Below are 288,358 nucleotides of genomic sequence, written 5' to 3'. Positions count from 1 at the left end.
ATAATAATAATAATAATAATAATAATAATAATAATAATAATAATAATAATAATAATAATAATAATAATAATAATATTTTAATTTGTATACCGCCCTTCTCCCGAAGGACTCAGGGCGGTGAACAGCCAAAATAAAATACAAAAGAAACAATACAAACAATACTAAAAAACAACCCTTAAAAAACTTATTCAAATGGCCAAATTTAAAATGTTGCTGGTATCCTTATGATTTATATTGATATTGTTTCCTGATTGCTTATTGTACCCTATGACTATCATTAAGTGTTGTATCATTAAGTGTTAAATTTGTACCCTATGACTATCATTAAGTGTTGTAGGTGTTGTACCTTGATGAAGGTATCTTTTCTTTATGTACACTGAGAGCATATGCACCAAGACAAATTTCTTCTGTGCCCATAAACACTTGGCCAATAAAATTCTGTTCTGTTCTGTTCTATTCTATTCTATTCTATAGTAGAGTAAAGTAGAGTAGAGTAGAGTAGAAATAGGAGTGGAGTGGGGTGGGGTGGGGTGGAGTGGGATGGGATGGGATGGGATGGGATAGAATAGAATAGAATAGAATAGAATAGAATAGAATAGAATAGAATAGAATAGAATAGAATAGAATAGAATAGAATAGAATAGAATAGAATAGATCAGTGCTCCATTGCTAAAGGTTTGTAAGAAGAGATTGGAAAGCCACTTTTCTGAAATGGTATAGAGGTGCCTGCTTGAACAGGGTGTTTGACTAGGTCCCTTCCAACTCCATTATTCTGTTTGGAGCGGAACGGAATGGAATGGAACAGGCATTTGAAAGTGCAGCTCCTCTGTATACTGAATCACAAAAAGAACAAGAGTACCGAAGTATCTTAAAACTCAGATTTACTTGCCAAATTATTTCCTTTCAGACATTTGGGACAAAATGTAACACCCGTTTAGGACAGCCAAATAGCCATGCAGGCTGTGGAAGATGGGAACTCATAACTACTAACATTAATATAGCACCAATTCAAAATTTGTAACCAAATGATGTGCAACAAAGCAAACATAAGAACAATCAAAGCCCTATTAATACACACATCATTATTTAAAAGATTTCAAACAAGGCCTAATCCGTAGTATGGGAGTTAAGTAATTAATAAGAAGCTATAATTCTGATTTGCATACTGTAGACCTACACCTTCTTGTCTGTCACTTTTTATGACATTTATTCGTAACATCTGAGTCACCATCTAGGTTTTAATTTTTTACAGTGATTTATTCTGGAGTTCACAACGTGGCATAGCTTGTTGTTTTTACTCCATGTCAATAACAGAAGTCACATAGTGGAAAAATCTGATGCAAGCCAAAATAGACTTTTAAGTAGATCTGACTAATTCAGCTACACGTAAGGAAGTCATTCATGGAGAAAACCGGAAGCATCACGGCAAGACTGGCTGAAAAATACAGGCTCCGATGAGCCTTGCGAAAATCCAGCATGACAAACCACTGTCAGGGGGGTCTTCGGACCGTATTCGTCTTGTAGGGATGGTGAAGAAGGAGAGGCACCTTGGACGACCAAGAGGATCAGGCAAGTTCATTGGAGGTCAGAGGAAACTCTTCAATCCAGCAGTGGGAGTGGCAGCCATTACAACCGTCATGAAGCTGGGGTAACCGCAATAAGATTTGTGCAGGAGCGGTGTTTTGGACGTAAATGAACACTTACATTTAGTTCTCGACTTTAGTGACTGTTCGAAGTTACAATGGCACTGAAAAAAGTGACTTAGGGCCGTTTTCTCACACTTATGACTGTTGCGGCATCTCCAGCTGGTCACGTGATCAAAATCCGGTGATCCCCTTTTGAGACTTTCTGACAAGCAAAGTCAACGGGGAAGCCAGATGCACATTATAACAGTTTTATTAATTTAACAATTGAAATGGTTCACTTAACAACTGTGGCAAGAGAAGTCATAAAATGGGGCCAAGCTCACTTAACCACTGTCTTCCTGAACAGCAGAAATTTTGGGTTCCATTGTGGTCGTAAGTTGAGGATTACCGATAAGTTTCAACTTTAGCCAGCAATAAAATGGGAGTTTCTGAAAAGCAGAGCATTAGAAAGAAGTCTCCAAGCAATTGCTTGTCCTGGCTGAAGAACCAGCTTAGTTTGTTCCCCTGACCAGAGGTAGCAGGTGTTTACCTGCTGCCACACAACCTCCCCAGGTGATTCGCTTCACTTCCTGTCTGGTAGATTGCCACAAGGCCAGAGCTGAGTTGGGTTGGGTTGCAGGCACAGATAATGTGCCAGTTCTACAGTGAAGGTGCTGATTTTAGTGCTAGTTTTAAGCATCAAAAGCTGTTCTGGTTTGACTACCAGAAAAACTTCTCGCACTCAGATCAGTCTCCTCAACCTGCTAACCGGAGCAAGGATTCTTCAGCAAGAATTATTGGCTAGATGAATATTCAGGACAGGATCTGCTCTGTGATGGCCCATTTAGGGCTTTCTTCCCAATGACAGTTCTATAGCTTTAAAACAGATCCCTAAGTACTGTTTTAAAACAAAAAGTTTAATGTAAAACATTTATATACCTGCTATCTTACAACGGGAGGGAGGGAGGGAGGAAAGAAAAAAGGAGGGAGGGAGGGAGGGAAGGAAGGAAGGAAGGAAGGAAAATGGAGGGAGGGAGGAAAATAGTGGGAGGGAGGGAGAAAAATGGAGGGAGGGAAAGAAGGAAAATGGAGGGAGGGAAAGAAGGAAAATGGAGGGCCGGAGGGAGGAAAATGGTGGGAGGGAGAGAAGGAGGGAGGAAGGAAAATGGAAGGAAGGAGGGAGGGAGGGAGGGAGGGAAGGAAGGAAGGAAGGAAGGAAGGAAGGAAGGAAGGAAGGAAGGAAGTAAAATGGAGGGACAGAGGGAGGAAAATGGTGAGAGGGAGGGAGGAAGGAAAAGGGAGGGAGGGAGGAAAAGGGAGGGAGGGAGGGAGGGAGGAAAAAGGAAGGAAGGATTTCTGATACTTCCTGCCAGTTTCCCACAAGAAAACTCACTGGAGAAGCCAGCAGGAAGTCCTGCTCCCATTGCATTATTTTACCTACTTGATGTCATTCTGTTTCTCTGTTCAGGTTTCTAAAACAATGATGATGACCCAATGGATCACAAGTTGTCTAACTGTTAAAAAAAACCTCATGCTGTTATGCTTTTCTTATACAGTTAGTTCTCGACTTATGACAACAACCGGGCCCCAAATTTCTATTGCTAAGCGAGACAGTTTTAGAGTGAATTTTGTTCCATTTTACAACCTTTCTTGCCACAATTATTAAGGCAATCACCGCAGTTGTTAACTTAGTAACATGGTTGTTCAGTGAACCTGGCTTCCCCATGGACTTTGCTCACCCAAAGGCCACAAAAGGTGACCAACACTGCAACTGTCATAAATATGAGCCAGTTGCCAAGCTTCTGAATTTTAATCACATAACCATGGGGATGCTGCAATTATATGAGGACCCAGATTGTTGGGGGCAAGAGGCTGACTCTGTATTATTTATTTATTTATTTATTTTAGTTTTTCATATTTATATACCGCCCTATCTCCCTAGGGACTCAGGGCGGTTCACAGGCAAATAAAAAAGATACATATAAATACAGAATAAAATATCCATTAAAAAACTTATTTGATATAGCCAAATAATTAAAAAGAACCATATATATAATAAAACCCATTAAAATCTAAATTTAAAATCTAGTCCAGTCCTGCGCAGATGAATAGATGTGTTTTAAGCTCGCGGCGGAAGGTTCGGAGGTCTGGAAGTTGACGAAGTCCTGGGGGGAGATCGTTCCAGAGGGTGGGAGCCCCCACAGAGAAGGCTCTTCCCCTGGGTGTCGCCAAACGGCACTGCCTGGCTGACGGCACCCTGAGGAGTCCCTCTCTGTGAGAGCGCACGGGTCGGTGAGAGGTATTCGGTAGCAGCAGGCGGTCCCGTAAGTAGCCCGGCCCTATGCCATGGAGCGCTTTAAAGATAGTTACCAAAACCTTGAAGCGCACCCGGAAGGCCACAGGTAGCCAGTGCAGTCTGCGCAGGAGAGGTGTCACATGGGTGCCACGAGGGGCTCCCTCTATCACCCGCGCAGCCGCATTCTGAACTAACTGAAGCCTCCGGATGCCCTTCAAGGGGAGCCCCATGTAGAGAGCATTGCAGTAATCCAGACGAGACGTCACGAGGGCGTGAGTGACCGTGCATAGGGCATCCCGGTCTAGAAAGGGGCGCAACTGGCGAACCAGGCGAACCTGGTGAAAATCTCTCCTGGAGACGGCCGTCAAATGTAAACCGCTTAGAGAGGGCTGTAAGGCACTGTGAAGCAGTATATAAGTCTAAGTACTATTGCTATTGCCCTTCCTTCCTTCCTTCCTTCCTTCCTTCCTTCCCTTCCCTTCCCTTCCCTTCCCTTCCCTTCCCTTCCCTTCCCTTCCCATCCATCCATCCATCCATCCCCCCATCCATGACGCGCAGTAGTTAGAAGGCAATGCAGTATTGCAGGCTAATTCTGCCAACTGCCAGCAGTTTGATCCTGACCGGCTCCAGGTTGACTCAGCCTTCCGTCCTTCCAAGGTAGGTAAAATGAGGATCCGGATCGTTGGGGGCAAGAGGCTGACTCTGTAAACCGCTTAGAGAGGACTGTAAAGCACTGTGAAGCGGTATATAAGTCTAAGGACTATTGCTATAAGTCATTTTTTTTTTCAGTTCAAAGTTCACTGTAACTTTGAACGGCCACTAAAGAAATGGTTGCAAGTAGAGGACTACCTGTATTGCATTAATTGTATTAATTATTTTATGTTGCAAATCGTTCCTTTGTATATTGGTCACTCTTTTAGATCAAGCGGCTGACGTTTTGAAAATGTGTACCTGGCATTCTGAGCTCACCTGGCACATAGCAGGCTATTAAGTAAGTAATGTGAAGCAATTAAATCCAGACATAAGATGCCAAAAATCTTCGCCCATTTGCCCTACAAGAGTTGTCGGGAGAGCTCATCGCAGCTGAAGTGATCCTTTACATGTGCAACATCATGTTCAGAGTGGGTTTGCACAATACGTTCACCACAACAAAAATAGCATTTCAATCTTGTGTATTACGGAAGGCTAGCTACTGCCTTAACTACATTGTGGGAAGCAGCTGCCTCTAAGCTTATATTGAAAAATAAACCAAGGAAAAACGGGACATTGAAAATGAACTTACATTGGTTCATTTAATGACCGTTCAAAGTTACAACCGCCAGATGCACTTAACAATGGTGTTACTAACTTAACAACTGCAGTGATTCACTTAACAACTCTGGCAAGATAGGTCGTAAAACAGTGCAAAACTCACTTAACAAATGTCTTGCTTAACAACAGAAATGTTGGGCTTATTTGTGGCCGTAAGTCGAGGACAACCTGTAGTAAGGATGGCCAATTTGAGTGCAGAACTTAAAACGGTTTGTTTAGTGACTGTTCTAAGCAGTGGTGGGTTGCCCCCAGTTCAGTCCAGTTCTTGCGAAAACCAGGGGAAGCTCTGCCCACCCACCTGGATGTCATCATAGACGATCTGTGCATGCGCAGAAGCTTCCCGTTGTGATCCCATTGTAGAAAAGGTAAGTAGAACCCATTCCTGGTTCAAAGTTACAACGGCACTTGCAAAAAAGCAACTTACAACCAGTCTTGCAATTACAACTGTTGCAGGATTCCCACGGTCACATGATCAAAATTTGGCCACTCGGCACAGAATGTCTTTTTGGTGGTTGCCACATCCTGGGGTCACGTGATCACCATCTGCAACCTTCCCAGCTGGTTTTCAATTTGGGGAAACCAGATTCACTTAACAACCATGATGTGATTCACTTAATAACTAAAATGATCCACTTAACAACCATGGCAAAAACAAAAATGTTGTAAAATCCGGTATGACTCACTGAACAAGCACCTCACTGAACGGTGAAAATTCTGATTCCAGTGTGCAAATGGAGGATTGCCTGGATATGAATGAATAACCATGTTATATAAAATAAAACAAGTGAGTTAAAGTTAACCTGCCTTTATGTTCAGCTTGCTGTGTGGATTAAAACCCATACATTCAAGATGGAAAAGTGAACAATAGCAACGGAAAAAGTTGTTGCAGCTTCCAACCACTGCAGTTGTGAATCTTGGCACCGTGCAGAACAGGGTGGACTAGATTTTCTTCGCAACCCCTTCCAACCCTTACATTCTTTAGTGCTTAACACACAGAAGAAACTCATTTTTCTTCCTCTCTAGCATGTCTAGATTATGCAGAACTCATCAAGGTCTTTTTAAAGCAACCTGTTGAGAGACCCAAAACTTGATCTGTCTTGGAAACCAATAACTCTTTCCAAGCAAATTCAAGAATTTATCCATCATACCTGCAGGGCGATCAAGCCAAGGATAACCTCAGATTGAAAGACTACAGCTTCCCTAAATCCCAGTCATTTGGCCATCGTCCAAGGTGATGAGAGATGCAACCCAAACCATCTGGAGGCCATCCAACTGTTCACCCCAGGTTAAGAGACATGCCTGCACCCCAACAATTCTTCACATTGACTCCAAAGCAACTTCAATGCCCCCTCTCCCCCAGTTCTTTAGGTCCCTCATGCCATGTGGACCCCAGAAAACGTCTTTTACCCACACATCACTCAAGGCCCACCTAGGGCTTACTTTTCTTCTAAAGCAGGGGTCTCCAACCTTGGCAACTTTCAGACTTGTGGATTTCAACTCCCAGAACTTTGCTGGCTGAGGAACTCTGGGAGTTGAAGTCCACAAGTCTGAAAGTTGCCAAGGTTGGAGACCCCTGTTCTAAAGCACAAAGCTTCCTGGGGTTTCTGAGCCAATCCCTCCCACTCAATCCAACCTATGCCCCAGGGTTGCTTCAATGAGTTGTCCTACCACCTCACATCTCCTCCCTCTGTCATAATTTTACTTCCTGACTGACACATTGGCCCCATAGTTGTGCTATTGGTCCAGTTTTCCACACGTGGCTAGGAGATAGGGGTATTGTTGGACAAGTACCAGTCCAAACCATCTTGAGGGCATCCAACTGTTCATGCCAGGTTAAGAGACATGCCTGCACCCCAACTATTCTTCACATTGACTCCAAAGCAACTCCTCTCCCCCAATTCCTTAGGGCTCTCATGTCTTCCATGATTTTCTTTATCATACCACAAGACCCCAGAAAACATCTTCTACCCACACATCACTCAAGGCCCACCTAGAGCTTACTTTTCTTCTAAAGCAGGGGTCTCCAACGTTGGCAACTTTCAGACTTGTGGATTTCAACTCCCAGAACTTTGCTGGCTGAGGAACTCTGGGAGTTGAAGTCCACAAGTCTGAAAGTTGCCAACGTTGGAGACCCTTGTTCTAAAGCACAAAGCTTCCTGGGGTTTCTAAGCCAATCCCTCCCATTCAATCCAACCTATGCCCCAGGGTTGCTTCAATGAGTTGTCCTACCACCTCACATCTCCTCCCTCTGTCATAATTTTACTTCCTGACTGACACATTGGCCCCATCATTGTGCTATTGGTCCAGTTTTCCACACGTGGCTAGGAGATAGGGGTATTGTTGGACAAGTACCAGTCCAAACCATCTTGAGGGCATCCAACTGTTCATGCCAGGTTAAGAGACATGCCTGCACCCCAACTATTCTTCACATTGACTCCAAAGCAACTCCTCTCCCCCAGTTCCTTAGGGCTCTCATGTCTTCCATGATTTTCTTTATCATACCACAAGACCCCAGAAAACATCTTCTACCCACACATCACTCAAGGCCCACCTAGACCTGGGAAGCTTGCCATTCTTCTCAAGCACAAAGCGTCCTGGGGGTCTCTGAGCCAATCCCTCCCACTCAATCCAACCTAGAGCCCGAGGCTGCTTAAATGAGTGGTTCTACCACCTCACAACTTCTCTCTCCATCATAATTTTACTTCCTTCATTGGCCCCATCACTGTGGTCCAGTTTTCCAAACATGGCTAGGAGGTAGGTACCATCCTCCCTATCCATGTTGGCCTCAGATGATGGGGTTCTCCAAATGGAACTGGACCATAATTGTCATCACCTAGTTTTTCAGACAGAGGGGAAAGAAGAGTAGGCATGGGTCCCCTCTTATATCTAGGTGGGTCCATCAAATGCTTTTGACTAGGTAAAGGTAAAGGTTCCCCTCGCACTTATGTGCTAGTCGTTCCAGACTCTAGGGGGCGGTGCTCATCTCCGTTTCAAAGCCGAAGAGCCAGCGCTGTACGAAGACGTCTCCGTGGTCATGTGGCCAGCATGACTAAATGCCAAACACGGAACGCTGTTACCTTCCCACCAAAGGTGGTCCCTATTTTTCTACTTGTATTTTTTATGTGCTTTCGAACTGCTAGGTTGGCAGAAGCTAGGACAAATAACGGGAGCTCATCCCGCTACATGGCACTAGGGATTCGAACTGCTGAGCTGCCGATCTTTCGATCGACAAGCTTAGCATCTTAGCCACTGAGCCACCACGTCCCTTTTGACTACAACTCCCCAAAACTTCGCCAGCAGAGCTGGCTGGAGCTCTCCAAATGCTGGTGGCCAACACATTCTCCTGAAGGCCCATCCTTCAATCCCACCCATGAACATCCTTCAGCAGAACCTTTTCTGTCAGCCAGGTTGGCTAAGGATGAGACTACAATGCCCATCTTCCCTGAATAAATTGGAATTGAGACACTCACATGCAGGGGGGCAAAGAGTACCCAAACGTTAATGAACCATCTCTCCCATTGCCCACTCCTAGCAGCCAGGGAACCTGGGAGGCAGAGTCCATGCCTCTTGAATCACCACTCTTATTGTCCAATCGTCTCAGCTGAGGATCATGGAACCTAGAGTCCCAAGGAACTTGTCAAGATGCGCCCTCTTGAAAGTGCGAAAGGCCATCCTCCCCATCCCCTCCCCACCTGCTAACTGGGGAACATGGCATTCAGAGTCCACTTCTGAGCTCTCAAGGCAGCCCTCCTATCACCCAGTCTTCCCAGCTGGGGACCATGGGAATCAGACTCCACTCAAGATTCACCAGGAGCGCAAGGTCATGCTAGGAGGGCAAGGCAATCCCCAGAAGGAGCATCCTCCCTGCCCAGGGCGGATAATGGGAGCCGTAGTCCATTCCCCTAGGCTCCTCTAACTTCACATATCCACCATCTTTCTTATTTATCTATCTATCTATCTATCTATCTATCTATCTATCCATCCATCCATCCATCCATCCATCCATCCATCTGGGGATAATGGGCCCCAGAATCCATCCCCCTAGGTTCCTCTGTCTCCCCCTGGTGGCAGCTGGGGATAATGGGACCTGGAGTCCATCCCCCTAGGTTCCTCTATGTCTCCCCCTTGCACCCGCTGGGGATAATGGGACCCGGAGTCCATCCCCCTAGGTTCGCCTATGTCTCCCCCTTGCACCCGCTGGGGATAATGGGACCCGGAGTCTATTCCCCTAGGCTCCTCTACCTTCAGACACACGCACACTGCCAGTTGGGAATAATGGGAGCCGAAGCACACTTAATCCCCCTCTCCACCAGTTGGAGATAATGGGACCCGAAGTCCATCCCCTAGGCTCCTCTAACTTCACCTACCCACCAGCTGGGGATAATGGGACCCTGAGTCCATCCCCCAAGGTTCCTTTATGTCTCCCTCTGGCACCAGCTGGGGATACTGGGACCCGGAATCTATCCCCCTAGGCTCCTCTACCTTCACTCTCTCACACATACATATATGGGGCCAGCTGGGGATCATGGGCCCCGGAGTCCATCCCCTAGGCTCCTCTACCTTCACCACCACCCCACCAGCTGGGGATATTGGGACCTGAAGTCCATCCCCCAAGGTTCCCGTTTCTCCCCCTCCCCCCCCAGCTCACCAGCTGGGGACCATGGGCCCCGGAGCCCGCCCTCCTCCCTACCCCGACCCGGGGGCTCACCCAGACGCAGAGGCCGTCGGAGAGCAGGTAGTAGGCGAGGTCCAGCGCGGCGGGGCGGTGGGCCGGCGGCAACGACAGAGGCGGCGGCTCGAGGGCCGTGGCTTCCCCTTCGGGCGGGCCGGGGCCGGCGTCGGGCTCGGGCTCGGGGGTCTCGGCCTGGCGGAGGGCGCTGTGGGCGCTGAGCAGGCAGCCCAGCAGGGCCAGGGCGCTGAGCGCTGCGTAGACCCGCAGGCTGGGCCAGGGGAAGCGCTCCAGGAAGAGCAGCGGCATGGCGGGGGGCTGCGCGGCTCCGCGCTCCCAGGGTCTCCCGGCAACCGCCGCCTCGCTCGCTTTCTCCGCCGCACCGGAGCAGGGCAGGGCCGAGAGGGGCTGCGCTGCCTGCCTGCCTGCCTGGCCGGGAGGCGGAGGTGGAGAAGGAGGAGGAGGAGCCGGGAATGCCTGGCTCCCCGCCCGCGGAGGGGCCCTGTCGGCCGGGACCGGGCGGGCAAGGGAAGGAAGGCGGCCCGGGAGACGCGGCGGCGAATCCTCCGCTCGGCTCTCCCGGCCCGGGGTGGGCGGAAAGGTGGCAGGCGGGGCTGGTTTAGTCGCTGCCCCCCCCCCGACCCGCCTCCTCCTCCTCCTCCTTGTAGGGCTTTGCTACAATGTTGCCAAGGGAGCTGCTGCCGGGGCGGGGAGGGGCTGCGTTCTCTGTGGGTTCGGGGAAAATGGACACGGGGGAGGCACAAACCCTCCCCCCGGCCCCCGGGAAAAGGGTGGGCAGGGTGGACGAGTGGGTGGGTGGGTTTCAGACGTCAATGGGGTGGGGGGCAAAATGGGCCGCCCTCCCTTGGCCCCTGGGTGTTGGTTCTTAGAGCAGAATCCAGCTGGAAGGGACCTTTCGAGGTCTTCTAGTACAGCCCCCGGCTTAAGCAGAAGACGCTATATAGCAGGGCTCGCCAACCTTGGGAACTTTAAGCCTGACGGACTTCAACTCCCAGAATCCCCCCAGCCAGCAAAGCTTTGCTTTGCTTTGCTGGCTGGGGGGATTCTGGGAGTTGAAGTCCGCTAGGCTTAAAGTTGCCAATGTTGGCGATCCCTGGTTATATGCTTTGCTTTGCCGGCTGGGGGGATTCTGGGAGTTGAAGTCCGTCAGGCTTAAAGTTGCCAAGGTTGGTGATCCCTGGTTATATGCTTTCCTTTGCAGGCTGGGGGATTCTGGGAGTTGAAGTCCGCCAGGCTTAAAGTTGCCAAGGTTGGAGAGCCCTGGTTATATGCTTTGCTTTGCTGGCTGGGGGAATTCTGGGAGTTGAAGTCCGTCAGGCTTAAAGTTGCCAAGGTTGGTGATCCCTGGTTATATGCTTTGCTTTGCTGGCTGGGGGGATTCTGGGAGTTGAAGTCCGCTAGGCTTAAAGTTGCCAAGGTTGGTGATCTCTGGTTATATGCTTTGCTTTGCCGGCTGGGGGATTCTGGGAGTTGAAGTCCGTCAGGCTTAAAGTTGCCAAGGTTGGAGAGCCCTGGTTATATGCTTTGCTTTGCCGGCTGGGGGGATTCTGGGAGTTGAAGTCCGCCAGGCTTAAAGTTGCCAAGGTTGGAGAGCCCTGGTTATATGCTTTGCTTTGCCGGCTGGGGGGATTCTGGGAGTTGAAGTCCATCAAGCTTAAAGTTGCCAAGCTTGGCGATCCCTGGTTATATGCTTTGCTTTGCCGGCTGGGGGGATTCTGGGAGTTGAAGTCCGCCAGGCTTAAAGTTGCCAAGGTTGGAGACCCCTGGTAATATACTATTTCAGATGAGTGGCGGTCTCTAGTCTCTTCTTTTAAAAGTTCCTGGGAAGTGGAGGGGACGAAGAAACCCAAGTTATGGGCTAGGGGTCTGGACAAGGGGTGGGTTGCGGGGAGAAGAGATGCTTCCTCCTTAATGTTATCAGGGAGGGGCAGTGGCGGGGGGGCGATTACTCGTACTCCTCCACTTACGACCACAGTTGAGCCCCAAATTTATGGTATGCTAGGCAAAAAAGTTGTTAAGTGAATTTTGCGCCCATTTTACGACCTTCTTTGCCGCTGTTGTTCAAGGAATCGCTGCAGTGGTTAAATTAGTAACCCGGATTGTTAAATGAATTGGGCTTCCCACTCTTTGACTTTGCTGGTCAGGTGGTCGCAAAAGGGGATCATGTGCTCCTGGGACACTGCGACCGTCGTAAATTTGAGTCCGTTGCCAAGCTTCTATATTTGGATCACATAACCACAGGGATGCTGCAGTGTTTGTTACTGTGAAAAACAATCATGTTCTTTTTTTTCGAGTGCTGCTGTAACTTTGAGCGGTCACTAAATGAATGATAGTAAATGGAGGATTGCCTTTCCCCCCCCCCTTTCTGTGTATCTTTTATTCTCTTTACTTTTGTATTTTCTTTGCTCTGGTTATTAAAAATCCCCATTATTTAAAAAAAAAAAAAATAAGAGGGGGAAGGGTGACAACAGCCCTGAAATAATTTAGAGAGATGCATGGGAGGGAGATTGCAGGGGCCAGAAAATGGAGAGGAGCCTACCTAGCAAGATTGTTGTGGGATGATACAGTAGTACTGGACTGCCATTTGTTAGAATTGGTGTAGGGTCTCCTGCTTAGGGTGTGGGGGGGGGTTGGACTAGATGACCTACAAGTTCCCTTCCAACTCTGTTAATCTGTTAGTAGAGCAAGGTTCCCCAAACTTACCGACTTTAAGACTTGGCCAATAAAGAATTCTATTTTTGTGGACTTCAACTCCCAGAATTCCCCAGCCCTGCAGTAGAAGGAGGGCTCTCTAAGTCAGGGGTCTCCAACCTTGGTCCCTTTAAGACTTGCGGACTTCAACTCCCAGAGTTCCTCAGCCAGCTTTGCTGGCTGAGGAACTCTGGGAGTTGAAGTCCGCAAGTCTTAAAGGGACCAAAGTTGGAGATCCCTGCTCTAAGCAGCTTTGAAGGCCTGGAGTATAAAAACATATATAACCAAAATGCTTCCCCCACCCCCAGGCAGTTGAGCCCTGCCTTAAAGAGTCACATCCTGTCCTGATGATTCATCCTTGTTTAAGCCCTTTGTTCAGGCTACCAAACGTCGCACGCTGCCCGTGTGGCCTCTGGACTATGGTCCTTCACGTCATACAACTCCTCAGCTGTCAGGTGCTGCATTGGGCCTGTAAAAATGTCAACCTGCCTGGGCCTGATTGCTTTGAACTGTGAAATGAAGCACCTTGTACAGCAGCTGCAGATAGCCAGGTTTTGGTTTTTTTTAAAAGAGGACAACCTCCATCATTTCTGGCTAGAGACCGATAACCTAGGAACTGAATGTATTTTCATATGTATCTATACATATCTTTATATCAATGTCTCTATATCTCACTATATCACTTACCGGTACATGTATATCTGTATATCATCTATTTCTATTATCTATAACCATCTATCATCTATATTATCTATATCATCTATCCACCATTTACATTTGTCTTTCTATCGTCTATATCATCTATCCATCTATAGCTATTTATCAGCTATTTATCTACCATCTATTATATATCCATTCATCCATCCTGTCTCTCTGCCTGCCCCGCTCCTTCCCTCCATCATCTATTTATCAATCAATCGATCGATCTAATCTATCAGCTATCCCTCTATATCTATCAGCTATCTACCATCTATCATCTATCTATCTATCTATCTATCTATCTATCTATCTATCTATCTATCTATCTATCTATCTATCTATCTCCCCACACAAACACCTCTGTCCTCAACCTATGACTGAAATGGAGCCTGGAATTTAATCAAATGTAATAATGGTTATAAGTCGAGGCACCCAGGTATCTGATTGTATCTGATTTCATTACGTTTTCTGCAAAAGTTGTTAAGTGAATCAGTGTATTCTTATCAACACATTTTTTGCTGGAAACTTGCTGAAAATTTGTAAAACGGATATTTGAGGAGCTGCCTCACCCCAATGGGATTGGTCTGTCTGATTCATTCCAGCAGAAGAGGCCTCCTTTAGATCCCGTCTGTTGAAGGGGTCCAAGAGAAGAGCCTTTTCTGCTGTGACCTCCCAACCAGTGGTGAAATTCAAATTTTTTTAGTACTGGTTCTGTGGGCATGGCTTGGGGGGCGTGGCAGGGGAAGGATATTGCAAAATCCCCATTTCCTCCCCACTCCTGGGGCCAGTCAGAGGTGGTATTTGCCGGTTCTCCAAACTACTCAAAATTTCTACCAGTTCTCCAGAACCTGTCAGAATCTGCTGGTCTTCACCCCTGCCCCCAACCTCTGGAATATTCTTCCACTGGAGGTGAGGATAAAAGAAAAAAGGATGATAAACTGAATATTTTATATTTTTTTTTAATTTCTGAGAAATTGTTTGCAATCTGGGTCTTAACATGGGAAGTGCATGTTTATTCCTATAAGAAGGAATAAAGCAAGCCAGGTCTTCTGAGGGGGGATGCACCTTGAACAGCTGTGGAGAGCAAATGTGGCTCCGAGTTGGGTTGTTGTCAGGTTACTACCATAGTCTTGAATTATGTGCAAAAAAAATGCCAGTCAGATAGTACCAAGAAGCCCAATAATGCTACACTTTTCGAACAAAGGCAGCCAATGCTGTTTTGCTATAGGTAAAGGTAAAAGTTTCCCGTCTACCCATGTCCGGCTCATCACCGTTTCCTAACAGAGGAAGCCAGTGTTTCTGAAAACACTTCCATGGTCATGTGGCTGGCATGATTATATACCAAGGTACACAGAAAGCTGTTACCTTCCCACCGAAGTGGTACCTATTTATCTACTGGTGTTTTGCATGCCTTCAAACTGCTTGGGTTGGAAGGAGCTGAGGCAAGGGGTGGGAGCTCACCCCATCGTGCTGCACTTGGGTCTTGAACCTGGCTGTCAGATTTTCAACTGACGTAAGCTCAGCATCTTTAACTGCTGAGCCATCGTGCCCCTCTTCTTCCTAGCATATTCCCGCAGGTGCAGGGTCCTCTTTTTGGATCCTTGAATGCCACTTTCCCCGGTCAGTTGCATCTCCAAGGCACAGGCCCGCAGCTTACATATCTTTGTTGATGGTGTCTTACCATCTCTGTTTTGAGTGCCTGTGAGGTCGCCGGCCATTGACTTTTAGTTGGTAGGCAGTCTTGGCCATGGTGGAAGGTGCTGCTCTCTGGACGTGTCCATACCAGCAGAGCCTTTTCTCATCTTTTCTATAATTGGTGCCACCCCAAAATGCTGTTGAATGGTGTCATTTGTGATGTGGCCAAGAAGCATTTATATCCCACCCTTCTCCGAAGACTCAGAACGACTTACACTAAGTTAGCAATAGTCTTCATCCATTTGTATATTATATACAAAGTCAACTTATTGCCCCCAACAATCTGGGTCCTCATTTTACCTACCTTATAAAGGATGGAAGGCTGAGTCAACCTTGGGCCTGGTGGGACTTGAACCTGCAGTAATTGCAAGCAGTTGTGTTAATAACAGACTGTCTTAGCAGTCTGAGCCACCAGAGGCCCTTGAGACCTCGTCAAAATGTTGCCAAGATACTCTCAACCTTACACGGGGAAAGACCCGAAAATGCCAAGACCTACGTACCTATATTCGTGAAAACCTACGAAAACATGCATGTACATATATATATATACACACATACATACATACTTATATACAAACATATATATATATACACACACATATACACACACACACACACACGCACATATATATACATATATATGTAGTCCTCAACTTACAACAGTTCACTTAGTGACCATTCAAAGTTACAATGGCACTGAAAAAAGTGACTTGACCATTTTTCACACCCACTGTATGATTACTGCAGTATCCCCATGGTCACGTGATTTACATTTGGATGCTTGACAACTGACTCTCATTTATGACGGTTGAAGTGTCCTGGAATCAAGTGTCCGGACAAGCAAAGTCAATGGGGAAGCCAAATTCACTTAACAACCGTGAATCAACTGTAGTGATTCGCTTAACAATTGTGGCAAGAAAAGTCATAAAATGGGGCAAAACTCAGTCAACAGATTTCTTACTTAGCAACATAAATTTTGGGCTCAATTGCGGTTGTAAGCCGAGGACTACCTGTAGTAGCATAGTAATAAACCAAAGTACAATTTAAAGATGAAAGGGAATCCCCATTATTCAGACGTTCTTATTTTGACAGTAAAATAGAAGCCTTAAAACAACAAAATTGCACAGCTCCTGGAAACCAAACTGGCTAAGCTCCTCGTCAACATTGAGTACAAATATTAAACGTGAAAATTACTTGTCTGCAATGCAGCAGCAATATGCAAGCCAGAAATCAGCATTTTTGCACAAAAGCCTGTAGAAATGAATTTCTGGCCTCAGCTGATAAGAGGCATGACACAATTTGAAACTCAGTGGTGACTTCCTCAGTATGAGTAATCCTGTCTATTTCATTTGTACTTCTTTAGCTTCCTCCAATTCTATGATATGTATAGAGAGAGAAATGGCATGACAAAAGCTGAGTAAATTAGATGCAATGAGATACCACTTCCTTTTTCCCTCCCTCCTTTTTCTTCTTCCTTCCTTCCTCCCTCCTTTGAATGTCACACCTTATTAATAAGGTGACTCTGGGTAACTTACAAATGTAAGTTTATTTAACTTTTATTAAAGTTAAAAATGTTGCCAAAACAGTTAAAATCACAACCCTTGTCTTCCTCCCTCCCTCCCTCTCTTTTGTCTCCCGGTAACCCGGACTAGTCCCTGCAGTTTTCTTGGCAATTTTTTTTCAGAAGTGGTCTGCCATTGCCTCCTTCCTAAGGCTGAGAGAGTGAGACTGGCCCAAAGTCATTCAGCTGCCTTTGGGCCAAAGGCAAGACTAGAACTCACAGGCTCCTAGTTTCTAGCTTCATGCCTTAATCACTAAACCAAACCAACAGATATTTTTCCCACCTTTTTCCCACCTTTTCTAGACAAAACTACCAAAACCAATCTGCTGGTGAAAAACGACCTCAAATTTCAGCCATGCAATTTTTCAGAAATCCTCAAGCGATACCCACTTATTACCAGCTCTCAATGTTGTTTTTTTTTAATTTCCCAAGATATGGTTAAAACGCTGAAGACCACCTCCATTAAGTCCCCCCACCCCAAGAATACTATGGTGCCAATCAGCCAATGAATAGAAATCTCTTACGAATATTGAAAAAGAGCCACACGTGAACGCACAACTGAGTCCATTTTTGTTTAATGTTATTTTTAAAAAAAATCAGGTGACTATCACAATATAAGTGATTAAAATGCAAATTACAGTTCTTATTCCATTGTCTAAACAGTCAAGATTCTCTTTCCTATTCAGATAGTAGAAAGTTGGGGAGGGGGGGGGGAAACTCAAAGGAAAAAGAGACATTAAAAAAATCCTTGCGTCACATTTTCTCTTCTACATTTTAAAGCTGTTCTCACAGAGACGGCTTCTACTCACACTTCAGGAAATTCAGTTGTAAATAAAATTGAACCTGCCAAAGAGAATGAAAAGAAGATGATGATAAACTGAATTACCTTATATTCTCAATTAAAATTTGTTTCTTTTTTTAATTCCTGGAGAAATGTTTGCAGGTTGGCTATCTCTCTGTGCACCTCAAAAAATTCTGGAGCACAATTTAGGCAACGTACTTGGTTCGTAGCAATTGGGACTTTTGTCTCATCTCATACCGAGGACACAGGCAGCCCTTGGTTGGCATTTTTGGTCTCTTGAGACCTGCAAGACTGAACTTTCAAAATCTGGAAGCAAATGGCCAATTTTGGATGGCAAGACTTTTTACTTGTTCAGCTCTCCAGCTTATTGTTACATTTGAAGCTCCTCTTGGTTTTTTCGTTAATGAGAATTCCTGAAAAAGTTTCAGCATCTCAGTCTTCAGTGGAGGGAGATAAAGGATCGACCATCTGCATAACGCAAATATAAATCCGTGCTTTTATCAAGCCAAAGGGCTAGAAATGCCTGGTTAACCACCTAACCTTTGAATTTTAAGCAGATTTATTTTTACTTGTAAATTTTTACTTGTTTTAACTTTGTTTTTCAGCTCTGCTTTGATTTGGGTATTTATATGGTTTTTATTATGCTGGATGCTGTTGTCCAATTGTCCAGAGCCACTGAGGTGCAATGAGCAGCGTAGAAATTTAATAAATAGTGGTAAGAGCAGAATTCCAGAACCTCAAACTGAATCCACAACATCATCATCCAAGAGTAATGCTGCCTAAGACTTATAGACTATATATCACTAATGATATAGCAATAGGACTTAGACTTATATACTGCTTTCCAGCCCTCTCTAAGCAGTTTATGGAGTCAGCATATTGCCCCAACAATCTAGGGTCCTTATTTTACCCACCTCGGAAAGATGGAAGGCTGAGTCAACCTTGAGCCTAGTGGGATTTGAACTGCCGAATTGCAGTCAGCAGGCAGTCAGCAGAAGTTGCCTGCAGTACCGCACTAACCACTGTGGCGAGGCTCATAGTCAGAGAAGAAAATTTCTGCTCCTCTGCTCCACAAAATTCCTTTTATTTTCCTCACAATCTCAAACCAAATAGTTGCACAGAAAGAGAAGGAATAAGCTTTCCTTCTTGAGAACTTGATCCAAACTCTCCTTCTTTAAGAGGATCAGCCAACCCATCCCCTAAAATTAAAAGATGGGGGTTCAAGAACGTGTCTCTGTTTCCCACGCAAGTGTACTCTACCTGCTCAAAAGTTGCGGGAGGCTGGAAATGATAGGACCGTAGCCCGGCGCGTTGTCGTAAAGCTCAAATAAAGGAGCAGCTACTAGCTTGTAGTTTTTGGGGACTGCAAACAAAGCTGGAACAAATTCAAGGGAAGAAGTGACTTAGTTTTTCCTTCATCTGGTTCTCAGCACAAGAGAATAAAACCATTTGCCTTCTGCTATAACCACCAGCACACAAATCAGAAAGTATAATTAAAAAAGGTTTCCATTTTTTTTAAGCCTGTTGTATTCATTGCAAAATGTTTAGAAAAATGCGCATTCAGACATTTACACTGCCTGGATTGGTCTTTGGGAAAGTTCAGCAAGTTAGTTTAAATGCTAAATTCCAAAAGGACCACATAGACTCGTAGCTAAATGTACTTCTTGGAGCAATACACGTAGTCCTTGACTTACAACAGTTCACTTAGTGACCATTCAAAGTTACAGCACTGAAATAAGTGACTAATGACCGTTTTTCACACTTGCCACCATTGTGGCCTCTCCATGATCACGTGACCAAAATTCAGATGCAAAAACTGACTCGTATTTATGACGGTTGCAGTGTTCTGTGGTCATCTGATCACCTTCTGCGACCTTCTGACAAGCAAAGTCAATGGGGGACCCAGATTCTCTTGACAACCATATTACTAATTTAACAACTGCAGTTGTTAACTTGACAATGTGGCAAGAACACTCATAAATTGGGGCAAAACTCGCTGAACAAATGTCTCACTTAGCAACATAAAATTTTGGGCTCAGCTGTGGTCATACGTCAAGGACTACCTGTACGGAAAACTGATATAGGATTAAGGAAAAGCAGTGTAACATCAATGCAAGACTCCTGGGTAGAACCAGGAAAGGCACAAGTTTCAGTTATTGTTGAATTAAATTTACAACCGCTATTGGGATTGGAACCTCCGCCGCTATGCAAGGTGGTTGCTAGGTGAGTCGCACTTCATTTTACGACCTTTATTTGCTGTGGTCCTTAAGCAAATCTGACTTCCCTTATTGACCTTGCTTGCCATAAGCCTGCTAGGAAGTTCACAAATGGCCATCCTCTGAAGCTGGGATGCTGCAGCCGTTGTAAGTACATGCTGGTTGCCAGGCACCTGAATTCTAATCACATGACCATGGGGATGTTGTGGTGGTTGTAAATGCGAGGACTGGTCAGTAAGTCTTTTTTATTTTTTAGCACTGACATAAATTTGAACATTCGCTAAAGGAACAGCTGTAAATCGGGGACTTCCTGTATCTATGACCTATCCTACAACATAGCAAGCTGGGGCTGATATCTGAAGCCAAGCATCTGAAAGCATGGAGTTTCTACAAGGAAAAACCACCCAATTAAAATCTCACAAAGGTGTTGAATGTAGAGCAACCACCACTGCCCCTGCATTGTTGTAAAAAATAAACCGGGACTACTTTGTACCACTGTATATTAATTGTCTCAAAGGTGGTTTTTTTTTCTTTCAAAAGGCAAAAAGGCCTGTTTTTTCCTTGAAGAAGTTTTGCTTTTCATCCAAGAAGGTTCATCAGTTGTGACTGGATGGTGGAGGGATGGCTTCTTGGATGAGAAGCGAAACATCTTCCTCCTCAAGAAAAAAACAGGCCAGTTGCCTTTTTTTTCGGGGGGGGGCAGCACCTTTGAGACAACTATGACCTGGATGAGAGAATCTCCAGACATTGTTTCACAAAAAGCTCGTGGCCAAGAGTGACCAGGTCCTGTTTCTTCTGGAGGTAGGACGGGTATTGACCATGAGTGAGAAGATGTCATTTAAACCAGGGCTCTTCAACCTTGGCAACTCTTAAGACTTGTGCACTTCAACTCCTAGAATTCCTCAGCCAGCAAAGTCCACAAGTCTTAAAGTTGCTAAGGTTGGACTGGTCATCTTGACATTTACCTTGAACTCTGCTCCCCCATCTCCAGGAAATAAAGCCGTAAGAACCAGCTGCTTACCTTTTTCTTGGAGCTGAACCAAGAAGAGCTTCTTGTGCTCTTTTGGTTTTGTAATATGAGCTGGAATATATGGGTACTGTGGGAAACAATAAAAGGGATATTTACTTGGCATCTTGGGATCAATAATTAACTCACTTTTGGAACAGAACGAGCCATGTAATTATCATTGAAATCAATGTTTCTCAAACTTAGCCACTATAAGATGTGTGCATTGGAACTCCCAGAATTCCCCACGTCTTGGCCAGGTTTGAGATCACTGGTTTAAATTAAAGAGCTGGCTTCAATCCTCACCTGTGGGGGCTCAAAATTCGGTCTCCACCAGTTACCAATGCAGTCATCAATGACCCAGTCTTGAAGGACACCATCTTGACGTCCTAGTATCTGTCAAAATACAAATTGCAAGTAAAATCTTAATGCATTTCCAGGCAATTCACTGAGACAGAATATAATTGGCTCAGGATTAAGGCCAGCAGTCAGCATTTTTTGTATCAACTATTAATTAAGAAGCATTCAGGGGCTTGCCAAGAGTTGCAATTTATTAAGAACACATTGTGTATATACTGTCTGATCTGACAGTTATTTTTCACTATTACATATGTATTTTCCCAAAGTCTTTAAAGCAGCTTCTTCCAGTAAATCCTTATAAGAATAACTGAAACAGTCCAGAACTACAATCTCCACTGGATTTTCCTGAAGCGTATTTGTGAGAATGATTTTATTAGTTCTAAATCACTTTTTAAAACCTGTGTAATAATGTAAAGCACACACATATACACACAAAACCCTGAATCTAAAGTGAAAGGGGGTGCTTTAGATCTCCCTTCCCCACCCTAGGAAAAAATTGGTATATGGGTAAAAAGAAATAAAACATAATTTTATTTGTCATCTTTATTCAGATTCAAAATTATTTTATTACTTTAGGAACATAAAATGGGTTACAGATTAATTTATTTACACATAAATAGCATTCTTATATTACCTGTGAAATCTAAAGGGAAAAGTTGGACAACTGAATTCAAATTTACCAACAGAATTAATATGTAAATGTAATTGATGAACTTGTTCCAAATGGGCTATGGCTTCTGAACATTATCACTTCTGAATTGCTGCCCGAGAACCAGGCAAATAATTAAAATGAAAAGCACAAGACATTCTCAATACTAAAATAAAGCCAATGATTATATATTAGGACTCCTCACAATATCCAGCATGGATGAACAGAAACAGACGGGTCTAGGACTTTTCAGCTCGAACCCTTCACCTTGCCTGTTTCTCAAGGTTTTCGCCTCTGCATTATTAGCCACAAACTTTTCTCCACGGCTGGCCCTCCCCCAGCCTTTTGCCCCGGCACATGGGCCATGGCCCCTCCATCCCAGTCCCTTCGCTGCAGCCCATTCGTTGAAGTACAGTTCGCTTCAGGCACTTTGGAAAAAGGACAGGTGTTGTTGGCCCTCCTGAGCCTCCCTCTGAACTACAGCCCCCACTCTTCTACTCCCAAAGCCCCCCCCCCACTCCCTGAGAGTCCCTGCACCAATTGGCTGGCTGTGTTGTGTTTCGTCCGATCTCACCACAGCCGGGGCCTTCTTATCTGCTTCCGAACACAGAGGAATGTCCTAGTATGCCTCCCGGCCCCAGCCCTGGCTCCATGCCCAGACAGGCTGAAGAGGAGGAAGTATCTCCAGCCCCCAGCTCTGGCTCCATGCCCAGGCAAACGGAACAACTAGACCCCTCCCCCTCCTCCACAGCATGTGAGCCTGAGGGAGGTCAATTGCCAACAGCTGCAGACTGGAGTGACCCACGCGTCAATCAGAAGACTTGATAGACGGAGGCAACAGAAGGAAGGGAGGGCAGGCCTGGATAAGTGCTGAGTCATGGAGCCACACCCCATGGCCTATATAAAGGACCTGCTTTCTGGCATTCTCTGAGTCAGGCAAAGTCTAAACATATCTTGCTGAAGTCACTTTCTGGTCTCCTGCCTGCCCTGAGGACTTTGCTAGGACTTTGGCAGAGCTGCGGAGGCACGCCTGATTCGGATTTCCCTGACCCGGCCGTCAGCGGAGGAGTGGGACACGACAGGCTGTGAACTGTCCTGCCAAAAGCCCAATGTGAACTGTACTTCGATGAATGGGCTGAAGCGAAGGGACTGGGAAGGATGGGCCATGGCCCATGTGCCGGGGCTAAAGGCTGGGGGAGGGCCAGCCGAGGAGAAATGCTTGAGGAGAAACAGGCAAGGCGAAGGGTTCGAGCCAAAAAGTCCTATTCCAAAAACAGACTTAGCAACCATTTTTAAAACCTGTTTGGAGGGAACCATGTATAAAATAGTTCCTGCTCTTTTGAATCTCTTCTAACTACAATTCTGCCCATGGGAAATAAATTATTCCTAGTCTTGTATTTGAGAATTGTGGTATATGGTTTGTCTTCAAAGTAGAGGAAGGGTAATGAACCAGTATTAAACATTTTATATAAACATTTTCACAATGCCGTTTTTAAGTCATTCTGAGAAAGTGAAGACCTGAGGCAAAGGAATGTCTTGTTTTAAACAGTTTATTCAAATTTCTAAGGCAAAACCTATATTCGTGTTTTCCAATATTTACAGGGGGGAGCGGAGAAATACAAAATGTCTTGCAGAGAAAAAGGGAGAACATTTTTCCAGGCTGCCCCTTCTCTAAGTGACCATTTTTCAGAATAATCATTTGAATAAATGTAGCACTTACCTCTGTCATTAAACGTTTAAGACCTTCTACCTCATCTTCTCCTGGATTCAGTTCACCACCTGGCCTGTTGAAAACATAAAAGATGTGTTTTAAATATTGTCACTTTATTTTATACAGGCAAAAATCTAAAACTAGTATGTAACCCTTAATTGTAAAGAAATCATACATTAAGCTATGAAGTGGATGTGCTAACATACTTTAAAGCAGGACAATTACTAATTATGTCTGTATTGTGCTCCTTTTAAAAAACGGCCAGCCACCTGTAAGCAATCTTGGACAAAGTCAATTGTTCGGTTTTAACTCAATTTTTGTACTTCTTTTGAGTCAATTTTTGAGATGACTTGCCAAGGGAATGCTGGTTCTCTTGAACTACTCCAAAGCCTTTTCAATGCAAAAAATTAAGGTATCATTATGACTCGGGAGTCTTTACTTAAAACATTGTTTTAAACATAATACCTTTCCTATCTAGTTTTTCAAAAAGGGATGTGATCATGTGACTGCACAGACCATATGAAAAGAGAAAGGAGAAAAACAAGCAACTGTACGGCCTGTGATTTTCTGAATGCTACAGAACAATCAGAGAGAAAGCGCTGGACAGAGAGGCACCTAACAGTTACTGGTTCCTGACAAACCACAAAGGCCTGGAAGGAAAAGAGGCACTGGGAGAAACGGCATTTCTATTTTTTCCCTACCTGCCACTACTACCCTTCAGAGATGTCCTACTACTACAGCTAGTCCTCGACTTACAATAGTTCACTTAGTGACTTTTCAAAGTTACAACGGCACTGAAAAGAGTGACTGACGACCATTTTTCAGAGTTACAACCTTTAGCATCCCCATGGCCGTGTGAACAATATTCAGATGCTTGGCAACCGGTTCGTATTTGTGACCATTGTTGAGTCCCAAGTTCATGTCATCCCATTTTGCAACCTTGACAAGCAAAGTCAAAGGGGAAACCAGATGCGCTTAACAACCGAGATACTGACTTATCAACCAGTGATTCACTTAACAGTTGTGGCAAGAATGGTCGTAAAATGGGGCAACGCTCAACTTAACAAATGTCTCACTCAGCAACAGAAATGCTGGGTTCAATTGTGGTCGTAAATCGAGGACTACCTGTATAATCTTTTTTCATGGCTTCCCAGTTTGGGAAAAAACCTTGCAGCTCACCTATTTATTTAATTTATTTATTTAATCATATTTATATACCGCCCTATCTCCCGAAGGACCTAGTCCAGCTCCCTGCTCAGTGTAAGTGTTGCCACCCAAGATGTTGATAAGTGTCCTTGACAAATAGCAGTGCAGCCTCAGCTTAAGAAAACCTCAAAAGGACATTGACTTACAGTTTGAAGAAGGTTGTGCCCAGCTGCAAGAGCAGCACATGAGGCAATCTATGTTCGTGCACAATGAGGACTCCCTCAACGGTCCGCCTCATCCCAATCTTGTCAAATTCTTCCCTCATGCGCTGGAATCGGGCGGCTACCGAACTGTCCTTCTCGTAGAGGGGTTCCTTGGTCCCAAAGGTATAATTTGTCAGTGGGTACCTGGAAGAGAGGGAGGGAGGGAGGAAGGAAGGGAGGGAAGGAAGGAAGGAAGGAAGGAAGGAAGGAAGGAAGGAAGGAAGGAAGGAAGGAAGGAAGGAAGGAAGGAAGGAAGGAAGGAAGGAAGGAAATCTTAAAGCACACAATTTCATGTAAACTATTTTAGGATTTTATCACAGTTTGCTAGAAGATAATACAAAGTGTAACTCATTAGTACTGTATATTTATTTCCAAAAAGGAGACACTCCTGGATTTATGACACCTCCCCTTCCAAAACAAGATATTACAGAAATATTCATCTATCTCTGTGACTATGGTTAAATCTAAGAAGAATTGCTTATACTGAAATTAAATAGAATATAATAGAATAATAGAGTTGGAAGGGACCTTAGAGGTCTTCTAGTCCAACCTCCTGCTTAGGCAGGAAACCCTACACCACTTCAGACAAATGGTTATCCAACATCTTCTTAAAAACTTCCAGTATTGAAGCATTTACAACTTCTGGAGGCAAGTTGTTCCACTGATTAATTGTTCTGTCAATAAATTTCTCTCTAGTTCTAAGTTGCTTCTCTCCTTGATCGGTTTCCACCCATTGCTTCTTTTCCTGTCCTCAGGTGCTTTGGAGAATAGCTTGGCCCCCTCTTCTTTGTGGCAGCCCCAAATTACTTGCAGAAAACAAAAGCAAGATATTTCAGCAGCCTCTGACTCTCCTGTATAATCTATTATTAGGCAGATAATATTAAGAAGAAAATAGTAGAGAGGAGGCTTTGATTGCGCCTGTCACTTCCTTGTCATAAGAGAATCAGGCAGACTACAAGTCTAACCTTCTTGTAATGCAGAAATAGTTCTGTTTCAATTGTGAACGGAAACCAGAATCTGTTTTAGCTCTACATTTCCTAACTGCAAATATACAAATCAAGTTATTCTTCTAGCCTTTCTAACTTGCTCTAAGTTAGGAATATGATTTAATTTTATCTTTATAATTAAAACAAATAAATTAAATAACCAAATTTAAATTAAATTAAATAATTAAAGCTATAAAGATATAACTAAGCAAATACTAAGATAAAGTGGCATTACACAGCTTAATGAAGACACAGGATGGAGGGCTGTAGAGTTGGGAGTTCTAACTCATAAATTGATCTGCAATTGTATCATAGCATCAATGGCTTTTCTATGCAGCTAAGGAACAGAGATGTAATCTTCTAGCTCCACCAAAGTAAGCATCTGTCAGCTATCATGAGCCTCTACTACCACTGCAGTGTAAGATTTATGGTACTTCTCATGAGCTCTGGAGAGTAGAGAAAGTGTTTTTCTAAAAGAAAACCCAACTGTTTTTCTAAAACCACCCAAAAGATTGATGGTTCTTAAGAGATTGTAATTTAACTGATAGTTTGAGACGGGATAATTTCTGATAAGGATAGCCATAAATTCATTATCCGGTCTATGCCAATCTCAAAATGCATCTTTAGCACATTTTCCCTAATCTGGAGGATGAAGCAAAATGCGAAATAAAATACTCAAGCCTTACAGTTGACAATCCACTTAAAGATATATTGAGCTGTGCAGGACACATTAGGAAGTATCAAGTTGAAGAAGGAAATTTACTTTCAGTTATAAGACTTCAGTTATAAGAGTTATTAGAGCTCCAGGTTTTTTTTTAAAAAGTATTTCTTAAAAACTGGAAGTTATTCATAATAAGGGTCAGTTGATTTAGAAAAATCAGTTTCATGGATAGTTTCAAAAGCCTTAAAGATCTACCATAGTTTTTGGAGTAGAATTCCCCCCCCCCAAAAGAGGGTGGAAATGTTGATGCGTCTTATACACCAAATACAGTCATTTTTGGCCTCCCAAAGCCCTGCGCATCCTGTTTTGCAAGAAATGGGCCAGTTTTTCGCAAAAACAGGGTGCGCAGAGGGTTTGGGAGGCCTGCAGAGTGCCCCTTTGTGCTGGCGAGGGCAAAAATACAGTTTTTGTGAAAAAAGGGCCCATTTTTGGCCTCCCAAACCCACGAGTTGCGTTTTTTCCCTCCCCAGCCCCCAGGAGCACCCTGCAGACCCTCCCAAACCCGCACATCCCATATTTGCAAAAAACAGGACACACAGAGATTTGGGAGGCCTGCAGAGTACCCCTTTGTGCTGGCGAGGGCAAAAACTTGTTTACCTCTTCAAAATCTTGGTGTGTCTTATACACCAGTGCATCTTATAGTCTGAAAAATATGGTATATTAGTGTTTCTCAATCTTAGCAACTTTAAGTTGTGTGCACTTCAACTCCCAGAATATCGCAGCCAACAGAAATTGAAATCCACACATCTTAAAGTTGCTAAAATTTGAGAAACCCTGATTTATATCATAGCTATACCATTCCAGCACAATAAAAAGCTTTTACTATGTTTAATCTTCTGCTTTGCAGCCAAATTATTGGGCAGATGTTACTCTCAGCGCTTAGGAAAATTTTCACATCATCTTAAGTTTCACCATAATAATTCATACACTTATTTACAAGTTACTATCAAACTATAGCACAAATTATGAATGCAAACCAAATACATGATGCTGCATACATACTTATCATAAATCATGTGCTGCAAAACAAGGAGGCATGCCTATAGGTTTGGGCCAGGAGTCTAAGCACAAAAAAGTACACACATGGATTAGGTACATGCTTTCTTAAAAAAGTGTCCAACATATGAACTGGGTGCAAATCACGCAAAAGTAATTAGCAGCACATGTATGGTTAAGCCTTCATCATTGTTTACATCATGCACAGAAGATAGTAAACCCAGTCAGAAGAAATAGGATTTCAATTTGCATGGTGGTTTGTTCCTCGCTTAGAAAACTCCTGGACATCTAGTTAACAGCTGCATTCACACAAGCTACTAACCTGATTACCAACATAACCCCTTGGGAAGAGAGGGTGTCTCATACTACACTGAATCATGAATTGTCTCAAAGGTGCTGTTTTCAAAAGGCAATTTTTTCAGTTCCTCAAAGAGGGAGCATTTTCCAGTTGCCTTTTGAAAAAGCATCTTTGAGGCAATTATGACCTGGTCGATTGATGATCTCCACAATACACTAAATCACGTCTTATTTAAATGAGGCCGCATGGTAATTTGGGGTCACAGAACAGACCTGGAAACTAAAACTCCTGGGAGACGAATGGATAACTACTTCCATACTCTTGTCCAAAAAACGCACTTCTTGCTATATCCATGTGTAAGTCAAACTGGGGAGAAGGGAATCTATATTTTACCCAGTTTGTGGAGAAGCACACGATAAAAATTATTAAAGTACTAATTCATGGAGCAGCACACAAAAATATATATTAAAGATCCAATTTGTGGAGCAGCACACAAGAAAAAATATTAAAGATCTGTGAAGAACTAAGACCACTCTGTTAAGAACTTGGATGGGAGACCACAAGGAAATGCCAGCATTGCAAACTTCAGTCCTCCTAAAAGTCTGTAGAGATTCCCAGTCATCCAGGTCATGGCTGTCTCAAAGGTGCTTTTTCAGGAGGCAACTGGATTTTCTTTTTTTTTTCTTTTGAAGACGTTTCCCTTCTCATCCAAGAATAGAATAGAATAGAATTTTATTGGCCAAGTGTGATTGGACACACAAGGAATTTGTCTTGGTGCATATGCTCTCAGTGTACATAAAAGAAAGAAAAGATACGTTCATCAAGGTACAACATTTACAACACAATTCTCATCCAAGAAGCTTCTTCAGCTCTGACAGGATAGTGGAAAATGGAAGGATTTGTATTCCTTACAAACAGCTGGTCATTTGCATCGTTTTAGAGGATCATTGAAGCTCTTGGAGGTTTATCTGTGTCCTCAGAGTCACCTGATTAGTGCAAATGGTTCCCGTAGCCTGCAATTTTTTTCCTCTGGAAATTCCTACTCTGACACCATGCAAAGGATATTCATCCCAAATTGTATAGCTGTTATAACTGTATAGAAAAAATTGCAGACTACAGGAACCAGGAGCATCACTAGGGCGACCCTGAGGACACAGATAAACCTCCAGGTGGCCTCAACGACCCTCTAAAAGGATGCAAATGACCAGCTGTCTGCAAGGAACATAAATCCTTTCATTCCATCCAGTCAGAGTTGAAGAAGCTTCTTGGATGAGAAGCAAAAAAGAGAAAAAAAAACCAAGAAAGTCCAGTTGCCCCCTGAAAAAAGCACATTTGGGACTTCAGTCCTCCTGAAGACAGTCCCATCTTCCAGGATAGGAGACCACCAGGCAATAACAAGGCTGTCAGTTTGGGTGATGAACCCCTCCGGGGGGGGAGGGGGGGGCTCAAGAAAAGCGACCTAAAAGGACCACGAGGTGGGCTTCAAAAAAAGGAGCCCTTGGATGGTGTCTCCAGATTGCCAGAGGAATGAATTCTCCTTCAGGCAGAGCGAGGGGGGAAAAGGGGGCAGCGGACTTCGCTCCCGAGGGAGTCGAGGGCGGCTGCCAGGCTATCGACGCCCCCGTTTAGAACCCCAACTCGACCCGTGTTATGGTTTCACACAAGACGCCGCCCGGGCCTTAAAATTTGACCCGGCGGGCTCAAACCCCCTCCCCGAGAACGAAGCGAGGCCGAGCCCGGCGCCCACTCACAGGTTGATGGTCCGCTCGAGGGTGAGGGGCTTGCTTTGCTGGATGTATTTGTTCCCGAACTGGTTGACCCCGCGGGGCCAGCCGGTCTGGGAGCGATTGGGCGGCACGACGGACATGGCGGAAGCGGGCCGGCTCACAAGGCCACCAGCATTCCCCTGCCAAGGCGCCGTCCCTCACGCCGCGCTATTCTCACACCCGCCAAAGGGCGCACCGGAACCTGCAGGCCGCACTTCCGGGAGCCATAGAGTCCACGGACGGACGGGGGGGTTCAGTCGCCTTCGTCTGTTAGTGAGCGCTGACTGCCATAGAGAGACAGGGTCAAAGGAGCGTCCCTGTGTCGTTAATGGCAGTAGAGGGATTTGGGCCAATAGGAGAGGAGAGACGAGCTACAGCTATTGGGTGTCAGAACAGAAGCCGCCTGGGAGTGTTCATTGGCTGTTCTCAGGGCCCGCCCCTCAGCGGTTCTAAATGCCGCTAGTACGACTATAGACTATTATGACAGTACCGCTTTATAAAAAAGGAACTCTCCTGCCGCTATTGCGGGACAGCTCTTCCAATGAACGCCCATGCGAATTCGACTGCAGGAGTGATGTTTATTTATGTGGCTGGGGTGGGCGGTAGGCGGAACTTCCGTTCCCTTTCACAGGAAGTCTCCTCAGGCTGCCCCCCCCCGAACCTTTTCCCGCTCCAGTCGCGATGATTGGACAGGTCAACCCTTTAGACCCGCCTCTCGACGTGACGTCCTCCTGCGGGGCCTTTCGGGAATCGTAGTTCTCCGCTGGAACACGTGCGAAGGGGAAACATGAACAGGAAGACGAAGCGGCGGCCGCCCCTGGCGGGATATTCGTCTCCGCCGCTGCCGGGGAAAGCCGCCAAGAAGCGCGTGAAGCGGCAGATCTGCGTGGAGTTCTCTGCCGCTTTGAAGGAGCCGGCCTTGAAAGAGAAAGTGGCTGCCGCTTGGGCCAGCCAGGAGCCGCTTGAGGATGGTAGGGGGTTCCAAGGGACTAGTCCTCATTGAGGCAGGGAGGCCGGTTGTGGCTGGCATTGACCGGCAGGGGGTGCAACTGAGGTTTAACCCACCGATATTTTCCCAATGCGTTGCAAAATGCCTGACCTTAGGACCTTTCGCTGCGAACTTAAAACCTATTTATTTCGTATGGCTGGACTAGCTTGATTTTACTTTTAAATTTTAATTGAATTTGATGGGTTTTTAAATTTTTGTAATTTTATGGGGTGTATTGTTATTTAAATTTTTGGGCAAATTTAAATCAGTTTTTTAAGGGTTGTTTTAACTATTGTGTATGTTTGTATTTTATCTGCCTGTTCACCACCCTGAGTCCTTCGGGAGAAGGGCAGTATACAAATTAAAACATCATCATCATCATCATCATCATTATTATTATTATTATTATTATTATCATCATCATCATCATCATCATCATCATCATCATCATCATCATCATATTATTATGAGATTTTCATCCTGGCCAGCATTTTTATATGTATGAACTATATATTTACATCCCGTACATACACATAGCTGTATAAGTTGTAAGCAGTGGTGGGATTCAGCCAGTTCGCACCACTTCGGGAGAACCGGTTGCTAACTTTCTGAGCAGTTTGACAAACTGGTTGTTGGAAGAAATCATTAGGGCAGAGAACCGGTTGTTAAATTACTTTAACATCCCACCACTGATGGTAAGATAATACACGCACACTCATAAAAAAGACATTATATAGCCAACTTAAAGTATAGATATATGGATATTGATATATCTTGGTATAGTCAATGTGCCTAATATTCCTGCCTCCTATTTTCTAGCGCTTGTTATCTTGGCCATCAAAAGGCCAAGGCAGCCAGTTTGGGGTGGGGTGGGGTGGGAGGGGTAACCAGCCGAAGATTCAACTAGAATTGCATATTAAAATTCATATCTAAATTTAGGATTCAATTCTATGCATATAATGGTAGGTAGGTAAATACCAGTAGGTACCCTGTTTCCCCGAAAATAAGATTCAACCGGAAAATAAGTCCTAGCGTGATTTTTCAGGGTGCTCGTAATGTAAGCCCTACCCCCAAAATAAGCCCCAGTTAAGGTTGTCAGCCAAATGGATGCATTTAGTACCATATTTCCCCAAAAATAAGACCTAACCAGAAAATAAGTCTTAAAGCATCTTTTGGAGCAAAAATAATACAAGACCATGTCTTATTTTCGGGAAAACACGGTAAGTAGATAAGTAGATAGATACAGGTAGGTAGATGTAATTCAATCTATAATTTTATCATTATATATTAAATATATATTTAATAATGAAAGGTAGGACTAAATTAAAGCCTAAGACAGAATCTTATTTAATGTAGGGTGTTATTTGCCATGACCTCCATCATGCTCTCCAGCTCTGAAACCTGCCTTATGGGTTGTGTTTCCTCTAGACGCAGTCATTCTGGATCCTGCTCCTTTCCCCCACTGTGTTATCCCAGGGTTCATCCCCAACGAGGACTTCCTGGAGGGTCTGCAGAGGGAACTCCTGAGCCTAGATTTCCATGAAAAGTGTAATGATCTGTACAAGTTCAAACAGGTGAGTGCTCCAAACTAACGCAAGGCATTGAAATACCACACTTGCTTATTGTCTGCATTGTTCAGTGACTTTTTGAAGTTATGACAGTGCTGAAAAAATAACTTTACAATCGATGCCCGTTACATTCATCATGTCCCTTAGTCACGTCATCACCATTATAGCCAGTACTTGTTTCTTTTGCCTGACCTCTATTTTTTTCCCTTCCTTCATGCAGAGTGGAGAGTTTGGAGAGAAAGGGATTACTGTACAAGAGAGTAAGCAGGCATGCAATGGGGAATGCACTGGCTGTTTACGTTTATGGACTGCCAGCACCACTGTATTGTTTTTGATGTGCATTACCCGTGTTGTGGCCTGCTTAGTATCTTGTGAACTTTCCTCTTCAATGGATGTGAAAACAAACATGAATTTTCTTCTTGTTAATTAGCACAGTGGGGGGGGGGGTGAGCATTCCAAAGGCAGCAGAAAAGGAGAGCACCCTTTTGTTCATATGATTTTTCCACTTAGGATTCACTTTCCTTAATGACAGAGCTACTGGCCCCAGTTGTGATTGTACCTGTATGGTTTTCTTCTGCCAAAGCTTCCATCTCTGAATAATCTAATATGCCTTTCTTGTTGCGAAGTCAGATGACCTAAAGAAGAGAGGAGGGACCCACGTAGCAGCATTAAGGTAAATTGATTTGGCCATTAACTAGGATCAGCAAAACTATGCTAGTTCCTAACTTGATGTAGTGGCAATCTACACATTTAGGCTTCTTCTTTTTTTTTTTTTTTTTGCAAAATAAACTATTTACCGTATATACTCGAATATAAGCCGATCCGAGTATAAGCCGAGGTCCCCAATTTTACCCAAAAAACCTGGGGTAAACTGGGGACTCGAGTATAAGCCGAGGGAGGGAAATGAGGCAGCTACCGGTCAGGGAAAGCCTCCCTCCCTCAGCCGAGAAGGCTGGCGGCTCCCCCGCCCCGCCCTCTCACTGCACCGGCAGGGCTTCCCCGCGCTAATGCAAAAGCCCGCCAAGTTTGCACCATCCGGTATAATGTGAAAAAAAGAAAAAAAAAAAACTCGAGTATAAGCCGTATATACTCGAGTATAAGCCGAGGGGACGTTTTTCAGCACAAAAAACGTGCTGAAAAACTCGGCTTATACTCGAGTATATACGGTAGTTTCTTCTGCAAATCATGATTTAATAAATGTAGATTTAGCTCTGTGAAATTGCAGCCTGAAAGAAAAGTAATGGTTGGCATTTCATTTTCCCATTTAGAACAATTATCCTGGTTTCGCTCATTGCTCAGCTAGGTCAGCTTGAAAATTGTGTGCATTTATTTAACTATATGTATTGCCCATCCCTCTTCACATTTATCCACCTTGAACCATGAACATGCCCTTTATGAGGAACTGGGCCCTATTTATAAACGCGCCTCTGGAGTTTTTGGGGAGGAAAATAAGAAAAAACAAATCTGCCTACAGCATCCATCAGTATTCATCTGGCTAGCATCCTGTCAGTGTGTGAAAGAGTTGAGGGCTGTTTGGAAACTGAAATAGTATTTGCCCTGTGATCAACAAGGAAGGAGACAACAAGGAGCCTGGGCATGGCTTAGCTCTGCAGCACGGAGTCTGCTGAGCTCTAAACTAGTCTGCTTTTCAAAACTGTAACTGAAACTCCTCTTATTGTGTTTTGTTTGTATTTACTACCACATTGGAAAACCTGCTTTTGGTATTGTATATTTACTTCATGTGTTATATATAAATAGAAGTTATTGAATCCTGCTGAATCAGTTACTTGGGTCTGCTTTCTGGATGTGATTGCTGCTGCAAACTCTGAGTACTTGCAGCAAATAGCAAACAGTCAGGTCAGCTTCAACACCTTATTGCAGCTGATTCAGCAAGAGCAGCTGATTGGCGGGTGGATCAGACTCCCGGAACACCCCCAATCAGCTGTTCCAGGTGCAGGGATTGCCACAGACCATCCCTATCTCTGTGCCTTGGCTACATTCAGTATATAAGATGCACCCAAATTTTCACCCTCTTTTGGGGGGGGGGGTGCGTCTTATATTCCGAAAAATAAGAGTAGTTGTAAAAGCTTACCTATTTTGTAAAAAGCAAATGCCAAAATGCCTCCTTGTTTAGACACTAGGCAGAGTCGAGATGCCGCAAACTCACTTGTCTTCTCTCTCATCTGTTAGAAAAATTCTTTTTGAAGAATTCCGGTCTTGGCTTTCTGACGTGATCCAGGTAGAGCTGGAACCAACCATTGATCTGTCTTGTGCTAAATATGAATATACAGGTAAGCCAAAAATTAAAAGGACCCTGAAGGTATGAATCTATTGGGTTACTAGAAGAAACTGTATGATACTGAAAAATCCAGAAAAGATAACTGAGCAACGGATTTGTGAGCACCTAAAAATAAACGGCGATTACTAGAAGCCAGCATGGGTTTGTTAAAAACATCATGCTGGACAAACCTTATTGTCTTCTTTGACAAAGTGGATCAAGGAAATGCCGTGGTGATAATTTACTTAGAGTTCAATAAGGCATTTGACAAAGTAGACCACAGCCTACTTCTTGCTTAGATAGAACAACCACGCTCACCACTTGATGGATTTGTCATTGGCTGACCAACCACATTCAGTATATGGTCCTCAGTGGAATTACATCTACATGGAGGGAAGCATGCAGTGAGGTACCCCAAGATTCTGTCTTAGGCCTAGTACCATTCAACATCTTCATAAATGATCCGGTAGAGGAGGTATTGTAGAAGGGTAACACATCAGATTTGCAGACAGTACCAAGCTGGGGGAATTGCAAACACTTTGGAAGATAGGCTGAAGATTCAGAAGGATCTTGACAGACTTCAGCATTGGGCAGATGGAGTACTATGTCCACCACAATATTAAAAAAAAAATGCTGAGGCTCTAGAAAAAGTGCAGAGAAGAGCAACAAAGGGATCTAGAAGCTAAATTGTACAATCAACGATTAAGGGAACTTAGTATGACTAGTTTAACGAAGAGAAGGATTAGGAGTGATGTGATAGCTGTCTTCCAATACTTGAGGGGTTGTGGCAGAGAAGAAGAGATTAACCTATTCTACAAAGTACTTGAGGACAGGACAAGAAGTAACAGATGGAAGTTCATTAAAGAGAAATCCAACATAGAGCTAAGGAAAAATTTCCTAACAGTGAGAGCAGTTAATCAATGGAACGACTTGCCTCCAGAAATTGTGGGTGCTCCATCATTGAAAGTTTTCAAGAAGAGATTGGGCAATCATTTGTCTGGGATGCAATAAGGACTCCTGCCTTGGGCAGAGGGTTGGACTGGAAGTCCTCCAAGGTCTCTGCCAGCTCTATGATACTATGAAATATGGGGAAGATACTGTTGAATTGGAACGCAGACAATAGAGTTGGACTTGGGTGCGAAGAATCAGCACTGACTCGGTGGCACATAATCAACTTGACCGCCCTGCTTTATTTTAGCTGCATTGTGTGCCTGTTTTGTTCCAGATACCCTGCTGTGTCATGATGATGAGTTGGAAGGGCGGCGAATCGCATTCATCCTTTATCTTGTACCCCCCTGGCATAAGCACGATGGGGGCACTTTGGATCTCTTCTGTACAGATGGTAGGTAGGATTTCGTTATTTTGTCTGCTTTGGTAGATTTTATATCACACCTGTCCTTCCGGAGCTCAAGCCAGCTCTTCAGGGTTCCTTCCTTCGATTCCTCCCTACCTCCATCTCTCTTTGATTGACACCCTATATAATTGTTCTGGCCTAGGCCTCCCAAGATCATGAAGCAGACTCCTTGTCCCGATAAAACCCCTTTTATTTAGTTTAAAGGGAATTCCTCTCCAGCAAAGTTCCGGCCAACAGTCTTTCATGAGATTTCACAACTACAGACCTTTATCAGGCTTGGAGAGTTGCCAGCATCTTCCAAATGCTACGCTGTAACAGCAGTTACTTGGCAAGTTGTCAGGAACAGATCTTCACCCTCATGAATTGAACTAATTGTCTCCTATAAACTCCCCTCCCCTTTCCCTCCTCTTTATTCTCTATGGGAGGGGCCATTCCCCGTCCACCTGTGCCTTTACTCCCAAGTCGGCCCTTGTTCCTTAACTGTTCCCTCTGCGAATGCACACATCGGGAACAGGCTCCAGCTGTTCTTCAGCCCCACTTATCTCCAACTCCAAAGGTAGCTGATAACTGTTGGACGGCCCTGGCCCCATCTCTGCTTCCGATGCAGAGCACTCGTTAGAGCCTTCCCCAGACTCCAGGACTGGCCCATGTTCCTCCCAACCTCCTCGCTGTTTGAGTCTGCCACCAGCTTTGCTGGCTGCTGACGGGCCACGACACTAACATGACTCGGACGTTTGGAGTGCTGACTGCCCTCAAGCTGCATATACAGTGGTCTCTTCCACTGACTGTTCCTATAATCTAACTTCTCTTTTGGCTAAAGCTTATTTCTGTTACCTGAATAAGGGAGGAAGCATTATTTGGAAATGGAACTAATTGTTTCATTCGTAAACCACAAGTGAATCCCTGATGTTTCCACAGGTAAGGCTTTTTAGTGCCAAAGCTGAGAGACGCCTCTGAATAGAATAGAATAGAATAGAATAGAATAGAATAGAATAGAATAGAATAGAATAGAATAGAATAGAATAGAATAGAATAGAATAGAATAGAATAGAATAGAATAGAATTTATTGGCCAAGTGTGATTAGATACACAAGGAATTTGTTTTGGTGAATCAGGTTCAGTCACAGTGTTGCTGCACTTCCCAGTCCAGAGTTGCAATTTCAAACGTTCATAACCACAGAAATTCTCTTTTAAGCATTAGTGGGGTTTTGGCTTTGGGTTTTTTCAAACTGCAAGTCCCAAAAAGATGCTTTTTCAGGAGGCAACTGGATTTTCTGCTCTTAGATGATGTTTGGCTTCTCGTCCAAGAAGCTTCTTCAGCTCTGACAGGATAGTGGGGAATGGAAGGATTTGTACTCCTTGCAGACAGGGAAAATTAATCCTTCCATTCCCCACTATTCTGTCAGAGCTGAAGAAGTTTCTCGGATGAGAAGCGAAACGTCTTCCAAAGAAAAAACAAAGTCCAGTTGCCTCCATGACCTGGATGACTGAGAATCTCTACAGACTTTTAGCTATACAATTTGGGATGATCACCCTTGGAATGGGGTGGGAATAGGAATGGATTTCCAGAGGAAAAATTGCAGACTACAGGAACCAGGAGCACCACTCAGGTGACCCTGAGGACACAGATAAACCTCCAGGTGGCCTCAACAACCCTCCAAAAAAGGATGCAAATGACCAGCTGTCTGCAAGGAATATAAATCCTTCCATTTCCCACTGTCCTGTCAGAGCTGAAAAAGCTTCTTGGATGTAGAAGCGAAACGTCTTCAAAAGAAAAAACAAGAAAGTCCAGTTGCCTCTTGAAAAAGCGCTTCTGGGACAACCATGACCTGGATGAATGAGAATCTCTACAGACTTTCACACTGCAAGTTCCCCATCTTTAGATACGTGCTTTCTTACTGCCACAATGGGCTGCTATATACAGTGTGATGTACAGTATGATACTTACGGTATTAGGGCCAGGTTGAGACTTGCATCCTTCTAGATTGTAAACTGAGTCTTGTTTGTAAACTTGGTTCTTCTGCTTCACCTGTCTCCAAAGGTCACTTTTCCTCTCTTTCATTCAGAAGCCAGAAAGTGGTGAAATGTAGACACAGTGGGAGAATTCCAGATAGTTGTACTTACTGGTATGTGTCTTGTCTCTGGCAGATCATTTCCAACCTTTGCAGATCGTCAAGTCTTTGGTCCCTTCCTGGAACTCGCTCGCTTTCTTTGAAGTATCACCAGTCTCCTTCCACCAGGTGAGCAATTATTCCTTTTCCTATGTCGAGACTCTTAAAAGAGTGCAGAGGAGAAAAACGAAGATAATTTGGGGACTGGAGATTAAAACATATGAAGAACGGTTGTAGGAATTGGGTCTGGCTAGTCTAGAGAAAAGAAGAATTAGGGGTGACATGATAGCAGTGTTCCAATATCTCTGACAGCATCTGTCTGAGAAAATCAGTGTTTACATGTTTTTTTGCCTTTTCCTCTATCCCAGGTGTCTGAAGTCGTTTCCAAAGAGAAGTGCCGCTTGTCGGTGAGCGGCTGGTTTCATGGTCCCTCGGTTGAAAGGCCACCACGTCATATCGAGCCACGGATTCCACGAAGCCCCCACATCCCTCGGGATGTAAGCTGCTTGCTACCTGCAATATTGTGGCATTGTTCTGCAATACTTTTGCTTCTTGGTCTGGCCTACCAAGGAGAGGGGCCATTTCTGCCTTTGCTTTCATGTCTCATCTTTAGCCTTTGAGCGTTTGAGGGAGCCAAGTTGGGAAGAGTCATTTCTTCAAATAGAAGCTGCACTTGTTGATTTTGTACTGCATCTGTAGTGTATAATTCAGTGTGGGTGTGGGGATTATATGTTGACAATATAAATACACATGCTGGTCAACTTTAAGATGCCTGGGTTGGCTGGGGAATTTGGGAGTTGAAGTCCACGCATCTTAAAGTTGACTTAAGTTGAGAAACGCTGTACTGGACTATGTGTGACAAGCACATACAAGAATTTCTGGAAATAACAGCAGCGAAGAACAAAGGTGGTTACTTTGGGACAAGTTGATTTTCAGTGCCATAGTGTAAATTTCGGCCTTGTCTTCTGTTCCTCCACATTTTTCCAGCATGAAATCTTGTATGATTGGATCAATCCAGTTTATTTGGACATGGATTCCCAAGCACAGATCCAGGAAGAATTTGAAGATCGATCTGAGATCTTGCTGAAAGACTTTCTCAAGGTGAGGCCAAGCACATTCTTGGGTGCAAGATGATAAGGCAACAGGTACGATCCCTATTCTCATATTTCTTTCAGCTTCACATGGCAGATTGAGAGGTACCAAGTACAGATAGTCCTTGACTTACAACAGTTTGGTTAGTGACCATTCAAAGTTACAATGGCACTGAAAAAAGTGACTTATGACTGATTTTTGGCACATACAATCAGTGCAACATCTTCATGGTCATGTGAATAAAATTCAGGTGCTTAGCAGCTGGTTCATATTTGTGACGGTTGTAGTGTCCAGGGGCCACGTGATCCGCTTTTGTGACCTTTTGTGAGCAGAATCAACAGGGAAGCCAGATTCACTTAACAGCCGTGTTACTAAATTTAATAACTGCAACAATTCACTTAACAACTGGCAAGAAAGGATGTTTGGTGGGGGGTCTCGCTTAACTTAAATTTGATCAAGGAATTAATTCCATCATCCTCGTCCATCAGCTGCTTTTCCAAACTCCCTGCTTCCAAGAGCTTCCTTCAGGTATGCTTTCCCTCTGCTTGGTTCCTAGAGAGACAAGTACCAGCTGGTTTGCGAAGCTTTGAAGGTGGAAGGACTCACCTGGAGCAGTAGAGGGCCTCCCAACAAAAGGTAAGGCTGCTTCAGGCTATGTCACTCCCAGTTTCACAGTTGTGTTCTTTTCCAGCCACTCAACCTGTGCCAGCTGAAATTGGCTCTTGCTCAAAGATATCCGTGAACGTAATGGGAGAATCTCTTATGAAACTGGATCATCTTGAGAATTTCAGTTAATCCGACTGGTTGTTTTATATGCTAGTAAGGAAATGAGGATATGAAATGCCAAACAACAGAACTTCCTAAGAGTTCAACATCCTTGGTTGATCTTTTGTGGTCGGCGAGGATTTTATTTTTTCCAGCTTTTCCCACCCATATTTTAAATCCTACGCAATCCTGTTTGCCTGAGCGAGCCATTCTGGATTACAGTCCCTGCCTGTCTATCCAATCACAACTCTTAGTTCAATTTCGATTTTAAAGATCCGTTGCGAGAAGAAACCAGGATGGAATCAAAATGTAGTATGCAGTTTTACGCGACCTTCTGCATGTTTCCCTCTTTCCTGTTTGCCTGAGCGAGCCATTCTGGATTACAGTCCCTGCCTGTCTATCCAATCACAACTCTTAATTCAATTTCGATTTTAAAGATCCATTGCGAGAAGAAACCAGGATGGAATCAAAATGTAGTATGCAGTTTTACGCGACCTTCTGCATGTTTCCCTCTTTCCTGTTTGCCTGAGCGAGCCATTCTGGATTACAGTCCCTGCCTGTCTATCCAATCACAACTCTTAATTCAATTTCGATTTTAAAGATCCGTTGTGAAAAGAAACCAGGATGGAATCAAAATGTAGTATGCAGTTTTACACGACCTTCTGCATGTTTCCCTCTTTCCTGTATATATATAGGTAGTCCTTGACTTACACCCATTCATTCAGTGACCACTTGAAGTTACAATGGCACCGAAAAAAGTGACTTATTACCAGTTTTCATATTTATGACCGTTGTAGCATCCCCACGGTCAGGTGATTAAAATTCAGATGCTTGGCAACTGATATGTATTTATGACGGTTGCAGAGTCCCGGGGTCATGTGATCCCCTTTTGTGACCTTCTGATGAGCAAAGTCAATGGGAAAGCCAGATTCACTTAACAGCCATGTAACTAATGTGATTCACTTAACAACAGAGGCAAGAAAAATGGGAAATGGAGTGAAACTCACTTTAATGAGCCATGGCAGCGCAGAGCTTGGAGTGCAGTATTGCGGGCTGCTTCTGCTGACTGTTGGCTGCCTGCAATTTGGCAGTTCAGATGTCACCAGGCTCAGGGTTGACTCAGCCTTCCATCCTTCCGAGGTGGGTAAAATGAGGACCCAGATTGTTTGGGGGCCATAAGCTGACTCTGCAAACCGCTTAGAAAGCATTGTGAAGCGGTATATAAGTCAAAGTGATATTGCTATTACTAATGCTGTCTCGCTTAGCAACAGAAATTTTGGGCTCAATTGTGGTTATAAGTCCAGGACCACCTGAATTAGTTGTGCTGTGTTAGCAGAGCCTTTCAGCGAAGTATGTTGAAGGGGAAAAAATTGCAGGAAAGTCCTCATTAATGAAGTTTACTGTCTTTTTAGGCATTACGAGAAAGCAGAGGAGAAAAGCTTGCCGGCCACTTTAAAAGAGTGTTTGGAGCTCTTCCGGTCCGAGGCCTTCTTCTTGCTCCTTTCTAATTTCACGGGCCTGAAACTGCATTTTCTAGCCCCAGAGGAGGAAGAGGAAGGAGGAGGGGAGTCTTCTGAAAGCTCACAAGGACCCAGTGGTCAAGAGGAAGCTGGCAACACAGACTGTACAGAGGCACCAGGGAACATCTCCGATAATGACGACAGCCAAGAGAACGGTATATTGAGCTTTCCAGATCTAGTCTCAAGCCTTGTCTGTCAGCACAGCCCAAATCACAATGTGCCCAAAATGCTTAGGAATCCATATCTATTACATCCTTCAGCTCCCTATTGATGTGGGCATTTTGAAAACTTCAGGTATATTACCTATAGATAAGTATATTACCATTCGACTATAAACTCTTGATTCTAAGCCGAATGAAGGTTTTAGGTTGATCGGTAGAAATTGGGCAGAATCTTAAAATAAGCTGCTTCTTTTTTTCCACCAAATATGGATTTTTTAAATTATTACCACAATAAATTTGCTAGAATTCCTCGGGAGCACAGAAGGGTGTAGGGAGCAGTTTCATTTTTTCTTCCATGCATTTTTTGTTTTGTTTTCGTGCCTGGGTGAATGGAATTTGAAGAGGATCTGTGCAGCCTTTATGAAATCTGCCAAGTCCAAAGAACAGCCAAGTGTCCCATTTAATTCTGCCCAGAATGATTCTGAATGAGAGCAGCTGGGCATGTCGAAATGGGCCTATTCTCAGAATGTTGTGGAATTCCACTCTCCCTGGTTACTCGTTTGTCCTGCCAGGACACAACATCAGCACTGTTTACCATTAGAAAGAGAATGTCAGGTCTCTCGTCCTCCCGTCACTGTGGCTGTTTATTGGCCTCATGTGTACAAATTGTGTTTCTTTTGGTCTCTTCCTCCCCACATAAGTTGAGGTGGAAACAGAGGCCTTTTCATCCCTCCCTCCCTCAGGAGTAAACATCTATTTAACAGATTAACAGAGTTGGAAGGGACCTTGTAGGTCATTTAGTCCAAACCCCCCACCCCATCCAACCAGGAGACCCTACACCATTTCTGACAGATGGCAGTCCAGCCTCTTGAAAACTTCCAGTGATGAAGCTCCCACAACTTCTGAAGATCGCTCTCACTGTCAGAAAATTTCTCCTTATTTCCAGGTTGAATCTCTCCTTGTTCAGCTTCCATCCATTATCCCTAGTAATTCTTACTAGTGTAATATTCTAGGTCGTGAAGAATTTCCCTACAAGATCTTCTGACTAACTTCCAGCCTGACTACCACTAGACCCATTGTGAGGGAGGGAGATCCAAGAACTGATATAGAAAGAATACCCTGTAGCCTAATTTAGCTGATTGCATCGAAGTGCTTATTTCCTTTACCATGAAAAGCCAAATATGAATCTCAACCCATCTGCACACCATGAATGGCTTGAAGATTCTAGCTCTGTAATATCTATAAAAGAGCAAGTTTGATATAGTGGTGAAGGCATCAGGTTGAAAACCAGGAGACTAGGAGTTCTAGACCTGCCTTAGGCACAAAGCCAACTGGGTGACTTAAGGCAGTCATTCAGTCTAAGCCCTAGGAAGGAAGTATTGCCAAACCACTTCCGTGCCCAAATCTATTTGAACAAAAGCCTAACAGATCTTGGGGACACCAGTTCTTCCTACTTCTCCATAGCCTTTTCTTCAGGGGGTGTCTTAACAGCGGAGAAGCATCGTTAAGAAGGTTTTTGTCTAATGATGACCTTCTTCCTGTCCATACTGAAAAATTGTTGGCTTTAGTATCAGCCTGAAAGGAGGCTGCTGAGCCCATCCCAGCGATGTGAAATCTCAGAGGATTAGAATTTACTCTGGGGAAATCTAAGAAGAGGGTGTTGCAAAGGTGCTTTTTCAGGAGGCAACTTTCTTTGAAGACGTTTCAATTCTCATCCAAGAAGCTTCTTCAGCTCTGACTGGATGGTGGGGAATGGAAGGATTTATATTCCTTGCAGACAGCTGGTCATTTGCATCCTTTTAGAGGGTCCTTGAGGACACCTGGGGGTTTATCTGTGTCCTCGGGGTCACCAGAGTATTGCAAATGGGTGTGGAGCCTTCTTGGCCTCAGGATGTTTTCTGCCCTGTGTCCATTCAAATGATGAATACAGGGTGATGAGCTCCCTTTGAATGGTGCAGGAGTATGAACGGATTTCCAAGGGGGGAAAAAACGTGGACTACAGGAACCATTTGCGCTTCAGTTTGAAATGCAGGCAATACAGACTCATCCCCAACAGCCTGCGCCTGTCTTCAACAGGGAAGGGACACAGGGCAGAAAACATCCTGCAGCCAAGAAGGCTCCACAGCCATTTGCGCTACTCACATTTGCACTGAGGACACAGATAAACCTCCAGGTGGCCTCAATGGCTCTTTAAAAGGATGCAAATGACCAGTTGTTTGCAAGGAAAATAAATCCTTCCATTCCCCAGTATCTAGTCGGAGCTGAAGAAGCTTCTTGGGTGAGAAGCAAAACGTCTTCAAAGAAAAAACAGGAAGCCCGGTTGCCTCTTGAAAAAGCACCTTTGGGACAATCATAACCTGGATGACTGAGAATCTCCATAGACTAAGGACAGGTTCTTTTTCTCCCTCCCTCACCCAGTTCTTTAAAATGGTACGTAGCCATCCTGAAAGCCGAGAACATCTGGTCTTTTCTCCCTCAGGGGTCCCTCTTTGCGCTGGAGAACTGAGACGCTGGAGAAAAGGATGTTACACACTAATCCACGATGCCCAAAGAGCAGAGTTTGCCCTGGATCTGCTGCTCTTCTGTGGGGGTGAAGGTTGGTTTCATTTTTAAGCTTGTCTGAAACTGGGGGGGGGGGTTTCCTGCCAAGGGAGGCCAAGGGGAGAGGGAACTGTTGTTGAAGCAGCACAAAAGGGATTAAACTCAGCCGCTCTCAAGCAACAGGTTATCCGCTCACTGATCTTCAAAGTTACCCGACACGGCTTGGAGTCTCTTCATTTTCAGCCACTTGTTTCATCCATTAATGCAAGAAGATAATCCAGAGTTAACCACAGAACGGAAGAAAAATCCTTTAGGCCTAAATGACAAAATATAATTTCTCCCTAGAAACTGTCCCAAAGGTGCTTTTTCAAGAAGCAACTGGACTTTCTGGTTTTTCTTTGAAGAGGTTTCGCTTCTCATCCAAGAAGCTTCTTCATCCATTAAGCTTCCTCAGAGCGGAAGAAGCTTCTTGGATGAGAAACGAAACCTCTTCAAAGAAAAACCAGAAAGTCCAGTTGCCTCTTGAAAAAGCACCTGTGGGACAACCACGACCTGGATGACGGAGAATCTCCAGACATCCCTGGAAATTGCTTATATTTTTAGCCTTGCAGATGTTGTATACCCCTCTTCACAATCCAAAGCCATCACTAGATTTTTTTTCCAATTGAGTTGGCCAACCCTCCTCTTTAAAACAAATTTTAAAATCTTCTTAGTGCCAATGTTGCTCAGCTGCCCAGAGTCTCCTGTAGCTGAGATGGGCGGCACATAAATCAACAAAAAGCAATAAACCTTGCTATTGTGTTTGGCCAAATGGATTTGCTTATGGCTGCTTGCTTTAAAATTAAAAATGTAATGCTCATTCCTTTTAAGATTGGGACGTCGAATCGGGAGGCTTCACTTCATACATTGCAAAAGGTGAAGATGAAGAGGTAAATGTATTTTTTTCCCCCTATTTTCAGGGGCACAGGTGAACTTGCTCAGCCCACAGGTCATTTTGAAATTTACCATAAGCTCTTCTTATCCCTCCCTTTCTAGATGTCCAGCCTTGGGAAGTAGCTCATGGCTCCTTCTTAAAATTCTAGTGAACTGCTTTACCTGCATGTGACAGAACACTGCATGCCACTTGAAAAGCAGGGTTTCCTCATCATCATGCAAGGGCCAGTGAAATAATAAAAGGAATCTCGGGGCCCAGAACTATGTTGAATCAGGGAAACGATGCAAAATTGGAGCGCAGGGTAAAAGAATCTACAGTATTTTTCGGAGTATAAGACGCACCGGAGTATAAGACACACCTTAGTTTTTGGGGAGGAAAATAAGAAAAAGGCTGATTGGCAGGTGGATTGGCCTCCCGGAATATCCCCAATCAGCTGTTCCCAGAGGTGAATTTTAGCAACAGGTTCCTTGGCTGTGAGCTCTGTGCCTTGCTTTTTTTGGCTTTTTTCCCCTGCCTCTGAAACTCCATTTCAGAAAAAAATTTCTTCTGCCTCTGAAAAGCCTCCAAAACAGAACTTCAGAAAAAAAGCCTCTGAAGGGGCTTTTGGGGGGGGGGGGTTTCTAAGCTCCGTTCAGAGCTTTTTTCAGCCTCTGAAACCTCCGTTTGCGAAGCTGGGCAGGGCTACATTCGGAGTATGTACCGAGATTTTTACCCTCTTTTTTGGGGGGAAAAAGGTGCGTCTTATACTTCGAAAAATACAGTAAATAATCTACAGGTAGTCCCCAACTTTCAACCACAAATAGGAACAGAATTTACCTTGCAAACCAGTGAGCTGTGCCCAATCGTTCCTCTTTCTTTCTCACGGTTGTTAAGTGAATCACTGAAGTTAAGAGATTCATGCATTAAGTGCATCCACTTCCCGCTGACCTTGTGGGAAGCAGGCTGGGGAAATCCCAAATGGTGATCACACGACCCTGGTATGCTGCAGCCTTTATAAAAAAAATACATGCTGGTTGCCAAGTGCACAAATTTTGATCCTGTGACTCTGGGAATGCTGCAAAGGTTGTAATTGTGTCGACTAGCCATGCCACTTTTGAATGCCAATCACTAAACGAATGATTGTAAGTTGTGGGCTACCTGTAAGTATGTGCCAAAGGTGCTTTTTCAAGAGGCAACTGGACTTTCTTGTTTTTTCTTTTGAAGATGTTTTGCTTCTCATCCAAGAAGCTTCTCCAGTTACGATAGGATAGTGGAGAATGGGAGGATTTATATTCCTTGCAGACAGCTGGTCATTTGCATCCTTCAACAACCCTCTAAAACAGGGATGTGAAACTATTTCATTGAGGGCTGCATCAGGGTTGTATTTGACCTCGGGTGAGACCAGGGTGCGCATGGCCAGTTCAAATCACTCGTGTCGGGGGTGCATGGCGGCCCAAGTGCTCTGCCAGCGAAAATGGACTCCCAAGCTCTGTTTTTGCTGGCAACAGCCTCCTGCAACCTGCAACCCTCTGCCAGCTAAAATGGAGCTCGGGAAAGCCATCTGCAACCCTCGCCAGTTCAGTTTCCATCATGGGCCAGTCCTTCAGTTTCCAGGGCCAGATCTAAGCACCCTGTGGGCCGGATCCAGCCCCCGGGCCTTGAGTTTGGAGGATGGAAATGAGCAGCTGTCTGCAAGAAATAGAAATCCTTCCATTCCCCGCTATCCTGTCAGAGCTGAAGAAGCTTCTTGGATGAGAAGCGAAATGTCTTCAAAAGAAAAAAACAGAAAGTCCAGTTGCCCCCCCTGAAAAAAGCACCTTTGGGACAACCATGACCTGGATGGCTGAGAATCTCTAGACTTTTTACCTGTATGCTCGTTCTTATTTATATTATTTCTTCCCTTGTTCTGCTTTATTCCCATATCACATACTGTACCCCAATTGTTTCACCCTCCAAGGGATCTGATTCAATCCAGTAATCACTTTGGTATCCTCCCTTTTTTTTAAAAAAACCGGTATCTTTTTTTAAGGTGCATTGACAAAACTGAACAGAAAACTCCATCGTAAGAGCCTTGCTAATGCTGTTATGTTACTGCCAAGTTCTACTTTCAATTTCCCTAATTGTTTCAAGCAAAGAATTTGCCTTTCTTGTGCAGTTTCAAAAGGACTGGAGCTGGCTGAATAGAGGGACATTTTGTTCCCACAGTAGCCGCTCAAGATGCCTCTGTGAATTTGAACAAGAACCTAATGAATGTAGCATCTCGTAATGAGTAGCCACTGAGAATCCTGTTTTCCACGCTGCGGTGAAGCTACCTTAATGTTTATTTTATGGGAAATTATAGTTAGTTACATCCTATTCTGTGCATGCGGCCAGAATGTTTCTAGCAGAGGAAGTAGGGTTTTTATTGAAACCTATCATTTGGACGTGTCTGCACAGGTGCATTCATGAAAGTAAGGTTTTCCTGCACGCTCCTTAGAGGTATTAAACACAGGTTGTTTTACTTAACCGTCCTTGTTTTATTCTCTTCTCCAGCTGCTGATGGTTAATCCAGAGGCCAATTGCTTGGCTTTAGTTTACAGAGATCGAGAGACACTGAAATTTGTGAAGTACATTAATCGGCGTAGTTTGGAGCAGACGCCTGATCCAAAAGAATTCTGGGACTTCTCCTTTGTTTACTATGAATGAGAGATGGTGCCAGCCAATGAAGGCAAGCCATTTCTCTTCGTTAAATACTCAAAAGGACAGGGGGGGGTTTTCTTACAAAGAAAGATCCTGTTGCGCAATCTGCTTTTACTCTGATGCTCCTGCAAAGCACCCCTCCTTTCTCTGGGGCCCTTTTGGAAATTTAACCATGGTCTGAAGTGCTGGGGGGAGAGGGACGGACACAAAGCTTCCACATGTTAGCAATGCAAATACCATGTTGTTTGGACTGAGGTCAGGATTTTGGTTATGGCTCCTCCTAAGCAGTCTTAGGGGACGTGGTGGCTCAGTGGCTAAGACGCTGAGCTTGTCGATCAAAAGGTCGCCAGTTCAGTGGTTCGAATCCCTAGTGCCGCATAACGGGGTGAGCTTCCATGACTTGTCCCAGCTTCTGCCAACCTAGCAGTTCGAAAGCACGTAAAAAAGGCATGTAGAAAAATAGAGACCACCTTTGGTGGGAAGAGAACAGTGTTCCGTGCGCCTTTGGCGTTGAGTCATGCCAGCCACATGACCACGGAGACGTCTTCGGACAGCGCTGGCTCTTCGGCTTTGAAACGGAGATGAGCACCGCCCCCTAGAGTCAGGAATGACTAGCACATATGCGCAAGGGGAACCTTTACCTTATGCAGCCTCAGAAAAACACAACCCAGTAACCTGGAAGAAGCCAAGATTCGCTGTATTCTTCAAAACTCACCACTTCTTACAGACAGCCGAAAAAGGGTATTTCCATTTGGTCTAATTATGTGGTATTTTGCAGCTTGGGTTAATAATCGTGGAAAATTGTTATGGTTTGTTGAGTAAGCCTCTACTGGTTGGATTCATGGAGGTTGTTAAACCGTAAATCAAGCCAGTCTTTGAAATGTGTAAGCCTAGACAGATTACTTACTGTCAGCTGTACCAAAGGGAGAATCCTAACTCAATTATAATAGTTGCAACCAGCTTAAAAGGCAGTAACCCTTTTCAAACTTTATTCATAATCAAGACCTCACATTAATTTATAATAATAAAAAAGGTTTGGCATTACTTTAAACTTTCCTTTTCTTGCTTCCTACAAAGCTAGAGTACAGTTTCTCCCTCTTGTCTGGCTCACAGATGTCCAACCTTAGCCATTTTAAAACTTGTGGACTTCAACTCCCGAGCATGGCTGGCTGGGGAATTCTGGGAATTGAAGTCCACAGGTTTTAAAATGGCCAAGACTGGACGCACCTCTGATCTAAATGAACTAAATCAAACAGGTAGGCTGAGGTCTGTCAGTTTTATTGAAGAATCAAACATTGCTATTTTAATCAACAGCCTCCAGGGCAGTTTTTGGCTTCTGAAATTCCCAGATTTGGTCTGTAACATCCATAAAAGCTTGCCCATCTCTGCTTAGCATGATATTTATAAAGTACCAACATTCCTGGCCTTCTCTCCCCTACCGCAGGCAGCCAAACGTTCAGGCCTAGTAAAGTCTTCATACTGCGCTTCACTGGGCACTAATCTGACAGCAGCATCTACCATCTATCTGCCACTAGATCTTTCTGCTTGTCTCCCTTGGCTAGTTTTCGCCTCCAGTCTTCATTCCAATCAAGAGCACGATGTCCCCAGACGCATGATTTTGATGAGCATATTAACACTGTTGTTCTTAATAGCATCCCGGCAAGCAGCAATCACTTGCATTTTGTGTTTACCAACTGGAGAGAAAAAAAAAGGGGGGGGGAAGAGTTAGTGGAGTCTGTTCTTTTCCAAGAATGCAAATGAGCTCTTTTGCAGTTCAGAGGGGGAAAGTGTTCTCTTCCCGTCCCTGTCCCCCCCCCAACCCAAATTAGCTGAGGGCATAGAGGGGACAGCCTGTGCAGGACACAACTATTCTTGCTGCTCACTGTTTATGTTATTTTGAATTCCCTCAGAAGGTGGATGGGCCCTCCGTGGCCCGTTTTTAAATCTGTAGGAAAGGCACGCTAGCAGTCAACGTGCCAGCATCTCCTAGCCCAGCAGAGGAGACTCAAGGGCTCTCTGGAAACTCTGCGAGAGGAAAACAAATTGGGGATCTGAGGCTGGAATTTATACAAAACGAAACCTTGAGGAAAAAGAAAAGGGACAGTCCTCTTCCAGATGGGATTAAAGTGAAGGAGAAAAAACCCAGCACCTTCTCCTAATGTGTGTGCATTTCGTTAAGGTTCTAATGAAACACATAAAGGCAAACAAGATTCTTCTGTATATAGACCTCCCATTTGAATAATTTTGAAGGAAGGGTGGATCAAACCATATTAGCCACTTTGGGAGCACTGCTTTTTATTTCCTGCCAGAGTAAGAAGACTTGAGTTCTGCTGAGCTGTTATCGGGGCCAAAGTAATCTAGACCAGTGTTTGTCAAATTTAAGATGTGTGGATTTCAACTTCCAGAATTCCCTTAACCAGCCTTGGTACTATGGTTAAAGGTGTTTCTCAACCTTGGCAACTTTAAGATGTGTGGGCTTCAACTCTCAGAATCTCATTGAAGCTCACACATCTTAAACTTGCTACAGTTGACAAAAAAAACAATCTAGATTACAATTAGTAGCATGTAATACGAATGCCAATTAAGGCCTTTCTTGACGACATAATCCCCAAAGTGCCTCTTGTCAAGTGCTACTTTTAAAAAAGCCCATTTCCTACCAGTGATAGTTTGTGATTTTCCTAGAGGGTTATTGTGCCTTAGGAGAAAAGCTCATGCTTTCCAAAATATTATTTTTTGGAATATTCCCAAATGCATGTTTGTGTAACTCTTTGCAAAAGCAAAGCAATGGTTTCATCAATGGCTTTCAGGTTGGCCTCCACTCCCCCCCCCCCACTTCAGTTATAAATAATCTGAACTGACATTGCATCTTCAGTCCCCCGTTACATTTCAATAACCCAGGAAGTACCTCCTCCCATGAGCTCTTTGGTGTTCTCTGATCTTGGTTGTTTTCCTGCAGTGCACTGATGATGCTACCTAGTTTGGTAATGAAACATCTGCAAGACAAGAACCAAGCTCAGAGCACCAAGGACCCCACAGTCATCCCCTTCCTCCTCCCCTCTGCAATCACCCCTCTCTTCTAGCACTGATGATGTTACCTATGAAACGTCTGCAAAAAAACAACCAAGCTCAAGAGAGCACAAAGGACTCCATGCTTCAACCCTGAGCTACAAGTTCTCTTCTGTTGGAATATAGTAATCTGTAGAGTCCTTGGTACTTTCTGAGGTTGTGGTTTGCTTGATAATGTTTTATTACCCAACTGGGCCACATCATCAATGCACTGATGGGGCACTGAAGAGGTTACCCAACTGGATCATGAAATGTCTACAGGGGATCAGCCAAACTCAGAGAGCACCAAGGACTTCAGAGTGAGCTACAAATGTTCTCTTTCATTGGTACCTCTGCTTATGGTTAAACGTAAGCATGTAAGCACAGCTCTCCAAACAACTACACAGCTTTATTTGAGAACTGGATCACAAGGAAAGTTTTCCTCAAGTTCAAATGCAGGCCTAGCTCCCCTTGAATCCTCCAGCCAAAGGTATAAATGTCAGCAAGACTGTATTTTTTTTATCCAACTTAAAGATTTCCCTGCGTTTAGCTGAACGCCTCCAGAAACTCAAGAATTGAGCCTTCTCAATTCACGCCCATTTCTTTCCAGGTTAAAATTCACTTAAGCATACTTTTTCTTTTCCGAGCTTCTTTTCAAGTGACATGACATGTAAATGAGAAATAATCCTCCCTCAGAACCTACCTCGGAGATTTCCTGCTCGTTGGATGGCCTGATTTATTCCTTTGAGATTATTTAAAAGCTCTGAGTGATTGATGCAGCGAATCTTGTACTGAGACAATAAATCCTTGTTGAGGTCATACAGTTCATTATACCGTTTCTTCATGTTTTTCCTGCAAAGGTAAACAAAAATTAAGAGTATAAGCAAATAACGTTGAAAGCTATTTAAGTTGTTGGGATTTGAGATGCGATGAATCCAAGGCAAGCTTTCCTCAAACTTTTGTTAGTGCCAATGCTGTATTCGTGACTTCCTTTCCAACATTTAGCGAAGTTTTCAATAACTAGTCCAGAATGGATAGCTGTCAAAGTGAGATGTAATTATAGAATAGAATAGAATAGAATTTTTTATTGGCCAAGTGTGATTGGACACACAAGGAATTTGTCTTGGTGCATATGCTCTCAGTGTACATAAAAGAAAAGATACGTTCATCAAGGTACAACATTTACAACACAATTGATGATCAATATATCAATATAAATCATAAGGATTGCCAGCAACAAAGTTATAGTCATACAGTCATAAGTGGAAAGAGATTGGTGATGGGAACTATGAAACGATTAATAGTAGTGCAGATTCAGTAAATAGTCTGACAGTGTTGAGGGAATTATTTGTTTAGCAGAGTGATGGCCTTCGGGAAAAAACTGTTCTTGTGTCTAGTTGTTCTGGTGTGCAGTGCTCTATAGCATCGTTTTGAGGGTAGGAGTTGAAACAGTTTATGTCCAGGATGCGAGGGGTCTGTAAATATTTTCACGGCCCTCTTCTTGATTCGTGCAGTGAAAATTATGTGCACCTAACTGCCAGTCTGCAACAGCATCCTCGATCAGGAATTTCTTTCATCTTGAAAAATGTACAGGTAGTCCTCAAGAAACGTCCACAATTGAGCCCAAAATCTCTGTTGCTAAGTGGGGCATTTGTTAAGTGGGCTTTGCCTCGTTTTACGACTTTTCTTGCCTCCGTTGTTAAGTGAATCTGGCTTCCCCATTGGCTCTGCTTATAAGAAAGTCATAAAAGGGGATCACATGACCTTGGGACACAGCAGCGCTCATAAATATGAGACAGTTGCCAAGCATCTGAATTTTGATCACATGATCACAGGGATGCTGCAAAGGTGGTAACTGAAAAACAGTCATAAGTTCCATTTTTTCAGTGCCATTGTAACTTTGAACGGTCACTAAATGAACTGTTGTATGTTAGGACTACCTGTACAGACCTGCAAAGGTTGTAAATGCAAGGATTGATCCTAAATTTAGTTTTTCATCACTGTGGTAACTGCAAACTGGCCAAATGAGGCCATCACTAAGCAAGAAATGCCAGGTGTCATGTATCTGTCCCAGTGCAATTCCATCCAGGAGGTTTTCCCCATAGTGCAATGATGGCTAACCTTTTCGCCATCGCGTGCCAGGAGGTGTGTGTGTGTGTGTGTGTTGCATGCGTGCCCACACTCATAATTTTATGTGGCCTGCCCCCATCCCACTCCTGGCACAATGGCCCAGTAGGCCCGTTTTTCTCTCACCTTGGCTCCAGAGCGTCTCTGAGTCTGGGGAGGGCGAAAACGGCAGTTTCTAGCCTCCTGGGGGCCTCCGAGGAGGTGGGGAAGGCCCTTTTCACCCTCCCCAGACTCATACAGAGGCTCTGGAGCCAGGTGAGAGAGAAAAACAGGCCTTCCCCACCACCACCCAGGCCCTCCGGAGGCAGGAAACAGCCTGCCTTCTAGTGGGCCCAGAAGGCCCGAAAATCAGTTCGCCGACGCGTGCCAGAGCTGAGCTTGTATGCCCACTGATATGGCTATGTGTGCCACCTGTGGCATGTGTGCCACAGGTTCACCATAGGTTCACCATGACGGCCATAGTGCATCTGAAGTTTGGCTTCCAGTCCCCCTTTTGTTTTACTCAAGTAGCAGTTTTGCTTTGATCATCATCATTATGATTCTAGCCATCTAGTCATTTCACGATGAAGACCTCTTCTGCATGTTTCCAACCGATACAGTCTACCCTACTTTCCTTCACCCACAATACTCACTGATCAATCAGTGTTCTATTAATCAGTGTTTTGATCAATCAGTGTTACTTACTCACCAGTCTCCCATGAGGCGGGAATCTTCAGCTCGAACCATCATGCTGCGGATGGAGTTGGAGCTGTCAGCCATGTTGGCTGTGAGCTTCTGACAAACAGTATGAGAACTGTCCACCTATGGAGGAGAACCATCCACAACTTAATACAGATAATAAGAGGGTGAAGGTTCGTTCTCTGAACTTGTGGGTTGGTTTCCAAACTTTTCCTTACCAGGCTAGGTAACATCTTCAGTGGAGTTTAGGGGATGTTGATGTCAGTGTTCTGTTCATAAGGACTTCAGGTATGGGTGTGTCAACCTGCCACTGTTCTGACCCAGCTCTCCCAAACATGACAAACCCTCTGAAGTGAACTCAAAGATTCCTTTAATTAGGAGTGCCGGCAGCCCAGCAAAAAAAGTTTCTCACTGCAGGCTAAAAAGTCTGGCTGGCTAGAAGATGAATAGTTGTCTGCCACATTTATTCATCTCCGCCCCCTGCCTTTTATCCCCAGAGCTAGGGTGGCATTTCATTAGCAGTGGTGGCTCTTCCTTCCTAAGGATTGGCTCATAGATTTTCACTGCTCTCCTCTCCTCTACCTTCTGTGCATTGGCGCATCAGGCACTGGACCCAGTTGTTCCTTCTCTTCTTCATCAGCCACCTTCATACCTGGGGGCTATTGACTCTCCATCTGAGGGCTGATGGATGACCCAGATTCCGCCTCTGTTTCTCTTTCTCTCTGCCAGCTCCACTTGCTTTTCCCACTCAGAGCTCTCAGATTGCCTTGATGCTGACCCTGACTTCCATGCTACCGCCGCCTCTGATTCCGATGCTGGAGGGGCTGGCAGACAACAGGCCACAACAGCCACACTCGTTAGTTCATCGAAACCTAGTGCTCCACAGGTAATTCCATCCACTGACACACTGACACACAACCAGCCTACGAACCCCTCAGCCTAAGTACCCCTCAAATCAACCGCACAGCCAACCAGAGACGGCACCGACCGTCAACCAACCCACACAATCCCCCACCACCAGCAGTTCATCTCCCAATGACCCTGACCTGATGTAATCTCCTTATCACAAGACCCATCACAAGACTCTCACTGATGACTCACAGCTGATCCACCACAAGACCCTCACTTGACCCACCCACACCTGAAGCCCTTATAAACAGAACACTGACGTCCCCTAAACTCCGCTGAAGATGTTACCTAGCCTGGTAATAAAACGTTTGGAAACCAACTCACAAGCTTGAAGAACAAACCTTCACCCTCATCCTACACCTGAGCTACAGATATTTGCCACTATTACACACCCATAATATATGTGTTTGCCGGACAAGACAATTAGATGTTTGCTTTCTGGAAACAGGGAGGCTCTGCACTGCCAATAATCCCTGAAATCTTTGTGTTGCACTGCCACTTCCTTGAGGCAGACATTCAAAGTATCTCCTGGTCTAATACTTCCTTGAGATTTTAGGGTTCTGGGACTCCACCTGTTACCACAGACATCTGCTTGCAAAATCATTAGCATTCCAAACCTCACAGATGGCTAATTCAGATCCAGACAAAGCAAGTAATTTTGTTGAATGAATCTCCAGCCTAAAAGCAAAGTTGTTGACAATTCAATTCTCCTGTTGCAAGTTTTGTCTTGAAATGGAGCATAAATTCCATCAGCAGAAAAATGACGGGATGGCCATGAAAGAGGCAATCTTTTCTAAGACAAAAATGGTCTGAACTGCTGAAAGTTAAATAATTAAGAGTCTGGTGCTGCTTTAGGAAAGTTCTAGATAATCCAGTTAGTGTTGTTTGGTATTTTAAGGCCCCTGAGAACACTTCTGGCTTGTGGCCCACCAAATCCATGGATTTCTTTAGCTCCTGCCTATTCCGATTTATTAAAGCCATGCCAATCCATCACAATGAGGTATCTGAGATATGGTGCTCTTGGTGCTTTCTGGGTTTGTGGATTGCATGCAGATGTTTCATTGCCTAAATAGGCAACATCATCAGTATGAGTGAATGTGTGGGTTTTGCTGCTTGTATAGTATATAAACATCTGCAAGCAAGCGAGTTCAGAAAGTATTACAGTTCCTTCTTGCCCTCTCCTCCTCTCCACTCCCTTTTGGCACTGATGATGTTACCTAGTTGGGTCATGAAACATCTGTAAGAAAACAACCATCACAGAGACCACCAAGGACCCCCCAGTCCTTTCCCTCCTCCTCCTCCACAACCCAACCAAGCTCCGAGAGCACCAAAGACTCAATGTTTAAGAAAAGCAGGTAGGTTGAAATGTTCGTGACTGTCCATAGCAATATAAGACCATTCCGGTTCTAGGAATTGTTTCTGTTATGCCCTTTGGAAAACACCTATTTGATTCTTCCCGAAGAGTCTTCAGAAGAGATGTTAAAGTTCTCGGTGCATCGAGGAACAATTCTTTTATTTTGGATTCAGATGCAATAAACGTGAAACTGAGCCTCTGGTGGCTCAGACTGGCAAGACAGTCTGTTATTAACAGCAGCTGCTTGCAATTACTGCAGGTTCAAGTCCCACCAGGCCCAAGGTTGACTCAGCCTTCCATCCTTTATAAGGTAGGTAAAATGAGGACCCAGATTGTTGGGGGCAATAAGTTGACTTTGTATATAATATACAAATGGATGAAGACTATTGCTTGACATAGTGTAAGCCGCCCTGAGTCTTCGGAGAAGGGCGGGATATAAATGCAAATAATAATAATAATAATAATAATAATTCCCTTCCACCACTGATGATGTTACCTAGTTGGGTCATCAAATGTCTGTAAGAAAACAGCTAAGCTCAGAGAGACCAAAGGACCCCATGATTCAACCCTGAGCTACAAATGTTCTCTTCTACTGGTACCCCAGATATGTTTACAAAGCCTTGCTGACTTACCCCAACAAAAGCTTTATGCACCTCATCAAAATACATAGGGAAATCTGCTTCAACCTGCAAGTCCTCAATTGCCCAAAAGGAGGCCATCGATTGGATGATGTCACCAGCCAGATCAATGTTATCAGTGTTAATGGAGATCTAACAACAAGAAGAAAAAACAGTAACTCAGATTGACCCCAGACACACTCATTACAATGGTAGAAGTCAATGCTTAAAGAGCCTTATCACATCTGAAGCTAAACTAGGATAACCCAAGTGCTAACCTTGAATGCAAATGTTTTTTGAAGAACCTAACATGGAATAGCTTACAGCAGCTGCCCTGGATCTACAAAACGGGTGAGAAACAGACTGTTCATGACTAATAACCACACCTGAGTGTGATGGAGAACAACTTCCTTACTCTAACGACAGGAATGTCCAACTTTGGACTTGTAGACTTCAGCTCCCAGAATTCCCCAAGTCTTAAAGTTGCCAAGGTTGTGGACACCCCTGCTCTAAGAAAATCATACTCTGTTTCTGAAGAAACATAGATAGAAAACGAAGTGCGGACAGGTTACGTGTAAACTGCCTTTAGAATCAAGAGACTGGGATATGCAGTAAATTACTTAAATTTAATCAAGATGTAATAAAAAGTTTCAAGGGACAGAAGGAAAATGGCTAGTTGTTTTCACAATCAGGGCAACTCATCCATTGAAGATCATCTTGCATGAGAACAAACATGCTTCAAACTTAAATCCTCGCTGCCTTATTCCAGTAACACACACTTCAAAAATCCCAATGTTTATACAAGAGGAAGAGACCATAGCCAATAACATTATATATACCATATTTTTTGGACTATAAGAATTACCGGAGTATAAGACACACCAAGATTTTGAAGAGGTAAATAAGAGAAAAAGCTTTTTGCCCTCCCCGGCCCCCAGGAGCACTATGCAGGCCTCCCAAACCCTCTGTGCGGTGCGTCTTATACAGCGAATACAGCCATTTTTGGCCTCCTGAAACCCCCCCTTGCGCGTCCTGTTTTGGCCGAAAACAGGCTTGTTTTTTGCAAAAACGGGACGCACAGAGGGTTTGGGAGGCCTGCAGAGTATTCCTGGGGGCTGGGGAGGGTAAAAATGCCCCCGTTTTTGTGAAAAATGGGCCATTTTTGGCCTCCCAAATCCCCCATGCATCGCATTTTTGCCCTTTCCAGCCCCCAGGAGTATTCTGCAGGCCTCCCAAACTCCGAATGCCCCGTTTTTGCAAAAGACAAGACTTTTCGGCCAAAACAGGACGCGCAGGGCGGGGTTTCAGGAGGCCAAAAATGGCTGTATTTGCTGTATAAGACGCACCAACATTTCCACCCTCTTGGGGGAGGGGTAGTGTGTCTTATACTCTGAAAAGTATGGTAAGTCCATGCCTCCAAAAGGCAACTGGATCATCTGTGTTAAAACTGAACAGCATCTCAACAGAGGGGGTGAGATACCACACCACCTATCTCCTGGTCCTTTGAGCAATCTCAAGAAAGTTCTGCACCCATTTGTTCTCTGATTCAGGTGAAAAGCAATTTTGGGGCAATCATGACCTGGATGATTGAGAATTTCCATAGACATCCATACCTCCAAAATACAGTAACACCTTAATCAAAGGAGCTGCAATGCTCCGCAAATCCACAAGTACCTGCACTCCTTGTTTATGACAAATCAGTCTCCAAAAATGAAAACTGGAGGTCAGAGAAGGGCTTGTTTCTTAGGCTAACTGCAACATAAATGAGACAAGCAAAAGAGTACCTCTCCACTGGAATTCATTCGGATGCACAGCTGTCCTGTGTCACGCAAGGAGGTGAAGCAGACTTCCAGCGACTCATTCTGCATCTCCACATCCACAGGTAGCAGAAAATGTTGTTTTATCCACATAATGCCCTTGAAGCATAAATTCACACGGTGTGAGTTTTGAGAACAAGAGTGGGTGGTAAACAGGTTGCAACGTCCTGGTAAGTTTCTGGGGATTTGCAGCTGATACCCTAGACATGTAAGGGACACACCTGCAGTTATCAAGAAGTCTCAGGAATAAGAAGATGCTACAGGGAGTCCTCAATTTACAACCATTTGTGAAAATATTTGCAGATCCCTCGCATCCTGGACATAAACTGTTTCAACTCCTACCCTCAAAACGACGCTATAGAGCACTGCACACCAGAACAACTAGACACAAGAACAGTTTTTTCCCGAAGGCCATCACTCTGCTAAACAAATAATTCCCTCAACACTGTCAGACTATTTACTGAATCTGCACTACTATTAATCGTCTCATCGTTCCCATCACCAATCTCTTTCCACTTAGGACTGTATGACTATAACTTGTTGCTGGCAATCCTTATGATTTATATTGATATATTGATCATCAATTGTGTTGTAAATGTTGTACCTTGATGAACGTATTTATAACATTTATAACGGTTGCAATGACGTATCATATATCCCAGGGATCATACGATCATCTTTTGCGACCTTCTGCTAAGCAAAGTCAATAGGGAAGCCAGATTCATTTAACAACCATTTTACTAATTTAACCACTGCAGTGATTCACTTAACAACTGTGGCAAGAAAGGTCATAACATGAGGCAGAATTCACTTAACGAATGTCTCACTTGGCAACAGCAATTCTGACTTCAATCGTAGTTGTACGTCAAGGACTACCTTGTATTTACTGCTTTCTTTCACCATATTTAGATTCCCCTCCACTCGACCCTCAGAATCCTTCTTCTTCTCCTGAAGTCCCCTTCAGCCTTCGTGTTACCAACCACGAACTAAAAGCCTTGCTTAACAAGCAGTAGAAGCATCTATCCATTCTTCGCAATAGCTCTTGGTTAATGGAAGCACCAGGCACATCATTGTAGCCCTTACCTTAGAAAGCAAGTATTAAAAACCTCATTGCTGAATTGAACTACTATAGAAAAGTGTTTATGACAACCCAGATGCTATGGCAAATCTAGACAGCATTCTAAAAAGCAGAGACAACAAAAGTGTGTATAGTCAAAGCGATGGTTTTCCCAGTTGCAATGTATGGCTGTGAAAGTTGGACCATAAGAAAGGCTGAGTGCCAAAGAATTGAGGCCTTTGAACTCTGGTGCTGGAGAAGACTCCTCCAAGTCCCTTGGACTGCAAGGCGATCCAACCGGTCGGTCCTAGAGAAGATCAACCCTGACTGCTCTTTAGAAGGCCAGAACCTGAAGATGAAACTCAAATACTTTGGCCACCTAATGAGAAGGAAGGATTCCCTGGAGAAGAGACTAATGCTGGGAACGATGGAGGGCAAAAGAAGAAAGGGATGGTAGAGAACGAGGTGGCTGGATGGAGTCACTGAAGCAGTAGGCATGAGCTTAAATGGACTCCAGAGGATGGGAGAGGACAGGAAGGCCTGGAGGAACGTTGTCCATGGGGTCGCGATGGATCGGACATAACCGCAACTAACAGCAATAACAACATAATCCAGATTGGAAAAAAAAAAGAAAGAAGACTTACCATCTGCACCTTCTCGCCCAGAGTGAATTTTACGAAGCTCAGAGGCCTGGTTGCAGAGTCCGGGCTGCAGAGCAAATACATCGAGAAGCGAGGGAGCTGCCGGGACAGCTCAAAAACATGGAACTGTGTACTGGGAAAGCATGACACAAAAAAATCATATCAAGGTGGCTGAACAAATGGACTCCTAATCATTTACTTTCTGGTGAAGGCCATCTAGGCAAGATTCTTTCTATGGGTCCTTGATCCTGACACTCGTTTCACATACACAGAGGGAGGGGGGAGGGGAGGGAATGAGCGCCAATGATCACCTCCATTTTATTTTCTCTTTTTTAGTGTTGCATCCCTCTTTGTGCTATTATATAAAATGTCTCTCATGTGCTCACTGCCATAGATAGCTTAAGGATGTTAATCAAGTAATTTTTTTGGAATAATATGATGTTTCTGGGACTCAGCTCTTGTTTAAAAAAGTTTCTGCATCTCATGAGTGAATGTAGATGCTTAAAAGAATAAGAGATGAGTACATTCAAGGCCCAGGGATAGCTAGAGATTTTCAGATGCAAATGAGGGGATGTAAGTAGTTTCATTACTTCGCAGCCCCTTTATCTACCTTCTCTTCCAGCTGCCTAAGAATTAGGAGTTATTCCAACTCCTACAAATTCCCCAATATTCTGCATACCTCATTCATCCTTCTACTGGCAAGACTGGGCTAAAAAAATAGGCACACAAATGCAAATGGAAAAACCACACAAAATACTTTATACCTCTGCATGGAAGACTATTAAGTTCATTTAAAGGCAAGATTTGGAAAGAAACTACTGTTTTGACTGTGGAAGGGCTTTTAAATGTACTTACCTGGATTCTCCAGAATTCAAATTTTTTTGGGAATGACAGATGGGGAAGAGAAGAGGAAATGTGCTGAGTGGGTCTGCACTCAAATTTAACTTTTATCCATATACTGTATATATATTTTCCCCATCTGTCATTTCCAAAATCTTTTAATTTTGGAGAATATATGATAATATCAGATAATATATATCAAAGGTGAGGAGTGTATTTAACAGATTAACAGAGTTGGAAGGGAGCTTGTAGGTCCAACCCCTGCCCAAGCAGGAGACCCTACGGCATTTCTGACAGATGACAATCTAGTCTCTTCTCGAAAGCTTCTAGCAATGAAGCTCCCACAACTTCTGGAGGCAACTTCTTTTCCATCAGTTGATTGCTCTCACTGTCAGAAAATGTCTCCTTATTTCCAGGTTGAATCTCTCCTTGTTTAGTTTCCATCCATTACTCCTACTAATTCTTACTAGTGTAATATTCTAGATCATGAAGAATTTCCCTACAAGATCCTTCTGACCAAGTTCCAGCCTTTCTGACTACCACTAGACCAGGGGTGGGTTCTACTTACCTTTTTACTACCAGTTCTCAACAGGAGCGCATGTGCAGATTGTCAATTATGACATCTGGGCAGATGGGCAGAACCTCCTGCTACTTTTACTACCGGTTCTCAAGAACCGGACAGAATCGGGAGCAACCCACCACTGCACTAGACCCATTGTGAAGGAGGGAGATCCAAGAACTGATGTAGAACGAATACCCTGTAGCCTAATTTAGTTGATTGCATAGAAGTGCTTATTTCCTTTACCATGAATCTCAACCCATCTGCACACCATGAATAGCTTGAAGATTCTAGCTCTGTAATGTCTATAAAAGAGCAAGTTTGCTATAGTGGTGAAGGCATCGGGTTAAAAACCAGGAGACTGGGAGTTCTAGACTTGCCTTAGCCACAAAGCCAACTGAGTGACTTAAGGCAGTCATTCAGTCTAAGCCTTAGGAAGGAAGCATTGGCAAACCACTTCTGTGCCCAAATCTATTTGAACAAAAGCCTAACCTATGTTAGAAAGGCAGGTTTGGTATAGTGGTTAAGGCATCAGGCTAGGAACCAGGAGACTGCGAGTTCTAGTCCAGCCTTAGGCACAAAGTCAGCCCTGGAATCATGGACCAATCACTTTCTTCCAGCCCTAGGAAAGAGGCAATGGCAAACCATTTCTGAATAACTTTGCCAAGGAAGCTGCAGGGACCTGTCCAGGCAGTCTACAAGAATCAGACATGATTGAACAGAAGAAAACAAAAAATCTATAAACCGATACACAGCATTTGTTCCTTTAAAACATTAAAAAAAAACTTTGCCGAATACAAAATGCTGGCACTTGCTGACTCAAAATCTGCCTGAGGGCTTATCCAATATGAGGTATTTTTCTCTGCCTTTGGATTTTCCCGACTTCTTCCACATAATTGAGGGTCCCTGTTTCTCTAATAAAAGCCCAAGAGCCAAAAGGATTGAGTCCATCAAAGGGGTTGGGGAAAAAGGCAGTTGATGCCTGCCAAGCCCTCACCTCTTCTTGTATCCAACAAGGGCTTTGATGTTCAGCTCCACCGGGACGTCTTTCGGGGGGGAGAGTGGGATTTTTATGTTGCTTGAGAGGTTCTGAGGAGTGGGGTGGATCACGTGGCTCTCATTTTCAAAAATGCCTTCGGCAAAAATCAGCACCGCTCGGATAATCGTGTCTTAAATGAAAACAAAGACATTCCCTCTTCGTGAGTTTTGAAGGTTCTAAGAGAGGTAGTCCTCGACCTACGACCGTAATGGAACCTGCCCATTACGGTCGCATGTCCTGGCGGTCATTAAGTGAGATTAAGAATACTAAATTATTTATTCAGGTTAAAGAACTATTCTCCAAGGCAGCAGACAGGGCAGAAAAAGAAGCCAAAATTATCACGGCCGCCACCACCAAAAACAACCAACCAAATATTTTATTTGTGGCCTCAAGTTTACTATGAACATAGAATCATATGGCTGGAAGAGACCTCAGAGGTCTTCTAGTCCCACCCCCAGCTCAAGGAAGAAGACCTTATTCCATCCAGATCAAATGGTTGCCCAGTCTCTTCTTGAAAACTTCCAGTGATGAAGCACCCACAACTTCAGGAGGCAAGCTGTTCCACTGGTTAATTGTTCTCAGGGTCAGAAAATTTCTTCTTAGTTCCAGGTTGGATCTCTCTTTGATAAACTTTTTGTCCTACCTTCAGGTGCTTTGGAGAGTAAGTCAATTGCCTCTTCTCTGTGGCAGCCCCTCAAGTACTGAAAGACTGCTATCATGTTCCCCTCTAATCCTTCTCTTTGCTAGACTAGACATACGTAGCTCCCTAAACCATTCATCATACGATTTAGCCAGGGGTGAAATCCAGCAGGTTCTGACATGTTCTGGAGAACCGGTAGCGGAAATTTTGAGCAGTTCAGAGAACCGGCAAATACCAGCTCTGGCTGGCCCCAGAGTGGGGTGGGGATGGAGATTTTGCAATATCTTTCCCCCAGGAGTGGAGTGGGAATGGAGATTTTGCAGTATTCTTCCTCTGCCATGCCACCAAGCCACGCCCACAGAACCGGTAATAAAAAAAATGTGGATTTCACCACTGGATTTAGCCTCCAAACCCTTTATTATCTTTGTTGCTCTTCTCTCCATACTTTCTAGGGTCTCAGACCCCATGGATCTGCTCAGGTTAACCTGTTGCCTTTAGATGCTGTCCCTTAAATTTTAAGTGTCGACTATCCTGCATACATAACAACTGTCAACTCTGAAGCTAGCCTGACTGAGGTCATCTTTGAGGCTTCACCGTTGCCACAATGGAGATGAAGGATAGCGAGGAGTAGAGATAACTGGGATTTTGTAGCCAAAATAAAATACTTTCCCCTGGGAACCAAGGACGTTCCTACAGGTGGCTGAAGAGAGAAGAAGTGAAGTTACCAAGCGACCGGACAGCACCTTGATTGGACCATGTGACTGAATGACTGGAGGGAAGGGGAAAAACATTTACTTTTAATTAGGTGAAAACCACGGGAACATTTAGAGTCAGTTTTCACCAACTTAGGATATATCGAAATAAAACTATTCTTTGAAGAACCTATCTGCCTCTGAGTTCTGCTTGCTATGGGTGTATTACTTGGAACCCTGACAACAACCCCATAATACAGTAGTGGCCAAAATTGTGGAAACCTTTTGGGAAAAGTGTATTTTCTAAAACTAGCTAATAACACCAATTTTGGGGGGAGTAGTACTGTAAAAGGGGGACGCGGTGGCTCAGGGGCTAGGACGTTGAGCTTGTCGATTGAAAGGTCGGCAGCTCGGCGGTTCGAATCCCTAGTGCTGCCGTGTAACGGGGTGAGCTCCCATTACTTGTCCCAGCTTCTGCCAACCTAGCAGTTTCGAAAGCACGTAAAAATGCAAGTAGAAAAAATAGGGACCACTTTTGGTGGGAAGGTAACAGTGTTCCGCGCGCCTTGGCGTTGAGTCATGCCGGCCACATGACCACGGAGACGTGTTCAGACAGCGCTGGCTCTTCGGCTTTGAAACGGAGATGAGCATTGCCCCCTAGAGTCGGCAATGACTAGCACGTATGTGCAAGGGGAACCTTTATCTTTACCTTTTTACTGTAAAATTATATATCAATGGAAAGATAATTTAATCAAGAATGTAATGCAATAACTTTTATGAAGGATTTGCTATTAGAATAGCAGTTACAGTATAAAGAAAAATGAAACAGGTAGGAAAAAATGAGATATACAAAAATGATCACCATAAAAAAAATGAGATATACAAAATTATCACCATGTCAGTTAATACTTAGTTGGGTAACCTTTAGCATGAATTACGGCCTTACAACATCCTCCCATGGAGCAAACCAAGTTTTTTAGTTCTGCAGCTGTTCTAATGTGAAACCAAAATTGAATGACGGCTTCTATTAACTGGGTTTTATTGCTAAGTCTCCTTCTGACTAACAAGTTTCTTTAGTCGGCTCCATAGATTTTCAATTGGGGTTAAGATCTGGGCTCTTCCCAGGCCACTCCAGCAGTGTAATAGGATTATCTTGAAACTCCCCCCAAAAAAGTGGTGTTATGAGCCATCAAACCTCACAAATACACTTTTCCCAAAAGGTTTCCACAATTTTGGCCACTACTCTAGGTATATTCCTCTGGCCCAGAGAGACGCTCAGATTCTTAAGATCAGGCTGAAAGCTCAGTGAAAGGTGCAAATGTCCAAGTCAGATCAAAGCAGCGTCTTCCTCAGGTGCTCACAGCCAAGAAAGGTACTGAGCCTGTACCAACGAATGTTGGCTGCTAATCCTGACTTACCATTGGATGTGGATATGCAGAGTGCCACATGAGCGGATTCGGTTTCCGAACCCAGACTGACGGACAACGCTGTCTGGAGCTGTGTGTTTGCCGGGATCACACCCCTTTGCCCATCCATCTCATTTACCTGAGTGTTCAGTTCCACCTGCTTTAAAACAAAAGGCAGGCCTTATTCGAAACATTGGACAATGTACAGAAATACATACAATCGGCTCCACTACAGGTAGTCCTCGACTTACAACAGTACATTGCGTGATCGTTCAAAAGTTACAACAGCCCTGATAAAAGTGACTTGTGAACATTTACACTTAGAACCTTTGTAGGAGCCCCATGATCACGTGATCAAAATTCAGACGCTTGGCAACTGGTTCATACTTATGACCATTTCTATATCCCAAGGTCATGCGATCCCCACTTGTGACCTTCTGACAAGCAAAGTCAATGGGGAAGCCAGATTCACTTAACAACCATGCAACTGACTTATCTACTGCTGTGATTCACTTAACATCTGTGGCAAGAAAGGTTGTAAAATAGGGCAAAGCTCATTTAACAAATGTTTCACTTAGCAACAGAAATGTTGGGCTCAATTGTGGTTGTAAGTCAAGGACTACCTGTAGTTGCAATAGTTTGCCATCAGCACTGGTAAAATATTTTAATACTTTGCTTTCATTGAGACAGGAAGCTCCAAAACCAGGCCCAAATGTTATCTTCCAAAGACACTCAAATTTCTTATGACATAATGCCAATTGCTCCTTTCTGTCAATATTCCTAATTTACAGAGAGAGAAAAGGTTTATTTCTGTTGTTGTTGTTGTTTTTCAATCATAATTCTTCCCCAGCAAAATAGAATAAGGACAAAATAAAGTAAGAAGTAGAGTTTTCTTTAATTCCTGAACTTCGAGTGTCCAGCTGCTAAAGTTGTACTTGCTTGCTTTCCTATAGGCCAAGATCTATTCTAGTTTTTACGTCTTTACATAAATTACCTTTGAATTTTCTTCATAGTTTCGTAGCTCAAGGAGCAAGTTTTGCTTCTTCTGACTCAGCCCTCGAATCAGATCTTGTTCCACACTCGTGTCCATGAGTCTTCCTTTCATCTCTTGAGTCCCTGGCAGGTATCCTCGCACTATGTAAAAACAAAGTCAAGGAGAGTCTTCACCTTCCTCTTGAAGTTCTTGTTGGAAAATAGTTGCCATTGAACAACAGTGGTTCATAAAGAATAGAATAGAATAGAATAGAATAGAATAGAATAGAATAGAATAGAATAGAATAGAATAGAATAGAATAGAATAGAATAGAATTCCTTATTGGCCAAGTGTGATTGGACACACAAGGAATTTGTTTTTGGTGCATATGCTCTCAGTGTACATAAAAGGAAAAGATACATTCGTCAAGAATCATAAGGTACAATACATAATGATAGTCATAGGGTACAAATAAGCAATCAAATCATACTAGGAAACAATATAAATCATAAGGATACAAGCAGCAAAGTTACAGTCATGCAGTCATAAGTGGGGTGATAGGAACAATGAGAAGATTAATAGTAATAGTAACGCAGACTTAGTGAATAGTTTGACAGTGTTGAGGGAATTATTTGTTTAGCAGAGTGATGGCCTTCGGGAAAAAACTGTTCTTGTGTCTAGTTGTTCAGTGTGCAGAAGAGAGAAGCACAGAATAATACAGGTTTGTAGGACAAACCTTTCCAATCCAAACCAACGAAAAGGAAAATTGCCTTACACACTGTAAGCCGCCCTGAGTCTTCGGAGAAGGGCGGGATATAAATGTAAATTTTTTTTAAAAAAATGAGCATTGGTCCTACTGACATGCCCTTTCTCAGCATGAAAACTCTTCTAATACATAATAAACAATTGTACGCACCGACATGCACAGAGAAGCAGGAAGACCCCAGTTAAAAGACAAAATCCAGATCAATTACAGGTAGTCCTTGACTTATAATCATTCACTTAGTGATTATTCAAAGTTAATAATGGCATTGAAAAGGTGACTTATGACACTTTATCACCCTTATGACCACTGCAGTATTCCTGTGGTTACATGATCAAAATTCAGACGCTTGGCAACTGGCATATATTTATACGGCTGCAGTGTCCCAGGGGTGTGCGATCACCTTTTGTGACCTTCGACGATGGGGAAACCAGATTCACTTAACCGTTACTAACTTAACAAATGCAGTGATTCACCTAAAAACTGGAACAAGGTAGGCTGTAACATGGGGCAAAATTCACCTAGCAAATGTCTGTTTTAGCAGCATAAATTTTGGGCTCAATTGTGGCCATTAAGTTGAGGACTACCTGTACCCTCAACCCTCAAGGTGTCTTATTTAAAATGCTTGCCTACTTCAGCAGGTTGAGATGGAGCCAGACAACATTATCTGAATTCAGTGATAGTGAAGTTCCTTGGCTAAGAGCGCCCAGGAAAGCTACCAGCCGCCGAGCTCCTCCATCGCCATGCGTCTTGAACGTGAGAACGCAGCCCTGGGAAGGAAAGCACGGCTGCGAGGAGGGAGAGGCAGCCATCAAAAGTGGGGCCCAGGTCTTTTTCTCTCTTTCTTTCTCCTTCTCTCTCTCTCTCTCTTTCTCGCTCATACAGACACATACACAGCAGATGCTTGTCTTAGCTAGGGCTTGAAGGATCAGGCTTGTTCTTGAGACAGCAGAACATTTCTGCTTTAGTACAGCCACTCACATTGTTCCCACTCATTGTAAATGAAAAAAGCCTTGAACTCGGCAAAGGCAATTTTACCTTCACCATCAACCGAGCAACAGATTAACTGTGTACTTCCATCCATTCTGTAATCTCCCTGCACGATTCCCGCAATGGAAGAAGCAAAGTTGTCCTTGAAAATGACTTCTCCAGTTCTATCGCTGCGCGCGTCAATCTGCAACACAGATATTCCCCAGATAGCATTAAAAGGTGGAAAGACCAAAGATCAGTTTAAAAATAATTAAAAACATATACATTTTATGTAAATCTTCTAAGTCACAATGTTAAAAATCCAGAACAAGCCCTAGTTTGCAACCTAATCCTTCTTTTTCCTTCTGTATATTTAGTCCCATAGCAATCATTCTGTGATCTGCAAGCACACACACCCTGAAAAGGGCAAAGCAATTTTAAGAAAATAGCACAACTCAACATTACCTCTTCATATCTGTCTAATATGGTCCATTTGTTCTGGTGGCAGCCATTGATTTATTCCAGCAATGCTAGCAGAAATCTAAACCAGACTATCAGTTTAATCTTTAGGAAAGAAGCAGGGAAGAAGGTAAAATACAATCTTCTCTATACTTACCTTCCCACTGGACCAGCCAGTTATCAATTCACAGACGCCATCGGAATTAATATCAAAAGCATCGATGCACATCGCCTGATTTTTAGACTGAGGGGGGGAAAATGGATCTATGAGTAGCAAGCAGGTCACTTCTTGGTACTAATCCTAATATTTTCCCACATCTAGTGAAGACATACTGACGCAGGAGAGTAATCAAGATGATGAACAGCTATGACTCTAGATTCAGTCTTGACTCTAAGCATGAGTCCAATAACCTCTCCTCGAAGTGTAACTATCCTACAGAGTTGCAGCAAGAATGAAAGACCTTGGACATATGAAAAGGCAGCTATTATTTTCCCTGAATAGAGGGAAGTTTTTGTCCCAAAGGGATATCCTATACCACCTGAGTTGGATCTTCAATTTCTTTATAGCTCTCAGTTACATGTCTGTCAAGACTTGGAAATTCTCAACAAAGCAAGTTTAGAATCTCACCTACAAGACAATGGCTAGGGTGATATAGGAAGAAGAATAGATTGAGCCTGAAGGTGGAGTTAAACATGTCATCAGTCTGGAGTCATTATGTTCCCACAAGAAACCCAAGTCCAGCCCACCCCATGAATTCCGATGATGCTAATCTAGCACCAATTTAGCTTTGACCATTAATTGACCAGATTCTTGTGTATAGATAACATTAATAAACCTTTCTGTAGGAGATGACCAGGCTGGGCCTGAGGGAGGACTCAAAGGCATCCTCAGACTTGAGTCCCTTCAAGCCAAGAGATCTAAGTCCGGCCTTCCTTGAATTCTACTGACTTTTATGTACTGCCAGTTTGTTTTGACTGTTAGTAGTTCAGATTTTCGTGGAGAGCTTTAGCATACAATACAACCTATATATTAATTTGAACTGTCTGGATTCCTGATTTCCTGTGCTTGACACTTACAGTGCTTTGAAATCAGCACTCAGAAGTGGTTATTTGCACCCGACAGGTTTACCCAACAGACTTAACCAAGTCAGTTAAAGAGCATGGGGCTACCTCTGCATCACATGCAATGCCTGATTAATGTTAACCTTGAATAAAACATTGAGACAGATGAACTAAAAGCTCACACATTCTAGGCCTCTGTGTTTGTTTACATCACCCAGTCAGAACTGGACAGTGTTCAAACTGAATGGAAGAGGAGGAGGAGAGGGAGAAGGAAAAAGGGAGAAGAAGAACATCCATGTTGTGGTAATACTAAAAAAGGAGACAGCAGCTACAACCACATGATGAAAGCCCTTGATGCACATAAAAAGACAGGAGGGGACTTCAATTCCATGTTAAGTGGCTGCCATCCGGACCTTTTTGACTCCCTCTGCAGATTTCCAGCCAAGTCAAATACACATTTCTCAATGATGGATATTCCATCCAGCTGTTCTGAAGTCTCCAATTTGATCATACTAACTTTTATTCTCCAGTAGCGTGCTGCCTGATTATAAATGCCCACTGTGCCATTAGCAAGTGCATAGCCGAACCGAGTGGGGCTCATCGCGGTTAGAGCAGTGACGATCTGGAAAAGAAAGAAAGAAAGGTTAACAACTGTTGTTGAACTAAATAATTAAATCAACTATTTCTATGGAATAAAACTGCCTTCGGCTAAATCAGACCGATATTGGCAGTGTCATGGCATTTTGAAATTGGCAGTTACAGTATTCATGCCCATTAAATAGGTCTGGTTTGGCAAGGGCCCAGTCTCAATAATATTCACCTTACCAGTACCAACACCTGCATTGAAAAGATTTGGCTAGTGCTGTATCCAGATGTGATGTGGAAGGCTTTGAGATGTGGTTTATTCTATTTAATTTGTTTGACATCGTTCACAAAACATTACAAGGGCTCCAGATATCATGATTTATATCTATTATGCACCAAGGGTTTTTTTTCCCCCCACTGCTTTCTTCCCGTCAAAACTCCATGGAAAGAGGCAGTAGGTGGATGGGGAAATAGGAATGTTTCCTAATCATTTTTGTTAGCACTAAAAGCCCTTAATCTGGAAACAGCCAAAGTTTTTCTTCCACATTTCAAATTGGCTTGAAGTTGCTGTACTAGAACCAGTGCAAGGGAGAGCAGCTGAGGAGGGGCAGCCCAGAAGAGGAGTAATTTCTATGGGGCAGAGGAGAGCAGTGGGCCAAATCCAGCTCTCTGCCTGCTCTCACTTATGAAACACAGAGAAGTCTGAGATCTATTTCCATAAATAAAATAAAAAACACCTATCTGGCTTCTGAGTTCTATGATCTTCCTGGAAAGAAAATACAGTACAGGTAATCCTCAAGTTACAGCAGTTTGTTTAGAGATTGCTCAAAGTTACAACGGCACTGAAAAAAGAGACACGACTGTTTTTCACACTTACAACTTTTGCAGCATCTCTGTGGTCATGTGATTAAAAAGCCAGACACTTGGCAACTGGCATGTACTTACGACGGTTGCTGTGTTCCAGGGTCACGTGATCACTTCTGTGACCTTCTGACATGCAAAGTCAATGGGGAAACCAGATTCATGCAACAACTGTGTTACTAACTTAACAACTGCAGTGACTCACTTAACAGCTATGGCAAGAAAGGTCATAAAAGGGAGCAAATGTCTCGCTTAACAACAGAAATTTTGGACTCAATTGTGGTCGTAAGCCAACCTGCAATGCAGCCAACCTTTTTCTTTATAAGAAGTAAAAAGACTAATCTCTTTTTTTTTTTTAAATCAAGGCTAATCTTGATCTCCTGGCTTTGAAACAAAGCAGCCCAAATTCTCACCTGTTTAGAAACAAGTCAACTTTTGTGTCCTAAAACTTATTACAGATCTACATTGGGGGGTCGATGGAGTAGATTATTGAGAAAGACTGCAAACACTGTTTAGATCTGATGTTTGAAATTAATTCCCAGCCTCAGTACTGTTTAATTTATGTCTCTTGGGAATATACTTTTTGCACGAGGCACAATGGGTGGATCGCCAAATGCCAATAAAAAGCAAAATAAAGCCTCTGTGCCAAGCCCTGTGAACTTAAGATGTGAGAACGAATATTACAAGAATTACTAAACAAACTCAAACTGGAATCAATAAAGGAATGGGGGTAATAACCCCAAAAAAAAAGATTTGGAAAAAAATACCTCTGGCAAAGTGACTGGAGTTAGCATCAAAAGAGCTTGTTGGAGCAGGAATGATATTCCGTGTCATAATTAAATCTTAACAACAGAGCCAAATTATTCCCAGAATCCATTTCTATCTTGGTGTGTTTAAGGATAAAATTGCATCCATGAACAGTGTTTGTTCTCTTCTCTACTTTAGTCACATCCAAGGCTGGTAACTCCAGGAGTTGAAGGCCCATAACATCTCGGAAATGTCATAGTATCAGGTGGGAAAGCTTTTAGTAGGGTGTCCTTCCTTAAAAGAGAATATTTGTAGCTCAGGGTTAAACTTGGTGTTCTCTGAGCTTGGTTTTCTTGCAGACATTTAATGATCCAGCTAGATAACATCATCAGTGCTAAAAGGGAGTAGAGTTTGCAGAGAGGAGGAGGAGGAGGACAATGACCCTGCGGGTGTTGGTGTTCTCTGAGCTTGGTAGTTTTCTTGCAGATGTTTCATTGCCAAGCTATGTAACATCATCAGTAATCTTATTTAGTGCACTGATGATGTTACTACTTTGGTAATGAAATATCTGCAAGAAAACCACCAAGCTCAGAAAGCACCAATTACCCCGTGTTTCTTCTTTTCTTGCTCTTCTACGGGTCACCTCTACTACCGTGTTTCCCCAAAAATAAGCCCTCCCCTGAAAATAAGTCCTCCCCCGAAAATAAGCCCTTCCTCAAAAATATTTAACCGCATGTGCAGCCAGTCCCTGCCATTTCCTCTGGTTAGGGTTAGGGAGACAGAGCTGGAAATCAGGTAAGATGGCAAGAGGATCCCCCTCTCATTCCACTTACCCCAAAATAATAACACTTCCCCGAAAATAGGACCAAGCACTTATTTCAGGGTTAAAAAAAATATAAGACAAGGCCTTAATTTCGGGGAAATACGGTAATTCAAATGCAAGTGAGGCACAGAGCAAGCTATATTTTTGGCCAATTTCTGTCGTTAAACTCATACTGACTACAACATTTTGTGACTGAGAATGGGGTAAAAAGTAAAAGTAGTGAGTAAAAGGAAACTCATTCAGAACTGCAGGCAATGTCCAAACAGAGGCACAACCTCATTTGCTATTCACATACAGGGCTAAATAGGTCATCAAGTACCATAGAAACATTTCTAGAAACCTAAATACCATTTTTTAAAAGTGGAAAATATAGGAGGATAAGATTAGAACATGTGCATGCCAAAAATTACATGCACCTCACCTGTTTCTGATTAGCTTTGGCACATTACCCTTGACCAAGTGAATGAGGATGATGGGTGCTGTAATCCCAGGCAGCCATTTGAAGCAAACAGTTCTGCAAAGAACTGCCCAAGAGGTCTATCTTTTCCCACTTTTGCATGGCACTGTAGTTAGCACATCAATAAACCTTGAACAGAACCACTCTAAACAATGTTAAAGGTCGTCCAGTCGTGTTCAATTCTAGGGAGTGATGCTCATCTATTTCTTAGCTGAGGCAGCAAGCATTGTCTAAACACACTTCTGTGGTCATGTGGCCAGCATGACTATATGCTGAGGCGCATGGAACGCTGAAGTGGTACATATTTATCTACTCACATCTGCATGCTTTTGAACTGCTAGGTGGGCAGGAGCTGAGGCAAGGAACAGGAGCTCATCCAGTCATGCTGTGCTTGGGTTTTGAACCAGGGTTGTCAGCTTTCCAGCTGACAAGCACAGCATCTTTAACTGCTGAGCCATCGTGCCCCCTTAAACAATGTTCGATAAAACTGACTCTCTGTCTATTTCCCTTGGTCTTGGAACAGACAGTCTTAGGCACCTTGGGAAACGGCCGTTGCAGAGACAGAAATAGAAAAACTGAGACAGAGAGCTAGATAGACAGAGACAGAGACAGACATATGGAGAGAGAGACACACACAGAGAGATGGAGAGACAGATAGACAGACACACACAGACAGACAGACAGACAGACAGAGACAGACAGACAGAGGAATACAACTTCTTTGCAGTAAGTGACTCTAAATAACAGGTCATGTAAGAAAAATCCATGAACCTGGGATTCAGCGGCTGGTGTGTGTCTCACAGATGGAAAGCTGACTGTAGTGGTAGGTGCCTCTCACTCCACCCAATCTCAGTTAGCAATTTGAGGCTCCCAGCATCTCACTACATTAAGACTAAGTTAGCAGCTGCGATCTTACCTAGAGAGGGAAAGCTGTAGGCAAAGGATGCCTGTGAAGATTGTCTGGCAAATTCTCCAATCTGAGATAGAAATTCTGTAAAATTTATGTTTTACCAGCTCACGGAGGTACAAGTAGTCCTCACCTCATAACCACAATTGGGGACAGAATTTTCTTTGCTAAGCAAGGCGGTGGTTAAGTTTGTTGTGCCCAATTTTGCCACTTTATTTTTTTGCCACAGTCGTTCAGTGAATCGCTGAAGTTGCTAAGTGACTCACACCATTGTTAAGCGAATCCAGCTTCCCCACTTACTTTGCTTGTTGAAAGCTGACGGAGAAGGTCCCAAGTGATGCTCACAGAATGCTGGGAAGTTACAACCACGGTAAATACCATATTTTTCGGACTATAAGACGCACCAGTGTATAAGACACACCAAGATTTCGAAGAGGTAAGTAAGAAAAAAAGGTTTTTGCCCTCCCTGGCCCTCAGGAGCACTCTACAAGCCTCCCAAACCCTCCATACATCCTGTGTTTTGCAAAAATGAGCAAAAAATGCCTGCTTTTGCAAAAAAATGAGGCACGCAGAGGGTTTGGGAGGCCTGCAGAGTGCTCCTGGGGGCTGGGGGGAGGGCAAAAATGCCCGTTTTGTGAAAAATAGGCAAAAAACAGACCCATTTTTGTGAAAAACGAGGCACACAGAGGGTTTGGGAGGCTTGCAGCTGGGCGCTGGGGGAGGGCAGCCCCCGTTTTTGCGAAAAATGGAATGAGCGGGGCAGGGATTCGGGAGGCCAAAAATGGCTGTATTCAGTATATAAGATGCACCAACATTTCCACCCTCTTTCAGGGGGGAAAAAGGTTTGTCTTATACTCCGAAAAATACGTTACACGCCAGCTGCCAAACACCCCAATTTTGATCACATGACTACAGGGAGGCTGCGACTGTCACAAGCACAAGGACAATTCACTTTTTTTCAGTGCCCTTGTAAACTCTGAATAGTCACTGAACAAATGGCTGTATGCCCGAGGACTACCTATATTCATTTTGAAGGCTGCCTGTTCTCCTTGTGCAGACTAAACATGTCTCTGGCTCCCATTCTTATTTCTTGGGGCCTTTGCCAAGTCTGGCCCCAAAAGGCCCAAGAGATCATCTTTCAAGAACAGCATTTTTGAGCTGCATTTTTATTGCAGCTCAAAGAAACTCATCAACGCTCCGTTATGTTCTTTCCAACATTAAACAGAAAACTTGTTTCCCGTTTTTTCTACATGTTTAGTACTTTTTATATATATTACATCAGGATTCCTTTTTGCTGTGGACTTTAACATTTTATTTTCATAATAGATGCTTTTCAGATTTTACATGTAATTTGTACAGAGGACTATTAATACAGGCTGGTCCATCAATAAATAATGGGAGTCTCTCTACCCTGCCAAGGACGCTACACAGAAGCCATCTGGCCCTTCTCCAGCCCAGGCCTACAGACAAGGAATTCTTTCAGAGCCTCTGAGCATTTGGCCCTCTGCTGCCCAAACCGTCATTGTGACTGTTACACTGGGTAGAAATTAGGACATGTTTTTCCCACCATGATACAGTGATGTTATCTCGTGGAATTTTCCTAACTGCTTTTAAAGCTGCTTTGGAGTTAAAATATTTTATCCCAGTAGTTTGTGGCAGAATCACAACTGTTTTCAATTCTTTTGTCATTACAATAAGAGCTGTCTTGCAACCTCTCTCTCCCCCCACTCCCTCTCTCTCTCTCTTTTTTGCCTCTATTTCAGGCAAATGACTGTCCAATCTCTTCTTAAAACCTCCAGTGATGGAGCACCACTGGGGGCAAGCTGTTCCACTGATTAATTGCTCTCCCTGTCAGGAAATTTCTCCTTACTTCTAGGTTGGATCTCTCCTTGATAAGCTTCCATCTTTTACTTTTTGTCCTGCCCTCATGCGCTTTGGCAAGTAGGCTGACTTCCTCTTCTCTGTGATAGCTCCTCAAGTATGAGAAGGCCTAGAGTACTTGTCACCCCTCGTCCATTAGGCTAGACCTGTGATGGCGAACCTTTGGCATGTGTGCCAGAGGTGGCATGCAAAGCCCTCTCTATGGGCATGCGTTCCGGCGCTCCAGCACATGCACTTCAGTTTCGACACTTGGTGCCAAAAAGGTTAACCATCACTGGGCTAGAAATACCTAGTTCCCTTAACTGTTCATCATATGGTTTAACCTCCAGTCCCCTAATCCTTCATCATGATTTAGCCTCCAAACCCTTTATTACCTTTGTTGCTCTTCACTGCACTCTTTCTAGAATCTCAACATCTTTTCTGTACCATGGTGACCAAAACTGGACACTATTTCAAGTGTGGTCTCCCCAGTGGTACTAATATTTCACATGATCTTGAAACTACTGCATTGGCTTTTCTGACAGCAACTTAAGTCTGAGCAATAGCATGTTGTGTTGCTACATCACTATCTGACCTAATAAGCCTGCAGAATATGAATACCTGTTTGTGTCCCTAAACCTAGAATGCACAACCCAGAGCCCCAGGTTATGTATATATAGCCCTTAAAAACCCTTAGTGCAGCCCTCAGAGGCCCTCCAAAGTAGCTAACAAACTAAATCCGAATGCCACAAACAAAGGAAATGAATAATCACAGTCATAATTCATCTCAATTAGTTTTAATTAAGCTTAAATGCATTTAAGTTAAATCTGAATTAATGATTGACCTGGCCCTGCCTCTCTTTGGAGTATGCTTCCCATCTTGCTATGGAAAATCTAGCGTAGCCCTCAACTCCCAAAATACTGAATTCTGTCATTCTAAACCAGGGTTTCTCCAACTTGCAGTTGCCAAGATGTTTCCTGTTGCAGATGCTAAGAATGCTGCCTGGCAAGAGATGGCAGGAGGTGGCAGGAGATTTGGGTTGTCTAAAGGTGGAGAAAAAAAGGGCAGCTGAGGAAGACAGCTGAGTCTGGTCATCCTCCTGTGAGGGTCTTTCTGCAAGGTACGGTTTAGGGGAGGCACAGAACAAGCAAGGACTCCAATCATTTTGCATGGCAAAAGACAAAGAAGGGACTCTACAAGGCAAAGATGGAGAACAAGAGGAAAGGTGAATGAGAAAAAGACCAAAAGGATGATAAGGAAAGGAAGGGAAGGGAAGGGGAAAGGGTTTGGGCAGCTCTTGATGTGAGGGTTTTCTGCATTCTTAGAAATGAAAGGTGACATTTAACAGAGTAGTGTCGTATTCTTTGTTTTTGACCCACTGGTGTCTTTTGTATTAATGAAATAATAAAGATAATTCAGAGTGGCAAGCCTTGGGTAAGGAACTAATTCTCAATCTTTGTGACTCAGGGGCCTTGCCCTAAGAAGCTTCACCTTCTGGACCTCTAGTTCATGTCTTTGGTCAACACCTTCCCTTCACAACAAACTTGAAGGGCACTGAGACAGTTGTGGCAAACCCAGGAGCTGCGTTACCCTTAATACCCCTAAACTAGCCTGGCTTTGGTCCCGGGCCTGGAGTTAATGCTTTGAGAAGGGGGGCTCAGTTTTAATGGTAGTTTTTAGTCTAGACTGTCTTATTTATATTTTTAATACTTTTTTTTATTTGCATTTATATCCCGCCCTTCTCCGAAGACTCAGGGCGGCTTACACTATGTCAAGCAATAGTCTTCATCCATTTGTATATTATATACAAAGTCAACTTATTGCCCCCAGCAATCTGGGTCCTCATTTTACCTACCTTATAAAGGATGGAAGGCTGAGTCAACCTTGGGCCTGGTGGGGCTTGAACCTGCAGTAATTGCAAGCAGCTGCTGTTAATAACAGACTGCATTAGTCTGTTGAGCCACCAGAGTCCCTTTTAATTATTCATCCGATTTTTGTAAACAGCTTGGAGTCCACTGGAGTGGGCAACTATGGATAATAATAATGACTCATCACTAAAACAAGGACAATCATTTTTTGGTTCCTAGAATCCTGATGGAGAACCAGTGGCATGCCTGCCACAGGTGGCACGCAGAGCCCTCTCTGCAGGCACGCGAGCCGTCGTCCCCAGCTCAGTTCTACCGCGCATGTATGCGCGCCTCCTGCCGGCCAGCTGATTTTTGGGTCGCTGTCACAAATGTGCAGAGGGCAGGGCGCATGCGGGAGATGCATGCATATGCGCAGGAAGCAGGGGAAGTGTGGGAAGGAGTCGCACATGCATTGCATTATGGATTATAAATACAGGGAGGCCTAATAGGCCCCCAAACCCCCCACGGCCCATTTTTGCTCTTAGGAGGCTGCAGCAAGGCCTACTAGGCCCAAAACCTGGCAAGGGGAGAGCAGGGGGGAGTCATGAGCAGGGGGGGGGGGTGCACGGGGGGGGGGGGAGTCGCACATGCATTGCATCATGGGTGGAGGTGGACGGGCGCTCTATCAGCTTTTGCCACACGACAACAAAAAGATTAGCCATCACTGTCCTAGAACAATCATTTTTATATTCCCTCAGTTGTCACAACAAAGAAAACAAACTCCGGACATTTTTCTCCTTGAATTTTACTCTGCTCAGTTTGAAGTTGTTCTCAGTTTCCTCTGTAAAAGTAAAGCGACAGGTAGTCCTTGACTCATGACCATAATTGAGCCAAAAACTTCTGTTGCTAAGTGAGACAGTGGCTAAGTGAACTTTGCCTCATTTTAAGGCCTTTATTGCCACAGTTAAGTGAATCCCTGCAATTGTTAAATTAGTAACATGGTTGTTAAGTGAATCTATTGACTTTTGCTTGTCAGAAGGTCGTAAAAAGAGATCACGTGATTCTGCGACACTGTAACCATCATAAATATGAGTCAGTTTCCAAAGTGTCTGAAACTGATCACATGACTATGGGGATGCTGCAACGGTCGTGTGAAAAATGGTCCTAAGTCATTTTTTTTCCAGTGCCGTTGTAACTCTGAGCAGTCACTAAATGAATTGTTGTAAGTTGAGGATTACCTGCATCCCCGTTTCAGATTTCCTTTTGAATGAGCCTTAACAGACTGGTGGAAAGCAGAGAGTCTTCTGGAAAAGGCAACCTTGATGTACTCCAGTGTATAATAAAAAAAAAATTACTGTTGCCATTATTATCTCTTTCTCCTGAATCCACTTTCCCACGTCTTTCATTTGGTATTGAATGAAATTACTTGATTCATGTTCAATTTCTATTAACCTGTCAAAAGGAGTTCAGCCGCCAAGAAAAAAGAAAGAGAACAGCATAGCAGGCCTAAAGGAAACTTTTGAATATGCTGAGTGATAAAATGAGGTTTTCATCTGCTTTATGGTCATAAAGATTCCAAAACTTCATGTTTCTCCAATTTATCTATCTAAATTGAATCACCACACTAAACTGAAAAACCACATAATTTTAGTATTTAATTTCTCCCCACTTACCTCAGTCTCAGACATTTCCGCCACAATCTCATCTTCTTTAAAAACCCTAATATCAAAATCCTCAGATCCAACGAGAAGCTATTTGGGGGGAGAGAGGGAGAGAGAGAGAGAGAGAGAGAAACCATGAAGCATTTAACAGAACATATTTTATTTCCATTAATTTGCTCTTCTAGCTGCCAAAACAGGAGAAAAGTGAATGTGATCCGGCTTGTTGATTTCTAGACATCTTGGTGATTTCTGGTTTGGAATGATGACAGTTGAAGCCAAAAAACATTTGAGAGCATCAGCACAGGAAGGCTGTCTAACTCACAACTTCAATAAGGTAAAGGTAAAGGTTCCCCTCACACTTATGTGCTAGTCGTTCCAGACTCTAGGGGGCGGTGCTCATCTCCGTTACAAAGCCAAAGAGCCAGCGCTGTCTGAAGACGTCTCCGTTGTCATGTGGCCGGCATGACTCAACGCCAAAAGCACACGGAATGCTCTTTCCTTCCCACCAAAGGTGGTCCCTATTTTTTCTACATGCATTTTTTACGTGCTTTCGAACTGCTCGGTTGACAGAAGCTGGGAGAAGTAACGGGAGCTCACCCCGTTACACGGCAGCACTAGGGATTCGAACCACCGAGCTGCCGACCTTTCTGATCGGCAAGCTCTTAGCACTGAGCCACCATGTCCCTCACAGTTTCAAAACAACATGCTAAAATATATTCTGGAAAGTTCCAAAGGTGCTTTTTCAAGAGGCATCTGTTTTTCCTTGAAGATGTTTCACTTCTCAGCCAAGAAGATTCTTCTGTTTAGGACCTGAAGAAGCTTCTTGGATGAGAAATGAAATATCTTCAAGGAAAAACAGATGCCTCTTGAAAAAGCACCTTTGATACAACTATGACCTGGATGACTGAGACTCTCGCCAGACATATTCTAGAAAGTGCTGCTGATAAGATCAGGAAATTATATCATGATTAGATGAACAGTCCAATTTATGATGGAGGGAACCAGGAAAAACTATCTTGGTAAACTTATTTTTCAGGTCCCACAATTACTGCTGAAGTATATCCTAGATCAAACTTCAGTTTTAATTACTAAGCTGCTCATCATCTCAAGAGTAAATATAACTTAGGGCAGTACTGCTGAACTCTGGAAATTTTAAGATGTGTGGACTTCAACTCCCAGAATTCCCTAGTCCACATGCTTGCTGGGGAATTCTGGGAGTTCACATCCACACGTCTTATAGTTGTCAGCACTGAGAAACACCGATTTAGGGCATGCAAAATATGGTTTGGGATTTAAAAGGATCGACTCCCCTCGCCTGGGGCCACACAAGAGCAGTTCTTTGTTCTTGCACGCATAGCCCTTCCGGCAAATCATCTTGCATTCTTGGTTTGGGAGGTGGCTGGGCTGGGAAAGCCCTTAGGACATGTCATCCCAAGTAGCCAGACAAGGAATGTCTCCCGGGACATACATGAAAGGGGAACCAAGAGAATTGGCACTGGCTCTTAAAAGTAAGGAGGGATGGAACGCACGTGCTACAACCAAAGAAGCTGCGTGCTCGGACTGAACTTAGGAGACCTCATGGGTTTCCATTCAGGGAGCTTCTTCTAAAGACTAGATACTTGGATATTTTCTTCCATCGAAAATGCAAAAGCATTAATCGCGTTATTCTTCAAAAATCCATCTGCTCCAATATTTATTGATTGATTGATTGAATGAATTTATATTGCTGCCTATTCACCCATGGAGACTCAAGGCAGCTTACATAATATAAAAACCACATTTAAAAACAGTAAAAACTAAAAAAAATCAAATAAATTAATGTAATAAAACCACTCCCCACCTACCGCCCCAGCGACAGCTGATCACATGAGCCATTTAATGGGATCCATCCCACTCTGGGTTCCCCAGGCCTGCTGGCAGAACCAGGTCTTCAGCGCCTTCCGGAAGAGAATTAGAGTGGGAGCTGTTCTAATCTCTGGGGGAATCAGGTTCCAGAGAGAGGGAGCCACCATGGAGACGGCCCTTCTTCTGGGTCCCACCAGGTGTATCTCCCTCGGGGATGGGACCCACAACATTGCTTGCCTTCCTATTCTGGTAGGTCAGGTAGATGTGACCGGCAAATGATGGTCCCTCAGATCATCTGGTCCCAAGCCATGAAGGGCTTCACAGGTTACAATCAGCACCTTGAATTGCACCTGGAAGCAAATCATCAACCAATGCAGCTCCTGCAGGAGAGGCGATACATGTGCACACTGGGGTCTGCACAAAACCACACGGGCGGCTGCATTTTGCACCAACTGGAGCTTCTGGATGCTCTTCAAGGGCAGCCCCATGTAGGTGATTATAGTTTTCAAACCCCAACTAATGCAACAAGATACAACAAATGCAATATGAACTACAGGTAGACCTCAACTTACAGTTTGTTTAGTGACCATTCCAAGTTACAACGGCTCTGGGAAATGTGACTTATGAATGCTTTTCACACTGTTGCAACATCCGCATGGTCACATGATCAAAATTAGATGCCTGGCGCTTGACTCGTATTAATGACGGTTGCAGTGTCCCTGGGGTCATGGGACCGACCCCCTTTTGTAACTTTCTGATAAGCAAAGTCAAGAGGCAAGCCAGATTCACTTAACAACTAGCTTACCAACTGCAGTGATTCACTTAACAACTGTGACAAGAAAGATTGTAAATTGGAGCAAAATTGACTTAACAAATGTCTTACTTTGCAACAGAAATCTTGGGCCCAATGGTGGCCGTAAGTCGAGGACTACCTGTGCTAGTAGTACAATGGAAATGTAAATTCATGCACATGCCACTTGTCAAAAACATACCTCTTTTTTCCCATCACCACTGAAGTCACAGAAGGCTAGAGCACGAACATTGTCACCAGTGACCTATAATTATATTTTTAAAAAAGAATTTCTTAGTTTAACCTGACGAAAGAGTAGTAACATTAGGGGGAAAAATTAAAAATTCTCAGTATTTTGGCATACAGTATCAAAATCTTTGGGATCCCTCCAATCTTAGAACAGAATAGAATAAAATTCTTTATTGGCCAAGTGTGATTGGACACACAAGGAATTTGTCTTGGTGCATACACTCTCAGTGTATATGCACCAAGACAAATTCCTTGTGAGTCCAGTGTCCAGGCTTGGTGGTTTTCTTGCAGACGATTCATTACCAAGCTTGGTAACATCGTCAGTGCTAGTAAAAGATGGAGATTCTCTGGGGATAGAAGACTCTGTCATGCTGAATTTGTGGTTTGTGCAAAAAATATTAATCTATCCCTATCATAACATGAATAATGTTAGCTGTGACTAGAGACCAGACTTTGAAAACATATTCAATCAGTGCTCCCAGGACTTTTTTATATTTTTTAAAAATTATACTTTTTATATTACACTTTAGTAATCCATAATATTCTATTGAATGTTACCTTCTCTTTCCCAAACACCCGGAGTTGAGTGGCCTTATAAATTTGATTGATAAACATGCAGCGAGTACCTCAAAAGAAGAGAGTCTCCATCTCTGTTAAGAAAGAGTCTTTGCTGCTACAAGTTTTCTCTAACATCCCCTTTTTTCCTCCCTAACAATTATAGGAGGATTTATCTCAAATGTCCTGTAGGCCAGAGTTCCTCAACCTTTCTGCCTTTGTGGATCGGCAGGTTGAGGAGAGGGAATTGTTCCACACGAGCATGCATGTGCACAGCTCACAAAAGTGGGGATATATGTGTACACGCTCGCCCACCATTTCCATGGCCCACTTCTGAATGGCTCAAAGCCCAGTAATGAGTGGCGGTTCAGGGGTTGGGGAGTTTCCTGCAGCCCAACCAGAGAGGACTGCCAAACTTCCAGTGGAAACTCTATTTAGTTTCGGGCAACATTTTAAACCTTTTGGGCTTTCATAACAAGCCAGGACCAAGCAAATAATCCATGCTATGGCTTAATGCAATATCCTGGTGCACATTATCTGCTAAAACAATGGCAGGGTTTTCCACCAGACCACACATTTCCAACTCCATTTCCAACTGCTAGCATGCTGCGTGAACCACATCACTGAGGAGCTTAGATCAGAGCATTCTTCAACTAAGAAATCAGGAAGGAGTATCATGTAATACAGTAAGAGTAGGCTTGGCTTCCAAGCATCTTTTCTGATAAACCTCCAGAGATCTCAAATTTTCCATGCATTAAACCTCAGGTGGACTGAAACCCAAATCTTTAAAAGAGGATGAAAGTCTCCATTTGTTTATATTCCTGTTCTATCCTCCTGTGGCCGAGGCCCGTCATTTTGTGTGTATGGATCCTCTGGGGGCTAAAAAACTCCAAGACTACCATCTTTGAGGAATACAGGTAGTCTTTGACTTACAACAGTTCATTTAGTGACTGTTTAAAGTTACAACACCACTGAAAAGACCGTTTTTCATACCTACAACCCCGTGATCAAAATTCAAACACTTGGTAACTGACTTCTATTTATGATGGTTGCTGTGTCCTGGGGTCATATGATCCATTTTGTGACAAGCCAAGTCATTGGGGAAGTAAGATTCACTTAATAGCTGTGTTACTAACTTAACAACTGCAGTGATTCACTTAACAACTCTGGCAAGAAAGTTCGCAAAATGAGGCAAAACTCACTGAACAAATGTTTCATTTAGCAACAGAAATTTTGGGCTCAATTGTGGTTGTAAGTCGAGGACGTCGTGTACAAAATATTCTTTTTATCTGTGTCCTTTTCAAAACGCCATCCATTCAGAAAAAATCTAGTGGCTCACATAACACTGAACTTCTCAAAGTGTCTTGGAGAACTTTTCCTTCTTCTCCTTGCTCTGCAGAGAAATCACTGAGGAAAACTGCCTTCACAAGACTTAGGCTCCAAAGATCAGGAGCTCTAGAATGGAAAGGACTTTCAACGTAACCTTTCCCTCCACCATGCCTGGCTATAATATCCCATAAGCCTTGGCAAGTTATTTTAGCCACAACCCTCTTGAAATCATCGGTGAGAAATAATGATAGTTTTTGTTAGGAAGATAAATAAAACCCTATAATATATGCACACTCACCGTCCAGAACAGATCTTTCCCTTCATAATTAAAGCCTTGCAAGGAACAGTTTCCGCCAATAACTGCTAAGGGGGAGGAAATGTCGCCCAATGTTCCTACCACTATAGAGTTTGCTCCATCGGGAACCTGCGAGGAAATAACAGGGAAATCAATTCACCTGCAAATAAAGGTATCAAGAAAAAAAGTGAGATAAATTGGAGCATTCAGACGTTTCTCTACAATTTCTAAAGCTAGAGCAATTCAGATAATGTTTTTAAAGATAAACATAATATAGTGTAGCAAATACATTATGTTACGTTTTTGCTAGACTATGTTATGGTTAGCAAAAACGTAACACTGTGTATTTGCTACACTATGAAAGTTGGACCTTAAAAAAGCAAGACAGGAAGAAAATTGACTCGTTTGAACTGTGGTGTTGGAGAAGGCGCCTGGATATTCCTTGGATGGTAAAGGTGACCAACGAACAAGGACTGGAGCGCATAACACCAGATATGTTACTGGAAGCAAAGTCACAAAACTACAGCTCACTTACTTTGCCCATGTCATGCAGGGGACTTCAATAGAGAAACCAATTATGCTGTGAGGAGTTTGCAATAAAAGGAAACCAGGTTGCCAAAGAATACAATTGTTTTGACCTAGGCTTCACAAAAGCACGAAGCAGACCCTTATCCCGACAAAACCCCTTTTTATTAAGCTAATGTGAATTCCTCTCATTCACATCCAGCAAAGTCCCCGCAAACAGTCTTTCAAGGGTGAATTTACAACCACAGACCTTATCAGGCTTGGAGAGTCGCCAGGCCAATATTTTCCAAACAAAATGCTGTACAAAAAAATACTTCATAAGGAGTCTCTGAGAGTCACGAACAGTTTTTCACACTAATGAAATGAACTAATTTGTCTCCTGCAAACTCCCCTCCCCTTTCGCTCCTCTTTATTCTCTATGGGAGGGGCCATTCACTGTCCACCTGTGCCTTTACTCCCGAGTCGGCCCTTGTTCCTTAACTGTTCCCTCTGCGAATGCACACATCGGACAGGCTCCAGCTGTTCTTCAACCCCACTTATCTCCAACTCCAAAGGTAGCTGATAACTGTTGGACGGCCCTGGCCCCATCTCTGCCTCCGATGCAGAGCACTAATCAGAGCCTTCCCCAGACTCCAGGACTGGCCCATGTTCCTCCCCAACCTCCTCACTGTCCAAGTCTGCCACCAGCTCTGCTTGGCGATGGCTGGACACCATCAAAGCTGACACCAGCCAGAGCAATTCAGAAAAGTATTGCAAGATCTGAAGATGTGGAGAGACCACCTGGACCACTGAATTGCCAAGAGTCAGACACAACTGAATGGATAACAGTGTCATCAGTGTAGCAAGTAAACAAGCACGTTCACCTTCCCAAAGCCTTCCACCTAGCACAGTCCAGGTAGTCCTTGACTTACAACAGTTTATTTAGTGACTGTTCAAAGTTACAATGGCACTGAAAAAAGTGACTTATGACCGTTTTTCGCACTTACGACTGCTGCAACATCCCCATCACGACCACATGATCAAAATTTGGACACTTGGCAATGGACTTATATTTATGACGGCGGTAGTGTCCTGGGGTCATGTGATCGCCTTTGGGGACCTTCTGACCAGCAAACTCAAAGGGGAAGTCAGATTCACTTAACAACCGTGTTACTAACTTCATAGCTGGAGTGATTCGCTTAAGAATTATAGCAAGGAAGGTCATAAAAATGAGGCAAAATTCATTTTACAAATGTCTCCCTTAGCAACAGAAATGTTGGGCTCAATTGTGATCGTAAGTTGAGGATTATGTGAATTGCTTACAAACAGTCAGGCTCTGCTCTTGGAAATGCTCAGGGTTGGATCTGCAAAGTTAAATATGCAATATTCTATACCATATTTCCCTGAAAATAAGACCCTCTCTTATATATATATATATTTTTTTTCCGAGCAAAATTTTTTATTTTCCATAATAATTCCCACAATTTGACCAGTGTACAATAAAATCACTTATCCAACAATCGATCCTATACTCAAATTATGCTCAATCCGGGCTGCTCGACTGCCACTCCCTCCCTTAATCCTTTCTACCCTTCTCATCCTTCTTCTACTTTCCCCACCATCCTTCTCCTCGCTTTCCTACTTCCCCTCCTCTTTCCCACTTCTCACTACCATCCTTTCTAACCCTCTATCTTCTCCTCCTTCTTCTCCTCCTATCCTTTCTTCTCCCTCCCTTCTTTCCTACCTACCTACCTGCCTACCTACTTTCTTCCTTCTTTACTCCTCTTTCCTTACCCTTTCCCTTCGGGAGTGGTTACCGAGCAGTCCTGACTTTACACCATTCCAACTTGTTTAATTCTACCATTATTCCTGTGCAATGGCAATCAATCAATTTATAATCTTCCCCTTCTCCCCCTTTCCCCTCCTCCCCCTCCGAGACTTCCCAGAACAGAATACAGGGTATTGTAACTAACAAACATAATCTAAAATATAACATAAAACATATTCCATTTCACACCATCACACTATCAATTCCCTTCTTTCTTAAACTCTAATACATAGCAATTCCTAACTTCACTCAAAAACTAATTGATATTTTTTAATCTGATACTTATTTTGAATATAATCGATCCACTTTCTCCATTCCAAAATATATTTTTCTTGTGTACAGTCTTTCAAGTAGGCAGAAATTTTTGCCATTTCTGCTAAATTTGATACTTTACTAATCCATTCTCCAATTGTAGGTAAGTCTTCTTTCTTCCAATATTGTGCAATCAAAAGACCTGTCTTATATTTTTTTGAACTCCAAAATAAGCGCTTGGCCTTATTTTCAGGGAGGTCTTATTATTTTAGGGCGTACGCAGCAAGAGGGGGCTCCCCTTGCCGTCTTACCTGATTTCCAGCTGTCTCCCTAATCCTAACCAGAGGAAATGGCAGGGACTAGCTGTGCACACACTTAAATATTTTCAGGGAGGGCTTATTTTAGCACATGCGCTCAAAAGCCTCACTGGGCTTATTATCAGGGGATGTCTTGTTTTCGGCAAAACACCATATAATTCTGGAAGATTTCTTTTAAAAGGAAAAAAAATTGTAAAATAGGCATGGGGGGCGGGAACCGTAACGTATCATTTCTACCTTCACTATCTTACAAAACTGGTCCAAAAGTTCGATAACTGCCCGTTAGCAAGGCTGATGGTAAGGCATTTAATCAAGCCAAAATAAACGGTATTTTGCCATTGCCATACGGAGAGGAAATCGACAAGAACAAAACTATCATTAAATGCTTCTTTCATAAAAGAGGCTAGAAAATTACTGTTGTCCCTTTGAAGAAACAATCCTGGATCAAATGTTGAATGACTCTTTGAGCAAGGCAAAGCCTGAAACACAAAACAAAGACAGTTCCGGCGACTTACTCCACATTGATCTAACATTGTCATCCACTAATGATGCCAAAAGCCAGCTGGTGTGTACCATTAAACTATGAATTGAAAAAACAAAAACAAATTCTAATTTCCCTGATTCCAACCGAAGTAATTTGGAACGCCTTTGAAGACATAAAACATGCATCCTAACAACTTGGGATTGTACTATTTCACTTTGGATTTTGTCCCATAAAATAATACCGTATTAGGACATACTAAATACAGTATAATAAATACACCTAAAAGATAAATTGCTAGTTACTCCAAACACAGATAAAACTTTCCTCTAGAACAAGGAAATAATCAATTTCAAAGAAAATAATTAACATCTAGATTATAGTTAGCCACCTATAACAAAAGCTGAATCTGTAGGATCTTGAGGGATATTAGTTGTTTCCTACTTCAACATCCATCCTCTCCAAAAAAGATGACTTCCTCAAGCCAAGAAAATAACAATAGTACCTGCTTCCCCCCAAAACAGTGGAAAACTGTCATCGACTTTTCACTATGTAAATCCGGCATCATTCCTGATCTCTCTACTATACTCAGACTAGTTGAAAACACAGTTACAGATAGTCCTCAACATATGACCAATTGAGTCTAAAATTTCCATTGCTAAATGAGATGTTTGTTAGGTGAATTTTGCCCCATTTGACAAGCTTTCTCGCCACAGCTGTTAAATGAATCACTGCAGTTGTTAAGTTAATAACACGGCCATTAAGTGAATCTGGCTTTCTCATTGACTTTGCTTGTCAGAAGATTGCAAAAGGGGATCAAATGACCGTAGGATACTACAACTGACATAAATACAGGCCAGTTGCCAAGCAGCCAAATTTTGATCACGTAACCATGGGGATGCTACAATGGTGTGAAACGATCATAAGTCACTTTTTTCAGCGCTGTTGTAACTTTGAACAATCATTAACTGAATTGTTGTAAGCCAAGGACTGCCTATGTTGCCATGTTTTGTTTGGGGAGGAATATTACTGAGAAATGGGTGTTCTATTTGAAAAGCTTACATTTCCAAATACTTTGCGGATGGAGCTATAATACATTGTAATTAGTGTGTCAGTCCTTAGTTCTCCAATATCCCTAAAAATCTATTTCACATCGCTAAAAAAGAACCCAAGTTCACTCACCAGGAGTTTCTACTATTCACAGGGCATCTCCAAGCAGGCAAAGAGGCCATGCATTATAGAGTCTCTAATTCTGATACAAAATTCTATTTTATTAAAGTTGCAAAATTTAGCCATTTCATAATAATATCCTAACAATGAGTAAGCAATGGACCCACTTTGCATTTCCTGCAAAATAGGTTGGTTTCACAGGGCAGAATACGTGTAGCTCAGAGTTGAACTGTGCAGCAGTCTGAGTTTGGTTGTCTGCTTCCAGACATTTCACTACTCAACTAGGCAACATTATCAATGCAAGTGAGTGTGGGGTTTGCTCCCTGTTCATATACAGTGGCTTGCCCTGCCAGACCACCAGGAACAACTAGGAAATTTCTGGAAGCTTGGCATTCAAAGCACCTATCAATAGAAACATAGAAATAAATCATATTTACATACCATTCAAGACAACAAAACAAGCTAAGAAGGAAACAAAACGACCTGGACATATCAAAGAGCCAACACCCAGATAAATAGGAATTAACACCAAGCAAACAAACAGAAAACAATGCTCTAATCAATGAACTACCAAGGAGAAAACCACACTCACATCAACCGGTTTTAGTCATTTGGCGATTGAAATATTTTGTTTTAATTGGGTTTTAAATTGCTTATTTATTATTGTTGTATTTTTAATATGCCTGTGAACCGCCCTGAGTCCTATGGGAGATGGTGCAGTATAAAAGTATAAAAATAAATAAATAAAATAAAAACACTGGCAGAGCTAACTATTTTTATATAAATAGGGAGTAAACGCCACACTCACACTAATGATGTTACCTAGTTGGGTTTTGAAATGGTTTGCAACAAAAAAATTAAGCTCAGACAGCACCAAGCACCCCAGAGAGTTGTATATTTTGAAAGAGAGAATGTAAGCTAGCTTTACAGGAGAGAGATTACAATATTTTGAAACTTCCCAGAAGTTTTTCAGTAGAACAACCAATAATGCTGGATGTCTTCTTTAAATTAATCTGCCCCGGCTTACTGTTTTCCTACAATGAACAGTAAGGAATCTTTGAGGCAAAGATGTGTTCTCATTTAAGAAGGTAGCTTTCAAGAACAAAGTCTGTGTTCAGAAACATGTCCCGACATTGGTGAAAGGATTTCAGGATGTTGTTGGGTCAGAAAGCGAAAGTGCTAACATTTTATTGATTCAAATGACACCATCCAGATATCGTTTCACCAATAATTAGTACTGGAAGTCTCTATGAAGCCTCCACATTTTCTGCAGTTTATCATTTTTTCCTGTATACGAAATATATGAAATGGAAAGAAGGTAAATTGAAAGTTAAATCCAGTGATGGTGTATTTGAGCACTGTAACAATTTAAAAATTCAGCTGTTGATGTGTAATCCTGGGGGGAAAACAAAAATGAACTCACCCCAGCATAAAACAAATCAGCATTGTTGTGTACGTCATATGCCAACAAACTGGTCCGCGTGCCAACTAGGAGGGAATCACAGCCAAGATCAGGGTTCAACAATCCTGCAGTCAAACAACTGACGGCTTCATTGATGTTTAGCAAAGAAATATCAGCATCCTGGTTACTTAGTGCCAAGCGGTTTGTGTTCATGTGCTGGCCACGTCCATGAGGATTGTGAATAAAAACCTGTTGGTATTGAACAAAGCATAAGCAGCAATAAAAATCCTTTCATGATCAGTTCCACAAGTCACAATAATTCCAAACTGATGTAGACTCCAATGTATTCCTATATATCAAGTATCCCCAATTGATAATATCTCAGTAGCAACCTGTTTATCCTTGAGAGATAGAAGTCCTCTGAAAGAGGACAGCCAGAAACCATAGGCTTCATCCTCAAGGAGCAAAGATTTGGTTGCAGGTCAAAGGAGAATTCAGTAGATAACTTCTCTTTGAGGAATAGTGTCCACTTCTATGGGCATCAGCTCCATAGTAGATACACAGTTCCACAGAGTTGGAAGAGATCTTGAAGGCCTTCTAGTTCAACCCCTGATCAACCAGGAGACCCTATACCATCCTAGACAAATTGCTGTTCAATCTTTTCTTGAAAACCTCCTGAGATGGAGTACCCACAACTTCTGGAGGCAAGCTGATCCACTGATTAATTGTCCTCATTCTCGTATATGACATATATCATCATTTGTCAACATACACGACAAATAAGAAGGTGATGTGAGGACAGGGGTTTCTGCCAGAAACAGGTCAAAATGGAAAGTGCAACCAATCCAAACTCTGCCCCTTTCAAATGAATGCTGCATGCATCACACCCATGGAAAAGGGTCAGAAGATGCATTACCCACTGAACCTTTCTCTATACTGTTGTCCATCCCCACAAACCTGTTTAATGGGCATAAAACGAAGTAGCAGCCTTGGCCAACATGGACACCCGCCAGAGGTATGGACTTTTCTTTCAAGTGTGGCCTTATAAAGCATTATAAAGTGGTATTAACATTTCAGGTGATCTTGATTCTATCCCTCTGTTTATGCAGCCCAGAACGGTGTTGGCTTTTTTAGCAGCTGCTGCACACTGCTGGCTCATATCTAAATGATTGTCCACTAGGACTCCAAGATCTCTCTCACACTTCATTTCCCAGAATTCCTCAAGCAGCAAGGCCTGGGTGAGATCGATTGAAACTGGTTGACATTGGAGAATGCTGAATACATCCCACATCTCCCATCCATTTTATACGACAGGGATAGAAGAAGAGAGGATAGAGAATAGAGGATAGAGGAGAGGAGAGGAGAGGATACTTTATTGGCCAAGTGTGATTGGACATACAAAAAGAATTTGTCTCAGGTGCATAAGCTCTCATTGTACATACAAGCAACAAGTGACAATCATAATCATAATCATAAAATACAATCATAAATCATAAAAAAAGGGCCTCTGGTGGCGCAACAGGCTAATGCAGCCTATTATTAACAGCAACTGCTTGCAATATTGCAGGTTCAAGTCCCACCAGGCCCAAGGTTGACTCAGCCTTCCATCCTTTATAAGGTAGGTAAAATGAGGACCCAGATTGTTGGGGGGCAATAAGTTGACTTTGTATATAGTATACAAATGGATGAAGACTATTGCTTGACATAGTGTAAGCCGCCCTGAGTCTTCGGAGAAGGGCGGGATATAAATGCAAATAAAAAATAAATCACAGATACAACATTCAGTGATAGTCATATCGGGAGAAGGGCGGTATACAAATTAAAATATTATTATTATTATTATTATTATTATTATTATTATTATTATTATTATTATTATTATTATTATTATTATTATAGGATACTAAACCAATCAACAGGAATCATAATAGGATACTAAATAAAAGCAATCAACATAAATCACAAAATAAAAGATGTTACAGTCATTAAGAATCTAGGAAAATAGATAATAGGACAGATGAGAATGATAGTAATAACAGCCCTAGTAGGTGGTTTGACATCCCAGGGCATAGACAGTGTTGTGGGAATTAGTTGTTCAACAGTGACAGCATGGGGAGTGGGGGGCTGTCTTTATGTCCGATTGTTTTGGCGTCCAAATTATAAAATGCAAATATGTCTTTTATAAAATATGCGCTGTAATCTGCATAAACCTAGGATTTATCATTATTGAGTCAGGAATAAATAGGTCAATACGAACGCAGGCGGAGGAATTACCACCGACATAAAATTGCCTCCCCCCCCCCGCCCGCACCGCGCCCGACACGCCCAGGAAGCGTCGGCGGGGCTGCGAAGTGGGGCGGGGGGGCGCCCGTGCAAGGCCGGGGCCTCCCCCTCCCGTGCGATCTCCAGGTCCCCGGGTGGAGTCGGTCGGGCTACCTTGCCGGCCTGCGTGGCCGCCGTCAGACACGGGTGGGTCCCGTCGTACCTGCCCAGCGCCACGCCGCGGGGCAGGATTTTGTGGTTGAGTTTCAGGCTGAAGACCGGCACGAGCATGGCGGCGGCAAAGTCGTCGGAGGCCGGCCTGGGCCTCTCCGGACGGCCCGCGAAGCGAGAGAAGGATCCGTTGCTATGGAAACCGCAGCAGGCCGTAATCCGGGCCTGCGAGGAAGCGGCGGAGGAAAGCAGCCTGTCTCGCGGGCGCTAAAATAATACACACACACACACCGCCTGTCCCCTCCCGAAATACTACTCCCATAACCCCCAGCCGGCCAAAGAAGATGGGAGTTGTAGTCCGGGAGCGGCCAAACCGGCGCCAGCATCGCAGCCCAGAGAAGATGGAAGTGGATTCAGTCCCTTCCGCCCTCCCATTTTGAAAGAGTTCAGGGTTCCTAGGGCGGAGAAGTTATTTGGGCCTGGTTTGGATTCGCTGTTTTGGAAAGCACCGATTGGGGTTGTTTTCTCTGTAGGGAGCAATGTGGCAGGGCCCAGCCTGGGAGCTGCTGGGACGAGAGGCTGCCCAAAAATCCTACCCCAAAATGAGGGCTAACAGATGTATGTATGCAGGGCCAAGGCAGAACTTTTGTGCTGTCCTCAGCAGAGGGCAGCCTGCAGTTGAGTTTGAAATTGCTGAGCAGGGCTAGATCTGGTTTGAGCTTGGATGGAGCACCACCAGGAAATCCTACAGGTCAGGGTGCACTGGGAGAAATCTCCCAGAAGAAGACAAGGACAAGCTATTCGGGTGCTGCTGTCCAGAAAAGTGTGTTATTGCATGCACAAAGACCTCCAAGACACCCTCCACCGGAGTCAACTAGCCCTGACTTAAGAGTTTACTGGATGCTTGAATGGAAGGGCTGTAAATTCAATTAAGAAAAGCAAACATGGCCAACCCTGACATCTTACTTTCAAAAGCTTTAACTGGCATGTCTATGTGCAACTCAAGAGTATCAAAAGATTGATTATGATTGATGAGTAAGTGGATGGGAGACCACATGAAGTCCAAGAGCTAAAGGCTAACCCTACAATAGCATTGTTTTCTTTTGGTAAGCAGTTTCTGGGGCAATGTTTCTCAGTCTTAGCTATTTTATTTTGGTTGCTGGAACTGGGTATGTGATGAAAAGAAGGATTAGGGGTGATAGCAGTCTTCCAATATCTCAGGGGTTGCCACAAAGAAGAGGGAGCCAAGCTATTCTCCAAAGCACCTGAGGAAGAAGCAATGAATGGAAACTAATCAAGGAGAGAAGCAACTTAGAACTAAGGAGAAATTTCCTGACAGGACAATTAATCAATGGAACAACTTGCCTCCAGAAGTTGTGAATGCTCTAACACTGGAAGTTTTTAAGAAGAGATTAGATAACCATTTGTCTGAAGTGGTGTAGGGTTTCCTGCCTAAGCAGGGGGTTGGACTAGAAGACCTCCAAGGTCCCTTCCAACTCCGTTATTCTATTCTAAGATTTGTGGACGTCAACTCCCAGAATTTCCCAGCCAGTGTTCCTGGCTGAGGAATTCTCTGAGTTAAAGTTACACATCAAGTGGCCAAATTTAACATAACTTAATAACAGAGTTGGAAGGGACCTTGGAGGTCTTCTAGTCCAACCCCCTGCCCAGGCAGGAAACTTACACCATTTCAGACAAATGGCTATCCAACATTTTCTTAAAAATTTCCAGTGTTGGAGCATTCACAACTTCTGCAGGCAAGTTGTTCCACTTATTGATTGTTCTAACTGTCAGGAAATTTCTCCTTAGTTCTAAGTTGCTTCTTTCCTTGATCAGTTTCCACCCATTGCTTCTTGTCCTGCCTTCAGGTGCTTTGGAGAATAGTTTGACTCCTTCTTCTTTGTGGCAACCCCTGAGATATTGGAACACTGCTATCATGTCTCCCCTAATCCTTCTTTTCATTAAACTAGACATACTGTGTTCCTGCAACCATTCTTCATATGTTTTAGCCTCCAGTCCCCTAATCATCTTTGTTGCTCTTAATTTGAGTAACACTGGGTTATAGTCTCCCATCTAACTGTTAAACAGGTCTGAGATCAGCCTAGATTCCCAGAATTCTTCAGCCAGCCATGTTGGTTGGGGAATTCTGGGAGCTGAAGTCCACACTTTTTAAAATTGCCATGATTGAGAAACATTGCTCTAGAGGAGGGGAAGGGAATTCATTATTTATTTGTTAGCCAAATTTATATCTCCACCATCTCACTGAAGGTGAACTCTGGGTATATGACAATATAAAGAACAATTATACGTCATCCAAAAAAGTATACAGCACCCATTATTAGATACTTTTGAACTGTAACTCTCAGCAGCCCCACCCAGCATCACTAATAGTTAAATATTCTGGGGATGGGATGAAAATAGTGTTATTCCCGCTATATCAAGGGTATCCAACCTTGGCAACTTTGGGAGTTAAAATCCGTAAGTCTTAAAGTTGCCAAGGTTGCACACCTGGTTTCTAAGAAATCAGTTGATTAATTAATTAAACCTGTATGAAAGAGAAGAGTTTCTCGTGGTAGCAACTTTCAGCTTGCAGAGTATGGATATTCCTGAGTTATTCCCCTCCACCCCATGCATCACTCCACAGAGCTTACAACCGTGTGATACAGTTAGGGTAGTAGTACCTTCAATTTTGCAAATTGGTCATGGGGATCAGAGGTTTATCTTCTGAGCTTTTAGATTTGTGCTGGAGCCCATCCTTGGGGAACTTCCTCTCTACTAGAATGTGGTAGAGAGAAGCTCCCTGAGAATAGGATTCAACATGAGTCTGAAAGCTCAGAAGACTAAACCTCCAGTCCCAGTGACCGACACAGACTGGATCCTAATTTAAACTATGTGAAGGCTGCGATGGAAAAAAGAGGTTAACATTCTAGAAAGAGTGCAGAGATGAGCAAGAAAGATGATTAGGGACCTAGAGGCTAAAACATGAAGAACGGCTGCAGGAACTGGGTATGTCTAGTTTAATGGAAAGAAGGCCTAGGGGTGACTAGATAGCAGTGTTCCAATCTCTCAGGGATTGCCACAAAGAAGAGGGAGTCAAACTATTCTCCAAAGCACCTGAGGGTAGGACAAGAAGCAATGGATGGAAACTAATCAAGGAGAGAAGCAATCTGGAAATAAGGAGAAAGTTTCTGACAGTTGGAACTTAGTTCGAATCAGTAGAACAACTTGCCTCCAGAAGTTGTGAATGCTCCAACACTGGAAGTTTTTAAGAAGAAATTAGATAACCATTTGACTGAAGTGGTGTAGGGTTTCCTGCCTAAGCAGGGGGTTGGACTAGAAGACCTCCAAGATCCCTTCCAACTCTGTTATTCTATATTCTAAGGTCATTGCAGGGAAGGCTTGCTCCATTTGCCATATTCAGTATCTTCAGTGGGTACTTTTCCTCAAACTTAATTCAGTTTGATTACTTTGGAAAAGCCTCTTCATCATCTTTTCTTTCCCAGATGATAGGGATTTCTCAGGAAACCAACCAATACAAAGCTAGTTTCACTGGCTTTGGCATAATCACATTTCTTGTTCTGCTTGTCTACAACAATTCCTACAGAAAGTACAGTAATATACCTTCAAGGGTTCCTTCCCTCCCAAAATGATAAAATATTCCATTCCTCTGCCAAAAAGAAATCCCTTTTCGTAGTCAGGCATGTTGTAAATACTGGTCTGTGACCTAATAAAAATTATTATTAATATTGTGTAATTTAGATGCTGCTTTTTCTGGGCTCTGTAATCTGTAATTATTGTCATGATTGTCCTAATATTTTGGTATAATCTGTATGTGACAGTCTTATAGCATATGTGTGTGTGTGTGTATTAAATGTGTGTGTCTTCACGTATTGACACACAAACATATCAGAATTAAAAAGAATAAAGCTGACCCACTTTGAAGAGTAATCAAAGAATATGAGGCATCCCCAAAGATTGCAGAAGCTAAAATGAAGTAGTAATAATAATAATATAATTTACTATTAATTTGCAACTATAAGCATAAAAGGACCAGAAGGCAGGACAAGAAGCAATGGATGGAAACTAAGCAAGGAGCAAAGCAACCTAGAACTAAGGAGAAATTTCCTGACAGTGAGAACAATTGATCATTGGAACAACCTGCCTCCAGAAGTTGTGGGTGCTCCCATCACTGGAGCCTTTTAAGAAGAGATTCCAAGAGCCACTTGAAATGGTTTAGGGACTAGAATGGATCGGACTAGAAGACCTCCAAGGTCCCTTCCATCTGTGTTATTCTGTTATGTGTGGTGTCCAGTGCTCTTGTAAATCTGCCTTCCCAATGTGGAGTCTGATTCGGACATTATGAAATCACAATGTCTACAACACAACATTGTAGTTTCCCCATTAAAAAGGACAACTTTTCTGCCATTGTTCACATGTTTACTAGCATTTGGTTTCTTTACTAAACAGATTTCCAAACCCAGCCAAAGGATTAATTAAAAAACGATCACGGATTTAAAGCCACCCAATACTCTGCAGAAGAAGTTCATTTTGTGCTCAGGCATCTTTTCATGCAAAAGCTTTTGGCTCATTTTAAGAGAATAATTTTAGATCTCCAGGGCTGGGCTGCAACTCTAAGAGGACAATACAATATACTCTGATTTGCGTTCCTGTTTTCCCTTCTTGGACAGAGCCACAAAGTACAGGCAGTCCTCAACTTACGTCCACAAGCCCCGAAATTTAGTTGCTAAGTGAAACATTTGTGAAGTGAATTTTGTCCCATTTTCCGATTTTTTGTGCCACAATTGTTAAGTGAATCACTGAAGTTGTTACGTTAATAACACAGCTGTGAAACAAAATCTGTGGCTCCCCCCATTGACTTTGCTTGTCAGACGGTCTCAAAAAGTGATCCCATGACCCAGGGGTGAAATGTAAAATTTGTTACTACCAGTTCTGTGGGCGTGGCTTAGTGGGGGGGGAGGTAACATGACTGGGTGGGTGTGGTCCACTTTTTTTTTTTACTTTTAAAAGCATTTTAAAAGTAAAAAAATGCTTTTAAAGGGTTCTGACGATCCCAGGTGAGCCGCGCGATCATCAGAGCCTTTTTTTTTACTTTTTAAAAAAAAAATTGGCTGAAGAAAAAATGCTTTTAAAAGTAAAAAAAAACACCTGATGATCGTGTGGCTCAGCTGTACATGGGTGGGTGGGGGGCAGCAATTTTTGCTACCGGTTCTCTGAACCACCCACCGCCATCGCTAACGGTTCAGGTGATCCGGTCTGAACCGGGAGCACTTCACCCCTGCCATGACCCCAGGACAATGCAATCGTCATAAATATGAGTCTGTTGCGAAGCATCTGAATTTTGATCACATGGCCATGGGAATGCTGCAAGGGTCATAAATGTGAAAAATGCTCATAAGTCACCTTTTTTCAGTGCTGTTGTTACTTTAAACAGTCACTAAATGAGCTGTTATAAGTCAAGGACTACCTGTAGCTGATGTATCATCACATACACCTCTAGAGATACCAGATGCTTGTTTGTGGTGCTTAAAAGAGAATTGATATTGAGATTTTCAATTTCTGTGAAAATGTGAAGTCTGGCCATATCCTGATGCTTTTCTGTTTCTGTCCTGCAGGAGCACGGAGTTGAAAGCCATCTAAGAAATGAAAAATCACATGCACAAAACAGAAATACCGTGTTTTTCCTCTCAACCCACACTTGGAAGAAGAGACTGCACAAATAAAAGGCAAGATGGAGATTTGAACGGAGCTGCATTTGCAGAAACTTATAAAATCATAGCCTCATAAAACATTTATCTTCCTAAAAAAAATGGCTAGAAGAGATGAGTGGGCAGAAGATAGAAAGAAAACCGGAACTATTCCTCCTAGGTATTTTGGAAGGGAAAATGGAAAAAAATTGACAATATATTGTATGACATATACTAACAGCATGTAGAATTGCCATAGCACAAAATTGGAAACAATCTGATATCTCCCCCCCCCAGATCAAATTATAATTAAAAACTAAATGAATGCGTAGAAATTGATAGATTATTTATGGAAAATTAAGGAAAGGGAAGACAACTATTTAATTTGGAATAGATGATATTCCTGGCTTGGGAGTAAATCTAAAACGTAAGTGATATTTTGTTATGAAACCGAAGTGTAAACAGAAATTATTATAACTTAGATAAGGATGTAAGTTAAGATAGTGATAAATAGAAGTAGAATGTGTGTATGGAAGTTAATTAGGATAGAGATACCGATGTAGAATAGCTGTTACTAGCGTTTAAGTTTGGATGTGTTTGTTTTTGTTGTGTGTTATGTTTTTTTATTTTTTGCCCTTTTCTATTTTTTGTACTGTGTATTTTAATGTTTGAAAATTTAGTTAATATTATTTTTATTTTTTAAAAAAATTATCTTCCACTTATCAGACATCACTCTTCAGTGTTGGGGGGGGGAGAGGCAACAGGTAGGGCAGGATGGACTGACATAACTGACATGAGAAACTGGTATCTTGCCAGTCATCCTCAGATGTGATAGACTTAATTCTTACACAAAGCACAGGGCCAATGTTGCAAATAGGGAGTGACTATTGGCTACATGATCCTATACCATGCTCAGACAGATAAGTTATAAACCTTGTGGTTGCATTCATATTAGATGCTAAGCTTCATAATTTCCTTTAGTGCTTTAATCTCTCTCTCTCTCTCTCTCTCACACACACACACACACACACCTACCTGACTTAAGGCGTATCTCCATGTCTTGTACAACCCAGAAAACTGAACCACTTGGAAAGTTTTTGGAGTAAAACAAGCATTTCCTTTCATTCAGCACTGAATGTTTAGAGCTACTGATGCAAAATAGGGACACACAAATATGGTGGACACCAGGGGTGAAATCCAGCAGGTTCTGACAGGTTCTGGAGAACCGATAGTGGAAATTTTGAATAGTTCAGAGAACTGGCAAATCCCACATCTGACCGGCCCCAGAGTGGGGTGGGAATGGAGATTTTGCAATATCCTTCCCCCAGGAGTGGGGAGGGAATGGGGATTTTGTAGTAACCTTCCCCTGCCACGCCCACCAAGCCACGCCCCAGAACCGGTAGTAAAAAAATTTGAATTTCACCACAGTGTACATGTATAGAACTGACTAAAGTACAGGTAGTCCTTGACTTACAACAATTCATTTACCGTTCAAAGTTTACAACAGCACTGGAAAAAGTGACTTATGATCATTTTTCACACTTATGACCCCTGCAGCATTCTCATGGCCATGTGATCAAAATTCAGATGCTTGGCAACTGACCCATATTTATGACGATGGTTGCAGTGTCCCGGGGTCACGCGATCCCCTTTTGCAACCTTCTGACAAGCAAAATCAACGGGGAAACCGGATTAACTTAACAACCGTGTCACTAATTTAACAACTGCAGTGGTTCACTTTAACGAACATGACAAGAAAAGTCGTAAAATGGGACAAAGCTCACTTAACACATTTCTCATTTAGCAACATAAATTTTGGGCTCAATTGTGGGTCGTAAGACAATCTCGGTACAGTCAGCTGAGTCCTCGGCTGACTGTTGGGGGCGAGTCATTGGCCCCGATGGAGAGGGTGCGCAATCTGGGCGTCCTCCTGGATGAACGGCTGTCTTTTGAAGATCATTTGACGGCCGTCTCCAGCAGAGCTTTTTACCAGGTTCGCCTGGTGCGCCAGTTGCGCCCCTTTCTAGACCGGGATGCCCTATGCACGGTCACTCACGCCCTCGTGACGTCTCGCCTGGATTACTACAATGCTCTCTACATGGGGCTCCCCTTGAAGGGCATCCGGAGGCTGCAGTTAGTTCAGAACACGGCTGCGCGGGTTATAGAGGGAGCCCCTCATGGCTCCCGTATGACACCAATCCTGCGCAGGCTGCACTGGCTACCTGTGGCCTTCCGGGTGCGCTTCAAGGTTTTGGTAACCACCTTCAAAGCGCTCCATGGCATAGGGCCGGGTTACTTACGGGACCGCCTACTGCTACCGGATACCTCTCACCGACCCGTGCGCTCTCACAGAGAGGGACTCCTCAGGGTGCCGTCAGCTAGGCAGTGTCGTCTGGCGACGCCCAGGGGAAGGGCCTTCTCTGTGGGGGCTCCCACCCTCTGGAACGAACTCCCCCCAGGACTCCGTCAACTTCCGGACCTCCGAACTTTCCGTCGCGAGCTCAAGACACATTTATTCATCTGTGCAGGACTGGCTTAGATTTTAAATTTATAGGGGTTTTAAATTGGTTTTAATATTTATATTTCTATTTTTAATAATTGGGCATTAGAATAAGTTTTTTAATGATCATTTTAATTTGTATATAAATGTTTTATATGCCTGTGAACCGCCCTGAGTCCTTCGGGAGATAGGGCGGTATACAAATATGAATAATAAATAAATAATAAATAAATAATGACTACCAGCAGCGTTATTCCAAACAGGGCAGCCTCCAGTTAACGGTGACTTCAGTTCCCAGAATTCTCCAGCCAACAGGTACCTACTGAAAAAGTTGGGAGTTGAAGTCCATCCTACTAAAAGTTGCCAAGATTAAGAAACTCTGGTTTAAAGTGATAATTTTTCTCTCCAATTCTTTAAAAGAAAAGGGAGATCTAATTATGGAAGGAAATAATGCACTGTGCTTCAGCTCGTGTTTTTTGAAAAGAAGATTCTACGTCAAAACCTTCACGTTCACCTTAATGCTGAACAATATCTTAAAGTTGGTAAAATATTATGGGCTAGATTTGAAAATATGAGAATGAATGATACATTATTCTCCACAGCAAGGGAAGCTGAGAAGTTTAAAATGTTTCTTTTATCCAAATAAGAGATTATATTTAATTTTGTCTCTATTTCAAAATTGCTTTTGGATTTTGTGTTTGCAATGAGGGGAAAAAAATGAAACTTGGGTTCTGTTTTTGTAAACTAGACAGGCTTATTGTTACAGAAATGACTTGTTCATACTGTTGTGTAAAAGCAAAAAGTTGTTGTAATGTTGTTACCTTTAATTGTGCTGAAGAGATTCTGAAGTTGGTGCCTTTTTCCTGTTTTTTCTCCCATTACACTATAACCCCTCTTTTTCCCTTCCTCTCTACTTATTTTTCCATGTATTTTTTCCTTTGTATTTTATACTTTGATAAACTAATAAATTTTTTTAACAAACCTTCACCTTATTTGTGTTATCCATAGAGTGGCCCAACGAGTTTAACCCGGTTAGTTAAAGATCTACCTGGCTGCATTTGCACATAACAAGCTAAACTTGATTATGTTTAATCTCAGTTAAGATTACTGTGATACAGCATGGTGGGTAATCTCCGCTTGTTCGGTTATTTTAGGTTTCCCTGGCTTGTAGGAAGATAGAAAATGAGTCCATGGATGCAGTAACCATGTTCTGTGTGTTCTGAGACTTGTGTCCCCTACATCAGGAGTCTCCAACCTTGGCAATTTTAAGACTTGTGGACTTCAACTCCCAGAATTCCTCAGCCAGCAAAACTGAAGTTGAAGTCCACAGGTCTTAAAATTGATAAGGTTGGAGACCCCTGCGCCTACATGGTTTATTCCACAATGTATCTTGAATTTTTTTCTTCTTGATACAAGTGTCTGAATCTTACAAGCACAGACAAGCATCTACTTAGCACTAGGAGCTTTTTATTTTGTTGGCTCTCAAAAGCTTGTCTCTAATTCAGAAAATTACCAAGCAGCAAAAAAATGTAATAGCAATCTCCTGTTCTGCAAGGTTTGGCAACCTCGGGGCAGATATTACTCAGACGGAGGAGGTTTTGCGGGTTTCGGTTCTCCTCACCTGACAGAGAGCATCATCTCAAAGAAATGGCTCATAAAACCACAAGGACACCAAGATGGAAGTTCTAAGAGAGCTGTGTGTTGGTTCACCAACTCTTCCCAGGAATAAAATTCTTCCTAGGAGCTAAAAACATAGGAAGTACAGTTGCAGGAATTGGGTATGTCTAGTCCAGTGATGGCGAACCTTTTCGGCACCAAATGCCGAAAAGGGAGCACGCACACATGCACGTGGCACCAAGTGCCAAAAAACGAATACTTCGCACATGCGCTCATCAGGGCTGCAACCAGGAAGAGGAGCTGACCGGGGGGGGGGGGCGGGGGCATGCGTACGCTGGATAAGGTACTTCCGGTTTCCAGCCAGCAAGTCCTCCAGTTACTGCCGCACATGCGCACACACCAATCAGCTGGCCGGAGTGCATGCTCATGCCAGAAGACGGAAGACCAGCTCTTCTGGTTTCCAGCACTGTCGCATGCACAAAGGACAGTTGATTGTTACGTGCACATGCACGCCAGAAACCCGGAAGAGGAATGGGCAATGCCGTGTGTGCCAGGCGACATGGCTCTGCGTGCCACTTTGGGCACGCATGCCATAGGTTTGCCATCACAGGTCTAGTCTAATGAAAAGAAGGATCAGGGTAGCAGTCTTCCAATATTTAAGGGGCTGCCACAAAGAAGAAGCAGAGCAAGAAACAATGGATGGAAAGTTATCAAGGAGAGTTCCAGCCTACCAGATTCTGGAACAGCTTTGTTCCTTTATGCCAATTTGTCTGGTAAACTCACAAGATTCATTTTTCCCACCAAAAAAAATATATACATCCAAGCTAGATTGTGTTGTTTCTCTGTGTCATATAATATACAGTAGTGGCCAAAATTCTGGAAACCTTTTGGGAAAAGTGTCTTTTTGAGGTTTGATGGCTAATAACACCCCTTTTTTTCCTGGAGTTTCAAGATAATCATATTGCACTGCTGGAATGGCTTGGAAATAGCCCAGACCTTCACCCAATTGAAAATCTATGGTATCTTTATAAATCTTTTGTATTTATTTAATTATCTTGTCATGTTTATGTAGCGTAAAATTGGAGGTGGTGACCCTTTGAGAGCTGTATGCAACGGAATTTCATTTTTAATGTATGACAGTGAGAACAAATAACGAGTGGCATGGCTTGCTCCCAGAGGTTGTGGGTACTCCGTCTTTGGAGGTTTTCACAAAACAATTGGATAGCTATTTGTCTGAAATGGTATAGGGTCTCCTGCTTGAGCAGGGGGTTAGACTACTAGAACAGGGGTCTCCAACCTTGGTAACTTTAAGACTTGTGGACTTCAGCTTTACTGGCTGAGGAACTCTGGGAGCTGAAGTCCACAAGTCTTAAAGTTGCCAAGGTTGGAGACCCCTGGACTAGAAGATCTCCACAGTACCTTCCAACTTTTTTTCGAGGAAACCATGACCAAACATAGAATTATAGGGTTGAAAGGGATTTTGGAGGTCTTTTTATCCAGCCCCCTGCTCAGGGCCTTATACCATTGCAGTCAAATGGTTGTTTTTTGAAACCTCCAGTGATGGAGCACCCACAACTCTGAGAGCTGATTGATAAAACATGTATTGATTAAACTCTATTTAGGAACCCTCCAACATCAGGGCCCATTGAACAAATTTGGAATTTTTGGAAGATGTTGGAGGCGCTCTCTCAAAATTGTTGTGCTGTTGTGAGAAGGAATGGTCTTCTTTTGGATGCCAACGGGGCCCCGTTTCCAACAGGCAAAATGTTGAGGCTGCTTCTCAAGAGCTTCTCAAGAATTTGGTCTTCTGGGCACGATTCCAAACAATGTTCTGTGTGGGAGCAATTTGCCAGTTTTATTGTCTAATTATAGGACCAAGTAGGACCAGAGAACTTTGTGAAAAGGGAGGATAATTGGAGGCTAGTACTGTGTGATTTTTTTTAATTGTAAAAGTTTGAATTTTAATTATAAGAATCAAATCATAACCAGGTAGAACACGGAGCCTACAAGGCACCAAAGGAGGTGTGTCCACTGATTCACTGGTGCCCAGGAGTCCACGCTGCCAGTTCCTGCCCTATTTGAATGAGTTCTAATTCTGTTGGCATTCATTATAGTTAGTCCTCAACTTGCAACATTTCTGTCACGGTTCCAAGTAATAGACCCATATCAAGCAAAACTCCGAGGCAGACGAGTTCCTCAAAGAATAGCTTTATTGGATATATCAAAACCAACTCTCAAGGTTCCCATGGTTTTCCACCTAATTAAAAGCGAAAGTTTCTCCCTCAACCCCAAATAATCAGTCACATGGTCCAATCAAGGCGCTGTCTGGTTGCCTTGGTGACATCACACCTCCTTCCTCTGGCCAGGTGCAAGAATGTCCTTGGTTCCCAAGAGAAAGTATTTTATTTTGACTATAAAACCCCAGCTATCTCTAATCCCCACCCTCCCTATGCCTCATCCAGTGTGGCAGCACTGAAGCTCCAAGATGACTTCAGCCAGGCCAGCTTCAAGGTTAACAATTTCATTTAGTGGCCATTCAAACTTACAACGGTAGTGAAAAAAGTAACCGCTGGCCATTTTTCACACTTTTGACCGCTGCCACATCCCCATGGTCACGTGACTTACATTTGGACGCTTGGCAACTGGTTCCTCTTTATGACGGTTGCAGTATCCCAGGGTCATGTGATTCCCCCTTTGCAACCTTCTGACCAGCAAAGTCCATGGGTGTCACTACCTTAACAATAGCAATGATTTGCTTAACAGCTGTGGCAGCAACAGTCATAAAATGCAGCAAAACTCATTTAACAAATTTCTCACTTAGCAACATAAATCCTGGGCTCAGTTGTGGCCGTAAGTCAAGGACTGCCTGCATTTCTTAGTTGATATTAAGACAATTTGACTTAGCTTGCCTGAAGCTAGCTGGGAAGATTATGGTGATCACATGACCCCAAGGCTCTGCAACCATTATAAATACAAGTGGTTGCCAAGTGCCCAAATTTTGATCACATGATCATGGGGATGTTGCAATTGTCATAAGTGTAAGGACCGGTCATTAGTCCGGTCAATACTCCAAACAATACTCCAATCAAGGACTTTTTTCAGTGCTGTGAGCTTCAAACTGAACAAATGGTTGTTAGTCCAGGATTACCTGCAATAGTTTGTACCATTCTCTTTCTGGCGGTCTATGTCCTAAATAAAGATTTGATTTATTTGATTTATTTGATTTTATTTATTTGTCACAACAGTATATATAAGCATAAGCATGAAATAATTATACGATATATAAGCATATATATAAGCATAAGTATGTAATAACTATACGAAATTGGATACAATCAAGGGAACATTGGGACAGGAACGTTAGGCATGTTGGTGCTCTTATGCACCAAATTATGTCAATTATAATTGACATTTTTTATAGGACAACAGCCTCCAAAGACCATTACTCATTAAATACCATGCAATATTTTTAAAAAACCCTTCACTAGCAACAATTTTTTTACTGCAAGGTGCTCTGTCTGAGCAGAAAACTATGCTTCAGGGAGAACATTTGGGTTTTCCATTCTTGGCTTGATGTGCTGTCAATACACACTGGAATTTATGTGGAATTCAATTCATCTAGGGCGCACCCCCAAGATGAAAGAAGAAAGGGGAATTAGGAACTATAGCATCTAGATAAGGTCAGATAAACACCAAGATTAATACTAGATCAATAATCAAGAAGTAAACATTACTCCAGTCAAGGAACTACCAACTCAGGTAGTTAGGTAGGGTAGAAAGAATACGTTTCTTAATAAAGGGTGACATGATTAAAAGCTAGAATAAGAGACAGAAATAAGAGAAAGAGGGAATATCAGTATATACATTTATATAATAAAATAAAAGCAATAACGAGCAGATGGAATAATTGAATAATGACAGACTGCAACTTAATATAAATGTGTATTATTATTATTAGGAATATATAAGTTGTTGAATGTAGTAACTATGATTAATTACCAGTTTTATTTGTATTAGAATGTATGGCGCCCAGGTGCCACACTGTTCAAGCATTTATATAAATATATAAAATAAAAAATAAAAACCGTGGGGGGAAAAAAGGGAACTACCAACTCAGACAACCCATCAAATGGCAAATAACAGCCAAAGCCAGGAGCTACCAAGAAGAAAACAACACTCCCACCAAGACTGACAGGGCATGCCACTAGCATAAATAGACAAACTCCATTCACTCTAGTACAGGAGTCTCCAACCTTGACAACTTTAAGACTTGTGGACTTCAACTCCCAGAATTCCTCAGCCAGCTTTGCTGGCCTAATTTTTACCTCCAGGTGCTGAATCCTAGAACTCCCCAAACAAGGAATTAGATGAATGACTCTGAAATTTATCCAGCTGTGTGAGAAGATCCATCTGATCCACTTAAACTAGTCCAACTGAAAATCCTTTTGGAATGATTACTACTAAATGGATTAGCCGCCACCAGGGGTCGGCTGCTGGGGGTTCGGGACAACCTCTAGCTAAGATTCTGTGCAGTTTGGAGAACCCCCAAATCCCACTCCTGGCTGGCTCTGCCCAACCTGCCCCTCCTAGGAGCCCCCACATGGCCTGTTTTGGATGCAGGTAAATGCAATGCACACACGGAGGCTCAGGGAGGGCGAAAAACAGGCCTACCGGAAGTTCAGGTAGGCCTTCAGATGGCCTCCAGAGCCTGAGGAGGCCGTTTTTGCCATCCCAGAGGCTTGAGGAAAGACTCCCGAGCCTGGGGAGGGCAACACCACCACCCCGCCATGGTGCAGGAGGCCGACAAGTCTATGGCCATGCCCACCCAGAAACCGGGCAGAGAACCCCTTGCTAACATTTTTGAAGGCCACCCCTGGCCATCACTACTCTTTGTCCTTGACCCAAAAGGATTTGGTAATATAGTTTGACCTGCCCCGCTTCTCAAGCCATTAAATCTTTCAACAATGGCTTCCAAATCTCAACTTATTTAACTTCATGTGTTCTTCAGATGGTTTCCTTGGCATCTCCTGCCAACTGCCTTCAGGATCAAGGACACGATGGCCCCCAAGATAGAATATATTGATTAAATCTGGCTTCCTTTTGTTAACAAAACATCTTTTCAGCCAGCCCTGGATTAACCATTAAGCAAAACATCAAGAAAAGGGGGGGGGGACCATATTTTTTTCTCCCCTAACTAACACGCCTTAACTCTTTCACTGCTATCCTTGACTTGAGTCAGTTCATTCACAATTGTCCTGCTGTGCTGTATTTAATTTTAATTTGCATTGTTTTAAAAAAGAAACATTTGATCTGGCGTCCTGAGGGACAAAGGCATGGTTCTCCAAACTTGGGAAATGTAAGACTTGTGGACTTCAACTCCCAGAATTCTCGGAGTTGAAGTCTACAAGTCTTAAAGTTCCCAAGTTTGGAGACCCCTGGACTAAGGTGTCAACATTTGGTCAGAAGGTGTCTTCAGATATCACCTTGGTTTCTATCCTATGACGTGAGAATTTCGCTTCCCAGGTCTTGTTCTATTGATGTACTTTCTATTCACCTTTACAAGAGTTGCCAGCTGAGATCAAAGGGGAAAAAAGCCCTTTCATCTTCTTCCAGACAGGCCCAAACGCAGAGTTGCTTTATTACAATTGTGATCCTTACTGGAGGCCCTAGCCAACTTTCTTCTGCTGTATGGAGCATGCGTGCCTCACATGGAGGGAGAAATTACATGCGTTGATGATGGATGACCTTTGGTGAGAAGACCTAAGATCTATAGATGCCTCCAAGGGATGACTTGAGGTTTAATAGCTTTCTAAAGTGAAACTCCCCGACTCTGGTAACATCAAGGGGATAACTTCAGACACCTTGACAATGTCTGTTCTGGAAGTCCTCAAGTTCTCTCACCTCATTGCCCCGAAGAAAGACACCTACAAAACATTGCAGCCACCTGTTCAGGGGTGGGAGCATCTAGCTGTCAGATGTTCCTGTGCAACCCTTGTTAGCATGGTTAATGATGAAGTCTAATGGTGTTTCTCAACTTTGGCTCAACTTTAAGATAGGGGGGACTTCAACTCCCAGAATTCACCAGCCAGCATATTTATTATGTATCTTAACTTCACATTTATCTTCCCCAATCTATGCTTCCTCCATAGCTAATTCTGGGAACTGAAGCCCAATAGATCTGGATGTTTGAGAAAGCCTGGTTACGCCTGAACTGTATTTTATTGCAGTTTGCTTTATGTTCAAATCCAGTCAAGATTGCAGTAGTGCAGGCTAACTCTGCCCACTGCGAGGACTTCGATCCTGACCAGTCTAAGTACTATTGCTATTGCCCTTCCTTCCTTCCTTCCTTCCTTCCTTCCTTCCTTCCTTCCTTCCTTCCTTCCTTCCTTCCTTCCTTCCTTCCTTCCTTCCATCCATCCATCCATCCATCCAGTAATGCAAGCTGACTCTGCCTACTGCCAGCAATTCAATGCTGACCGGCTCAAGGTTGACTCAGCCTCCCAACCTTCCAAAGTTGGTAAAACGAGGACCCAGGGGGCAACTCTGTAAACCACTTAGAGATGGCTGTAAAGACTGTGAAGTGGTATATAAGTCTAAGTGCTATTGCTATTGCTTTTAAACCCCTTTCCTCTTTGGTACATGGCTCCTGGGATGTTTCTTGAGGTTAACCCAGCCTTTAAAATAAAGCTGTGCCTTTAATTAAAGAATTGGCATTTGTCATTCTCCCTCTCGTACTATCAGCTTTCTAGATCTCTGTTTTTATTGTGTTGCCTTTGAATCATTGCACAACACCTAGAAAAGGTGTTTTTACAGACATCTTGCACATAGGAATACAGAAAGGAAGTAACTATTGTTCATTTTGTAGGTGGACAGGTAAAGGCTGAAAAGAAAAGAGCTTGCTTGGCAAGAAGTCAGGATGATTGTGAGATGATAATGGAGAAAAACATGACCTCTTTGGGGCCATCTGGTTTTGCAGCCCAACTCATATAAAAGGTAAAGGTAAAGGTTCCCCTCGCACATACGTGCTAGTCATTCCCGACTCTAGGGAGCGATGCTCATCTCCGTTTCAAAGCCGAAGAGCCAGTGCTGTCTGAAGACATGTCCGTGGTCATGTGGCCGGCATGACTAAACGCCAAAGGCGCACAGAATGCTATTACCTTCCCACCAAAAGTGGTCCCTATTTTTTCTACTTGCATTTTTACGTGCTTTCAAAACTGCTAGGTTGGCAGAAGCTGGGACAAGTAACGTGAGCTCACCCTGTTACACGGCAGCACTAGGGATTTGAACCGCTGAGCTGCCGACCTTTCGATCGACAAGCTCAACATCCTAGCCCCTGAGCCACCACGTCCCATATATCTTCCGCCGCGAGCTTAAAACATACTTATTTATCTGCGCAGGACTGAGTTAGATTTTAAATTTACGGGTTTTAAATTGGGTTTTATTTTTATATTTTTTTAGTTATTGGGCTTTTAGAATAAGTTTTTTAATTGTTTTTTATGCTGTATTTATGTGTTTTTAAGTGCCTGTTAACCGCCCTGAGTCCCTCGGGAGATAGGGCGGTATACAAATATGATTAAATAAATAAATAAATATAGTCCCATAACTCATGTAGATCTGCTCATTGAAGCTTGTTAAAAAATTCCTAGTAGGGTAAGATTCAGATCAGGGGTCTGAAGGACTTCAACTCCCAGAATTCCCCAGCTGGTCCACATATCTTAAAATATGCTAGCTGGGGAATTGTGGGAAACGAAGTCCACGCATCTTAAAGCATATTGTATGGAAAATTCTGGAGGATGAAGTTCATGTACTCCAAAGCATGCTGGCTGGGGGATTCTAGGAGTTGAAGTCCACATATTTTAAAGTTGCTAAAGTTGGAAAACGTTGTCTTAAAGACATTGGGAGTGGACACAATATCCCAGTAGACCGGAAGTTACATTCCTAAACAGCAATTCAAAAACCAAGTAAATCCATCCAAGGAAAACATTTTGCAAGGGGGTACCCATACAATTAAAAATGGGTATGAAACTCTCCATTAGATTGTAACCAGCAGCAGAAGCAATAGACATCAATGCAGTTGCGTAATTGTAAATTCAGGCATTATTTAAGTATAGATTTTGATATTGGGTGGAATATCAAAATTAACAGTTGGAAGGAAACTTGGAAATCATCCAGTCCAACCCACCTGCTCTCGCAGGAGACCTATACTATTTCTGATAAATGGCCGTCTAGTCTCTTCTTAAAAGTCTCCAATGATAGGGCACCCACAACTTCTTGTGGCAAGCTGTTCCACTGGTTAATTGTCCTCACTATTTAGGAAGTTTCTCCTTAATTCCATGTTGCTTCTCTCCTTGATTAATTTCCATCCACTGTCTCTTGCCTTGCTTTCTGGTGCTTTGGAAAGTAGGTTGCCCTCCCTCTTTTTTGTGGCACCACTCAAATAGTAGAATACTGCTATCATGTCCCCTCTAGTCCTTCTTTTTTTTTTAAGACTAAGTACTGTATATCCAATTCCTGCAATCGTTCTTCATATGTTTTAGCTTTTAGGTCCCTAATCATTTTTGTTGCTCTTCTCTGAAGTTATTTCCAAAGTCTCACCATCAATGCACACCAGAACAACTAGACACAAGAACAGTTTTTCCCCGAACGCCATCACTCTGCTAAACAAATAATTCCCTCAACACTGTCAAACTATTTACTAAATCTGCACTACTATTAATCTTCTCATCATTCCCACCACCCATCTCCTTCCACTTATGACTGTATGACTCTAACTTTGTTGCTTGTATCCTTATGATTTATATTGATATTGTTTCCTGATTGCTTATTTGTACCCTATGACTATCATTAAGTGCTGTACCTTATGATTCTTGATGAATGTATCTTTTCTTTTATGTACACTGAGAGCATATGCACCAAGACAAATTCCTTGTGTGTCCAATCATACTTGGCCAATAAAAAAATCTATCTATTCTATCTATCTAATGATCATTAGTTGGTATCTTTTGAGAATGAAGACAACACTGATTTTTCATCTGGAACCATAGCCTCTGAATTAGGATGGGATCCAGTTATAGGGAGCATCGTTTTCCTGGCCCCAAATAGGTGAGTCATCCATTGGCTCGGTTTACAGAATGTAAACTTCAATGGGAAAATTGATTTTTGGTATGAAGATTTGCCAATGAGGCATTAATTGCTTAATACATTTCACTGGCAGAGCAGACAAGAAAAATTGTGGGTCATGAAATTACTCCACGAAACCCTAAGGCTTTTATTTATTAATATCCAAACAAGGCTGTTATTCTTCAAAGCAAGGCTTAAGTTCTACTGTCAAATTTAGAAAGATGTCCCATTGGTATTTTAGAAACCCAAAAGGGTGAATGGTTAAAACACAGTGCTTTGCATCAAAATGTTTTCATCTGCCCAGAAAATGAAAGGGAAGGGAAGGGAAGAAGGAAGGAAGGAAGGAAGGAAGGAAGGAAGGAAGGAAGGAAGGAAGGAAGGAAGGAAGGAAGGAAGGAAGGAAGGAGTAGCTTTAACCATTCATCTTTTTGGTTATCCTATTGGTATATTCTTGCTGTGTTCCTTATCACTATTTGTTTCATAGTTCTATTTTTTCCCTTCTGTTTAGTTTTACTTTGTTCTTTCTAAGCCGTATTTTCAGAAATTCCTTCTCTCCTAGCTAAAACAGGCCCAGAGCAGGTGCTGAAATTCACCAGTGACAATTAACTATTAATTACTATGCAGTCAGGAAGATAATTAATAGCCTGTAGTTCTCAGAGTTAATAATGCATCAGAAATGCAGTTTCATCAGGCTCTTTTTCGTCTAGCATCTTTCCCAACTTGGTGCTTTCGAGATGTGATGGACCAATAAAGATTCTCTCATCTTCAGCTCCTAAATGAATTTTTTGTGGCTGTATAGAATTGGTCAAAAATCTTTCAAATATATCATTGCAGCTGCTATCTTGCCTTTTTTTTAATCATATTCTGCAGATCTATCTAGGTTTGCCTCTGACTTTTTCTAGATTTTTTTTTTCCTGGAAATATAGAAGTGGTTCATCCAAGAGTGTTCCAGTTTGGATCGGTGTCCCTCAACCTTTTTACCTGGATCTTACGCTTGGACAGATAGTGTTACTAATGTGACTGCAGTGATTCACATAACAACTGTGGCAAAGGAGGTCATAAAATGAGGCAAAACTCACTTAACAAATGTCCCACTTAGCAATATAAATCTTGGGCTCAATTGTGGGTCGTACATCGAGGACTTCCTGTACTCCTATACTGTCACTTTATTTCAGTGCCGTTGTAACTCTGAATGTCACTAAATGAACTGTTGTAAGGGGGTCCCCAGGGTCAAAAGTATCAAGTTAGTGACTGCCACCATTCAGCAAACTCCCATTCCTTGTTTAGTGCATTGGGCATCGTGCATATAAAAATCACATGGTGAGGCTGCTATTTTGGCTTTTTTGATCCCTTCCTGCCCTGAAATAGCTGCAGTGGCTAGATTCAGACAGCACAGGTGATCCTCGACCTACAATAGTTCATTTAGCGACCATTCAAAGTTACAACGGTCCTGAAAAAAATGACTTATGACCATTTTTCACACTTACAACCATTGTAGCACCCCTACAGTCACATGATGAAAATTCAGAGCCTTGCCAATCGGTTCACATTTATGATGCTTGCAGTGTCCCGGGGTCACTTCACAACTGTCTCGCTTAACAACGTAAATTTTGGGCTCAATTGTGGTCATAAGTCGAGGACTGCCTGTACAGGTAATCCTCGACTTACAACAACAACTGGGACCAGAATTTCCCTTGCTAAGCAAAGCTGTTGTTAAGTGGGTCACGCTCAATTTTATGAGTGTTTTCGCCACACTTTCGCCACACTTTCACAACAGGCTAATGCAGCCTATTATTAACAGCAACTGCTTGCAATATTGCAGGTTCGAGTCCCACCAGGCCCAAGGTTGACTCAGCCTTCCATCCTTTATAAGGTAGGTAAAATGAGGACCCAGATTGTTGCGGGGGCAATAAGTTGACTTTGTATATAATATACAAATGGATGAAAACGATTGCTTGACATAGTGTAAGCCGCCCTGAATCTTCGGAGAAGGGCGGGATATAAATGCAAAAAAAAAAAAAAACCTTCAGCAAACCACTGTAGTTGTTAAGTGATTCATGCGGTCATTAAGTGAATCTGGTTTCTTGGCTTGTCGGAAGCCGGAGTAGAAGGTTGCAAATGGCATTCACACGATCCTGGCATACCACAACTATTGTAAATTCAGGCCGGTGGTCAAACTCCTGGATTTTGATCGTGTGACCATGGGGATACAGTGATGGTCATATATCTGAGGACTGGTCCTAAGTGACTTTTTTAAAAAATAGCTTTGTAACATCAAACGTTCCTTAAAATGAAAACAGGTAGTCCTCGACTTACGACCACCAACATTTATGTGGCTAAGTGAGACATTTGTTAAGGGCGTTTTTGCCCCATCTTGCAACTTTTCTTGTCACAGTTGTTAAATGTGAAACACTGCCGTTGTTAAGTTAGTCACACAGTTCTTAAGTGAATCCGGCTTTCCCATTGACTTTGCTCGTCAGAAGGTTGCAAAAGAGGATCATGTGACCCTGGGACACCACAACCATCATAAATATGAGTTGGTTGTCAAGCATCTGAATGTAACTCAGGTGACCATGGGGGATGCCGCAACAATCATAAGTGGGAAAAATCATCCTAAATCACTTTTTTTCAGTGCTGTCGTAACTCCGTCACTAAGTGAACTGTTGTAAGTCGGGGACTCCCTGTAGTTATTAAGTGGAGGACTTGACTGTACAAACCAGAGTGGCTGAAGTCACCTGTTGCCCTACACCCCTATTAAAGATATTGTATATTTTTGGCTTTGTGGGGGGGAGAAAAACGAATCAATCACATTAAGAGCCAACCTGGAAAGCTGGGGGAGGCCAAAAGAGCTGAAACTCTGGATCCCCCTCATCTCCCTAGCTCGTCTAATTTCAGCAGCGCTCTGCACACGCCCAGACATCAATCTCCCCAACTTTCAGGCTTAAATAAACTCCCTAATTCAGGAGTCTCCATCTTTGGCAACTTTAAGCCTGGAGGACTTCAACAAAGTCCTGTGGTCTCTTCTCAAAATCCCAAAATCTTTAACCAAAAACTATCTACTATTGACCTCACCCATTCCTAAGAGGTCTATAAGGGGCGTGCATAAGAGCACAAAATGTGCCTTCCGTTCCTGTCCTATTGATTCTTTTCATTATGTCCAATTAATATAGTTATTACATACTTATGCTCATTTATATGCTTATATATTAAATAGTTATTTTCATGCTTATGCTTATATATACTGTTGTTACAAAATAAATAAATAAAATAAAATAAAAATAAAGCTGGCTGGGGGATTCTGGGAGTTGAAGTCCTCCAGGCTTAAAGTGGCCAAGGTTGGAGACCCCTGCCCTAATTAACCAAATTCCAGGGTCAAGCAAGAGCGCGCGGCGTGGCATCGCCCGGGACCCCCAACTGGCTCCTTTGCAAAGGTCCAGAGGCGCGTGGCTGGAAGGGGGAGGGTCAGGCAGAGCTTTACCTCCCCCTTTCCCCTCCCCTCCGCCCCGTCCATCCGGGTGAGGGTCTGCCTCGGGAAGCGCGGAGCCGGTGCAGGTGCATCCGTCGCCCGGGGGCCAACGCGCTCCGCTTTCCAGCCGGGCGAGGCGCGGCGGCTGCTTTTTCGGGGGCGGGCGCCGGGCGCCGTGTGCACCGGGCGGGGCAGCTTTTGCACCCGCTCCCCGCGGGGAAATAAATAGCGGCAGTGCCGGGCTCTTTGCTTCACTGGATGCGCATCTTCGCCCTGAGCCTCTTTGCATCAACCGGAGCCCCGAGACTCAAAGCGCCTACATGGATTCCGAAGACTGCTCGTGCTCCAGCGGTGCGACGTCCCTTCTGCCCTTGCTTGGAGAGAATAGGGGGAGAGAGAGAAAGAGAAAGAGAAAGAAAGAGGAATGAAGAAAGAAAGAGAGAGTAGAGAGAAAGAAAGAGGGAGAGAGAGAAAGGGAAGGAGGGAGGGAGAGAGAGACAAACAGAGAAAGAAAGAAAGAAAGAGGAATAAAGAGAAAGAAGGAGAGAGTAGAGAGAAAGAAGGAGGGAGAGGGAGAAAGAGAAACAGAGAAACAGAGAGAAACAGAGAGAAAGAAAAAGGAATAAAGAGAGAAAAAAAGAGGAAAGAGAGGAAGAGAAAAAGAAAGAGACAGAAAGAGAGAGGGAATGAGAAAGGGAAAAAAGAGAAAAAGAGAGAAACAGAAAGAGAGATAGAGAGAGACAGAGAGAGAATGAGCATGAGAGAGAAGAGAGACAGGAGAAAAAGAGAGAAAAAACAGAGAGAAGAAAGAGAGAAAGAGAAAAAGAGAAGGAGAGAGAAAGAGAGATTGACCCAGGGCTTTTGGGGGCCACCTCTCCCTCCTTGCAGGTTCTGCTTTCGTTCCCAGGGCTGCAAGATGCATGTCGATGAGAGAACTCTGTGGCTGTTAGTTTTCCTGAGTGCTCTCAGCCAAGGGACCCACCAAGAAAATCCCTTCACTGCTTCCTGGCTCTCTTTTCAGACTTTGAGGCAGTGTAGCCCAGGGCGAGCTAGGGGGTTGTGAAGAAGCTGCCACCTGGCATCCTTGCTTGGGTGAAAATGAGGTTCCCCCCCCTCCCCGCTATTTCTTCTTGGGTTGACTTGGAGGGATTGCTTGCCAAGGCTGGAAAGCATTGGAGTCCTTGCCGGTTTGTGTTGAAAGTGATCTTTGGTCTTGTTTGTGCTCCAAAGGTGATTGTGTGTCTTACTTTTTCTTGCAGGTGGCGTGTGTTCCTGCGGCAACAACTGTCAGTGTAAAAATTGCAAATGCAAATCCTGCAGGAAAAGTGAGTACTGTGATTCGCTTCCTAAATGTTTCCTCTTCTTTCAAGTTGTGGTTCTGTGTTTCTTACGAAGTGTGCAGGTTGCAATGGTACAACATCCTTGCCAGGATAGGCCCACTCGCCATCATTTATTCAGTTCACCCAATTTGCGTTGTGTGGGGCATCAGACAACCTACAGACTATCAAAGATGGGTCTGATCATTTCATCTATGGAGAGTCTCAATCATCCAGTTTCATGGTTGTCCCAAAGGTGTTTTTTTCCAAAAGGCAGATGGAGTGACTTGTGTTTTTCCGCTGAAAATGTTTCGCTTCTCATCCGGGAAGCTTCTTCAGTTTTAACCAACTAGTCTAGTGAGAAATGAATCAAAACTGTAGAAGCTTCTTAGATGAGAAGTGAAATGTTTTCAAGGGAAAAAAGCAAGAAAGTCCAGTTGCCTTTTGGAAAAAGCACTTTTGATTGTTTCATTCCTTGTATAAGACTTTTTGCCTTACTTACGTTCCAAAGTTGTCTCAGTCAAACCCCCAAATTCCCAACAACCTGTTACTTTAAAAAAAAAAAGACAAACTGTCAACTTTTTATTGCTGGTTATTAAATTATGCTGCTTAATTTAATTGCTGAATTAAACTGTTTTGGAGAGCGCATGATGGGATGAATCATAAATTAACCCAATGGAGTATGTGGTCTGTAGTGCTAAATATTTAACGAAAGTTAATGCCAGACTTAGCAAGTGGCACAAATGTGGGGACTGTTTTCTTCCTGATTAAATGTCCTTTGAACGGACAGGCTCCAATACATCATGGCTGGAGAATGGCTGGCTTGGGGAATTCTGGGAGTTGAAGTCCACAAGTCTTAACATTGTCAGATTTGTGGACTCTGGTCTATATAGTAGAGATAAAATTTCCCCAGGACTGGCACAAAAAATGGTTAGTAAGCATGCTCTTCCGAATTCAAAATATTTGCTGCCAAAATTACAGGCTGATTTATGACCGCTTTGTGACAGCAGCATTTGCTTAATGACCACTGCAAAAAAAGAAAATAAAACTGGATCAGTCACATGGGTGACCTGATTTATGGACCTCATGAGTTACAACTGTCATGGGCAGGCTTCATTATGGTCATAACTCGAAGACTATCTGTAATGAAGGCAGTACATTTCTGAGAGCCAGGGTGTGATTAAGCTAGAAACCAGAAGACTGTGAGTTCTAGTCTCACCTTGGGCCAGTCACTTTCTCTCAGCCCTAGGAAGCAGGCAATGGCAAACCACTCGCCAAGAAAACTCCAGGGACTTCTCCATGTCAAGAATACACTCTGCTTTGGGGACACCCTCCAAGAAACACCATTGCTGTAAGAAAGGGTAGAGAACATGATGTGGAAGGATTAAGAAGGAATGTGATACAGTTTCAATAATTAAGATTATGCTGTGCTTTGGATCCAGTTCTAAAAGGGGGGATTAGAGAGCACAGCCCAAGCAGATGAAATACCTGCCTTCAACCTTTTAAGACTTCTTTTGAAGATTTGCAAACAGGTGCTCTGTTCATGCTCCGAAACACCTTTAGGCAGCTTCATTCAAAGTGTCATTCAGCCCTAGTAATTCCAATTACTCTATAAGCCTGCAGCTAAACCGTGGTTGCTCAAAGTCAATGCAGAGATAATTATGTACAACTTAATTTCTGTGGTGAGGCTGTGCTCAGGATAGAACTAAAGCCTCGCAGATCCAACACATCATAAAGCCATGAGTGTTAGATCTGGACTTGACTTAGTGAAGTTAACAAGGGCTAGTTCAGCACATGATGGGGAACAGAATTGTCAATCGGTGTGGTACAACACAACTTCACATGATCCAATATTTTATTTAAACTTGGTTTGAGTAAACCACAAAAGATTTGACCCTGGTAAGATACCAGCCTGTACACCAAGTCTTAGCTTGAAGTAAGGTCCACCCACTGGACTCTGTAGTGCATGCCAGTGGTCATAATTTAAAAGCAGATGGGGTTAGATGCCAGTAGGATGATATTTTCAGGTTGGTTAAGGGATAAAACAACGTAGAACAGTTTTGCAAACATTAAGAGACACTTTTTATTCCATAAAGCCCTATTTATTATTTATTTATTTGTATTTTTTCACTCATTCTGGGACCTGTGAAAGCTTCGTGTTGGAGGTTTATCTTTGGTCTATGGAATGTGATTTTTGGACCCCTGGCATGTCTTTTTTTTTTACTAACCATGATGTCCAGGTTCACAGCCCATTAAACTTAATACGTACAATATTGGTTCAAACATCATATTGTTCAGGTTTAATGTCTGTGAATCCAGAGTCTCTACCTCTTCATTCAGATTACCTTTTTCCACTTGAGCTGGGATAGGATGTTGATACTTTCCTTTTCTTTTTCTTCAAAGTTATATTAAATTTCAAAAAAGTATTAAATACTTTTAAGAAAAAAAGAATGAAAAAGAAAGAAAATGCTATAGAGTTAAATCTTAGAGCTTAAAAGCTGTAGAAAAAGATAACATTTGACTTTCTTTGATACAGATAAAAATCTAAAACTCAATAACCCTTTGAACTAGAATAAACCACAACAAACAATACTTCTATCACCAGGAACAAATCTAATAATCAAAAAGCAAGGTTAAAATTGCATTTCAGTGTCAAACAGACAGACAGATAGATAGATAGATAGCTATAGCTATAGCTATAGCTATAGCTATAGCTATAGATATAGGTATAGATATAGATATAGATATAGACATAGATATCTATCTCAAAGCAGTAAATGTTGTTATCTCCAACAATTCCATTTAACCATTCATTCTCCCCTTGTGGGCATATGGTGAAAAATATGTCTAGTCTAACAAAGAGAAGAACTGTGTTAGCAATCTTCCAATATATGGGGGGCTGTCCCAAAGAAGAGGGAGTCAACCTATTCTCCAAAGCACCTGAGGGCAGGACAAGATATAACAGGTGGAAGATCATTAAAGAGAGATTGAACCTGGAAATGAGAAATTTCTTCATAGTGAGAACAATTAACCAGCAGAACAAACAGCTTGCCTTCAGAAGTTGTGGATGCTCCATCATTGGAAGTTTTCAAGGAGAGATTTGTCCAGAATCCTGGTATAGGATCTCTTGCTTGAGTAAGAGGTTGGTCTAGAAGACTTCCAAGGTCCCTTGCAACCCTATTATTCTATGTTCTCCATCCCTGGGAGAAGCCTCACTGCGGTTGTCATATATAAGAACAAAACTCCATTTTGTTTTTCGATCTGTTTGTCCATCAAAACTCAGAGGGAAAGGCCTCTGAATTCAATTGAACGTTCGGTTTAAGTATTCTCTGTGTTGAAGGTTGAGGTTGATGTTTTTTCCATTCTCTTTTCAGGCTGCTGTTCCTGTTGCCCAGTGGGCTGTGCCAAGTGTGCCCAGGGCTGTATTTGCAAAGGCCCCCCTTCCACTAAATGCAGCTGCTGCAAGTAAAGAGAAGCTGGCTTCGGCAGTCTTGAAATCTGTATATTTGCCCGCAGAAATGTAATGTTCATGTCCGGTTATATTTTTGCTATTGCGCGCTCTCACCATTAGTTATGAACGAAAATGATGCTGACGGTAATAATGCCACATATGTATATAAGAAATGTTTGCGGTGTTTTGGCATTTGCCTTTGCCAAAAGACCAGCAGGAGGTATTGATAGGCGCGAGATGCTGTGCTCCAGTTAGGAATCTGCTCTTAAATGAAGTTCTATTACCGCTCTATTTCAGTTATCAGAATTTTTGGCAACCAATTGCAAAGTACTAACTCCCGTTTAAAAATAAAATGATTTTAAACACCTAAAATGTGTCCACTGGCTTTATTCCTAGTCAGCAATGCTGTGAATTGGTAGATATGGTATCTTCCAACCCTATCATTCTGTGTTCTAGATTAGCTGCCTTCATGGATAAAAATACTGCATGGGGATGCATTGGAAGAGTTGTTACCAAAGATGTAACACTAATAATTTCCAAACTGTAGTTCAGGATTATGGAGAAGTTAGGCAGTTCTTACCTCTCCTTTTTTCTTCATGTTGTTGTTCAATTGCTAAGTCATATCCGGCTCTTCGTGATCCCACGGACCATCGCACGCCAGGCCATTCTCTCCTCCACTGCCTCCCAGAGTTTGCCCAAAATCGTTCCTTCTGTCGATGACACTATCTAACCATCTCATCCTCTGCTGTCCTTTACTCCTTTTGCCTTCCATCTTTCCCAACATCAGGGTTTTTTCCAAGGAGACTTCCCTTCTCATTTGATGGCCAAAGTATTTGATCTTTAGCTTCAGGATCTGTCTTTCCAAAGTCAGGGTTGATTTTCTTTAGAATTCACTGATTTGATCTCCTTGCAGTCCAAGGGACTTGCAAGAATCTTCTCCATCATCACAATTTGAAAGCATCAATTTTTGAGTGCTTAGCCTTCCTTGTGGTCCAACTCTCACTCATACATTATTACTTGGAAAACCACAGCTTTGCCTGTATGGAATTTGTTGGCAGGGTGGTGTGTCTGCTTTTTAATATGCTACCTAGGCGCTTCTCCTTGATAGCCATCAAGGGGGAACTGTAATGGTGGTAGAATGAAGACTGAATTCTCCGGAGGGAGGGGCTGCATTCCGGAGGTGCCAGTTTAGATAGTTTGTGTGAGAGAAAGAGGATGAAGATGGTTCCTTCTCAAGAATTCCCAGACTATACATTTTATGGTGCAAGAAGCTGTTTCAATTTGACAAGATTTTTAGCCATAGGTGGGGAACCATAAAGGAAACATGAGAAACTTAAGTGTGTCTGTCTCACTTTTGGAGCAGCAAAGCAATATTTATTCAATGTTTTGATCCACCTCCCTACGGACCCTGTTTTTACATCAGGGATGTCCATTAAAAACCAACATTACCAGATGATCAAATACAGCGGACTAAGTCTGTCTGTTATTAACACAGCTGCTTGCAATTACTGCAAGTTCAAGTCCCACCAGGCCCAAGGTTGACTCAGCCTTCCATCCTTTATTAGGTAGGTAAAATGAGGACCCAGATTGTTGGGGGCAATTAAGTTGACTTTGTATATAATATACAAATGGATGAAGACTATTGCTTAACACATTGTAAGCCACCCTGAGTCTTCAGAGAAGGGCGGGATATAAATTCAAATAAAAAACAAAAAAACAACAACAGTGAATGGGTTCTAAGATACCTCTTGAAGCCTGGAACTTATCTTAGTCCTCTCCCTTAAGCAGGCTGCCCTTCTAAATTCCATATTTGGTCTCCTAAAAATGCCTGTGAGTAATATGTGGGCCCAGAGGTTTACATGAGAAAAGGTGTGAGAAGACTCCATTTTAGTTTCCAACGTGGCCATTTCCCTAAAAAAAAAAAAAATTTTTTCTACAGACGACACAAAGCCTGAAAATTCAATTCTGAATTTTCAAGCAAACGTGCTGCCTTTTCAGTTAGACCAACCAGGTCTAACTGGGATGATGCTGACGTGGCCTACTTTGAGTATCTTGTGAGGTAAAAAGTTAAGAAAGAAGGCCACCTACTACTATGATGCTGGATTTCCGAGTTTATCTTTGCATAATTTGAGAGCCAGTTTGGTGTAGCGGTTAAGGCACTAGTCTGCAAAGTAGGATACGGTGAGTTCTAATCCTCCCGTAGGCATGAAACCAGATGAATGATTATGGGCAAGTCACTCCCACTCCGACTTAAGAAGAAGACAACCGGGACCAACCACTTCCAGAAATCTTGGCATACAAACCAGTCCAGGCAGTCACCAGAGTCAAGATTGATTTGACAGACAAAAAACATTTAAAAACTAAAAACTAACTTGTTGTACAACTTTAGCTAATTCCTTAACGTGATCGTGCACTCTAATTAAAAATTAAATACACTGGTTGCCCACTACTAGAGTACAATATTATTTATTTGCTGGCTGCAGAATGCTAGGCGTTAAAGTCCACAATCCTTAAAAGTGGCTAAAGTAAGCCACGTTTTGACTTGGCAGCCCAGATGGGTGGCCGGCGAGAGATTTCTCCCTGACGCTTTTCACCTTTTCCTGGCATTCTGTAGAGGGAAATTTGTTGAATTAGGACTCTTGCCCACCTGGGGGAAAATTCTGATCTGTGATCCAAGAAATATCTGGCTCAGTTTGAGGTTCTTTTCAGGTGAAGGTTTATGATGGAAGGATCCCGCCAACCTTTTTTTTTTCTGATACACACAAAAATAGAGAAGTGGTAGAAAAACACTGTATGGAAGGTTGAGACATAGGGAGAATCCCAAATCTACTCTTCTGCAGAGCAAAACCAGCTGAGCTGAATGCTGTTACAAAATAGTCCTCAATTTACAATCTTTTGTTTAGTGAGCGTTTGAAGTTGCAACGGTACTGAAACGTGTGCCATATGATCGTTTTTTCACACGCATGACCACGGCAATATCCCCATGGTCATGTGATCAAAATTTAAATGGTTGGCAACTGGCTCATATTTATGACTGTTGCTGTGTTGCTGGGTCACGTGATCCCCTTTTGCGACCTTTTGCGTGATCCCCCTTTGCGACCTTTTGCGTGATCCCCTTTTGCGACCTTTCACGTGATCCCCTTTTGCGACCTTCTGACAAGCAAAGCCATTGAGGAAGGCAGATTCACTTAACTGTGTTACTAACTTAACCAAAGTCGTTCACTTATCTGTGGCAAGAAAGGTAGTAAGATAGTGTAAAACTCACTTAACAACTGTCTTGCTTAGTAATGGAAATTTGGGGTTCAATTATGGACATAAATCCAGGTGTCAGGGTTCCAACGGATGCCCTAATTAAATCATGACCCTTTCCCCCCAGGGTGTGTCATCAATCACATTCACCAACAGAGCGATTTTGTAGGTTGTAGAGACCATTCCCCTCCACCTGCTGTAGGTAACCCTGGGATACAGCCTTGAGAGAGAGAAGTTTGGAATGTGCATCTGTCTTTGGCTGCCGTGCCGTTTTGTCGGTTTCCCATCCCCCCTTGCTTATGGCAACTCGAGAGCAGGCCAGGAATGCTTGCGAGTTGACACCAGGACTACCTGCAGGTGCCTTTTCAACTCAGCTGTATGTTTTTGTCAACACAAACTGTTGGAACCACCGACAGAAGATTCAATTTTTTTTCTCTAAACTCCTTTGTCAAACCCTGATGTCCGGGCTTTGCCATGACGGGGCGGGACAGAGCGGCACTGGTGGCTAGGCTAATGCATGACTGACGATGGGGCGAGGCCAGCCATGGAAATCTCGTACCTCTGAGATTCTTTCTTATTCCTGAGTCATGTACAGTTCCTGTACTTCAAGGTGGTTTTTCTTTTCTTTTTTTAAGATCAGTCCTCCTCCCCCTTTTAATTTTGCACATGGGGTTTCAGCAGGTTCTGCCCAGTTCTGGAGAACCGGCAGCACAAATTTTGAGTAGTTCGAAAAACCAGTAGTAAAAATTCTGACTGGCCCCGCCCCCATCTCTGCCTCCCAAATCCTGTCCCAGAAAATGGGGATTTTGCAGTAACCCTCCCCAGGATTGGGGAGGGCATGGAGATTTTACAGTATCCTTCCCCTGCCATGTCCACTAAGCCATGCCCACCAAGCCATACCACGCCCACCAAGCCACACCCACAGAACCGCTAGTAAAATTTTTTGAAACCCACCATTGATCAGGGGACCTAAAGTCATCTTGGAGATTTGAGGAATTTGGTCAGCAGAAGAAAAAGACAGAATGAGTTTACATTTGGAATCAATGCAAATTCTGTATGCAGGAATAGAATAGAATAGAATAGAATAGAATAGAATAGAATAGAATAGAATAGAATAGAATAGAATAGAATAGAATAGAATAGAATAGAATAGAATAGGAATAAGGAGTACAAGTAGGAGTAGAGAAAGAAAAGAGAGCAGAGAAAGAGTAGAGGCAGTAAAGAATAGAGAGAGAAGAGAAAGACTAGAGAGAAGAGAAAAGAGAGAGAAATGAATAGAGAGAGAAGAGAAAGAAGAGAGAAGAGAAGAGAGAGAGAAGAGAAAGAATAGAGAGAGAAGAGAAAGAATGGAGAGAGAAAAGAATAGAGAGAGGAGAGGAGAGAAGAACAGAATAGAACAGAACAGATGATTGGTCAAATGAGATTGGATGCACAAGGAGTTTGTCTCTGATGCATAAGCTCTCAGTGTACATACAAACAAGTGTTAAGTCATAGATCATAAATCATACCGTAGTTACAATCAATCATAAGATACAAGTGATAAATCATAACATACCAATAAAAGAAGATACTAGGAAAGATGAGAAAGGATGAAAAATGAGAAGATGAGAAAGATGAAAAGATGAAGATAATAGCAATACAGCCTACTACATGGGTAAATATCTTTAGGCCCAAAATAGTGCTGTCTTAGGTGATTTGTTTGGTTTTTCATTCATTCCACAGCTACCCTATTTTCCTCCTCCCTCCCTTTCTTGTTTGCCAAGAAGAGTGAACTTTCAAGTTAGAATCTCATCTTTATAGAGCAGATAAACCAGTAAGGTGGCTGGTGGGCCTTTCCTGATAAGATAACTAGTCCTTGTTCTTGCCTTCTGGAGCAAATTTTGAATTGATGGCAAGACCTTTCTGTAGCTTCTGGAGAAGTGCATGCCACAAATGCTAGCTAACCATAATTATCCAATCTAATTCCTAGTAGTTAACGTGCAAATAGTTCCCGCCCCCCAAGGCCACAGGTTTATGTTGTATGTTGTTTGATGCTGCCAAAGATCTTCACGCTCATTCCTGATGCAGCAAAAGCTTCACTAAACAAGGTCAGCCTTGATTTCAGGACAAAATGTCCACATTTAACAGCCAACCTCTTTCCTCTGCAAGCTGTGGCGCAACTGTACCCAAAAGCAAAACCCAAACTCTTTCTAAAATGTGATTTATCATCCTTGTCACAACATGGAAAGTATTCAGGACACACAAGGTGGGAGTGGGACTCAAGGTGGTGGCTCGAATTGTGTGACTGGAGCCCCACCCCCTTTTAATCTGCATAAAGGGGGTGGGGCTTCAGTCACATGGCTGTGAATGCCATCTTGGTTTTTTTGACTCTTTCCAGACCTAGTTTTCTCTATTTACTTTAATTTCTAAGATTGGAGCTTCATATTCATACAGTAGACCTTCCATAGTCATTAGATTGTTTACGACTTTACGATTGTTGGACTTCAACTCTCAGAATTCCTCAGCCAGCCTTTTCTGTGGACTTCATGCTGGCGGGGGAATTCTGCGAGTTGAAGTCCGCAAGTCTTAAAGTTGCCAATGCTGGAGACCCTTGGACTAAACCACAGTCTGGCGGGTTGGTTGTAGGTTTTATTGTGTGGTATGAAGTTCAATTTCCTCAAACTGTTGCTTTCCATGCACATACTGAACTACAATCCCCATCAGCTCCAGGACATCTGAGGTGGATTGCTCCTCTGGACAGAGATGGGAAATGTTTTTTTTACTGATTGGTATGTGGCTAAAATGTTTTTGGAATATGAGTACCATTTTAAAGATGCCTGGGAAGCATTTTTTTCTGAATTATTAATTACAACTAAACTAGTTCTGCCTAGAGATCAGTCAAGGATCCTTTGTCACACTGCATCTTGTCATTTTATATGGACACCATATAAAGATATCCAGAGGTGGGAGTCACATTCTGTAGCAACCAGTTCACCCAGCACTGGAAATGTGAGCGCACGCACGCTTCGCTCACGCCATCTGCACATGTGCGGCATCACAAAACACGGCAATTCATTCATGCGCGCCATCTAAACATGCATACAATGTCAAACAACACGGCAATTTGTTCACGCGTGACATCCATGCATAGGTGCGGCATCAAAAACACAGCAATACAGAATGGGATTCCGCCTGGGTGGGCCCACCTGCAGGTCGGCACTACCAGTTCACCTGAACCAGTCTGAACTGGCTGAATAGTCCCTCTGAAGGTATCTCCGATGAGCTGAATTTACTTCCACAAAAAGATTCCAAGATGGCGGGGCAAATCAGAAGACATTTTGGGTACCTGCTCTGGCCCTTCTTTTCCTCACTATATAGTGGAACTCCGTCGCCTTCGACAAGACCTAAGTTTAACTCACAGAATCATCTATTGTAATGTCCTTCCTGTCAAAGACTACTTCAGCTTTAATTGCAATAATACAAGGGCAACCAATAGATTTAAACTTAATGTAAACCGCTTTAATCTAGATTGCAGAAAATATGACTTCTGCAACAGAATCATCAGTGCTTGGAATACTTTACCTGACTCTGTGGTCTCTTCCCATAATCCTAAAAGCTTTAACCAAAAACTTTCTACTATTGACCTCACCCCATTCCTAAGAGGACCATAAGGGGCGTGCATAAGCGCACAAACGTGCCTACCGTTCCTGTCCTATTGTTTTTCTTTTCTTTTTCCTATATATGTTTATATGTGTATATACTATATAATCTTTTTGTATGAAGTTGTGACAAAATAAATAAATAAATAAATAAATAAATAAATATAGGAAGTCCTTGACATGCAACCACAGTTGGGTCCAGAATTTCCATTGCTAACCAAGGTGGTGGTGAAGTCAGTTGTGCCCAAGTTTATGACTTTTTGTGCCATGGTTGTTAAGTGAATCACTGCAGTTATTAAGTCAATCGCACGGCCATTAAGCAAACCCAACTTCCCACATTGACTTTGCTTGTTGGAAGCTGGCTGGGAAATTCATGAATAGTGCACCCATGACTCAGGATATTGCAACCGTTGTAAATACATGTCAGATGTCAAGCACCCAAATTTTGATCGTGTGACCCAGGAGCTGCCGCAACAGTCACCTTGTATCTTCAAACACTCACTAAACAAATGTTTGTAAGCCAAGAACACTTATACAACACAAGAGATGAATGACTAGCAGTTGTATACATGATTGGTTAGCTGTATTTTATTGGCTTAGCAGGTTGTGAAAACCCAGCCTGCTTTCACTAATTATTGCCCAAACCCAGAAAGGGGGTAACTCAGCAACCAAGTTAAGAGAGCTGTGCAAACACAGCCCAACCGCAAGGTTTGAATAGTGCTTTAGCTGTTGGTGTTGTAATTTTGAATGCCCTACGAAATGGTGTGATTTCTTCTACACAAACAACTCAGGGATTTTGCAGGGAAGAAGGATGCTTAAATTAAACGATTAAAAACCAGGAGTATCCAGTCTGGAAATTAAAGCAATATTCCACTTGAAGTTCAGGAAGGCCATAATAAACATGCTCTGTCTGCTGCCGTCATTGTTTGCTTAAACTTCTACTAACTAGAGCTTTATTTGCTGACTCACTCTTGACTCAGCACCAAACCACATGGCCCTTTTGCGCACTGCACTCTGCACACCATTTTTGGAAGGAGGGGGGGAATTGTTTGTATTGTCATGTGCAAAAGGAGGCGGGCTTAACAGCTGCACACCGCACTAGTGGTTGCAGCAACCAAGTCTGAATGAGAAGAGGGAAGTTTGCACACTGTTGTCCATCTGATAGTTTGACCAGGGGAGATGGAAAAGGCTTCACTGTGTTTTGGGCCAGCAAGATGGGGGTGTCAGTTGTCTGCCACCAAACCAAATCAATCAATCAATTCATCACAAGAGTCTTAATTCATCGCAAAACACTAAGCTAATTAAATTGACCCTTTCAACAACTCTGTTATTCTCTTTCTTAGCAACAAGCTTCAGGCCTAATTCCTCAAAATTAATCAGATTCCAACTTTTTGGAATATGAGATACCTTGGAATATGGGTTAGGAAAAATACTGTACTTTAGTTTCTCAAACTAAAGTAGTATTCCTGATATTAGTGATTGGATTTGAAAGATATGTAATTTATCTTTTTTTTTTTAATAAAGAGGCAACTTAACCTACTGCCAAAAACTGGCATAACTTCATGCTTGGCACCAACTTCATGACATTTTACAACAAGAGAGTATTATTTACGCTCTTTAATTTAGAAAGTTTAATGATTAATTTTGGACAGATGAAAGGTATGGATAGCTTGTCATGCTTTCTCCCTTTTCATTTAAGTTTGATGAGTGCTTCAGCTTACTGGTTTAAGGCTTTTGTTTTCTTTTCAATTTGGTGTATGCCTCTTTTTAAAGAAACTGTTGTAAAATAAAGACATGAAAACCACATAGGCCCCATTTTCTTTTGGGACTTTTTAAATGATTAAATTGGTTTGTTTTTAAGTTTTAAAAAAATCCGATGCTTTTCCATTTAAGTCCTCGTTATTTGAAATCCAGACTTGCTGAGCGCTCAAAGACTGGCTAGCTAAGGTGGGGGGGGGGAGGGGGCAGGAATGATTAAATATACGAGAAACCTTGTTTGATTTAATCTTAATTAGGAAGCAGCTGGGTAATGATCTAAGACCATGAGGTTCAACCAAGCTCCCTGAAATATTTCCTCCAACATACTTTGCAGGGTGGTTGTTGCGGTCAAGAAAAAACAGTCAGGGACCTCAAAGCAAAGCCATTGATCATCTTGATCCACAAATAAAATAAAATATTATTCTAATCTAAAGAAAGAAAGACGCCCCACTGCCTGGATCCTGCCATAAAATTCCCGGACTCTTCCCCCGGAACGTGGGAGAAAGCCCCATTCTACAGGATGGCAGGTCACATCGGAGGGAATCCACATCTGGGGAGTTTGCAAATCCGAGGGATCTCCCTCCCCCAATCAACGCCATAGAGATCCAACCTGGATCCCCCACCTGTTGCTTCCAGCTGCACAGAATGAGGACCCAGGGCAGTCGTGGGGGAAGGGGAAGGCGACCCCCTCCACAGCTGCCTGGTGTTCGGACTCCCCCAGACCCCACTTCGAATCAATGACGCCCCCCCCACTCTGGACCCTACATTGGCTCCAGGGGATAAACTAAGGTTAATTTCGGGGTGGCTTAGCGTGGCGAGCCAAGGTAGCCCGTTTCTGCTGCACCACCTTCGGCTACGGGGTCCAGGGGCAGCGGGCGCCCGCTTGCAAACGCGGGGGCGAGCTCGGGGCTTTGCGCGCGGCGCTGAAGCGGATCTTTTGCGCCCATCTTCACCGTCCCGTCCCCCCCCCATTCCGGCCGCGGCCCGTGCGCAGGACAAGGGAGGGAGGGAGCGCTTTGCACACGCCTCGCTGACCTCGCGCCCGCTATAAAAAGCCGGCGGCAACGCAGCCCTCCAGCATCGTTGCCTCTTTCGTTTGCCTTGGGCTGTTTTTTGCGCTTCTTTCTCTCGTTGCGATGGATCCCCAGAATTGCGGCTGCGCCACCGGTAAGTCTCGTCGTCTGCTTTCCCACCAGCCCTGCAATGGGGGGGGGGGGGTTGCATGGTCTAAAAAAACTACTCCCCTCCCTTTAGGAACCCGGTTTTTGCTATGGGAACCGGCTGCCCCGAAACCAGTAAGCCAGGATGTTTTAGCACAAGAGATGCGCGGAAAATGCTGCGGAGAGAATCTGTTTCCGCAGCTTCGTTGCTTTCGTTGCGGTTGAGTCTTGCCGGACCTCAGTGGGTTGGGAAGCATCGGGGTTTGTCCGTCTCCTTCGTGCTGATTACAGATTAACAGAGTTGGAAGGGACCTTATAGGTCATCTAGTCCAACCCCCTTCCCAAGCAGGAGAACACTACACCATTTCTGACAGATGGCAGTCCGGTCTCCTCTTGAAAGTCTCAAGTGATGAAGCTCCCACAACTTCCGAAGCGTTGTGCTCCCAAGAGAGAGAGAGAGACCCGTTTCTTCTCCCCGAATCCCGCGAACTCTTTCTGGGTGTCGGTGCCCCCACGGACAGAAGCTGCTATTTCGTGCAGCTGCCTGACCCTTAAGTGGCCAATGCATGCTGTAAACTATAGTTTGTTTCGTTCTGGTTTTGGCGTGTGCAAACCCAGCCTTTGGAAGCCTATAAAACCATGGTTAAATCGTGACTTAATGTGAATTATTAACCTGAGGGGTTTTCCCCTCTGCTTCTCTAGGTAGGCACACAAATTTAATTTTGAAAAGCGCTTTTGGGTACACTGGAGCAGGGGTCTCCAACCTTGGTCCCTTTAAGACTTGTGGACTTCAACTCCCAGGAGAACTCTGGGAGTTGAAGTCCACAAGTCTTAAAGGGACCAAGGTTGGAGACCCCTGCACTAGAGAAACGCCAAAGAGAGAGAGAGAAAAATCCCTAGTCCTGGTTTAAAAATACTACCATGCCCATAAGTTTCCTTTCTTGGCACTGTATTGAACTAATTACATTTATTAAAATTGCTACTTCACTATGCTGAAATGTGACCTAGTTTTTGCAGAAAGATTGGTTTCTAAACCTAAGGCTGAAACCTATTTTGCTTTAAGAGCTTTTGCTCACTCTCATCTTGTTAGGGATACTTTGCTCAAATTTTCAAAAAAACTCCTAGCAGCTGTTTGAAAGGGAAATTGGTTTTCCTACTGCTAATTTATTCCCAAATTGGGATGGGTTTTCCATTGCCATGAATTTGCCTGTTCTCCTTGCCACTAGTTCCTTTTAAGAAATATCTTGATTTTCTACAAATCTACCCATTTTGACAGTTTCCCTAAGACTGGGGGAAATCACAGGGGCTTCCATAGAAACCTGGCCTGCATCCTTGGCATGAAACTAGCAACCCCAAAAAGCTGAGAGCAGGTTAAGTTGTTAAGTACTACATCTTGATGTGAAACTTGAGCAAGTCTTAATTGCTTAAGGCCCTGCACAACTTTTAATTGTCCTGGAAAGCAGGCAAAAAAAGATTCATCTGAGAAAAGACATTTGTGAACTGTTCCTGTATGGGAGATGCCTTGTTTTGTAGTGAAAGGGGTTGTTGATTCATGGTTGTGGCTTGTGATATTCCCTTTCAGCCAATGACATTTGTTCTTTCCCTTCCTTGTTTTAACATTTCAGGCAGCTCTTGCTCCTGCAATGGATCCTGCAAATGCAAAAACTGCAAATGTACTTCATGCAAAAAAAGTAAGTCTTATTTTCTAGAAAAATCAATTGGGGGTTAAAATCCAAAGGTCAAGGTTTTGAGGAGGAGAGAGGGGAATTTTGTAAGTCAACTGATTTGACACAAGATTTGCAATAGAAGCCTAAGTCAATTTGGAACTATCATGAATAAGTGTCTATGAGTTTAGATATAGAGTGAATGCTCTTGAAAGATATTAAAGTTTCAGTTTGTGTAATTGCTCTATTAGAATGGAAACAAACATATGAGAATGGTTGCAGGATTTGGGCATGGCTAGTCTAGTGAAAAGAAGGATATGGGAAGACATGATAGTAGTCTTCCAATATTTGAGGAGTTGCCACAAAGAAAAGGGGAGTCAAGCTATTTTCCAAAGTACCAGAAGGCAGGACAAGAAGCAATGGATGGAAACTAATTCAGGAGAGAAACAACTTAGAACTAAGGAGAAATTTTCTGACTGAGAACAGTCAACCAGTTGAACAACTTGCCTCCAGAAATTGTGAATGCTCCAACACTGGAGGCTTTTAAGAAGAGGCTGGTCTGAAATGGTATAGGGTAGTCATCTTGAGCAAGGGGTGGACTAGATGACCTCCAAGATCCCTTCCAGCTCAGTTCTAAGGTGTATACAATTACTGTGTCATTGAAGTTTAATCCTATGCATTCTAGAGAATTTTGTTCAGAGCAAGGATGATGTTCTTGTCTTGGGTCAACCTAACCAGGTTTTATGGATAGGGGAAGCTACAATCAATTCCCACATTCACTCTCAATGTGACTCAGTTGCCAAATGGGACAGCTGTATTTTGCCCAATTTACACACTCCAATAAAATATTCAACCAAGACTGATTCAGTTCAGTCTGAGATAGAAAACCAATTTTATGCCTTCAAGTATCCAAACTGATGTGTTGATTGATTACTGTACCCCGTTTCTCACCTTATTTAATCTCCCGTTTCTCTCGACTCCTTCCAGGCTGCTGTTCCTGCTGCCCCACCAGCTGTGACAAATGTGCCAAAGGCTGTGTCTGCAAAGACCCTTCTCTGAACAAATGCAGCTGCTGCCCCTGAACCCTGGCCGCTTCTTTTTCTACTTACGTTAAATCTGTGGTGCAGTAAATATGATTTTTCAGGCTACAGCAATGCGTGTTGCCCTTGTTTTTTAAAAGCCTGAGAACATGAAAATAAAGCTGACTTCAGACAAACACAGCCTGTTTGGGTTTCTGTTTCTGGGAGTGGGTTTCTTCAAGTTACTAACCTGGTTTTGAAGGTCGTCAGTCTTGGTTTTGTTAAACACGGTGTTCTAAATCAATTTGCAATGTGGTTTGCTTGCTTTTTGGATCCACAGAGTGGATTTTACACACACACATATATATATATAAATATCCTATATATCCTGAACACTATATCTAGAATAGTTTATATGTGTGTGTGTGTGCGCACAGGATATAGAGGGCCACACATAATCCTCAATTTACAAATACAATTAATTACAGTTGGAAGGGATCTTGGAGGTGGTCTAGTCCAACCCCCTGCTCAAGTAGGAGACCACACCATTCCAGGCAAATGTCTGTACACTCGCCTCTTAAAAACCTCCAGTGATGGAGAGCCCACGATTTCTGAAAGCAAGCTGTTCCACTGATTAATTGTTCCCACTGTTAGGAAGTTTCTCTTTAATTCCAGGTTGCTTCTCTCCTTGATTATTTTCCATCTATTGCTTGTCCTGCCTTCTGGTGCTTTGGAGAATAGGTTGATCCATATTGGGGCAGAAATTTCCATCATAGGTTTGGGCAGTTATTATAAAATGTCCCACCCCATAACAAAAACATATGCCCAAGGCAACCTTTCAAAACCATGATTAGAAACCAATAAAAACAAAGCGCAAAGACTACCAGGGATTAAAAAACAGTACTTCCAAACGAGTTAAATAAAAAATCCCATTACAATTTCCTAACAACGGTTAACCAGTGGAACTGCTTGTCACCAGAAGTTGTTGCTGCTTCATCACTGGAGGCTTTTAAGACGAGACTGGAGAGCTCATTTGTCTGGAATGGTATAGGGTCTTTTGCTTGAGCAAGGGGGTTGGATTGGAAGACCTCCAACGTCTCTTCTAACTCTTATTCTAATATTTGAATAGTGTATAGATTTAACTTTGCTCACTGACCATAATAATGGCATGTTTCAAGGGGTTTTTCTTCCCCATTATTTAAAACCATCCAAAACATCTCCTTAGAATATGAGACACAGAATATTCCTTCTCAAAAAGGTTGCGTCCACCTTCAAATATTGATACTTGCCTTCTCAATGCAAGTTTCTCCTCATCACCGCAGCTCAAAGACAAGAACCCCTATTTATGAGCCATGCCCTGGTAGGGCACACATAGGACCAGGGAAAACGTGCTGGCACCTTCTTGCCAAGGTTACGAAGGAACATGGCTTGGGGCTGAAATACAGTTTCTCACTGTTAGCCGCATTGCTGCAATCAGCAACTTAAGAGATGTGTAGAGGGTAATTATCCTGCACGATTCAGGTCTTCTGTGGCCCAGGGCAAAAGGGAAGGAACTTGTGTTTGCAGAGAAATTCACACAGCGAGAACGCTGCTCTTCTAACAAAGTTCTCATGGAATTCGATGAAAAGGAGGAAGCTTTGAACAACTTTTCTCAAAAGAGATGCTTGCATGCATTTTCCCAGGTGGTATTCTAACTCTTGTTCACTCCTTAAAGGGCTAAAGTGTGTGTGAGAGAGAATAACCTGTCTTTGTCTGCACTATCGTTTCTTTGACAGTGCAGCCTCCCTGCCTTCTCATGCTTTCCATTCATTGCTGGGGGGGGATGAGATCAAAAAGGAATTCCTATCAAGAGGCATTTTATTGTTTGATCAAACTTTTACCCCACCTTTATTACTTTATAAGTTACTCAAGGTTGTGACCGAGCCTAAGTCCTCCTCCATCCTCCTATTTTTCCCCTATAACAACAACCCTGTGAGGTGGGTTAGGTTGAAACAGAAGGATTGGTCCAAAGATACCCAGCCAGCTTTCATGCTTAAGGTGGGACTAGAACTCACAATCTCCTGTTGATTGGCCCACAGACACCCAGCCAGCTTTCATGCCTAAAGCAGGACTAGAACTCACATCTCCTTAGCTTTCATCCCTGGGAAAACAGCCCGCTTTTTAAGATTATACAAAACCCCTGCAGAATCTGAGCCAATCAGTTATCATGGTTAGGGTGTCCCCAGCTCCCCGCAGATGGCATATACAGAGTCCAAAGTTGGTGCCCTTTAAAACAGAATAATAGGGTTGGAAGGGACTTTAGAGGTCTTCTAGTCCAACCCCTGCCCATGGCAGAAGGTCCTATACCATTCCAGATTTTCTTTCTGCTCGGTGGGAGGGATAAACATTGCTTGTAGAAAGAGGAGTGGGTTGGGGTCTGTTGGGACAGATATGAAAATGAGAAAACGGGATTTTGAGGATACCTCAAGGAATCCCCTGTGGCAGAATGAGGATAGAAGAACAGATGACTTTTCTTAAAGAGTAGACTCAAGTCGTTGTACAAAGGCCAAGATGGAGGACCTCTAGAGCAGAGGTCTCCAACCTTGGCAACTTTTACACTTGTGGACTTCAACTCCCAGAATTCCTCAGCCAGCAAAGCAAAGCTGGCTGAGGAACTCTGGGAGTTGAAGTCCACAAATCTTAAAGTTGCCAAGGTTGGAGACCCCTGCTCTAGAGATCCTTTTCTTACAGAAGTTCTTCAAAACTTTACGGATGGGTTCAAATCATAGTTTGTTTACCGGTCATGCCGATTGATTGAATCACTATCTGTAGGATTTGCACAAGATGGCTCACAAGCCTTAATGGCTGGTTGCACAGGATGTCCTAAATCAAAACTTAGCATATCTCAAAATGGCGGCATTTCTCTTAGGTTTCACGTAACAAATATCTTTATGGGCTCTTTTTTATGGCCAGAACTAGAGACAGCCGAGAGGAAAATTCAAATCCTCTTTGTAATAGCAACAAGGCTCAGTTCTTGTGTCTTTTTATCCGACCAGTGTTAAGATATTATCAATGGTCTGCATAGTCAGCCAGATTTTCACACTGGATTTGACATTTTTATCAATCAGTTGAGTCCTTTCCAAGGACCTGGGATATGCAGGTGTTTTTTGATGGTGTCATATGATTTCAATGAGCATGGTTCCTCATTTTCTCTAGGTCAAGGGTCTCCAACCTTAGCCATTTTAAGACTTGTGGACTTCAACTCCCAGAATTCCTCAGCCAGCTGGCTGTTGAAGTCCCCAAGTCTTAAAGTGGCTAAGGTTGGAGACCCCTGCTCTAAGTCAGGGGTCTCCAACCTTGGCAACTTCAAGCCTGAAGGACTTCAACTTCCTGAATTCCCCAGCCAGCTTTGAATTCTGGGAGTTGAAGTCCTCCAGGCTTGAAGTTGCCAAGGTTGGAGACCCCTGCTCTAAGTGATTCTTGGAAGCTCACAACAACACTCCAATAAAAGCAATAAAAGCAATTTTAAAAACCAGTATACAAAGCATAAAGACTATCAATAATCACTTTAAAACAGAAGTAATCACGATCAACAGCGAAATCCATCCTTGCATCAGCTCAACATAGCCATTATTTTAAAAGAATATTTGATTAAAAACAAGCTGAAATACAAAGCCATATATTTTAATCTAGCTTTAGGCAGAATCCCCAATTCATCTGGTAATGACATGCATCTGAATTCAACCAAGTTAGCAAATATATATTTAAAAAATCAAATTATGTGCTGCATTAAACACAGAAGTGCCAAGTTCTGTTTAGAGACTTTCCAGTTGCTGTAATTTATTGGTATTTCCAACAAAACATTTGTGTTAATAATAGTTTCCTATTTTTTCCAAATATTGAGTGAGTGGCAGCTGAGCTTAGTTATTGTAAGGGATGGTCCTAACTGCAGGTTGTTTGCTTGTGACCTTGGCAGTCTTACTATACTTACAGCTACTAGTTCATGTCCTGCCATAGACTAAAGACATTTTTTCATCCACAAGTGCCTGGTGTCACCCAGTGGTTAGTTTTAGCATGACAGTTTTGTCTATAAAAGTAAGACTATTGCTTAACATAGTGTAAGCTGCCCTGAGTCTTCGGAGAAGGGCGAGATATAAATGCAAATAAAAAAAATAAAATAAAGATAAAGGTTCCCCCTTGTACAATATGTGCTAGTCATTCCCGACTCTAGGGTGTGGTGCTCATCTCCGTTTCAAAGCCGAAGAGCCAGCGCTGTCCGAAGACATCTCCATGGTCATGTAGCCGGCATGACTCAACGCCAAAGGCGCACGGAACGCTGTTACCTTCCCACCAAAGGTGGTCCCTATTTTTCTACTTGCATTTTTTACGTGCTTTCGAACTGCTAGGTTGGCAGAAGCTGGGACAAGTAACGGGAGCTCACCCCATTATTTTATTTTATTTATTTTGTCATAACAGTATATATGAGCATTAACATGAAATAACTATATAATATATAAGCATATATATATATGAGCATGAGTATATAATAACTATATTAATTGGATATAATGAAGAACAATAGGACAAGGAACAGTAGGCACCCTGGTGCTCTTATGCACGCCCCTTACAGACCTCTTAGGAATGGGTGAGGTCAATAGTAGATAGTTTTTGGTTAAAGATTTTGGGATTTTGAGAAGAGACCACAGAGTCAGGTAATGTGTCCAAGCATTAATAACTCTGTTACTGAAGTCATATTTTCTGCAATCAAGATTGAAGCGGTTAACATTAAGTTTAAATCTATTGTTTGCTCTTGTATTGTTGTGATTGAAGCTGAAGAAGTTTTCAACAGGAAGGACATTGCAATAGATGATTCTATGAGTTAAACACAGGTCCTGTCGAAGGCGGTGGAGTTCTAAATTTTCTAAACCCAGGATTTCAAGTCTGGTGGCATAAGGTATTTTGTTGTATTCGGAGGAGTGGAGAATTCTTCTTGTAAAATAAAAGCTTTGCTGGCTGTGGGACTCTGGGAGTTGAAGACCACAAGTCTTAAAGTGACCAAGGTTGGAGACCCCTGGACTAGAAGACCTCCAAGGTCCCTTCCAACTCTATTTTGATTCAGTGCTGTTGTAAACCTTTTTTTAAATTTGCATTTATATTCCGCCCTTCTCCGAAGACTCAGGGCAGCTTACACTATGTCAAGCAATAGTCTTCATCCATTTGTATATTATATACAAAGTCAACTTATTGCCCCCAACAATCTGGGTCCTCATTTTACCTACCTTATAAAGGATGGAAGGCTGAGTCAATCTTGGGCCTGGTGGGACTTGAACCTGCAGTAATTGCAAGCAGCTGCTGTTAATAACAGACTGCATTAGTCTGTTGAGCCACCAGAGGCCCCTTCAAAAGGTGACTAAATGAATGGTTGTAAGTAGCCTCTCCTAGATTCATATACCTATGGTTTCACCTGATCCTCAAAACAACCATCTCTGCTTCATATCAAAATTGAGGCTGAGGAAAGGAAATCTTTATTTAAAGTGCAATTGATAGGGAAGATATTCTATATATATATCCTTGCACAGATTCTATCAAACTCTGGAGTATGTTCTGAGCTGGAAGAAAAAAAATAAAAATGCAGACACCTCTTTCTCAAAGCAGAAATTATTTTTTATTATGTAATAAACAAAAATCTCTTGTGTAACACGGACTTTCTTCAAACTGGAGAGCTCTCATTCAAGATCTCAAAAGATACAACAAAACAGGAAACAAGAGATAAGGTTGATGGTTTTATTCTCAAGCTGCATATTCTTACATCCAAGGCAGGGGTGTCTAACCTTGGCCACTTTAAAATCTGTGGGCTTCAATTCAATTCAAAACTTTAAAATCTGTGGGCTTCAGCATGGCTGGTTGGGGAATTCTGGGAGTTGAAGTCCACAAGTCTTAAAATTGACAAGGTTGGACATCTCTGACCTAAGGCCCATATTTTGTTAGAGAATGCTGAATGCAATTTAGAAGAGCTAATTTTTTTTTCAATTTAAGAGTTTCTCAACTTCAATGACTTTAAGATGTATGTAGTTCAAACTCCCAGCATTCCTCAGCCAACATGGAGTTGCAGTCTAGGCATGCTGGTTAGGGAATTCTGGGATTTGAAGTCCCTATATTTTAAAATGGCTGAGGTTGAGAAAAAAAAATGCCGATTTGGAAGAAAACCTGTTTTGACTCAAAGTTAGCAAGAGAAAAACACCGAGTATCGGATTCGGCGGGCCCTCCTGTGATCTCAGCTGCCTTTATCATTTCTCAGAAATCAGGGTTGTTGCCAAGCAGTCAACTAGGATCAGTTGATAGTCAGCACCTCGTTCTGGATCACTTGACTCAGCTGGGTTTGGAGGTCGCTCAACTTCTTCTTTAACCCAGATAAGGCAGAGAGAACAATGGTCTCGGGACGCAGAGAACCGCAGGACTCCACATTGTAGTAAAACCTGAGTGGGGATAAAAAGATTGGAGGGACCTTCATTTAACCCACGATTCAAGCCTAGCGCTTGGTGTTCATAATCTGTGATTTCATTAATGTAATTATTGCACAGATGGATCATTGGGGGGGGGCTCCTGGCAATTGATTCATTATTGTGGTGTTCTCTCTGGGAGGAGGTTCCGAAGAATCTATAGCAGGACTGCCAGATTCTGTTCACAGTTCCTTGGTTCCTCAGTCCATCCGCCTTGTAAATTACAAGATTCTTCCCCCCCCCGCCCCCCCCCCCCGCCATGCACTGTATAGGTATACATTTGAACTAGACTGATGTTTCTCTGTGTCATGCATGTGTGTGTATTTGGATATATGCATAATGGTTATCTTTTCAGAGATGAATGCAACAAAAAATATTTTAATGTATGCTGATTAGTGTATATTTAAAGTGACAAAGTATTCTATTCTATTCTATTCTTTCTATTCTATTCTATTCTATTCTATTCTATTCTATTCTATTCTATCCTATCCTATCCTATCCTACCCTATTCTTTCTGTTCTCCTCTCCTCTCCTCTCTTCTCCTCTCCTCTCTTCCTCTTCCTCTTCCTATTCAGTATTGATTTCAGGGGAGGTCAGAGAATGCCATAACCCTAACGAGCTGTTTAGACCACAGGCAGTCCTCGAGTTATGACGGTAATGAAAAATGCCCATCAACAGTTACCGTTGTAAACTGGGTCACCCACATTACTAACCCAATTTTATGACTGCTATTGCGGTTCTTATGCGACTTACCGTAGTTGTTAAGTGAATCCTGGTCATTAAGCAAACCAATGGTTTGCTGTGGAGGCGTTTTTACAAAAACAGGAAGTAAATGCTGGTCATTGACCATTGTAGACCATTATAATTTCAACTCCAGCTCATACATACCCCCAGGAAAGTCCGTGGTAACCTTCCATGGTCTAACCTTCCATGGTCTACTAAGTGAACAGTTGTAAGTCAAGGGCTGCCTGTGTAGTTTTATCCAACCAGCTGAGTTTCCAGTTGGAGAAAAATCTAGTTCAGGTACCCGATCCCTCACCTTTCTGGCTTCCCGTTAGGATCATAGGGTGCCTGGGCTTCATCTTCATCGATTTCAGAATATTCGCTCTTCGGCCTGGAAGGAGACAGAAACACACGACTTGATGTTGAGGTGTGAAGTTAAACATCCATAGAAAAGACCCTGATGCTTGAAAAAGATCAAAGGCAATCAAAAAACAGGATGTCAGAAGTCAAGGAGGCGAGATGCTACCACTGATCACAAAATGACCTTAGAGAAACTCAAAATGTTTACAGAAACCTATGGTTGTGGCCTGTCGGCCTCTGGCCCTTCCAGCAGCCGAATCAGAGGAGGAGGAAGAGGCGTGGGAGTCAAGGCAACCTGGGAGCTCCTAGGGGGAAGAGGAAATGGAGCTGGCAGAGAGACAGAGATAGTGAGAGAGAGAGAGAGGCCGTCCATCAGCCCTCAGATGGAGAGTCAACAGCCCCAGGTCTGGAGGTGGCTGATGAGGAAGAGGAGGAACAGATGGGTCCAGTGCCTGACCCGTGGAAGTGCAGATGGCAGAGGAGAGGAGAGCAATGGAAATCTATGGGCCGATCCTTGGGAAGGAAGAACCACCACTGCTAATGAAACCCCACTCTAGCTCTGGGGATAAAAGGCATGGGACGGAGATGAATAAATGTGGCAGACAACTATTCATCTTCCAGCCAGCCGGACTTTTTAGCCTGCAGTGAGAAACTTTTTTGCTGGGCTGCCGGCACTCCTAATTAAAGGAATCTTTGAGTTCACTTCAGAGGGTTGGTTGTGTTTGGGGAGCTGGGTCAGAACACCTACCATTCCTCAGGCTTGGGGTAGACTGTATGACGCAGGGCGTTGTCTGGATCGTACTCAAAGGCCACGCCTGCTGTGGGGTTCCACTTGGCGTGCTCCTTGCCAAAACCCTTCGTGGCATAGGCTCGGAGCCTTAGTTCTTGGCCTTTCCGTAACTTGACAATCAGGATGTCTAAAAAAAGGAAGAATGATGCGTCTTGTCATAGGCTTATCAGAATCATGATGGGTGCCCATAAATGCAAAATTGAGTATTGCAGGCTAACTCTGCCCACAGCCTGGAGTTTGATCCTGACCAGCTCAAGACTGACTCATCCTTCCATCCTTCTGAGGTCGGTAAAATGAAGACCCAGATCGTTGGAGGCAATAGGCTGACTCTGTAAATTGCATAAAGGTAAAGGTTCCCCTCGCACATATGTGCTAGTCATTCCCAACTCTAGGGGGCGGTGCTCATCTCCGTTTCAAAGCCGAAGAGCCAGCGCAGAGATGTCTCCATGGTCATGTGGCTGGCACGACTAAATGCAAAAGGCGCACAGAATGCTGTTACCTTCCCACCAAAGGTGGTCCCTATTTTTCTACTTGCATTTTTTACGTGCTTTTGAACTGCTAGGTTGGCAGAAGCTGGGACAAGGAGCTCATTCCGTTACGTGGCACTAGGGATTCGAACCGCTGAACTGCCGACCTTTCAATCGACAAGCTCAGTGTCTTAGCCTCTGAGCCACCGCATCCCCTGTAAACTGCTTAGAGTGGGCTATAAAGCACTATGAAGCAGTATATAAATCTAAGTGCTATTGCTATAAAGCAAGATGTTGGATATCTTGGTCAGAAAAGTCTTCTCCATCCCGATGATGGCGATCCTTGATCACCACCTCCATCTTCTGCCCAAACCTATAGCTATCCAATGCCAATGGACTCTTATTACCAAGTACAGCTGTGGTATGTGCTATTCAAGTGATGGCTCATAGATCAGCCAGAATGCTCCTTCTTCCCTAAAGCCGGGGTCTCTCCAAACCTGACAATTTTAAGACTTGTGGACTTCAACTCCCAGAATTCCCCAGCCCAGCCATGTTTGCGAACGTACCATCTGGTTCAACGTAGTCATTGGGGTCATTGTCCCTTCTCCTGGATGTCACCTGCAGAGGACAAAGGAAAGGTAGAACAAGGAATGAAGGCTTCTCCTCTTCAGGACAATGTTGACCGCTCTGCCAGAACTGCCACCCCACTGCCAGTCTGCCATGAACCCTGGGGGTGGGGGAGAAGGCTGGAAGGGACAGCAAAGGCTTGGAGGAAAATAAAACGGAATTGAAAATTTCTCTTTGAGAACCTACAAAGTTCCCTGGGAGAAGAATGCCACACGTGGAGTGACTATTTCCAAAACTTCCCTTTTAAAATTGATTGGACAATGAGAAGAGACGAGCAATGGGAAGGGACTAAGGAAACAAAAATTAATTGGGGGAAAAACTCTTAGTTTTGGCTTTGAACTGCTGTAATTCACTTGACCTCTAGTGACCGATACTTTTATCAGCAAATGGAGGTAAGGTTCATTTTTACTTTAAAAAAGCAGGTCTGAAGCTTGAAAAGCTGAAGCAGGTCTGACAGTTCAACTCATGAAGTTTGAATATGGTTATGGGCTCATTATGATAAATCAACAAATAACATGATTTGTCTTTCGACGGAAGCAATTAGTTTCTGGACCAGCTCTCTAAGAGTCTGTAAACAGTCCTTTGCAACCATCAAGTTGCTTGCTTGGAATCTCGGCCATGCTTGTGTCTTGACCCAACCGCAGTGTGGACAGGACAGAGAACAGGACACTGACCGGTATAACTTGGGAGTTGTTGGAGATCAGGTCCCGAGATGTGACATGCCGTGTCTGGTCTTCATTACATCGGACATCGAGAGAGAACTCCACTGAACAATCGGGACAAAATTCATCACAGTTGCAGTCCTGATGAAAAGGGAAGGCAGGAAGGATGAGGGGTCCTTCTGGAGCTCAACTCACCCAGGGACTGTCAGTCCTCTAAACTAGGCCAAATGCTGGACCGAATTTTTAGAATAGAATAGAATAGAATAGAATTTTTTATTGGCCAAGTGTGATTGGACACACAAGGAATTTGTCTTGGTGCATATGCTCTCAGTGTACATAAAAGAAAAGATACGTTCATCAAGGTACAACATTTACAACACAATTGATGATCAATATAGCAATATAAATCATAAGGATTGCCAGCAACAAGTTATAGTCATACAGTCATAAGTGGAAAGAGATTGGTGATGGGAACTATGAAACGATTAATAGTAGTGCAGATTCAGTAAATAGTCTGACAGTGTTGAGGGAATTATTTGTTTAGCAGAGTGATGGCCTTCGGGAAAAAACTGTTCTTGTGTCTAGTTGTTCTGGTGTGCAGTGCTCTATAGCGTCGTTTTGAGGGTAGGAGTTGAAACAGTTTATGTCCAGGATGCGAGGGATCTGCAAATATTTTCACGGCCCTCTTCTTGATTCGTGCAGTATACAGGTCCTCAATGGAAGGCAAGTTGGTAGCAATTATTTTTTCTGCAGTTCTAATTATCCTCTGAAGTCTGTGTTTTTCTTGTTGGGTTGCAGAACCGAACCAGACAGTTATAGAGGTGCAAATGACAGACTCAATAATTCCTCTGTAGAATTGGATCAGCAGCTCCTTGGGCAGTTTGAGCTTACTGAGTTGGCGCAGAAAGAACATTCTTTGTTGTCCTTTTTTAATGATGTTTTTGATGTTAGCTGTCCATTTGAGATCTTGCGATATGATAGAACCCATGGTTCTATCTACTGGCCATGGTCAGATGCCACAGGTCTATACTATAGGCCACCCAACCAAACAGAGGAAATAGATGAACCTTTTTGCTAGTCAGCTAACTAAAGTATGTAGGAAGCACATCGCAATAGTAATGGGGGATTTTAACTACCCTGACGTCAACTGGGAGACAAACTCTGCACCAAGTGGAAGATCCAACAGGTTCCTAACAAACCTAGCATACAACTTTGTTTCCCAAAAAGTAGAGAAGGGAACAAGTGGATCAGCCATATTGGACTTAATTCTCATGAACAGAGATAAAATGATAGAAAGTGTTGAAGCTACAGGAACTTTGGGGGCAAGTGACCATGCAATATTGGAATTCAACATTATGCAAGCACAAGTAGTAGAACAAAGTCAAACTAGAGTCTTGGATTTTAAGAGAGCTAATTTCAATAAACTTAGAGAGAGCTTGGGAAGGATTCCATGGATGAGAATCCTCAAAGGGAAAACAACTCAAGAAGCTTGGGAATTTTTGAAAAGTGACATTATAAAAGCCCAGTCTAGCATAATACCAATGAATACAATACCACCATCATCATCTTTTAATGACCCCATAATCTCTTGCGGAGTGCAGTCTGGGCAACTGAATGGAGTTAGCAGAGTGTTTAATGGCCAGATGCCTTTCCTGTCACCAATGCAGAGTTTTGTTCAGCAGAAATATTCTCATTGTGCCCAGAGAGAAATATCTGCTTCCACCAAGGGTCAAATTCCTGATTGTGAGGTGAGAGCTCTGCATCTAGGCCACTGCACCATTCCAGGTCAGATGCCCTCTATAAGTGGAGCAAAATACAGGTAGTCCTCCACATACAACAGTTCACTTAGTGATTGTTCGAAGTTACAACAGCACTGGAAAAATGGACTTATGAATATTTTTCACACTTATGACCGTTGCCGCATCCCCATGCTCATGTGATTTACAACCAACTCACAGAATTGAAACAGGAATTTTGATCCATCTTTAACTCCCTCCTCATAGTGATCCTCCAAAAATATAATTTATTGCTGGCTTAGTTAAACTCACCCTGGAATATTGCAGTTTATCAACCACACCATCACTGGTAAGTGGGATCAGACCTAAGGGGAGAAATTGAGGATGAAAAATAGTCAAAAGTTCCAATTCAGTAAGAACTATCTGGCAGAATGTGTAAATAGCAATAATTCTAATTTTTCAGACTATAAGATGCATTTTTTTTGTCTCCCAAAAGGGGGTGAAAATGTCTGTGCGTCTTATAGACCAATTTTTAGTGCTTTTTTTGGCCCGTTTTTAGGCTTTTTTTGGACCTGTTTTTGAGGCTTTTTTCAGCCTGTTTTCAGGGCTTTTTTTTGAAAAAACGGGCCAAAAAAAGACTGGAAAAGGCCCGAAAAAAGGGAGGCCAAAAACTTTTTGTTGTTGTTTTCCTCTTCTAAATTTAGGTGCGTCTTATAGTCCAGGTGTATCTTATAGTCCGAAAAATACAGTCGATCAGTGTTTCTCAACCTTGCCAACTTTAAGGTATGTGGACTTCAACTCCCAGAATTAGCACAGCTGGCTGGGGAATTCTGGGAGTTGAAGTCCACATATCTTAAAAGTTGCCAATACGGATTTAAAGAATTCCTAGAGATGCTTTTTCTTTCTGTTTTCTTTTTGTATATTTTTCCCTTACATTTTCATTTTCTGAATAAAATAAAATAAAAAGGGAAAAAAAAGCTTTTTCCTTCTGTTTTATGACCTTAGGGGTCTGCAATCTTAAACACCCAAAGAGCCATTTGGACCCGTTTCCCACAGAAAAGAAAACACCTGGAGCCACAAAACCCTTCCCGTGCCTGACTATTTCTTGAGTGGCCACAAAACTAGCATATGTAGTTGAATTAAAAGTTCTGTTTTCTTCTCCATTGGATTTATCGACAGTTGGCCTATGGTTGGCCTAAGCTCAACAAATTGTGTGCCGATGGATGTCGCACATTGGCAGTTGTGATGCATATTTTGAGTGACAGGGAGCGACGGCAGAGGGGTGAAAGAGCCACATGTGGCTCCAGAGCCACAGATTGCTGACCCCTGACCTACCTAATCGGTGTGCGATGAACTCATCATGTAGCACGGATGAATTGGCATCAATCTGAACCCAGTCTATAGCTGAAAAAATAAGAATGAAGTAAACACAAGGAATTTTCTTCCCAACTTAATGCAAAAAGAAAGTGAATGAATGAGAGAATGTGACAAATGTTGGGGGATATTACCTATGATAGGAACTTCTGCTATGAAGACTCTCCTGATGGAATTTGCAACTCTGGAATAAAAAAAGCACAATATTTATAGCACTTAAATTGCAATAGTTGTAATAATTATCTCCGTTTTTAGGAAGGACTCGATAGGTGGATAACAATTTCAAATCCCGTTTGAATAACTAGCTGACTGGGCGGGGAATTCTGGGAATTGGTCCATCCGATTTAAAGTTGCCAAGTTTGAGAAAGTAGTGGGGCCTGCTGGAGTGAGCCCCCCCAAAATCCGCCATGCCAGACCATTTGTAGCTTGATTACTGGCCTTCAAGGGCAGCCCTATGTAGACCTGATTGCAATACAGGTAGTCCTTGCCTTACGATGACCAAAATTGAGGCCAAAATTTCCATTGCTAAGCAAGCCGGGTGTGTGTGTGTGTGGGGGGGGAATGACTAGCATGCCCACACCAGCTGGCGTGGCTGGATCTCCCCATGTGCGAGTGGAAAAGAAAGACCTGCATGTCTCCCTTCCACCCCACGCTGCATCTCCCTATGTCTGGGTGGGAGAGAAGGACCCAGGTGTCTCCTTTCCACCCCACGGATCTCCCACCTCATGCTGGATTGCCCATGCACAGGTGGACATGTCCAGGCAGGCTGGCCGTAGCTGGATCTTCCCACACATGGGTGGGAGGAAAGGACCTGTGTCTCTCTCTTCCACCCCACCAATCGCTCTTCCACCCACGGTGCCGCACACCCGGGTGGGAGTGGGAAAGACCCATGTGTCCAGACCAGCTGTTCATAGCTGGATCTCCCCCTCCAGCAGAGGTTGGGAGGGAGAGACTCAGGTGTCCACACCAGTTGGCCTTGACTGACTATCCCCATGCATGGGTGGGAGGGAAGGACCGGTTTGTCTCCCTTTCACCCAATGGATCTCTCTTCCACCCATGCTGGATCTCCCCATGCACGGGTGGGAGTAGGAAAGACCCGCGTGCCAAGACTGGCTGTCCGTGGCTGCATCTCCCCACACCTGGGTGGGAGTGGGAGAGACCCACATGTCTCCCTTCCACCCCACCAATCTCTCTTCCACCCACGCTGCATCTCCGCACACCAGGGTGGGAGTGGAAAAGGCCCATGTGTCCAGACCAGCTGTCCATAGCTGGATCTCCCCGCCCCCTGGCAGAGGTTGGGAGGGGGAGACCCGCGTGTCCAGACCAGTTGGCCTTGACTGACTATCCCCACACACGGGTGGGAGTGGGAAAGACCTGCGTGCCAAGACCAGCTAGCCGTGGCTGCATCTCCCCAAACGCGGGTGGGAGTGGGAGAGACCCGCGTGTCCAGCTATCCGTGGCTGGATCTCCCCCACCCCCACAAGTTGGGGTGGGAGGGGAAGACCCGCGTGTCCAGACCGGCTGGCCGTGGCTGCATCTCCCCAAACGCGGGTGGGAGTGGGAGAGACCCGCGTGTCTGCCTTCCACCCCACGCTGCATCAGGTGGGAATGGGAGAGACCCGCGTGTCCAGCTGTCCTTGGCTGGATCTCCCACATCCCCAAAGGTTGGAGTGGGAGTGGGAGAGACCCGCGTGTCTGCCTTCCACCCCGCGGATCTCCCTTCCACCCCACACTGCATCGAGTGGGAGTGGGAGAGACCCGCGTGTCCAGCTATCCATGGCTGGATCTCCCCCACCCCCACAAGTTGGGGTGGGAGGGGAAGACCCGCGTGTCCAGACCGGCTGGCCGTGGCTGCATCTCCCCAAACGCGGGTGGGAGTGGGAGAGACCCGCGTGTCTGCCTTCCACCCCGCGGATCTCCCTTCCACCCCACACTGCATCGAATGGGAGTGGGAGAGACCCGCGTGTTCAGCTGGCCGTGGCTGCATCTCCCCAAACGCGGGTGGGAGAGACCCGCGTGTCTCCCTTCCACCCCACGCTGCATCAGGTGGGAATGGGAGAGACCCGCGTGTCCAGCTGTCCTTGGCTGGATCTCCCACATCCCCAAAGGTTGGAGTGGGAGTGGGAGAGACCCGCGTGTCTGCCTTCCACCCCGCGGATCTCCCTTCCACCCCACACTGCATCGAGTGGGAGTGGGAGAGACCCGCGTGTTCAGATGTCCGTGGCCGGATCTCCCACATCCCCAAAGGTTGGAGTGGGAGTGGGAGAGACCCGCGTGTCCAGACCGGCTGGCCGTGGCTGCATTTCCCCAAACGCGGGTGGGAGTGGGAGAGACCCGCGTGTCCAGCTGTCCTTGGCTGGATCTCCCACATCCCCAAAGGTTGGAGTGGGAGTGGGAGAGACCCGCGTGTCCAGACCGGCTGGCCGTGGCTGCATTTCCCCAAACGCGGGTGGGAGTGGGAGAGACCCGCGTGTTCAGATGTCCGTGGCCGGATCTCCCACATCCCCAAAGGTTGGAGTGGGAGTGGGAGAGACCCGCGTGTCCAGACCGGCTGGCCGTGCCGGGTCTGGGCAAGCGAGCGAGCGAGGGCGGCGGGGCTGGGATGGAGGAAGCGCCTCTCCCGGGGGTGGGGTGGGGGAAGGACGGCGGGCGCCCCGTTGCCGTTGCCGCTGCTCACGCCAGGTCGGTGTTCTCGATGATGAACTTGACGTTGTCGTCGCTCAGCTCCGTGATGCGCACCGTGGGCTGGTTGGCGTAGGGCATGGCGAGCGGGCAGCTCCTCCGCGCTGCGGCTCTTTCTCCGGGGCGGGCTGGCCGGTTGGGCGCTCGCCTGCCTCCCAGCGACCCGGGAGGACCCGGTGCAGGACGCCTCGCTTCGCCTCGCAGGCCGGACCTGGAGCGCCCTCTCGCCGCCTTTCTGCGCGCTTCGCCCCGGCCGCTTGGATGGGTTGAACTCAGCGAAGCGGCTGCTTTTTAAAGACTCGTGGACTCCAACTCCCAGAATTCCTGAGCCAGCTTTGCTGGCTCAGGAATTCTGGGAGTTGAAGTCCACGGGGAGGAGGGGTGAAGTTTTTTTATTTGTTTGTTTGTTTAGAATAGAATATAATTTTTTATTGGCCAAGTGTGATTGGACACACAAGGAATTTGTCTTGGTGCATATGCTCTCAGTGTACATAAAAGAAAAGATACCTTCATCAAGGTACAACATTTACAACACAATTGATGATCAATATATCAATGTAAATCATAAGGATTGCCAGCAACAAGTTATAGTCATACAGTCATAAGTGGAAAGAGATTGGTGATGGGAACTATGAAACGATTAATAGTAGTGCAGATTCAGTAAATAGTCTGACAGTGTTGAGGGGATTATTTGTTTAGCAGAGTGATGGCCTTCGGGAAAAAACTGTTCTTGTGTCTAGTTGTTCTGGTGTGCAGTGCTCTATAGCGTCGTTTTGAGGGTAGGAGTTGAAACAGTTTATGTCCAGGATGCGAGGGATCTGCAAATATTTTCACGGCCCTCTTCTTGATTCGTGCAGTATACAGGTCCTCAATGGAAGGCAAGTTGGTAGCAATTATTTTTTCATGTTTGTCAAGCATGTACGAGAAAACAAGTATAAGTGTGAACATAACACATAAACATCTAAGTATAAACAGGTATAAGTATATACCTAAGAAATGAGTACGAATAAATGGGACAGTACAGGACAGGGATCTTCCCCTCCCCTGCTTTAACCCTAAACTGGAGATTTATTTTTTGTTTGTTTTTTGTTTTTCACTGTGAGTTGTATTGTGTTGTGTGTGTGTGGGGGTTGCACTAACGGAGGCTCAGCCAATCTCATAGCACACATAGTACACTGAAGGTAAAGGTAAAGGCTCCCCTCGCACATACGTGCTAGTCGTTCCCGACTCTAGGGGACGGTGCTCATCTCCGTTTCAAAGCCGAAGAGCCAGCGATGTCCAAAGACGTCTCCGGGCATGACTCAACGCCAAAGGCGCATGGAACGCTGTTACCTTCCCATAAAAGGTGGTCCCTGTTTTTTCTACTTGCATTTTTACGTGCTTTCGAAACTGCTAGGTTGGCAGAAGCTGGGACATGTAACGGGAGCTCACCCCGTTACACAGCAGCACTAGGGATTCGAACCACTGAGCTGCCGACCTTTCGATCAACAAGCTCAACGTCCTAGCCCTTGAGCCACTGCGTCCCCTTTATAGTACGCTACTCTGACAATAAAGGTTTGAATTGAACTGAGTTCACATCAAAAAGATATTTAGGACTTGATGGAGTCGTCTGGGTTCCCCCCCCACTCTAAAATGAGCAGAATATGGGAAGAGTCCTGGGGCAGGGTTAACCTTGGAGGTCTTCTAGTCTAACCCCTTTCTTGTGGGTCTCTATAACTGCTAGGAAGACGAGCAGTGGGCTCTCTTCACTGTTTTCTGCTGCTCTTTTGTGCTTCGACCCTTTGTTCTTTTTTCCTTGATGTTGCATCTAACGCTGCAAAACATATTATCAAGAAAATGCTACTGGGAAATTATGGGTGCTTTCCATCACTGGAGGCTTTTTAGGAAGAGATGGGACAGCCATTTGTTCAGAATGGCATAGGGGTTGGACTAGATCAGAGGTCACCAACCTTTTGGACCTCAGGGACCACCAAATTCATAAGTTTAAATCCCACGGACCACTAATATGAATTTTTTAAAAAGATAAATAGTATTTAGTGCAATATAAAAAATGCAGATAATCTTTCTGTGGACCACCAAAATTTTCTTGTGGACCACCAATGGTCCATGAACCATCAGTTGGTGACCGCTGGACTAGATGACCTCCAAAGTCCCTTCCTATTCTATTCTGTATTTGATTGGTAGAGTTGCCTCTCTCTCTTCCCTTTGGAGGGCTCAGGCAGACTTGCCAACGATAAATAATAAATAAATAAATAAATAAATAATAAATAAATAAATAAATAAATAAATAAATAAGAAAGAAAGAAAGAAAGAAAGAAAGAAAGAAAGAAAGAAAGAAAGAAAACCCCAGGGATCCCATGCACTACCAGTGCAGCTAGTCCTCAATTTAATACAAAGCTTGATTTAGACTTGTCTGAAAGCTGCTTCCCGGATATACCTGAGCTGCGAAGCAATTGATAATAGCAGCAAATGGTTGTAGAGGGGGCGGGATAAGCTCGCCCGCCATTGGATGGAGAGGCGCATCCTTGCAAGTGGATTGGTCGCTCCGACTTCCTGTTGGGAAGAGGGCGGAAAAAGGGCGGAAGGCAAGGCGGGTTCCCACGAGAAAATGGAACAGCTGGAGGAGAAACTGGCCAAGGAAGTCAGGAGATACAAACATCTGTACGATGCAACGGACAAAAACCCGGAAGTCACCGCCAATTCGTGGAGGGAATTGGAAGAACTTTGGAGGAAGAGTCAGACAGGTGCAAAGAAAAGTGGAAGCAGATGGCGAGACAAGTTTGTCAGGCTGAAAAAAAGAATGCAAACAAAGAGCGGAGATCCTGGAGACTTAATTCCAGCCTACTATTTAATGCTGGCCTGGCTGGAAAGATTTATCACACACAAGGAAATCGGGGCAAATTTCAACGGTGTTGCAGCTCAGGTACAGAAACACCATTTTCGTTGATTTTTAACATTTGTAGAGAACTTGGGACATGGTCTCTTTTTTTGACTTGCCAATGGTCTCCTTCTAGCGTTTGGAGCTTTGGAGTTGACACTAATCGCCTCAGTTCTGATCCAGACACAGGCACAAATAGCACCTTGTTATTACAGTATTCTTAACGTATTTATGGAGATTCTCAGTCCTCCAGACAGAGGGATAGAATCAAGATCACATGAAGTGTTAATACCACTTTATAATGCCTCGGTAAGGCCACACTTGGAATACTGCATTTAGTTTTGGTCGCCACGTTGTAAAAAAGATGTTGAGACTCTAGAAAGAGTGCAGAGAAGAGCAACAAAGATGATTAGGGGACTGGAGGCTAAAACATATGAAGAACCGTTGAAGGAACTCGGTATACTTAGTTTAATGAAAAGAAAGACTAGGGGAGACATGATAGCAGTGTTCCAATATCTCAGGGGCTGCCACAAAGAAGAGGGAGTCAAACTATTCTCCAAAGTACCTGAAGGCAGGACAAGAAGCAATGGGTGGAAACTAATCAAGGAGAGAAGCAACTTAGAAACTAAGAAATTTTCTGACAGTTAGAACAGTAGAACTTGCCTCCAGAAGTTGTGGGTGTTCCATCACTGGAGGTTTTTAAGAAGAGATTGGATAATCATTTGTCTGAAGTGGTGTAGGGTTTCCTGCCTAAGCAGGGGGTTGGACTAGAAGACCTCCAAGGTCCCTTCCAATTCTGTTGTTGTTGTTAGTTGCGAAGTCGTGTCCGACCCATCGCGACCCCATGGACAACATTCCTCCAGGCCTTTCTGTCCTCTACCATCCTCTGGAGTCCATTTAAACTCATGTCTACTGCTTCAGTGACTCCATCCAGCCACCTCGTTCTCTGTCGTCCCCTTCTTCTTTTGCCCTCAATCTTTCCCAGCATTAGGCTCTTCTCCAGTGAGTCCTTCTTTCTCATTAGGTGGCCAAAGTATTTCAGTTTAATCTTCAGGATCTGGCCTTCTAAAGAGCAGCCAGGGTTGATCTCCTCTAGAACTGACTTGTTTGTTCGCCTTGCAGTCCAAGGGACTCGCAGGAGTCTTCTCCAGCAACTCTGTTAGTTTATTCTATTCCAGGTCATGGTTGTCCCAAAGGTACTTTTCCAAAAGGCAACTAGACTTCCTTGGTTTTTTTTTTTCTTGAAAACATTTCGCTTCTCATCCAAGAACCTTCCAAGAAAGTCCAGTTGCCTTTTTGAAAAACCCCTTTGGGATATTTTTAATATAGTGTGAACAGTTCAACAAGAAGTGATAGTATTGTTTTTACATTGCATTGGTGAGCCCATACATGGATTATTGTATACAGCTGTGGTTACTACAGTACAAAAAAAGATGTTGAGACCCTGGACAGTGTGCAGAGAAGAACAAAGATGATTAGGAATCTGGAGGCTAAAATATATGATGAAGGGTTGAGGAAACAAGGTATGTCTAGCCTATTAAAGAGAAGGATGGGGGACGATGACATGATAACTGTTTTCCAATACTTAAGGGGCTGTCACAAAGAATGTCATTAATTTATTCTCTAAAGCAGGGCTCTCCAACCTTAGCAACTTTAAGCCTGGTGGACTTCAACTCTCAGAATTCTGGGAGTTGGTCCTCCAGACTTAAAGTTGCCCGTGTTGGAGACCCCTGCTCTAAAGCACCAGATGGCAGGACAAGAAGTAATGGGATTGTCAAAGAGATCCAATGTAGAAGTAAGGAGAAATTTTCTGAGAGAGCAATTAAAATGGAACAGCTTGCCTCCTGTGATTGATAGGTGCTCTATCACTAGAGGTTTTCAAAAGCAGACTGAACAACATGACTGGAATGGTATGAGATTCCTGCCTTGAGCAGGGGATTAGATTAGAATAGCGGCTACCAACCTTTTGGGGACCAGTTCCGTGGAGAGATGTTTTTCCACGGACCAGAGGAAGCGTGGTTTCGCTTGCTGCCTGCACTCTGTGGATGGGGCTTTGCTCGTTTGCACGGCCTGATTGCTGGCATGCTGTAGCCCAGCGCCAGTCCACAAACTCAGGTTGGGGACCTCTGGATTAGGAGACCTCCAAGGGATCCTTTCCAGCCCTATGATTCTATAGTCTTATGTTCTGTACAAATAAGCTTTATTTACTTATTAGATTTTCATGCTAATGACATGAGTGTTTGAGGGGTTATGCATGCAACCATGTATCTGTCTGGATAATCATTTGCACAAATTATACCATTACAGCCTGAAGATGACACTCCAAGTCCCTTAGGGCAAAACTCCTTGGACTCAACATTGAAAACAGAGGACATCTCATCTACACCATACTTCACCTCCAGAGACTCAAGTGTCTTCCGACTGCACAGCAGTGAGGATGAGGGTTCAACCAGTGTATCCACTGTGTCATCCATTCAAGAAAGAGGAAGAAGATGGGAGGGGACGAGATACTGGACACTATTGTCACTCTACGCCGGGAGCGGCTTCAAACTTATACTGCAATGATGTCACTGTTGAGCCCCATCAATGGCTGGAGCAATGACGAATATACAACTTTTGCACTGGCTGTTGCGGACTCTTTGCGGAAACTCCCACCAGATCGTGTGGAAGCAACAAAAGCCAGAGTCTTCAGTGTACTTGCTGATGCGCACTCCCAATAGTTTGGACAATTCGAAGCAGCTTCATTGACAGTTTGAAACTGTTTCATTTTTACTGTTGGAAAATCCATTTTGTATTTATGTTTTTGTATTCAGTTTTTATTCATTTTGTTCTGACAGTTTGAAATTAGTATGCTTTGTACACCTTTTTACGCACGTGGTACACGACAATAGAACCAAGTGAAGGCCAGAATAAATGATTGTGTCCATCTGTGATGAGGCATTTGTGAAGTTCTTTGCTATGAAAAAGGTAGATTGTTAGAATTTTATTTTTATGTAGTATTGTCATTGTTGAAATTAACTGATCTAAAGTACTATAGATCTATATAGTTCTGTATAGATTTATAGACTATATAGATCTATATACTATAGTCCATAGTAGATTTGTGGTTTTGTTAAATATCTTAACACTTTTACATGTAGAAAAACATACGGCAACACACTTCTATTCAAGACAACACTAACCGAGATTCTTCTATTAAAAAAATTCATTGATGATGACATCAAAGGGTGTGTGGTTTAGGCAGTGTCAGTTTTCTGCTACATTTACACTTCAGTTTAGCATGCCACACCTCAACACTGCATCCTGCTAGGGCACCTTTCCTGCTGGAGTCTGGAAAAACTGCATCAGGTCCCTGCAGACTCCTGCACCAGCATGTGATTTTCTGGTGTTTGACAGTCCTCCGTTCTCCCTCCTGTATCCCATCAGATATTGAAAGTGTACCTACTAACTTAGGTGACACATTTCTTCTTGTTGGTATGTTGATGGCATCAGTACCGATGATGTGATTGTGAAGAGCAATACATATATCAGAGATTTTATCTGGGTGAAACGTTATGGGTTGCCCAAGAATCCACCATCTTGCAGCCAGAATTCCAAAGGGCTTCTCTATGATCTGTCTTGCTGCTATCATCATCATGTTTACTTTCTCTCTTACTGCTTTGGGTGTCAAGGGAGATTCAAAGTTCCTGCAGTCTCAACTATTGATGTTGTAGATGTTTTGATGTTCTTACTGTTGAGCACTTACAGTGGGTACAAGTAAGCCTGCCCCTCAAGATTGGAACCTGCAGAAGAGAAATAATTGCACAGTATTAGTACTCAAGAACTTTTAACATTTGCAGAGGTGCAACAGCTACGCAAGTATTTTCAAATGACAAACACATATGTTCCCTGATGTGCAGTGATGCAGAAGTCTAAATCAAGCTTAAGTGAACAGCCATTCGACGTTACGGCACTGACAAAAATGACTTACGATCAGTCCTCATACTTACGACTAGCATAGCATCCCTGTGTTCATATAATCAGAATTCAGGCACCTGTCAACCGGCATGTATTTATGATGGTGGCAGCATTCCAGGGTCATGCAATTGCCATTTAGAACTTTCCCAGCTGGCTTCCAACAAGTAAAGTCAAGGAGAGAAGCTGGACTCACTTAACAACCGAGTGACTTACTTAACAACTGCATGATTCACATATGAATCATGGCAAAAAAAAAAAAGATTATTGCTTTCCTTAGCAATGGAAATTCTGGGCCCAATTGGGCTCATGTGAAGGAATACCTATAATCAGTGATTGGCTTTTTGGTCTGACTTTAACGCAAGTTTTATTCTTCCTTTTTGCAGCTGGGTTTTCCACCGGTTACCATTCTGCTCCTTCCCCCTCTTGGATTTTTCATGGCCACCAAATGGAAACTGTACGGCCTCCTGTTCCCATAGCAACGAAGCCTTGCTAGTCGTGATTTAGGGAGGCGTCTCACGGCCGCCACCCAGATCTCATTCTGCCCATACGCCGGGGAAGAAGACAGAAGAAAGAGAGATCCACACAAAGGAAAGAAAGAACGAAAGAAAACCAAGCGCTTCCCACGTTAAAGCAGTCTCGTTTTTATTTCGTATTATTCGTGCGCCCTATTGCCCCCCACGCCAATATCCCTCTTAGCGTCATAAGTGGGCGGGGCCCACTTGGCGCGCCGCCGCAAGGGCTGATGGGAGAAGCCGGATTCTCCGCCAATCGTTGCGCGCGGCGGGCAGCGGGGCGCCGTCGACGTGAGAACGCCGCAGGCGGAACCAGGGGCACGGTAAGTGTGGCCGCGCTGAGGTCAGAACAGGCGGCTTCTTTGCCGAGCTTGTTGGCTCATCTTCCCGGAATGGGGCGCCGTAGCTTAAGGCGTCCCTTAAGGGGTGGGGGTGTCCATTTTTTCCTTTCCTTTCTGCGAAGCGGCTTCCTTCAGCCTTTTGGACTTCATCTCCCAGAATTCCCTGAGCGGTCAAGCCAATGGCTGAGCGGTGCAGGGAATTCTGGGAGTTGTAAAAAAAAAAAAGCACATGGAGGAAAAAGAAGGCGTGGGTTGGATTTTGCCTGCCACGTGAACAAGCACAGCTCGCTTTTTAATTTTGCTGGGGCTCCCCCTCTCCCCCCCCCCAAAGCAGGTGCCTGACATACCCAGAGGCTCGTTTTTCTTGGGACAGAGATTTCCAACCTTGGCAACTTTAAGCCTGGAGGACTTCAACTCCCAGAATCCCCCAGCCAGCTTTGCTGGCTGGGGGGTTCTGGGAGTTGAAGTCCGCCAGGCTTAAAGTTGCCAAGGTTGGAGACCCCTGTCTTAGGAGTCCCAGAAGCAGGAAGGGGACCTTCCTGGTACCCGGAAATGGAGGTTTAATTTGGGCTAATATTTCCCCTTAATTAGCATTTAAAACACCCTTTCTCAGACTTGGCAAGTTTAAGGCGTGTGAATTGTCAATTGCCAGAATTTCCCAGCCAGCATAGCATAACAAATCTGAAGCGATGTAGGGTTTTCTATCTGAGCAGGGGGTTGGATTAGAAGACCTCCAAGGTCCCTTCCAACTCTATTATATTCTTATATATTATATAGCATAGCAGGGGGATACTGGGAGTTGAAGACCGTGTGTTTTAAAATTGCCAAATTTGAGAAATGCCAATTTAGAAGAAAAGCGTCCTTACCTGGAAGGGCCAAGTCCCATTAAATTCAGTGAACCTCTTTTCTGATGGATAGGTTTGTCTTGTAGAACCTTTAGGTATATTGTAATTGGTGTAATTTAGGTATGTTGTAATTGGTGTAATTTAGGTATATTGTAAAGCAGTACCTTTAGATGTTGTAATCCTGCTCCTTGGATTTCCACAAATTCTTATTTAAGTTGGTATCCGTGTTTATATCTCACCTTGATTTGTACAAACAAATCAGAACACTGTATATATAATGCTCTCGCTTCCTTCCCCCCCCCTCCACAACAACAATCATGTGAAATGGGTTTAATAGACCGAGAGTGAAAGACTGGCCCAAAGTCAACCTTCCAGCTTTGTACTTAAAGGAGGACCAGAAATCATGGTTTCCTAATTTCTAGTCCAGCACCTTAACTATTGTACCACAATGGTTCTACATGCAGAAGGTGCCAAATTTAATAACTGGCTTTTCCAATTTAAAATGATCAGATAACTGATGGTGAATAAACCTTGCTGGAGACCCTGAAGAGCATGACTCATTCAGGACAAGTATCAATGACGTGGGAAAATAGAAGAATTGCTATTCTTTGAATGTATAATTTTTCTAGTTAGCCTTCATCGGTTTCTTCTGGTTAAATGTGTGTATGGTTTCAGTCCTAAGCATCTGCCTAATAAATAAGACCATGCTGCAAATCTGCAGACCCCTATAAACTTAATGTTCATTTTAAAAAAGAACTTTAAAAAGGCTGGATCAGGGCTACGCCTTTCCATATTGGCGTTCTTTTCCCGTAATGGCCTTGGGAGCCAGAATTGCTATGTACAATGCACAACAAATGTAATCAATAATTGACGCAATGACGCCAGTTTTGTGGGTTAACACAATAAAATGATCCATAAATGAACTATGCAGATTGGATTTGTAGAATGGTTAACCTTAAATGTGGTTGGCTAATTTATGGTTCTGAATGTTGTGAGAATACAGCATTCTGAATGTGCTAAAATGATCCAGATTTTGAAGTAGGCTTGGTAAAATAGGTAATATCTATTAGAGATAAAAATAAAATAGGTAATACCTATTTACCTATTAGAGATAGGAAAAATCCATCCTTACAAGTTGAAGTTTCCCAATGTAATTCTGAGACAGTCATCGTTCATTCTAACCAAGTTCAGGATTTTGGAGGTTTTTTGGGGGTGGGTGGAGAATTCAAGGCAGTCATGCAATGTGCGGATATGTCAGATTATATTCCCAAGGAAATACGTGATAGAAATTGAACTAATAATTTTCTTCTATAGCAGAAGAACTTCATAAAGCATTTTTGCACAAATATGTCCTGTACATTGTGATGGATTTCAGATTGGTGGAGTAAACAATTCATTTTCCAATATTTTGATAGGAGCTTTTCTCTGCGAGACCTGGTTTGTTTCTGCTCACGTGCCTTTGGTGTCTAATATTGAAGCCTGTATTATTAATTAGGAAGCTTTTAACATTGTTTTTAGGGCATATGGTTTGAATTTTCTTGGACTATAAAGAATATAGATTTGCTCTTATTAATGCATGAAGATCTGTGTGGTTAGGAGATGTACAGCTTCAGAAAACAGTACATAGGCTCAACCGTCTATTTTCCTTCTTAACGTGCAGCTTCAGAAATTAGTACATGGGACCAGTGGGCCATTTTTCTTCTTCTTGGGCACAGGGATATGCATTCGAGTTACACAGGGTCATTTTTTAAAAAACTACTTGGGCTTGTTTGCATTGCAAATACTCATCGACCGCTGGCGATTATACATGTCCACTAGGTAGGCCTGCATTGCAGAGCTGAATTCTGATGAATCCTAAATTATGTGGGCAATGCGTAGTGTTTTATAGACTGCCTACCTTCTTTTTTCATCACAGCAAACTGGTTGGTTGGTATGCGTCGTCTCTTATTTTTCTTTGATGGTTCTTTAAGTTGGGAAGTTAGTATTTTAGATGCAACCCATTTCCCGTGTTGGAATTTGTAAGACACGTGACACTATATAACTAATGTTAACTTTTGTGAATGATAGGCACAATTCATTTTATTGTTGGGTTTCCTTCAAGAACTCAAGGCATTGAACATCACACTCTCCCTCCTCCCATTTTCCCCTAACATTTTCCTGGTTAGAAGTCCATGGGAGACGTTCCATGGTTGGCGCTCTTAAATGCTATTCCAGGGGCCTCCAAACTTGGCAACCTTAAGACTTGTGGACTTCAACTCCCATGGCTGACTGGGGAATTCTGGGAGTTGAAGTCCACAAGTCTTAAAGTTGCCAAGTTTGGTGGTAAAAATAAAGGTTCCCCTCGCACATATGTGCTAGTTGTTCCCGACTCTAGGGGGTGGTGCTCATCTCAGTTTCAAAGCTGAGGAGCCAGCGCTGTCCAAAGACGTCTCCATTGTCATGTGGCCACCATGACTAAATGCCAAAGGCGCACGGAACACTTTTACCTTCCCACCAAAGCTGGTCCCTATTTTTCTAACTTTGTTGCTGGTAATCCTTATGATTTATATTGATATTGATTGTTTCCTGATTGCTTATTTGTACCCTATGATTATCATTAAGTGTTGTATCATTAAGTGTTAAATTTGTACCCTATGACCATCACTAAGTGTTGTAAGTGTTGTACCTTGATGAACGTATCTTTTCTTTTATGTACACTGAGAGCATATGCACCAAGACAAATTCCTTGTGTGTCCAGTTACACTTGGCCAATAAAAAATTCTATTCTATTCTATTCTATTCTATTCTATTCTATTCTATTCTATTCTATTCTATTCTATTCTATTGCATTTTTTACATACTTTCAAACATGAGTTGCGGTGGCACAGTGGTTAGAGTGCAGTACTGCAGCCTACTTCTGCTGATCACTGGCTGCCAGCAGTTTGGCAGATCGAATCTCACCAGGCTCAAGGTTGACTCAGCCTTCCATCCTTCTGAGGTGGGTAAAATGAGGACCCAGATTGTTGGGGGCAAGAGGCTGACTCTGTAAACTGCTTAGAGAGGGCTTTAAAGAACTATGAAGTGGTATATAAGTCTAAGTGCTAAGTTGGCAGAAGCTAGGACAAGTAATGGGAGCTTACCCCGTTATGCGACACTAGGGATTCGAACCACTGAACTGCTGACCTTTTGATCAACAAGCTCAGTTTCTTAGCCACTGAGTCACCACGTCCAAGTTTGGAGACCCCTACGTTATTCTAACACCTGAACTACAGCACATCATTCTTCACCTTACCTGTAATTTAACAGAATAATAAAGTTGGAAGGTAGCTTGGAGGTCTTCCAAGGTAGTCCAATCCCCTGCTCAAGTAGGAGTCCCTATACCATTCGAAAGAAATGGCTGTCCAGCCTCTTCTTAAAAGCCTCCAGTGATGGAGCAACCACAACTTCTGAAGGCAACCCATTCTACTGGTTAATTGCTCTCACTGTTAGGAAGTTTCTCCTTAGTTCTAGGTTGGATCTCTCTTTGATGTGCTTCCATCCATTACTTCTTGTTTTGCAGCAGCCCCTCAACTATTAGAACACTGCTATCATGTTCCCTTCCTAGTCCTTCTTTTCACTAGACTAGACAAACGTAATTCCTACAACCATTCTTCATATGTTTTTATTTAGCCTGCTATAAGTATAAGCAGGCCATGGCTACTTTATAGTGTCCAGTTAGTTTTTCCTGTTTCATTTCATCCTGCAGAGCTGACCCTTATGCTTTTTCTATACTCAACTTATTCATGTGTCTCATTTCTATTTATTTTTGATGGTCTTCCCCCCCGCCCCGCCCAGCAATGACAGAAGACCATTGACCATAGTCTTTCTCCCACGGTCCTTTTGATCACCAGAGAACTTTATACTAGAGTTGAAAGTACAGGTAGTCCTCAATTTATGACTGTAATTAATGGAATTAGGCCATAAGTTGTGCCAGTCATTAAGCTACTCCCCAAAGGTCCATGCCTATAATGTTCTGATCTTCTTTGCAGCGGTCATTAAGTGAACTGATTTTAGCCAACAGTTGTTTCTTGCCAGAAACTGGAAGTAAATACCAGTTTCTGGAAAAAAAAAGTCATGAATTTTGATGACAAGACTGCGGGATGCTGCAAAGGGCTGTAAATGTGGGCTGGTTGGCAGCTGCCCAAAACGCAATCACATGGCCAAGGAAGAGGCGGCTGTCAGAATTCAAAACTGTGTCCTAAGTAGCTCTGGGGAGGTATTCCGAACAGTCACTAAGCGGCCCGTTGTAAGTCGAGGACTACCTGTATAATGGATTGTGTGATCTCCCCACATTTGATTTTACATATCCTTCACTGGCTTCACCCAATATGAAATCTTTTTACCTGACCCATTGTTTTAAGCTTTAGATTGACAGAAGTCCTAATCAGTAAAATAAAAGCCAGCTTATTTTTTAAAAAAATTTTTTAGGAGTGCTCCAACGAATAATTTTGTGCTAGAGTGTATAATTTGTGGCTGAATGCAAGCAACAATTAGTGACATCATCCTTTTTATTTTATTTTTTAACAAAAAAACCCAACAATCTTGCTTTACTTAGATTTGTATCCGTATTCGATTGGCATTCAAATTCTTTCTTTCTCTGACTCTCTCTGATCTGTGCTGCTGCTGCTGTTGTTTCTTCAAATATCCTGGCCTGATGACTCTGCTAATCTTCCCTGTGCTGAACTCGCATCAAGAATCGGTCTGCAGTCTCTTGAATGCAGTAAACTTCCTCCCTGCCCCGCCCCCCCATTGTAAAGATTCCAAGTTGTAGAGTCTCTACAAGGGTCTGGAAAATATTTGAAAGCTGTCAATTTCAAAGAAAGGTTGTATTTCTCGATCAGCTGGGGGAATAAACAGCCATTAGACAACAGAAGCATTTTCCCTGGAAACAATAGAAACTGAATCGGAGGCTGTTTCACCACGCCCTCCTTTCCCCAATGCACTCCTGTCTTTTTCAAGTCAACATTAAATCCAAAACTATCTCTATACAGGTAGTCTTCGACTTACAACAGTTTCTTTAGCGACTGTTCAAAGTTACAACGGCACCGAAAAAGGTGACTTAGGACCCTTTTTCACACTTAACAACCGTTGCAGCATTCCCGTGGTCACATGAGCAACATTCTGATGCTTGGCAACTGGCATGTACTTATGACGGTTGCTGTGTCCCAGGGTCACGTGATCCCCTTTTTGCAACCTTCTAACCCAGCAAAGTCAATGGAGAAGCCGGATTCATTTAACAACCATGTAACTCACTTAACAACTGCCGCAATTCACTTAACGACTGTGTCAGGCCTGGAAGCCATCTTTTGTATTAGGCCTTCAGACCTGCCATGTTTACCACAGTAAATACAATGCCAAGAAAGGTCGTAAAATGGGCAAAACTCACTTAACGACTGTCTTGCTTAGCAACATAAATTTTGAGTTCAATTGTCATAAACCGAGGACTATCTGCATTACAGTGAAGGAAGTTATAATATTTTCATTTATTACTTTAAATCCCATATGAGTCTCATACAATGCAAGGCGATATTTTTAACATTTTTTTTTTTTAAAAAATTCTCATTAAAAGAACTGTCTCTTTGGAGCTTTCCTAACAAATGGATTCTGGTCTTGGATGGGGAACCGAGACATTTTCAAGTAGTTAATAGTATTTCTAGTACCGTCATGCAGGTTTGAGCGGTGATTGTTACCCTTTACAAAACAAAAAGTAATAGCATTCCCATTTTTACAGGTTGGAAACTCATAGGCTGCACACGCCCAGGCAACTGATCTCCAGATCAATTCCTTACCTTATGTTCCAGCCTTTTGTTTCTACCAGGCATTGGTGAGACCCTCACTTGGAATGCTGCATCCAATTCTGGTCACCACAGTACAAAAAACAGTGCTGAGACTCTAGAAAGAGTGCAGAGAAGACCAAGAACAGATGATAAGGGACCCCTGGAGCCTAAATCCGTATGAGGAACGGTTAAGGGAACTAGGTATGTCTGACAAAGAGAAGGACCAGGGGTGATATGATAGCAATCTTCAGGTATTTGAGGGGCAGTCACAGAGAAGAAAGGGTCAACCTATTCTCCAAAGCATCTGAGGGCAGGACAAGAAGTAAGGGGTGGAAGATCATCAAAAAGAGATCTAACCTAGAACTAAGGAGAAATTTCCTGACAGTGAGAACAATTACTCAGTGGAATGGCTTCCCTCCAGAAGTTATGGGTGCTCCATTACTGGAGGTTTTTAAGAAGAGACTGGGCGGCCATTGGTCTGAAATGATATAGGAGTTCCTGCTATGGGTAACCCTTCCAACCTTAATATTCTGTATTCTGTTCTGTTTCTTCCAGCGGCTTTGCTAGATGAGATGTTTTGAATGAGTTTGCATCGATTTTGGCAGTGCCTATTTGTAGTCTTCTTCACACTCACATATAATATCTGTAGGGTATAGGGTTGTCCTGTTTGGGTGGGGGGGGGTTGGACTAGATGACCTAAAAGGTCCCTTCCAACTCTGCTAATCTCATCTCATCTCATCTCATCTCATCTCAATGTTTCCCCAAAAATAAGACCGGGTATTATATTAATTTTTGCTCCAAAAGACGCATTAGGGCGTATTTTCTGGCTAGGTCTTATTTTTTGGGAAATATGATACTAAATCTGGCTGACAACCTTAACTGGGGTTTATTTTGGGGGGGTAGGGCTATTTTACGAGCATCCTGAAAAACCATGCTAGGACTTATTTTCCGGTTGGATCTTATTTTTGGAGAAACAGGGTGATCTTAGCTTGTTGCAACTGAATATGCTCATTAATCCATGCACAGGTTTATTGTTTAGCCTCATGGAAGATAACATGTTATTCTAACATCAAAGAATCAGTTCTGAATGTGGTACAGTGCTTCTCCCACTCCACGTAATAACAGTCCTACTGGATCAGATCAAAAGCCATCTTAGATCAGCATTTTATTTCTCACATGACGGTGCTTTTGCAAGCATCAAATCAAGATATACCTTTCTTCTACCACCGTTGTTTTCCTGTAATTTATATTTGGAGTGATGTTGCATAGCTGGAAAATAATACTGGATCTCGGGATTCTGACTTTAGAAAATATGTGAGAAATAACTCAGTTATCTTAAAATATGAGCTGAATCTAGTTTGGAAGCAAGCAATCGCCAAACCAAATTTTTATGTATAGTAATCTAACCATTTTTTTCCTTCCTCATATTTAGTATTTATTTTTAGCCAAAATTGTGTGAATTTTTCCTAACTAACCCCGACATTGTCAATTTAGTTTTGAATATTTGCCACACCGATTTCCGTGTGCTGGTTAATGACCGCAATCAGCTTTTTCATTTGATTTATACTAACAATTTAATTTTATTATTTTTTTCTCATGAATCTTGTTTCCATTCTAGAAATAAAGCAAAAGGTGGGATAATTGTAGGATGTGCATAAAATCTTCTGAGGATGTTGATTGTATTGCTTTGTCCATTTTGCTTTTGTTTTCAAGTATACCTGAGGGCAGAGGGCCATCCTAAAATACTAATTTACATCAAAGTGATTAATTTGCCTTTTCAGGCTGCTCAAGATTATTGGGCTGAAATTTGGTTACAAAGAACCAAATAGTGACAACGTAATTTTCTGCTACTTTTCAACAGACAACAAAATAATAACCTATGCTGATAGAAAGCTTTTAGATAGGCTCAATAAACCTAGAAGAAGGATAGTCAATTAAACAGACATATGGGGGAAGCCAGCTCTGACCCACTCCTTAAATCATTCTCTGCTAGAACACTTTTAAAAAAATCTTGACTCCAGCTCAGAACCCGGTGAGCCTTTGAGTTAATTTATAGTTATGTATTTACGGAACTGACCCTGCTTGCTAGCAACACAGGGCATTTAAAAAAAAAAATAGTTCAATGTACCCTGTCGCAATTTAGTGCTTGAATTAAATCTACAATTTGCTCGTTTGATACACTTATGTGCCAACTAATATATTGACATAAAGTGGTATACAATATAATGATAATATATAAATATAATGGGCCTCTGTGGCTCAGACTGCTAAGACAGTCTGTTATTAACACAGCTGCCTGCAATTACTGCAGGTTCTAGTCTCACCAGGCCCAAGGTTGACTCAGCCTTCCATCCTTTATAAGGTAGGTAAAATGAGGACCCAGATTGTTGGGGGCAATAAGTTGACTTTGTATATAAATATACAAATAGGATGAAGACTATTGCTAACATAGTGTAAGCCGCCGTCAGTCTTCGGAGAAGGGCAGGATATAAATGCAAATAAAATAAAATAAAATAAATAAAAATAAATAAATAATCCACTGTTAAAATACTCACAACATTGTGTTTGCCAGCTTTTATTTTTTATTTTGTAAGGCTTAAAACATTGCAAGTTGGGCAGGGTACAAGTTTGACGAGTTATTTTTATGAGTAAAAGCTCACAATAAAAAACACATTTTAATTGATTTCTGTTTATTATCCCGCCTTTATTATTATTATTATTATTAAATATGGGCAGTCTTCGAGTTATGAGCACAGTTGAGCCCAAAGCTTCTGTTACTAAGCAAAACATTTCTTAGGTGATTTTTTGCCCCCTTTTTTGCCACGGTTGTTAAGTGAATCACTGCAGTTCTTAAATTAGAAACCTGGTCATTAAGTGAATCTGGCTTCTCCATTAACGTTGCTTTTCGGAAAAAGGTTGATTACACGACCCTGGGATATTGCAGCCATCATAAATATGAGTCAGTTGCCAAATGTTGGAATTTTGATCACTTGGACAGGTAGTCCTCGACTTACAACAGTTCACTTAGTGACCGTTTGAAGTTACAACGGCACTGAAAAAAGTAACTTACGACCATTTTTCACACTTACGACATTTGCAGCATCTCCAAGGTAGCATGACTTACATTCAGATCAGGGGTGGGTTTCACTTACCTTCGTTCACGTGCGTGCCCCATCTGCGTATGCGCAGAAACCTCTGCGCATGTGCAGATCGTATTTGATGACGTCCAGGCAGGTGGGCAGAGCCTCCCGCAGCCGCTGCCACCGGTTGACCCGAACCGGGGCGAACTGGTAGCAACCCACCACTGATTCAGACGCTTGAGAACCGACTCACATTTATGACGGTTGCAGTGTACCAGGGTCATGTCATCCCTTTTCACAACCTTCTGCCAACCCAGGTCAATGGGGAAGCTAGGTTCACTTAACAACCATGCGACCAATTTTAACAACTGCAGTGATCCACTTAATGTGCCAAAAAAGTCATAAAATGGGGCAAAAGTCACCCTTACAAATTTCTCTCCTAGCCACCTAAATTCTGGGCTCCATTGGGGTGGTCTTACGTCGAGGACTACCTGTATTCCAAGCGTGGCCTTACTAGGTGTCTCCAAAGCAGTACTTTGCAAAGTACCACTTTAGAACTTCACGGGAATGTACACGGTCACTAAACAAACTGCTGCAAGTCGAAGTCTACCTGCAGTTGGATAAGTGTGCAGGCAGCCGAATAGCAGCCATTCTGCATCTCCCAGCTTCCCCTGAATCTTCTCTGACATTTGCTGGCTTGATTGTTCCAGTTTCAACTGTAATTTGGCCAATTTGCAGTGACTTCCCAGGGGCGCCTTTTTAAAAAACGAGCGAGGAAGTGCCCTGGCAGAAACAAACCCCGAAGTGTGTGCTGTGCCTTCTTCGTTGTCGTTGTCGTCTCTCTTGCTCTAGGTGAAGTTTGCTGCTGTGGAGCTGCTGCTGTTCCAGCGTGGTGGCAGCGAATGAACAAATAAAAGAGAGTGAATCGGATCAAAGCAGCATCTGCTATTCTTGCAGTTACAGGCAGACGCACTGCTGCTTCCGAAATTGGCAGGCGCAACCTTATCGGAGTGAGAATACGACTGCTTTGGACGCTGTCTGCCAGCAGAGGCTGTTGCTCTTTGCCAGAGGAGGGAAACAGCTTGCACGGAGAGGCTGAGCCTTACTACTGCATTGCAGGGCATAAAAATGCTTTTTCTCCATGGCTGGACTCCCCTCCCTGGCTTTCTGTCTCCGTCGCACATGCTGTTTATTGGCTTATCGAGGGCTGCTGGTGGTTAATGCTTCAAAGTATGCTGGTTTGCATTGAGTGAAGATTCATGCGATCTCCGTTACTTGGCGCCGGCCTGATTTCTGCAGTTGGATGTCTATGTGACATTTCTGGGAAGGAATACATATGGTCTGCCTTCCCCTTGACAAAATAACCTATCGTGGAGAACAGAGGGGCTGTCTGTGTAACAGAGGCCACGTACGTTCGTTCCCGTGAAGTTCGAAAGTGGTACTTTGTAAAGTAACCCTTAGTAAGACCACACTTTGGAATTTGGCATCCAGTTCTGTTCACCACAAAATGAAAAAGAAGTTGGGGCTCTGGAAAGAATGCAAAGAAGAGCAACAAAAATGATTAGGGGGCGGGAGGCTAAAACATGCAAAGAACGGTTACAGCAGTGATGGTTAATCTTTTTGGTGCTGAGTGCCCAAAGCAAGCGCACAAGTGTGCGAATGGACATGTGTGTGCCTGAACCCCCCAAATACAATGCGAGCGTCCCTCATGCATATGCCCCCATCCCAGCACCCCATTTTGGCTTCCAGGTTGGTGCAAGAGGCTTTCCAGGCCCAAATCAGGGCACGGGAGGTTTCCCTGCACCCCGTTTTGGGTCTGGAAAGCCTCCTGCACCAACCTAGAAGCCAAAACATAGCGGGCAGCTACTTCCAACCTTTGTTGGTGCAGCTGCGCACGACTCTGCCCTGAGACATTGGCCTGCCACCTCTTTGCTGGTGTGAACAGCCTGCAGGCGCAGGCTCTTTGCCGGCTTGAGACCCCCCACCACCCCGTGCTCCGTTTTGGGCCTGAAAAACCACCTGCACCAACCTGGAAGTGAAAATGGGGTGGGGGGTGGGGGCTCACGCGAACCCCCAAAATGCACTGCGAGTACCCCCCCATGCATGTGTCCCGCCCTCCCACGCATGCGCCCCCTGCACATGCGCCCTGCCATCCCACGCGTGCATGGCAGAGACCCAAAAACCAGTTGGCCAGCGGCAGGTGGGCATGCATGCGCGGTGGAGCTGGGCTGGGGCAACAGCTGGCGTGCCCGCAAGGAGGGCTCTGTGTGCCACCTGTGGCATGCAGGCCATAAGTTCACTATCACAGAGTTACAGGAATTGGGTATGTCTAGTTTAATGCAAAGGACTAGGGGGATATGATAGGAGTCTTCCAATATTTGAGGGGCTCCTACAAAGATGACGGGGGTAAAACTATTTTCCAAAGCACCAAAGGGCAAAACGAGAAACAACGGATGGAAACTAACCAAGGAGAGAAGCAACCTAGGACTAAGGAGAAATTTCCTTATGATGAGAGCAATCAACCAATGGAACAACTTGGCTTCAGAAGTTGTGGGTGCTCCATCAATGGAGGATTTCAAAAAGAGCCTGGACAATCATTTATCTGAAACGGTAGAGGGTCTTCCATTCGAGCAGGGGTTGGACTTGATGATCTCCAAGGTCCCTTCCGACTCTATTATCCTATGTTCTGTGTGTACAGCATCCAATAAGCAGATGGCAGATTTCTGTAGAGTCCCTGCCAGGGAAGGGCCATGCTACCCAGAGATATAGAGCTATTTTTACATTTATTGCAGTAATATCCATTATCTTTGGCAGATGACTTTTCAACCATTCCTGTGGCTTGATGTTATACCAATGAGCTTTGGGCTTCTATGCTCCTGGCTACATATCCATGCTATGCAAATCTGGGGTGGAAAGCTGAAGAAAACCCTCTTTGAATTTGAGATACAAATATATTATGGACAGTTTCATGCTAAGGTTTACCTAAACATTATTTGCTTTAAAAAAAAAATCAGTACAGGTCGTCCTTGACTCAGGACTGCAATGGAACCCAGCATTTTTGTTGCTAAGGCTCGGGGCCGGGATAGCTCAGGCAATAGAGAAGCCTGTTATTAGAACACAAAGCCTGCAATTACTGCAGGTTCGAGCCCGGCCCAAGGTTGACTCAGCCTTCCATCCTTTATAAGGTAGGTAAAATGAGGACCCAGATTGTTGGGGGGGCAATAAGTTGACTTTGTAAAAAATATACAAATAGAATGAGACTATTGCGTTATACATTGTAAGCCGCCCTGAGTCTTCGGAGAAGGGCGGGGTATAAATGTAAACAAAACAAAAAAGTGAGTTTTGCCCCATTTTACAACCTTTCTCACCTCGGTCGTTAAGTGAATCACTGCAGTTGTTACGCTAGTAACACCGTTGTTAAGTGAATCTGGCTTCCCCATTGACTTTGTTTGTGAAGAGGACACCAAAGGGGATCTTATGACCCCTGGACAGCAGTCATAAATATGAATCAGTTGCCCAGCGTCCAAATTTTGATTACATGACCATGGGGATGCTGCAATGGTCATAAGTGTGAAGTTTTTCAGTGCTGTCGTAACTTTGAATCGTCTCTTGTAAACCAAGAAGTGCACATCAGACTTGAGAATGCAGAACGCAGATTTGGTATGCAGAAAAAGATCCAGAAGGCATTGTCCCTAAATCTAGATTAAATAGGCACCAGAAACCAAGAACAACACAAAATGAACTGCTAGGAGAAGGTTCTTTCTTACTGTTAACCCACAGACCGGAATCTTGCCAGACTAAAGCACACTCTGCGTAACTGTCAGCTAAATACTGCGAAGATTTAGGGAGGATCCCTTCTTGGTCTCTTTCCTGCAGCTCAGCTGGCAGATTTCACCACAGTCATTCCCCACCACTTGTTCATTTTTGGAGGCGAAGGAATGTTGTTGGTAAAGGGAGTTTTATACCCGCCCGCTTACCACTTTGTCTGACTTGTCAAATATGCTTGCACGGTTCCCAGTCTAATTGTGAAATGTTTTCCGTAACACAATGGAGGGGGGGAGAGGCTGGCTGAAACGCCTTGGGAATATTCTTCAAGATTGTCAAATTAGACCCAACTTCACATGACAATAAAACATCGCCAGAGAAGACAGACAGCAGGGGAATTGGAAGGGGTGGGGGAAGTAAATCTACGGTGCTGTTCTGAGGCTGGCTTGGTGAAAATAAAAGCCTCGTAAATTTGGCTTTTAAAGCACTTAGCAGATTGCTGCTTGTTTTGGCACAGCGGCTTCTTGACTCCTACGCAGGAATAGATGTGAAAAGTGTTAATATTGGAATGGAAACCCCTGGTGGATTTTCTAGAAGAAATTGTGATTTCTAAATTGGATTACGAAATTTCTGGCCAAACTTTTTGTCTGCCAGTCTTTTCTCAAATATCGTAAGAATTTCAAGCATAGCTGAATTAGCTTTTAAGTGAGGTTTGGAGTTTTAGAAATGAAAACCAAACATTTCTGATTTTTCTGGATCAGACATGGATGCCGAAAGGTAAATACAGATAGTCCTCATCTTACAACCAACATTTCTGTTATTAAGCAGACAGATGTTAAGTGGGTTTTGCTCCATTTTATGACATTTCTTGCAACAATTGTTAAGTGACTTGCTGCTGTTATTAAGTTAGTAACGTGACTGTTAAGTGAATCCAGCTTCCCCATTGACTGCTTGTCAGAAGGTCGCATAAGGCTTGGCTAGTCTAAAGAAAAGAAGAATTAAGGGCAACATGATAGCAGTGTTCCAGTATTTGAGGGGCTGCCACAAAGAAAAGGGGGTCACATTATTCTCCAAAGCACCAGAGGGCAGAACAAGAAATAATGGATGGAAACTAATCAAAGAGAGAAGCAATCTGGAATTAAGGAGAAACTTCCTAACAGTGAAAACAATCAACCAGTGGAACAGCTTGCCACCAGAAGTTGTGGGTGCTTCATCACTGGAGGTTTTTAAGAAGAGACTAGATAGCCACTTATCTGAAATGGTATAGGTCTGTGATGACGAACCTGTGGCATGCGTGCCACAGCTGGCACATGGAGCCATCGCCCAGCTCAGCTGCACCATGCATGCGCAGGCGCCTTCCGCCAGCCAGCTGATTTTCAGGATGTGCATGGGGGGGCACATGTGGGAGACATGCGTGGGGGTGGTGGGGGTCATGTGCGCATGCGCAGGGGGGAGCACAGGGGGCCAATACCCCCCTTCCCCCGTGGCCCAGTTTTGGGCCCAGGAGGCTGCAGGGAGACTCCACCCCACCCTATTCCCCCACGTTCCGCTGTCATATACGCCAGTCACCAAGTGTCCCAATTTTGTTCATGTGACCATGGGGATGCTGCAATGGTCATAAGGTGACAAACAGTCATAAGTCACATTTTTCAATGCTGCTGTAATTTGGATCAGTCAGTAAACGAATGATTGTAAGTCAAGGACTCCCTGTATGAAAAATCTGCCAATCCTACCACATCCCCTCATGTATGTAGAGCAAACTCAATAGCCCCTAGATGTGGGCGCAAAAAAAGAGAGGCAGGACCGTGTTCTATTATGCCACGCTGGTCTTTAATCTTGGTTGACCCTTGAATCTGTACTGTTTTATGACATGCTGCTATATCCTAGTTTGCTTTTGTGTCATGTATTTAATATATTTGTATATAGCTTATATACGATGGAGCATACATAAGTCTTATAAGTCCTATTGCTATTTTGGATATTTTGGGGGAAATTAAAGATTTAAATACAAAACTGTTTTTCTTTTATCTTGAGGGGCAAGTGGTTTATGGGTGCACTTCTGAAACTTGTACGGTACTTACCCTAAATTTCCCAAAGCATAATAAGGTGGCTTTATCTTTGCATCCAGACCTGAACAGTTCCATTATTTAGCCCGTAGTTATCCTTCCATTGATCCTTCATTGGCGCTAGATTTCTGTGAGTGTCATTCATTAAAGTATGGCTGCATGCCAACAAGCAGACTTGTAGATAAAATTCTTTGCAGCCTGGCAGATAATTTGATTGGTGAAGCTGGTCTCCATCATTTCTATTCCGTTTCCGGGTGATACAGCTTGGGTTTGTTAAAAGCAGATCATGCCACACAAACCTTATTGCCTTTGACAATAAAGGGACTAAATTAGTGGATCAAGGAAATGCTGTGGATATGGTGTACTTCGATTTCAGTAAGGAATTTGACAGAGTAGACCAGGGGTGCCAAACTCACATCATCATGGAAGCATCACGTGACATATTGGGACTTTTTTCTCCTTCACTAAACCGGGCGTGGGTGTGGCCAGCACGTGACGTATCTGGGTGTTTGACAGCCCTTGTCTAAGTAGTTGATAGGTAGTAATCAACTTGATATTCATTCATTCATTCATTGAATGGCTGGGAGTTTGACAGCCTTGGAGTAGACCATAGCCTACTTCTTGGCAAGATAGGTAGAACAGCAGAGGATGGACAGTACCACCACAAATGAATTCACTGCATCCAGCATGTACAACAGTTCATTTAGTGACCACTTAAAGTTACAACGTCACTGAAAAAATGTGACTTGTGACTGGTTTTCACACTTAACGACCATTGCAGCATCCCCATGGGCACATGATCAAAATTTGGATGCTTGGCAACTGATTCATATTTATGCCAGTTGAAGTGTCCCAGAATTACTTGATCCCCTTTTGCGACCTTCTGACAATAGGGAAGCCAGATTCCCTTAACAACCGTGTTACTCACTTAACAACTGCAGTGATTCACTTAACAACTGTAAGAAGAAAGATTGTACATTGGGGCCAAATTTAGTTAACAACTGTCTCAGCAACAGAAAGTTTGGGCTCCATTGTGGTAGGAAGTCGAGGCTCGGTGGCTAAGACGCTGAGCTTGTCAGTCAGAAAGGTCAGCAGTTTGGCAGTTCAAATCCCTAGTTCTCCTGCGTGAGCAGGGGGTTGGACTAGTTGACCTCCAAGGTCCCTTCCAACTCTGTTACTGTTATTTTTCTAAATGGTCTAGATCAGTGATGGTGAACCTTTTAGGCACTGAGTGCCCATAGTGCGCGCACCTGCCCTTACGCAAGCGTGCACCCCAAGCATGCGCCCCATGCAAACTCGGCAGAGACCCGAAGAGCAGCTGGCCGGCGGGAGACACATGCATGCAAGGCAGAGGCATGAAACAGAGGTGGGGCGATGGCGCGCGTGCCCACAGAAAGGGCTCTGTGTGCCATAGATTCGCCACCACTGGCCTAGATGAAGTGATAGAAGGGGAGCTCATCAAATTTGCAAACAATTCCAAACTCTGTGTGTGTGTGTGTGTGGGGGGGGAATTGGCTAAATGTATGAGAAACAGGTTTAAGGAAAATTAGGTATATCTAGCCTAATGAAGAGAAGGAGTAGGGGTTAATTTAACACTTAACAACTATGGGGGGAAAGATCATAAGGTTGGCCTTGCTTAGTCAGCAATGGAAACTCTGGTCTCAATTGTCAAAAACCGAGGACTACCTGCAATCAGGAAAGGTAGAATAGATCAGTGATTGGCTTTTCGGTCTGACTTGACTTCTATCCTTCCTGCTTGCTTCTCTAGGCCTTCCACATAGCATCCAGGCCTGCAGATGGATGCAGAAGGGTTTGGCGAGCTGCTGCAGCAGGCGGAGCAGCTGGCAGCCGAGACCGAAGGTATCGCGGAGCTTCCTCACGTCGAACGCAATCTCCAGGAGATCCAACAGGCAGGGGAGCGCTTGCGTTCACGGACCCTGACCCGCACCTCACAAGAAACCGCAGACGTCAAGGCGTAAGTCCCCGGGTTGCTTAAAACCTCTGTTGGTGGCTGCTAGTGTTGCATTGCTGGAGAGGGTCTAGGACAGGAGTGTCAAAGTCAAGGCCCACGGGCCAGGGCCAGCCCAAGGGGTGCTTAGATCTGGCCCACAGGACTGCCCTGGAAACAGTGAAGGACCTGCCTGTGGTGCCTCTGCCAGCAACAACAGAGCACGGGAGGGCCGCTGACCTCTGTTTTTGCTGGCAGAGGGTTGCAGGAGGCTGTCACAGCCGAAAATGGAGGTTAGGAGCCCATTTTCGCTGGCACAACGCTCGGGCTGCCACAAGTGCCCCATCCCAGCCACACCCCCCCCCAAGGTCAAACACAGCCCTGATGTGGCCCTCAATGAAATCGAGTTTGACTAGAATTGTCTAGGACAATTCGCCACGGTGGGACAACATGGTATTAACAGATTAACAGAGTTGGAAGGGACCTTGTAGGTCATCTAGTCCAACCCCCCCTGCCCAACCAGGAGATTGGACAATTGCCCTGCATGGACAATTCCATGCAGGATAACTCTATGTGAGCAATGTCATCCACCACTTTTCTTTGACCATATTTTCATTGACAAAAAGATGACTGAGTGGGACGGCTGACACCCGATCATTCTCTTTGAGGTACTTCATCCCCTCAGCTGTTCGTCGTACGATTTAACCTCTAGGATCTGCCATTTGTCAGAAATGATGTAGGGTCTTCTGCTTGGGCAAAGAAGTTAGACTAGGTGACTTTACAAGGTCCCTTCCAACTTTGTTAACCTGTTAAATCTGTTAAATCTCAACATCTTTTTTGTGTTGTGGCGACCAGAATAAGACACAGCAAACTATTACAAATCCTGAAACAAGTGTGGTCTCACTAAGTGTGACTTTCACTAAGTGTTGTATCTAATGCTTTATGATGAATGTATTTTTACAATGACTACGAGAACGATCTATCACGATTGCTGTATGCACACTGGGAGCTTCTGCACCAGAGATAAATCCCTTGGCCAATAAAGAATTCTAATTCTTCTAACCAGAGCGATACAGAGTGGTACTATCACTTCTTGTAACCACCACACGATTCACTTAACTGCAGTGGTTTGCTTAGCGACCATGGCAAAACAAAAAGTTGCAAAATTGGGCACGACTCACTTAACAACCCATCTAGATAACAACAGAAATTCTGGTCCCGGTTACGGTTGTAAGTCTAGGATTACCTATATATATTTCGCAGTTCAATCCTCATTCATTCTTTCTATCTGACCAAACTACCTCAGTGTACTTTCATTCACTTTTGCATTCCATTCATCACCCATCCATCTCTTTTGGTCTTAGCACACCTATTTCCTAAGTACAGGTAGTCCTCGACTTACAATAGCTGAGACTCTAGAAAGAGTGCAGAGAAGAGCAACAAAGATGATTAAAGGACTGGAGGCTAAAACATATGAAGAACGGTTGCAGGAATTGGGTATGTCTAGTTTAATGAAAAGAAGGACTAGGGGAGACATGATAGCAGTGTTCCAATATCTCAGGGGTTGCCCCAAAGAAGAGGGAGTCAAGCTATTCTCCAAAGCACCTGAGGGTAGGACAAGAAGCAATGGGTGGAAACTAATCAAGGAGAGAAGCAACTTAGAACTAAGGAGAAATTTCCTGACAGTTAGAACAATCAATAAGTGGAACAACTTGCCTGCAGAAGTTGTGAATCCTCCAACACTGGAAGTTTTGAAGAAGTTGTTGGATAACCATTTGTCTGAAGTGGTGTAGGGTTTCCTGCCTAAGCAGGGGGTTGGACTAGAAGACCTCCAAGGTCCCTTCCAACTCTGTTATTCTAGTCTAGTCTAGTTCATTTAGTGACTATTCAAAGTTACAACAGCACTGAAAAAAGTGACTTATGACTGTTTTTCAAACTTACGACCGTTGCAGCATTCCCATGGTCATGTGATTAAACTTCAGACGTTTGACAGGGTTAGGGTTAGGGTCAGGGTCATGTGATTCCCATTTGTGACCGTCTGATGAGCAAAGTCAATGGGGAAACCAGATTCACTTAATAATTTCTAAAGCAGATTTTCTTTCATCAGACCGAATGAGAATTGGTAGAAGAAAAATGCTAAAACTGGATTAGAATTTTAATTTTAAATTTAGTTTTTAACGGGGTTTTTATTATTTTAATTATAATTTTAAATCTGGCCTAATTCAATAAGTTTTTTAATAGTGTTTTTATCTTGAATTTATTCTTGTGTTTTTATCTGACTGTAAACTGCCCTGAGTCCTTCGGGAGATAGGGCAGTATAAAAATTTGATTAAATAAATAAATAAATAATAATAATAAAAAAGAAGGCTGTTGAAACATTGGCAGGCATGTTGTGTCAGACTCAAATGTAGGCCCATTTTTGGGAACATGTGCAGGCTGTCAATCAGCAGATGTTGAAAAATATTTTAGAAGTTTTATCCTCAACTGAGGGTTTTGTTGCTTAATGGTCCTGCAAACAAAAGTTGCTTGTTGAAATGTTTATTTCAATCCAAGTTATGTAAAAGTTCCGAGATCAAAAACTAGTACAGATAGTTTTTCTACTTACGGCTACAAATGGGGCCAGAGTTTTGGTTGCTAAACTAGGCGGTTGTTAAGTGAGTCACACCCAATTATGCCTCCTTTTTGCCAAAGTTGTTAAGTGAATCACTACTGTTGTTCGGTGATATATCCAGTTGTTAAGTAAATCTGACTTCACTCAATTGATTCTGCTTGTTGGAAGCTGGCTGGGAAATATGGTCACAACATGACCCTTGGATGCTACAGCCGTGCTAAATCTATGTGCCCCAATTTTGATCCTAAGAGCCATGGTGGTGCAGTGGTTAGAGTGCCGTACTGCAGGCTACTTCTGCTGACTGCCGGCTGCCTGCAATTTGGGCAGTTCAAATCTCACCGGCTCAAGGTTGACTCAGCCTTCCATCCTTCCAAGGTGGGTAAAATGAGGACCCAGATTGTTGGGGGGGCAACAGGCTGACTCTGTAAACTGCTTAGAGAGGGCTGTAAAAGCACTATGAAGCAGTATATAAGTCTTAAGTGCTATTGCTATCATGTGACCATGGGGATGCTGCAGTGGTTGTAAATGTGAGGACTGGTCATAAGTCACTCTTTTCAATGCCATTATCACTTTGAATGTTTGTAAATCAAGGACTTCTTGCATTATGCTAATCAGGCCTCCGGATTTAAATTTTGCTTTGGGGAGAAATGTCTCTGTTGCCTTGTTTTATTATCTCTGTGCCTTTCATCCTCTGTTTTTTTATCTGTCTTCCAGATCAGTTCTTCTTGGATCCAGAGGGCTCGATATATCCCACATATCTCAGCGCTTGGAAAGCTTGAGTGCTGCGACAACATTCGAACCTCTAGAGCCTGTAAAAGACACAGATATACAGGTCAGGGCCATACGTGACAAAAGTATGTTCGCTTAATGGAAGAAGCGCATGTATTTTCAGTGCTTTACATGCAGATGCCCTAGTAAACATGCACATATTCTTGTTCAAGAGAAAGGCCCTTATTTGCTCAAGAGTAAAGTCATGCATTCTGTATTGAATGCTTAAGTGTTTTGATGTTTCAGTTACTGGCATCTTCTTTGTGTCATGTCATTGTCTTCTGCGTTGAAAGACTTCTATACCTTGGCTTGTTCACTTACTGAAAGAGCTGGTGTATATTCGAAGGACAACACTGCAGTAATCTCAATTTGTAGAGGGTAGACTTTCTGTGGTTACCTTTTTGGGTTTCCTCTCACTGAATCTTTAAGGGGGAGGGCTGTAACTCAGTAATAAACTGCACATTTCCTTATAATACATTCTGAGTTTGATCCCAGAATTCTGCTACAATTTACTGGGTTGCAGTCAGAATTCTGTTGCCGTTCAGCCACTGGCTTCCAACTCTTGTGCTTTGTAATCTACAAGTTATGGGGTGGGTGGGTGTGTTATTTGTATGGTGCAACGACCCCCCTTCCCCCTGAACCTGATGGACGATTGATTTAACTTGATTTAAGGCAGTACCTTATATTTCTTTGTTCTGCTGTGACAATCAGGCTTCCTAAATTTTAGCGTAAAATCTGAGTATTTCAGAGACTGAATTTTCAGTATGATTAAACCGCAACCTGTTCTGCTTGAAACATTATGTTCCTTGCTTTGCTGATTCTGATTCCCCCCCTTTCTGTCTGTCTCAGTGTTGTATAATGGTAGGTGAGATGGTTTTTATCAGTTGGTATCCTTTCACCTTGTAATGGAAGATGAGTGGGTATCATATCCCGGGCATCCTTTATTTTTGTTTTTCTACATAGCAGCAGCACAGAACCTTGTTTTTAAAAATCGATACACTTGCATTACAAGCGGTCCTCGGTTTATGACCCCAATTGAGCCCCAGGTTTTTTTTTGTTGCTAAATGAGTCATTTGTTAAGTGAGCTTTACCCCATTTTACGACTTTTCTCACCACAGTTGTTAAGTGAATTACCGCAGTTCTTAAGTTAATAACACGGTGGTTAAATGAATCTGGTTTCTCCCTTGATTTTGTCAGAAGGTCACAAAAGGGGATCGTGCAACTCCAGGACATTGCCTGGACATCATAAATATGAGTCAGTCTCCAAGCGTCTGAAATACAATCACGTGACCGTTGCAACAGTCGTAAGTGTGAAAAATGGTGCTAAGCTACTTTTTTCAGTGCTCTTCTAACTTTGAACGATCACTAAACGAACTGTTGTAAGTCGAGGACCATCTGTATATCTTTCCCAATGCATTTAATTATTTCTCCTTCAGTAGTAGTTTCCACATTATTATTATTATTATTATTATTATTATTATTATTATTATTATTATTATTATTATTATTATTATTATTAAGTGAGTGATTGATTAGCCGATGGGCCATATCAGCGTACAAGGTTCAAACACCTATTACCAGTAAAATTTAAGAGTTTCTACATTCTAGGAAGTGACAAAATTTTGGTGGGTTCTGAGAGCCTGAACTTTCAGCTTTGCAGGCAGCAATTTGTGTATTTTTGCTATTAGAACAAGAGTTTGAACCCGCAGACAATATCAGGGGGTTCTTTCAACCTCATTGCTGTTATAATAATTAGCAGGGCGTCTTTTTCTCCGCTTTTTAAGCTTTAGATTTTAGTGCTGATGAAGGGGCCGTGCCAATTGACGTCTTAATTTTGTGAATTATTTAGCGGTAATAACACTTAGGTGATTGATAGAATAAGAGGAAAATAATGCGGAGATGTCTCCCTTCGGATCTTGTAATTGATTCCAGGCCTGGGGTGGGCGATTCCCGTTAGGTTTGGAAAAAAAGAGAATAATGCCTTATTATATCAGATTGGAAACTCATCCCATCCTCAACTGACAGACTTCTGGGGCAGTTGCGAGGAAGACGGGGGTCTGACTCTGTGGAAGTTTTCTAAGTCAGCATAAAAATGGGCATTTCTTTCTCTCTCCCCCATGTTTTATTTATTTTACTCATTTAGCATTCAATTTCCATCAATATGTGATCTGGGTACAGTTGTTTTTAATCAGTCATAATCCACATATGTGTTATAGTATTCATCACAATAATATTGATAATATAATAATATAACAGCAATAATACTTGACATTATCTTCTTTAACAACCCTCCGCATTAACATGTCCTCTTTTTATTCCTCCTTTCTAACTTCTGTTTCTATTGTCTAGCCATTGATAAAATACATCCCATATCAAAAAAATATTCAGTTTCTTCTTTATCCTTAATAGTGTGAGCGTTAAAGGATGGGCGTTTCTGAGAGATCCTTTGGGGGTTTTGTGAGCGTATGTAGCCTCCTCTCATAAAATGGCTGCTACGGCAGTTATTTCATTTATTTCAGAAGACCAGATTGGTTTCCACTCTCTCTCTCTTCGGTGCCCTTTAGATGTTCCTTCTTCCACCCCTCACAGCTTAGCTCTGGCTTTTTTTTCCTCCCAGGCATAAGTGCTTACAAAAAGCTGGCACCAAACCCCTCATCCTTTTTTAAACTCTTAAGGACGCTGGTGCGATTTGGTAAAGAGTGGTATTATAGGCTAGTCTTTCTCTGACGACAGCAATTTGAGTGTTGGAATTCAAATTTTTTTACTACTGGTTCTGTGGGCGTGGCTTGGTGGGCGTGGCAGGGGAAGGATACTGCAAAATCCCCATTCCCACCCCACTCTGGGGCCAGCCAGAGGTGGTAGTTGCCGGTTCTCCAAACTACTCAAAATTTCCGCTACCGGTTCTCCAGAACCTGTCCGAACCTGCTGAACAGCACCCCTGAACTGAGCCCAAAATTTCCGTTGCTAAGCAGGATGATCGTTAAGGGGGTTGTGTCTCATTTTACAACCTTTTTGACAGTGTTGTTAAATGAATCACTGCAGTTGTGAGTAATACGGGTTGTTATGTGAATTGGGCTTTTCCATTGACGGCTTTGTCAGTTATTTACGGTTTTTTCCCCAACACTTAATGGCCGTTGCAACCTCCCCATGGTCACATAATCAAAGTTCAGGCCCCTGGCAAATGACTGATATTCATGAAAGCTGCAGTGTCCTGGGGTTATATGATGAGTTTTTGACAAGCAAAATGAACGGGGAAGCCAGATTCACTTAACAACCGTCTTACTAACCTAAAAACTGTAGTGATTCACTTAACAGCGGTGGCAAAGAAAGGTTGTACAGTGGGGCAAAGTTCACTTAACAACTGTCTCGCTTTGCCACAGAAATTTTGAGCTCTGCTGTGGTCATACATTGAGGACTGTCTGTATTATTTTGTACAGCACAGGTAGTCCTCAACTTACGATTACAGTTGAGCCCAACATTTCTGTTGTTAAGTGAGACATTTGTTCAATGAGTTTTGCCCCATTGTACGACCTTCCTTTGCCACCGTTGGTAAGCGAATCACTGCAGTTGATAAGTTAGTCACCTGGTTGTTAAGTGAATCTGGTTTCCCCATTGATTTTGCTTGTCAGAAGGTCGCAAAAGGGGATCACATGACCTTGGGACACAGCAACGGTCATAAATACGAGTCAGTTGCCAAGCATTGGAATTTTGATCATGTGACCGTGGGGAGGCTGAAACAGTCACAAGTGTGAAAAACGGTCATAAGTCACATTTTTCAATGCCGTGGTAACTTTGAACGGTCACTAAACTAGCTGTTGTAAGTTGAGGACTACCTGTACACCTGCCCTTTTTTAATTTTTAATTCTCTACATTCTCATATTGTAGAGAACCCATGATAATGCAAATAAAACCAGTGTTTTTTTCCCCCCCGAGATATTCCAGTTTTTGAGTGCTTTGAATTTTGTTTTAAAGGCTTCCTAAACAAAAACAATGGGAAGAAGAAAACAAGTTTTTTTCATATCTGAGATTTTAAGCATCTTGCTTGCTCCTCCTCCTGACGCTTCTAGATCTCCAGCGTTAATGAGGAAGAATGCAGTAATGATTAATGAAGAAAAATACTGCAGTTGTTGGCTGCAGAGTCTCTCTTAGCCTTTCCACAGTAATTGGTTTTTGCTTGCTTTGGGTTTCATGCACCGGCTAAGGGAGTACGTTCAGTATTTTTGTTGGGTGTGTTACATCTGAGATCCATTTTGCTCCGTTGGATTGGTACAAGATGTTTGATAGCAACTAGCTGCGGGCTAGGCTGAAAGACTCTTTCATCACTTTGTGCCGATTTAAATGGACTCCAGAGGATGGTAGAGGACAGGAAGGCCTAGAGGAATGCTGTCCATGGGGTCGCGATGGGTCGGACACAACTTCAAGGATGCTTAGCCCAACTACCAGATGAAGTCTAGAGCAGGGGTCTCCAACCTTAGCAACTATAAGACTTGTGGACTTCAACTCCCAGCATTCCCAGTGGGATTTGGGGGTTCTCCAAACTGCAACAGAATCTTAGAACCCCTGAGAACCCCCAGCAGCCCATCCCTGGTTCTGACTTTCCCTTAAGCAGGGTAATTTGGGTCACTCACGCTTCTCGGACCTAATCACCATCTGACTTAGCAGGGCAAATGCTAAGCACAACCATCTCCAGTGATAAGAATATGTCAAATTTTGACATGGAGGGTATCTTTGAGAATAATGCACTTCTCCTAACCACTTACACATCTAAAGTGGACTTCTTCAGACTGGCCTTTACACACCTTCAGCTGAAGTTGAGTATCTCAATGGTGCTTTTTCAAAAGGCAACTGGTCTGTTTTTTTCCCTGAGGAAGAAAAAAAAAAAGACGTTTCGCTGCTCATCCAAGAAGTTTCACAAACTGATGAAGCTTCTTGAATGAGAAGCGAAATGTCTTCTTTTCCTTCTTCCTGCTCAAGGAAGTCCCTCCAAATCCTGTTGCCTTTTGAAAAAGCACTTTTGAGACAACCTGGAGGACTGAGAATCTCCATAGAAGTCGAGTATCTGTTTGTAGCATCCAGGAAGTTGGTGTAACCTTGCATCTTGGTTTTTCCCCCAAAAGTGTTTCTAAAATATATTATTTGTACTACAGAATTCGGTTGTGGAAATGCATTCCAAATAACGGAACAAAGAAGACTTAGCTTTCACTTGCTTAATATTTTCTCTTGCAATGTTAATTTGATTTGTTGTTGTTGTTGGTTGCGAAGTCGTGTCTGACCCATCGTGACCCCATGGACAACGTTCCTCCAGGCCTTCCTGCCTCTACCATCCTCTGGAGTCCATTCAAGCTCATGCCTACTGCTTCAGTGACTCCATCCAGCTACCTCATTCTCTGTCGTCCCCTTTTTCTTTTGCCCTCAATCGTTCCCAGCATTAGGCTCTTCTCCAGTGAGCCCTTCCTTCTCATTAGGTGGCCAAAGGATTTGAATTTCATCTTCAGGATCTGGCCTTCTAAAAAGCAGTCAGGGTTGATCTCCTCTACGACTGACCGGTTTGATCGCCTTGCAGTCCAAGGGACTCGCAGGAGTCTTCTCCAGCACCGTGGTTCAAAGGCCTCAATTCTTTTGCGCTTAGTTAATTTGATTACGCACTGTTATTTTGCTGCTAAATTTGGGGGTATTAATCTGTATTGGAAACCATTCCCACTTAATCTTTCTTAGAATTCACAATGAGGCATCTCGTAAATGTGAATTTATCTTTAATAACAAGAACAAGAGATATTTTCTGGAGCTGCCTAAGTGAGACAACCAATCAGCAATCTTTTCCACTTTGAAATCTGTAGTTGTTGCCAAAAAGATGACAGGTTTTAACGGCATTATGTAAAATTGGATACACCGATCTACGCATTTGGAAGTTATTTCTCTTTGGTTAAATTTGCAAGGAAATCACTCTGTTATTCCAGCTGCTCAGAAAGAACCTCTGAATGACTGAATTATGAAGCATTATTTTAAACATGCATTCTACTTACCCTCATTCAGGAGAAATATATTTTTCTGGGGAAAAAAACCCCATAGCTTTCAAACAAAATAGTGAGCATATTCATGCATTGTTCTTAGATATGTTTTATTAAATAAATTATTGCCTGGAGTCCCACAATATGTTGAGCCTTGGTTTACAAAGCATGGTTGCATTCACATGTTATACCAATCCACAAGCAAGCAAACCAACCAACCAACCAAAGCTTGCTTTAGAATCATCTTTGGACCATCATTTCAAGCAATGGAGAGGGATAAAGTGATCAGCAGGTATCTGATTATATCAAAGTTGGCTACATACCTGCAAAAAATGAATTTGGTACTAGGCCAGCTGAGGAATTCTGGGAGTTGAAGTCCACAAGACTTAAAAGTTGCCAAGTTTGAAGAACCCTGCCTTAGAGAGACCACAATATTTATCGTGGTAAAAACCTTGCTCTCAGATTCCTTGTAACGAACAGAACACACAGCCTTGTGCAAATGTTCCGGAAGCATGCTGGAAGCCCCTGCCTGATCACTCCCACTCCAATGCCCCTCCATCTGTTGATCGTTTAAGGATCCCTGATTTGTCGTCCTCTTAAAGAAGGAGAAAATTGAGCAATGCATTTCAGCATGCTGACCCATTCTTGATAAGACAAGAATTACTATTTTCTGGCATAGAATGATTTTCAAGCCAGATCTCCACTTGTACTGCATTGCAATGTATTGTAAAAGAATACAGTAATCTTCTGGCTGTCTTCTGCCCACCCTAAAAGCTAAAGAGCGCTAGAATATTTTTTTCCCCCTCTGCAGCCACCAAAAAAGCTAATGCAATCCTAGGCTGTGTTAACAGAGTGATAGAATCGGGATAACGTGAAGTGTTAGTACTGCTTTATAAGGCCTTGGTAAGGCCACACTTAAAATATTGCATCGAGTTTTGGTCACCACGATATAGAAAAAATGGTGAGATCTAGAAAGAATGCAGAGAAGAACAACCAAGAAGATTGGAGGACTGGAGGCTAAAACATACGATGAACAGTTGCAGGGACTGGCCATAGAGGACCAGGGGAGACATGATAGCAATATTCCAATATCTGAGGGTCTGCCCCAAATTAGAGAGGGTCAACTTATTCTCCAAAGCACCAGAAGGCAGGACAAGAAGCAATGGGTGGAAAATAATCAAGGAGAGAAGAAATCTAGAAATAAGGAGAAATTACCTGACAGTGAGAACAATTAATCAGTGGAACGGCTTCTCTCCAGAAGTTGTGGGTGCTCTATCACTAGAGATTTTTAAGAAGAGACTGGACAGCCATTTGTTTGAAATGGTATAGGGCCGTGATGGCGAACCTATGGCATGCGTGTCACAGGTGGCACGCAGCGCCCTCTCTGGGCACGTGAGCCGTCGCCACAGTTCAGCTCCACCCCACATGTGTGCATACCTCCCTCCGGCCAGCTGGTCATCAGGTCTCTGAGAGGTGGGGCACATGTACGGGGGCTGTGCAAGGGGTTCGGGTACGTGCATACATACAGGCGATGCTTTGGGCACTCAGTCTGGAAAAGATTAGCCATCACTTCCCTATACCATTTCAGACAAATGGCTGTCCAATCTCTTCTTAGAAACCTCCAGCGTTCACAACATCTGGAGCATTCACAACATCTGGAGGCAAGTAGTTCCACTGATTAATTGTTCTCACAGTCAGGAAATTTCTCCTTAGTTCTAGATTACTTCTCTCCTAGATCAGTTTCTATCCATTGAGGCACATGCGGCGGGGGCGGCGGGGGGGGCTGCGCACACATGTGCAGAGGGCAGGGCGCATGCGGTGGGACACATGCAGGGGTGTGGGGTATGTGCGGGGGCGTGCATGCATGCACAGGGGGGCAGGGCACATGCTGGCGGGAGCCCTGCACATGCAGGCATGGGGGTGGGGTCATTGCTTTTGGGAGTTCAGGCACACACGCGTGCTTTGGACACTCAGTCCGGAAAAGGTTAGCCATCCCTGGTATAGGGTCTCCTGCTTGAGTGAAAGCTTGGACTAGAAAACCTCCAACTTGGACTAGAGTCCCTTCCAACTCTGTTATTTTGAATTTGTATTTCCTCCTGATTTACCCTTGAAGATTTTTCAATCTGAACGATTTGGTTCCATCTTCAAAACTTTAAGCAGCTTATTCAAGAAAGGTTTGCCCATAAGTCTTGAAAACGCTACCAAACTTAGCATTGATTTAAGTAGCTTTTCTCGCTTCACTTCACCATGAAAAGTTTCAAACTGAATTACTTTTTGAATGGATTCCATCATAACCAAAGATATGATGACTTTCTGGTCCTTTTGATGATTTCATCTTTTTCCCCCAAACAATTGTTCAAGCATCATTTCTCTTCCTGGAATTCTTGGAAAAGCTTCCTTACTTTTCTTTTGGGGTAAGCCCCCCCCCCCATGAATTTTTAAATATTTCCCATATTGATAATCACAGAAGATTAAAAAAGGTGGTTCTGACATCTTTTGGAAGTCAGCATGTACAGATAGAATATTTGGTACATACACATAGTTTCATGAAATCGGAGAGATCAATAGTGCAATATGAAAACACGGTTCACACTCGTGTTGTTCCTTTGCAGAATTTTTCTGACGGTGTTGTTTGGCCAGCCTTGTCATTTTGCAGTATTGATGGTTCAGATAATTGCTCCTCATTGACTTTTGGATTATCCAAGTGATAAATTATTATTTTTTTTAACCCTAAATATGTTGTGAGACAGGACTCATTCCATTTTGGACAAGCTGGCATGTTTAGGAAGGCATCCACTGGCTTTGATTTAAATTCCGCTGTCGTTTTTGTCCCCCGGTAACAAAAGGCAGTGTTTGGAAATGCCAGTTGATGAAAGTGTGGCCTCACACAGTGTTGTGGTCTTACTCATAAATGCTAATGCTTTTTATTGGGTGGCTGAAGATAACATGCTCAGTTTGTGTCGTGTCCCACTCCTCCGCTGACGGCCGGGTCAGGGAAATCCGAATCAGGCTTGCCTCTGCAGCTCTGCCCAAAGTCCTAGCAAAGTCCTCAGAGCAGGCAGGAGACCAGAAAGTGACTTCAGCAAGATAAGTTCGACTTTTGCCTGACTCAGAGACTGCCAGAAAGTAGATCCTTTATATAGGCCATGGGGTGTGGCTCCATGACTCAGCACTCATTAAGGCCTGCCCCTCCCTTCCCTCTGTTGCCTCCGCCTATCCAATCTTCTGATGCGAGGGTCACTCCAATCAGCAGCTGTTGGAAATAAACTTTCCTCAGGCTCACATGCTGTGGAGGAGGGGGAGGGGTCTAGCTGCTCCGTTTGCCTGGGCATGGAGTCAGGGCTGGGGCCGGGAGGCATACATTCCTCCGTGTTCGGGAGCAGATAAGAAGGCCCCGGCTGCTCTGAGGGCGGGCAAGACACAACAGTTTGTTTGAAAGGAAAGTGGCAAAGCCGTCATAGAAAGCCGGCCCAAATTTTGTAGCCGTAGCTTCACGAATGTCTATGGAAATTCTCAGTCATCCAGAATGGAGTTATCTTAAAGGTGCTTTTTCAAAAGGCAAATGGACTGGGTTTTTTCTTTGAGGAAGAAGAAGATGCAGATGATGAAGCTTCTTGGTTGAGAAGCAAAATCATCTTCTCCTTCTCCTCCTCCTTCTCCTCCTCCTCCTCCTCCTCCTCCTCCTCCTCCTCCTCCTCCTCCTCCTCCTTCTTCTTCTTCCTCTTCCTCTTCCTCTTCTTCCCCTTCCCCTTCCCCTCCTCCTCCTCCCACTTGCCTTTTAAAAGGCAATCTTTGAGACACAACCTCAGAACCACAAGAAGATATAAGAATTGTTATACAAGTATTCTTCAACTCATGAACTCAACTCAACTCAATTGAGCCCAAAAGTTCTGTTGCTAAGCGAGACATTTGTTAAGTGAATTTTGCCTCATTTTATGACCTTAAGTACTTTTTTTATTTTGCAGTTTTTCACTGTAATTTTTACTGTGGATTCCAAGAAGATTAAACAGATCATGGTATCCTCTTTTCCAGTTGTCTTCCTTTGCCTGTTCAGAATATCTGGTAACTCTAGTGGTTCGGTCTGGCCAGAATGGTGTTTTTTAAAATAAAAAAATATATAATAATTTTAATCCACCAGGGTTCGGCTTTTGAAAAGCCGAGCCAGTCTGACAGCTCTTTGAAATGCAAGATAGAGATAAGACTCACCATTTGTCCAAAAAAGCAGACTTTTGCACAGTGATGTACTTCATTAGCATTTTATGTCATGTTCTTGGCTGAGAAGACAACCCGTTTTCAGAGTAAGATGCCTCGAGTTTCTTCACCTTGAAACTTTATCCGTTTTATAAAAAGAGCTTCGGTTTGTTGTCCAGCCGGACATGGTTTAAACAGGAGTTCTCGGCTTCTGAATGTTTTTAATGGTTGAAGCCATTTTATGTCACATCTTCAATAGTTCTTGATACCTTTGCTCCAGTGGTGGGATTCAAAATCTTTTATTACCGGTTCTGTGGGCATGGCTTGGCAGGCGTGGCTAGGGAGTGTGGCGGCCTCCTGCACACCCCTGGGAGCAAAAATGGGCCGCGGGGTATGGTGGTGCATCACCTCCTGCGTCTTGTTTTGGGCCTTGGAGGCCTCTCTGAAGCTTCCTGGGAGCCAAAATGGGGCACGTGGGGACTCCTGGAAGGGGTGGGGCAGGAAGGGGCGGGGCCAGCCAGCAATTTAACTACCGCGGGCCATAATTTGAGGACCCCTGAGATAGATGATAGATAGATAGATAGATAGATAGATAGATAGATAGATAGATAGATAGATAGATGATAGATAGATAGATAGATAGATAGATAGATAGATAGATAGATAGATAGATAGATAGATAGATAGATAGATAGATAGATAGATAGACAGACAGACAGACAGACAGACAGACAGACAGACAGACAGATATAGATAGATAGTTTATGTAGTGTATATTGGAGGTGGTGATCCTTTGAGAACTGTATGCAAAAATTTCATTTTTTAATGTATGCCGATTAGTGTGCATTTTAAGTGAAAATAAAAGTTCTTTTTCTAAGTCTGTTCTATCCCCTTTTGTGACCTTCTGACAAGCAAAGTCAATGGAAAAGCCAGATTCACTTAACAACCGAGTTGCTAACTTACAGTAGCAATGATTTGCTTAACGACTGTGGCAAGAAAGGTTGTAAAATGGGGCAAAGCTCCCTTAAGAAATGCCTCACTTAACAACAGAATGTTGGGCTCGACTGTGGCCGTAAGTCGAGGGCTACCTGTATACATTGTAGAAGAATGTAAGATTGAAACTTACTAGACCTATAATTAGAGGAAGTTAAAAGAGTTTTCTATGCGATATTAATAACAAAAGAAAGCTTTCTCCCAGATTTGTTCTGTAAAAAAGCAACAGACTTGCATTTACACTGGATTGCATCAGATATGATGTCTACGTCAGAGGTATGAACTATAATTTGAGTTTATATATTAAAATGTAATTACTGGAAACGAAAGCTTTTAGTCTCCTTGTTTTCCTTCTAGAAGAATACAGAGGAGCCAAGAAACCTGAGTCATGTCCATGCAATTTAATATGACTTCTAAACTAGACCTCCTTGCCTACTGAGTGACACAGATGGATAATTTAAAAATGAAGGACCTACTATATATTGTTTCAGAAACTCAATACTAGGTATATTAATTCATGGGGGATAAAAAAAAAAACACCACCTGAAAGCACATCTATCAGGAGGGAATGATAACCAAGCTGATCTGAATTCTGCTACTATAATGAATGGAAATACAGCTTTTACCCAAAATTGCTAGCCTTCTGTTTTAGACAAAGGATTCACCTCCGTGAATCTAGAGCTGGGGTGTCAAACACAAGGCCCATGGGCCATGCAATGTGGTTGGATCCGGCCTGTGGGGCCATCCTGGAAAATGTAAGGGGCCAGCCCGCATTGCTTTGGCCCGCTCTACCCAATGGGAAGAGGAAACATGCTGGCAGTTTGGGGAATGACATCAAAGTGGCCATCCCCCCGCCCCCCCCAGGTCAACCACAGCCCTGATGCAGCCCTCAGTGAAATTGAGTTTGATACCCCTGATCTAGAAGCATCCCTTCATTGTAAGAGATCTGATTCATTTGTTGGCCTCTGCAGATAAGACTGAAGAATTTCTGCTTGAAACTTTGCACATTTATTACCAGTATGATGGATCTGATAAGGGGTAAGGCTATTTCTGAACAGACTGTATAAGGTAGTGCAGCCTTTCTCCATAACGGAAGCAGGATAAACGGGCAGTTGTATAGCAATAGCAATTAGATTTATATATTATACTCAAGCCAGATAGAACCAGCTGAATTTCTCCACGGAATAGAATAGAATAGAATAGAATAGAATAGAATAGAATAGAATAGAATAGAATAGAATAGAATTCTTTATTGGTCAAGTGTGATTGGACACACAAGGAATTTAATTTGTCTTTGGTGCATATTCTCTCAGTGTACATAAAAGAAAAGATACATTCGTCAAGAATCATAAGGTACACCACTTAATGATAGTCATAGGGTACCAATAAGCAATCAAATCATAATAGGAAACAGTCACTGGAAATATGTGTTACATTTATTCACACGAGTGTCGTACACAACCTCCTGACGGTGGCGGTGGCACACGAAAAGCCCTCCATTGCCTTCTCTCCGCAAAGAAAGCATACGAGAGAAACGGCCACCCCCTCGGCCTCCTTTTAACATACATTGTCAGTACTTGCGGGGTTCATTTGTTCGGTTGCTTACACACACAAAACTCTGAGTGCTTCTATGGGATGGAGCGATCGTTTCTCCTGCCTTGAGAAGGTTCCTCTGGGACCCATGAAGATCATGTGATATCCTGTTGTCGGTTTTGCAACTGGGCACTTTTGTCAATGCCTGCTTGAAAAAAAAGAAAGAAAGAAAAAAGACGACTCCTTATTGTAACGACAGCCTTTCTCATAGATTTTACATGTAGTTCTTTACAGAAATATCCTTTTTAACTTTTCTGTCATGCGCTAGACAACAGTTTCACTGGCCCAGCCCCAGGTGAAGTACAGATAGTCTTCAATTTACGACTTTACGGTAGGTAAATTATGTGAATCCCACTTCTGGGTAAGACCCATGTTCAGTGTGCTGCCTCTGGTATCAGTCCTGGCATTCTGAACGAATTACGGTTTAAGAGGAGTGTTTTTTCTCCTTGCTAACAGATCAGTCTGTGGCAATATTAGATAGCCAATTTTCTCAAAATGTAATTGTGGTAAGGAAGCTTCCGGAAATGCCTGTTGGCAAATTTGTCGCGTGACATACACAATGACTGAGGTAAGGGGGGGAGGAAGCGTGTTAGGTTCCAAACAAATACATACAATTTAAGAGGCAGGATTTGAAAATCGCAAGAAGCCTTTCACATCATCCATCATCGCCATTTTTACTGCACTGGAAGATACATACAATCCGCTCTACATAAATGGGACCAGATTGAAAATCTGAAAGAGCCCTTTGGGATGCCTATGTCAAAAAAAGGGGAAAATCATTTGCTTTGTCAATTTAATCTTCTGCTTCCTTTTTATGACTACTCTAGAAGAACTGCAAACTCTACTTCAAGCATTCCCTTTAAAGGACCTTCTAGGGTAGCTGAAACTTGAGATTTAAAAGTCTGTAGAGATTCTCAGTCATCCAGGTCATGGTTGCCCCAAAGGTGCTTTTTCAGGAGGCAACTGGACTTTCTTGTCCTTTCTTTTGAAGACATTTCCCTTCTCATCCAAGAAGCTTCTTCAGTTCTGACAGGATAGTGGGGAATGGAAGGATTGATATTCCTTGCAGACAGCTGGTCATTTGCATCCTTTTAGAGGGTCATTGAAGCCACTTGGAGGTTTATCTGTGTCCTCAGGGTCACCTGAGTGGTGCTCCTGGTTCCTGTAGTCTGCAGTTTTTTTCCTCTGGAAATCCATTCCTACTCCCACAGCATTCCAAAGGTGTTCATCCCAAATTGTATGGCTAAAAGTCTGTAGAGATTCTCAGTCACCCAGGTCATGGTTGTCCCAAAAGGTGCTTTTTCAAGAGGTAACTGGACTTTCTTGCTTTTTCTTTGAAGACGTTTCGCTTCTCATCCAAGAAGGTGGGATTTGGGAAGAGTTAAGAGTTTCCTCCAGGGCAGAAGGAACATCTAAACCTAGAACATCTTCAGAGCTTCATTCCTGCCATAAGATCCCTTTGCAGTTTGATTTATATTGTACTTAAGCTGGAAGTGTTGTTGTTGTTGTTAGTTGTGAAATTGTATCTGACCCATCGCGACCCCATGGACAACGTTCCTCCAGGCCTTCCTGTCCTCTACCATCCCCCGGAGTCCATTTAAGCTCACGCTGACTGCTTCAGTGACTCCATCCAGCCACCTCATTCTCTGTCATCCCCTTCTTCTTTTGCCCTCCATGGTTCCAAGCATTAAGCTCTTCTCCAGTGAGTCCTTCCTTCTCATTAGGTGGCCAAAGTATTTCAGTTTCATCTTCAGGATCTGGCATTCTAATGATCTCTTCTAGGACTGATTGGTTTGATCATCTTGCTGTCCAAGGGACTTGCAGGAGTCTTCTCCAGCACCATAGTGACTCGTTTCCAATTTCAGCCAAAGCTGTTTCTGATCTTGTATAAAGTGCCAACACAGAAATTCTGAATGTAAACAGAGCTGGGTCCTTCATTTAATTTTACATCTTACTCTTTTTTTTTTTAAATCATTCTCACACCCTCTAGGATTTGGAAACAGCACAGAAACAACATGTTTTACCAGGTGTGTGTGTGTGATTTTTTTTGAAAGGCACTTCTTGAATTACATACTTAACCATTTGTCATTTTTGTCTACTTGCTGAGCTGCCATATTATTTTACTTTTCTTTAAAAAAAATTGCATGGTGTTGCTTGTAGCATCCAGAGGGCCCTTGATAAAAAATGTCTTTTGCGGCAATTAAAGCATTTTGTAGACTAGGGAAATAAATCTATCTGGACGGCTGTGAAAAATAAGTTGAATTTCAGCTTTCCGTAGTATTTCTATTGCTTTGTTTGAAACTGAGGTGGGGTTTTAATGGAGAGCGAGCTTCAACGGGTGAATCATGTCTTACAGTAATACTAAAGCATTGATTGTTGCTTTACTCATAGGCATTAATACAAAACTATTTCCTTAGTTGGTGCCTTGAGCATCCATTAAGGGTTTGGCTCTGGGCCAGTCTAAGTTGCAATTTTATAGTTGATATTGTACATTGGCTATCTATCCCGGAGTACTAATGTAGGTTTAATTTTAAAAGTAGATGAAGCCTGCAGTTTTGTTTCTTTTAATATTTATTGCTCTGCCAATATAGGGAAAGAGGGCTCTTTAATGTACTTTACTCAGGTTTGTCCTGTGGAAATAGAATATCAAATGGAAGATCGAAGAATCATATTCAGCCTGGGACAGACTTCCCCAACCTGGTGCTCTCCAGCTATGCACCGTACATATATTTTCCTCTGATCGGTAGAATTGAGAAAAGGTGAAATACAGGTAGCCCTTGACTTAACAACCACAATTGAGCCCAAAATTTCTATTCCCAAGCAAGATGGTTGTTAAGTGAGTTTTGTTCCATTTTATGGCCTTTCTTGCCACAGTTGTTAAGTCAGTCACTGCAGTTGTGAAGTTAGTAATATGGTTTTTTAAGCTAATCCAGCTTCGTGTGACCTGCAACCATCATAAATTTGAAGCAGTTGCCAAATGTCCAAATTTTGATCATGTGACTGGCTGGCAATGGTTATTGGTGTGGTAAAATGGTCGCTTAACGAACTATTGTAAGTAGGGGATTGCCTGTATTTTTTTTTTTTTTTTTGAGGAAACATTGTTAGGCGGAGCTGAGAAAAGGCAAATTAAAAAGTAAACAAAAGAAATTAAAAGGGTGAAATAAGAAGCAAAGTTAACTACAGATAGTCCTCGACTTACAACAGTTCATTTAGTGACCATTCAAAGTTTCAATGGCAATGAGAAATGGATTTATGACTGTTTTTCACAGTTACGACCTTTGCATCAACTCTGTGATGATGTAATTAAAATTCAGATGTTTGGCAACTGATTCATATTTATAATGGGCTCAGTGTCCCGAGATCATGTGATCCCCTTTTGCGGCCTTTTGACAAGCAACGGGGAAGCCAGATTCACTTAACGACCGGGTCTCTAACTTATCAGCTGCAGTGATTTGCTTCCCAACTTTGGCGAGGAAGGACGTAAAATGGGGCAAAACTCACTCAACGAATGTCTCACTTAAGAAAATGAATTTGGGGCTCAATTGTGGTCAATTGTCGAGGACTGTAAATTTAGTTTATACCAATAGCATTCCGTCGTTCCTTTTTTAGGATGAGTGATTCTTGAAGATGGATGGACTTCAACTCCTAGAATTCCCCAGCCAAGATGGCTAATTCTGGGAGTTGCTGCCTAGGGAATTCTGGGAATTGAAGTCCTCACCTCTTCAAGGTGCCCAGGTTGAGAAATGCTGATCTAGGCGAATAATAACAGTGATCTTCTAATTCCCAGCACATCCTCCAACAAGTTGCGTAGGCCTCCATATTTTAATTATTCCCACCATGTACATTGGCAGCCTCTACAGCAATTTTCAATCTTCCCATTTTCTGAATTTTTTTTCTTTGACATAGACAGCTTTGCTGTTACTTTTGACAAGGATCATTGGACAGATAGTCCTTAACTTGCAACCATTCATTTAGTGATTGTTCCAAGTTACAATGGCAGTGAAAACAGTGATTTATGACCATTTTTTACCCTATGAGCATTGCAGCCTCCCCCATGTTCATGTGACCAGAATTCAGTCTTATCTATCTATCTATCTATCTATCTATCTATCTATCTATCTATCTATCTATCTATCTATCTATCTATCTATCTACTTATAAAATTGAAAATAGACCTTTTATTACAGTCATTGACCAGAATTACAGAAACATTAAAATAAAAATTTAAAACCAAAACAAGATAAAATATTACAGTCACTCATATTTATGATGGTCGCAGTCATGTGCTCCTCCATGACAAAGTCCACAACCGCGTTAAGTAACTTAACAACTAGTGATTCACTTAGTGACCGTGGCAAGAAAGTTTGTAAAGTGGGGCAATTCACTTAAAGAAATTTTTCACTTAGCAATGTAAATTTTGGCCTCAATTGTGGTCATAAATTGAGGGCGATCTCTATTCCGGTATACTTCTGGCAACTACTTCTTCAAGCTTTCCCTCACTTCGTTTTCGTCCCCAAATTGTTTATTTTTAGTTCCATTCACTCTACTGGAGGCTCCTTATTTAGCTTCTCCGCCCACAGTTGAAATATTTTTTTAATTTCCATCTAAATAGCCCTGCAGTTTCTGTTGCTTTCACCTTGGCTCTTTGATTACATTCTTCGCAATAGTTTTTTAATAGGTATGAGCCTGTATCTTCTATCATTTTTTTTTGCAGCAATAATTCTCAAAGACGAGTTTCCACCATCCAGTCTCTGTCACATTGTGAATTCACCAAGCACCCCTTTTCATATTTCTTATGACAATGTCCATATCTATCAGGAGCAAACTGAGTTGTGAAAGTATGTTTTTTTACTGTGCAAATTTAAGTCTGCATGCTAAGCTACTCCAACTTTTATTTTAAAAAAATAGCCCGGCAAAAGCAGATGGATATTACAAATAAAACATCTCTTTGCAGACAGAAACCCTAAGCGTATCTATTTAATTGCAGGATTTTGCTTTTTATCAATCAAGAGTGTGTCACATCAGCATTAATGCAGGGAGATAAAGATCTACATATCTGGCAGTGACTGCACACTTTTGTTGCATTCTATAATGTTATTTTTTTTCTCACTTTCAACCAAGGACTTCTAGATTCACTTTCCATTCATTACTTTGGAAGATTAATCTTCCGTCTAATACTTTTTTTTTTAAGATGACTCATTTTCTCTTCCTGCAGTCTGCCGTCTTTTATTCTCATTTCTTTTATTTCTTTGCTTTTTTATATATCCAAACATTTTTTTTTACCAAAAGTCCACTCTGAACTGTCCCCCAAAATGGCTTTCATATCTCCTTCACTATTCCCCTCAATCTTTCATTACAAACGAACAATTCGACTTCTAATTTTATATTTATCCTTTTGCTGTCGATTTGTATGAATAGACTTAAATCACATATCTGAAGTTTTAAATCAAACTTTGCGTACCTTCTTAGTCGTCAAGACAGCCCAATCACTTTGCTGTAGTTTCTCTACCCAAAAATATCATATATAAATGAATCTCCACACTCTACAGATCTTCATCATCGTGAAGCGTTTTGTCATCACTAAAGAATAGTTCACGGAAAGCCGTATTCATTCTTAATTACAAGGTGAACTCAGATTTTAACCTTAATTTAGATTCTGAATGGAGGAGATGAAGGAAATGTGGATTCTTCTAAAGGTAATTTAAGGGATTAGGAGAATAACATATGTCTTGGCCAGTTGGCCAGTTTTCTTGTCTATAAAATGTAAAGCATAGCGCCAGTCTTCTCAGGAGGATGTTAAGATGATAAAACATTTTCCATTTTGGTAAAAGTGGCAGCCCTAAACATATTCGAATTGCAATAATATATTGTGTATTTTCCAGACTAATGATTAGTTGCCTTTATGCTGGATTTTCAGAATGACTTGCAAGTAATAGTGAAGATCTCGAAATACTATAAAAAACTAAAAGTTGGGATTGTTGCAATTTTGCCAAGAGTTTCAAAGTTACGGGGTTTCTTTTACAGTATTCCAGTGCTTATTCTCATCCAGCCCAGCTTTCCTTTAAATTTTTGAGAGTTTATAAGTAGGTCTGTCACTTTGAAAGGAAGTTAATAATCTGTTTGTGGATTTATTTTCAATGGTACCTAAAACTATCCTTTATGTTCCCTCTTGGGAAGTTGTTTAGCTGCCAAATTAAACGAGCATCACCAAAACCTAACTAAGAAAGAATGTTACAGTATGAAGGCAGTTTTGCTTGTTTGGGTTATTTTATTACATTCTGCACTTTCTCTTCCAATCTTTTCCACTAACACTGAATTCAGTCCTCAGTGGATTGTGCTTTTCCGTTACTTTTACTCATTTTAAGTTACTTATGTCCCCCTTAATGGCATAAAAACAAAATAAATAAAAATTTCATCTTGGCTCCCAAGATGTAGTGTGAGTTTCTATCCACTTTCAACTTTCTTATTTTATCAGAAATATTATTAGCACTCTGCCTAAAATCTTAGAGAACCTAGGAAAAATACACAAATCTTATGTGATTTTTTTTTTTTAAAAATGGCACTTAATTTTCGTACCCTGCATTTACCTGGTGCCCATGGGTGCTGTGTTGTTGATCTTCCTGGAATGTGATTCAAAGTGTTTTTTTTTTAAATGAGACTCTTGTACTTTTAAAACAATTAAAGATTAACAAATTCTAAGCAATGATCACTTTTGATAATTAAACTCTGCGTGCGATAAATATTTAAATGAAAAAGAGCAGTATTGTATTGCTGAATTTTTTTTTGAACTATTGGTTACTTATAGCTGTGATTTCTTGAATAAAGAGTAGAATATAACTTTGTCATCATCACAGCATATCAGCTGGACAGCGCTAAAGATAACAATTCAGAAAAGAAATTAAAAATAACCACAGTGATGATAATTAAAAAGCGAATCAGTGCAATGTTGATTTGAACGATACATAAATTTCCTTAGGCCCCCCCCCCCACTGGAACTAAATAGGAATAAAAACCTCTTAATACACAATAGACTGCACACCAGGCAAAATTGTACTCTCTTTCACAAAAGCAACTTGGGATTTTCTACAATTAACCTACTTATACACCGTGAGTGCACAATGTGCTTAATTTAGTGATTGTTATTAATTTTATTGATACACTGCTCTTCCTCCCAAAGGGCACCTGAATTGACCCATTTTCAGGATCCCAACAGTTATATTCAACCATAGAGTAACTGACTTGGTTTGTATGATATACATTAAGCCAGAAAAAGTAACCAAGGCCAGTGCTTATCAAGCTTAGCATATTTATATATTTATTTGGTAATGGTTACATTGTGATATTTGTGTAGGAACTGTTGCATCTTTAACCTGCTCAACTATGTTACAAGAATCAGACACAATTTTTGGCAAACCCATCTTCCCCAAATTTCTTCCTTCTTCCTAATTCTTGTCTGAATCTCTTCTAGAACCTCCACTTCCCAGCTAAAATTGCAAGTACTCCTTCAAACTTCCTTTTTTAACCCTCTCAAATATTTTAAATTAGTCTTCCATCGTTGTTGAGCTTTGTATGTCTTCCTTGAGTAAATTCAAAATAACTCTGGAGAAAGAAAGTTTGCAACCAGGACAGCAGATTAGAAACATCCCTTAAAGCAGGGGTCTGCAACTTTAAACACTCAAAGAGCCGTTTCCCACAGAAAAGAAAACACCGGGAGCCACAAAACCCTTCCTGTGCCTGACTATTTCTTGAGCGGCCACAAAACTAGCATATATACTTGAATTAAACGTTCTGTTTTCTTCTGAAACTTTTCTTTTCTTGGATTTATCCATAGTTGGCCTATAGGGGGTTGGAAAGCTCAATGAATTGCATGCCGGCGTATGTTGCACATTGGTGGCATGTGATTCATATTTTGAGTGACAGGGAGCTGCAGCAGAGGGGTGAAAGAGCCACAGGTTGCTGAACCCTGCCTTAAAGTGATCGTTTAGCATTTAGGCTGGATGGATGACAAAGATTTTCTTTTCCTATCTTCCTGTCTTGTAATATAAGAAAACAGGTTGTGTAAACAGGAATGAAGATGGAGGCTGAAACAAATGCATTGATGAACATTGGAAGCTTGGAAAGAAATTGGATAGATTTATGGGTAGTTGAGCTTTTGATGGCCACCAATCATAACAAAAGTAAACCATTTGGGGAAAACAACATATTTTAAAAAAGAATATTTCTAGCTCAGTATTGAAATGAGGGGTCTTGGTGCTGAGGGTAGGACAAGAAGCAATGGGTGGAAACTAATCAAGGAGAGAAGCAACTTAGAAATAAGGAGAAATTTCCTGACAGTGAGAATAATTAATCAGTGGAACAACTTGCCTCCAGAAGTTGTGAATACTCCAACACTGGAAGTTTTTAAGAAGAGATTGGATAACCATTTGTCTGAAGTGGTGTAGGGTTTCCTGCCTAAGCAGTGGGTTGGACTAGAAGACCTCCAAGGTCCCTTTCAACTCTGCTATTCTATTCTATTCTATTCTATTCTATTCTATTCTATTCTATTCTATTCTATTCTATTCTATTCTATTCTATTCTATCTGAGCTTGTTGGCTCAGCCCATCATTAATTACTTATTTCCTACATCAACTGCACGACTGAATTGGTAGTTTACAAACTAGGAATTACATGACTGAAGCAAAATACTAAACCCAATTCAAACCACATTCAGATTAAGCTTTAAATTAAATGCTTAGCTTGGTAGGAGCATCTAACAAGCCTTGGTTGATTTCTAACTGCTAAATTGGGTTGAAACTCTGAAATTCAGAGTCGGACTTCATGTATGCTATTCTGTACATAAAGAATAGGGTTCCATTGTGTGTTTGTGGTTACTATCTCGATTTTTTGACTGTACACTTGTAAATGGTCTTGCATAGATCACATTTCAATAGAAAATTATATATGTATGTATGTATGTATGTATGTATATATCACTGATGATGATTCCTAGTTTGGGTAATGAAACATCTGCAAGAAAACAACCAAGCTCAAAGAGCACTGAGGACTCCATAGTTGTCGTCCTCCTCCGAGTACTGATGACGTTATTCAGCTTGGTAATGAAACATTTGCAAGAAAATAACCAAACTCAGAGAGCATCGAGGACCCTTCACAACATACTTTAAATATCAGTTGTTTAGAGCTATGAAGGAAAAGGGTCGGCCTTCCGTATCTTATTTGCGAGCTTTCTAAATGCATCCGTTCGGACGCTGTGTAATACAAGGTGCTAGTCTCACAAAGCCTTGGGCTTAATTCAGCTTGGCTCCTTCCATTCCTGCAATGACAGAGGAGATTTTAGAGTCAGTATTAAGTGTTTCTGGGTATGCTTCTAATACGATCCATCAATGGCAATTGCTCCCTTCCAGTGTTAATTATATAGCCTCCCAGCCTTCCCCAATTCCTTTAGTTGCACTTCCCCTCTCCTCACTCCCAGATGGCATGGCCTAAAAGCATTTTTGGCTGGGAATTATAGGGATTAATGTCCAATATTTGGAGGGCATTGGGTTACGTTGCCACAACGCACGACATGCCAACATATTTCAGCAGAACAGTTTAGGTTTTTACAAGTGGGGACGTTATCATACAGCGTTTTAATTTATTCAGTGACCGTGATTATTTATAGTCTTAAATAATTACTGTGCCAATTTGGGTCACTCTGCTCTACTTTTTCAGCTATTTGCTGTTGTAAGGGATAATAAACTGACTACGGGAGGGTGAATTAATAGGTACCTTCATAGACCTCGGAGGGACAAGAATTTGATTGCGTTCCTCAAGCTCTTTTTGTGATTTGAAATGGATTTCTATTACTAGGATAGGCCTTCTTTCCCAGTCCGTATGCATATCCACGCTCCCTTACTGGAACTGGAACATGCGCTTTCCAGCTCAGGTTTGCCAAGGTTGGTGGCTTAAGCTTGGAAAATAACAAAGCCCGAAGGACAGGAGGTAGACGCTACTGGTCTTATGGAACAGCCAGGGCAGAAAGCCAAAGTGCCAGTCCTCCACCATTCAGCCTCGGGTGGCTCATTAAGACTCATGCCTAAAATCTTGGATGCTCAAGTGCAGATAGCTGAGGGACAAATTGACAGGTTAATTTCAGAGGGCAGAAGAGCACCAAGGAAAATGGGGGGACATTTCAACAGCGCGCGGCCGCTTGCCAAAAAAGCGAATGCAGGCCTAGGTTGCATCCACAAAAGGATAGTTTCAGGATCACGGGAAGCGTTAGCACTCTCTCTTTACACTGCAGTGGTGAGACCACACATGGAATACTGCTGCATCCACTTCTGGTCATCGCAATAAAAAGAAAGAAAAAAGAAAGAAAGATGTTGAGACACTAGAAAGAATGCAGAGAAGAGCAACAAAAATTATAAAGGGTTTAGAGCAGGGGTGTCAAATTCAAGGCCTGAGGGCCGGATCCGGCCTGCATGGTGCTTAGATCTGGCCTGTGGGGCTGCCCTGGAAACAGCGAAGGACCGACTCGTGGGGCCTCTGCCAGTGAAAATGGAGCATGAAGCCGTCCCGAGTTTTCGCTGGCAGAGGGTTGTAGGAGGCTGTCACAGCTGAAAACGGAGCTCGGGAGCCCATTTTTGCTGGCAGACTGCTTGGGCCGCCACCGGTACCTCCAACACGAGTGACATTGAGCTGGCCACGCCCACCCTGGGGTCAAACACAACCATAATGCGGCCCTCAATGAAATTGAGTTTTACACCCCTGGCCTAGAGGCTAAGGCAGTGATGGTTAACGTTTTTGGTGGCGAGTGCCAAAAGTGCGCACGCACGCGCGACTGCACGCACACGTGCTCGAATCCCCAAAATGCAATGCAAGTGCCTCCCCACGCATGCGCCCCGCTTCCCCGTGCCCCGTTTTGACTTACAGGTTGGTGCAGGAGGCTTTCCAGGCCCAAAACGCAGCGTGGGGGTGCAGTGCGAGCCCCCCCCCCCGTGCCCCGTTTTGGGCCTGGAAAACCTCCTGCACCAACCTGGAAGCCAAAATGGGGCATGGAGGGGCTGAATGAGGCCCCCCTATGCCCTGTTTTGGGCCTGAAAAGCCGCCTGCACCAACCTGCACCCCACGCATGCACCCCACCTCTCTGCGCATGTATGTGCGTCCCCTGCATGCACCCCCTGCATGCGTGGCAGAGATCAGAAGACCAGCTGGCCAGTGGGAGGTATGCGCGGTGGAGCTGGACTGGGGCGACAGCTGGCATGCCCGCAGAGAGGGCTCTGCTTGCTATAGGCTCGCCATAACAGGGCTAAGCCATATGGTGAACGATTGAGGGAATTAGGTACATCTAGTCTAGTCTAACAAAGAGAAGGACTGGGATGAGAGCTTTCTTCCAGTGCTTGTGACAGAGAGGAAAGGGTCAACCTATTTCCTCCAAGGCACCTGAGGGCTGGACAAGAATAAAGGGGGGGAAGCTCATTAAAGAGAAATCCAATCTAGAACTAAGGAGAATATTTTGTTACAGTGACAACAGATAATCAGTAGAATTATCTCTGGACGTCGTGGAGGCTCCATCACTAACGGCTTTCAAGAAGAGATTGGATGTCTGGAATGGTATAAGTCTCCTTCTTGAGCAGGAGTGGGTTAGAACAGGGATCTCTGGGCTAGAAGACTTCCAAGATCCGTTCCAACCAGAGGTGAAATCTGAACCGGTATTTCTGTTGATCAGCTACTGAATCTAAATTGCATGGCACAGCTGATCATTAGAAATACCAGTTTGCTCGAACAGGTAGCATTTTTTAAAACTACTGGTTCTCCCGAACCAGTAGCATTTATTATTACCAGTTCGGGCGACCTGGTTCGAGCCGGTAACTTTTCACCCCTGCCCTGCTTCCAACCCTATTGAAGTCTTTGTTCTAAGAGCAGAACCAGAGTCTGAAGACCTTCTGGTTTCTGGGGCAAGAGATTTAAAAGGTCCATGCTTTTACCTTGTGGGCTGTGCTGTGCCATTGCAGTTTTGTGTGACAACTCACAAATCCCCATTCCGGTTAACACAGTTCAATGCCTTGTCAGACCATGTCTGGAAGATTCTTTCAGTGGTAGATGGGGATCATTAATATGCTCTAGGTACTGGTCAGGAGTAAGGAAGGGAGGCTGGCTAATCTATCACTTCTGCTTGCTTTGTTTAGACTCTACCTGGCAGGTAATTTTTCATCAGTACTAATGGAATTGTTTATAACTAAATTTGTTGGACCCATTTCTTTGTTTCCCTTGGTTAATCAGAATCAGAATCCTTAAGAGATGACATCACAGCCACCTAAAGTGTACGCAGTCCTCGACCTATGACCACAGTTCAGCTTAAAATTTCTGTGGCTAAGCCAGTGAGTTTTGCCCTCCCCTGGCAATTCTTTTCACAGTTGTTAAGTGAACCATTGCAGCTGTTAAGTGAGTAATACAATTATCTGGCTTCCCCCATTGACTTCGCTGGTCAGAAAAGGAGTCGCCAAAGCAGATCTGGATGGGGAGAAACAGGCTCAAGCTCAATCCCTCCAAGACAGAGTGGCTGTGGATGCCGGCACCCCGGTACAGTCAGCTGCAGCCACGGCTGACTGTTGGGGGCGAGTCACTGGCCCCAATGGAAAGGGTGCGTAACTTGGGTGTTCTCCTGGATGGACGGCTGTCTTTTGAAGACCATTTGACGGCCGTCTCCAGGAGAGCTTTTTACCAGGTTTGCCTGGTTCGCCAGTTGCGCCTCTTCCTAGACCGGGATGCCCTATGCACAGTCACTCATGCTCTCGTGACATCTCGCCTGGATTACTGCAATGCTCTCTACATGGGGCTTCCCTTGAGGAGCACCCGGAGGCTCCAGTTAGTCCAGAATGCGGCTGCGCGGGTGATAGAGGGAGCCCCTCGTGGCTCCCATGTGACACCACTCCTGCGCAGACTGCACTGGCTACCTGTGGCTTTCCGGGTGCGCTTCAAGGTTTTGGTAACCATCTTCAAAGCGCTCCATGGCTTAGGGCCGGGCTACTTATGGGACCGTCTGCTGCCACCGACTGCCTCCCACCGACCCATGCGCTCTCACAGGGAGGGACTCCTTGGGGTGCCGTCCGCCAGGCAGTGCCGACTGGCGACACCCAGGGGAAGGGCCTTCTCTGTGGGGGCCCCCACCCTCTGGAATGAACTTCCCCCAGGACTCCGCCAACTTCCTGACCTTCGAACCTTTCGCCGCGAGCTTAAGACACATCTATTTATTTGCGCAGGACTGGGCTAGGATTTTAATTTAATGTAGTTTTAATGGGGTTTTATTATTTTAATTGTAAATTTTAATTCGGCTTTATTTAATAAGTTTTTTAATTAGTGTTTTATTTTGTATTTATATTTGTGTATTTGTGTTTTTAATAGGCTGTAAACCGCCCTGAGTCCCTTGGGAGATAGGGCGGTATAAAAATGTGATTAAATAAATAAATAAATAAATAAATAAATAAATAGATCACATGACCCTGGGACTCTGCAACCGTCGGAAATGCAAGTCAGTTGCCAAGTATCCGAATTTTGATCATGTGACTATGGGGATGCTGCAACAGTTATAAGTGTGAAAAACGATCGTAAGTCTCTCTCGTCAGTGCTGTTGTAACTTTGGTCACTAAACGAATGGTTGTAAGTTGAGAACCACCTGTATTTAACATATTATGTATTAACTAATTTCTATAATTTCCATCAGCTGTAATAGTTTCGGGTTGATGAGATTGAAGCAGAACACATCTGGAAGGCAGCAGTGGCTTAGCTGCCTAAGACAGCATTGCAATTTAAGTACACACTAAAACGTAATGTTCCTTTTTTGGTTGCTTTATCATATGTAACGAGGCTTATCCTTATTGTGTTCTCTCAATATCTGTGATGGTGCTCCTTAAGATGCTTTTAAGCCTGCGTTGTTAAAGAGGACAGTTGGGATAAAAGTTTGTTTGGCAGTGGAAGTAACATTTGGGGTGTATGTGATGTGCCTTGCTGTCCACATTAAAAGGATTCAGAATTCTGAGTTTCAGGTTTGACATTCATCCAAAAATATCTTAATTGTTTGCTGAATGTTGCAAACGTAGAGTAGCCAACTCTATTAGATTACTTAGCAGTATTATTTGGAATATTGGTATCAGTTGGAGTTTATAATGGTGGGATTTTAAATGGTATGCTGTTTATATTGTTGTTCAATCGTTAAGTTGCAGTGTGCTGTGAGAGCGCACCGACCCGTGCGCTCTCACAGAGAGGGACTCCTCAGGGTGCCGACAGCTAGGCAGTGCCGTCTGGCGACACCCAGGGGAAGGGCCTTCTCTGTGGGGGCTCCCACCCTCTGGAACGAACTCCCTCCAGGACTTCGTCAACTTCCGGACCTCCGAACCTTCCGCCGCGAGCTTAAAACACACTTATTCATCTGAGCGGGACTGGATTAGATTTTAAAGTTATTGGTTTTAAGGGGTTTTTACTATTTATATTGTTTTTAATAATTTGGCAATAGAATAAGTTTTTTAATCATCGTTTTTTAATCTGTATTTATATGTATTTTAATTGCCTGTGAACCGCCCTGAGTCCTTAGGGAGATAGGGCGGTATATAAATATGAAAAAAAAAAAAAAAAAAAGTCATGTCTAACTCTTTGCAACGCCATGGACACCAGGCCTTTCTGTCCTTTACTCCTTATCTCCTGGAGTTTGTCCAAATGTTCATTGTGTCAACGACACTATCTAACCATCTCATCCTTTGTAATCCCCTTCTCCTTTTACCTTCCATCTTTCCCAATATTCGGGTCTCTTCCAATGAGTCTTCTCTTCCCATTTAGTGGCCAGAGTACTTGAGCTTCAGCTTCAGTGTCTATCTTGCCAAAAAATAATTAAGGTTCCCCACTATCCTGTCAGAGCTGAAGAAACTTCTTGGATGAGAAGCAAAATGTCTTCAAAGAAAAAATAGGAAAAGTCCAGTTGCCTCCTGAAAAAGCATCTTTTGGGACAACCATGACTTGGATGACTGAGAATCTCTACAGACTTTTAGCCCTACAATTTGGGATGATCACTCAAAAATTGCAGACTACAGGAACCAGGAGCCCTACTCAGGTGACCCTGAGGACACAGATGAACTTCCAAGTGCCTCAACAACTTTCTAAAAGGATGCAAATGACCAGCTGTCTGCAAGGAATATAAATCCTTCCATTCCCCACTATCCTGTCAGAGCTGAAGAAGCTTCTTGGATGAGAAGCAAAATGTCTTCAAAAGAAAAAACAAGAAAATCTAGTTGCCTCCTGAAAAAGCACCTTTTGGGGCAACCGTGACCAATGGACTCTCAAGAGTCTTGAGTCTCCAACACCACCATTCGAAAGCATGCAGTTTGTAATAAAATGGTGTTGACTGAGAAAGTTGTGTATGTGTGTTTGCGAGAGAGAGAAAGGGAGTGTGTAGGGTAGATTGACAGAGTTACAGTAGCAGCATATGAATAGAACAGAACAGAACAGAACAGAAAATATGGAATAGAATGGAGAGTAGACTAGAGTAGAAAAGAGAAAAGAAAAAAGAAAAGAGAAAAGAAAAGATGGAATAGAATGTAGAATAGAATAGAATTCTTTATTGGCCAAGTGTGATTGGACACACAAGGAATTTGTCTTTGGTGCAGATGCTGTCAGTGTACATAAAGAAAAAATCAAATATATTTGTCAAGAATCATAAGATGAACTGAAGACTCTTTTCCATCGAGCTGGGCTAGCCTGAATAAGTAATTTTAAATGGGGTTTTAGTTTTTATATTGTTTAGTTTTTAATATTTTGGCCACTATTTATATAAATTTTAGTCTGTTTTTTAATTTGTATTTATTGTATTTTTTAACTGGCTGTGAACTGCCCTGAGTCCTTCAGGAGAAGGGCGGTATACAAATGTAATTATAAATAAAATAAATAAAATACAACACTTAGTGATAGTCATAAGATGCTAATAAGCAATCAAATCATACTAGGAAACAATAAAAACAATTTAAGTTGTAAAGATACAAGTAACATGAATATAGCCATAAGTGGGAAGAGATAGGTACTAGGAAGGATGAGAAGAAGAATAGTAATACAGTCTTAGTAAATAATTTGACAGTGTGGTGAGAATTAGTTGTTTAGCAGAGTGATGGCATTCGGGAAAAAACTGTTCTTGTGTCTTCTTGTTCTGGTGTGCAGAGTTGAGAAAGCATCTCAACTCCAAAGACAATCTCTGAACAGTCGGAGAGCTGTTTTAATGTCATTTGATTTCTATCAGGAGTGCCCAGCCTAGCACTGAGCTAACATTTCTTTTTTTCCAAGAGAGATCCTAGTTTGACATTTCTACCTTTGCAGATATCTGGAAAAAATTGATTAGACAGGTTAATTATCTGTATTAAAATACGCCAAAGTAGATGGTAATAATAATTTCACAGCAAATGTTGCAATGGGACTTTAATTGATGGCACTAAGCGTTTGACTTCCTGTTTGATCGCGTTTCCCTGGTTGCTTTTGCTGCTCCTGAAATATCTGCTGGCTGAGCTAGCCTTACTGCATTGGACACTCTCTCCGTGAGCATGTTGTAAGTTACTTCCTTCTGATGGTAAAGAGAGCTCCCCCCCTCCCCCCCGTGATCCTGGTTTGTTAGTAAGGCCAGTGTTGGCAAAAACACTTCTCTCGAGCATCTTTCCATGCATTGAAAAGAAAAGATCTGAATACTGCATCCAGTTTTGATCGCCACGATGTAAAAAAGATGTTGAGACTCTAGAAAGAGTGCAGAGAAGAGCAACCAAGATGATTAGGCGACTGGAGGCTAAAAGATATGAAGGACGGTTGCAGGAACTGAGTATGTCTAGTCTGATGAACGCAATGACATGGTGGCTAAGCTTGTTGATTGAAAGGTCAGCAGCTCAACGGTTCGAATCCCTAGTGCCGCGTAACGGGGTGAGCTCCCATTACTTGTCCCAGCTTCTGCCAACCTAGCAATTTGAAAGCATGTAAAAAAGGCAAGTAGAAAAATAGGGACCACCTTTGGTGGGAAGGTAACAGCATTCTGTGTGCCTTTGGCGTTGAGTCATGCCGGCCACATGACCACGGAGACATCTTCGGACAGCGCTGGCTCTTCGGCTCTCAAACGGAGATGAGCATTGCCCCCTAGAGTCGGCAATGACTAGCACGTATGTGTGAGAGAAACCTTTACCTTTAGCTTTAGTCTGATGAAAAGAAGGACTACGGGTGATATGTTCCAACATCTCAGGGGTTGCCACAAAGAACCTATTCTCCAAAGCAACTGAGGGCAGGACAAGAAACAATGGATGGAAACTGATCCAAGGAAAGAAGCAATCTAGAACTAAGGAGAAATTTCCTGACGGTGAGAACGATTAATCAGTGGAACAACTTGCCTCCAGATGTTGTAAATGCTCCACCAACTGGAGGTTTCTAAGAAGAGATTGGACAGCCATTTGTCTGAAATGGTATAGGGAAGTGATGGCTAATCTTTTCTGGACTGAGTGCCCAAAGCATGCGTGTACGCAAGCCTCCCAACCCCCCAAAATGCAGTGTGCACATGGCCCCCATGCATGTATGCGCAGCATGTATGCACGGCAGAGACCCAATGACTAGCTGGCCAGCGGGAGGTGTGCACGCATGCGCAGCAGATCTGACCTGGGGTGACGGCTTGCATGCCCATGGAGAGGCTGCTACGTGCCACCTGTGGCATGCGTGCCGTAGGTCTGCCATCACGGGTATAGGGTTTCCTGCTTGAGTGGAGGATTGGATTAGAAGACCTCCGAGGACCCTTCCAACTGTGTTATTCCATGATTCAGAGGTAGGCTGGACAGTTTGTGAGTGCCTCCTTACATAGCTGGCTGAATGTAGGAACCAGATCTTAGTATTTTTTCCCCTCCCCTCAACCAAAGGTAGTCTACAGTAGCTTTTATTTTTATTTGTAAAATTTATTGGCTGCCCATCTTATCACAGGTTAACTCTGGGTTGCACTTTAAACCTTCCCATAATTTCCTACAGGGCCGGCCATTTGGCCTGGAGCTGATGTTTTTAAAAGGTATCCATCTTTGCACTGTGCCGTAGCAGAGGGAAAAAAAAAAAAAAGGATATTCACAGCACCTCTTAATTTAGGACTTCCCCCTCCCCAAAAAACCCCACCCCAAATCTTTCTGCAAACTGACAATTTTCTAGTAAGACCGATGCCCTTTGCATAAGGGACACTTGTTACTCTTCGTTTGTGACATCTCAATTATGACTTTGATTGCAAGAGCACGGTTAATACCCTGGGTCGTTTGTTAAAAGGCTTCTAATTAAAACCGGCCCTTGCTTTTCTCCTTGCGCTTATAAAAGCAGCCATTTCTGAGAGATTGCTGAACTGTGAGCAAGTCCCATTCAGCCTGGGAAATGATACCATTAATTGGCGAGTGGGGTTTTTCATGGCTGAGCCCAAGGCCGGTTGCCAGCCTTTTCAGAGACTTCCCACGATCCCCTGGGACTAACAAAAAGAGGGGGGGGGGCGGAGAGCTCCTTCCTTGTTTATGCTGCAGTCCCCTGCACCACAGTCCTAAAAAACATTAAGTTTCCAGCGTTGTCATTGCCTTTTAGGCCCAGTCATCGCGTCTTGCGTGTTTTGCCAGAGTCAGGAGGGGAGGTTCTCCATTCTGATTATGCAGCAATAAGACTTTTACATTTGCAAGGGAGAAAAAAACAACAACCCCAAACAAACCCAAAAAGCTGCATCCAAAGGGCTGATATGGATGCTAACTAGATTATTTTCCTTCTCCTCTCGGTCTCATCATTTTGCTTATTCCTCACCTTCTGGAACTTCTTTTAAATTTTCAGTCCAAATGAAATTTGATTATGCCGGGTTAATTCATTTGGATTTACAGCGGCTCCAGCAGAAACGTGTTTGGGTTTTAGCGTTCTGCATTTGCCGAACACATTTTGTGTCTTTCTGTGAAGCTTGCTGGGTGAGATGGTCGCTGGCCTTTCTGAGCTTGGGAATGTTTTCCTCTGGCTTATTAGACTTGACTCCTGTGATTGTTCGTTGCCGTTGAAGCAGGGGTGAAATCCAGCAGGTTTTGGAGAACCGGTAGCAGAAATTTTGAGTAGTTTGGAGAACCGGTAAATACCACCTCTGGCTGGCCCCAGGAGTGGGGAGGGAATGGGGATTTTGCAATATTCTTCCCCGAGGAATGGGGTCAGAATAGAGATTTTGTAGTATCCTTCTCCTGGAGCAGGGTGGAAATGGAGATTTTGCAGTATCCTTCCCCTGCCACACCCACCACACCCACCAAGCCACGTCCACAGAACCGGTAGTAAAAAAACTTTGAATTTCACCACTGCATTGAAGTGTATGTCTTTCTTATAAATTATACATGGCCATTGCATATTGTTCTTCAGGTAGTCCTCGACTTATGATCACAATGGAGCCCCACAAATTATGTTGTTAAGTGAGAAATTTGTTAAGTGAGTTTGGCCCCATTTGTAAAACTTTCCTTGCTGCATTTGTTAAGTGAATCACTGACAGTTGTTAAACTAATAACACGGTTGTTAAGTGAATCTAGCTTCCCCATTGCCTTCACTTGTTGGAAGGTCGTAAAAGAGGATCACATGACCCCAGGATACTGCAATTGTCATAAATATGAGGCAGTTGCCAAGTGGTTGAATTTTGATCACGTGACCATGGGGATGCTGCAATGGTCATAAGTGTGAAAAATGGTCATAACTCTCTTTTTTCAGTGCTGTTGTAACTTCGAACGGTCACTAAACAAATTGTTGTAAGTCGTGGAATATCTGTAATTTTGGCTCCATTTATTTTCAGTTTGGAGATTTTTTTTTACAAAAAATGATCTGGTCTTTCTCTAAACAAAAATAGTCCAGATTCCACACCAGTCTGCTTCTTTGCCTCCTGCCTTCCAAGGAGACCTACCATTACCCTTCTCTATAATGAGCAATCTGGGGCCTCTGAGACAACTCAATTATCAGAATTTGAAAATTGGAGCTTCCTTGCATATTCCGAGCCTGGCAACGAACATATGGAATTGAGTTAAGCTGCTTCCTTTGGTAACGCAACACCGTCTAGACCAGTTCATATTGTTCTCTACAAAACCGATTAGTGGGCCACTGTGGCAATTTTATGCTCTTCAGATCCCAGAATTCCTGGCCCAACCATGCTCAGGAATTCTGGGAGTTGAAGTCCACAGGTTGTAAAGTTGCCATAGAGAACACCCTATACACAAGAACCTATGGCACACGTGCGGAAATGGCACACAGACCCTTTTCTCTGGGCATGCCAGCTGTCAACCATTGCTTTTCCGGGTTCCAGGACGCTGGTCTTCACTGAGCTTCCGGTTGGTCTTCTCTAGTCCGGTTTCCGGCAGCTGGTCTTTGTGCACACACGCCCGCCAGAAACCAGAAGACCGGGATGCGCATGCTGGAAACTGGAAGCTCAGCTGATCTGCTCTTCTGGTGACTGGGGTCCCCCCCCCCCAAGGGCGCATGCACTCCTGGCACTCAGTGCCGAAAAGGTTCGCCAACACTGCCCTATACTGAGAACTTGAAAACTTTTATTTTGAGATTTTAGAATATGGGGCATATGCTAGACACATAAGAAGCTGCCTTGTGCTGGGTGAAACGGTTGGGTGAAACGGTTGTCCATTCTAGCCCTTTCTGTGTCATTAGCTGTGTTACCTAATGGTCCCATGTGGATCCCAAAGAATTCATCCATCTCCTCTTCAAAATCTGCTGCTTGCAATTTTTATTTGAAAATCCTCCCCCCCCCCAATTATTAAATACGGGAGTAATCCACCCTAATAGTATTTAAATGAGTTGCATTTATTTATTTAAATGCAGTTTAAATCAAATTTAGTTTCTATTACGGCCTTGCCTCCTTTTTTGGGAATAAAGACCTTGATAGGCTGGTCAAACATCAAGCCTTCTCACCCATAATGATATGTGAGAATGGGAGACAGAAGAAAATTGTAGCAGAGACATCTGCCATGCAAAAGGTATCTCAACCCACAGAACAAAATCTCCAGTGATGGAGCACCCACAACTTCTGGAGGCAAGCTGTTCCACTGATTAATAGGTCTCACTGTCAGGAAATTTCTTCTTAATTCTATTTTGCTTCTCTCCTTGATTAGTTTCCGCCCATTGCTTCTTGTCCTGCCCTCAGGTGCTTTGGTGAATAGGTTGACCCCCTCTTTATGGCAGCCCCTTAAATATTAGAAGACTGCTACATGTCACCCTTACTCCTTTTCATTAAACTGGACGTACCCAGTTCCTGCGACTGTTCTTCATATGTTTTAGCCTCCAGCCCCCTGACCATTTTTGTTGCTCTTCTCTGCACTCTCTCCAGAGTCTCAACATATTTTTTTTAATATCGTGGCGAGGGGGAGCAGTGTTCCAGACCAGTAAGATTCTGTTACGGGAACCTATCCATAAAGGTAATAACTGTGTTTCCCAGAAAATAAGACTGGGTCTTATATTAATTTTTGCTTCAAAAGATGCATTAGGGCTTATTTTCTGCTTAGGTCTCATTTTTGGGGAAATACGGTACTAAATGCACCCATCTGCCTGACAATCTTAACTGGGGCTTATTTTGGGGGTAGGGCTTATATTACAAGCATCCTGAAAAATCATGCTAGGGCTTATTTTCCTGTCTTATTTTTGGGGAAATGGAGGAGTAGTACTCCTGGTTAGTGCTTGTCTCGACCACCTTGAAGGGTTGACATTTCCACAGTTTGAGCAACCTGGAAAAATCCTTGCTGGAATATCAGCTCTCTGGCTTTCCAAGCAGGAATTTTCCTCAACGCCATCTGCTGATCTGAGTTTTGAATCTGCTTCTTCTACAGCAGAAGTCCTGACATTCAGCTCTGAAACCTTTCCAGCATAATGGATCAAGTCTATTTTGTTTTTACAAAAAAAGAAAAGGAGAAAGAAAAACCTTCCTTCTCTTCCTCTATCCACATCGTCAGTGGTGTTTGCTGCGTGCGTGTGCTCAATTTCTTACCCAGTAAATACCCCTATCTTCATGATATGTCTTGAATTTCCTGCGTTCTGCTTCCTGTCATAATCGGGCCCGGTAGGGGAAGAATTGAAATAAATCATGCAAAAAAAAATGCAACATGGACATTTTGCTTTGTTTGCATAATTGATTCGGTTATCAAATTGCCTAGAATCTAGTTTGCCCTTGAGACAGAAAATGGATTGTTTTGTGTGCTTTTTAAAATCATTTGACTGTATTGCAAACTTTTAAGCATGGCTTGATAAACCTGTATTATCGTAGATGACTAATTAAATCCATCAGAATAAAAAAAAACCTAGGTTAGGTTCTATTACAGGGGAAACATCTCTTCCTTTCTGTACACCAACTGTAACAGGGTTGGGTTATTGTGTGTGTGTGTGTATGTGTACGTGTAGGTTTTTTTTTTTTTTTGTACCTTGGAGGATACTCCTTTTATAAAGATCTGTGTAAAAGATCCTCTAGTCCTCCTTAAGATTATAAAAATAAGACCTAGCTTCTGAGCATATTTGTTTGACATAAAATCCCAAGGGGCTGATAAGGAAGCCTCTTCCGCCATGATTTATTTAAGTTAAAAATAGGTTTTGCTAATTTGAAAGGAATAACTCTGATTCAAGAGCCAATTTCAGGCTGGCGAAGCCTTACTTTCAAATGAAATAAATGTTGTATGTTACCAAAAAGCAAGCTTTTACTCTTGTGACAAAGGGATTGAACATTCCATATTCTAATTTACAGATATTTTACAATGCATGTTATAAATATAAAGTTATTAATGCACGGTTATCTCTTACAAATGTAATGGCAAAGTGAAAGATAAATGACTAGTTAGAAAGTCAGATTTAAGATGGTCTTTTTTACGTTGCATTAGTATCCTGATTTCTCATCCAATTTCCTCCTCCATCCCCCCAATTTACAAATAAGAAACTACAATTGAGAGATAGTCAGTTGTTAAAGATTGTTCACAAACCTATAGTGAATTTGGAACTGAAGTTTGGATTTCTAGTATTAGTATTCTGCCTGCCTGCCTACCTACCTATTTATGAATCTAAGGCACCATTTGTTTCCTTATAAAATAGAGTTCCAGTCCATCAAGGATTTTTTTAATTTTTGTTTTTGCTTGAGCCTTACGTTGGCATTGGGGCATAAAACCAGAAACAAATCATTATCTGTATTTCTGTTATTTGTACTTCACGTGGTAGTGTCTGTATTCACCAGTTTCCTGTTTCCAAAAATCTGCAAAGTTTTTATTAGAATGCATTTCCAATTTGCAAAATGACCGACATGTTTTCACAAATATAAGCTAGCGCCACATAGCCTGAGATAATGTATATTAACAAAGACCTTTTGGAGGGTCAGGAGTGTTAACAGAATAGCTGCTTATTGCCTATGTGCCCCTTTGTACAAATGCATTGAAAGTAATTAACCAACGAACGGTTAAGTGTAGGATATATTTTGTAGATCTAAGGAAAACATTTGTTTCCCCCCCCCAAAAAGCACGGACATTAATTTCACTTAACATTTATGCAATTTCCTCCTGGATCTTTGTCTCTGTACTTTCGGAATGTAGAATTCTAGCCTATTCAGTAGCTTTAAAGATGCCCACCATTTCTCTTGTCTTTTTCTTCTGATGGGCCTTTATACTGTCCGCATGAATGCTAGAACCCACCCACACCCTTATGCGTTCGTTAGCTTGTTTATCATATTTATACTAGTCACATCACAAGATTCTCTATGCATTAAAGGTGATTGCAATCCACCATTTTACTAGCTTATCAAAATACAAGCGTATCAGAAAATAAGGGGAAAATAAGGGAGGGAAAGAGATAAGAGAAAAGTGTAGGATAGAGAGGAAAAAGAAAAAGAAAAGCATTGACTTTTGACCCCTTTTGGTGCAGTGGAATAAGGTAGTAACTTGAAATCTCAACCTTTCCCTTTTATATAATAGTATATACTAGCCATTACTATAACTACAAAGCTATCTAGTCGGCAAAACCCCAAATCAAAGTTTCAATTTTTTTATTCTCCACCTCAAGCACAAAGTCCAAAAGCGCTTTCTAAAAAAAGGTGATTGCAATCTAGAGGTAACTTGGAATCAAAAGTGTTTCGAAATTCCTGTGGGAATTAAAAAAAGAAGGGAAAAGCCAGGAGCTTTGATATTCCATAAAGGAGGGTCTGGAGAACTGCCATTTATCACTGCCTTTGTGTTCCCATTAGGTCTGTACGATGTTTCAGAGGCTCAGTTCCAACCAGGACCTTCAGAGCGTGAAGGGTGGGAACTTTGCACCTAAATTCCATGTCTTTAAAGTGACTGTGTCTTTTAGCCAATTGCAGGGCAAGGGCTGCCTTGCCATTCCTGCAGGTTCCAAACCAGCCTTTTCCAAAGAGGATGCATAGAGGCATAACTGCCGTATTGGACAGAAACTATCATTTGTTGAATTAAGCCTGGGAGTTTCTGCCTTATGCTATATGTTAGAATGTTGTCAGAATCATAAATTTACGGGAGGCCGTGTTGTTCCACCAAATATTTTACCTCCCATTTTTGCCTTAGTAAATGGAGATAATTATGTATTATTATAGCGCAGACCTCAAAGAGGTTAATCTTATGCCTATATGGGAATAGTCAGTTTAGCAGATGCATGTCCACATGCCCCCGATAGAGATTGCATAAACGTAAGCGTATTACGTTTCCCCTCCCTATATCTCCACTAGCTTTATTTAATTCCTTGCAAACTATTTAAAATGCTAGTTTGGACCTACTAAGTCTGAATTGGTCTCAATCCTAACATTGTACCTGCTTTAACAATCAATTTAATGTAATGAATTGCCCTGTTCTCTGAGACCCACTCCAGAACAAAGTCACGTAGAGGTATTTTCTCGACGGAAGGACAGACGCCCATCTTGGCGTGTCTTTTTAAGCATCAATCCGAACGGCTTTATCGGAAATGGCCTCCTTGCCAAGGATCCAGCCACCTTGTTCCTTGCAAGACGATCTCGTCGCCCGGCTCTCGCCCGTCTGCACGAAACGAACAAAAGACAATACGAGCCGGGTCCTTTCTCGGGGCAGGTGAAAAGAGCCGCATCAATTATGAGTGTAATGCATTAATGGAGGGCAGAGAGCCATTAGCCGTGCTTTGTAAAATGTTCCCCACCCACCCACCCACCCCTCACCCACCCACTCCCTGGCCTTGCGTCCGGCATCTTTGCAGTTACATCTGTTAACACTTTGATGCTCCTTGGAGCTGGGGTGAGGCAGGATGGAAGAAAGAGGGGGAACACCCACTTCTCGATTGTTCTCCGGATTTCTGCATTGTCATGATGGTGCCATCACCTGACTTTTGGTACAGCCTGGCCTGACTTGAATCATGGGGTGACTGGCCATCTCAGCCTCTTCCTTGGTTCCTCTTCCACCGCCCCCCCCTTCTTTTTCTTCTTACGCATCCTTGTAGCTATGTCCTACTAATTTCCTACTAATAACGACGCTAAACCCAGAGAGGGTATTTCCCCATCCCCACCTTCATTTGTTAATTATCTATAGAACTCACATTTTATTGTCGCTACAGGCGTATAAATCTCCCACCCCCCATACATTCTGTGCCAGTGGTACTTTGCACACGGATTATTATTTTTTTGCATTTCCTAAAGCGTTGTTACCTCCATGTTTTGCAACGTTCGTCGTGTCCCCTTCACCCTTATTCCTTTATGTCTGCTTGGTATGCACGTGTGTGTGTATGTTCATGATTAAAAGGCATCATATTTATTATTCGGCGTCGTTCGGCAGCAGCCCCCCACCCCCGATTTGAGCGTGCATTGACCAACATGGCATCCACGCCACCGAGAATACAGTGCAGGCATCTTGTTTTAACGAACAAAGGTGCCAATCAGCACCCCAGCCATCGTTCGGGCGAACGTATGCATTGTGCCGGGGGCTCCCCTGTGACGGTTTTTAAGATGGCAGAGGTGCTCTTACTGTCTCTGATGCCGAGCCGCCTCCTGATTCCAGCTTCCTGCACTGTGCAAATTCTCGTGGCACCCCGTTAAAAGAGAATAGCTTCACAAAAGTGGTGTTACAATCTGTGGCCACAGCCGTGCACCTCCGGTGCAGCAGACGCATTTTCCACATTAACCAAACATGACAGCTGAAATGGTTATTAAGCATGCAAGATGTCGGAAGTCATCAAAAATTCACATCAGAGTAATTGCAGTGACTGGGGGGGGGGGTTACTTGGGAGGAATGTAAGCCAAATCTTTCCCTTTGCTTGCCTCCCATCTCCTTGCCTTCTTCCCCCCCCTCCCCACTCTTAAATCTTACATGGTACATTCCGCTGACAATAAAATATCCTTCTCTAACCTATAGACGCTCTATTCCATAACTGGTTTCACACCAGTCCTGTCCTTGGTCTAGAACGCCCCCGAGCAAATGCCATAGATGCTTGCCGGCCAGTGGTGTTCATCTGTGAGAACAGCTGCCTTCTTATTGTTTTGCTGCCCTCTTTGCTGTCTCAGCTATATCAGAGCTTGAAGGGGCTTTTTTTCCCCTCCCTTAAGAAGAAAAACTGAGCATTCGTAGCAGAGGATTCGAGCTGCCTAAAGAATCAAATAGCAGGCATTTAAAATATCGCAGCTGCGGCTGACCCTTAAAAGGTTGGTTATTGTTTCAATTCTCTAATACTCCTCAGATTAGGAAATTATTTCTCTAATGTATGTATATGTATGTATGTATTTGTGTGTGTGTGTGTGTGTGTGTGTGTGTGTGTGTGTGTGTGTATATATATATATATATATATATATATATATATATATATATATATATATATGTATGTATGTATGTATATAAAAATACACACACACACACATATATATATATTTAAAAAGACTCAGTCTTAACAGTTCAGCATCTTCCTTATTCGAGTTACAAAGAAACCACTTTAGAATGTTTAGAAAGAAATGGGAAATTAATATAGGAGGATTGCCAATGATGCATTTAAACGATTGTGAATAATTTTTTTTCCGTTTGTTATTTTTTTCCCCTTTTTAATAGCTGCAGGGTGGGGCATCTGTTGTCTGCTTTTAAAAAGACCCCCACTGGACTTGCTTTTTAAAATCTAGTAGCAGTCAGAAGTATCAAGTTTCTAGGTGATAACTTGCTGGCTTTATTAAAGATACCCGTATCATTGGCTAAAAGGTATAGAAAAGACATTTGTTTATGTGTGTGTGTATGTGTGTGTGTATAAAATGGGTTTACAATATGAGTTGTAGTTAAATATGCATCGTGTCTTATTTTTAGATAATCTTACTTTATATTTTCAAAGGTTTTCTTGGAAATATGATAAAGGTCTTTCATTTTAAAATACGAAGTTCATATCTGATCTTCTGGAATTGTTCTTGGGTTTCCGAGAAGAGTCCATTCTCTTTTTTTCTTATCTTCTATTAAGTGAAAACTATCGAAAGAAATGGATGTGATGCTTAGTGATCTTTAATGGTATTGAATGTAAAGGATAAATCAATCCTTTAAGCTGTAAATTCCCCAGCCATTTAAAATGACCCAAGAAATATATTATAGGTGCTGTGACTGGTTGATATATATATATATATTCCAGTTTATGACTGCTGTTCGTTCAAGTGAACCTAGGAAATTTTCTTTCCTCTTTAACATAATTTTATCTTGATGAATAAGATAAAAAGGAACTGAAAGGACTGAAGGAAATGTTCCATTTTAGACCACTCTTGGTAAAAGAGAGAGAACCTGCCCCCCGCAGATTTAGTACTCTCGCTTCACTTTGGAGACAATGCTCTAGAGACAGGAAAGGTGCAGATTTGAATATTTGCTTTATCACCTTCCACAGCACCTTTCCTTGTTCTGAGAAAATATATATATGTGACCGCTGATTTGACAAACAGGTGCTGTGCGATCCAACAGTTGTGTAGGTGTGTTTAGCCTGATTGAAAAGGGCATTTCCAAAGAGCAGTTAGTTCCACGGTTTCACCAAAGAGAAAAGACAATAAAATGCACATGGAAAGATGGAAGGACTCATTGCCACGGTCCCTTCCGTGGGAGACGTCTCAATGATTCCTGCAGTTTTTAAGCTGTGTTTTTCCAAATTATTTTCCTTTGTTTGACAGGGGTGAGAAACCGTAAAAGCTTCAGAAACAAAATATTTGATGGGAAAAAACACCTATTCTCTTTTGGAATTACTTCTAGTAGCTTTCTTATTGTACAGTCTTAACTGAAGGTCACAAGTGTCATTTTGTGTGTACTTCGCCTATTTCAGTTCATATTTCTTTGTGATGTATCTTTTGCACGTTATGGAGGAAGGAATTTTCCCTCCTTTGGTTTGTTTAAGAAGCACATACATAGAGGGGTGTGGAGATGCATACACTTAAAGGGAGAAAAATGGAAACCTTTTGTCTTTGATAAGCTTTTTCCATATTGGTCTTAAGTAGAAAAACTTTAAATCTGCTATTTCATTGTAGAAATTGCATTTCTTTCCTTAAAGCTTTGAATATGTATATCATCTTCTATAATCTTGGTTTGCTGGTATAAATCTTTTTAAATCAGGAATTGTTAATATGTGGGAATTACTGGTAATTTAAACGTTGTAGAGCATTTTAAACAGTGCTAAAGTATATTAAATTTCTCTGTACCTGTAGCAATTTACGTTTTTGGAGGAAAAAAACCCAATGTGTTTAAGAAACATCAGTGAAAGTATATGCCTTATTTTTAAAATTAGTATTATTGGTTTGGGTTTAAAACAAAATCTAAACTGACCACTGTCTTTTAAAAACTTTTTTTTAGCCAAGAGTGATTTCCCTGTTTAATAGAAGCAATATTTATTTTACAAGCTACTCAAGTCAGTCTAACAGATGAACTATTAATTTTCAGCAATATTCTTGCAATAATCTATAATGGTTTGGAATTCAGACTTTTCAGAAGTGGCTTCACTGCATCGCTTCAGATGGCTTAAAAGACCCCATATATATATGTACATATACCTTATTTTTCTACACACTTTCCTACAAGCTTAACCAGTGTAATTAATGCTTTTGTTCTGGCTGCCTCTTTGTTATGCCTTTATTTGCACCGATCATAGTAGCCTATTAAAATAAATCTCAAAAGTTTGAGGATTGCAAAAATCGCCTCCGATCCCTTCCTTTTCCCAAAAGAACACTTCCACAAATGAGAATTGTTAAAAGTGCTGCACTGAATCTTATCGGGGTCCTGGATTTTGCCATTTTTATTTAACTTAGTTATCCTATTTCGATGCTAGCTGCTGTCGAAGGAGGTTTCACAGAATCAGGCGTTGCCCAGTCAGTGTGCAGATGCTGAGCACTTGAGATGTGCATGGTGCTGGTGATTGGGAGGGATGGGGCACACACCATGCTAGTCTTCCGTTTCACAAAAATCTTGAATGCTTCAACGGCAAAACAGGTTATCCTGGACTCCGAGGGAAAACGAAGCATCATATTTAAAACAGCCTTGAAGCTTAAAGGAATCCAAGCTAAATGAGTGGGTAGGATGGACAAGGGGGGGGAGGGAATGAGTATGGAGCACCTACGCGAGCTATGTTTAAGAGGATGGGGGTTATGTGAAGTTCTGAACCCTGCCCACGTGCAAGAACATGCGTGTGCTATAAAAATCAGCCTGCAGAAGTGATTTTTACTTTTTTTTTAAATAAAAAGGTGCAAAGCCTTCCTTAAAGAGAGAACGCCAAAGGACTCGATCTTAAAAAAAAGAAAAAAAGTGGGAGTGACATGGCAGAGAATGAAGAGGGAACGATTGCCTTTTAAATCTCAGAAATTGAGTGGAGGGTCTGCTGCAGCGTTAATTGCTTGGGTGGGTGGGTGGGTGGGCTTCCTAATAAATAAAATGAAATAGTAGGGTGTGCTACCACTCTGGACAAATCTACCACAAGGGAACGGCAAAGTCACGCTTTGATCCGTTGGCATCTGCCGAAGAGCATCTAAGATTTCCTGAAATAGCTAACTTGTTGGCATCTATGCTGTGAAACAAAGAGACAAAGGGCCCTAGTAAAATTTGGTAACTGTTTCTTCCGGAGGGGAAGCAAAGAGCGAGAGAAATCAAGTCAATATTTCCTTTTTCTTCCTTTTCAAGAAATACAACCTGCTTTTATGGTGGTATAGGGTGGGGCATAGGGGTGGAGAGTGGTCCTTCCACTTTCTATATACCTGCGTAAAAAGGGCATTTCCACAAGCCTCTAAACTATCTTGACTGCGGAGAATTAAGGCGGGGTCCTTCTAGATCAGCCGTTGACTTTTTGCCCTACAAACTTAAGTGCAGAAACTCAATTTCGTTCGGCAGGAACGAGATACACTGGAGAAGCTTGCAAATGGAGATGATTTTTCTTCCTTTTTTTTCCCCTTTCCCCTCCCTGCCCCCCTCCCCCCTAAAGGCACCCGGGTAACTGTACTACTAAAATGGCAGCACAACGCCATAAAATGGCATCACAACGACTTGAGCTGATTTAGGGCGTTCCCCTGTTCATTTAGAGAAAGATGCTCTTGCTAGTCTGGATCACTTTGGCTCCAGATTCAAGAAAGAATTCCTTTAAAAAATAAATAAATAAATAAAATAAGAACGAACTTTTAAAAATCTTGTTGGTGAGAAATGATTCTGGGGGACACCCTGAAATTATGAGTCTAGTTCTGGCATTTCTCAGTTCTGAGAAGGCGCATGGATCAAGGCGGTTGGAATTGGTCGGATTTCCTTGAATTAATTTTGATTAGCAGCCTTATAAATCAAATGGTTATCGCTTCCATCACTATTATTGTTTGGCTGGAAAAATCCGAGGAAGTGCTAATTATGCCTGGGCATTTGCCCAAGGATTATATTTTGTGGCCATTCATAAAACATGTATTTGGTTGAAAGTATAATATGAATGCCAGGCTGGCTAGTCCAGAAGATATGAAGCATTGTTTGTTATCACTTTGCATTTTTCTCTATACAGAGCATGGGTTACACTTTCTGAGACATTTCACAAGCTTTAAAATTCAGATTTCTATGTTTATCCTCACTGGACGAAGCTAATACTAAAAATATTTAATATCTCAGCTCAGAGCAATTTATTTCTGAGAAATTTCAGAATGGTCCAGAAATTTTTGAACCAGCTGGAAAGCAGCACTGAAACTTTGGTTAATAACTTACTTTGTTCTGATAAGATTGTCTTATATGGATTTATCCCGAATTTAGCTTCATATTAATTCCAAATTCAGGTCTAAACCATGAATTAAAACGTAAGAAAACCTATAGCTTTCCAGCCCAATTGTGGAGGCTTTTAAAAAGAGACAGACCTCCATTTGGACATGGTATGGGGTCTCTGGCTTGAGCAGGGGGTTGGAGTAGAAGACTTCCAAGGTCCCTTCCAACTCTGCTGTTTTGTTATTCTGTAATAGATAAATCCTTTATCTTTCCTTTTTTTCTGAATTCCAAGCAGCAATGAAGTTTTAAAGTGATTACTGTAGCCCTCAAGCACTGAGAAAAGTAGAAATTGGGAACATTGGTTAAATATATTTATGTTTTGTCTTTTAAAATGTTTACACAGCTCCTTCTTTGGAATACCATTCCTTTCATTTAGAATTACAATGTCTCAGCCCAGAGCTTCTTCCTTCGTCACAAGGGTATTTTTTGTGGGAGAAAATGGAGACGAGAGCAGTAATGTCTGCCATCCGAATTCACAAACAAATAAATAACCTTATTATTCTTTTTAGCAGAGTATCAATGCAAAACTAAACACCTGGAGTAGAATAAAACAAAGGAGTCTAAACGAATCCATAGCAGGCATTTGTATGCCCCCCCCCCTTACGCACTGTGAACATTAATTTATTGGTTTTATTTATCAAAATTGGTGGGAATGCCGCCTGAACAAAATTACAAGAGAAGAAGGAGGAGGAGATGATCAGAGACTGAATGATGTTATCAATTTTCCCTAAGTGAGAGCAGGGAGTTTAATTAGCCAATAAAACAAATCTGTTTTAAGCGTTCTGATCCTACTTTCCTTCCCCTTCCCAACCCCCCCAAAAAAGCCCCCTAGGGCAGTTTAGATAAAATCGGGGAATAAAATAAAGGAAACAAAATGGCTTCAGGCATCATCCAAGAATGTGGCCCGGTGACAGTGCTGACTATTTAGCGCCCCCTTCCTCCTTTTGCTACACCTTTCCTGAATCTTCCATGTCCCGTAAAATGATGATTTCGTGTGCCCAGTCAATTGGGGGTGGCTGGTCCCCTTGTTCTGAATGGTCCGAGCTCTTCTTGACTGAAACAGACTGCTTGAATTCTGAGCTTATTATATATCACCTTTTGCGCTCAGCTTGTCAAAAATTTCGGAAAACGCCCAACTCGATCCTGCTGGCGTCTCATGCACACCCACCCGCCCACCCACCCCCAAACAAAAGAAAAATGAATTTTTTAACGTATTCATTTGTTTATTTGGAAAAAAAATGGTACACCATGCTGCGTGGTGCTACCTATAATACAACAAAATGTGAAATAATTACAAAAAATGAGACGTGAGTGAAATAACCTCATTTTCGGAGGGTCTGGAGGCTGTGCGAGAGCGCACATCTTTTACACATAGCCTCCAAAAATTGCACGAGAATGGGATGCGGTTTTGAGTACAGTCATTGTTGGGTGGTAGTAAATGCTGGCGTGCCACCCAAATCTTTACGATGTGTCACTTTTGATGTGCATGTCATGTGTTTGACATCACTGGCTTCTACAGTAGCAGGATTAAACTGAGGAGTTTTAATAGGTTACAACCATTCATTTAGTGAATCTTTGAAGATACAATGTCATAGAAAAAAGTGACTTACAAGTGACCTACCCTTACAATCAAGAGCCGTGGTGACGCAGTGGTTAGAACGCAGTATTGCAGGCTAATTCTGCAGACTGCCAGCAGTTCAATCCTTACCGGCTCAAGTTTGGTTCAGCCTTCCATCCTTCTGAGGTTGGTAAAATGAGGACCCAGATTGCTTGGGGGAAATAGGCTGACTCTATAAACCAATTAGAGAGGGCTGTAAAGCACTGTGAAGCGGTATATAAGTCTAAGTGCTATCACTGTCCTCATACTTCTGACTATTGCAGCATTCTCACGGTCACGATTGAAAGTCGGGCACTTGGGCAACTGGCACGTAGGTACAGGGGTTGCAGCATCCCAGGGTCATGTGATTACCATTTCAGCTTGCAACAAGCCAAGTCAACGGGGGTGGGTGGGAGGTGGGTGGGATTGGATTTGTTTAATGACCACCCCGATTCACTTAATTGCAGTGATTTGCTTTGCAACCATGGCCAAAAAGATTGTAAAATTGGTCGTGGCTCAATTAACAACTCGCTTTGCTTAACGATGAAAATTCTGCTCCCAGTTGTGGTTGCCAGTCAAAGACTAACTGTATATCTAAGAGAGCCATCATAGTGGTCCAACGTCCCTTGGCATGTATGTGTCAGGGTTTTAAGTAACACCCCTAACGAAAGAAAACTCGGAGGCTTGAGTTTCCTCAAAATTCCGTTTTATTAGAGGATTGGCACATCTGGGCAAATCTGAATCTGAAAGCTTTCCCAAAGTAAAGTTCAAGTCCCTGCCCAGCATCCACATGTCCATCACATGGTCCAATCAATGCACCATCCTAACTGGAGATGCCTCCCAGTTCCAACCTTCCAGGCGCAGGGCAAGGTGTCCTTGACTTTCTGAGAAAGGAATGTTATTATGGCTATATATTACCCATGCTCCATACAATTCCCCCTCCTAGTTTCCAACAGTAGTACATGTGGCAAGCCTGAAGATCCAACGAAAAAGATGGCTTCCATGCTGACAGTATGTCTCCCTACGGTCTGACCATTCCAAGGTAAGGAGTGGCTGAGCATCTGGGAATGAGGTCGGCGAGGCAGTGGGAGATCCCTACTTATCACCCACCTACCCAACCAACCAGGGAGTCATTCCTTGTGCAGTGCCTTCGCTGCACCGTTTCTTGCTCACACTTGGAGCCATCTTCTCTCTTTTGTTTCCTTAATGGATGATTTTGTGGTTTAGGGTTACAGCCTGATAACAGCAAGTAGGGGAGACATGATCCGTTTATCAGGGGTTTAGGAACGGCTTGGTCCTTTGTAAAGGCAAGGCAAAGCGCACGATTCTTCCTAATGGCTCCTGCCCCTCCATAGTCCGCAGTTTTTCAGAGTACTTAAGCCCAGAGTGACTTGCTCCCCATTCCCAAAAGAACATTTCCACAAATGAGGATTGTTAAAAGTGCTGCAGTGAGTCTTATCGGGGTCCTGGATTTTGCCATTTTCATTTAACTTAGCTCCCCATTCTCACACACGTTTCTTCTCCTGTTTAAGATCAGCCCCAACAGCTCCTCCATCTCCAGCTTTGTTTGAAACCATGTCCGCCTGGCTCTTCCACATCACCTGGCTTCAAACGGAAGACGCCATATATAATCGGTGAAGCACATTACACGACTTAACAGAGTAAGCCAAGCATCCTTTCTCTGGGTTGCCTGAAGAAGCCTTCGGCTTCACGGCAACATTGATGGCTTCCTTTGCAAGCTTGCAGCCATGCAGCACAACATGCACCGTTGTCCTTGGCTTACGACCACAACTGAGCCCAAAATTTCTGTTGCTGAGCAAGTTAAGGGAGTGCTGTCCCATTTTATGACCTTTTTGCCATGGTTAAGCGAATCACAGCACTTGTACAGCGAGTGGCACGAATCCAGCTTTCTCCATTGGCTTGGACAACCATGTGTCTGAAATGGTGTATAGGGTTTCCTGCCTGAGCAGGGGGTTGGACTAGAAGACCTCCAAGGTCCCTTCCAACTCTAATATTCTGCTCCGTTATTCTGGCTTTGCTTGTCGGAAGCCAGCTGGAAAGGTTGCACAGATGGTAATCACATGACCCCGGGGCAGTACAACTTTCCTAAATCACGCCAGTTGCCAGAGCACCTCAGTTATGACCATATAAGCATGCAGATGCTGTAACGGTCATAAATGGGGAAAATGTCATCCGTCCCTTTTTTCAGTGCCGTTGAAACTTCTAATGGTCATAAACGAATAGTTGTAACACAAGGACGACCAGTATGGAACCACTATAAGCTGATAAGGGGTAACCTCAAAGCATGGCTTGATGTGATGGGAAACCTTGGGGTAGCAATAGCAATAGCAATAGCCCTTACACTTATATACCGCTTCACAGTGCTTTACAGCCCTCTCTAAGCGGTTTACAGAGTCAGCCTCTTGCCCCCAACAATCTGGATCCTCATTTTACCCACCTCGGAAGGATGGGAGGCTGAGTCAACCTGGAGCCTGGTGAGATTCAAACTGCCAAACTGCAGCCAGCCAGCAGGCATCAGAAGTAGTACTGCACTCTAACCATTGCGCCACTGCGGCTCAGATCATATTTTTTATATTTTTTACCTTTATTTTCCCTTCCCACTCTCGTTCCTCTTTCTTCTCTCCTTTCCTGCTTCAAGGCAAGTCATATTTCCCTATACTGAGCAAACTTAACCAGCAGCCATTTAACCACCTGCGCGCTCTGCCAGAGAAAACGGGCTCCCCAGCTCCATTTTCGGTTGCAATGGCCTCCTGCAACCCTGTGCCAGGGAAAATAGAGCTCAGGAGGGCCGCCTGCGGCCTTCCTGAGCTCTGTTTTCCCTGGCAGAGGCACCGTGGGCTGGTACTTTGCTGTTTCCAGGGTGGTCCCGCAGGCCAGATTTAACACCCCCCCCCCGCAGGCTGGATCCAGCCCCCATGCCTTGAGTTGACACCCCTGCTTTAGGGCCACATCAAGCCACGATTACACCTGTCCACTGGCTTCACCCTCAGCATTTTAGTTCTAGCTTCACGCCTTGCCATGTATCAGGGATATATATATATATTTGATATCCTCCTCGTATTGCAGTTGTAGAGATCCCTTGAAAGAATCAACGAGCATATTTTTATTGGTTTCCCCCACTGCTATAATGCCCTGCTTTGGAAAATGCTGCTATGTCAAACAATGGGTTGGCTTTGCTCGCTGGGATCCTGGCCGCTGTTGCTTCACCATGTCCTTCCCTTCCTTTTAAAATAATCTCCTACACAGCTTCTGCCGTTCTCGTGGCTCAGGCGATCCGATGCTAAAAGAAGTAGGAGATTGCAGGCAAACTTTGTAATCCAGTTGTTATCCTGCAGGTGTAACAAGTAGCCAGCTCCAAACTCATTGTAATACCCTGCAGGTGCTTAACTTCTGGATGCCCCCGAGAATGCAAACAAGCTCTCCTTTTTGGATCGACCTAGATCTTTAGCTCACAGGCACAGCCTGCATTTCCAGTCGTGCAGCTGACATTCCTAAAAACTCTATGGATCGTTTGCTCAGCCTGATTTTCTGTGCCGTAACAGGCGGAAGCAAGAGTTGGTTATTTTTTTAACTCGAAAATCCGGCAATGCTAAAGAAAAACGACCCTTTCCAAGAGGGTCTTCATACTGGAGGTGGTTGTGGTTGTCCTACATCTCATTTGTATTTTGCTTGCTACCTCAGCCATCTTTGTTAATTTTAATGTTAACAGCCATCGTTTTAATATTTTAATGTCTTACATTGGTGTTTTTATCTTGTAAGCCAACTAGAACCACCTGTTGGCAAAATGAATTGCATATGAGTTGGGTGGATGGATGGATGATAATGGTGATAGATAGATGATAGAAGGAAAAAGATAGAGAGAGATGGATAATAGATGATAATGGTGATAGATCTATTTAAGGTGATAGATAGATGGATGGATGGATGGATAGATAGATAGATGGATAGAGATAGATAGATTAGATAGATAGATAGATAGATAGATAGATAGATAGATAGATAGATAGAGATTAGATAGCTAGAGATAGCTAGAAAGCTAGATAGAGATAGATTAGATAGATAGAGATAGATCAGATAGGTAGATAGATAGATAGATAGATAGATAGATAGATAGATAGATAGATAGATAGATAGATAGATAGATAGATAGATAGATATAAACTGGCAGGTAGACAGACAGAGAAATTGATGATAGAAGATAGGTAGGTACCGTAGGTAGGTAGGTAGATAGATAGACAGAAAAGCATCCTAATGAAATTTGAAGTCCAATCTGATTTCACAGTTCTCTTCACAAACTTGCTTTAAAAGATTTTCGTAGGAATTATATCACCTATACTGCCGATGTGATTCTACAGTGTCTGTCAATCAGCAGACAACTAATAACTGACCCATATTCTTTTTTCTTTTAAAAAATTGCCTAAAAAGCATATTTACTGTCTAATTCTAACTGAGGGTCCATTTATTTCCCGGGTGATTGTCTTTATGGCCTCTTCAGAACATTTTCAGATGTCATTAGGAAGGCAAGCAACTCATCTGCATTTTAATAAACCCGAAAGAGAAATACCATCACGTCAAAATCGGGGCGTTTCTTTTCCAAGGACGCTTCAGATTCTTCCCCTCTCATCAGACCCCGCTGACCTTTTCGAGAATGACCTTTTCAGGATGCCCGTCCAGCAAAACATTTCAATGCCTCGGTAGCTCTGGGTTTTGTTTTTAATTTTGTTCCATTTCCTAAAGATTTGGGAGCCAAGCAGACCAATACAAAAGGAACCGAATACCTCTTACGGCTCATTTTATTTGCATGCATCTTACAGAGTACAGATATAATTAGATGAAAAACTGTAATCAGGAGAAGCAGCTCTTACTACACTGGTTGGCTACCTATGATTGAATTAGCATTCAGATATGCGCATAAAGAAGAATGCTGAAGACTTAAAAGCCCCATTGAAACAACGCAGAGACGATCTCGTCCCCACCCTGTGAATCTAAAATTTAAACCCAGTTATTCTGGATGGCTTTTCCTTTTTCTAAATACTGTTAAGAGTGGCCTGTTGCCTATCTCTAAAGAGGAAATGCATCCACAGGAAATGAAAACAAAGGGAAGTGTTTGTTTGAAGAAATCATCTATCTGTGGTGCGGACTGAAAGATAATTGCAGCAATTGCTCTTAAAAAGGCCATAAATCTTGCTATAATGGGAAAATTGCACTCTGGTGAACCAGTGTGACTGAGTGTTGTCGACCGGCAGATTTTAAAGGCTTTGCTCTCTGGATAGACACCTGTTTTTTTGTTTGTAAAGAAACACCCACATGGCCCTTCTTCGCTCCACGACAGTCCTGTTCATTTGCTCTGTGTCATAGCACTAGCAATTAGACTTATACACCGCTTCATAGTGCTTTACAACCCTCTCTAAGCGGTTTACAGAGTCGGTCTCTTGCCCCCAACAATCTGGGTCCTCATTTTACCCACCTGGGAAGGATGGAAGGCTGAGTCAACCTTGAGCCTGGTGAGATTCGATCTGCCAAACTGCTGGCAGCCAGTGATCAGCAGAAGTAGCCTGCAGTACTGTACTCTAACCACTGCACCACTATCAGTCATCCTATCAGAGTGATGGCAAACATTTTTCAATTCAGAAAATGCCTAACTTTGACTCTGCTGGCATCTCCACCCAAACCCCCTTCCAAAAAGGGAGAAACTGTTCTTTATATATTCATTCATTTATTTGTTTTTTTAAAAAACGTAGTTCAATCATTTGTGGTGCTATGTACAGGTGAGTCCTTGACTTACAACAGTGACTGTTCAAAGTTACAATGGCACTGAAGAAAGTGACCGCAACTGAGCCCGAAATTTCTGTTGCTAAGTGAAAAATTTGTTAGGTGAATTTTGCCCCATTTTACGACCTTTTTTGCCACGGGTTTTTAAGCGAGTCACTACAGCTGTTCAGTTAGTAACACTGTTGTTAAATGAAGCTGGCTTACCTGTTGACTTTGCTTGTCAGAAAAAAAAGGTGATCACGTGACTCCAGGACACCGCAACAGCCATCACAATACGAACCTGTTGCCAAGCATCCGAATTTTGATCACGTGACCCTGGGATGCCGCAACGATTGTAAGAGTGAAAAACAGTCCTAAGTCACGTTTTTCAGCGCTGTTGTAATTTCAGATGGTCACTAAACAAATGGTTGTTGTAAATTGAGGATTCCCGGTATTCTTCCATCCGATGGATGAGAAGGACAAAAAGTGCTCATGAGATCATTTGGGTTATTTTTTATTGATTCTGCCTTTTGGAATTTATGAGCTCCCAGCAAACCATACTGAGGCTTTATGGAGATTCTCCATCATCCAGGTCACGGTTGTCCTAAAGGTGCTTTTTGTTTTTTTAAGAGGCAACTGGACTTTTTGGTTTTTTTTCTTTGAAGACGTTTTGCTGTTCATCCAAGAAGCTTCTTCAGCTCTGAGAGTTGTTCCAAAGCTGCATCTTCAAAAGGCAACTGGACTTTTGTTTCAGAGTCCAAAGGTTCTGGACTTCCTTTATTTTTCCTCGAAGACGTTTCACTTTTTATCTAAGAAGCTTCTTCAAGAACGTCTTCGAGGAAAAATAAAGTCCAGAACCTTTGGTTCTGAATTTTTCTGACATACACACACACAAAAAGCCTTCTAATAGTGCAGGGGTCTCTAAACTTGGCAACCTTAAGACTTGTGGACTTCAACTCCCAGAAGAGTGCTCTGCTGGCTGAGGAACTCTGGGAATTGAAATCCACAAGTCTTAAAAGTTGCCAAGTTTGGAGACCCCTGTAATAGTGACAAACTGAATCTTCTCCAAAGTGTTGGGAGTTGTGAATTCCTTCCTTTGCTTTACTCTTATCCGCTGCAGAATAAGGGATAAGTTGCCTGTCATGTAGAGTGTTAATTGCCCCTCTTTCTGACACTTTGAAGGCTATGAATAGGATTGGCAAGAAAATCTTAGCTCTGCTGCAGTAAATTAGCATCTTTAGGCCTCAAAGCTTCACTCCAAATCAGTGGCAGGCAGGAAGGAGGAGACTTAAAGCAGGTAGTGGATTAATCCTAAGAGCGATATGAAAAGGAGAATGTGACCACGGGTGGTTAAAAGAGAGATCTAAGGACCATAAGAAAAAAGACATTTAACACATTGGACCCAGAAACATCGTAAGCACAGCTCTCAAATTCCGGTGACCGATTGCTTTGTAAAACACTGAGTGGCTGGATTTAAATAATAATCAGATTAGAGAGTGCAATAACATTAGGACTGAAGTCATGAGCAATGTATGAAACATGTTCCTGAATTATATAAGCTATGCTATTGAAAGTAGGTAAATGAGAAGTGAATCTTTGGAAAGTACCAGCACTCAGAGGCAGCAGGAATGTAGGGTTTGTTTGAATGCTTGCATTTAAACTTCTGGATGACACCCAGGTGATTTTAGGCCAGGCTTCCCAGGCTTGGAACCTATTTGCAAAAAAATTCCCCCCAAATTCCAAAAGCAAATTTAGGACGTCAAAATTTTTCAGCTTTCAATTTCCAAACATTAGGGGTGCTCAAAAGTGGTGACGTGCCTTGGGGATTGTAAAGATATTTTGGTTACTTTCATATAATTTAGATGGTGCTTGATAAGTAGCTACATAAATATTTTTACATTTTAACATTCTGTTTGTTTCACTCCATTGCATGTTGCTTCCTAGGAACGAGACAGACTGTCCATCTGCAGCTGTCTGTGGCTGCACATTGCAGAGAAGATGTAGGACAGGTGTCTCCAATCTTGGCAACTTGAAGACTTGTGGACTTCAACCCCCAGAGTTCCTCAGCCAGCAAAGCACTCTTCTGGGAATTGAAGTCCACAAGTCTTCAAGTTGCCAAGATTGGAGACCCCTGATGTAGGAGATGAGCAGGCTGAGATGGAGGGCGGGGTTAAATGCATCATCAGATTGGAATCATTGCACAGCCACAAAAGACCCATGCCTCCCCCTCCCCCCCATGAATTCCATTGACTTATCTAGCGCCATTTTAGCTTGGACTATTAGTTGCCCAGATTCTTGTGTATAGGTGGGAAGAATACACTCTTAGTGCTTTGAACTCATCTTCTTCTTCTTGGTTATTTGCGCCTGACCATAAATCTGAGCAACTGACAATCCAAGCTAAATTGGTGCTAGGTAAGGGTCACTGGAATTCATGGGGGAACGGACATGGGTCTCTTGTGGCTGTACAATGATTCCAAACTGATGATGTGTTTAACTCCAGCTCAAATTGCTCATCCTTCAGGAAATTAAGTTATGATGAATCTCTCCTTACTACTCTCCTTACTATTTAAGAAGCTGTTGAGTAACCTCATTATACCTTAAGCAGAGATGGAAAGTGACGCTGTTAATTTTTGAAAAATCTAATCCACTTACAACCTTAAAATATTTTAAAAGTTGAATGTTGCAGCTGTGTTCCCATGTTACTTTTGGTTCTATAATATGTGAAGAACACCTTTTACTTTTCTGCTCTTTGGACATTTTTACTGTTCCCTTAATAGCTTACAATGTCTGCTAAATTTTACAATATCCCCCATGATCCCTGGTTATAGCATCTTAGCCACTGAGCCACCATGTCATTCAAATCCTGTCTCCCCCCCCCACCCCCCTGAAGCTGATGGCAGTTTTCATAATCCTTTTTTTCAATATGGAAGGGAAGGAAGCCCACAAAAACTACAACAGTGTACAACTTGGCAGCTTTAAGACTTGTGGACTTCAACTCCACAAAGCAAAGCTGGCTGAGGAATTCTGGGACTTGAAGTCCACAAGTCTTAAAGTTGCCAAGGTTGGAGACCCCTGGTCCACAACACTCTTTTTACCTTGGCTAGATGACAACCCCCATCCTGGGTTAGAGAACACACTGAGATTTTGACAGCATATTAGGGACACTCTCAAAACGGTTCCCGTTTTGGTAGATGTGTCCCAATACAACCCTCTCTTTTCCATAATAATATGAACAAAGGCCAGGAAATATGGCTCTTTGTGGTCACTGACAATTGTTAACTCTCTCTTCAGCCGCTGGGGCTCCCATTGAGAGGCATGCAGATGTGCCCTCTCTGGGCTTTGGTGGAATTCAATTTTTTTAATACTACCGGTTCTGTGGGCGCGGCTTGGTGGGCGTGGCAGGGGAAGGATACTGTAAAATCTCCATTTTCTCCCGATTAGCTGGGACTGGGAAGGACAGAATAGATGTGGGTGGGGCCAGTCAGAGGTGGTATTTACCGGTTCTCCGAACTACTTAAAATTTCCGCTACCGGTTCTCCAGAACTGGTCAGAACCTGCTGAAAACCACCTCTGTCTCTGGGACTGGGCTGCAGCCATTCATCTTTTGATTTATTAAAAAATGCCCGTGGCATCTACTTGGGTCTCAGAGGCGCATTGTTAGGCATGCAAGTTATGTTGAGACAGATTTCCATTCATTAAAAAAAAAAAGAATTAAGGATGGAATTTGGTATGGCAGGAACCTTGCCGTGTGCCAAGGAACCTATTGATAGGTGTATTAGCACATCTGCATGCCTCTCGATGGGAGCCCCAGCGGCTGAAGATAGAGTTAACAATTGTCAGTGACCACAAAGAGCCATATTTCCTGGCCTTTGTTCATATTATTATGGAAAAACAAAAAGCTGTGATTTGTTGCTAATGCCTGCTTCTTCTTTTTCTTTTCCCTATCTTTCCTCATTTCTCTTTCCCCTTTCCCATCCCTCCTCATTGCTCTTTGATTTACTTTTGTATTTTATAATACTTAACAACTTAATAAAAAAATATTTGGAATACAAAAAAAAAAAAGTCATGTTTCCTAGCAGAAATTTGTGTTTTAACTAAAAAATCCTTCAGTCGTTCCTAAATCTGCTTCTGGAAGGAATACGGATAGTCCTTGACTTACAACCATTCCTTTAGTGACCGTTTGAAGTAACAACAGCACTGAAAAAAGTAATTCATGACAGCTTTGCACCTCTCCATGGTCATATGATCAAAATTCGGATGCTTGGCAACTGGCATGGACTTACAACAGTTGCAATGTCTCAGGGTCACACGATCACCTTTTGTGATATTCAGGAGAAGCAAATTGATGGGGAAGACAAATTTATTTAGCGATGGTGTTACTAGCTTAACAATTGCAAGTGGTTCACTTAGCAGCCGTGGCCAGAAAAGTTGTAGCAGTGGGAAGTTGTGGTTCGTATGTTGAGGACTGCCTGTATTGGCACAGTGGTTAGAGTGCAGGACTGCAGGCTACTTCAGCAGTTTGGCAGATCGAATCTCACCAGGCTCAAGGTTGACTCAGCCTTCCATCCTTCCGAAGTGGGTAAAATGAGGACCCAGATTGGTGGGGGCAAGAGGCTGACTCTGTAAACCGCTTAGAGAGGGCTGGAAAGCACTGTGAAGCGGTATATAAGTCTAAGTGCTATTGGCATCTTTGTTGGTCTACTTTAATAAGATTCACACATGGGAAATGGAACAACAGCAGCAACTGAAAAAAAAGCTGAGCTCAGAATTGATCATAAGAAGCCTCACAATTCTTTGCCTTCACCCACAATGAGTTTGCATTTTGGTTTGTTGCATCTGAATCCAGCGCATCGGCAACTGTGTTCAGACTGACTCTTGTTTTTAAGCATTTCTTCCTTAGTCTGGTAACGGGGCTTTTTTCAACAAGATTTGTTTTCTTTTTTTAAAACATCAATTTTGTTATTCTCCAAGGTGGTCACTGCTTGCTTACCTGATATCGTCCCTTGTAAAATGGGAAAGGGAAATTAAGGATCGTTGGAATTTGGAGTTATGTTTTTGACCAGGATTTATAACTTGTTTGTATGTACACTGTGAGCTTATGTACCAGAGACAAATTTCTTTCGTGAGTCCAATCCTACTTGGCCAATAAAGAATTCTGTTCTGTTCATTTTGTTTGGTTCTGTTCCCTTCCGTTCCATTCTGTTCTGTTCTGTTCTGTTCTGTTCTACCCTGCCCTGCCCTGCCCCGCCCCGCCCCGCCCCGCCCCGCCCCTTCCCACCAAACCCCACCCTACCCTACCCTACCCTACTTTACTCTACTCTGTAAAATGTTAGTTATGACTGTTTCTAGCTTCAGCAATATAGTCCATCCACTTGCTCTCTGACCAGTGGTGGGTTTCAAATTTTTTTACTACCGGTTCTGTGGGTGTGGCTTGGTGGTTGTGGCATGGCTTGGTGGGCGTGGACTGGTGGGCATGGCAGGGGAAGGATACTGTAAAATCTCCATTCCTCCTCACTCCCGGGGAAAATTACTGCAAAATCCCCATTCCCTCCCAATCAGCTGGGACTTGGGAGGCAGAGAATAGATGGGGGCGGGGCCAGTCAGAATTTTTACTACTGGTTTTCCGAAGTACTCAAAATTTCCCCTACCGGTTCTCAGAACTGGCCAGAACCTGTTGAAACCCACCTCTGTCTCTGACAGTTTTTTTTTTATTTATTTACATTTATATCCCGCCCTTCTCCGAAGACTCAGGGCGGCTTACAGTGTGTAAGGCAAGTTTAGAATAGAATAGAATAGAATAGAATAGAATAGAATAGAATACTTTATTGGCCAAGTATGAGTGGACACATAAGGAATTTGTCTCTGGTGCATTTTTATATGTTATATTTTAAAATTTACATGTTTTTGCGGATATTTGTATATCTAAGGGAGCAGCCGGTTCCTTGGCTGAACTATTCTCTTCCAGTTTTTAAATTTATTTAACATGGTTAGGCAGACTTATTATCTCTGTTTATCAGCCACCCTCCTGTTTTTCATCAGGGCTCTTGTAAATTGGGGGAGAGAGGAAGCAGAATCCAAGTCCAGAAATAAGAGAAAAGGAAATCAGGAGTCAACTGCCAAGAGTTCATATGATTCAGTTGTGTACTTTATTGAAAGGAGACTAATGAACTTCCCACATTCAGTTTATTGGCATTTTCCTTTTTTTTTCTCAAGTTCAAGAACATTCTCTTTGACGCAAATGGGAGCTGAAAGTTGTTTGACCTTGCAAGCAAAGCTTACACCAACCACGTAGGAAGTGCCAAATGTCCTTTTCAAGCTAAGCTGATTTTTAATGGAAATTGTACTTTTCCCTACAGGGATTCCTAAAAAATGAAAAGGATAATGCTTTGCTGTCTGCCATTGAAGAGTCCAGGAAAAGGGTAAGTATTGAAAGTAATGTAAAAAAAAATGTCTGTCCGTCCATCCATCCATCCATCCATCCATCCATCCATCCATCCATCCATCCATCCATCCATCCGTCCATCCATTTATTTATCTGCCTATCTGTCCATCCATCCATCCATCCATCCATCCATCCATCCATCCATCCATCCATCCTGGAACCACCCATCTCCTTTACAGAAGGATTCTGGTTGGTGTACAATAAAAAAAAATAACAACATAAAAACAGTACATAAAGGTTAAACATTTTTGAAAGGATGATTTATAACAGGGGTCTCCAACCTTGGTCCCTTTAAGACTTGTGGACTTTAACTTCCAGAGTTCCTCAGCCAGCTTTGCTGGTTGAGGGACTCTGGGAGTTGAAGTCCACAAGTCTTAAAGGGACCAAGGTTGGAGACCCCTGATTTATAACACTGTTGAAAATCAATTAAAAGCTGAAGGGAGGGCTTTCAGGGCACTAATCAGCCCCCCCAACTGCATTTAGGCAGGAAAAAACAAATGCGTCAGTGTAGAATAGGCAGTACCTGACTCAAAATAGTAGTAACTGCGAGAGGGATCTAGATTTTCTTACTGGATCACCACTTAAGTATGAGACAGCCATGTGCTGCAGTTACCATAAAAAGCCAGTGCAGCCCTGGGTTGCATCAATGGAGAAATAGTATCAAAGATCACGTAAAATGATAGTACTGCTTAATACTGCATAGTGAAACCACACTAGTCCAGTCCTGATCACCACGACACAAAAAAGATGACGAGATTCTACAAAGTGCCCAGAGAAGAGCAACCAAGATGATTAGGCAACTGGAGGCTGAAACATATGAAGAACGGTTGCTGGAATTGGGTATGTCTAGTCTGATGAACGTGATGACACTGTGGCTCAGTGGCTAAGACGCTGTGCTTGTTGATCGAAAAGTCGGCAGTTCAGCGGTTCGAATCCCTAGTGCCGCGTAATGGTGTGAGCTCCTGTTACTTGTCCCAGCTTCTGCCAACCTAGCAGTTCGAAAGCACGTAAAAAATGCAAGTAGAAAAATAGGGACCACCTTTGGTGGGAAGGTAACAGCATTCCATACACCTTTGATGTTGAGTCATCCTGGCTACATGACCACAGAGAAGTCTTCGGAGAGCGCTGGCTTTTCAGCTTTGAAACGGAGATGAACATAGAGTCAGGAACGACTAGCACATATGTGCAAGGGGAACATTTACCGTTTACCTTCAGCCTACTGAAGAGAAGGATTAGGGGTGACACGATAGTTGTCATCCCTAGAGAAGAGGGGACTAACTTATTCTCCAAAGTGCAAAGTGGGCAGGGCAATGAGTGGAAGTTAAAGAGAGATCCAACCTAGAACTAAGGAGAAATTTCCTGACAGCGAGAACAATGAATCACTGGAAGAGTTTGCCTCTAGAAGTTGTGGGTGCTCCAACTCCGGGGGGCTTTTTAGAAGAGATTGGACAACCATTTGTTCAGGATGGTATAAAGCAGGGGTCAACAACCCGTGACTCTGGAGCCGCATGTGGCCCTTTCATCCCTCTGCTGAGGCTCTTTGTCGCAGGTTGGCTCCACAATTGATAGGGATTTCAGTTAGGACAGATACTGGGAAAAAGACACTGCGCTAGGAGGAGACTCTATGGTGGGGGGAACAGGACTTCTGGTTGTCATTGGACAAAGGACGGCACACTAGGAGGAGACTCTATGGTGGGGGGAACTGGACTTCTGGTTGTCATTGGACAAAGGATGGCACACTAGGAGGAGACTCTATGGTGGGGGGAACTGGACTTCTGGTTGTCATTGGACAAAGGACGGCACACTAGGAGGAGACTCTATGGTGGGGGGAACTGGACTTCCGGTCAGCTCCAGAATTGAACCGGGGGGGGGGGCAAGTGGGGGGGCTTCCGGTTAGGATCTTTGTGGCTCTTTGAGTGTTTAAGGTTGCTGACCCCTGGTATAAAGCTTCCTGGCTTGAGCAGGGGGTTAGTCTAGGAGACCTCCAAGGCCCCTTCCAGCCCTGGTGAATAGATGATTCCTCTGGACTCTCCATGCAAATCACAGAGCCATGTTTTCACTCCTTTCCAGAAAGCCAGGAGACAAGAAACCATATTGAAACGGATGTCTATTAAAACAGACAAAGGAATCTCTCCTATTTCAGTTTCCATCCATTATTCCTTGTCTGGCCTTCGGGTGCTTTGGAAAATAGCTTGACCCCTGCCTCTCTGTGGCAGCCCCTGAAATATTGGAAAACTGCTATTCATGGCTCCCCTGGTTCTTCTTTTCACTAGACTTCACTAGGTTTACACAAAGAAAGTCACATTAGCAGGGAGTTAGGCAGAGGTGTTAGGAATTAGGATTCGAGAGACTCCGATTCAAGTTCCTCCTTGAGGGAAACTTTCTACGTGCTTTCTACGAATCCTACGTGCTTTGGACTCGTCATTTTTCTCTCTGCCCCATCTAGTCGCAGGGTTGTTGTGGGGTAAAATGTAGAGAAATCCTGAGACAAGACTTCCCCAACTACTGGAGGAAAGGCAAGATTTAACAAGCAAAGCAGTCTCTCGCAATGTCATCTGCTTTCCAAGCACACAATGGCACTGTGCCCATAAGTCAAATGGCCCTTCAAATTGTTAATTTGTACTGATAAGAGCAGTCTTATGGAAGGGTGGGAGGGAAGAGATACAGTCCTTGGTGAAAGTGTAGCTGTAATAAAATTGAGAGAAACAACATTTAAATGCCTATTTTAGTTGATGATGCCCCTGTGAATGAAATCTCTGAATTTGTCATGTGGTTGTCTGAATTCCTGCATAGCATTATAGTTCCGTTGGCAAACCTCTTTTAAATGCAGCCTTCTCCAAGCTGGCATTCCCCAGGATTTGTTAGGACTACAGCTGTCAAAATTGCAATTCTCAGATTTTTAGCCTCGGCACATCTGGAGCTGGCTCTGAGAACATGTGTTTTCTGGGATCCATGCTGAGAACATCAAGACTCTTATCTCTGGCAGGAAATCTGTGCCTTCCCCATTAAAAAACTAATACGACAGTGATGAATTTAGGTTCTGAGGACCTGCAGCTAGTCCTCGACTTACGACCACAATCAAGGCCACAATTTCCATTGCTAAGCAAGACAGTTGTTACGTGAGTTTTGCCTCCCCATTTTACAACCTTTCTTGGCACATTTGTTAAGCGAATCGCTGCAGTTGTTAGCTTAGTAACATAGTTAAGTGAATTTGGCTTCCCCATTGACCTTGCTTCTCAGGTCACAAAAGGTAACCACATGACTCCAGGATCCTGCAACTGTCATAAACATGAGTCAATTGTAAAGCATCTGAATTTTGATCATTTAACAGATTAACAGAGTTGGAAGGGATCTTGTAGGTCATCTAGTCCAACCACTCACCCAAGCAGGAGACCCTACACCAGTGATGGTGAACCAAGGGAGAGTACGCTCGCTCATCTGAGCTGCAACCTGGAAGAGGAGCTTCCTAGGATGCATGCATGTGCCCAAAAATGAACTTCTGGTTTCTGGCGCGCACATGCATGGCGGGCAGCTGCTCTTCTGGGTTTCCGGCACACATGTCTGCATGTTCCAGCGCAACGATCAGCTTGTTGGCACACATGCTCATGCAGGAAAATGGAAGACCAGCTCTTCCAGTTTCTGGTACTGCCTCACGGAAAAAGACCAGCTGATCGTCATGCGCACATGCATGCCAGAAACCTGGAAGAGTAATGGGCGATGCTCCCAGTTCAGACCGGATTGCCCGATCCGGTAGCGAGGCGACGGGTGGTTCGGAGAACTGGTAACAAAAATCCCTGTCCCCCTCTCCCCAGCTGAGCCACGCGATCATCAGAGGTTGTTTTTTTTTTACTTTTAAAAGCATTTTTTCTTCAGCTGAAAAAATGCTTTTAAAAGTAAAAAAAAAAGCCTCTGATGATCGCCCGGCTCAGTTGGGATCGTCAGAAACCCTTTAAAAGCATTTCAGCTGAAGAGGTTGTAAAAAAAAGCTTTTAAAAGCTTGTAGAACCTTTAAAAGATTGTAGAAAAAATGCTTTTAAAAGGTTCTGGCGATCAGGCAACTCAGCTGGGATTGTCAGAACTCTTTAAAAGCTTTTTTCCCTCTGGCGATCCCAGCTGAGTTGCCTGATCATCACAGGCTTTTAAAAGCATTTTTCTTCAGCTGAAAAAATGCTTTTAAAAGTAAAAAAAAAAGCCTCTGATGATCGCCCGGCTCAGTTGGGATCGTCAGAAACCCTTTAAAAGCATTTCAGCTGAAGAGGTTGTAAAAAAAAGCTTTTAAAAGCTTGTAGAACCTTTAAAAGATTGTAGAAAAAATGCTTTTAAAAGGTTCTGGCGATCAGGCAACTCAGCTGGGATTGTCAGAACTCTTTAAAAGCTTTTTTCCCTCTGGCGATCCCAGCTGAGTTGCCTGATCATCACAGGCTTTTAAAAGCATTTTTTTACTTCTTCGGCTGAAGAGGTTGTAGAAAAAATGCTTTTAAAAGTAAAAAAAAAAAGTTGGCCACAACCACCCAGTCACATTACCCCCTCCCCACCAAGCCACGCCCACAGAACCGGTAGTAACAAATTTTACATTTCACCCCTGGGTGATGCTGCACATGCCAGGTGACATAGCTCTGTGTGCCACTTCAGGCACATGTGCCATAGGTTCGCCATCATGGCCCTACACCATTTCTGACAGATGGCAGTCCAGTCTCTCCTTGAAAGCCTCCAATGATGAAGCTCCCACAACTTCCAAAAGCAACTTCTGTTCCATGATTTGATTGCTCTCACTGTCAGAAAATTCCTCCTTATTTCCAGGCTGAATCTCTCCTTCATCAGTTTCCATCCATTATTCCTTCTCTGGCCTTCAGGCGCTCTGAAAAATAGCTTGATCCCCTTCCTCCTCTCTGTGGCAGCCCCTCAAATATTGGAAGAATGCTATCCTGTCTCCCCTGGTCCTTCTCTTCCCTAGACTAGACAGGCCCAGTTTCTGCAACTGTTCATCATATGTTTTAGCCTCCAATCCTTTAATCATCTTGGTTGTTCTCCTCTGCACTCTTTCTAGAGTCTCAACATCTTTTTTATAGTGTGGTGACCAAAACTGGATGCAGTGTTCTAGGTGTGGTCTTACTAAGGTTTATAGAGTGGTAGTAGTACCTCCTTTGCAGTATCCCTCTGTTAATGCAATTTAGGACTGCCTTGGCTTTTTTGGCTGCTGCTGCACACTGCTGGCTCATATTTAGCTGGTTGTCCAACAAGACTTCAAGATCCCTCTCACAGTTACTGTGATGTGCTGTGATGTGCCTACAACTGTGAAAAACGTTCATAAGTCACTTTTTTCAGTGCCGTTCTGGGAGCTGCATCCCATTTCACAACCTTTTTGCCACAGTTAAGTGAATCACTGCAGCTGTTAAGTGAATCATGTCATTAAGTGAATCCGGCTTGTCCCATTGACTTTGCTTGGCAGAAACCAGCTGGGCAGGTTAACAAATGGTAATCACATCACCATTTGGAGACTGCAGCCGTCATAAGTACATGCCAGTTGCCAAGCAGCCAAATTTTGATCACGTGACCACGGGGATGCTGCAATGAGGGCCGTAAGGCCCTCTTTTCAGTGCCGTTATAACTTTGAACGGTCAATAAACAAACGGTTGTAAGTTGAGGACTGCCGGTATTTTGTCTGTTGAATCTCAATGCCAGGGACTTGGGGCTCTTCCAAATAGAGGACAAACCAGTCGTTCATTTACCTTGACGTGTGTCACATTAGGCAACATAGATATATTGCTGATGTATGAACGGCACTATTCTGGATTCATGCCCACAGCTAAAGTTACAAAGGTTATAAGGTTTTATGATGAGCAGGAAAGAGAAAATGGATTCATTGGCAAACTACTTGGGCTGCTCCAAAGAAGAGAGGGTCAACTTGTTCTCCAAAGCACCTGAAGGCAGGACAAGAAACAATGGATGGCAACTAATCAAGGAGAGAAGCAACCTGGAATTGAGGAGAATTGTTTTCACATTTAACCAATGGAGCAGCTTGCCTTCAGAGATTGTGGGTGCTCCATCAATGGAGGTTTTTAAGAAGAGACTGTACAGTTATTTGTCTGGAATTATAGGGTCTCCTGTTTGAGCAGGGGGTTGGACCAGAAGAACTCTCCTCTCCTCTCCTCTCCTCTCCTCTCCTCTCCTCTCCTCTCCTCTCCTCTCCTCTCCTCTCCTCTCCTCTCCTCTCCTCTCCTCTCCTCTCCTCTCCTCTCCCCTCCCCTCATCCCCATCCCCATCCCTATCCACCACCCCCAATTCCCATCCTACCTTTTAGTTTTTGTTGAATTTCCAAAAAGAGACTAGGTGCTTTAAGTTTCACTTCGTTTTTAAATTTGGATGTCAACACCGAAATCTACTGTGTTTCCCTGAAAATGACACCCTCTCTTATATTTTTTTGAACCCTGAAATAAGCGTTTGGCCTTATTGCCATGCGCTCAAAAGCCTGGTTGGGCTTATTATCAGGGGAGGTCTTATTTTGGGGGACATAATGAACACATTGGCACATTGGAATTTTTTTTAGTCAGTAATGGAAAAAAAAACCATTTAGAAAGAGACAGTGCTGTTTGGAAAAGGTGATCATTGCTGAATTTGATCAGTATTCTGTTCCTTTGTTTTTTGGTATCTGCACAGAACACAAAAGGCAATCCAGTAGGTATAAACTGAGTAAAAAAGTAGATACTTTGTTAAGATAACCTCGTTCCATAAATTGCATTTAAAATAAGTGTGGAAATAATGTGTAATACAAATTTTAAACATATTGACAAATGAGGTCATTTTTGAAGACTTTCTAGGACTATAAACTTGAACATTCATGAGAATGGGCTAAATTGGAAATTTGAAGAAACCCAGAAGAAAATGATGTCAAATTCCTAATGTATTTTGCTGACATTTACAATTGATCTCAGCATCCTGCAGCCACAAGATCATAATTGGAAATTTTTTTTGTTGCCATATTCTGACTGCAAACGACAAAAACACCCAAAGGATAGCAGTTACACTTATATATCGCTTCACAGTGCTTTACAGCCCTCTCTAAGCAGTTTACAGAGTCAGCCTCTTGCCCCCAACAATCAGGGTTCTCATTTTACCCACCTCGGAAGGATGGAAGCTGAGTCAACCTTAAGCCGGTGAGAATCGAACTGCCAGCAGCGGTCAGTCAGCAGAATTAGCCTGCAATACTGCATTCTAACCACTGTGCCACGGCGGTTCAGTGGATTTGGTTAATGACTGGATATACTGGATTTGCTTGATAACCACAGCAATGTGTTTTACAACCTTTTTAAACATGGTAATAAATTCAAATCTGTTCATGTGGTGCCTTAATAACTGTAATGATTTACGACTGACATTCCAGACTGCTTTGTGGTCATTAAATTGAGGAATACCTTCTGATTACAAAGATGATTGGGGGGAGGGTGGGCTAAAACATATGAAGGACGATTTTTGGAATTGGGTATGTCTAGTCTAGTGAAAAGAAAGACGAGGGGTGACATGATAGCAGTGTTCCAATATTTGAGGGGCTGCCACAAAGAAGAGGGGGTCAATTTATTTTCCAAAGCACTTGAAGGCAGGACAAGAAGCAACGGATGGAAACTAATCATGGAGGGAAGCAACCTAGAACTGAGGAGAAATTTCCTGTCAGTTAGAACTATCAATCTGTGGAGCAACTTGCCTCCAGAAGTTATAGCTGCTCCCAACACTGGAGGCATTTAAGAAGGGACTGGACAATCAATTGTCTAAAATAGTATAGGATCTCCTGCTTGAGCAGGGGGTTGGACTAGAAGACCTCCAATGTCCCTTCCAACTCCGTTATTCGGTATTCTGCAATATTGGTTTCATTTAGCTTGCTTGCTTTGTATGAACTGAGCAAGCATTCATCCTGCCTTCTTCAGCATAAAAGATTAGGCAGCCAGTGATGAGAGAGACCACCGAGCCCCCCAGGAGCTGCTTCTCTTTCAGAGAGATGACTGATGTGAAAGAAATGAGTTTAGACATCTGGCAGAAGTTTAAAACGGGGCTCAATTCTCCATACTTGAGGGTGGTATATTTTTTTCATCTTGCAGAATCTCTTGAATCTTTCTTTCGTTTTTCCATCCCCATTAACTCCCCAAAAATTGTCCTTCCACTTTGGATTTCCAAAGATATGTTGAACCAAGCATGATTTTTAAGAAAATGAATAAATTATGAGTAAAATATATCTATATATATCACATTTAGTAATTCTACTTTCTGCGGTTTGAAAGCATCAGAGTCCAAGAACCTTGGTTACTGGAAATAGTTTTAATCCATAAAAACTTGGGGAAAATGCATCTAGAATCTTCTGCAGTTCTTATTTATAGAAAAATTGAGAATGAGACGGAGGCTGAAATCAAAGGTAATAATTTTGTAAGCATGGCTGAGATGTAGGGAACAGGGACTGTATTTTATGCTGTGCTGGAATTGATGGGCAGTGAGGTTTGGAATTAGGGAGAAGATAAGTGTTAATACCATTTTATAAGACCTTGGAAAGGCCACACTTGGAATACTGCATTCAATTTTGGCCGCCACGATGTAAAAAATATGTTGAGTCTCTGGAAAGCATGCAAAGATGATTAGGGGACTGGAGGCTAAAACACATGAAGAACGGCTGCAGAAACTGGATATTTCTAATTTAATGAAAAGAAGGACTAGGGGAGACATGATAGCAGTGTTCCAATATCTCAGGGGTTGCCACAAGAAGAGGGAGTCAAGCTATTCTCCAAAGCACCAGAGGGCAGGACAAGAAGCAATGGGTGGAAACTAATCAAGGAGAGAAGCAACTTAGAACTAAGGAGAAATTTCCTGACAGTTAGAACAATTAACCAGTGGAACAACTTGCCTCCAGAAATTATGAAAGCTCCAACACTGGAAATTTTTAAGAAGATGTTGGATAACCATTTGTCTGAAGTGGTGTAGGGTTTCCTGCCTAAGCAGGGGGTTGGACTAGAAGATCCCCAAGGTTCCTTCCAACTTTGTTAAATTATAATTATTATTATAAGCACATTTGGGAAACTGGAAACTTAGTCTCCAGTACCTGGTCTCAAAGCAGCTTTTATTCTAAAGGCAACTGGGCTTTCTGATCTTTTTAAAAAAAGATACTTCTCATCCAAGAAACTTCTTCGGTTCCAACTAACTTGTGGGGAATTTCATTTCTTGGACAAGAAGCGAAATGTCCTAAAGAAAAACCAGAAACTCCCAGTTGCCTTTTAAATAAAATCAGAATAGTAGCAATTTTATTACAGCCACAGACCCAGCATTGCAACTAAGAAGCATTCAAAATAAAATAAAAGAACAACAACAACATCAAAAAGACAAGATAATATGTAATAATAATTGGTGGATTGGCAGTGGTCAGTCAAAACCTGCCTAATTTTGCAGACAAGTATAACAGACATGTTTGGCTACATTCGAAGAGGCTACATTGGACTGATCTGATAACAGCAATTGTACCTTAAAAAGATTGGTGGTTTTTCCTAGGTATTTTATCAGGTGAAGGGTTATGAGATGGATCCATAGAAGGTACAGTTTAAGAGGACCTGAGCTGTAGTTTGACTGCAGGGCAGAGGTGGGATTCAGCCGGTTCTGTCCGGTTCGGGAGAACTGATAGTGGCGATTGCAGGATTCTCCGCCCACCCACCCGGACGTAATGTATGAGCACTGCGCATGCGCAGAAGGCTGTGTGCATGCACAGAGTGGATGTGTGAATCCCACCTCTGCTGTCTCGGCAGTCTCGGCTCATATGGAATTTTTAAATATATAAAATAAAAACACCTTTGTGACAACCTTTACCTGGATGAATGAGAACCTCCATAGACATTCAGTAGCCAGGGCAAATTATACTTTGAGTTCCTCGGCGGATGATAAACCGAAGCATTTTATAGCTTCTTTGTAACTCCTAGGCTTTCATTGAAGTTGGGATGATGTTTTGTTCTTTCCTCTTATCAATGTCTTCCCAGACCTTTGCCATGGCAGAAGAATATCATCGAGAATCAATGTTGGTGGAGTGGGAGCAGGTAAAACAACGGATCCTTCATACGTTGCTGGCTTCTGGAGAAGATACTCTGGATTTCACCCAGGAAAATGAGGTATTTTTTTTAGGGTGGGTGGGGGGAAATCTGGAGCAGCTGCATTCCTAAAATTATTGGCTTGAATTAACCAGTTATTTGTTTGACTCCAGGTTTGTTTGCTTTTTAAAAGCAATTTTAAAATGCGCAAGCTTTGTTTATCCTTCCTGTAATAAAATAATTAAACTACTTATTCTCTGAGCAACTCAGAACTTTACATTGAGAAATGCTGGATTCTGCTGCTGCTAACATGGAGCCTATTTTTTCGTGTTTTATTCTGCAGTTTTCTTTATTTTTGTGTGGCCTAGGACTCGGCTTGAGAGAAGTCTGTAACTACTTTCCAGCTTTTGAATCCCTTATTCTGTATTCTCTGCTCCTACAGTTCAATTTTTTTTTTATATCCATTGCCCCTAGACTTTTATTATTATTATAATACTATATAATGATATAATGATATAAGTACTCAACCTTTTGCTTGCCCAGAATCACCGCGTACATATCCCTAGTTATAGTTTTTCAAGTTATGCATTTCCCCCTCTCTATTTTTTATTTAAAATCCTCTTCATTAGAAACATTTGAGTTCCTTTTTCTGCTTGCTTGCGGGAATTGGCTAAGAGTCTTCAAAATAGTAACAATCGAATGTCTCAGTGAGTTGCCGGATTTTTGTCTTCTTCCTTCAAGTCTTGGTTTGTTTTGTTTTTTTTAAATCACGGAAAGATTTTCTTTATGGTTCCTGGAAGTGTTTCTCGCTTGGAAATTTTTGTGCTGACGACTCACTGTTAGAGCTGCAGTGAGTGTCCACGTTTTTTTTTTTCAAGTAATGGTACTGGAAAGTAGATAGAGTCTCTTACTGCTCTGCAGTGGCTGAGCTTAATGGATTTGGCAAGCTATTTTGGAAACCTTTCAGCTGCTTCTGGGTTTTTGTGAACTGAGGTTTAACTTTCCTTTCAAAATCCTACGATTCTGAGCTTCCTTCTGAACTGGTCAGATTTGTTGCTTGTCCTCCATGATCAAATATGCCACGTTGGGCAAGATCTCGTTGGCGTTTTCAGAATCTCAGAGAAAGGGGATGGGGGGGGACGGAGGGGGGGAAATAGCATCGAGGAAGCCCGCTCTGTTTCAACTCCACAAATGGTTAAAGAGGTTGAAACGCGATCTGTCATTCTCTCCTTTTTCATTCTCTCCTGCCGTGCCCTCTATGATATTTGGTGTGTCGCTGTGAGAGCATTTAGAAACCCTTGATAGGGATATTTTGTTCTTGGCTTCAGAGTCAAAAGGCCCAGGAGGTTTGAAGTGCATCTGCTGCGTTAAAAGCCGGTTGTTTAATTTCTCCATTGCAGATTTTGCACTTCTAACCCTTTTGCAGCACAAGAGAGAGAGAGAGAGAGAGAGAGAGAGGTTCTTATCTTTCAGATATAATAAGGCTTTAATTGATACCTCGGATTCAGGAAAAATCAGCTGAAAAGCATGGATCCAAACGCCGCAGGAGGTAGATCAGCAAGGGAGCCAATTTCCAAGCTTTGGATAGTTGGTTTTTTAAAAAAAAAATACCCCACACATTACACTTAAATAAAGTCAATTACCAAGAGAGTCTTTGTAGTTCAAAGAAAGCAACCTACAGATCCTGCCTCCTTTTGAAATTTGCACAGCTTCCTAAACGGAAGGGCATACTAGCTGGTTAAAAGGAAAAAAATACCTGAGACTTATTATTTTATTTTTTTTTGAATTTATATCCCTCCCTTCTCTGAAGACTCAGGGCGGCTTACATTGTGTTAAGGAACAGTCTTCATCCATTTGCATATTATATACAAAGTCAACTTTTATTGCCCCCAACAATCTGGGTCCTCATTTTACCTACCTTATAAAGGATGGAAGGCTGAGTCAACCTTGGGCCTGGTGGGACTATTGCGCTGATGACATAACCCAGTTTGGACATGAAATGTCTGCAAGAAAACCACCAAGCTCAGAGAGCACCAGTTCAACCCTGAGCTACAAGTGTTCACTTCTATTGAAACCAAAGGTTGAGCAGCCTTTTTCTCTTCTCTCAACAGCCTAGTTATGTCAGTGAGTTGCCTCCACCAGGTCGCAGTTCCTTGGATAACACAGAAATGGCATATGCCCGACAGGTGAGTACTCCACTTTAACCAAGAGCTGTTTTAAGAAACTCTGGGCTTTTTCCTCCAACAAAGATAACAACAACAACAATAACAATAACAACAACAACAGAGTTGGAAGGGAAGCCTTCTAGTCCAACCCCCTGCCCAGGCCGGAAACCCTACACCATCTCAGACAGATGGTTATCCAACATTTTCTTAAATATTTCCAGTGTTGGGGCATTTACAACTTCTGCAGGGAAGTTGTTCCACTTATTGATTGTTCTAACTGTCAGGGAATTTCTCCTTAGTTCTAAGTTGCTTCTCTCCTTGATTAGTTTCCACCCATTGCTTCTTGTTCTGCCCTCAGGTGCTTTGGAGAATAGTTTGACTCCCTCTTCTTTGTGGCAACCCCTGAGATATTGGAACACTGCTATCCTGTCTCCCCTACTTTTCATTAAACTAGGCATACCCAGTTCCTGCAACTGTTCTTCATATGTTTTAGCCTCCAGTCCCCTAATCATCTTTGTTGCTCTTCTCTGCACTCTTTCTAGAGTCTCAGCATCTTTTTTACATCGTGGCGACCAAAACTGATCTTTACAATCTGTGCCAATAACAGATTTGTGTCAATTGTAGGATAAGGAAGTAAAGGGAAAGGCTTTGCCTGCAGGATTGGGACACCATCTTAATTTTTTTTAAAAAACCACGCATCCACTCCTGTCTTATTATAACAAAAACATCTGTGGTACCATAAGGATTTTGTGGGTTTGCAGAATGAAATGTCCAGTCTAGTGGTGAAATCCATATTTTTCACTACCGGTTCTGTGGGCCTGGTGTGGCTTGGTGGGCGTGGCTTGATGGGCGTGGCAGGGGAAGGATACTGCAAAATCTCCATTCCCTCCCAACTCCAGGGGAAGGATCCTGCAAAATCCCCATTTCCACCCCACTCTGGGGCCAGCCAGAGGTGGTATTTGCTGGTTGTCTGAAATATTTAAAATTTCCGCTACCGGTTCATCAGAACCTGTCAGAACCTGCTGGATTTCACCCCTGGTCTAGTCATTTTTAAGGTCTTAAGACAACTTGTCTAAAGATCTAATTTCAGCCAGCCAGGCTAAGCTTGTGCACATGACCTACAGCATTTTAGAAATCCATTTTATTTGAAATTATGGTTATTGGGAACTATTATCAGCTAGAAACGGGCATTGTAAAGTGATACACTTATGTGCTTAAGAGTATTTGGATTGTTGGATTCGGATCCATATTCATCCATTGAAATTGAATTGGAAATAAGAAAACATGCCAACAAATGCAATGATAATAAAAAAAGTCCTCAATTGTGCAGAAATGGATAAATTAGCCATGGAGCTTAAAGACAGAGAGGAATCACAGTATTACAAGAGTTGGAATATGTGGTATCTATGGCTTGAAACGAGATGTAAAATTGTTGCATAAAGGTGATATAGAAAGTATGTTAAATTGAAAATTATATATACTTATAAATATGATAAAACTTGTTAAAGGATAAAAGGAATATGTAAATAAATATAGATATACTACATATATGAAGAATAGATTAAATCGATATTAATGAAGAACAAAAATAGAATATAGTAAAAGATACTATATATTTAAAGATGTACATAATGTATAAAATAGTAGGCCATAGATTGAAATTATGAATAGTTGCCGATAGTTGAAAGCTGTAAAAATGGAAATGTGCTTTTAAAACTAAAAAAGGTTGAATAAAGGCTATTAAAAAAAAAAGAAGTTGAATTCCAGTCACCTTTCCAACTTTAGCAAATTTAAGATGCGTGGACTACAACTCCCAGAATTCCCTAGCCAAAATTCTGGGTATTGAAAGTCTGTGGAGATTCACAGTCATCCAGGTCATGGTTGTCCCAAAAGTGCTTTTGTCAGGAGGCAACTGGACTTTCTTGTTTTTTCTTTGAAAATGTTTCGCTTCTCATCCAAGAAGCTTCTTCAGCTCGACATCCTCCAGCCAAGAAGGCTCCAAACCCATTTGAATTACTCAGGTGACCCTGAGGACACAGACAAACCTCCAAGTGCTTCAAGGACCCTCTAAAAGGATGCAAATGACCAGCTGTCTGCAAGGAATATAAATCCTTCCGTTCCCCACCATCCAGTCAGAGATGAAGAAGCTTCTTGGATGAGAAGGGAAACGTCTTCAAAGAAAAAAACAAGGAAGTTCAGTTGCCTTCTGAAAATGCACCTTTGGGACTCTGAGAGTTGAAGTCCACGCATCTTAAAGTTGCCATGATTGGGAAACCCCACCTGAAGGACATAAAGCCCCGTTTTTTGAATAAAATAAAATAAAATGCATTTTGAATACCAGCGCTTGTTGGGATAACTGCAGTAGATACTCCAAACTTTACAGATTTCAAGAAAACTAAGGAACGCTTTATCTTGTGTTATTTCTGGCAAGAAATACCCTGACAACACGTTGTAAATTCTTTGTATTTTACTTTACTGTTGCTTTCTACCTGGCCTTTAGTCAAAACACTCGTACAGATGCCAAAATGTTGGGCTTCAGACAACCACTTGACACTTTGAATTAGGTTTGATGCTGGGCAGCAACTCCCTCTCTTTTGCTGTCATATCATACAATTCAAAGGGGATGTCAGTGCAGGATCAAAGCCTCTTGCATTTAAGCAGTGCGTGTGTGAGGGAGGAGGGTATTATGCAAAGGGAGGGAATGAGTTGCACTCTGGTAGACATCTGTCTGTGTTGTTCTTTTTCAGATTTATATGTATAACGAGAAGATTGTGAATGGACATCTCCAGCCTAATTTGGTAGACCTTTGTGCTACTGTGGCAGAATTGGATGATAAGGTATTATTTATAATTTAGCTTCTTCAGAAATTATTCTGACTATTTTTAGTTGGGATTAGCAGTCTTGTCACTTAAGAATAAAACTGCTTGGTTTTCCCTCCCTCCCTCCTGTTTCAGACTTGTGGCTGCTCTGAAAATACTTTGGAAAAGGTGTTTTGCATGTCTCACAAGCCCCATGCCTTTCTGCTGCTCATGAAAGCTATTTTGCTACTTTCCAGGCTTCCAGGTTACCCTGAAAAAAGTGGTATCTCCTTTAATGAATCAGCTTATTAAAGTGACTATAACTCAAGGGAATCCCGTGCACAGCCCTAGTTATGAACAGTCTGTGTGTCTGTCTGTCTGTCTGTCTGTCTGTCATCTACCTACCTACCTACCTAGTAAGAGCCAAAGTGGTGCAGTGGTTAGAGTATAGCATGCAGGCTACTTCAGCTGACTGCTAGCTGTAGTTTGATAGTTCAAATCTCACCGGCTCAAGGTTGACTCAGCCTTCCATTGTTCCGAGGTGGATAAAATGAGGACCCATTTATTGTACCCATTTATTTGTTGGGGGCAATATGCTGACTGCAAACCGCTTAGAGGGGGCTGTAAAAAGCACTATGAAGCGGCACATAGGTCTAAGTGCTATTGCTATCTATCTATCTATCTACCTATCTATCCATCCATCCATCCATCCATCCATCCATCCATAAATAACCAGGGCTATCCATCATGAACTGATACCTTTTAAATGCCATCTTTTACCAAGCGGTGTCTCAAGGTACCTGTGTCTCTTTCACACTTGTTGCAGAACATTGCTGATTTGTGGGCCATGGTGAAGCAAATGACGGATGTACTGCTGGTTCCTGCAAGTGACACATTGAAAATACGGACGAGCATGGAGGTGCAGATGGAGTTTGTAAGGCAGGCCTTACAGTATCTTGAGCAAAGGTAAAAGTCCTTAAATAGAGGGGAGAAACTCCCAGGAAGCTGCCATTTGTCTGTCATGACATAGAATCATAGGGCTGGTTCCAAAATTGCGGTTGTAAGTCAAAGATTACTTGTACTGTGGAAAGGAAAGGAAATAACCCTGGTAGAATTATTATTTTAAGAAGGTCTGAGCTCCCTTTGAACATACTTATATGTAATACTAATACTAATGCATGGATGCATACATAAATACACACAGTACATACATACTAAAACCAATGCATACAGATTAGGTGAAGCCTGGCTCAAAAACAGTAATTGTGAGACGGATCTTATTATTATTATTATTATTTATTAAAATTTTATACCGCCCTTCTCCCAAAGGACTCAGGGCGGTGTACAGCCAAGGATAAAACTCAATATATATACAATTAAAACCAGAATTTAAAACAAAGCAAATTACAAATAAGGCCGACAATTAAAATTTAAATTTAAAATTTAAAAATTCAGAACCCTAAAACAATAAAAAACCCAATTTAAAATAGTAAAACTATTAGGCCAGTCCCGCTTGAATAAATAAGTGTGTTTTTAGCTCACGGCGAAAGGTCCGAAGATCAGGCACTTGGCGTAAGCCAGGGGGAAGTTCGTTCCAGAGTGTCGGTGCTCCAACAGAGAAGGCCCTGCCCCTGGGGGCCGCCAGCCGACACTGTTTGGCGGATGGCACCCTGAGGAGACCCTCTCTGTGAGTCTTGGAGTCCTAATGGACGATCACTTAAACGTGAGCCAGCAGTTGTGAGGAAGCAACCACAAAAGAGAACACAATCCTTGATTGTATAAACAGAGGCATAGAATCAAAATCATGTGAAGTATTAGTACCACTTTATAAAATCTTAGTAAGGCCACACCTAGAATAGTGCATCCAGTTTTGGTTACCGCATTACAAAAAAGATGTTAAGGCTTTGGAACAAGTGCAAAGAAGAGCAACTAAGACGATTAAAGTTCTGGAGATTAAAACACATGAAGAACGGTGGCAGGGTTTGGGTTTGGCTATAGAGCAAAAGAAGGGCTAAGGCAGTGATGGTGAACCTTTTCGGCACCGAGTGCCCAAACCGGAACACGCACGCACGTGCCAGAGCCCTGAAAACCCAAAGACCACCTAGCTGGTGTGAATGCATGTGTCAACCACCTGGTATTTTGATTTCCGGTGCACACATGCGCGCTGGCCAGCTGCTCTTTGTGTGTGCTGGAGTGCCGGAAACCTGAAGATCAGGTGGCTGGTGTGCACGAAGGTAAGCTGGTGCCAGAAGAGCAGCTGGTGACAGCGTGCATGCCCACAGAGCGGGCTCTGTGTGCCACATCTGGCACGCGTGCCATAGATTTGCCATCATGGGACTAGGTGGACATGATAGCAGTATTCCAGCATTTGAAAGGCTGACACAAAGAAGCGGGCGGCTATCAATTTATTTTCCAATAATAAGAGGGCAGAACAAGAAACAATGGATGGAAACTAATCAAGGAGATAAGCAATCTGGAATTAAGGAGAAAATTTCTAATAGTGAGAACCAGTGGAACAGCTTGCCTCCAGAAGTTGTAAATGCTTCATCACTGGAGGCTTTCAAGAAGAGACTGGACAGCCATTTGTCTGAAATGGTATAGGGTCTCCTGCTTGAGCAGGGGGCTGGACTAGAAGACCTCCAAGGTCCCTTCCAGCTCTCTTCGGATTCTGATATTTTGTGTGAAATCAGTAAAAGGATGTTCAGCTATCCTGACTGATCAGCCGTGCCTGATTCCTTGCAGCTACAAGAACTATACCTTGATGACGGTCTTTGGAAATTTGCACCAAGCCCAACTGGGTGGAGTACCTGGAACCTACCAGTTAGTCCGCAGTTTCTTGAACATCAAACTCCCAGTGTCTGTTCCAGGGCTGCAGGTAGGAACATCCAGGACATCACGGTCCTAGCAAAATTTGGTTTATTCGTTTACCTAGGCAGAAATGCACTTCTTAGGTGAAGAGTTGATAATACTTGCAAATGGTGCACTTTGTATCAGCTTTCCCAACATTGCCAAAGACGCTCTGTTCTTTTAAAAAATCCTGCTGAAAAATATTAATTGCAATCTTAAGCTCTTTCTCCAAAAGCATCCCTTGCGTAGCCTAAGATCATTAAAAAAAAACTAGCGGTGGATTGCTTTTAGACCTTGTGTGTGTTTTTATGCATCGCTGTGTTGCTTTTGGTTCTTATTTATATATTGTGTTTGGTTTGGGTTTGAATCCTTGTTCGCTGCTTAGAGCATTGCAAGATGGGCCGCTTTACAAATTGTTTAATTAAAAGGAATGAGTATCAGTCATAAATTTTATTTATGGGCAAAAGGTCCCAAAGAAGTACCTAAGTCTTTTTGAAAATTATTTTATATTTTAATTATGCATAGATACTTTGAAAACAGTGTATTGTCTGGGTGCGTTTTGTTTTACAGAAAAATAACAAATGTTCTGATTATAATAGTAATGGAAATTGTAATAATAATAATAATAATAAGAAGAAGAAGAAGAAGAAGAAGACGAAGAAGAAGAAGAAGAAGAAGAAGAAGAAGAAGAAGAAGAAGAAGAAGAAGAAGAAGAAGAAGAAGCTAGACATGATCAAGTTGCTAAATTAGTCCACTGGTCATTATGTAAAAAATACGACATACCTGTATCCGAAAAGTGGAAAAAGTTATCGAAAATGAGACAGTGAAGATCTTGTGGGACTTTCGATTACAGACAGATCGTTATTTGGAACATAACACACCAGACATCTTAGTTGCTGAGGGCCGAAGCATACATTTTATCGATATTGCTGTGCCAGGAGACACCAGAGTCGGAGAAAAAGAACTGGAAAAAAATCACGAAATATCACGACCTGGCCATCGAAACTACATGGCTATGGATGAAACATGTAACAGTGATACCCATTGACATCGGGGCACTTGGTGCCATGTCCAAGAATTTTACAAAACACATCAAGAAATTGCAGCTTCCTGCAATAATACCAGCAGAACTGCAAAAAACTTTGTTAGTCGGCACATCATATATTTTAAGAAGATACTTGGTTGATACCTAGGATACTGACAGCAACCCTTATCACCCATTAACACCAGTCAATCGTATTTATGACACATTTTTAAATGTTCAGTTGACCGAGTTTCATGTTTAATGAATAAAAGAAATAATAATAATGTTAAATTTTGAATAAATATATTTAAAAAATACCTAAGTCTTGATCACTACAAGCTGCTTGTAGAATAGCATTTCCACATCTGGGTGCCACATTTTAAAAAGAACATCAATGAGAAAAACAGCCTGGTATATTTAACCCAACAAGGGGTGGGTGGGAAATGAGCTTTTGATAGGTCCCATACATAACGAATGTTATCTTGAAAAGATACCGGGATTTGTTTTCCCCCCTTGGTACGTTCAGAGAAAATCCCAGAATAAATAAACAGAAAGGAACCAGATGTTGAGTGAGCATCAGGAGCACATTTCTAAAAATGAGATCCGTTTAACGGCATTCTGTAAATTGCTTGGCATGGTAGTAGGTTTTTCTTCGTTGGCAGAATGTAAACACATTTAGGGAAGATGCTGCACTGAATAGAGATTTCTGCAATAGAACGTCTCAGATGCTTCTCAGCGTGAGGAGTCAGTGATGAAAAACTGCATCAAGAAAACACAAAGGACGGTCTCCGGTGGCACCTTTTCATTCACAGAAAAGCATATTCTGTAGCTAAGCTTTCCACAAATGAGAGAAGAGAGAAACAGCATTCCCCAATTCCCCTCTGACCGTATCCTCTTCTATACCAGTTTGAAGAATTCCATCTCTGTCCGGAGCACAAAGACATCCCATGGAAGTGGAAATTTTGCTAAAAGGGCTCCCTGCATCTATGGAGGCTCCTGATAGATGAAATTTGCATTCATGAATATGCAAATATGATTTCTAAAAATTATAGTACACATAGAACAAGCACCTTTTCCAAAAGGCTGGCAGAGTTTGAATATCACTAAGCGTGTTTTTTTTTAAGGGTACGTAAGGCTTATTTTTATACCTACAATAGATCTTTGGTCAATTGTAGGTACCACTTACAGTTTAAACATGTGTTTTCTATCATCTAAATTCAAACTCTTCAAGGTTACAATATAGCAGTCCTTACTTACGACAATTCATTTAGTGACCAGCGATACTGAAAAAAGCGACTTATGACTGTTTTTCACTTAACAACCATTGCCACATCCCCATGGTCACATGATCAAAATTCAGGAACTTGGCAACTGACTCATATTTATGACGGTTACAGTGTTCCATGCTCCCTTTTTGTGACCTCCTGACGAGCAACGTCAATGGGGAAGCCAGATTCACTTAACAGCCGAGTTACTAACTTGCGGCGATTGCCCTAACAACTGTGGCAAGAAAGGTTGCAAAATGGAGCACAGCTCAATTAACAGCTGCCTCTCTTAGCGACCGAAATTTTGGTCCCAATTGCAGTCGTAAGTCGAGGACTGTCTGTAAGGAGTCAAAATCTCTGGATGTTTTTTCTGCTTCTGTTGTTTTAGGACGGGGAAGTGGAAGGTCATCCTGTCTGGGCGATCATTTACTACTGCATGCGATGCGGGGACTTGATGGCAGCCATGCAAGTGGTCAACCTAGCTCAGCACCAGCTGGGAGATTTCAAAACTTGGTTCCAGGAGTACATGCACAGCAAAGACAAAAGGTAGTTGGCAGGGGTGGGCTTCAAAAATTTTAGCAAGGGGTTGTCTGTCCGGTTGCTGGGTGGGCGTGGCCATGGTGGGCATAGCCTACTCAGCCTCCTGCACCATGGTGTGGGGGGGCGTTTTTGCCCTCCCCGGGCTTTGGAGGCTTTCTTTGAGCCTCTGGGAGGACAAAAATGGCCTCCCCAGGTTTCAGAGGTCCTTTGGAGGCTGGAAACGGGCCTGCTTCCAGTCTTCTCGAACTTCCAGTAGGCGCAATTTTCGCCCTCCCTGAGCCTCTGCGTGTGCCCTGCACTTATTTGCATCCAAAACGGGCCGCGTGGGGACTCCTGGGGGTGATGGGAAGCGGAAGAACTAATTCCACTGAAAGTTCAGATTCTGGTTGGAACTTTTAAATGCTGGGGCCATTTCTGCTCACCTTCAAAATCAACTTGAAGATAAGACAGCTTCAAGTTTTTCAAGTTCTGCATTAGACGTTTGATACTTTAAATCAGTGTTTCTCAACTTTGGCCGCTTGAAGATGTGTGGACTTTCAGCTCCCAGAATTCTCTAGCTGGGGAATTCTGGAAGTTGAAATCCAGACATCTTCAAGTGTCCTTGGTTGAGGAAACACATTGCCTTAAATGAATGATTCTGAAGCATTTGGGACTCACAGAAGGTGCAGCCATTTGAAAAATGCACTTTTATTTTTCTCCTTCAAATGGAACATATCTATTTTTAAAATTAAAACACTCTTCCTGAGTGTGAAGCTACATTATGTCAGTGGGAGGTACTTTTGGATCTGTTCTTTCAATCCATGTGACAACTCTGAATTTGGATTACTGAAGTTAGATTATTAGGTCGGTTTCTGCAACATAAAATACCGTGAATATTGTTTCTGTAATATAAACTACATGAGCAGCAGTGTTTGGTCAGCGAAAAGGCATCAAGAAAACAGTATTTCTGTCACGGGAAAGCTGCTTGGCTCAAAAAATGACTTTTTTAATGTCACTTTTTAAAATTAGGTTATAAAGTGTTATAAAATACAAAATATGAAAGCAACTAAAAGGGCAGGGATAGGGAGGGGCAAAGGGCAGAGAAAAGTGAGGAAGGGTAAGGAAAGAAAAAGACTTTATCTGTTACAGTAGAATAGGGCATTAACAATAATCACAACTTTTCATTTTACCATAATAGTATAAACCAGTCATTTCTACAAAAATCTATCAGTTTAATCCAGTGATGGCTAATCTTTTCCGGACCGAGTGCCTAAAGTGCGCAGCTCCCGTACATGCACCCTGCCCCACGCATGTGTGCGGAACTCCCCACATGTGCCCCACGCATGTGCCCTGCGCATGCACATGCAGTCCCCCACATGCGCCCCCCCCACATGTGGGGCAGAGACCCGAAGACCAGCTCGCTGGCGGGAGGTGCGTGTGCATGCGCGCCAGAGATGAACTGGGGTGACGGATTGCATGCCCACAGAGTGGGCACTGCATACCACCTTTGGCACGTGTGTCATAGGTTTGCCATTACGGGTCTAATCTGTATAACCCAGAATCAAAGTTTCATTCTTTTCCACATCAAGCATGAAGTTCAGAAGCGGTTTCCATGTGGAAACAAAAGCACTTTGTATTCTTTTCTTTAAGCAGAGTAGTCAGTTTTGCCATTTCATCCAACTCCATCAGCTTCTGGAACCATTCTTCTATAGTAGGAATCGAAGTGGCCTTCCATTTTTGCATACACAATAGTCTTGCTGCTGTCAACATATATATAGTAACGAAGTTCCAAACTTTTTCTCCAGTTATTTTTCCATTAAGCCCAAGAGGTAAAGTTCTGGTTTTATATCTATCTCCATTTTCAGGATTTTCTGTATTTAAAATATAAATCATAGTCCTATTTTATTTTTGCTTTATCACATGTCCACCATAGATGATAACAGGTTCCTTCTGTGTTTTTACACTTCCAACCTACATTTGGAAAAGATCATTTTTGAAGCACAGGTAGCTACTTTGAGAAGAAAACTCCAGATTTGACTGTTTTAAAGATATCTCAAGTTTCAATTTCCCATTTTTTAAAATTGTAGGCTTTCTCCTGCCACCGAGAACAAAGTTCGCCTCCATTACAGACGGGCTTTGAGAAACAACACGGACCCCTACAAAAGAGCTGTGTATTGTATCATAGGCCGGTGTGATATTGCCGATAACCACAGTGAAGTTGCAGATAAAACGGAAGATTATCTTTGGCTGAAGGTAATTTGCTTCCCTTCAAAATAATTGCGCTGCCTTTTTTTGGGGGGGGGATAGTATTCATTTTTCTTCCTTCTCGTATAAACATAAATACGATCGAAGATGGCCCAGCTGTTATTATCCTACTCTAGTGCAGCACCCATATAATGGAAGTCACTCATCCAAGAGATGATATAGATACACAGAAGTGGCCAAAGTGGTAGAAACCTTTTGGGAAAAGTGTATTTTCTAAAACTTAACTAATAACACCACTTTTTTGGGGGGAGTAGTACCATAAAATTATATAGCAATGGAAAGATAATTTAATCAAGAATGGAATGCAATAACTTTTATGAAGGATTTGCTATTAGAATAGCAGTTACAGTGTAAAGAAGAAAAGTGAAACTTGTAGAAAAAACGAGATATACAAAAATTATCACCATGTCAGTTAATACTTAGTTGGGTAACAGGGCAGATCCCGTTGCTAAAATTTTTGAAGCCCACCCCTGCATACTTCCCAGTTTTTGCCAGACCCTGGTGCCAGCTCCTCCATTGGTTCCCTCCGGTGCTGGTACTTTCCATAGACCCATTCCGCATTTGGAAAATGTGTTGCATGCATCCCTTGGGAAAAGAAAAGAGGGATGCACAAGTTACTTTTTTTTGTCTTTTTCTAGCTGAATCAAGTGTGCTTTGACGAGAACAGTTCTAGCGCACCTCAAGACAGGCTGACTTTGTCCCAATTCCAGAAACAACTGCTTGAAGATTACGGTAAGTTCAGCTAGGGACAGTACCTGGAGATTTCTGAAAATAAATTGTTGTGGAGAAAGGTGATTCCAGAGCTTGAGTAGATCTAGTGCTGGGACTTTTAAAAATGAATTTGTTCAATAAACTGACACGACGTATCAAAATAAGCATTCTTGTATGAGCCTTTTAGATAGTAAATTGTATAATTGTATGAGTAGTGAATAGTGAATAGAATTTTATTGGCCAAGTGTGATTGGACACACAGGGAATTTGTCTTGGTGCACATGCTCTCAGTGTACATAAAAGAAAAGATACGTTCATCAAGGTACAACACTTACAACACTTAATGATGGTCATAGGGTACAAATTTAACACTTAATGATACAACACTTAATGATAATCATAGGGTACAAATAAACAATCAGGAAACAATCAATATCAATAAAAATCATAAGGATTACCAGCAACAAAGTTACAGTCATACAGTCATAAGTGGAAGGAGATGGGTGATGGGAACAATGAGAAGATTAATAGTGCAGATTTAGTAAATAGTTTGACAGAGTTGAGGGAATTATTTGTTTAGCAGAGTGATGGCGTTCGGGGAAAAACTGTCCTTGTGTCTAGTTGTTCTGGTGTGCAGTGCTCTATAGCGTCGTTTTGAGGGTAGGAGTTGAAACAGTAGATAGTAAAGACTCAGAAACTGGCGATTTATGATTTTTCTTCAAAAGTCAGAGTGGTACTATTATTTTAGCAGTCATATTTAATAAATGTTTATGATTCCATCTGCCTTGCCACCTGTTCTGTAGTTTTCCTGTTAAATCTGTCCAGGTATTAAGATGCCTTGTCAGGCTTCTGGGAAGTGACAAGAATTTTAAATCAATTTTAAAAAAGAAACAATTCCTTCTCTCACATTGCTTTGAGGTTAGGCTGTAGGAAAATCCCTCTTCCATTCCGCCTCTTCCATTCAAATGTAAATTGTTGATTTTGTTGATACTTGGGTCACTGTTAATTTTTATCCTGAATTTTCTTAAATTCTGCAGTTGTTCTTTCAACTCCCGTTAGTTGGCTCAAGTGATGCCTAGGGTAGTCCTTGAGTTACAACCATGCGTTTAGTGACTATTTGAAGTGACAACAATACGGGAAAAAGTTGACTTATGCCCCAGTTTTCACAACTGATACAATTGCAGCATCCCTATGGTCATGTGATCAAAATTTAGATGCTTGGCAACTGACTCATATTTATGACTGTTACAGTGATTCACTTAAGAACGTGTGGCAGGAAAAGTTGTAAAATGGGGCAAAAACTCACTTCACCATTGTCTTGCTTAGGAACGGAAATGTTGGGCTCAATTGTGGGTCATAAATCAAGGACTACCAGTACCAATAAAATAAACAATTTACCCACATTATCCGCTTTTCCAGCCTGTTTTTGACAAGTGACGTCTGCATTGTTGAAGATCAGCTGTAAAAACACCCTTCCCTTGTGCTTTTTTTCTTCAGGCGAATCACATTTTGCCGTGAACCAGCAGCCCTTCCTCTACTTCCAAGTCTTGTTCCTCACTGCCCAGTTCGAAGCTGCCATCGCTTTCCTTTTCCGTACCGAGCGTTTGCGTTGCCACGCTGTGCATGTGGCCTTGGTTCTCTTTGAACTGAAGCTGTTGCTGAAATCTTCTGGGCAGAGCGCACAACTCTGTAAGTTTTGTTGGTCTGTGGGCATGGTGCTGTTTGACTCCTTCAAGGGAATAAAGATGGCCAAACCATCAGAACGGTAGACTGACATGTAAGACGATAAGAGAGATACTTTTCAAATAATTAGACCAGCATTTTGCAATGTTGGCAACTTGTAGACGTGTGGGCTTCAATTCCCAGAATTCCTCAGTCAGCAAGGGGAATGACTGAGGAATTCTGGCTGGGGAATTCTGGGAGTTGAAGTCCACACAGTTCAGAAATGCTGAATTAGACTGATGAATAACTTTCTTTTAAGTGGACCACCGGCATTCCAAGGGCTCAAAGAGAGTTGTTATGTCCTCACAACAGTTGCACGGAGGGTCTGGAATGGCTAATGCATAATCTCATGTTACACTGATGAGTAATTGACAGGTGACATACTATATACCTGTCAGAATTCCGCAGGACTGCACTGTCAACATTTGACACCATGTTGAGTTTTCACCTTTTTTTTTTTTTCATTTTTTTCCTAAATAAAACAAAGCTCGATGTACCTAATTTGATAAGTGAATAGGGTTAGGTTAACTGTACCTTTTTGAGAGAGAAAATAATGTCGGACAATTTGGGATGATATATCTCTTCCAATTATACCCTTCTCTTATCAGCATTTGTTTTATTTTAGAAGCATGACCCTGGGTTTTCAAAGTAGCTGTCCACAAAGTCCTGTATTTTTTGGAGTATAAGATGCACCTTTTTCCCGCCTAGAAGTGGGTGAAAATTTAGGTGCATTTTACAAACCAAATACGGGCATTTTTGGACTCCCAAACCCTCTGCGTGTCGCGTTTTTGCTCTATCAGGCCCCCAGAAGCACTCTGCAGTGCTCCACATACAATGCTCCACATGCATGCGGAGCGCTGCAGAGTGCTTCTGGAGGCCGGGGAGGGCAAAAAAACCAATGTGCAAAGGCCAAAAACTATTTTTTTCTTGTTTTCCTCCGGTAAATTTAGGTGCGTCTTATAGTCTGGTGCATCTTATAGTCTGAAAAATACGGTAACTCGTGGGAACAATTCATAGATCAGTGTTTTGTTCTTTTCTTTGGCTTGCTGAAAGCAGCCCTAAGAATTACGATACAGTGGCCTCTTGGTGACCACAGTGTATTGCCTGTCAATGAAACTTTTGTTTTCCGTTTCCTTGGCTAATCCCACTAACAGCTGTTGCAGTTATAAAAGTCACCAGTTCTGGTGACTGTCACCACATGGTGGCAGACAGCCAGATCAACAGCTGCGAAAAATAAATGAACATCAGGAGAATGAGCTTATTGTCCTGCTTTCATATGCGGGAGAGAAGATATGAAACTTCAACTCAGATATCGTAAAAATCTAAGAATTCCTCCCTCCCTTCAAGGAATTAAGTCCTGTCTGGTATTCAAAGTCTTTAAAAAAAGTCTAAAATTTATTTATTTATTTATTTATTATTCAAACTTATATACCGCCCTATCTCCCAAAGGACTCAGGGCGGTTTACAGGCATATAAAAACATCAATATACAAATTAAAATAATCATTAAAAGACTTATTCTAATGCCAATAATTAATAATACCAATTATTAAAAATAGAAATATAAATATTAAAATCAATTTAAAACCCCTCTAAATTTAAAATCTAAGCCAGTCCTGCACAGATGAATAAATGTGTCTTGAGCTCGCGACGGAAGGTTCGAAGATCTGGAAGTTGACGGAGTCCTCAGGGGAGTTCGTTCCAGAGGGCGGGAGCCCCACAGAAGGCCCTTCCTGGGCGCCGCCAGACGACACTGCCTAGCTGACGGCACCCTGAGGAGTCCCTGTCTGTGAGAGCGCACGGGTCGGTGAGAGGTATCTGGTCGCAGTAGGCGGTCCCGTAGATAAGCCGGCCCTATGCCATGGGCGCTTTAAAGGTGGTCACCAAAACCTTGAAGCGCACCCGAAGGCCACAGGTAGCCAGTGCAGCCTGCGCAGGATGGGTGTTATCACGGGAGCCACGAGGGCTCCATCTATCACCAGCGCAGCCGCATTCTGGACTAACTGCAGCCTCCGGATGCCCTTCAAGGAAGCCCCATGTAGAGGCGTTGCAGTAATCCAGGCGAGGCGTCACGAGGCGTGGTGACCGTGCATAGGGCCTCCCGGTCCAGAAAGGCGCAACTGGCGCACCAGGCGAACCTGGTAGAACGCTCTCCTGGAGGCGGCCGTCAAATGATCTTCTAGAGACAGCCGTTCATCCAGGAGGGCGCTAAGTTGCGCACCCTCTCCATCGGGGCCAATGACTCGCCACCGATGGTCAGCCGCGGATTTAGCTGACTGTACCGGGATGCCGCATCCACAGCCACTCTGTCTTGGAGGATTGAGCTTGAGCCTGTTTCTCCCCATCCAGACCCGTCGGCCTCCAGACACCGGGACAGCACTTGATAACCGTTGGGGTGGTCCGTGTGAAAAGTACAGCTGGGTGTCATCCGCGTACAGCTGGTACCTCACACCGAACCCACTGATGATCTCACCCAGCGGCTTCATGTAGATGTTGAACAGAAGGCGAGAGGATCGATCCCCGCGGCACCCCACAAGTGAGGCGCCTCGGGGCCGACCTCTGCCCCCTGTCAACACCGACTGCGACCGGTCGGAGAGATAGGAGGAGAACCACCGATAAACGGTGCCTCCACTCCCAATCCTCCAACCGCGCAGCAGGATACCATGGTCGATGGTATCGAAAGCCGCTGAGAGGTCTAATAGGACCAGGGCAGAGGAACAACCCCTATCCTGGCCCTCCAGAGATCATCCACCAACGCGACCAAAGCCGTCTCCGTGCTGTAACCGGGCCGGAAACCGGACTGGAGCAGGTCTAGATAGACAGTTTCATCCAGGTGCAAGGAAACTGATATGCCACCATACTCTCTACAACCTTCGCCGCGGCGGGTTGGAGACCGGACGATAATTACCTAAAACAGCGGGTCAGGAAGGCTTCTTGAGGAGGGGCCTCACCACCGCCTCTTTCAAGGCGGCCGGAAAGACACCCTCCACCAAGGAAGCGCTCGTAATCGCCTGGAGCCAGCCTCGTGTCACCTCCTGCGTGGCCAGCACCAACCAGGAGGGGCACGGGTCCAGTAAACACGTGGTGGCATTCAGCCTCCCCAACAACCTGTCCATGTCCTCGGGAGCGACAGGGTCAAACTCATCCCATAAAATGTCACCAAGACCACCCTCAGCCGTCTCACCAGATCACCGCAATCTTGGTCCAAACCATCCCGGTTGAACGATTTTATCGTATAGATACCCGTTAACCCCCTCAGCCCGTCCCTGCACCGGGTCACCCCGCTCCCCCTGGTGTAGGAGGGAGCGGGTCACCCGAAACAGGGCGGCTGGGCGGTTATCTGCCGATGCAATGAGGGAGGAGGCGTAGCTACGCCTCGCTTCCCTCAATGCCACTAGGTAAGCCCTAGTATAGGACTTCACTAGTGTCCGATCAGCTTCTGAACGGCTGGACCTCCAGGAACTCTCCAGGCGCCTTCTCCGCGCTTCATCCCTCTCAGCTCCTCGGAGAACCAAGGAGCCGGTTGGGACCCGCGCCGGGTCAGAGGTCGCAAAGGCACGACACGGTCTAAGGCCCCGCCGCGGCCCGTTCCCAGGCCGCAACAAGTTCCTCAGCCGAGCCGTGAGCCAGACCCTCAGGAAATGGCCCAAGCTCCGTCCGGAACCCCTCCGGGGGCATCAGGCGCCTGGGGCGGGACCAACGTGTCGGCCCCGCCTCCCGCGGTGGTGAATGGTGGTCAGAAAGTCCAGACGAAGGAGAGAGTGATCTGACCATGACAAAGGTTCAGTGACTATTTCCTTTAAGTCCAGATCTCTCGACCACTGACCAGAGACAAAAATCAGGTCCAGAGTGCCACCCCCAATGTGAGTAGGGCCATCAACTACTTGGGTCAGGTCCAAGGCCGTCATGGAAGCCATGAACTCCCGAGCTGCCGTCGATGACGAGCCGGACGATGGCAAGTTAAAGTCCCCCATGACTAAAAGTCTGGGGGTCTCAACTGCCACCCCGGCCAGCATCTCCAGGAGCTCGGGCAGGGCAGCTGTCACGCAGCAAGGAGCCAGGTACGTGATCAGCAAACCCATCTGGCACCTATGACCCCATCTCACAAAGAGGGATTCGCACCCGGCAATCTGAGGTACAGTGGTCTCCCTCGGCTCTAGACTCTCTCTAATCACAACCGCCACCCCCCCACCCCTACCCTGAGCCCTCGGCTGATGGAATGCACGGAAACCCGGCGGGCACATCTCCACAAGGGGCACACCCCCTTCCGTGCCCAGCCAGGTTTCCGTAACGCCTATAAGGTCCGCAGCGCCCCCCTGGATAAGGTCATATATTAGGGGGGCCTTATTAACTACGGACCGTGCGTTGCATAACATCAGCCGCAGGCCCAGGCTCTGGGGGTCTTGACCATCCGGGGAACGGGAAAAGGACGAGGGATCGGGGCGCGCGACCGCTTGCAAACATCGGGCGCGCGCCCCCCCAGAACGATATGATCCCCCCCTTCCGCCATATCTGCCCCTCCCACTTACCGTGGAAATCGGGCCACCCTCACCAACAGGAACGCAATCTCCCCCCCTAACCTCCGAACCTATTAAAGAACCATCACGAGCACGCGCAAGGACTGGCTCCCCTCCCGACGGGCTACCCCCAACGCCCGTCTTAACCCTACCACCCCTTAAAAAAGCCCTATCTAAAAAACCCCAAAGGCTCTTCAAAATGTTGAAAGTGGCACAACCCCCCATTTTATCAGTAGCTGGAAGTTAGATTGACCTGTCACAACCAATGCAATTAGACGTTATTGTTACTCTTCCAGTTGTGGGCATGCATGCATGCATTCATTTCATTCATCCATCCATCCATCCATCCATCCATCCATCCATCCATCCATCCATCCATAAAATCTGTACAGCCTTCCATCTCAAACCAGTGATTCTGGGTGGTAAACAATGGTTAAACAGTTAAAACACAATACAGAAACATAGAACATAGAATCATAGGGTTGGAAGGTACCTTGGCGGTCTTCTAGTCCAGTCCCAACTTCAAGGCAAGAGTTATACCATCCCAGTTTATTTGTGAAAACCTCCAGTTATAGAGCACCCACAATTCTGGGAAGCAAGCTACTCCATTGATTAATTTCTCATTGTCCAAAAATGTCTCCTTACCTGCAGTTTGGAACTCCCTCTGATGAACTTCCACCTGGTATTTCATATTCCTGCCCTCTGGTGGCCTAGAGAGGTCCCCACTTCTGTGACAGTCCACCAAGTACTGGAGAATTGCTATCATGTCATCCCTAATCAGGGGTGAAATTCAGCAGGTTCTGGAGAACCAGTAGTGGAAATTTTGAGTGGTTCAGAGAACAAATACCACCTCTGGCTGGCCCCAGAGTGGGATGAGAATGGGGATTTTGCAGTATCCTTCCCCCAGGAGTGGGGAGGGAATGGGGATTTTGCAGTATCCTTCCCCCAGGAGTGTGGAGGGAATGGGGATTTTGCAGTATCCTTCCCCCAGGAGTGTGGAGGGAATGGGGATTTTGCAGTATCCTTCCCCCAGGAGTGTGGAGGGAATGGGGATTTTGCAGTATCTTTCCCCCAGGAGTAGGGAGGGAATGGGGATTTTGCAGTATCCTTCCCCCAGGAGTGGGGAGGGAATGGGGATTTTGCAGTATCCTTCCCCCAGGAGTGTGGAGGGAATGGGGATTTTGCAGTATCTTTCCCCCAGGAGTAGGGAGGGAATGGGGATTTTGCAGTATCCTTCCCCCAGGAAAGTGGGGTGGGAATGGAGATTTTGCAGTATCCTTCCCCTGCCATGCCCACCAAGCCACACCACGCCCACAAAGCCACGCCCACAGAATCGTCGTCCACTACAGATTCAGGCTCTGACGGGCATGACAACAACAACATTAGAATTTCCTGTCTTACTCTCTTCCCAGTAGCTTTTCTCATGATAGATTGTTGGGTTAACACTTTTGGAAAGGTTTTCAAGCAGCTTTTTTATCAATCTTTGCATTCTGAATCTCTGGGAACTAGAAGAGGATTGCTTCTAAATGTAGATTTTGTCATTCTGGGTAGCCATCGTTCTTTCTTGAACAAAATGGTGCCGTTGCATGATATTTGTCTCATTCCCATTTCAGTGAGCCATGAAGCTGGCGACCCTCCGGCCACCCGGCGTCTGAATTTTGTCCGACTTCTGATGCTGTACACCCGCAAGTTTGAGTCGACAGACCCTCGTGAAGCTTTGCAGTACTTCTATTTTCTCAGGTCGGTTCCCGCCCTACTTAAGCGAAAGGGGGGAAGGTGCCCGATTCAAATGACTGCAACGGCGAAACGGGATCTGTGGTACTGACCGCTTTTTGATCCTTGTTTTAGGAACGAGAAGGACAGCCAAGGCGAAAACATGTTTCTGCGTTGTGTGAGCGAGTTGGTGATAGAGAGCCGAGAGGTACGTAAGGATCATCTGGTTCCTTCCTCCTGTTAGGTTGGAATTCCTGCTTTTCAAAAGAGAAAAGAGAAAACTACTCTGCAGTTGAGAATTTCTTGCTGGGTTCTGAAATCCCCCCCCCCCCCCCATTTTACAACAACGATTCCCACCCCCTATTTTACAACAACAATCTTTATTACGGTCACAGTACCACAAACAAAAGCAATAAAAACAAAAATAATACTAAAAAACAAAAATAAAAGTCTGTAGAGATTCTCAGTCATGGTTGTCCCAAAGGGGCGTTTTTCAGGAGGCAACTGGACAGATGATTGTTTGCATCCTTTTAGAGGGTCGTTGAAGCCCTTGGAGGTTTATCTGTGTCCTCAGGTTCACCTGAGTGGTGCTCTTGGTTCCTGTAGTCTGCATTTTTTTAAAAAATCTGTTCATACTCCCACTCCATGAACAGATTTCCCCCCCAAAATTGCAGACTACAGGAATGATTTGCACCACTCAGGTGACCCTGAGGGTCAACGACCCTCAAAAAGGATGCAAATGACCAGCTGTCCACAAGGAATATAAATCCTTCCATTCCCCACCATCCAGTCAGAACTGAGGAAGCTTCTTGGATGAGAAGCGAAACGTCTTCAAAAGAAAAAAACAAGAAAGCCTCTTGAAAAAAGCACCTTTGGGACATGCATATAGTGCATTTTCCCCCCATTCTCTATTTAGGTAGAATGCATGTTGAGAGATGGGCCATACCTGGTGGGGTGTGGCTGCTTCATTCACTCATAAGGGTGAATGACAACAAAGGTGCTTACTTCGGGAACCATGTCATAAGTAACTTTAGGGGGATCAGTCGAAACTTCAAATGATTGCTCAGCAAGTTGAGGACTACCTGTATCCATTAAAATCTGGATCATTCATAATAGCAATAGCACTTAGACTTCTATACCGCTTCACAGTGCTTTCCAGCCTCTCTAAGCAGTTTACAGAGTCAGCCTATTGCCCCCAACAATCTGGGTCCTCATTTTACCCACCTCGGAAGGACGGAAGGACAAGTCAACCTTGAACCTGTCATGATCGTACTCTAGGCTGTGGGCAGACTTAGCTTGCAATACAGCATTCTAACCACTGTGCCATCACAGGAGGGAGGGAAGGAAGGGCAACAGCAATAGCACTTAGACTTATACACCGCTTCACAGTGCTTTACAGCAGTGGTCTCCAACCTTGGCAACTTTAAGACTTGTGGACTTCAACTCCCAGAATTCCCCAACCAGCTTTGCTTTACAAGTCTTAAAGTTGCCAAGGTTGGAGACCACTGCTTTACAGCCCTCTAAGTGGTTTCCAAAGTCAGCATATATTGCCCCCAAAAATCTGGGTCCTCATTTTACCCATTTTGGAAGGATGGAAGGCTGAGTCAACCTTGAGCCTGGTGAGATTCAAATTGCCAAATTTCAGGCAGACGGTAGTCAGCAGAAGTAACCTGCAGGACTGCACTCAAACCACTGTGCCACCGTGGCTCATAATAGGAGTACCAGTATACCTTTCCTAACTCTGTTTTTGTTTTCTCTTGCATGGATAGTTTGACATGATTCTTGGAAAACTGGAGAACGATGGCAGTAGAAAGGTAACTCCACTTATAGATCTGTTCTCTTCTTTTGAATGGCTCAGGGACAGTCTATGTTGAGTGTAAGGCCAAAATACTATTAAATTGTATGTCAGAAATGAAAGAATAGGCAGTGGTATTGCTGCTGTTAATTTTAAAACAGTGTTTGTTTTAAAAACAAGAAAAGCTTGTAGTCCTCATAATCTATTGAAGTATTTAAGAATTGGAAAAGCCATTTGTCTATTATCTTTCTTCCTGATTCCATGCTTATTTCATTGCAAAGAAATTGCCACCTCAATCTTCTCAGCACGTTTTTTCCTTTTTCACTCCCCTACCAACCCCTCCCTCCCCTTGCACTTTTGGATGGACTGCATTGTTCCCACTTTGCCACTCATTTAAATCGTACACTTCATTCCATATTTGGAGCACACCGATCCCGTTTCATTCCACGTGTGAATCAACACAACCTCTTAAACCAGGCGTCTCCAACCTTGGCAACTTTAAGCCTGGTGGACGTCAACTCCCAGAATTCCCCAGCCAGCTTTGCTGGCTGGGGGATTCTGGGAGTTGACATCCACCAGGCTTAAAGTTGCCAAGGTTGGAGACTCCTGTCTTAAACATGGGGGTTTCAGTTTTGGCAATTGGCGGTTCGTGAACCCCGGACATTTCGTGCTTCCCCGCTTAATTAGTTGCAGATAAATCCTGCTGCCATCCTGTTCCTGTGCTCTTCTTCTGAATCAAATTTGAAGCCTTGCACAGCTTCCCGTTTCACATGCCGAAAAGCATTTTAAATTGCTGGCTAAGGAAGATTCTGTTCTTGCTCTGACAGTTCTAGGTCATCTGGGGAAGGCAGGGAGAGAGGAGCAGGAAGGGTCACGATGTAATGGTGTGTAGGAATGGCCTTGGGACCAGAGGAGGGGGTAGGGATGTTGCCTAGGGAATGAACCAATCAGGGGGCAGGGGAGCCTTCAGCCGGGTAGAGAAAGAAACTCAGGAAGGATCCTCTCCAACATCTCAAGCTGAAAAAGAGACAGTGGGAATGTCAGGGGTCCAAGTAATACATCCATGACAAACAGAACTCCGAGGCAAGTAGGTTCCTCAAAGAATTGGTTTATTGGACATATCATATTGGCATAAACTGACTCTGAATATTCCCATGGTTTTCACCTAATTAAAAGTAAAACGTTTCCCAAACTGTCAGCCACATGGTCCAATCAAAGTCCCGTCCGGTTGCCAGGCAATGTCTCTCCTCTTCTCCCACCAGCCGCCTGTGGGAATGTCCTTGGTTCCCAGGAGAAAGTATTTTGTTTTGGCTACGCAACCCCTCTATCTCTGTTCCCCCCTCCCTATCTCTCAGCTCCACTGTGGCAGCACGGAAGCCTCAAAATGGCCTCAGTCAGGTCGGCTTCAGGGTTGACAGTGAGATTTGTACTTTCCGACTTGCAAGATTCTGCTGATACAGCTGTACAGTAAAGTAGAAGTAGCCAATCTGTTCAAGTTTCAGGTTTAGTCCAGGGGTCTGCAAACTTGGCTCTTTTAAGACTTGTGGACTTCAACTTCTAGAGTTCCTCAGCCAAAAGAGCTGGCTGAGTTGAAATCCACAAATCTTAAAAGAGCCATGTTTGCAGACCCCGGTCTAGTCTACCTGGGAAGGTTGACACAGGGGGATAAAATTGGCTGTGTTTTTCCTATTTCAGACAGAGGTTCTGGCTAGGATTCAGTAAGCTTTCAGCTGAATCCTATCCAGCTCATCTTACAACATCACAATAGAGCCCAACATTTCCATTGCTAAGTGAGACAGTTGTTTAGTGAGTTTTGCCCTATTTTACGAACCTTTCTTGCCACGGTTGTTAAGTGAATCACCGCATCTGTTAAGTTAGCAACACGGTTGTTAAGCGAATCTGGCTTCCTCCATTGACTTTTGCATGTCAGAAGGTCGCAAAAGGGGGTCACAAAACCCCGGGGATACTTCAACCATCATAAATATGAGCCAATGGTCAAGCGTCTGAATTTTGATCACGTGATCACAAGGGGGTGGTGATGATTGTAAAGTGTGAAAACGATCATGTCACTTTTCTGTAGCGTCGTAACCAGAGGTGGTATTGAGCTGGTTCTGTCTGGATCGCCCGAACAGGTAGTGGAAATTGCGGGTGGCTCTGCCCACCTGCCCCGGCTCTATGATGAGCATTTTTGGCATGTTTTTGAGGCTGTGCGCATGTGCGCACTCACATTTGCGAACCGGTAGAAGGTAAATGAATACCACCCTGGTTGTATTTTTGAATAGTCACTGAACAAGTGGCTGTAAGTCAAGGACTACCTGTAGTTAATTTGAAGGGAAACCCATAAGCTTTCTTGTTTAAGTTCCATGTGCTCATAGGGGCCTGCTAGTGTTCTCCACAGTGGAATTCGCTTGGATATGATATGGCTGCAGATGAGGAGGCCAGGGAAGTGGCTAGGCAAGAACCGAGGGAATTTGGGTTCTTTTGAACCCAAGTCTGTTGTTCAAAAAGAAAAGGTCAAAAGTTGGAATGAGAAAGTAATGGGAGAAGCACTAGGCCATTGACGGTGAACCTTTTCATCCTGAACCGGCAGTAAAAAAAATGCTACCGGTTCTGGCGAACCGGTATTTCCAATGATCAGCTGTGTGACAATCAGCTGTGCGCTGTTCTACTTACCTTTGCAGACTCAGAAAAGGCTTCTTAATCTTCCTTTTTCAGGCTAATTTAACAGATGTTCTCATGTACTTTGTTGGAAACCAGAAATCTCTTTTGTGAGACAAAAACCTTGAGATGTTTTGGCATGTTTTGGCTCACCGTGAATATTAATAACTTGGTACAACTTTTTTGGGAGAGCAATTTGAGCAAAGCCAGCATTCAGATGAATAGGTGAAAATTTGAGAGTTTATCAACTCTGCAGCAGCAAGAAGGAGCAGACATCTTAAGATATATAAAGAGATTCCCCCCCCACCCCCCGCCCTGCAACATGGCAGATACATTTTTCTTCTTTACACCTTTCATAACGGGAAATGCGTTCAAACTTCAGCTGAAGTTAGACTTCTTATGTGAACACTTCGATCAAAAATTGTTTTAATTTAATTTCAATTTTATCTTATTATTTGTGGGACCTAGAGATTGTAAATCAGAGATTCACATCTTTATTATATTTTTATACCTGGTCTGTAATTTTGATTTGATAGGTCATAATCACTGATTTATCATCTCAGCATATCTTAATTAACCGTGCTATAGAGAATTTTCCTATTTGACCAACTGGTTCAGGATTTGGTCACAATTGTGATGGAATGTGTCTACGAAGTGGGGGGGGGGCTGTGTGATGGACTATAGCAGAGGTCTTCAAACTTGGCAGCTTGAAGACTTGTGGACTTCAACTCCCAGAATTCTTGGAGTTGAAGTCCATAAGTCTTAAAGCTACCAAGTTTGAAGACTTCTAGACTATAGCATTGGCCCCCAAACTTTTGGGTTCCAGGGACTTGGGGTGGTCATGGTTTTGTGCACTGCCTCGATTCTGCAAGTCCTCGTGGAGCAGTGCCGGTTCCGAGACTGGGGGTTGAGGACCCCCACGTTCCCAGAAACAGGAAGCACATTCCAAGAAGAGGACCCAGACAAGAGGCAGCAAAGCCTCAGAGACAGAGGAAGAGAATATGAAAGCCACTCCCTAGAATCTCTCAGGTTATATCTGTTTGGGTGAGAGCTGTCAAAGTTTAGTCTGGCAAGATTCTGTCTATATGGCGTAAGCTAATAAATAACTGACTGGATTGTTCTCTATCACTCTTGGGCTGGGCTTGACACTATTTGGTTTTCCAAATAGAACAACTAGACACAAGAACAGTTTTTCCCCAAAGGCCATCACTCTGCTAAACAAATAATTTCCTCAACACTGTCAAACTATTTACTGAATCTGCACTACTATTAATCGTTTCACAGTTCCCATCACCAATCTCTTTCCACTTATGACTGTATGACTGTAACTTTGTTGCTGGCAATCCTTATGATTTATATTGATATATTGACCATCAATTGTGTTGTAAATGTTGTACCTTGATGAAGGTATCTTTTCTTTTATGCACACTGAGAGCATATGCACCAAGACAAATTCCTTGTGTGTCCAATCATACTTGGCCAATAAAAAATTCTATTCTATTCTAAATTCTATTCTATTCAAATATTTTATCTCGTCTTTTTTTTTATTTGGCATTTTTCATCAGCCTGGAGTTATTGACAAGTTCACTAGAGACACCAAACCAATTATTAACAAAGTGGCCTCAGTGGCAGAAAGCAAAGGATTGTTTGAAGAGGCTGCCAAACTTTATGACCTTGCCAAGGTAAGTGGAGTTTCAAGGATACTTTGGATATGTTCATCGCCTTACGTTGTTTGTTAAAATAATAAAAGGCACTTAGACTGATCAAGGAGAGATTCAACCTAGAAATAAGGAGAAATTTTCTGCCAGTGAGAACAATCAACCAATGGAACAAAGTTGCCTCCAGAAGTTGTGGCAGCTTCATCATTGGAGGCTTTTAAGAAGAGACTGGGCTGCCATCTGTCAGAAATGGTGTAGGGTCTCCTGCTTGGGCAGGGGGTTGGACTATGTGACCTCCAGGGTCCCTCCCAACTCTGTTAATCTGTTATATACTGCTTTACAGTGCTCTCTAAGTGGTTTATAAGTGTCAGCATATTGACCCCAACAATCTGGGTCCTCATTTTACCTAAAAGACAGGATACAAGCATAGCTAGTCCTTGACTTACCACGAGAATGGAATCCAACATTTCTGTTGCTAAGTGAAACATTTGTTTTGCCCCGTTTTATGACCTTTCATGCCAGAGTTGTGAAGTGAATCAATGCAATTGTTAAATTAGTAACAGACTTGTCTAAGTGAATCTGGCTTCCCCATTGACTTTCCTTGTCAGAAGGTCGCAAAAGGGGATCACATGACCCCAGGACACTGCGGCCGTCATAAATACGAGTCAATTGCCAAGCATCTGAATTTTGATCACGTGACCATGGAGAGGCTGCAGCGGTCATAAGTGTGAAAACGGTCATAAGTCACTTTTTTTCAGCACCGCTGTAACTTTGAACGCTCGCTAAGTGAACTGTTGTAAGTCAAGGACCACCTCTAAACACCCATCAAGTTGTGATGGAGTTAGCACAGATGGCTAAATTGACTGCTCTGATCAAAGAAAAAAATACAAATACCTTTATTTCTACTTGAAAACCACTTCTAGACTTTGTGCTTTGTGCTTGAGGTGGGTGCTACCGATTAGATAGATTTGTTGTTAAAGGAATGTCTAGTTTAAACTATTATGTAAGAGTAAAAAAGTTGAGGTTTGAGGTTAATGCCTTATTCTACTGCACCCCAGGGAGTCGAAAATCTTTTCTTTCTTTCCCCCCCTCTTCTTCCCCTCACTGTTCTCTTCCCTTTTTCCTTCCCAATTTTTCATGTTGTTTACTTCTGTATTTTCTTTGTGGGCTGCTTCATAAACTAATAAAAATTGTTAAAAAAAAAAAGAAGTAGTAAAAAGTTGTGAAACCTTCCAGAAGGTTTAATGGCAGAAGATCTGCTTTTAATTTGTTGCAGATAGAAAGCACGAGGCTTCTCCTTAAGCTTATCACTGATTTTGCTCGCTGCCGCCAATCTCGGTTGACCAGGAGAGTTCCTGGGCTCTGCCCCTGAGCCCTCCCTTCTCCCACTTCCTCCCCATGGATTTCTTTTCAAAAAGGCCTCCTGACTCGGTCCTCCTTTCTCTCTTTGTGTCTCCCTCAGAACCCGGACAAAGTCCTTGAACTGATGAACAAGTTGCTAAGCCCCGTCGTGTCTCAGGTCAGCGCTCCCCAATCCAACAAGGAAAGGCTGAAGAACATGGCTCATGCCATTGCTGAGAGGTAAGAGACTGGCCTGGGGCAGGGGGGCTTGAGAATTCCTGCTCATGCCAGATCAGCCAGGTTTCCTCTGACCTTGTCCACAGAAGCCTGGTAGAAGCCTTGGATTATGCAGTCAGCGGTCACGCACAGAGTTAAAATAGCATACAGGAGTGGCCAAAATTGTGGAAACCTTTTGGGAAAAGTATATTTTTGAGGTTTAATGGCTAATAACACCACTTTTTTCTGGAGTTTCAACATAATCCTATTCCACTGCTGGAATGGCCTGGGAATAGCCCAGACCTTAACCCAACTGAAAATCTATGGAGCCAACTAAAGAAACTTGTTAGTCAGAAGCGACCCAGCAATAAAACCCAGTTAATAGAAGCAATCCTTCAATCTTGGTTTCACATGATAACAACTGCAGAAATAAAAGACTTGGTTCACTCCATGGGAAGATGTTGTAAGGCCTTAATTCATGCTAAAAATTACCCAACCAAGTGTTAACTGACATGATGATAATTTTTGTATATCTTGTTTTTTCTATGGTGATAATTTCTGTATACCTAATTTTTTCTACGTGTTTCACTTTTCTTCTTTGTACCATAACTGCTATTCTAATAGTAAATCCTTCATAAAAGTTATTGTTATGGTTCAAAGTTGAAAAGTTATTATTCCATTCTTGATTAAATTATCTTTCCATCGATATGTAATTTTATGGTACTATTCCCGAAAAAAGTGGTTTGTAGCTAGTTGTAGAAAATGCCCTTTTCCCAAAAGTTTTCCAAAATTTTGGCCACTACTGTATATACTGCTGCTTTATAGGGATGGGACTAATAAGGCTATCGTATCTGGCTTGTAGGCCATACAGGTAGTCCTCGACACAGTTACGACCACAAATTGAGTCCAACATTTCTGTTGTTAAGTGAGATATTCGTTATGTGACTTTTGTGCCACATTATGACCTTTCTTGCCACCGTTGTTAAGTGAATCACTGCTGTTGATAAGTTAGTGACATGGACGTTAAGTGGGTCTGGCTTCCCCATGGGCTTTGTTCATGAAAAGGTCGCAAAAAAGGGATCATGTGACCCACCCAGCACACTGCAACCGTCGTAAGTATGTGTTGTGTCTCGTCCAAGCTCACCTCAGCCGGGGTCTTCTTATCTGCTTCCGAACACGGAAGAAGAAATCCCTCCAGCCCCCAGCCCTGGCTCCATGCCCAGACAGGCTGAAGAAGAAGAAATCCCTCCAGCCCCCAGCTCTGGCTCCATGCCCAGACAGGCTGAAGAAGAAGAAATCCCTCCAGCCCCCAGCTCTGGCTCCATGCCCAGACAGGCTGAAGAAGAAGAAATCCCTCCAGCCCCCAGCTCTGGCTCCATGCCCAGACAGGCTGAAGAAGAAATCCTCCAGCCCCAGCCCTGGCTCCATGCCCAGACAGGCTGAAGAAGAAGAAATCCTCCAGCCCCCAGCTCTGGCTCCATGCCCAGACAGGCTGAAGAAGAAGAAATCCCTCCAGCCCCCAGCTCTGGCTCCATGCCCAGACAGGCTGAAGAAGAAGAAATACCTCCAGCCCCCAGCTCTGGCTCCATGCCCAGACAGGCTGAACAAGAAGAAATCCCTCCAGCCCCCAGCCCTGGCTCCATGCCCAGACAGGCTGAAGAAGAAGAAATCCCTCCAGCCCCCAGCTCTGGCTCCATGCCCAGACAGGCTGAGGAGGGGGCATCTCCCGGCCCCAGCCCTGGCTCCATGCCCAGACAGGCTGAGGAGGAAGAAGTACCTCCAGCCCCCAGCTCTGGCTCCATGCCCAGGCAAACGGAGCAACTAGACCCCTCCCCCTCCCCCACAGCATGTGAGCCTGAGGAAGGTCAATTACCAACAGCTGCAGACTAGAGTGACCCTCGCTTCAGAAGAATTGATAGGCGGCGGTGACAGAAGGAAGGGAGGGGCAGGCCTGGATAAGTGCTGAGTCATGGAGCCACACCCCATGGCCTATATAAAGGATCTGCTTTCTGGCAGTCTCTGAGTCAGGCAAAGTCTAAACATATCTTGCTGAAGTCACTTTCTGGTCTCCTGCCTGCCTTGAGAACTTTGCTAGGACTTTGGCAGAGCTGCAGAGGCACGCCTGATTCGGATTTCCCTGACCCGGCCGTCAGCGGAGGAGTGGGACACGACAGTATGAACCAAGTTGCCAACCATTTGAATTTTGATCATGTGATCATGGGGATGCTGCAAAGGTCATAACTGGGAAAAACAGTCATAAGTTACTTGATTTAGTGCTGGTGTAAGTTTGAACAGTCACTAAATGAACTGTTGTAAGTCAAGGACTACCTGTACAGAGAATCGCTGGAAGCAACAAAAGGTTGTGAGTTTCCCCTTGTCCTTGCCGGCATCCAGTGGTCATCTGATGGACCAGTCCTTCCATTGGGACAAAAGGAGGACATAAAAATAATTGGTATTTGGGAAAGAGATTGAATCTGCATACAGGTACTCCTTGACTTACAACCATTTGTTTAGCGTTCAAGGTTACAACTGGACAGAACAAAGTGGCTTATGACAGTTTTCCACACTTAACGACTGTTGCACCATCTCTGTGGTCACGTGATAAAAATTAGGACGCTTGGCAACTGACTCACATTTGCGACGGTTCGCAGCACCCTGGGGTCACGTGATGCCCTTTTGCGACCTTCCAACAAGCAAAGTCAGTGAGGAATTCAGAATTCCTTAGCCGCCGTGTTACCAACTTAACAATTGCAGCGGTTCCCTTAACAACGGTGGCAAGAAAGGTTGCAAAATGGGGCAAACCCTCCGTTTGACAAATGCCTGGTTTAGCAACGTAAATGTTGGGTTCCCTGGTTGTTGTAAGTCGAGGACTCCGCATAAATGGCAGGATACGAATAAATAAACGGCAAGTTGTGAAACCTTCCCAAAGTTTTAATGTCACATCCGCTTTCCATTTGTTGCAGATATAAAGCCCAAGGAATAAGTACCAAGAAGCCGGTTGACTCAACGTTCTACCTTCTGTTAGACCTGATCACGTTTTTTGACGAGTATCACGCTGGCCATATTGATAGGGCCTTTGACGTAAGCTTCCTCACCTTGTTTCCCCTGAAACTGTACAACTTTAGCTGATTTTGAGTCTTAACACCTTACCTCTAAATAGAGACAACTGAATTTTGCACTGGAAAAAATGGGCTGTTTGCTAACCGTTCTTGTTTTGGTCTCAGCGGAACCCATGGAAATGGACTGAATAACGTTAAAATGGCATTAACAGACACTGGACAGGTTTTGCCTAGTTATTTCTCAGTTTTCAAACTAAGCTACAGGTTGGAGAGGGGGAGTGTTATACAGTATCCGGAATCAGGTGAATGTAGTGCTCAGGAAAAATAATTTTTAAAAAATTGCAGAGCATTCAGCGAGCAAAACCAAAACCAAAAAACAAGGAGACCACAGCAAAGTTTTAAGTTACAATATTCCATATATTTAAGCCTGACATGAAATTGTCATAACATTATGGTGACTCTACTAGCCATCTCTATCTCTATCATTTCTATCTCCATCTCCATCACTACCTTTGCCTGCCTGCCTGCATATCTTATCTATCTTATCTATCTATCTATCTATCTATCTATCTATCTATCTATCTATCTATCTATCTATCTATCTATCTATCTTCTATCTATCTATCTATCTATCTATCTATCTATCTATCTATCTATCTATCTATTTATCATCTATCCATCCATCCATCTGTATGTGTAATGCTTGTGATAGCCTCTTTCCTACTCAGCACACAACAGTAGTTAGGTTTGCAATATGGGGGCTCTTCCCCCCCAACAATGCTACATTACACAAAGATTTTGTACATTCCCATTGGTATGATTTGGGGAGGAGCGGGGTACAGAGGCCACAGGGAAGGGGCTTGACTATTGCCCCATTCCTGCTCTGAACCAAGAGCCAGCTTAGAGCTCAGAGAGCAACGGCTCCTTTGCAGTCTGGTGAGACGTGTTTACAGCAAATTTTCCCATTTCTGATTCCTGCTGATTCCAGTTGTAGTCAAAACCGACAGGCTCAGGTCACATCATCCTGCGAGGCCAATGCTAGCAACAATAAACTGGAGAAGTAGCAGGTGGATCTAAGAAAGCTCCTGGGGCAACGACCCTTGTTTTAAATTCTAGGTCTGTAGTTACTGAATAGAAATCTGTAGAGATTCTCAGTCATCCAGGTTATGGTTGTCTCAAAGGGTTATAAATAATATTCTGCAAGGATTATAAATCTTTCCATTCCCCACTGTCCTGTCAGAGCTGAAGAAGCTTCTTGGATGAGAAGCGAAAGGTCTTCAAAAAGAAAAAAACAAGGAAGTCCAGTTGCCTCCTGAAAAAGCACCTTTGGGTCAACCATGACCTGGATGACTGACAATCTCTACAGACTTTTAGCCATACAATTGGGGATGAACACCCTTGGAATGGTGTGGGAATAGGAATGGATTTCCAGAGGAAAAATTGCAGACTACAGGAACCAGGAGCACCACTCAGGTGACCCTGAGGACACAGATAAACCTCCAGGTGGCCTCAACAACCCTCTAAAAGGATGCAAATGACCAGCTGTCTGCAGGGAATATAAATCCTTCCATTCCTTCCATCATTCAGTTAGAGCTGAAGAAGCTTCTTGGATGAGAAGCAAAACATCTTCAAAAGAAAAAAAAACAAGAAAGTCCAGTTGCCTCCTGAAAAAAAGTACCTTTGGGATTACTGAATAGAACGTTCAGTTGTTTATAAAATGTTTATAAAATTCTGTTTATAAAATGTTTTATCCTGTTGCTTTTATTGGTTGTAAGGCGCCTGGAGGTAACTTTAGGCCAGATGGGCAGCCTAGAATTTAAAATAAATAAATGGAGGTGAACGGAGAAGCAGCTGTTATACCAGCAGTGTATCGTTCTTTCTGTGTGTATTGATCGTACCTTATCTATGCATCTTTCGCTGCAGATCATTGAACAGCTGAAATTAGTCCCACTGAGTCAGGAGTATGTGGAAGAGCGAGTCGCAGCCTTCAGGCATTTCAGTGATGAAGTAAGCAAGTAGAGCTTTCCGTCCCTTCCTCTTCTCTGTCTGATTCAGGCATAACATTGGGGTTCTTGGACTGCGGAAATGATGACCGCGTACGACAGGGACGCGGTAGCTCAGTGGCTAAGACGCTGAGTTTGTCGACTGAAAGGTCAGCAGTTCAGTGGTTCGAATCCCTAGTACCGCGTAATGAGGTGAGCTCCTGTTACTTGTCCCAGCTCCTGCTAACCTAGCAGTTTAAAAGCACGTAAAAAATGCAAGTAGAAAAATAGGGACTCCCTTTGATGGGAAGGTAACAGCGTTCCGTGCGCCGTTGGTGTTTAGCCATGCTGGCCACATGATCACAGAGATGTCTTCAAATAGTGCTGGCTCTTCGGCTTTGAACTGAACTGAGATGAGCACCGCCCCCTAGAGTCGGGAATGACTAGCACATATGTGCGAGGAGAACCTTTAACTTTACCTTACTACTGTAAAAAGAAAAAAGACTTTGAATCTGAAACACCGCCAGGCTCAAATCTGTTGTTCTGATCATTCCAGCAATGTCCCATTGCAATCTCCAGAAATACTCTAGTTGGAAAATAATTCAGGATAGGCAATTTTAGAGATTTTAAATATCAATCAATCAATCAATTAACGTCTGCATGACAACACTTCTGTTCAGATCGGAAGAGCAGTTTCTGAGGAGCATTTTGAACTAAAAAAAAACAACCAAAAAAACAACAACCAAAAAACATTTTGAGTTTTGAGCTTCCACTCTGCCGTTCTCAGGGTCATGCAGTTCACTACTGTCATATTGCTGTGATGGCGAATCTATGGCACGCGTGTCCAAGGTGGCATGCAGAACCATCTTTTCAGGCATGCGAGCTGTCGCCCAACTCACCTGCAGCTGCGCATGCGTGCATGCCCCAGCTGGTGTTCAGGCCTCCAGTGCACATGTGCGCAATGCCCAAAGACCCAGCTGGTCTTTGGAGCTCTCCTGTGCATGCGTTTGCGCATGTGCGCATAAGTACCTGCGCCCAGCGCGCACATGCACAGATGCCATTCGTGCACGTGTGTTTGCAAAAGCCCTGCACATGCGCAGATGGTGCAATTGCGCTCACTGCATGGGGGGGAGCCATGTGAAAGCTGTGGACATGCGCAGATGGTGTGGTTGCAAGTGCAGCACACCGGGGCGCGCGCGAAAACCATGCACATGGGCAGATGGTGTGGTTGCACATGCAGTGTCTGGGGGAGGAGCCACAAGTGAGTGAGGCACGTGGTGAGTAAAAGCTTTGCCACCACTGTCATATTGGCTACAAAGGGAAGTTTGGGACAAGAAAGCTATTTAGGGGTAAAACCAGTGGTGGGATTCAGCCAGTTCACACCACTTTGCAAGAACCGATTGTTAACTTTCTGAGCAGTTTGGCAAATTGGTTGTTAGAAGAAATTATTAGGGAAGAGAACCGGTTGTTAAATTACTTTACCACTGGGTAAAACTGTGAACTAAAATATTTGGGGTGTGTGGGGGGGTCACCAATCAACCTCTCAAACTTTTAGAAGGCTGCAGAGGTAATAGTAAGGTGGAGATCTCATTTCATCTTGAGGGCAATTTGTTTAAATTTTTCATCTTTTTTTTCTCTTCCACTTTTTTTTTGGGAAAAGTGAATGAATGCATACTGCTTCTATTCCCATTCTTAAAGCCCTGTAACAGACTAAAATTGGCCCAGAAAATGGAAACACTTCGCCTTTGGGAGAACTGGGGAGAAAGGAGGTAGGAGGCCGGAACTGGCATGATCTCAGGGTTCAGCAGGCCATCTGAGGCCCACAGGTTGACCTCCTGCCATCAACTATAACTCAGAACCTCCCACACATGAATCCCCTCCATTCCTGAAGTAGTTGCCACCAAAGAGAACAATTTGAAGTCCACCTCAAAAATCTCTCTACTCAATCAATATGGTCTTCATCTCTCTCTCTCTCTCTCTTTCTTTTTCTTTCATTCTGCTTGTCTTTCCTTCCCCTCTTACTTTCCTTAGATCAGGCACAATTTGTCAGAGGTCCTCCTTGCCACGATGAATATCTTGTTTACCCAGTATAAGAGGTTGAAATGTGCCAGCCCAGCCACACCTGCTAGGCCGACCCGGGTCATTGAGGACCGAGATTCGGTAAGTTTTTTTTCCTTAGTAGACAAGGTCATCTTTTCAGCCCAGCAGTGACCATCTTCACAGTTGTGGTTATAAAAATCTACTTTTCACTGCTGTACAAAGCTGACCTTTGCAATTACTTGATTAGAGAAACTTCTTCCGGTGAGGAGAATGAGGTCAAGAAATATTTGCCCAAGGCTATCCTAGAAATTAATAGCTAGCAAGAAATTTGGAGTCCAATGACTAGATCAGTGATGGCGAACCTTTTCGGCATCAACCGCCGAAAAAGGAGCGCATAAGCGCACGTCTGGGCCACAACCTGGAAGAGGAGCTGCCCAGGGTGCATGCGCGCGCCCAAAAATGAACTTTCAGTTTCAGCTACTGAACTTCCGGTTTCAGCCAGCTACTCTTCTGGGTTTCTGGTGTGCATGCGCATGTGGCGATCAGCTGGCCAGCTGCATGCTCACGCAGGAAAACGGAAGACCAGCTAGAAGATCTTCTTGTTTCCGGCATTGTTACATGCAAAAAGGCCAGCTGATCATTGTGCACGCATGTGCATCAGAAACCCGGAAGAGGAACGGGTGGCACTACGTGTGCCAAGCAACATGGCTCCGTGTGCCACTTTGGGCACGCGTGCCATAGGTTCGCCATCATGGGACTAAATGATCACTATCATCTTTCTGTGGATAAAATTTTCTCCACAAGAGAGGCATGCTTTGAATATTTCTTGCATTTTAATGCATGCGTACACACGCAGACAAACAGGCACTAACCCAAAGGTGGTTTTTCAAGAAGCAACTGGGCTTCCTTTATTTTTTTCTTAAAGAAAATTTTGCTTCTCATCCAAGAAGCTTCTTCAGTCAGAACCGAACAAGGTTCAAACAAATCCATTGACATGTTCATTTGGCACCTACCTGGCCTTACTTCTGGTGGACATTAAATACATATAGGTCAGGTGTGAAAGACCAGGTCCACATGTGAAGGTCCAGTTAAACATTGCTACTCATGCCTATGCACCAAAATATTCTCAGCTAACAGTTAGCACCTGCTTGGAGTTAGATATGAGTCAGTGGAATTCAAGGGAAGTTGGAATTAGTTCACTTGTGGCTACATTGGGATTCTAGGCTGATTCCTCTTTTAGCTCCACCGCAGGTTCTGCCATTCTTTCTCCTACAACAGGGCTGTCAAACTCACAGCCTAAGGGCCGAATGCGTCACGCGCTGGCCACGCCCATGCCCGGTTTAGCGGAGGGGGAAAAATTTGTGATATGTCACATGACGCTGCCGTGACAAACCCTGTCCTATAAGATGAGATTTTTGTTCCTTTCTAATGAGCCTGTCCCAAGCTATCTTTCTCTCTCTCGACTTGCTTGGAGTTAGAGGAGGGTCAATGGAATTCAAGGGAAGTCGGACTTAGCTCACTGGTGGCTACGTAGGGATTCTAGGCTGATCCCTCTTTAAACTCCACCCCAGGTTCTTTCTCCTACAAGATGAGATTTTAGTTCCTTTCTAATTAGCCTATCCCAAGCTATAGTAGTGGCCAAAATTGTGGAAACCTTTTGGGAAAAGTCTATTTTCTAAAACTAGCTAATAACAGCACTTTTTTTTTTACAGTAGTACCATAAAATTATATATATATGGAAATATAATTTAATCAAGAATGTAATGCCATAACTTTTATGAAGGATTTGATATTCGAATAGTAGTTATGGTATAAAGAAGAAAAGTGAAACACTTAGAAAAAAACGAGGTACACAAAAAAGATCACCATGTCAGTTAATACTTTGCTGGGTAATGTTTAGCATGAATTACAACGTCTTCTCATGGAGTGAACCAAGTCTTTTAGTTCTGCAGCTGTTATCATGTGAAACCAAGATTGAAGGATTGCTTCTATTAACTGGGTTTTATTGCTGGGTCGCTTTGACTAACAAGTTTCTTTAGTCGGCTCCATAGATTTTCAATTGGGTTAAGGTCTGGGCTATTCCCAGGCCATTCTAGCAGTGGAATAGGATTATCTTGAAACTCCACCCCCCCCCCAAAAAAAAGAAAAGAAATGGTGTTATTAGCCATCAAACTTCAAAAATACATTTTTCCCAAAAGGTTTCCACAATTTTGGCCAGTAGTGTATCTTTCTCTCTCCAGACCTGGCTAATTTTTTCTTCTTCTTTTGATGCTCCTTAGCAACTCCGATCTCAGGCTCGGGCACTCATCACCTTCGCTGGGATGATCCCCTACAGAACATCAGGGGACACCAACGCTCGTCTAGTACAGATGGAGGTTCTCATGAACTAGCTGGGCGGGGAAGCCAGCTGGTGGTGATGGTCATTCTTTTTGTGTGCACATTGAAAGGGTGATGGTTATGGGCCTCCGGTTTTAATTTTTGCTCGTTTTCTTTTCCTTTCTTTTCTTTTTTTTTTGTATGCCTTTTTTGTCAACCGCAATAAATTTCTTTGGATTTACATATTTTGTTTTATTGATACCTTGTTTTACTTTACACGTTTTTCTTATGTTCTCTCATTTACTTGTTTCACTTTTCAAACTCTTTTCTTCTTTTGGAGGAAAATGGGCAAGGTCTTTTAAGTTATGACCAGAGGAAGCATGTACTATGTCCTTATCTTATTTCCTGGAAGATTAATAGCCCTCCTGCTCCTCGTGACTGTTTCGCCCCCTTTCCAGGTCATTGACAGCTGATTCTTGTGTGTCAAATTCAACCCAATGTAATGTACATAATGGTTGAGTTGGCCCAATCCTCTGGACCAGAGGTCTCCAACCTTGGCAACTTTAAGCCTGGAGAACTTCAACTCCCAGAATCCCTCAGCCAGCTTTGGATTCTGGGAGTTGAAGTCCTCCAGGCTTAAAGTTGCCAAGGTTGGAGACCCCTACTCTGGACTACATGGAAATGCGTAATTTATGGATTAATGTGTGGTGGAAATTCAACAACTGCCTTAGCATATTTGGGGGGAACCAGACTCTTAAATTTTTGGTCATTTTTCTTTTCCCTGAATGGCTCAAAGCCCTCTGGATAAGAGTGACATTGTGAAGAAGATAGAATTTTCAATCTGGTTTTTTGGGAGTATAATTTCCATTATGTTTACGTCCTTTAAAAAAAAATACGAAGGAAAATTATGCTAGATTTATTCATGGTTGGTTGTTGAATTTCAGTATGATCCTCGGGGTGGGGAGACTTGTGACATATCAGTATGCTTGAAAACAAATTGGCCAGGCTTGCTCATAGTGGGTGACAACATAATTCATAATAATAACAATAAATGTCAGCTTCTGTCCAGTGAAACACTTTTCCAATCAGGTTGGGAGAAAAGCATGCAGAACTGGAATTAAATATTTAACTGGTATAACCGTTACTAAGTTAAAAATGCTATTTGATTAGTTAACAGTAAATAATGGGAATTAAATACTACTACACATTTGGGATAATTGGAGAATAAAGTTAGTTTCTAGTGCCTCCTTGCTTGTTTAAGAGATTTGTGACTTAGACCAGGGGTCTCCAACGTTGGCAACTTTAAGGCTTGTGGACTTCAACTCCCAGAATCCCTCAGCCAGCTTACATCTGGGAATAATTAATATGACAAGAAAAGGAAAGTGATACTCATCTGAGTATCACTTTCCTTTTCTTGTCATATTAATTATTCCCAGATGTAAGCTCTATACAACAATATAGAGATGTGGTTCTTAGAATGAAAGATTATTTCTAAAGGAACTCTAATTGTGAGTGAATTTTCATGGGGCAGGAAGAAATAATTCGCCAATAAATATATGCATGAAAAAAAAGGGGGGGGCAATTGCACAGCCAAGAACTGACTTTTGGGGGCCCTTCCATGGATTCCCCCCTACACTTATTTTATCCTGTTGTCCCCCAACTGCGTGGAAACTCAATTTAAGAGAATTTCCAGCTGGTCTGTCCAATTCTTTTGGAGATCATTAGCCGGGGAAGGTGTATTGAAGCATTTATGTTGCATCAAGAGAAAGAAGAAAAGGAAATGTTCAAGTTCACCTCCTCCTCTCTGGAAATTTAAGTTTAGGAGTATTTATTTCGATTATTCACTACTAATTGGGTAAAAGTGAGCTATGTGTGCAAATGAGATCTTCCAGTTGATGGTCCTTCTGATAGTTATGTTTATCTGTTCTCTTTCTGCTGTTTTCCCAAGATTGATTGGGGTAGAGGTCCTCTAGTCCAGGGGTCTCCAACTTTGGCAACTTTAAGCCTGGTGGACTTCAACTCCCAGAATCCCCCAGCCAGCAAAGCTGGCTGGGGAATTCTGGGAGTTGAAGTCCACCAGGCTTAAAGTTGCCAAGGTTGGAGACCCCTGCTCTAGTCCAGCCCCAGGATCCAGAGAGGAATCTAGCTTTGTGTAGGGAGATTGTGCAGCTAATAAATAAAACCATCCTAGGGAAATGCTAGACTGTGGGGTGGACGGGTGGGTTCCTTTTTTTAATGTGATTTATCCTGGAACAAAATCAGTTCTTCAAAGCCGGATGAGAAGCCAGAAGCCTCCAGGCTGACGTCCTGGTATCGTTGCGGCAGCTGGTGTTGTGAATCAGGCCGACAAAAAGTGCGTCTTACTATCCGGCTATTTCACTACACCAGGGTCGCATCATACCACTTGCACAAACCACCATCGACGTGTCGACGATTTGCTCCAAAGTCAACCTCCGAGTCCCGGAAGCGGAACGGCCTTTACTTCCCTGCTCCTTCTGAATCTGAAGATGTCGAAGGCATTTAGATCAGTCCGGATTTTTGCTGAATGGACAGGCAACGACCTCAAGAAAGCTCCATTGCTTCTTCATCTTTCATTCAGAAGAATACCTCCCAAACGAGAGGATCTCTTAACTTAGAATAAATTTCACAGAAATGATTGTTTTGCACATTTTAGATCAGGGGTCTCCAACCTTAGCAACTTTAAGACTTGTGGCCTCCAACTTAAGTCCACAAGTCTTAGAGTTGACAAGGTTGGAGACCCCTGTCTTAGATAATTGGGGTTGGGAACCGGTGAGAAAGAAAATGGAGGGGTTCTGTTGGCTTTTTTCATGTATTTGTTTATTTATTAAATTTATTTGCCGCCCTGGTCTTAATGAAACACTTTAAGGCTGTAAAATATAAAAATCCTAACAGGTAAATTATCTCTAAAACAATAAAAGTATAAATCCCAATCAAGATAAAATTACATTAAAAGGATTGTTGAAGATCCACTATAAAAATGCACAATTGGTTTATGGAATGTGAGCTATTTGGTGGTGGAGTTTTGACACAAAGCTACGTGGGTTTTGTTGTTGTTGTTTTTTCCTGAAAAACTCAACACTTTTTTTGTGGTAGGTCATGTTGTTTTGAAGTGTATGACGGTGGCTTGGAAACCAGCAGGAAAAATGGAAAGGGGGATATTTCATGTTGCTGTAATTGCAAATAAATGTGTAGAAAATAAAAGCTACAAAACTAAAAGGATATTCATGCTCTACCATATATGCGTTTTCTAAAAAAGGTGCTATGTTGGAATATATCTTTTAACTGAAGTATTTTAACTAAAGCTGCATCCCTAAAGCAGAGGTTGTCTTCAAAATGTTTGCCTAACATCCGCTCCTTGGAAAGTGAAGCAACACCTTCTTTACACAAACAATTGATCAGTGATCATTCTAGCCAGCATTACTCACATTTCTGCTTGTAGGTTCCCCAAACTCATTTCTCTCCATTTCTCTACTGGTCCTACTACTCCAGGGCAGCAAAACTCCTAACAGATTAACAAAACTCTATGCATACTTTTTTTTGAGGTACCCCAACGTCAGGGACAACTGCATTTCATGAGTGCTGCAGAAGTTCTCCTACGTGTTCTGGCAAGGTTTCAGCGCTTCCAAGGTCCAGAAGTTGGCATTGCCTTGTTCTGTTTATAATCTGTGGGTCTGGATTCTCTAGGGCCGTGATGGTGAACCCATGGCATGCATGCCGGAAGGGGCACACACAGCCATCTCTCCGGGCACGCGAGCTGTCACCCATTGCTCTTCCGGGTTCACGTGCTCCGGCCAGATGCTTTTCCTATGCGCACATGCGCACCAGCCATCTGGTCTTCCGGTTTCTGGCATGCATGCGCGTACGAAGACCAGCTGGCCAGTGTGCATGCGTACACCAGAAACCAGAAGATCATCTTCCCAGTGCGTGCGTGCGCACTGGGTGGCTGCTCTTCCGGTTTCCAGCATATACGTGCATGCGCGCTCCCATTTGGACAGTCAGTGCTGAAAAGGTTCGCCAACACTGCTCTAGGGTGATCGGAGGCTTCTTGGGAAGGGTCTACTGAATGGTGGTTGGATGTGTTCTGTTCTGATTGGTCGGCCTCATCATCTGAAATTATTTCTAGTTCTATTGTTGTGGTGGAATGTAATCTGGATTCCCAGGAGGGAGGGGCTGCATTCCAGAGAACCAAGAGATAGCGAAGTTTAGATAGTTTGGTTGGGAGGAAGAGAGTTAAGGTAACTCCTCCCTTATAGGTTCTCCGAAAATACCTTTAATGATGTAAGTATTTGCTTTAGTTTGGCCAGGCTTCTGTCTATAAGATGAGGAACAATAAAGAGAACTGTTTAGAAGTAACTGTGTGTCTTTCTTGGTTTTGGGAGTCTGACAATTATTCCGTAGGTAGCTATTTTATTTTATTTGAGTGCTAGATTACAGGAATTATTTGGCTGTTCTGCTTCTTGCTTGATCAGTTATTTTTGTATTATCTTAGTCAAATGTAGGGTTTATCTTGAGGGCATGGCTGACGGATATTTTTGTTCTGTATTGCATTTATGAGTTCCTTTATATTTTTTTGTAGTAATTGGTGAATAATATAGGGTGGGCAAACCATGGCTTACATTCAGCCTTTAGTTGCAAGGGTGAAATGCTCCCGAACCGGTAGTTAAAAATGCTACTAGTTCGGGTGAACTGGTATTTCTGACAATCAGCTGGGCGACGATCAGCTCTGACACGTGATTTATATTAGCTAGAATAGTTGGATTTCCTGCTTTCTAGCTAATCTAATTTGCCATGGCACAGGATATTCCCCCCACCCCCCTTGCTGTTCTACCCCCCATGGGAGGAAAAACCAGGAATGGGGGTGGAGATACAGGAACTAAGCACCCCAGGGAAGGAGAGAGGAGGGTGGTTGATTACATGCCATCAAGTAATTGTCCACTCTTAGCAACCACATTGGTAGATTTTCTCTGTGGTGATCTGTTTCTAATTTGGTCCTTTGGGTCTTCCAGTGATGCCTTCCACACCTCTAACTGAGTCCATCTACCTTGCTGTTGGTTGTCTTGTCTTTCCTTCCACCTTTCCCAACATTAGAGTTTCTCCAGAGGTGGAATTCAATTTTTTTTACTACTGGTTCAGTGGTCACCATAGGTTGGTGGGCGCGGCAGGGGAAGGACACTGCGAAATCTCCATTCCCACCCCACTCGGGGGCCAGCCAGAGGTGGTATTTGCCGGTTCTCTGAACTACTCAAAATTTCCGCTACTGGTTCTCCAAAATTTGCTGAATTGCACCTTGGCTTTCTCCAAAAAGCTTGGTCTTCGCAGATAGTATGTCCAAAGTAGGATAATTTGATCCTGGCCATTTGAGTCTTGAGTGAAAGCTCTGAGTTCATTTGCTTAATGATGTTCCAAAGGTCCTTTTTAAAAATTCAACC

General features: G+C 43.0%; 9 protein-coding genes across 13 annotated transcripts in view; 5 read left to right on the top strand and 4 right to left on the bottom strand.

Annotated features, from left to right (window-relative positions):
- AMFR (autocrine motility factor receptor) overlaps window positions 1-10,479 on the bottom strand; it is a 47,559-nt gene extending 37,080 nt beyond the window's left edge. The window contains exon 1 of the mRNA XM_058155025.1: window positions 9,941-10,479. Within this exon, the coding sequence (XP_058011008.1) occupies window positions 9,941-10,210 (270 nt within the window). The 5' untranslated portion in view covers window positions 10,211-10,479. The remainder of the gene's footprint in view (window positions 1-9,940) is intronic.
- Window positions 10,480-17,119: 6,640 nt separating this feature from the next.
- Window positions 17,120-29,762, bottom strand: NUDT21 (nudix hydrolase 21). Of its 2 annotated transcripts, XM_058154841.1 has the most exons (8): window positions 29,474-29,762; window positions 27,431-27,489; window positions 24,665-24,865; window positions 23,322-23,385; window positions 20,899-20,988; window positions 20,608-20,683; window positions 18,631-18,745; window positions 17,120-17,411 (listed from the first exon to the last, which is right to left on the bottom strand). In XM_058154841.1, the coding sequence occupies exons 2-8, from the start codon at window positions 27,442-27,444 to the stop codon at window positions 17,390-17,392; spliced, it is 582 nt and encodes a 193-aa protein (XP_058010824.1). In that variant the 5' UTR covers window positions 27,445-27,489; window positions 29,474-29,762; the 3' UTR covers window positions 17,120-17,389. The 2 variants fall into 2 exon arrangements, with proteins under 2 accessions (XP_058010824.1, XP_058010823.1); XM_058154840.1 differs by lacking the exon at window positions 27,431-27,489 and having other exon boundaries at window positions 17,123-17,411; window positions 29,474-29,756.
- A 474-nt stretch (window positions 29,763-30,236) lies between these two features.
- Window positions 30,237-59,690, top strand: OGFOD1 (2-oxoglutarate and iron dependent oxygenase domain containing 1). 3 transcript variants are annotated; one of them, XM_058154838.1, is made up of 14 exons: window positions 30,238-30,459; window positions 31,905-32,050; window positions 32,671-32,717; window positions 34,235-34,335; window positions 35,548-35,664; window positions 37,825-37,916; window positions 38,156-38,284; window positions 38,775-38,888; window positions 39,436-39,515; window positions 41,057-41,319; window positions 43,805-43,921; window positions 44,737-44,795; window positions 47,312-47,486; window positions 58,915-59,690. In XM_058154838.1, the coding sequence occupies exons 1-13, from the start codon at window positions 30,276-30,278 to the stop codon at window positions 47,462-47,464; spliced, it is 1,602 nt and encodes a 533-aa protein (XP_058010821.1). In that variant the 5' UTR covers window positions 30,238-30,275; the 3' UTR covers window positions 47,465-47,486; window positions 58,915-59,690. The 3 variants fall into 3 exon arrangements, with proteins under 3 accessions (XP_058010822.1, XP_058010821.1, XP_058010819.1); XM_058154839.1 differs by lacking the exon at window positions 58,915-59,690 and having other exon boundaries at window positions 30,237-30,459; window positions 44,737-44,781; window positions 47,312-47,469; XM_058154836.1 differs by lacking the exon at window positions 58,915-59,690 and having other exon boundaries at window positions 47,312-48,502.
- Window positions 48,721-92,743, bottom strand: BBS2 (Bardet-Biedl syndrome 2). Of its 2 annotated transcripts, XM_058154834.1 has the most exons (17): window positions 92,308-92,741; window positions 89,893-90,120; window positions 83,921-84,046; window positions 81,692-81,754; window positions 78,867-78,944; window positions 69,623-69,727; window positions 68,201-68,287; window positions 67,654-67,789; window positions 65,874-66,013; window positions 64,892-65,039; window positions 62,100-62,271; window positions 59,707-59,836; window positions 57,973-58,104; window positions 56,204-56,341; window positions 53,319-53,431; window positions 51,207-51,355; window positions 48,721-49,152 (listed from the first exon to the last, which is right to left on the bottom strand). In XM_058154834.1, the coding sequence occupies exons 1-17, from the start codon at window positions 92,422-92,424 to the stop codon at window positions 49,046-49,048; spliced, it is 2,169 nt and encodes a 722-aa protein (XP_058010817.1). In that variant the 5' UTR covers window positions 92,425-92,741; the 3' UTR covers window positions 48,721-49,045. The 2 variants fall into 2 exon arrangements, with proteins under 2 accessions (XP_058010817.1, XP_058010818.1); XM_058154835.1 differs by lacking the exon at window positions 68,201-68,287 and having other exon boundaries at window positions 92,308-92,743.
- A 22,164-nt stretch (window positions 92,744-114,907) lies between these two features.
- On the top strand, window positions 114,908-119,851 carry LOC131184255 (metallothionein-1). The gene is made up of 3 exons (XM_058155358.1): window positions 114,908-115,063; window positions 115,972-116,037; window positions 119,403-119,851. Exons 1-3 carry the CDS (start codon window positions 115,033-115,035, stop codon window positions 119,495-119,497), a joined length of 192 nt encoding a protein of 63 aa, XP_058011341.1. The 5' UTR covers window positions 114,908-115,032; the 3' UTR covers window positions 119,498-119,851.
- Window positions 119,852-128,970: 9,119 nt separating this feature from the next.
- Window positions 128,971-132,168, top strand: LOC131184099 (metallothionein-like). The gene is made up of 3 exons (XM_058155056.1): window positions 128,971-129,291; window positions 130,910-130,975; window positions 131,936-132,168. Exons 1-3 carry the CDS (start codon window positions 129,261-129,263, stop codon window positions 132,028-132,030), a joined length of 192 nt encoding a protein of 63 aa, XP_058011039.1. The 5' UTR covers window positions 128,971-129,260; the 3' UTR covers window positions 132,031-132,168.
- Window positions 132,169-135,497: 3,329 nt separating this feature from the next.
- On the bottom strand, window positions 135,498-148,145 carry POLR2C (RNA polymerase II subunit C). The gene is made up of 9 exons (XM_058155360.1): window positions 147,863-148,145; window positions 145,320-145,369; window positions 145,147-145,215; window positions 144,124-144,176; window positions 142,088-142,216; window positions 141,353-141,404; window positions 140,278-140,446; window positions 139,486-139,560; window positions 135,498-138,422 (listed from the first exon to the last, which is right to left on the bottom strand). Exons 1-9 carry the CDS (start codon window positions 147,946-147,948, stop codon window positions 138,278-138,280), a joined length of 828 nt encoding a protein of 275 aa, XP_058011343.1. The 5' UTR covers window positions 147,949-148,145; the 3' UTR covers window positions 135,498-138,277.
- Window positions 148,146-150,334: 2,189 nt separating this feature from the next.
- Window positions 150,335-153,679, top strand: LOC131184395 (uncharacterized). Its single transcript, XM_058155601.1, has 2 exons — window positions 150,335-150,790; window positions 153,053-153,679. Exons 1-2 carry the CDS (start codon window positions 150,377-150,379, stop codon window positions 153,308-153,310), a joined length of 672 nt encoding a protein of 223 aa, XP_058011584.1. The 5' UTR covers window positions 150,335-150,376; the 3' UTR covers window positions 153,311-153,679.
- A 1,736-nt stretch (window positions 153,680-155,415) lies between these two features.
- NUP93 (nucleoporin 93) lies at window positions 155,416-283,160 on the top strand. Its single transcript, XM_058155230.1, has 22 exons — window positions 155,416-155,537; window positions 172,875-173,081; window positions 176,380-176,497; window positions 234,164-234,226; window positions 244,251-244,379; window positions 246,410-246,484; window positions 249,211-249,300; window positions 250,088-250,227; window positions 252,004-252,136; window positions 254,786-254,943; window positions 257,004-257,169; window positions 257,820-257,913; window positions 259,390-259,581; window positions 265,744-265,870; window positions 265,979-266,051; window positions 267,613-267,657; window positions 271,862-271,978; window positions 273,417-273,535; window positions 276,475-276,592; window positions 278,494-278,577; window positions 280,584-280,712; window positions 282,872-283,160. The coding sequence occupies exons 2-22, from the start codon at window positions 172,903-172,905 to the stop codon at window positions 282,980-282,982; spliced, it is 2,460 nt and encodes an 819-aa protein (XP_058011213.1). The 5' UTR covers window positions 155,416-155,537; window positions 172,875-172,902; the 3' UTR covers window positions 282,983-283,160.
- Window positions 283,161-288,358: the final 5,198 nt, after the last annotated feature.

This window comes from Ahaetulla prasina, chromosome 12, assembly GCF_028640845.1.
Source record: "Ahaetulla prasina isolate Xishuangbanna chromosome 12, ASM2864084v1, whole genome shotgun sequence".
Classification (NCBI taxonomy): domain Eukaryota; kingdom Metazoa; phylum Chordata; class Lepidosauria; order Squamata; family Colubridae; genus Ahaetulla; species Ahaetulla prasina.
The sequence above is the reverse complement of the archived record's forward strand: the minus strand, read 5'-3'. Positions and strand labels throughout refer to the sequence as shown.

Coding starts and splice junctions, on each gene's coding strand:
- NUDT21 (XM_058154840.1), bottom strand. CDS start 29,589: ATGTCCGTCGTGCCGCCCAATCGCTCCCAGACCGGCTGGCCCCGCGGG. Junction 24,866..29,473: donor CTCGAGCGGACCATCAACCT/GTGAGTGGGCGC, acceptor CCTCTCTTCCAG/GTACCCACTGACAAATTATA. Junction 23,386..24,664: donor GGCACAACCTTCTTCAAACT/GTAAGTCAATGT, acceptor TGTTTTCAACAG/GCCAGGTGGTGAACTGAATC.
- OGFOD1 (XM_058154838.1), top strand. CDS start 30,276: ATGAACAGGAAGACGAAGCGGCGGCCGCCCCTGGCGGGATATTCGTCT. Junction 32,051..32,670: donor ATCTGTACAAGTTCAAACAG/GTGAGTGCTCCA, acceptor CTTGTTGCGAAG/TCAGATGACCTAAAGAAGAG. Junction 43,922..44,736: donor GCTCTTCTGTGGGGGTGAAG/GTTGGTTTCATT, acceptor ATTCCTTTTAAG/ATTGGGACGTCGAATCGGGA.
- BBS2 (XM_058154834.1), bottom strand. CDS start 92,424: ATGCTCGTGCCGGTCTTCAGCCTGAAACTCAACCACAAAATCCTGCCC. Junction 81,755..83,920: donor GGAAAGATCTGTTCTGGACG/GTGAGTGTGCAT, acceptor ATATAATTATAG/GTCACTGGTGACAATGTTCG. Junction 66,014..67,653: donor TTGCTCGGTTGATGGTGAAG/GTAAAATTGCCT, acceptor GTTTTTACATAG/TGCGAGGATACCTGCCAGGG.
- LOC131184255 (XM_058155358.1), top strand. CDS start 115,033: ATGGATTCCGAAGACTGCTCGTGCTCCAGCG. Junction 115,064..115,971: donor AGACTGCTCGTGCTCCAGCG/GTGCGACGTCCC, acceptor TTTTTCTTGCAG/GTGGCGTGTGTTCCTGCGGC. Junction 116,038..119,402: donor ATGCAAATCCTGCAGGAAAA/GTGAGTACTGTG, acceptor TTCTCTTTTCAG/GCTGCTGTTCCTGTTGCCCA.
- LOC131184099 (XM_058155056.1), top strand. CDS start 129,261: ATGGATCCCCAGAATTGCGGCTGCGCCACCG. Junction 129,292..130,909: donor GAATTGCGGCTGCGCCACCG/GTAAGTCTCGTC, acceptor TTAACATTTCAG/GCAGCTCTTGCTCCTGCAAT. Junction 130,976..131,935: donor ATGTACTTCATGCAAAAAAA/GTAAGTCTTATT, acceptor GACTCCTTCCAG/GCTGCTGTTCCTGCTGCCCC.
- POLR2C (XM_058155360.1), bottom strand. CDS start 147,948: ATGCCCTACGCCAACCAGCCCACGGTGCGCATCACGGAGCTGAGCGAC. Junction 140,447..141,352: donor TGACTACGTTGAACCAGATG/GTACGTTCGCAA, acceptor TCCTTTTTTTAG/ACATCCTGATTGTCAAGTTA. Junction 138,423..139,485: donor CCTAACGGGAAGCCAGAAAG/GTGAGGGATCGG, acceptor ATCCCCACTCAG/GTTTTACTACAATGTGGAGT.
- LOC131184395 (XM_058155601.1), top strand. CDS start 150,377: ATGGAGAGGCGCATCCTTGCAAGTGGATTGGTCGCTCCGACTTCCTGT. Junction 150,791..153,052: donor TCAACGGTGTTGCAGCTCAG/GTACAGAAACAC, acceptor ATACCATTACAG/CCTGAAGATGACACTCCAAG.
- NUP93 (XM_058155230.1), top strand. CDS start 172,903: ATGGATGCAGAAGGGTTTGGCGAGCTGCTGCAGCAGGCGGAGCAGCTG. Junction 173,082..176,379: donor GAAACCGCAGACGTCAAGGC/GTAAGTCCCCGG, acceptor TCTGTCTTCCAG/ATCAGTTCTTCTTGGATCCA. Junction 266,052..267,612: donor TGGTGATAGAGAGCCGAGAG/GTACGTAAGGAT, acceptor TTGCATGGATAG/TTTGACATGATTCTTGGAAA.